The sequence below is a fragment of the Perca fluviatilis genome, chromosome 24 (assembly GCF_010015445.1).
Source record: "Perca fluviatilis chromosome 24, GENO_Pfluv_1.0, whole genome shotgun sequence".
NCBI classification, from domain to species: Eukaryota; Metazoa; Chordata; class Actinopteri; order Perciformes; family Percidae; genus Perca; species Perca fluviatilis.
In genome coordinates, this window is record NC_053135.1 from 4,995,185 (window position 1) to 5,269,897 (window position 274,713).

A 274,713-nucleotide genomic window follows, 5' to 3' on the forward strand; every position below is an offset into this window, starting at 1 on the left:
GCAAAGTGCCTTTATATAACCTTATTGTATTTAAATAATACATTCATGTCTTTATGTTATTGCTGTAACAAATCAGGTCAGTCATCTGCAACCATAATGTATGCAGGACACGATCCATTTCCATACAGGTAAAATAAATAATAAACCTCATTAGTCTCTGTTTGCAATAACTGGCACAAGGAAACAGAGATGGCACAATAGTGGTGGCATGGAGTTGCCTCCCTGATACTGTGTTAAAAGCCTAGTTATAGGCTACTTTAAATACTGTAGCAAACAGACCAACGTCATAGACAACTCATTCTAGTCTGATGGAAACAATCCAAGGTTTTCTAGAACCTCTTGCGTAAAAGGGGCATAGCACTGATGATTAACAGTGACTCGTTCTTTATACATTGATTCATTTGTGTATTTATTATTTATTTTCTGTGTAACTTAAAACTGCATCAGCAGCTATAACCTTTCTCGCCGATAGGTGGCGCGTGTTGCTTTACCCAGGCTCTTCAATTCAAGTGAGTCCGTCTGCGGATTGCAACGCTTCAAGTTAGGCCCCCTCCTTCAAGTTACGCCCCTCGCTTGCCGTCTGACCGACCATTCTTCTAATGGTGGAAAAGGTTGTTTCCTGAGGCTGTACTGAGCTGGTTCTTTGGCAAAGTTTTGTCTGAGACCGAGACGGACCGAGACGGACCAGGAAGACCTCTGCACAACAGGTATTTCATCCGATTATTCTATATAATGATACTTGCTATCATTATTTCCCGTCCTTTTTAACACGATTAGCGAGATAACTCCGAAGAGAAAACTAGTATTACTTTATTAACAAGCTTATTATAATAAGCTAAAGTTTGCGTTTACTTTGGTATCCTATAACGTCAGCATAGCTAGAAACGATATGTGCGACAGAACCTTAGGCTACATTGGTTTGGCGACATTTTTATTTAAGTTTCTATAAACTTTTAAATTTGTATGCACCACTTTATCAGAAGCCTACCGCTATCGGAATATGAAATAACATACAGATATATCTTATAATTATAACTTGAAATCGTTTTTATATCCATAAAACGGACACAGGTGACTTTTTATCTGCTGCCTTCTCTAGAGAGAAACCTTGGTTAACGGGTTATTGAACTTTGAAATTAGTTTCCATACCCTGTTATGTTCTCTGTTCTAACTGTGAAGTTGCGCAATTTAGTATCGCCTAAGTTTGTGAAGCCAGTGAATGACGTTAATTTATAGAATAATTTGTCATATTAACGTTCATCACAAATAGGAAGTCGTCAGACAAATTGCTTACTCCGCTATAGTTTTTCATATATGTACATTTATTCAAAAGTACCAGTGTGTAAAAAGAGTGGAGCTAATTTAAACCATTTTATATGATGTCGATTAGGTTAACATTGCATTTCATCCAAAAAAATCGATCATGTGTTTGTGAATGGAAAATATATCTGCAGAAAAAAAACTACAGTTAGTACGAGAAGGTACAGTATTTCCTCATAAATGTAGTGTCACCAAGTGCCTCAAAACTGAAGTGCAGTACTTGAAAATTGAATGGAATGTCTTCCCTCTTTGTTCTTACAGCCATGTACCTGTATCTGCTAGGGCTGGTGGTTATCTACTACCTGTACCGCTGGATTAGGGAGCTACCCAGGGTCCCTGACAAGGGCAACAAGTATGTGTACATCACAGGCTGCGACTCTGGTTTTGGCAACCTCCTGGCCCGCCATCTCGACAAGAAGGGCTTCAAAGTGATCGCCTCGTGTTTCAGCGAGCGGGGAGAAGAGGATCTGAAGAAGGCCTGCTCCAGCAACCTTATCACAACACACCTAGATGTTAGGTCCAAGGACAGCGTTGCCAAAGTTGCTGCAATGATCAAGGACAAAGTTGGCGAGCGTGGTGAGTGTGACTTTGGTGATCTTCTTGAGTTTCCATCAAATTTGTCCAACACTGAGCACAACCTCCCAAAGCTATACTGTTTCTCAGTGTTCTGCTTCTATAAAATGCTGCTGTTAGATATCCACAATCCCAAAAGCACACACTGTCACACATTTAACCAGCCTACACCGATGCCAGTCCAACATCCAACTCTTTCCTCTCATCCAAAAGGTATTCAGCCTGTATTAACATGCTTTGAATTCTTTCTGCTCTGTCTGGTGCAACTCTGCTAGTTGTGAAGAAACATGATAGGGAAAAACCTAGTTTAAACATGTTTAAAATGGTTTTATTGACTTGATGTCCTCTGTGTGATCCTTCTAGGCTTATGGGCTGTAGTGAACAATGCAGGAGTGTCTGTTCCCTCTGCCCCGTGTGATTGGCTGACCATCGATGACTACAAGTCCATGCTGGACGTCAACCTGAATGGAGTGATCGCAGTGACCCTGAGCGTCCTGCCTCTAATTAAGAAGGCCAGGGGAAGGGTGGTCAATGTAGCCAGTGTGTTTGGGAGGATCAGTATTACAGGAGGGCCGTACACTGTCTCTAAGTATGGTGTGGAGGCTTTCAATGACAGCCTCAGGTGAAACATTAACTCACACAATCAATCACTTGTCAGTATGTCAGAGCAAAGATTTTTCAGCCCTGATTAAATAAAATGTTTTGCCTAGGTTAAACATGGCGCCTTTCGGGGTCAAAGTCCTCTGCATTGAGCCAGGCTTCTTCAAAACAAACGTGACTGACACTACTATCATAACCAACAATGTGAATATGTTGTGGGAAAGACTGCCCCAGGAGACCCGGGATGACTATGGAACTGACTATCTAAAAAAGTGTAAGTTTGGATCAAATTTTTTTTTTTTCTTCATTAATGCATATTGTTTGTTATTCATCTATTTATTTATTCCACTCATTTTGCCTCCTAGCCTTAGCGGTAATATCAGACAAAGTTTCCAAGATGAGTGATGGAGATCTGATGAAGGTGGTCAGCTGTATGGAGCATGCTGTATCCGCTGTGCGGCCCCGCACTCGCTACTCCCCAGGCTGGGACGCCAAGCTTTTCTGGCTGCCGCTGTCGTACATGCCATCCTGTTTCACTGATTATCTCATAAACATAGAAGCCATTCCCATTGCCAAGCAGGTGCAATAAATTGTGCTGCTTTTTTTGTATCCAGGCATGCACATTTTATGCAATTCTTATAATACAGCTTTAACAGTGTATTACTGATACTGTCATGCATCTTTGTGTAACATTTGGCAGAAATGCTGGTACATAAAATAATAAAAAACAATATTAAAACATTACAGTGTGTCTCCTCTGAATATTTTCTAAAGACTTGCTTTTCTCACAAGCAGTTACATTGTGTACATATTCAGGGCCACCTTATCTACTGGCAGATAGGGGTTTGTTCATACGAATGCTGTTGGCCTTGATGATAGGCATGTGTGAAAGGTTAGGGAGGAACAATAAAAAAAGCAGCCAGATTCAGACTTGATTTCAAAGTACATATGGAGCAGGACTATGTTGGTTTCTGTTCTTTGTGGAAATCCACCTTGAAAGAGTTTAATATATATATTTTTTTTGCAAGAGCAGAAACAGGACTGATTTAGTTTCCACAGAATGGATTTAAAAGTATTTTTATTGACTAGTCTTATGTTCTCCTGCCTGCTGTGATTGTAGGTTGTCAGGAGACATGCACCTAAAAACTAAGTTGACTGGTTGTGACATTGTGCTGCAAGATGCTGATCAACCTTTTTTGTGGAGCATTAGTCAGCACTATCAGACCTGTAGAAAACACTCACTGCCTGCTACAGTACCTAGGAAGCTCATCTCACAATGTGCATGTGTTTCAAGATCAATGATCTTTAAGCACATATGAATGTAAGATGTTTATTGAGCCAGAGGGTGCAATGTTTTTTCCTTATTTGAAGTCTACTTCCAGTGATAATTACCTTACAACCGTTGGTGTGCCTTATTTTTTCAATATTTTACCGTTAAAGATGAAAACACTTATCAATCATATGTGCAGTTTAGGCATGGGCCGGTTTAAGACTGACCGTATGATAACCTTCAACAAAAATACCACGGTTTCATCTGGGTAAAAACCTTATTTTCCTCCATTGAACACTTATTTTAAACAGCATAGCCTATAGAATATTTAGCATACTTTTAAATGTGTACCATGTTAAGTTCAAATAATATTTTTCAATGTGGATCCCCCTAAAAAGAACTATAAAGACAGACATGTTAATTTAACCAGAATCTGTAATGACAATTAACTCTGGTCTAAAAATGTGTCCTTTTGGTAATATAGCACTGGATTTAACATTAATTTAAACTAATTACATTATCTAATTGTCTCTGTAAAAAGATAACGCTACAATTTAATTTCTCAATGTAAATTCACACATGTGGAAAATGTATTTACTTTGTGCACACAGATGCTATGTAGTCACAAAACCAGATGTACACAATGCTGATTTAGACAGGACACCAGCTCAATTTATTTTAACACTACAGTAAAAATACCATCTTTGCAGAAAACGTGTACTTGTTTGCTTAGTGAAGTTACATTAGGAAGGAAAATAGACATTAGCCATGTTATCTGCCTTGGTAGCAGCCTGAAGTAATTTTACTATGGTTACACATGCTACGTTAACTCATAGCTGATTACAAAGACAGTTACCTTGAATTTGTTGGCTGTGCTTTTCGGTACTGTGACTACTCAAACAGCAGGAACGATATAACTGAACATTTTAGTGGCTTTTTCATACAGTGGTATACCTTTAAACGCTTACCCACCCATGCCTAGTGCAGTTTTTCAGCTTCTCTAGAAGAATGAGTCTATAGAGCTGCCATTGGTCAGCTCTGAACAAATTTTGCTGTATTTTTTGGACAAGATAACCACAAGACACTGCCAAAAAAAACTCACCCCTGAACTCTGCTGCTGATTCAGCTAACTGTCCAAGAAACTCCGGTATCTCTTGGATACTGATGAATTTTTACTCCGAGTCATCAAGAGCGTCCTGATGTAAAACATCACTCCCTATACAGAAACAGGGCCGAATAAGACTACAATGCCCTGCAGCGTGATTTGACCGGCTGAGCATACAGTAGGCGGTGTTCTACCACGCCTATAGTATGGTGTATCATGTTAAAGGACCTGATGGGATAACACTGGAATTGCAACTCGTACTTTAGTGTGAAAAATACAAATTGAAGCTGCAACAAGGTTCAGAAAGTTTCAACAACTCAAGACTGCCATCCTGTGGTCAGAGTGGATAAGGACAGCCATTTCATGATAGTCACCATTGGGAATAGGATTCTTAACTATTTAAGCATATAAGAAACACAGTTGACATGTTTTGTGTAAAGACAGCATTTTATTCCATCTTTCATTGGAAACATTAAATAGAACTTTCTTTCAGGATGACTAGACAGGTACATTTGCATTTTGACATGTTTACAAACCAAGTGCTCCTAAACGCAGAACTGCTCTCCTTTTGTTTTTCTCTCCCCACAACAGTTAGAATGTTTAGATATTTATGAGTGCTCCTCAGCCAGCTTCTCGGCCTTCAGAACGACTTCCTCGATGGGACCGACCATGTAGAAGGCCTGCTCGGGCAGACTATCGTACTCACCTACGTGGGAACAGGTACCAAAGAGTATGAGGAGGGACACAATCTAGAAATGTGAATAAATAAGTACTTTAACAAGTCACATCAGTCACCTAACCCACTTACCGGCAAGGATAGCCTTGAAGCCCTTGATGGTTTCCTTGAGGGGTACCAGCTTTCCCATATGGCCAGTGAAGACCTCAGCCACCTGGAAGGGCTGGGACAGGAAACGCTGGATCTTGCGGGCGCGGGCCACAGTCAGTTTGTCCTCCTCAGACAACTCATCCATACCCAGAATGGCAATGATATCCTGCAGGGATTTGTAGTCCTACAGAAGGAAAGTAAACATGTAAGCCTGATAAAAGGTTTTGATAGTCCCACCAAAAAAAAAATAAATTAAAATTGAGTTTCAAAAGATTAAGTCGCAAACCTGAAGGATTTTCTGCACACCACGGGCAATTTCATAGTGCTCGGTGCCAACAATGTTGGGGTCCATGATACGGGAGGTTGAGTCCAGGGGGTCGACAGCGGGGTAGATACCCAGCTCAGCGATAGCACGGGACAGCACAGTGGTGGCATCCAAGTGAGCGAAGGTGGTGGCGGGGGCAGGGTCAGTCAAATCATCAGCGGGCACATAGATGGCCTGGTGGAGAGAATTGAGACTTTGTCAATCTTAATTGTGGCAAATTTCCCTTTGGGTCACCATGCATTAAGTAACGCAAAACTAAAATAATAATCCTCTACTAACAATGATCAATTCTACATTAGTTTATTCTTTCAATTCTCTTTAAAGTTGTTTTAGAAAGGACAATGATGGGTTAACATGCACAATGAGTCAGTTATCCTAATTTAAGTCATATTTACCTGCACAGATGTGATTGAACCCTTCTTGGTGGTTGTGATTCTCTCCTGCATGGTACCCATGTCAGTGGCCAGAGTGGGCTGGTAACCCACAGCAGAGGGAATACGACCCAGCAGGGCAGACACCTGAGAAGTAAGATGACTTTGGTCACCATCAAGCAAGTCATTCAACATTTATCTGAATTTAAAAAAAAACAAAAAACAACTAATAACTGCTGTTACAAATGCATCTTCAGGGAAACATTTCCTGCCCTTTTGCTACAGACAGACATGATGGAAGTTATCACAGACCTCAGAGCCAGCCTGTGTGAAACGGAAGATGTTGTCGATGAAGAGCAGCACATCCTGACCCTCCTGGTCACGGAAGTACTCTGCTACGGTCAGTCCAGTCAGAGCCACTCTGGCACGGGCACCGGGGGGCTCATTCATCTGTCCGTACACCAGGGCCACCTAGCAGGGACAACAGTTCAGGCAAGTGCTTGATGTTTGCTACTATGCAATGGTAGGTCTTTTTTTTTTCCCCCTCCTTCTCAATGTGCCACAATTTCAAGAAAATAAATAAATAATGCCGGCCAACCAAAATCCTCACCTTGGAGGTGGTGTCCTTCAGGTTGATGACACCGGACTCAATCATTTCATGGTACAAGTCGTTTCCCTCACGGGTACGCTCTCCCACACCGGCAAACACAGAGTAACCACCATGGGCCTTGGCCACGTTGTTGATCAGCTCCATGATCAATACAGTCTTGCCCACACCAGCACCACCGAACAGACCTGTGACCATGAGAAATGTAGGATTAGTTTTAATGATATTACCAAGTAGCTTCAAAGAATACAGTATACAATACTGCAAAACCACAATTGTGAGCAAACATTTACGTTTAAGCACATACCAATCTTTCCTCCCTTGGCATAGGGGGCCAACAGGTCCACCACCTTGATGCCAGTCACCAGAATCTCCTGCTCCACACTCATGTCAGTGAATTCAGGGGCCTCAGCATGGATAGGTGCAGTCCTGAGGGAGGGGAGGAGGATAACTTGCAGCTATTCAAAGAGCAAACTTGTTTTTGCCCGCCAACAGATTTTTAAAGCTCAACATTTTTAAGCATAGCAAGCTCTTTAACACCTGCTAATCATTGCCACTTTTAATATTGTCAATTACATAAGACATTGTCATTGCAATATTGTAATCCAATGTGTTATTTTCAAGCGCAAACTCACTGCTTTGTGGAGATGGGACCCCTTTCGTCGATGGGCTCACCGATGACATTCATAATCCTGCCCAGAGTCTCAGGACCCACTGGGATTCTGATGGGGGCACCAGTGTCCAGAACTCTCTGTCCACGGACCAGACCCTCAGTACCATCCATAGCAATGGTACGCACTGTGTTCTCCCCTAAACACAAACATTTGTTTAGTTTATTGTTCTGTCTGCTCATACGGGTGCAGGGCTTAATGTTGTAATGCAAATTGCTCACCAAGATGCTGTGCCACCTCCAGGACTAGCCTGGAATCACGGCCGGCGACCTCCAGGGCGTTGAGAATGGGAGGAAGGTCCTCATCGAACTGAACGTCGACAACGGCACCGATGACAGCCACAATGCGCCCGGAGGCGGCGGCTGCAGCGGCAGCAGGTGCGACATAGTCTCTGCCTGTAAAGTAATGCAGACGTAATGTGCAGTTAAGCTCAGTGTCATACATGTGTGCGACAGTCATGACCTTGTAATGCCAGTAGCATAAATGGTCTTTAACATAGCACCATGTCCGCTGAAAAAGCACCGGATAGAGCAGCCAGACAACTGCGTGTCTGGCCGTCTCAATGTCAAGTAATTGTTGGTGCTAGCTAAGACTATGAATCAGCTTTTACAAACAACTAAAATGATCGAGTAATGGTCTTTAGCACAACAAGCGTACTTGTGTGAAATGTACCATCATAAACACTACAAACTCAAACAAGCCACTTCCCCGCGGCCTAAATAACATTAACGTAGAAAGACTGACAGATGAATGAAGTGTACTTCGAGCTAACAATGCTAACGCGACTACTGCCAATGACAGACGCAGGACATTCAGTGGCAAGTAGGTTAATCATACGCGTTATGCTTTTTCTATATGTAACGTTAGATGAATCGAATGGTCTGTGGATAAATGTTGCAGAAGACTGTCCAGACCTTGCTAAAAAGCACTTGTAATGCTAACTTAGCAGGCTCTGCACGGTCTCACACCGCCTCATGTCATTACATAAAGGTCATTGCTGCTAGCACAAGAAAAACACAGCCCAAGTCATTTTCTGATGCATAACATATGTCAATAGGAGAATAGATGCACATGTTTACACATATAAACGTTAGAATTGCTCCAGCATTTATCAAGTTTGACATTTAAATGTTCAGGCCTGCTACGCCAGCGTGTTACTAGCAACAGCTAACATTAGCATTGCGCCTGCCCTTCTCAGACAGGCTCGTAAATGCGTAGTTTTTTTGTACGATTTCGCTCAAAAGCACCAAGCATGCAGGACTTACGTGAAAGGACGGCTGGGGATCCAACGAGAGCCTTAAGGGGCTGAACCCCAGGCTTAAGAGCCTGTAGTGCCCCGGTGCAGCAGCGTCCCACAGCTCCCAACATTGTCAAAATGGCTGAAGGTGGAAAGAGACAGAGGAACTTGTGGCTTTATAATGAATGGCCGCTGAGGCTAACTGCGCGTGCGCGCAACGTAAAAAGGCTGAGCATGCGTAGATGTTGAGCGTATCCAACTGCCCTCCAAAGCAAATGTGACTGCTGAATGACAGTCCAAACAAACGATTACAAATGAGTTAAAACATTAATATCAGTCGTTCACTTATTTCAGACCTACATGGGGACAAATGGTTTTGGCATTGTAGTGGTGCCACTGTCCTATTTGTACACACCCACTGTATGTGTCACACCTCAAGGAGAGTAAAGCTTCCCCCCTGACATTTATTGTTCATGTCTGGAGTCCCTGTTTTGCTTAGGTCATTAAAAGTGCTCTCATTTCCCAGGGAAATTGTAAAAATATCCACAGTTCCATGTTCTGATTGAAAACTAGACCACTGCCTGTCTTTACAGAACTTTAAACAATGCATTAAGACTTTAGTATTCTATTTTACTTAACATAAGGTGTCAGTTGACCTCATCATGTCAGTGGTATGTAGACTTAAAACACTGTGTCTGCACTGACTAAACTAAACAGCTAGGCTGGTGACAGTGGTGAGCATTGATTTAAGTACTGTACTACTTAAGTACAATTTCAAATTACTTCCCCAGAGGGTCTGAGGACACTCTCCACTAGGGGTATCGCTTTGTTCAGGGGTGTCTCTCAGTGAAGGACATCTGCCTGCCTGCCTTTTGGTCCTCTACCTCAACCTTTGTGCAGTCGTATCTCAGGGTCATGACTGTTGGCTCAGTGTTGAATGCAGTGCTTGGTGTACCATTTGGGGGGGACCTCATCTGGAGCAGACTGAGGTGTTTTTTGTGTGTGGGTTTGGGTTCAGGTTGCCAAGGCGGTGCCTCAGAGGGGAAAACCAATGGCAAAGCCCATTAGGCTCTGCACATTCTCTACACATACCAGGTAGCTACTATTTAAAAGTAAAAGTCCTGCCTTCAATTGTATTTGACCTAAGAAGTTCAGAAGTATTAGCAGCTAAATGTACCTAAAGTAAAGTGCAAGTATTTATTTTACAGAATGGCACCTTTCGGAGTATATTGGATTATTATTACTGGGGCTTTCAGTTCATAGCAATCATATTTTATGAATCATATTTTACATGCTAATTATGTTAAGATGATAAGATTTATATCTGCAAAGTAACTGTAGCTGTCACATTTATGTAGTGGAGTAAAAAGTACAATATGTCCTCCCAAAATGTAGAGGAGTAGAAGTATAAAGTAACAGAAAATGGAAATAGTTGAGAAAGTACAAGTTTCTCAAAATGATGAGAAAATGTACCGCCACTGCTTGCTTATTCTGGGTCACTAAAGGCTGCATGATTTCATGATTCAGCATGATTTGAGTGGAGGGCAGGGCAACATCACATTTTTAGGAAAATATTAGGCCTGAGTGTATATAAATTGATAAATTAATTGTTTTTTAACCTGAACCATACTACTGTACATATTAATTCTAAATCACTGATTTGTTTCAATATGCTGTTGAGTGCCCCACAATGAAATGCACAAAGAAAAGGCAGGAGCTGTTTATAAAAAAAAATAGTATTAAATATGGAATTTAGGATGCAGCAGGTGTCAATTGTAAGCCTTGAGAAGTGTGTCCACCATATTTACACTAGAGGGTGCTGCTGTATAGATGATGGTGTGTGTGTGTGTGTGTGTGTGTGTGTGTGTGTGTGTGTGTGTGTGTGTGTGTGTGTGTGTGTGTGTGTGTGTGTGTGTGTGTGTGTGTGTGTGTGTGTGTGTGTGTGTGTGTGCGTGCCTTAGTTTAAAGCATAAAAGCATAATGATTCTGTGACTTGTAAACAGATTCTAAACAAGCAATGTCCTCTGGCAGAATTATATGTAGAGCAGAATCACTATGTATTAACAAATGACAGTGGGTAATGAGTTAGTTTCTCTTTTGAATGTGTTTTTAAAACACATTACTGTAACTGATTGAATAAGGCTTGGCAACACTCCTACCCACATATCTGACTATCTGCAGCCATAAATGCATCTCTACTAGTCTGTATTTGTCTGTGAAAACACAGCACATATTCACATATTCACACCCCAAAGTAAAATGCATACACGGAATGTGTATGCATATGCAATACATGTTATAATGTACCTGTAATAATCCAACAAAACAGACAAAAAAGGGTTCTCAGTCATTACTCATCAGACACTTACTTGGCCATTAAAGCTGATTCTGAGATACATGCAGGGGAACCCTGAGAATGTCACTTAAAGTAAAAACAAATGTAACATTTTATGTGGAAAAAGTCGAGGGAGCAATGTTGTGATCCTTAAAACTCTTGGGATTGGGTTTGACAATCTGCAATGTTTCCCAAAATGTTTCCATATATTACTCCTTAGTGTTTGGAGGATTGTGATTGTGTTGCTGTTACTGTAGCCACAGTGATCAGGCTGAATGAGTTCACAACAGTGAGAGATGCAAGAATGGACATGTTCCTCAACATGATCCAGTGCAGCAGTAGAAAAGTCTGATGACCTACATTATGGAGTGATCTCTGGATCCGGCTCTGTATTTGAATCCACAACAATAAACTTTATTCAAATCCTTGCAAATGTTTCCCATCCCAAACAAATGTCGCACCTGTGTATTGTCTCTGTCAGGTTTTGCGAAGCACCCCTTCATCATACTTGGGACAGTTTGACAGCAGGCGGCCTTTGACCTTCCACAGACATGTTCCATGCAGCACTGGTGAGGAAACAATTTTTCTACTTTTAAAATGTTTTGATCAAAGAGCTTAAAGGTGACAAGAATACGCTCTCTAGGCCAGTGGTTCCTACAATGGAGTCTGGGGACCCCCAGGGGTCCCTGATGTCATTCCAGGGGGTCCCCTGGAGGAATCATTTAATTTCACTATAATTCCATCCTTAAGTAACACAACGACAGAATGTATGACTATTTTGGTCATGGGTTTCATACACTTTCTGTAATGAAACATCTAAAAGCAAAAATCCTATCAGATGGGAGACCCTGGGACAAATCTTATCAAATTGGGGTCCGTGGTCCAATTTGTGTCAGTTTTGGGGTCCTTGACGTGAAAAGGTTTGGGAACCACAGCTCTGGCAATGTAGCAATGTCGACCTGTCTGTCATTCCAGCACTTTAGTCCAGACTGTAATTTCTCAGCAATTATTGGGTATATTGTCATGACAATTTGTAAACACATTATTGGTCCCCACAGTATGAATCCTGACAACTTTGGCGATCCCCTGACTTTTCCAGTAGTCTCACCATAAATTTCACATTTGTGGTTTTGAGTGAAATATCTCAACAACTGTTGGATAGATTGACATGAAATCTGGTACACACATTCATGTTCCCCTTAGGATGAAATGTAATAACTTTGGTGGTCCCTCAACTTTTCATCTAGCACCACCATCAGGTCAACATTTACATTTGTCCAATAGTTTTGGTTTAACCTGCAAAACTAACATTTCCATCAGCCTCAGCTCTACTTTCTGTTTGATGCTAATTAGCAAAATGTTAGCATGCTTTAAACACTAAGACAGTGACTGTCAGGTACAAGACAGACAAAACATGTTTATGCATTATTAATGCATTTTATTTATAATTGACAACTTATAAAACTCTTTCTGAATGTTTGTAGTACAGCAACCAATAACGCATTCCTCTGGTACACCATGACAGTTACTCTCTTACAGGATTATGTTCAGTTTTACCTTGGTCTGTGGTGTAGCTGTTAGATCAGACTGGTATGAAAACCTGTTGGGACATACCTGTACATAGCGGTTTCGTTGCTCTGAGTACTCTTACTTGGTTTGCCATTCAGCCCATTAACAATAAACAGCCACTCATGTCAGTTGGTGCTGAAACTATATGTTGAAAGAACATGCATTATCTTGTAAAAACAGTGGTTAAATATCACAGGATAGATACCTGGAGGGGTAGGGGATATCAAAGAGCTAAGTGGTGGCTTTCGCAGTGTCATAAAAGAACTCTTGTTTTCCTCCTCTTTTTATACCACATACCTTTTCTCAGCAAACCATTTACTCTTTAAAAGTAAATTCAGTGGCATTGAATAAAAAATGCCATGTCCTGCTTTGCCCTTTTGTGGCTGTTTGCATGTGCTCATGTAAATAAGACCATATTATTCATGTATTCCCATATACTCATTGACTGAATGTCACCTCGTTGGTGGGTTTAGAGACACTGTGGGATCTGCTTTAAGAACGCACACTTTAAATGCTGCGTAGCGAACATGTAGGCTCATTATTTTAGAATCCCTGCTGTGAACAAAATCAAGAATGTAAGAACTTAACTTCCTTTTTTTATTGTCATAACAGGCATGTGGATTTGCAGATATCTCCTACTTTGGGCATATCTAGTTATATTCGTTTTTTAAGGGATATTTTTAAATTAAATTTTTTTTTTTTTTTTTTTTTTTAAATATTGTGTGTCAGGCAACTAAACAAGTGTCTGAGCTGTAAAAGTTTTATTCATTTATGGGAAGTAGCCAAAGCAGTGAGGCCAGACAGCAATGACAGCTTCTTTCTATTTCTTGCTGCAAACTAGTTCCAAACAGACACAATATTACAATGACAAAAATAATTGCCATAAACCCGTACTTTGCTTAATCAGCTCTCTACATGAAGTAAGGTCAGCTGAACCAGATTTGAGCAGGTCCATCTTTCAGGCAGAACATTCTTGAGTGACAGTTAACTTTTCTAATACAGTAGGCAATAAAAACATACGCCGTGTTGCAGAGTTATGTGATTCCAGCTCCAGCTTTTATGGCTGCAGACAGTCTCATGGGATATTAAGAGTCCTCTGATCCAGGACTACATGGGAATTATAATAAGATTAAGGCAATATGAGACTTTGGTGCTGAAAAGGATACGCAGCAGGTTTCAATAAAAACTGGACTGATTCTGAAGTTATAACCTTTCACGTCCGGCTTTGAAGAGATCTCTGCCAGAAAAGAGACTTCTTCTTCTGATTTTGAAAGTAGAGTTAAGGTGTGTATGATATATAAGAAAAGCTTATTGGGTAGATCTCACTCATTATGATGATATCTGAACAAAATGGATGAATAAACTAAACTGTGACTGTAGACCAAAAAAATATATAACACCTGTCCTGTCAGAAAAGAATAAAATATGCAGACTATTTAGCTGTAAATGCTACAGTGGCACTACCCTTCATACAAATTTACTTCTTCCAGGCTCTTGGAAATATATGTTTACATAAATCATGCCAAGAGAAAGACTAACAAATGACTACTCTAGGTGTTTTCACAGATGAATCATGGTACGCTGCTCTTGCAGGCTGAGTTGCCTTAAGGTATAAATCACCTATCCAAACTTTTCCAGCTCTCTGGATTATTCCGAGGGCGAGGCATCTGGAGGCACAATGAAAGAAAACGTGAATAATATATACTTTATTTAAAAATTCTATTTTCAAAACATCTGTCACGCAACGCTGCAGTCCCTCTCAGCTTGATGGAGCTTTAGCGTCTTTCAGCTCATTGTTTTGGTTTTATTGCCTACAACTTAACTGTTTTGGTTCACTCTCACAGCTCTCAGAGCACCACTTTCGGCTGCAGCAGGCAGGTGTTTTCAGCAAAAAAAGCTCTAACTGCACACTACCTGCCCAGCACCAAATGGCAGACAAACAAAGTTAGCAACTAGCTAGTGAACATATATGAGCATTTAGCAGCTGAAGAGCCAGATATTTGGTAGAGACCAAATCAATGCTAATGTTGCTATGTGCTGGATGTGTAAACAAGTTCACCATATCAACTTTGTGTTCACAGCTTGTTACTGTTGCTCCCAAGTGGCCAAAATATCAGTAATAGATATTACAGGTTTTATCATGATCCTGGGTTTAGTTTAGTTCAGATGTGTATAAAGTACTAGAGACCCATACTTGTGTATATACTAAGCGCTCTATCAAAAAAGTGACTTGAGTAGAAGTTGAAGTGCTCTTTAAGCACCACACTTAAGTAGAAGTACTAAAGTATTCAAATTTTTTTGTACTTAAGTATTGCAAGTAGTTTATTTTAAAATCTACTACTCAAGTACTGACAGTAAAAGTACAAGTATTGTGTTATTTAGTTATTAAAGAAAGCAGTCAAAAGTTTGAATATCATATTGTTTATATTATTTCAAATGTTTAGCCTAAGGCTGTAGCCAAAGTAATTAACAAATATTAAATATATTGTATTAAAAATAACAAATATTAACAAATACTGAAATAAAATGTACAATTATCACACTGTGGAAGTAAAATGAACATCCTCTCCAGCACAGTAACAACTAAAGCCCCAAAAAACGTATCACACACTAGCTAGTAACATGTGTGATGTAGTGGAAAGTTAGCAAGCTAGCAAAATACAGATAAACTAGCAGCTTCACATCACAGGGTAATTAGCGTACGTAACTAACGTAGCCGTAACTACACACACTGTAACCTACACAGTCTCCGTAGCGTGAGGAATTCACAACAGTAACGAGTAACGATGCAGCACATAAAAAATGTATCGGAGTAAAAGTATTTCATTCATTGAAAATATGTACTCAAGTAAAAGTGGAAGTAGGAGAAAAAAATAATACTCCAGTAGAGTACAGATACAGCCTTTTAGTACTTAAGTAGAGTAGTGAAGTAGTTCTACTTAGTTACTAGACGGCTCTGGTTTAGTTTCCTGTTTTATTTTGTAGGGTCATTTCCCATGTGTCATGTCTTGTTTGATTGCCTGCCTTGTGTGTTTTTTTTTTCCACCTTATGTGATTTTCTGCGCCGCCCTGATGTGTTTCACCTGTTCATCAGCCCTCATGTCACCAGTGTCTCATTATAACCACAATTGCCACAATTAACAATTACAGAATAATGGCAAATGCTAAAATACAGTGTAATAGTAGTCCAAGTATTCATCTATCTAAAGTTAACTAACGAACAATTACCCTTAGCCACCGTAAGCTGCAGGTCATACCAGAACAAATAAGGCTGTAGCAGCAACATTTCTGAGTGAGCAAAGGTGTGTTTTATTTCGTATCAATTCAATATTTGTAAGAGAAGGTTGTGTTGTTTCTTTTTTTCAAAAATAGCCTAATCCTGCTTTGTTATTCATTTTTTTGCCTATAAACAGGGATATTTTATTAGAAATGTTAGAATCAGCCTTTCCATGTGTAAAATGTCATTACAAACTCCCAAACTCTCCAGAAATAATATCAAGTATCTGATCATGGTGTCTTTAATGGTGGCTGCCATTTTGATTTTAAACCAGCTGTCCTGGACAAATTGATATTATTCCCAGGGGCTTTGCTCTCTATTCCTGTTTCAAATAGCTGAGGACTTACTAGAGCTAACAAAGTAAAAGTAACTCTAAAAAATAAAAGGGGGCAATAATTGCTCTGTCATGACAAGGAATTTCTGCAGTGTCTGTAGCTGCCTCCTCAGGCACCCCTCCCATACTCTCCCCTAAATGGGAGTGAGTGAGTTCAAAAAAGGGCTGGACTTCCCTTAATTTACTGCAAGCTTAGAATGGCTTGAATTTTGTCTCATGAGAGCCGGAATACAGTCTAACCTTTTCAGCAACGCGCTGCTGCTGCTGCTGCTGGTGGTGTCACCATAAGGTGCCTACTTGACCTACAGACTCAACAACAGTGGAAGAGGACACTCAGCTTGATGCTCAGAACATGGAACCAAACTAACTCTGATAGAACAATCTCTCCTTTTCCCTATTTGCTCTTTTCTGAATTTCCTCACTGCCAGGAGAGCTTTATAGAGCTGAACACATTGGAGACCTAAGTCAGCAACCTTGTGAGTTATGCATGCTTGATGTCTTAAACACGCATGCCTGTTAAAGCTTGTTCTCTGAGTGTGTGCAAGTTTTTTTTGGAAGGTATTAAAATGTAAGGACGTGTCTGACAGGTCTTTTTTATCATCTGTCTTCTCTTTATCTCTCAGAGAAGTCATGGTCCCCTCACTGCACTGGCTCCTGCTACTGTGGGGACTTCAGGGTCTTTGGGCACAGGACTATGAAGAAGACTATGAGGAAGAGGTGGTGACCACCAAGAAGAAGAGCAGACTAAATCCATCCAATTCCATACCGCAAAATGGCAAATGTAAGTCTAAAGTGTTTTTTTTTTATTCTGGGGGTTGTTTTATTGACTCTTTCCCACTGATGCTCTTTCTTAAAAAGAAAAGTGGTGTGGAATTTGTGCAGGCAGCACATCTTTCACTTTTTTCATAACTGGAAAAAAGCTGCTGCCACAGGTAAAAAAAATAGAACATGATACTCAACAAGGACATCGCTGGAGGATGCAATCCACTCGGATTGATCATATCTCTCAGGCTCCTCAGAGCCATCCATCTCCTGTGTGACCGTTCAGTGCTCTGTTACCCAAATGTTTTATTCGTTCAGAATCCTGTTTCCCCAGGCGCATTCTCTCTGTGACATATTTCCGTGAAGATTAATGTGATTTATCTTCAGCCTATATTAGATCTGTGACCTCCTTCCATTGCTGAAGGTTGGTGCAGCAAGTTGAGTTACCCTTATTTTCTCTTCAAAATTATATGTCACACTCATGAACTTACCACACTCGTACTGAAAAGGCATCAGCCTATAGAGAATAAACAGTCAATAAATCACCTTTACCCCTTCTGAAGGCTCCACAGATGAAGTTTTCTCCCTCACTCATAAAATCCATTTGGCTGTGATCAGTTTAATCTTTATGTTTGGCTGGATATGAAACTTTTGCTCAGTCGATATGAAAGTATAAATGACATATCTTGATCGAGAAGGTCTAGACAACCGACTTGTCAACTTGGTGGTTTGTTATGAAGTCAAAACGGCAATCATCTAATAATGAAATTCATTTTAGGACAGGCCCTCCTTTTAAAAAGCCTCTAGGCTAGCTGTTTCCCCTTTTCCAGTATTTATGCTAAGCTAACATATATTTAGCGTACAGACATGAGTGTGGTATAGATCTTCTCACCCAACTCCCAGCAAGAAAACAAATTGTATTTCCCAAAATGTCAAACTATTCCATTAATTCCTACTATCTCATTGTTAATAAATGCCCATCTCCTCTTCCTTGTCAGCACTAATTGATGAAGATTGCAGTTTGGAGTTAGCCTTCCTGATCGACAGCTCAGAGAGCGCCAAGGACAACCATGCCCAGGAGAAGCGCTTCGCCTCAGACGTGATGGACCGGCTGCAGAGCCTGCGGCTGCAGACCGGCCGGGGCCTCAGCTCCCGGGCCGCCCTCCTGCAGTACAGCAGCCATGTCATCATCGAGCAGACCTTCAAACAGTGGAGGGGCATCGCCGACTTCAAGGCCCGACTCGCTCCCATCACGTACATCGGTCACGGCACCTACACCACCTTCGCCATCACCAACCTCACCCGTATTTACCTGGAGGAGTCGGATCCCAGCAGCATCAAGGTGGCCGTTCTGCTCTTCGACGGCATCTCGCACCCCAGGAACCCAGACATCTTTTCAGCCGTGGCCGATGCCAAGAACCAGGGCATCCGCTTCTTCACCATAGGCATCACACCTGAAGCCAACGAGGCCGCCAATATAGCTCAGCTGCGGCTAATCGCTAGCTCCCCAGCCTCACGCTACCTTCACAACCTGCAGGACCGAGGCATTGTGGATACATTTATGAAGGAGATTGTGAGTAAAAAATAAACTTATTTTGCTTTGTCTCAGATTCGATGCAGGATTGTAGATGGTGAAATTGGTATGCATGATAAGGTGATTTTGAAGAATAGAAATAACATATGCTTAGCCTTACAAAACAAAGTTACAATTATAAGCAACGAAACTCAGATTTTACTTTAATGCCCATGATGTCTCTTTGTTTAACAAAAGTTACAAAGAGTCTCGCTGTAAGTGTGACTAGATTGACTCTTCCCTATTAATGGAAGTTTTATTAAATTGAGATTTCAACTTTTTTCACAAAAGGCATTGTAACTGAGATCTTTCTCGTTTACAAAAATCACTTGCAAGATTGTGCAAATTGCATGTACGTTTGATAATTGTTTATTCCCAGTAATGTATGCCAGGTAGAAGCTTCAAAACTCCATTATGCAGTGTGACTTTTCCAAATGTATCAAATGTTACTGTCTCTTACGTCTCCATGCACCCAATAATAACTTCCTTTGCACGTCTTTGACACCACCCACTGCTTGATTTCTTGTCTTATTGCATCCCTGATGTACACCTGCTACCTGCTGCCATAGTAAAAGGTCTGCTGTCATCACAAAAGTCATCACTGTAAAATGAAATTCACTCTGACATCCACTCAGTTGGCCAAAAAATGTGTATATGTATCTATCTATATAGATAGATAGATAGATAGATAGATAGATAGATAGATAGATAGATAGATATGATATATATATATATATATATATATATATATATATCCAATTGTTTATCTTACTTTCAAAAACCGACGGTTAATTTCCACTGCGATAATTAGAACATGTGCTGCACAGCAACATCCTGCAGACACAACCAGGCTGTTGGCTGTAACATATGCTCCGCATTAAACCTCTCTGCGGGAAAATCGGGTGCAGTAAGAGCAGGAACCCAGCAAGAACATGTATGCACGCTACATCATTCAAGCAGCTACTCAAACCCCACTTCAAACTCAGGCTTACTGTTGACACAGGTGGTAACCATCCAAATATGATAAGTAAAAAACTTGCAGTGAGGCTCCTACAGCATTGAACCTGACAGCCTGCAATTCTGCTTGCATGCAAGAGCCCAGCAGCAGCCAGTCCATAAACCAAACTTTCATCTCTTTGCTCTGCATATGCAGCATCTGTATGTCATAAGCATGTCTCTCTGCCTCAGCTGAGAAACTGTCTTTTATCTTCAGTCTCAGCATTCGACTGCATCGCTCCGTCCTCTAAGACTGTCTGTGTTGTCTTCAGACACCCCTGCTTACCACAGAAACATCCTCTGGATGCTTAGCGAGGCTATTACACTGATCAACGCATGTGGTTTGTGTTTAGTCTGGGTGTAATTTTGACCATTCCCCCTTGTGAAGAGAATGTGGTAAGCGTTGAAGAGAAAAGCAACCTGTAGGGTGAATATCGGGCTATTCCAAGAGGAAATGCAGGATGAGGGTCCTCTTGCAGAATCAGGTGGAGGAGGTTGAAGGCTGTTTGACAAACTGAGCCCAGGCCAGCTGTGAACCAGTTTAATTGGGTGTTTGAGTAGCAGGTGTGTTTGGCTCCAGTCTGGGGTGAGTGAATAAAAAAATTGAGGTCACTATTGATGGTAGCTTGGCTATTTAAAAATGGTGGATTTGTGCAGGATCTCCCCTGTCGCACTAGTAAAGATTCTCTCTGAACAATCAGTGGTCTGCAGCGTTTTTCACTTCCTAATGTTTTAGTATTTGCTCCGCTCTCTTGAAAGCTAGACTGAGGTGTTACCAAAAAAAGTACTATCCACAACTTTTGCTAATGGAAAACCAAAAAAGAGTTGTGAGCAGTGCCATACCATGCAGTGGAAATACGGCATTTGAGACCAGAATCAAAAGCTTACCTCAATTTTTAAATTAAGCTCATATCATTTTTCTGATTTTTCTGTGAATGTGTGCTGGTTGGGTATAAATAAACCAGATGGATTAAGTCTGAAATTCATCTTAATATTCTTGTGTTTCTTGCTCCACAGACGGCGCTAGCAGATGAAGGGGTAAGCCTCAGGACTGTGGTCTTTCTACACATTTCTTGATTTCGGTCCCCAAAAAGGCCTGTCTGACTCTTCTTTCCCTGTGTTTGAAGTGTCCTCTGGCCCAGAGCAAGTGTGCATGTGACAAGGGTGAGAGGGGAGCCAGCGGCCCTCCTGTAAGTATCCTTCTACGCAGCATTGGCCTTTAGAGCCCCAAAGGGTTACATTTATTTTACAAATTGTTGTTTCATTTATATATTTTCCACCATCCATCCATCTCCGTCCGCTTATCCGGGGTCGGGTCGTGGGGGCAGCAGCTCCAGCAGGGGGCCCCAAACTTCCCTTTCCTGAGCCACATTAACCAGCTCCGACTGGGGGATCCCGAGGCGTTCCCAGGCCAGGGTGGAGATATAATCCCTCCACCTAGTCCTGGGTCTTCCCCCGAGGCCTCCTCCCAGCTGGACGTGCCTGGAACACCTCCCTAGGGAGGTGCCCAGGAGGCATCCTTACCAGATGCCCAAACCGAATAGTTTACACAATTACACAAATTATTAATTATTTTATAATGTCTTTTTCGTTTATTTAATATTTAACTATTTGGGGTTCCATATTGGCCCTCCTCTGCCACATACAACATGATTAAAGTCTCTGTTTTTGAAAACCACACGTAGTCTTCTGCTGCCCCTAAAAGACAATTACTCCTAAACTGGCTCCTTTTTGAAGCACCATAGAGAACGACACAGCTGACAAAGGCACCCTTGATGCTAACAGGTTATATAATTGCAGGGTTTTTAGAGGGTTTAGTAAATCATGTGGTTTTGAGAAGCTCTGTTTCCCTGCAGCAGTGAGAGTAAAGCAAATACCTTGCATTCCTGTTACATTTTATTGGGAACAGGCCGAAACAGATATTTACATGGGAAGTCAGTTGGATCGTGTCTGTCGAATGAACCCAGCCACTTGGGATTGTCTGAGGACACATGCTCGGTGGAAAAGATGTTACATGCATGACTTTCTTCGCCTGCCAAAGCTGTGTCGTGATGTGAACGCATCTTTCATTACACAAAGGACAGCCACAATTAGACGTAGTGGTTTTGCTTTGGTGTTTTTTTCACAGGATGAGAACAGAGTCATTACCCCCTTGAACCTAATGCTCCGAACAAAAGCTGTTTCACATCACTGGCAGCAGGCGCACACTGACGGAAGCAGCGTGTGCAGACAGAGACATACAGACAGGGAGATACTTGAAAGATAAGAGCATGCACAGTCTGCAACCCACATACATGAAAACAGAGAGACAGAGAGTTCTGTTGAGTCCTCATGCAGACATCTTGAAGTTCCCTTTGACTAATCTCCCAGACTCAATGGCATTTATCCATGCTGCACTTCAAACACGTTGCTTCCATGAGGCCTAGGCAGAGATGTTCACAAGTCATTTTTTTGGAAGTCCAAGTCGAGTCTCAAGTCTTTGAGCTTGAGTCCAAGTCAAGTCTCAAGTCTTTGAGGGGCAAGTTCAAGTCAAGTCTCAAGTCTTTTGCCACGAGTCCAAGTTAGGGTGACCAGATGTCCCGGTTTGACCGGGACAGTCCCGATTTTAAGTTGCTTGTCCCGAGTCCCGACAAAAGCCTGTCGGGACGCTAAAATGTCCCGGTTTACACCAACCACTATGAAATTGTCCCGGTTAAACGGTTAAAATGCTGACAGCTAAACGGTGTAAAAGTGTGACTGTATTGTCGAGGATTCCAACAGCGGGACGTACAACAGTCTGCTGCAATAGCTATAAGCTAAAAGACACAAACTAGCTAGCACTTGGTCACTGCTGTTGTCGGAAAAACAACACAGACGTGAATAAATGTTGCGTTTACTTAAAACTGGTGCATTCATAGTTATTGTAAAATACCCTTTTCTCATCTGTTTTTGTCTTTTAACAGCAATTTACTGGTGAAAGAAGTTATTGTTAAAATGTATTGTTATTACATTTTTAATAAATCATTTAAATTCCCCCCCTTTTTTTTGTGCTGATCCGAAAATGGATCCGATTTGTGACTCATAACCGTGATCCGATCCGATCTAATGTCGAAGTGGAAATCAAGAGAATAGTGGCAGCGTTACACCAGAACACAGAACAACATGCATCTCAGTGTCCGTCCAAGTTAGTCCATAATAAGAAGTTTCAACTCACTGATGTAATGCCATTTATTTTCTAAGTGTTAGTAGGCTCAGCGTGAGGGAGATCCGACTCAGAGGAGGAGAGGTTAGTGAGGCCAGCGTCTCCACGGCACACATGGATGAAATAATGAAATAGTAAATAGGACTACAGTAACAGAAATATGTGCACAGTCAAGACGGCCCAGTGTTTGGTGGACCGGGTACACCTTATTCACTTAATAGACTTAATAGTATCTTCCCAGACACAGCGTTTGTTCCTGGGAAAATGGATCCGTCCCACCTCCTGTGTGCCATGGATGTCTGAGGCTCAGCAACTACTAACTATAAAGATACAATTTGCCTGTTCCCAGCATAAGCACAACACTTTGCGATAGTTAGTTTGTTACCTGTAACAATATATGCTAAATTAAACGTCGCCTTCACATTAGCCTGTGACTGACCTATCTGGGTGAGTTTTGAGATGCCTGATGAAGTTCGACGTTGTTGATCCGGCATCATTGGTGCCACACACCTTGCATGTAGCTGTTCACACCCTGCCACTGTTTACCAAGTTATTGAAAGCAAAACTAATGAAAAAAGGCACATCTCCGGGTGTCGCCATGCCTTATGTGTGAGTGTGCACACATAAGGCATAGCGCATGCGTTACGTTGCACATTATGCCAAAGGGCAGGGGACATGCAGCGAGAATAGAAATACATGAATACATTTAGATTTAAAAAGCAATAATTGCATGAAAACAGGTTGTTGACGAGTCTCAAAGCTCGAGTCCGAGTCAAGTCTGAGGTCTTTTGAATCGAGTCGCAAGTCAAGTCTGAAGTCTTTTGGGTCGAGTAGCAAGTCAAGTCTGAAGTCAGCTGTTGTGCGACTTAAGGAGCTGACACACTAACCCGATGATCGGCCGTTGGACAGTCTGGCAAGGTGTAGGTCTGTTCGGTGTATTCCGTGCCGTCGTCCGTCTGAGGGGCTTCATTTTGGCCGACCTGACATGTTCAGTCGGAGACAGGGCAGTCGGGACTCACCCGGAAATGACGAGCGGAATGAGCGTGACTAGAGTCTCTCAAAATCTGACGAAATCTTTTAAACTGACCTTTGTTGAGCTGAAATGAAGACAGATTCAGCAACTGCACGGCCTATTTCTCTCTTAAAATGTTCTCAGAAATGTGTTTCAGTGAACTATTTTAGTACAATATGAGATCGTATTCTGAACAAGCCGCCATTACAGTCTGTCTTTGTATTTCCAGAGAAAACAAACCCATGTGACGCATTCGTCCAATCAGCTGCCGGTTTTCATTTTTTGGGCAACAATACAGATTAGCGCCGCCTGCTGTTATGAAGACGTATTATGTCTCGTCTCTTCAGTGTGTTTCGAGTCACTTTTTGGTCCAACTCGGGGAGACTGATCAGTCCGACTGTCTTTTCTGCCGACAGTTGGCCGTCTGGTTGGTGTGTAACTGCTATTAAGGCGACTTGAGTCCGAGTCTCAGACTCGAGTCCCTATCTCTGGGCCTAGGTCACAGAAAAGTGAGCAGCTACACTACAATTTACAGCTATTGTTCTCCTGGAAGATGAAAACTGACCATGTCCTCATACCTAAACAACAGAATAGTGTGATTGCCAATAACTCCCAAAACGACATTCATCATATCTGTATGGTAAAATGAACCTCAAGCCACCAGCCAGTAAGCTTAGCTTAGTATACATTCTGGAAAAGGGGGATAACCACTAACCTGGCCTCGTCCAAAGGAGATATAATCGACCCACTAGAAACCACAAAGGCTAATTAACAAGTTAGTCTATCTGTTTTCCCCTGCTTTCAGTCTTTATGCTAATCTAGGCTATAACTAAGATCTTGTCATGCTTTTTCCTTTAAGATCTGAAGATGGCGCACAGTTTCTAAAACATCATTCTATGCCGCATACCCTTTATTCTGAAGTGCTCCACATTTACACATTACACTTGTTTTCTGCCTAATGGTGCTTCCATGACTTTCTCTTCAGGGAAAGAAGGGCCGTCCTGGAGAAGATGGAATCCCCGGCACAAAAGGACAGAAGGTGCTACCTCATTTAACCTACAAACCTTCTCCCAGTTCAAGATATTGCTGTTACATACCAGGAGGGTTGCCATTCCTTATAAAACTAAAATCCCTCTTTCCCTTTAGGGTGAGGGTGGGCTCAGTGGACTTCCGGGTCGGGAAGGATCAGAGGTGAGCTGAGGGTCTCAAAATAATTTGTTAAGATTTAAAAGTTTGGATAAAAACTTTTCAACTTTTCATTTCTTTCCACTTTCACATGAATCATTGCTCTACATTAAAAGAGACAAGTCTTGTTCTGTTGTCTGTGTGGCAGTGTTTTGGTTGTTGCCTGTCTCCTTCTGACTTACCAAAACTGTTTTGTACACACAGGGAAAACCTGGATACAAAGGAGAGAAGGTATTGTATAGATTATACTGTACAGTCTCTCTATATGCCAAAGTATCGGGTTCCAACGCTTCCAAATCTGCAACAGTGAGAGACACTGGAGAATTGTTTTTTCCAGACCTGATAAAGTGCCTTGATTCACAGAGAAGACTTTGGAAATTTGTTCTCCTTTTTTTCATCTGTGTTTAATGTCAAGCCTTTATGCAAGTATATATAGTTACTTTTCTTTTAAAGGAATTTAATTACGTCATTTCATTAGTTGTTCCACACCAGCTCCTGGCTGGGATATTTAAACCTATTATTCCAAGCTAATTGTTCCATGGAAAGGAATTCTGTTTCATAAATTTGAAATTATGCAAATGACGCTATGCTAAGGACTTCACTAAACTGCTTTTTCTTCTCTTACAGGGAGAGAGAGGGGAGTGTGGCACACCTGGAATTAAGGGCGACAGAGTATGTTGCTCTTTTACATGTAATGTTGTAAGAACTTGAAACCAAGTTCAAGAATACCTTTCTGTTGCCATTTTATTTTTTGTTTTAGTTATTGCTTCACTGATGCAGTCATTAAAATCTGCCAGAACTCACTTACCCATTTTTATCAGACGAAAATTTGATTCAAGATTTAATCACCAGTTGAAGTTAATTCTTCTTTTTAACCTATATATTTTTTTTATTTTCGACAATATCATTACATCTAACACAACTCCTTTAAGATGAACGTATCGTTTATGATCACCATGGATTATGAATTTTAAGCAATTCTTCTTTTCTAGGGTCCTGAAGGTACCATTGGCCCAAGAGGAAATCGTGGACTTCAGGTGAAATCTACCATTCTTTTTTTAATCATAGAATCCAATTGACCCTTTGCTGATCCCCATGACCCCTTGATTATTGCTGCTACATTTATCAAGCCATCCATTCTAGCATGGCAAATATGCATTTTACAATTCTCACTAGAAAATGTTAGCATCTGTAGCTAGCTAGCTAGTTGCACAGAATAACTCTGTACTGGTTGAAAACTTCAATCACTGATTGGGGGAGGGGTTTGCCCACATATACAATTGTGCCATTTTCATTTCAGCTATGTCATGTTCAGGGTCTGTCTGATTCTTATTTATCTACAATAACTGCTACATTGCAATGTCCATGTGTAACCCTCACACACTTATTCACAACTCAGGGTTCTCTTGGTCCACCTGGTGATGTCGGACCTGAGGGTGCAATGGGTAAAAAAGTAAGTATTCCTCAGTCATGCTTTTTAAATCATTTTTGGACATGCTTGAACCAAACCTCTGAAATCTGGGAAGTATACAAATGGAAACCAAGAAAGAAGAAAATCAAACATTCTCCACTCCAACTGGTTCCTTGCTTTACATTTTAGTAAAGTATAAAGTAAGAACACATTGGTGACATAATAAAGTGTTCTCTCTGTTCCTGAGAGTTTTTCTCAGAGTAACATTACACCCTTGAAGTTGACATTTAAAATGCGCTAAGATTAAATCAATTTAACATGGGTATAAATATCACAAATGTCAAGTAGCCCTACTAACTGATCGATGACCACACATTTGAACACTTATTTGTGAGTTATGATCCATCAGCAGTGGAACATTTGAAATCCTTCTGAAGTACAGAATCTCATCTGTTATTACCTTGTCAGCCTATTTGTCTGTTCCTACTTTTTTTTAAGCCCCCTCTCTCATGTTATAGCTGCCAATTCTGCCATGAGCCCACACTCCCCACCAAGTGCTCCCTCCTTAATTATTTTGGAAAAAATGTTCATGTTGATTGTCTGGCAGTCATTCTATATCACCTGAATGGCAGACAAATGTCTGCCTTTAAACATTGTCCCAACTTGTCTGAAAGGGCAAGGGAAACGAGGAAAAAAGTGCCGGTATGCGCCTGCTAACGTTTCCACACCCTCTTCACGCCTTTTAGGTGCCCTACTGCTGCACACCATGGCCCTGATTTACGGCCTCTGAGTGAATAATTGCATTCTTTGGAATACCAATAAAGTTTTGACCTAAGGAATGAAGGAACCCCATGTCTAAAACCCCACTTTAAAAATAGTTAAATATTAAAGGGTAGAAAAAGCAGTGTGTGTGTTAGTGTTGAGTGGCAGGAACTAGACTGGTTTGCTGGTTTTGGTCCTCTGCAAACCTGGACAGCTCTACTGGCGTCCAATCATGTCAAAGTGATGCCTTGGGCCCAGGAATCGGACTATCAAAACTGTGTGTTTGTGCCTATATTTGTGTTTTGGCACATGTCTGTCCCTGCCTGTCTTTTTATAGGGGGAAAGGGGACTTCCTGGGCCACCTGGAATCCAAGGAGAAACAGGGATTGGCCTTCCGGGACCCAAGGTAAAGTCTGACACCCTGTTGTTTAGGAAAATTAAGTCATGAGAACATAATAATCTACCTGTGTCTCACCCTGTACATGCACTCATCTCGCCCCCTTACAATACACAGGGGGATGTCGGTTACCAGGGGCAATCAGGGCCTCCTGGTCCTCCTGGACTTGGTGAGCCTGGACCATCGGTGAGTAAGACACACACATAGCTCATACCAAGGCCACAGGTGGTTCCAGTCTAATATTAATTGATCCTTCGCTAAGCCCCATCCCCCGGTTTCTGATGCCACTGTATACCTGTCAAGCTTTCCATTCTAGCATGGCACATATGCAGTTTAAAATAATAACATGGCGGCTCTACCATCAAAATTCATAGTGTCACTAGCGATTTTAAAGCCAGTCCTAAACTGACTTTTTTTATTTATTTATTTAATTTTTTTTAAGATTATTTTTTGGGCATTTTAGGCCTTTATTTGACAAGACAGCTTAAGATTGGAAATGGGAATGGGAGGGGGGGAATGACATGCAGCAAAGGGCCACAGGTTGGAATCGAACCTGTGACTGCTGTGGTAAGGACTGAGCCTTTGTACATGGGGTACACGCTCAACGTTGTGACTTTTCAATGTTTTCCGATAATTTTAAATGAGTACCCTGATTGATATTAAGATGCACATGATGGCTAGGTGCACGATATAGCTAGTGTGTAAAGACTGAGACTAAAGCTGAAGCTTGTGTCTCAGGCAAAAAACAGCATCTTCACCAGTTGATGATCCATATGGAGTACATACTGTAGGAGCAGCATTGTTGTTGTATTGCATGGAGAAGCTAGTTCGCCCTAGTATTAAGGTATATAAAAGTGTATTAAAGAGTTGTTTTTTTCTGATATATCCTTGGATGGATGCTAACTACAGAGAAGACGTAGGCCTAGCTGGACAAGAAACAAAGAGATTAGATTTTATTGTTAGTACGTTTCACTGGATGAGGACTGACAGAGCATTCATGTAGTTGCATTACACAACATACCCAATAATGGAGGAGACGCGCACAAAAGTTGTTTTTCTGCATGTGAGGAAAACGCCTTCACTGATGATTTTGGGAACCGTAACTTAGTTAACAAGTTTAGCTGGATCGGTAAATGTCCCCAAGTCATGGGAAGCTAACATAAGCCAAAACCTTAGTAGCATCTTGGCTCCCACCTAGTGGAGATGCCAGTCAATACAGTCAATTGTGCCATTTTCATTTCAACTATGTCATGTTCATGGTCTGTCTGATCCTTGATCATCTATATTACTGCTACTTTGTAACACCCATGTGTAACTAGGGCTGCTTGATTATGGAAAAAAATCATAATCACAATAATTTTTGTCAATATTGAAATCACGACTATTTAACATGATTCCTCTGTGAATTTTGGAAAGATGTTGCTATCATTGAACTTAAAAAACAGTGAAACAGTTAAACAAATCAACAGTGCAAAACCTTCAGCTGTGACATTTCCCTTCATACTTTTCATTCAGAACACAAGACAAAATAGGAGTTTACGGCAAAACGTAATGTGCAAAATAATAATTTTTTCTCGTTACTCTGATTTTGTGATCATTAGGAGACCAAATCGTGATTAAAATTTTGATTAATTGCGCAGCCCTATGTGTTACCCTCACACACTTATTCCCAATTCCGTGAACATTCAATTGTTAAAAAGGTATTTTTTTTTTTTTACTCAGGGGCCTCAAGGGCCACAGGGAGTCCAAGGAGAGAGAGGACCGATAGGAGAAGGTCTCCCTGGACCAAAGGTGAGTTAACAGTTTTTCCTGGGAGGCTCATACACTCCAACCAGTTAATAGCTTTGAACCCTTTAGACCCCATTTCATGCTTTCACCTTCAATTCACCCACCTACCCACTGACGTGCGCAAAGGCCCCGTCCGTCTGGCCTCCAGATTCCACGGTGTAGTGATAGGAAATTGACAACGTGTATGGTTACAAGAGATGATAACACAACACAGAAGTTCCATAAATTCCCATACAGCAGTGCAGTATGGCTCTCATTACCTCCCCGTATGTTCCGATCCATTGATCGTCCATCACTGAGAACATGCCGGCAGATGCAGTGATGATACCGGAAAATAGCCAGGATGCCCCGAGACGTGACAGAGTGAGTGACTCATTGAGAGAGGAAAGAATGAGTCTGTTCCTGTGTCTGTTTCCCCTCAGGATGTACAGATACACAAACACACACACAGGTGCACACATGCTCTTAATCCAAAGATTAGGCATGTTCATTGCCACAGTTTATTCCATTCTTTCTTCTTTTGTGTTTTTATATATATTTTAAAAAGAAGATGCTCATATCTTACCTGGGAATTTGGGTTCTCTTAGTAGCCTGAGGTGCAGTTTTCATTCTACAGTTCTTACATTAAACATGACAGATAACCTGCATACATGCAGACAGTTAAATTAAGTGTGATTAAGTTAATGGAATGTCTTGAGTTGATAAGAAATGTAATCACTTTTTGGGTATGTTACAACACTAACAGGGTAGGTGTACATCAGACGGCATAGAGGTGAAAGTCAGACTTTTTCCACTTCTCCATATCTGCATCTAATTTATCATTTGACAACTTTCCTCTGAGATGGTAGGAGCTATCCCCCCCCCCGTACAGGAGGCCGTGTATCTTGCACCCTCATATTCGCCTCGGGGGTGCCTTTTTCCTCAACAGCAGATTTGGCCGCAGACTCGCAGTTGGCGTTCCTGTTCTAAAGAAGCGTTCTTCACATAACGTGTCCCAACAAGCTCCATGGTCACAGGAGCTCCGCAGTAATTTTATTCTTTTTCCACATCATTATCACCTCGGCTTGTGTGCAAAACTGAGAGATCACATAGTTATGACATTACATCTATAATTTTTGAATCTGACAATGCAAATGCAGCATTACTATGCTGATCAATGCACTTTGGTGTTTGTCACTGTATTTATGTTGTCTTTGGAAGACAGGAACGTGTTCTCAAAGCACTCCTCTGCAGAGTCATATACAGCCAGACATTATGCTGCACTCTTTTCATTGTACTTACTGTCAACTCTGATTACTCGTCTAATCCCTCACTGTATGGCTGTTCCTGCTTTTTCTGGTATTTTAGACTTACAGGTATCCTCTCCAGACACATTTTATGAGATGTGAGCTACTCTTTTTCCTCATAAAATGGTCGGTAACCCTGACTACTGAGATGGGGTTAAAAGCAAGAATATGCAAATATGGAGATACCTCAGGTCTTGGGCCCAAACCTGCCACCACTTTTGGTGCAGTTGTACCCAATGAGCAGTTTACATAGTACAAACTACAGACTAAAAGTGAGACTATATGTAACTGTTGAAAGAAGAAATAACACATTCTTCCTCTTACAAATGAAAAGCTGAATTCATAAGAAAAAAAAATACACTGTTAGTACTTCAACACACTCTGCCACAACCTTATTTTGTGTGGTATAACCAGTAGCTTATGATAGCTAAAGTTTAATGTTGGCAAACTTTACATGGATACAGTATTGCTGTATAATAGAATTGCATGTGACAAGACATGTAATTCTATCATACAGTAATACAGTTGCATAGTCTCACTTTAAAGGAAGCACATCTGAGTCTGATTTTGGAAGCATCCCGTGACTGTCATATAAAGCTTTTATTGAACTGGCTGGAAAACACCTGAATAGGCATAAAACATCATGTTATCTGGAACAGTAAGCTGAGCTCATTCTAAAAGAGTAGTCATAGAAGCAGTCGTTGACAACCATGCAGTGGAAACACGGTATTAGTCTTGTTTCTGTTAAGTACACTGTAAGTCTAAAATGTCCACATTGCAGCTATGCCCTATGATGTCACAAATCACTCACATTAATTCATATTTCTGGGAGGCACACAGAAGCCTTCCCCCTTTAGGCGAGGAATGTTGAAACAGCCCTCTAATGACAAACTCTGGAGCTACTTTACATCAGTTTATATAGTAAATGTCAAACATCCAAAGGGACCAACAAGGGAAAAAAAACATTTTGGGTTAAGGGGTCTTTAAAGTCCGATGTAAGACTTGTAATAACTCACAGTGGGCAGAAGGGCATTGCGTTGGTTTCTGTGGTAACAGTCTGCAGTAAGAATTTACTCACGCTTGGTGCCAAAATTGTGTCTGTCTGGATACCGTCTCTGGAAACAGTCAATATAAACAGGAATTTAAAAAGTCATGTTTTTACCAAGACATCAATCAGAAAGCACATTTGGCTTCTATATAGTCTTGTATCTATTTGTACTGGGTGATTCATATGGATATTGGATTAAGTGATATTAGTGAAAGTAAGATATTCCATTTGTCTGATTTGTGACTGATCAAATATGGCATTTTCTAGCCTTCCCTTAATCCCACACATGCTTTTACATTGTCAGTATTTTCATGTATATTAACTGCTATTTCACGAGGCAAAATGCAATAACGTCTGTCCATCTTCACAGGGAGAGCGAGGCTTGGCGGGGCCACAGGGGCCCAGAGGACAGCCGGGCGCTGGAATCAGAGGAGACAAGGTAGGAAGAGTTCAGAGTGGCTGTAAATAAGACGCCTGGCTGAAATGCCTTCACACAGGCATGGAGATAAAGCCAGAGTCCTGCTGCGAAGAAGAAGGCTAAGAGTTGTCAGAGCCACCGGTGAATGCATTCAACACGGCGTTATATACGAGGTCACAGTCTACAGGTGATGAATCAAGGTTAAAGCTGGATAGTGTAGGAGGAACGCAGCTTCACAGTTTTGGGCTGTGGGAAAGCTAGCTCTGCACTAGCACGGTCATACAACCACAGAAAGGTATTCTCTCTACCTTTTCAGGATGTGTTTGCAGATCTTTACAGCCATCTGGCAATCTTTTAACTCACAGATGTTGGTGGGACATGACATGAATTGATTTGAAATGTGTGTTCAAGTTACATAATTCTTCTTATAACACTGGCGTTAACATTTAGGAATGAATGATGAAACCCCAGAAAAAACAGAGGTCTTTAATAACATAAAGGTTTTTACATTGAAGTTCCTGCCACAGATCGTGATGACAGTTTTACTGCAGCCTCGTGGTGAAGTTCATCACAGATAATTGCAATGTTTTTGCGTAGTAATGACAAACCAGTGCCTAAAGGGATTTTTCATGGTTTATTATGGTAATGTTGAATGTGACCGAATAAAAAAAAAAAACTCATCAAGTTATCTGTATGTAAAGATTTTACTGCATAATAGTCTTCATCCATTACTGAGCCAAAAGGAAATGCACAGAGAATCCTTTATAGTTGGGTGCTTTCCACATGAAATAAATCCTTTAATGTCCCAGTTGGCATGTGAGTGTGATGCTAAGTAAGTAAGTGTCATGCTATCAACACTTACATGCTGTTATCATCATTAACCTCCATTATTATCTGCACCTGTAGGGGGATATTGGCCCTCCAGGTTTTCCAGGGCCCCTCGGCCTCCCAGGAGCAGGCATACAGGGCGAGAAGGCAAGTACTTAAATGAAATGACTCCCACTTTGGCTTAAACTGCTATACAGTTACAATTTTGCATGTTATTACTTGGTCACATAAATGTACTGTACATATCAGTCTTATTTAGGTAGACTGTACAATAATTATTAGGGTGGGAAAAGGAGGCTTAACCTTATGTTTCACTTTTTTTTAAAAGCAAGACTCTTTCTAGCACTAATACTGTAATATTTTCCTTGGACCCTTCTTTATTTATTATTCCAAATAATAGAAATAAAGCTGTATTAGATAAGATGATGTGGCCTATGTATAAAGTCAGTCTAACTGATTTGACTATTTTGGAGTAGACAATGTCCTGCTGACAGCTGAGCCAAAGATCACTTCCCTGATATCAGAACAGAAGTTAATTACTGTCGGGCTGTAAATAAGCCATGGTTTCATTTTACGTCACTGATACTGTAAGCAAAACAAAATGGCAACGTCACAACTGATGCTGAACTTGAACTATATTGTAGGTTAAAGGGGAACTCCGCAGATTGAACACATAAAAGTATATGTCCAGGAGTACTACTGTATATGTGAAACCGTTGTATAAAGCCTTTTGTGTTTCCAGAGGGGGCTGTGTGAAATCTGATAAATGTCCTCAAGGGACTTGAGTCAACGTCAGCTGGGTCTGAAGACTACAAGTTAAAAAATGAAAGAAATCTGCAGGTGTAGCGTGAGAAAGAAGTGAGCTTACAGTGCCAGACCTCTGCAGCTCATTATGTCTACTTGACGCTAGCAGCTACATTAGCCACTACTAGCATAACACACCTCCGAACTGCCAGCAGCCAAGTTGCATTGTGGGCGCCAGATATTGAAAGTAAGAATGTGTGGGGGAAAAAGGATGATATCTCTGGGTCTTCTGCATCAAGGCCTTTTTTTGCCTTTTTTTAAACTGTCTATCATAAGACAATCCTTTTTTTACCTTAATGGCACGTTTAACTTCACTGTAGTGCTGGTTTCTTGTATGAAGCAGAATACATTCAATGACTAATAACTATAAAGAACCAAGGGTATTACGTGTTTTTCAAACTTGACCATCTCAATAACTCAATAATTTTCATACAGTCCCTTAGCCTTATCCAATTTTTGCCTAGTGTTGATTTTTAATAGATGTCATCTCTTTTTATTACTGCATCCATTTATCCTTGCAGGGCATGGAAGGACCAAGGGGGCCACCGGGTAGCAGAGGCCCACAAGGAGAGGGCTTGCCTGGAGCCAAGGTTTGTACATAGACTCACAATGCTTAAATCTGAAGATATGCCAGTGCCTAATCAACACCATCAATGCCCACAGTTTGCGCACAAAAAATAAGAGTAATATTCTTTCATGGTCTCGGATATCAAAGCTACACGCCTGTGCAAAATGTTAGCCACAGTGTATATTAATACCTGGGATAAGTAGATGTTGTCACGCTGTCTCGTCTCACACAGGGGGACCAAGGTTTGCCAGGCGAGGTAGGCGCCCCAGGAGAGAGAGGGGCGGGGGACCCTGGAGCAAAGGTTAGCAGCAGTAACCCTTTATATTTTTACAGTTCTTAAATTTACCAATCCATAAACTGACACAGATCCTTGAATCTGTCCTCAGGGTGAGCCAGGATCAACTGGAATGTCTGGTTTGCCAGGCCTGCCAGGGGAGGACGGAGCCCCTGGACAGAAGGTAGTTTAAATCCCCACTTATTGTATCTACATGTGTCTGTGTCCTCCAATGTCAAACCCCTGAAAGTAATGAAACGTGTATGATTGTGTCTTTAGGGGGAGCCAGGCCCTGTAGGTCTCAGGGGGTCCGAGGGGGCACCTGGAATTGGCACTCAGGGTGAAAAGGTAAAAAAGTGACATTGCCTGCTCACTTTTTTGCATGTCTTGCACTGGGACTTTGCTGACCTGTATATAATAAGTAAAGTCACAGCTGTCAGAGTAGTAACTGTATTCCCAATATGATCTTTAAGGGCGACCAAGGCCAAAGAGGAATAAGGGGCTTGACTGGTCCACCTGGAATTGCTGGACCCTCAGGACCAAAGGTGAGGTGCTATTGAATAATTGTTTAAATTAATTAATTAATTAAAAATCTTTTGCGTTTCGACCCTGTCCATTGGCCTGGAAGGGCATACATGGTTAGGCGTGATGAGGAAAGATAATTTATGAGTTAATTATTTTAACCACTTGTCTTGCATTATTTTCTTCAGGGAGAACCAGGTGCACAAGGCAGGGGGGGTTCCCCTGGTCCTCCGGGTCGTTTCGTCGCCGGGCCCAAGGTAACTACTGTCGGTGATCGCCGTATTCCTCATTTGAAGAGATAGACAATTGTTTCTTAAAACAGTTTGGAATCAAGTGGAAGACTATTTTCACTTGTGCCACAGTGTTGTAATGTCAGCAGTAGTGGAATAGTATTCAGATCCTTTACTTAAAGGTGCCTTGTGAAGTTTTCTAATAAACAAGCAGATTTCATTGTTTATCACCAAAATGCATGTGTATCTTTACAGCCTAGTTTGCATGCATTTCCTTCCTTTTTATTTTAATTTAGTTTGCTTGCTAGCAATCTTCTTCTTCACTATGTAAAATCTGGGTTGAGTGAATAAAAAAATTGCAGTGGCTACTGACAATTACTTGGCTATTTAAAACTTGCGGGTTTGTGCAGGATGTCCAGTGTCATGCTAGTGACCATTCTCTTTGACCAGTCAGTGGTACGCTGCACTTAAACTCCACCTTTTAGATTCGGTAAGCTCACTGGGAACCTAGATCAAGGTGGTCCAAAAAAAAACTATCCACAATTTTTGTCAATGGAAAACCAAAACAGAGCAAGCTGAGCCGTACCAGGCAGTGGAAAAAAGGCATAATGTGCACCACTAGAGCACAGTGTGAACTAAAACGATAAGGGACTTAAACGGTCCTATGTAACATGCTAAACAGCTGAGCAATGGTATGATTTATTACTTATGGATACTTGTGAAAATGTACTTTTATTAACTTTAAATTTCAGTTAATATTATGCTAACATGATGCATATTCTTAAATAAACCTTTCATTTAATTAAAGTATAACCAAACTATCCTAAGTGGGAAAGAGTTGGTCCAAGGGGCTTCTAGTTGGGTTAAATTGGCCCGACCTGTTGGGTGATTTGATGTATAGCAATGCATCAGATTTTATAAACTCATCACAGGTTTTGTGTAATTTGTACAACATTTGATTTAGCTAGAATACAGAGTTGATTAGTGCTAACTTGTATTCCAGGGTGATCTTGGCCCAAGTGGTCCTCCTGGTCCGATAGGGGAGACTGGCTACGGACTTCCTGGTCCAAAGGTAACACTCAGTATAAGTAAACCTCTATTCTAGAACAAAACAATGTTTGTCCTGGATGGCTGCCTGTCAACACACTTTAAGCATGTTGTCATAGCTGATATGTTTGGAAAGTCAGGCAGCACGTTTGCACTTTCATCATGAAGAACATTTCCCAGCATCCAGCAAAAATGAAAAAAATGGGATGCATACATCCTGTCGTGCTGTCCTTGTTCTATATTTCAGTTCATAAAATGCTTCAGCATGTTTCGTAGTTTTAACCTTCCCCTGTTTTGATGTATTTACAACACAGGAGCACGGAAAGGAGCAGACAGCACATGTGTCCATTTACATCCACATTCCACTTCAGTTTGCTTTGAACATATATCTGTAAATCACTTTGTATCCTTTGCATAAATGAATTATCGACCTATATGTCTGCTGTAGGGGAACCGTGGGGATCCAGGCCCTGCAGGTCCATTCGGTCCCAAAGGAGACGGCTATCCCGGTCCTGTGGTAAGGAACTAATTTAGAGACTGACATGCCCATTTGTCCACTCATAAATCTGTTAGTTCATACCATCCATCTAAACATTACATTAAGTCATCTATCCATCTGTCTTTTGCCTTCCTTTTTCTACCCATCAGTTCCAGCCATATATCTACATTTATTACCAAAAGTTACAGTACCTGGCCCTCATACACCTCTTTCTTAATTAAAAACATAACAGGGAGTGACAGTAGGGGAATCAGGGGCAAATACAGAGCAAATTAATTACATTTGGGCTAGCAGGGGTATATGTGGTCACTGAAGAAAAGATTTAAAGAAATAGTTCAACATTTTGGGAATCAGTTTATTTATATATGGCTTTTTGCGTTAGAGTTAGATGAGAAGATCAATATTGCTCTCGTGTCTGTTCTCTAAATATAAAGATCCAGCCTGCAGACGGTTAGCTTAGCATACATACTGGAAATGAGGAAACAGCTAGCCTGGCTCTGTCGAAATCTAACAAAATCCATGTACCAGCACCTCTACAGCTCCCCTCTATGCAAAATGTCAAATTCCTTTAATAATTTCAATATCTCTACGACTGTATTCTGCCTCCATGTCCTGTGTTGTTTAGGGCCCTCCTGGTCTACCTGGACTTCCAGGAGAACCTGGCCAGGAAGGAGTGGGCATCCCTGGACCAAAGGTGAGAACTTGGATCTGTCAGACCAAAATAATATTTGTCAAGTGCATGTTGGTGGCAAATGAGCAAGTGTTACAGCATATCTAATATGATACAGATGGTTTCTTTGTGAGGCCAAACATTAGGAGCGTAACATTTTGTGTTCGCGAAATGAACCACTGCTGTGAAAACTGAGCCAAAGCAATTGTCCAATACTGTAAGATCAATTTCAGAGTGTTTGAATCTGCACTGAAGATAAGTTAACGTAGGTCCCCAGTGAAAGATGTGGTCATTTGTTTGAGGAAACTAATTAAAGGAAACAAAATTTTACTCAGCACAGTTCATTTGTTTGATGGATTGTAAATTGCTGTGTTGTAAGTGTTCATATATCGTCGCTGTGTTTTCTCCTTTGCAGGGGGATGTTGGTTTCCGAGGGTTGCCTGGTTTACCAGGACCTCCGGGCGAAGGCCTCCAAGGACCTCTGGTACTTCATAACTTTCACTTTTTTTTCAGATTTGACATAACCTCTGGCTAAAATGACTTCCATGTTGACTTTTCATCTACCTTTTATAACTCATAAAAACTGTTTGTATTCTGTTTCTGCAAACACAATTCAAGGACAACAATACAATGTGTTTACGTATGCAGAAAGCCTGCTGTAATTCTATTTGACATACAACCAAATGGCGATTGAGTCATATCCTCCGAAGGATTATGTCTTTGCTGTAGTCTAAGAGTTCCAGATTGAAAAAAAGAGTGCTTTGTCTTGTGTGTGAACATGCCCACCACAGAGGCCTTATATTCTAAGGCTGCCAGTTCATTTTTCATGGTATTTAATCATGATTTCCCCGCAGCACTCTGACACATTGGTGCAGAGTGTGAATCTCCACAGACATATGTGTCTGATGAGAAGCAGGCCTAACCGAAGCAACACCCCAAAGACCCTGTCCAGAGTCCCTGCAGGCTTCAGACCAGTGTTTCTGCAGGTCCCAACGCTGTCACAGTCATGCAGCGGATTTAGTCACCTAAAGCAGTCATGTTGGCAGACTCCAGCCCTTATGCATATTGAGAATGGTGGTGTCAGAAATTCATGACTCAGTATTATAAGACAGGGATAATCCTCACCTTGAAAATGCTTTTTCCTAGAAATAAAACAGGCTGTTTCATATTCATTTTACATCTGTTCAAGAAAGAGGAATTATTGGTTACACATGTGTGATACATGGCTCAAAGCTAAAGCAGAACTAGGGTTACAAGATGCTTTCAGTCACAAAAACGGCAACAAAACACATTTGAAGAATAAACCTAAATGCTAAAGAACCTTTTTTAACTAAAATTTGACAAAAAGAAAATTTAAAATGAAGATGTTAGTGGACATGATTTTACCAAATGTTTTAGGGTACAGGTGTGGCTGTGTGTATAGCTCTGCCAAACAGAACACTTTTTCTAAGATTTTCTAAACAAAAGGCAACTATGAGATGGGTCTGTAGTTTCGTGGTTCAGTTTTTTTTTAGATGAGGTTGCAATGAAACAACCGTAAAGTGACTTGGGACACACCTAGAGAACAGGGAATTGTTTGCTATAGTGTGTAACCGAAGGCTAATGTTGCCTAATACTTCTTTGGGGAGTTTAGGTGGTACGATGTCAGAAGTTGTATAAAGTAAGTCCACTCCAATGTGATGCTCAGTGTATCCTCTGTACTGCAGGGTAACCCTGGGCGGCCAGGCCCACCGGGGCCAACAGGGCCACAAGGACAAGGAGTTCAAGGACCAAAGGTAGGCTATGATTTGTTGTCCTTCTTATAAAAAAAATCATGTATCTGTAAACTCTATCTGAGAGGTCTATAACCACCCTGCACATGCAAAGTAGTTAATTCCTGTGTTTGATTCTAGGGTGAACAGGGGGCCCAGGGAGTGACAGGGCCAAGGGGGGTACCTGGTGAAGGTTTACACGGAGCTAAAGTAAGTCCCCATATTGTCTGGGACTTTTGAATGTGGGTTTGTGTGTATGATTTATATTCTGATCGCTGATATTTTGCCATGTGATGTGTGACAGGGTGACCGTGGCTCGGCAGGGGAGAGGGGGCTGAAGGGAATCAAAGGAGATTTGGGAGATCCTGGAACCCCGGGGGAACCTGTGAGTAACACTTATGATGCTTTTATATGTCCATTTACTGTGTAATGCTTTGTGAGAATTATGCTCTAATCCTTGTTATTACTAATTTCAGCAAATATTTGTCTCTAATTAAAATTTTAAATGTGCAGAAACTACTTTTTGTGTTCTTATTTTAGGGCCGACCTGGTGTTAAAGGTGAAGCAGGCCTCACTGTAAGTCTTCATACTTTTTCATATACTTTTCCACTGGTGGAATGTAACTAAGTACATTTACTTAAATTCTGTACTTAAGTACAAATTAGATGTACTTGTACTCCACTTGAGTATTTCCATTTTATGCTACTTTCTCCACTACATCTCAGAGGAAAAAATATATATATATATTTATTTATTTATTTATTTATTTTAAACCCTAACACTACATTTGTCTGACAGATTTAGTTACTACTCAGATTACAATTTTCCAAACCCATCCTGTCCAGTTAAACCATGTATCTCCCAATTTGGGGATTTTTAATTTAACATTTTCTAATCAACTAATGGATTAAGTGTTCAAAAATAATGTTGCTATTTTTACACAAGTAAAGGATCTGAATACTTCCTCCACCACTGACTTTCAGTTACTACTGTTTTATTTATGCACTCTCACTGTGTTGGTGTATTAATTTCAGAGAGAGGACATCATTCGGATGATCAAAGAGATCTGTGGTAAAGTATCTTGTGATCTTTGCAATATTTATTTTACTTCTCAGTATCGACTTAACAGCACAGATGTTATAAGAGAAGATTTAGTTTCCGAATCTAAGCCACTGTCTCATCTTATCTGTAAATCATTAGATCAGATTCCACAGGGTCAACCTTGTCAGAGTGACAGTTCTGCCATGAGCTCATATGTTGATGTGATGTGATTCCAGGATGTGGGATCAAGTGTAAGGAGAGGCCCATGGAGCTGGTGTTTGTCATCGACAGCTCGGAGAGCGTGGGCCCAGAGAACTTCGAGATCATCAAGGACTTTGTTAACGCGCTGGTGGACCGAGTCACGGTGGGCCGCAACGCCACCAGGATCGGCCTGGTGCTGTACAGCTTGGAGGTGAAGCTGGTGTTCAACTTGGCCCGCTACGTCGCCAAACAGGACATCAAGCAGGCCATCAGGAACATCCCATACATGGGAGAGGGCACCTACACCGGCACCGCCATCCGTAAAGCCACCCAGGAGGCCTTCTTCAGTTCACGTCTGGGAGTCAGCAAAGTGGCCATCGTGATTACTGACGGGCAGACGGACAAGCGAGAGCCAGTGAAGCTGGATATTGCTGTACGAGAAGCACACGCTGCCAATATTGAGATGTTTGCTCTGGGGATTGTGAACACCACCGACCCAACGCAGGCTGAGTTCATGAGAGAGCTGAATCTAATCGCCTCTGACCCAGACAGCGAGCACATGTTCCTCATTGATGACTTCAACACCCTGCCAGGTTAGACAAACTTGTCTTTGGTAGTGCTTTGGTGAGATATTAGCTTATTGCTCTCATATCGGTATCTGTAATGCATATGTATGAGAAATGCCAGTACACAAATGCTTACGGTAGTTTTTAATCATTTGTGAGCCTCAGAGGTGCTGGTAGGTGGAGTTCTTTAAACTTTGGACAGAGCCAGGCTAGCTGTTTCCCTTGGCTTCCAATCTTTGTGATAAACTAAGATAATTAACAAATGGCTATGGCTTTATATCTAGCATACGGACATGAGAGTGGTATGGCTTTCTCATCAAACTCTCAGCAAGAAAGCAATTTTTCATTATTTCATTGTAATTCAGTTGTCAGTGGGGAATTTTTCAATGTATTCTGTGCTTAACTAGTTAGAAGTTACGTAAAGAGTATGATCATTAACTAAAAAAAAATGCAAAAAACAGCCATAGTCCTTTTAATATTACAAATCATCAATGTAATATATAACCCAGGCTTAAAATCAGTGTACTTTATCTTTACCTGAGTGTCCTCCACTAGCCAGAAACCTTTTTCCATGTCTAAGAGTCTACAGTCATGCTACTGCAGCAGCAGCTATGAGAGGATGTATTTGTACTAAATGTTAACATCAGCATGTTTACATGCTGACAGTGACAATGGTAACATGGTGATGTTTAGCAGGTATGATATTTACCATATTTGTTACTCGTATATTAGTCTATATCCACGACGTTACACTTCCGGGATTGCTCAGGTGCCACAGGAAATTCCGCCAGATGCATGTCTTTTCACCGATGTCTGTTTCCTTCCGCTTTCTTTGTGATGGAATTCTAAACTCCGGTGGATTTATGAGGATTATGGTTAACTCTCCTCAGATCTCTGCATGGTAAATTGAGACAGCTAGCTAGACTGTCTGTCCCATCTGAGTTTTCTCTTGCACGACTAAAACAACTTTTGAAGTACACCTTCCACCAAAACAAGTTCCTTCCCTAGGCTATTTTGCAGCAGCTCCATGACGATTGCGATTGGTTTAAATAAATGCCAATAAACTAGAGCATGTTTTTCTCCTATCCCGAAATGCTATGTGAACTAGCCAGACCCTCCTCCGCAGCGTGTGGAGGATGGTCTGGCAAAGCGAGACTAATGTATATTACAAGTAGTTCTCAACAAAAGAACTGGACGAGAACAATTTTTGACCAGATGATTGCACTCGATGAAAAGTTCATGAAGAATATTATGGCAATCTATCCAATAGTTTTCGAGACATTTCACTCAGAACCACAGACGTGAACCTCATGGTGGCAATAGAGGAAAAGTCCGGTTCAGTCAAATTGGTGGACAGACAAACATTGCCATCCCAAGAGCCATGCAGCTAGTCTGTCTAAAAAAATCTTTGTTTAATCTTTAGGGACAACCCATCCTGTAAACCTTGCTCTGACTTCTCCTCTCTGTGTCTTTCTGTCTCAGCGCTGGAATCCAAATTGGTCAGCCAGTTCTGTGAGGACGAGAATGGAGCATTGATATATAACAGAATAACTAACGGCTACAACGGCTATGGAAACAATGGCTACAATGGCTACAACAGCCACAATGGCAACAGGAATGGCAACAATGGGAACTATGCCATCGGCGGCTATGGATACAGGCCTGCGACTGAGCAGCAGGTACTGAATGGCCGTCAGACCGGCATCAACACTGGGGCCAGCACTCCGAGCCATGGAGGCCGGGTAGAGACCACCCAGCATGGCAGCAGAGGATCCAGCACAGGACATGTATGGAACATATGAGTGTATTTATGTTATAAAATTATCCTTATAAAAGTGTTTAACACTGTTTGCTGGTTTTGTCACCATCAGGGAGGAGGAGGGCAGCATGTGTTCACTGAGACACACTTGGGAACTGAACGTGGGGACACATTTAACCGCAACACATCAGACATCAGACCTCCTGCCAAAGAGGATTCCTCCAGTACCAGAGGCTCCTCATCTTCATCATCTTCTTCGTCGACAAGAATAACCACATCCTCCTCAGGTGTATCTGTACAGCTTGTCCCTGCACTAAGGCCAGCTCTTCCCAAAGGTACAGCTTGTCTATTATGCTCTCATACTTTTAGATAATTCTCTTTAATAGCCAGGGCATGCAGAGACATGGCACAGTGACATACCCATTCACAAAACAGAGTCTGTTTGATAGTAATTACAGAGAAACACTATCAACAAGTGAAGCGACTTCTTGTAAATGACTCCTCGGGCAACACAAAAATAAAATAAATCATACCTTCAGGTTCCACTAAAATCAAACGAGCAACAGTGTTTGCATTTTATTATAGCGTCCACATGAGTGTTTTTAAATGCATCATTCCTCTAGGTGTGGTCAAAATAGTAAAAGCGGTTGGTTTCCTGTCGAAATCACTTAAACGCCACTAGAGATCATCAGGTTTAACTTAAAGCCAGGGTTGGTAACTATTTCCAAGGTACACTTTTTTTATACATCGTTTGAAAGGGTCTTTACACCCCGGCAGCAATAAATAACTTATGGGCTGTGTAAAAGGAGCAAAAAAGATCTGTCACCTGTAGCTGCTGTAATCCTGTAAAAACGCCCACCTATCACTGGCTGGCGGTCCGCTTGAGAAGAACCAATGAAATGCCTCCTTGCCCCACTGCTTGCCCCACACTCCTGTGTACGAGCCTTAGCTCAATTTGCGTCATCGCCGCCGGAGTTACTGTCTGCTAGAGAATGGAGGAGAAAAGTCACCACTGCCACGGTTACTTGCAATAGATCAAGGATTTACCCTACATCTTCTATATTCTTCTTTCTTAAAAAAATGTCCTTTTTACTCAGTGATACTGTATTTTCTTCTGCAACAAACAGGTGATTTCCATTTTTTTTTAAATAATAATTTTACTTGTGTGAGATACTGAGATAATATATTTAGTGGCAATTATGTAGAATTGACAACAAACATTTCTAATAGATAGATAGAAAGATAGAAATATATATAGATAGAAAGATATATACTGTAGATAGATAGTTAGTGATACTGTAAGGTCATTCAACTGGAAAATAAGAGCTGGAACCAATTTCCGAGTAAAGAGAGCTGTTCTGTGGTGTTCCTCTAAATCATTTATGCAGATAACTTAATCATTTTGAGAAAATGTTTGCCTTCTGGAAAATGTCAACAGTGAGGTGGCAGGGCACAGTGCTTGTGCTAACTCGTCAATGTCATTACTGCTGTGTATTTCCAACAGGTTAGTCATTATTAGATCCACAACTTTGTTAATAAACCACCTTATTGTTATCTTGAAAACATCACCTATAGTTAAAGGTGCAGTAGGTAAGCCTTATAAAACTACCTTTCTGTTATATTTGCTGACACTGACCCTATGTTCCAGTACAACTACATGAAGCAGGTAATTTAAAAAAAAATCCAGCTCCTCTGGCACCACCAACAGCCTGTAGTGCGAGTTGCAAAAATCCACAACTCCCTGTTCAGATGCACCAATCAGGGCCAGGGGGGGTGTCTAACTGCATGTTAATCACTGCTCATGCACACTCAATCATTCTCCCTTGTGGGGGGAGGGGCTTAGGAGACCGTTTTGGGCTTTAGCAGAAAGGAGGAGGGACTGAGAAGTTGTCGAAGTTCAAATTTTTTGGCTAAGTCCTTGATCTTCGCAATCCTACCTACAGCACCTTTAACCTGGGGTTAGGTTAAAAGTTGGATTAGACTATAAGAGCTAAATTAAAACTAGCCAAACACTACAGACCAGTCCTAAACTATCCCTAAACTACAGTTAAGCTAGTCAGATGCTAAGTGATATAACACAATCCTAAATACAGTATGCATGATCAGATCAGCTGTGATGTCACTTGATAGATTATTTTCCAGTGAAGCTCCAGTCCAGTGTGTTAAAAGTACATGTGGTGGAGGGGACTCAGGGGTTATGATAAGTGCTTTGTGATTGACAGGCTCAATAATGAGGTCATGTAGGTGAGGAGCAGGGAGGCCAATTATTTTTGATGCAGTGTGGATGATTTAATAGAACCTGCTGCTTTTCTTGCAGAGACTGTACCCCTGGACCCTCGCTGTGGCCTGGTTCTGGACCAGGGCACGTGTCGGGACTATAACATCCGCTGGTACTATGACAAGCAGGCCAACGCCTGCGCGCAGTTCTGGTACGGAGGCTGTAATGGCAACAAGAACCGCTTTGACACAGAGGAGGAGTGCAAGAGGACGTGTGTGATCGCCAGATCCACCGGTACACTCTCATGATTCATCCCTGCCATATTAATACCATTTATGTCATTGACACTTAGAATGTCAGACAGAAAATCTGTCATTTGTCATCTTTTCTCTTTTTTGCAATTTCCTCAGCCGAAATGAGGCCATAACAATTTTATTGGTTCCAAATGTTTTACAGTATTGACTTTCTCATATGTTTTCTTTTTCCAGGAGGCTGAGTGAAGGCATCTGCTGTAGATACTTCAAGGAGGGGCAGCTAAAACCAGCCTTTTTTCACAGGGTTATGTAAAGTTTCTGCAAACACATGTACACTGATGTTCCATATCACTTTTACATTTCAGTTCCTGTCTTTGTGCCCCCTCCTGTACCACTTATTGTAATGATTCTCCTCTAATTACAGTGAAAGAGAGCCCAGCTTTGATAGCTACTTCCGTTGTTTTGTTTTTTATATCAGCATGGAGGATACTCCATCACTCCTACTCAGGAATAAAGATGAGCAAGTGTGTCCACTTTCCAGGGGATTCCCCCCACCGCTCGGACATGATTTTCATACAGTCTGTGAGTGCTGTAAAGATTGTGAAAAAATGGACTGGCCAGTAAATAACTGTGGTACCTTATCAATGTCATAATCATACATCGCATCAGTTATTCAATATGTCATAAGGACATAGTGTAGCTATTCATTTCTTTACTCAAACAGTCACTGTAGGGCATATTGGTGCATAATCACAAGAGCCAATAACGCAACACAAATGAAGCCTCTCATTGTTTATATCAATAAAATATAGTTAGGTCTTTTTTATATACACATAAAAATGACTGATGCTCTGTAACTTCATGAAATAATTCTGTGCATTTTAATGTTTTTTTTTCTGAATGAAAATGTGATGTTTTTTGTTTACGTGATTTCACTTCCTTCCTACCACTAACCTTTGTTAAAACTAAACTAATCAACAGACACACACACACACACACACACACACACACACATACACACACTGCCCTCTACTGGGTAACACATGCTGATGTCACTGAAGTCAGTACTACAGAACAAGATACTAGAATTGTACTTCCATTGTTGAGCTACTGGTTTGTCACTACAGTATATTACTCTCTGTCCTGACTCTATGAATACATATTGTACTGTTACATGGTTAACATTTGATTTCAAATTTTTTTTAATAAATCTGATCTAAACTAATACAATATGTGCAAATGCATCACCTTCATGGTAAGGGACTGTATACAAATTATATTAGCTTTTATTTTGCATGATAACAGAGGTATAATTAAAGTTAAAGTATAATAATAATATTATATAAATATATATACAAATAAAGACTATAATATGATGAAATTTCAGCATCACATATGCAAATATATATTATTCATGCATATCGTCCATGGGACGATTTGACAGTCAAGCTGTAACCAAAACATGTCATTTATAAAAAAATATATATATATATATATATATATATATATATATATATATATATATATATATATATATATAAATTTGCACTGAAATGGGAATTTGCCGTTAGCATAGCATTTAGTATATTTATTTATATTTAGCTAAACCACGAAGAATGGTTGGAATATTGGGTAAACACGAGGTATCATTTGTTTGCGATAAATTTGGCAACCGCTAGTTTCACTTCTGTTTATAATGCTAATCGCTTTTGGCATTTTGTTGACGCACATTGTGAAACAAAAATCCAATGAAGTTAAGAAATGTTTAAATCCAGGTACAGCACATCAAATTATTGATGTTTTGCCTCTTACAATATTAAAGGTTAAAGGAGTTGTGTTATTAGTATTTTAAGATATTTAGGGTGGGAGGGTGTTTCAGTTTTTTTGGAGTGTCCAAACAAAAATAAAGCTAGGGTCTTGCTTTTTTTTTAAAAGAGCCACACAGGGTTCAACCTCCCTCCCTACCCCAATCATTTACATACATTACCTAAATATTCTCCAAAAATAAATATTTGCAAGACATGTTTAAGAACTTTGCTTTATTAATCTACTGTGGCTTTAGTAAGTGTCGGAGCTTTCTTAAGCAGAATCTTCTCTCCCCTTCTGCTTAAATTACATGTTAGACACTCCTCGACAAGTGGCGTAGTCTGATCTATCTTTAGTGCTGCCCACGGGAGAAACGTTACCTAACCCTACACACTCCTCACACTTTGTCAGGCCACAGAAAGACTTAACAATATAAGATCTTATTGATCCAGACACATCAGTAATGGCCTTTTTAGCACTGACATTATCTCAGTAATTGAGGTAAGTTTTAAAAGCTTTAACTGCAAAGTAACACACACACACACACAGACAGACAGACAATAATACACCCCACAGGGAAAGGGAGAAGCTTGCTGATTGGTGGACAGAACAGCTTGTATGCGTGGCTCTCACCTGTTTCTGCACACAGCTGCCGCATCCAAACCTTTCTGCTCCATTTTTAGCACAATGATTTTGTGCTCTTCAAACTCACTTATATTAATAATGCCATGCTGTGAAAAGATAAAATAAGGTACATTTTTGAATTTACTTTGGTGGTTCCTTTGAGGAATTGCAGCAAAAGATCCAGCGGAGTTAACAGTGAAAACAGTGAAGTGCTAAAAGAAAGTATGTTGCTGCTGTGAAATTTGCTGGTTAAAATGTAGAATTTGCTACTTTTCTTTGTCATATATGATAGTAAAGGTAATAATTTGGGGGTTTGGATTGTTGGTTGAACAAAACAAGTAGTTTAAAGATGGCAGCTTGGACTCTGAGAAAATAATCAGTAAGCAACTTATGAGTAACTGATAATCAGAAGTAGGCTAAATGTAAGTTGCAGCCCTAGTAGTATATCTGTGGCGGTAAAAGTGACTAGTAATTGATAATTGTCTATAATAATTAATGATACTGTCTTGTCTGCTTGTATATGAATTACAAAGTATAAATAAATTGGTGTATATGTAAACATAAGCCTAAAACAGTACAGTTGATTTGGCTGACTGAATAAATAAATGAAAATCAGATATAAATGAAAGGAGAGCTATAAACACATATTTTTGAACATGACAGCGGCTGCTCTAAATATCCTCCCAGTCATACGTACAGCTTAAGGTGAGCTATTCAAGGGCTTTGGCAGCATTGTCTCCACTGTTAGTCAGCCACATGACACTTTGGGAGCTGAATCATGGTGGCACAGCCTGAGCAGCCAGTTGCTACTTTCAGTCTGTGACAGCAGCTGCTCCAAGCCCAGGCCTGTGCTGTGATTTGGCCCAGTCAGATTCCAGTGGAGCTAAAGCAGGCAGGGGCCAGAGGGAGCTATATTTAGAGTGGGACGGGTTAAATTGCAGGGTCTTCACTCTAGGAACCTTTTCTGTGCTCTGCCTTTCCCAGCCAGGACCGACTGCCAAAAGGACCTGTGGCCGCCGTCTCCTTCCTCTTTCCACAGACCCCCTTGTTCACCCGCTGTTTCCCCTCCTGACACGCCATGGACCCCAATGCCATCAAGGAGGAGCTGCGCCTGTTTCAGAGCACCCTGCTTCAGGACGGGCTGAAGGAACTGCTGAATGAGAACAAGTTTGTAGACTGCACCCTGAAGGTAGGCGACCGCAGCTTCCCCTGCCATCGGCTGATCATTGCCGCCTGCAGCCCTTACTTCAGGGAGATCTTCTTCACAGAAGATGGGAAGGAGGTGGAGAACACCAAGGAGGTGGTCCTGGAAGAAGTCAACCCTTCCATCCTAGAGATGATCATCCAGTACCTCTACTCGGCCGAGATTGACCTCAGCGACGACAATGTGCAGGATATAATTGCTGTGGCGAACAGATTCCAGATCCCTTCTGTCTTTACGGTCTGCGTCAACTACCTTCAGAAGAAGATCTCACTGGGCAACTGCATGGCTATATTCAGGATGGGCCTGGTGCTCAGCTGTCCCAGGCTTGCGGTGGCTGCACGCAACTACATCGCTGACCGCTTTGAGCTCCTCTACAAAGAAGAGGAATTCCTCAAGCTCGCAGCCCACGAGCTGTTTGCCGTCATCGGTGGAGACGCGCTGAACGTGGAGAAGGAAGAGCTGGTGTTCGAGGCGCTCATGGCCTGGGTCCGCTACGACAAGGAGCGCGTCAAGGTCCTGAAGGATGCTTTCAACTGCATCCGCTTCCGCCTGCTGCCAGAGAAGTACTTCAAAGACAAAGTAGAGACCGATGAAATCATCAAGGCCGACCCAGAGCTCCAGAAGACAATCCAGATCATCAGGGATGCCTTCAAGGGGAAACTTCCAGAGATACCCAAGAAGAAGGAGGGGGAGGAGGGAGCCGGCTTGGAAGGAGGTGAGGAGGAGGAGGACAGCCCATTCCCCGGCTTCCTGAATGACAGCCGCAGACACGGCATGTACGCACGGGAATTCATCGTCATGATCAATGATACGGCGGCGGTGGCGTATGACGTCAGCGAGAACGAGTGCTTCCTGGCGGCCATGTCGGAGCAGGTGCCACGTAACCACGTCAGCCTGGCGTCACAGAGGAACCAGCTCTACATCATTGGAGGACTGTTTGTGGATGAGGAAAACAAAGATGTACCCCTGCAATGTTACTTCTACTTGGTAACCAGGTTTTCCTTTCATTTGATACTCCTCTATTTTATCACTTCCTTCATTGCACTTAATGAATTATTTAAAGAAATCGTTTGACAATTTTGGGAAATATTCTTATTCACTTTCTTGCCGAGATTTAGATGTGTGTGTGTGTGTGTGTGTGGTGTGGACACCACTGGCATATCTTAATGTTAAATATGAAGCTAGAGCCAGGAGACTGCTAGCTCAGCTAACCACAGACTGGTAGCAAGGGGAAACACCCAACATGGCTGTGTCATTTTAACACTTTTGTATGGATTAAAAAAGATATATCACAAAATATAACAAGTGAATTCATGGGCTTAAGTTGTGCTGGTAGGCAGATTTTAGTTTACATTTCTTCAGAGTTATGCTTGCTGTTTCCTCCTGCCTCCAGTTTTTGTGCTAATTTAAACTAACCCCCTGCTGGCTATCTTTTATATTTATTGCACAAACATGAGAGTGGTGTCAATCTTCTCATCTAACTCTTGGCAAGCAATCAATTGAGTGTATTTCCCAGCATGTCCAACTACAGTGTTTGTAGTATCTTAGAAGTCTTTAAGTCATTCAAGTACTTTAGCTCATCTAAACCCTCTTTGCATTTCAATGTCTTAATGGAACTCAACTTACACATAAAGCAGAGAAAAATGCAACACAAATTCAAAGTAATCTGTGTGTAACCACAAGAATGACTGGGATGCTGTTTTCCCTAAATCCTTCTGCGATCAATCGAAGGATTATTTTTCCCATGTTGCCCATCAGGTCTAAAGTCTATACAGACACTCAAGCCTTAAATTCTACTATATTTTACAGCATAATCAATATGTGGATACCACAGTATGAACACACACAGCTAATGGGTGCCAAGTGGGTGTTTTAATGTACTTTTCTTCACAGTTGGATCCACTCACATCTGACTGGGTCGCCCTGCCGCCCATGCCTTCTCCAAGATGCCTCTTCAACATCGGAGAGAGCGAGAACCTGCTGTTCGCCGTGGCTGGAAAAGACCTCCAGACCAACGAGTCGCTGGACACTGTGATGTGCTACGATGTTGAGTTAGTAGCATTATTTGTTTCTTTTCCCTCACTCTTTTTTTTTTTTCTCAGCCTGCGTCTCACCTTTTATACACTTTTAAGGTGATAATTGACTTCAGTAAAAGAACAGCATTGCTTCCTTTACAACATAAAAAAAATATAAATATATTTGGTGTTCAAGTATAATTAATTGTGTTTTGATGTGATCTCACCCTCTTACGGTTCACTTCTGTCTATGGGACGTTTTAGCCGACTCTAAAATCCTTCCTCTGTCGTAAGGACTTGGAGACCGTTATTCACGCTCTTATTTCGTCTCGTATTGACTACTGCAATTCCATGTATTCTGGGATTTGCCAATCATCTTTATCACACCTGCAGCTTATCCAGAATGCGGCTACTAGATTGTTGACTGGTACCAGAAGGAGGGATCATATCTCCCCGATATTGGCTTCTTTTCACTGGTTACCGGTCAAATATAGAATCGATTTTAAGGTAATGCTACTTGTTTTTAAGGCATTACATGGATTGGCCCCTTTATATATTGTTGATCTCCTTACCCTACATCACTCCTCCAGGAACCTAAGATCGTCTAATCAGTTCCTTTTAGCTATTCCACAGTCTCGGATGAAAACAAAGGGTGATCATGCTTTCTCTGTTGTGGCCCCGAGACTCTGGAACAAACTTCCCATTCATATTAGCTCCTCCTCTACTGCCGAGATCTTTAATAAGTCTCATCTTAAAACACATTTTTATTCTTTGGCGTATGATTTAGTTTAAACTAATTTAGTTACTAAACATGTATAGAAGTGTGTATGGTGTTCATTGTGTCCATATTTTTATTGTCTTCCTTTGTTTTTATAACTTAATATAACTTAGTATAGCACTTTGTTCAGCCTAGGTTGCTTTTAAATGTGCTCTATAAATAAATTGACTTGACTTACTTGGTCTCTTCAATAGTTATGGAGCATTTTTTCTTGGTTTTCGAGTTAGGATATTCAACTGGTTACATGTTTATCACAAATCCCAATGGATTCGGCTCTACAAACACTACACAAAACAGAAGCAACATATTCAGGGGAACAAAATATCCTTGATGAACATAATTTAAAACTACTAATTAAATTTTAATTCTTCAGGAAGATGAAGTGGACTGAGACCAAAAAGCTTCCTCTGAAGATCCACGGCCATGCTGTCATCTCCCACAAAGGACTGGTCTACTGCATTGGAGGAAAGACAGATGACAAGTGAGTAAGTGTGTGTGTGTGTGTGTGTGTGTGTGTGTGTGTGTGTGTGTGTGTGTGTGTGTGTGTGTGTGTGTGTGTGTGTGTGTGTGTGTGTGTGTGTGTGTGTGTGTGTGTGTGTGTGTGTGTGTGTGTGTGTGTGTGAGACTGCAGCTGTTTGTGGTCTATCACACACTGCCAGAGTGCAAAGCTGCATGGTACTTCATAGAAAACACTGTTACAGGCCAGGACTGTTTAATATGTTGCCATAATACTGATCCTGTGCCTCTCTTGAATGATACAGTCATAGTAACGGGTCTGCAGAACGTATGTATGAACATGTGTTGCAGCACAAGCAGCAGTGATACATCATCAAAACAGCCAGTAGGTCCCTTAAACCTTAGGATTTAACACTATTTAATAATAAGCTGTGTATGTGTGAATGACTATTAAAGGACACACCATGCAATTAACAATCAGTGGGAAAACAATTAAACCTGTGTGGCAAAGAAAAGATCAACAAGGCCGAAAATCTTTATTCGAAAAACACAATATCATGATATCCATTTTCAACCAACTATAACCAGTATTGTTTCAGATGAGATAGTGTTGCTTTAATCCAATGCCATTATATATGTGTTATCAGATACTGAACAGAATACCAAACAGAAAAGTCTGTGAAGACTTCAGGTTGTTACGTTCAAACTGTTGATTAAAAGTCACCAGGCCCTTCTGTCCCCACACACTAAAACTAATCTAGGTAAAGAAAATTAAATGTGGTGGGTGGTGATGGCACAGTATCATGGCACAGTGGATATGACACATTCCTTTGGTGTGGGAGATCTGGGTTCAATTCCCATTGCGTCAACATCAACCAGTGTCCCTGAGCAAGACACTTAACCAATCGTTTTGTCGGCCTTTGACAAATATAGCAATTGTAAGTCGCTTTGGATAAAAGCGTCAGCTAAATGACATGTAATGTAAAATATCCTGATTTAATTATTGTATTTCATTCAGGTTGTTCTTCATTTTCATTTTCTTATTTATTCTATATTTTCTATGTTTTCTTTGATTCTATATTGAAGTAGCGAGTTCTGTTCACTTTTTTTCTGAGCAACTTATTCAGCTGTTTGGCCTTTATCTCAGGTGCGACTGTTTACCTGCTGATTTTTAATTTGACACGGTATCCTTTAAAAAGAGAGTGATGATCTGATGAAGGCTTCATGCTGAAACACATTGTCAGTCCATTAGTAACATAATTATTAATGATTAAGACACAAGGTGACATTTTTATCACTTTGGTCACTTTACGGGAATGTCACCTTATTGCGTAAATGGCTATACAAATCTTTTGGGGAAAACAAACACTTTGACATTTACAGAGCAGTTTATTCCAAATGATACTTATTTTCATTAATCCATTGTGGGATACGCTTTTGTCTATATCTGCTATTTGTTGTATTTTTGTTATTAAACTTTTGTGTTGTATTTGAATGTTTTGTGTAGAAGGAAGGTGCTTTTTGTAACAAAAGTCTGCCATCCATTCATTAGTGTAAGTACCATCTGGTTGTAACATCTTTTGACACTAAAATTCCCATGATCATATTTATTCCTTCATCTCCACAGCAAAGCCCTCAACAAGATGTTTTCATACAACCACAAGCAGTCCGAGTGGCGGGAGCTGGCGGCCATGAAGACGCCCAGAGCCATGTTTGGAGCCGTCGTCCACAACGGCAAGATCGTGGTGGCTGGTGGAGTCAACGAGGAAGGCCTCACAGCTACATGTGAAGCATATGACTTTGCAACAAACAAGTATGATTCTGTTTAACCTTTAAGTTGAGACATTAGGTTAAAAATCATTTACATTTTACAAAAACAACCACATTTAGACATCATTAATTAAGAAAAACCACAGTCTATGGAGTGTTCAATACTACATAAATAAATAACAAATTCTGAAATAAACATATGAATGTATCGCGTAAAAAAATAACAGACCAAAGTAAACAAATATATAGTGAAATTATTTCAGAAATAATTAAATGTCAACTCAATATGATGAATTGTTGTTTCATCATGTATATTTTTTTATTTATATAATTTGTTTTTCAAAAATGCCCTTTTTCAAAAGCCTCTTTTGATTTCCTCATGACATTGATACTTATTTCATGTCATATTTCACATTAGCACATAACCCCCAACCTCCCCTAACTGCCTGTTAGCTATCTAGTTTGTGTGTCTTATTTTAGAATCAAAAGGCTGCTGCTGTAACTGTGCCAAGCTACTTGTATTTGAATGAAATGGGACATTATGCAATGAAAAGTGACATGAAATAAAAGTGTCTTTGGGTAGAAAAACCTCTGAAAAGGGGCATTTTGAAACACAGACTTCAATAGTGGAAAAAAATGACCTGTAATAAAACTAATGATGTTTTCTTATTTCACAATGTATTGGCTAATTTACCTGTATACATGTTATGTTATTTATTTAAAATGTTTTAATTATATATTTAATATTGAACTCTATGGGCCTCCATACCACATCTCAGTTATCTCCAACAGACACTAAAAAAACTAAAATTGGACAAATTGACAAAGGTACAATTGGCATTTAGAATGAGAGCTCTATCTTACACTTGACCTTCTCCTGATGTGGTTTCTCCTCAGGTGGGAGCCCTTCACAGAGTTTCCCCAGGAGAGGAGCTCTGTCAACCTGCTGAGCAACGGCGGCTCCCTGTACGCTGTGGGTGGCTTCGCCATGGTTGAGACGGAGAGCAAAGAGGTGGCTCCCACAGAGGTCACTGACGTCTGGCAGTAAGTCCTCTCAAGTTATGCGACCAAGATTTACATGTTTTGGTTGGTTACCATTGTGTTTGTTCCCAGATCTGTTCCCAGACTCTGCTCTTGGTCTTGTTAGGTATGAGGATGATAAGAAGCAGTGGAGCGGGATGCTGAGGGAGATGCGTTACGCTGCCGGCTCCTCCTGTGTGTCCATGCGCCTCAACGCAGCCAGGATGCCCAAACTGTAGACAGAACCACTTTCTTTATTTTGTAGCCCCCCCAACAACACATCCTGACACCCCCCCCCCCCCAGTGAGCTGCCTCTGAGATTTCTGTGTGTCGAGATGATCTTTGACATTAATTTTTCTCTGAACTCAGATGATTTTCATCTGTACTATAAACACTCGGTTCTGCTGCCTCTTCAAAAACCGCACCATCCTGACAGTATAAAAAAAAAAGAAGCCACAATTTAGATTGATCTATAAAGCTCGGCTCTACACCATTTCTAGCATTTTTTTTGTAAAATAAACATTTGTAAACTTCTTCACTTCTTTTACTGTTTCTGATTTTGTGTGATCAACAGAAAAGTGACATTACAGAGACTGTATCAACGCGCCGAGGGCAGCCGGTGGAGAGAAGATGTATATTTGTAGCTGCTTTGTACTTTCATGGAAAACAAGGAGGTGGAACTGGGTTAATAGTAGGTGAAGTATTTACATTTAAACACAGCTTAATGATCCTCAAACATGTGTCACACCTTCTCGTGTGTGTCAACATGACCGTGGGTTACGACACTGCAAGTTCAAGAAATTGAAACAGAACAAAGCCTGGAAAAGTTAAGGTATGTCTATGCAGTTTGCCCTCACACAGAATCCCAACAGTTTTATTAACAGGATAATGACACAAAACCAATATTTTTTCAGAATGGTTTGCAACTGTGCACTGCAGCTGTAAAGTCAAGTAATGTAAGTAAGGACATTTTAATGTTGCCTTTATTTAACCAGGGGTAACGACTAATTGGTATTAAAACAATCTATTTTTCTAGAGTATCCTGGCCAAAATAAAACAAATTACAAAGTTATTAGATTACAAGAAAAATGTTTTTTAAATGCGTCCTGTGACACCAGCTCCCAAAGGTTCAGGTGATTTTTACCACAATCCGAGCCGAGTGAGCAGCATACTTAAAAGTGAGAAATTGAGTTTGAACCACAAGGTATGGTACTCTTTGAGTGAAAGTCCCGAGTTGGCGTTGTCGACGTTTGACCTGTAATACAATTTTGCCGAGGCCTCTTCTGGCCCAGTTGCAAGAGCTAAAAGAAAAAACTTTGATTCAGGAGGTAAACAGAAACAGGAGTCCAACTGCATGCTTTCATCTCACATTTGGACAAAAATACAATTGATTTCCAGCACTGAGAACTATTGTTAATGTGTTGCATGTTTTAATTAAAACATGTTGACACCTTTAAGATTTGCTCACAGTTTCAGTGTTAACATTTTTTCAATGTTTGGAATTGACGTATTGATTTAAAAGTTGCTCATGGAACTAAGAGAAATCTCTGGCCGCTGTTCAAACTAAAAATAAACAAAGTGAAAGTTTGGACTTTCACACAGACGATACTGTTATTTAAGCATTCCTTTCCCGCATTTTGCCCAACTTCCTCATTACTTCAATCAGAAACCAAGGTCTTTGTCTACTAGATTTAGCTCTTCAAGTCACCTAAGGTAATCGCGTGCCTGTTTAAAGAAATAACAAAGACATCTTTTCATTTTTATTTAACAAAAGGTGCACTGGAGAGTTTAAATGATCAAAACACAATGTGTTCCCAGACGTGCTAACCCTTTTTCATAGCAGAATCCCCTGAAACCCGATCTGTGTAAATAAAGTGACCCTTGAGCTTTATCAGCTCAAGCATGACACCAGGAAGTTAGTGCACATGGCTGAAGGTGAATCACACAACAATGGGCTTTAGAACTAAGCTATGCTGGAGTTTCCCCCTGGGTGTTGAAGGAGACAGGAGGGAGTAGGAGGAGTGACAGAGAGATGGATGTTAAAACAGAGATGAGACGCTGAAGGCTTGGAGTGAGCACTGATGAGGACACTGTAACTAAAAGTGAGTAGAAAAATCATTTTTTTAAACTATACTTTTTTGACTCGGCCTGTGTTTACGATTTCGACATTTCGCTGGATGAAATTAGCTTTCGGATAGAAATTGTACAAGTCCCTGCATTATGGAATCATGTGTGTCTACACGTGATGTGTGAATGACACTTTGTACATCTCCTCACATCTATAATGAGAGCAGATTGCACTGACAGCATTAACGGAAGCTGCCATCAAGCCAGGATGCCATAGGCGCTGTAATATCCTGAGAGACTCTCAGAAACCAGACGGTTTGACGAGGAAAGAAGGTTTTGTTTGTTTCTTCCCCACTGAGTTGCTTGATTGTTTCTTTCCAAGGATATCTGCCCATGCTCTCGCCTTCCTTCCTCAAACAGTAATTGCCTTTGACAAATATATGACAGCTGAGGGAAAAAGGATGGATGACTAGGTCGTAGCCTATTTTCTTTCTCACCCAAACACATATAATGTATAATGTATATACCTGAATTGGGAATCATCCAGCTCAAAAGTTCCATTACAAAAAGCCATACATTCAGCATTTGTTCAGCATATTTGAAAACATTAAAGCTGCACTAATCAATATTTTTTACATTAAAAATTAATCAAATGACTGCATGTTAAGTGGATGGTGTCACTTGTAGGGACTTACCCACAGAGAATTACCACCTGACTCTGGCATTCCCCTTCAGCATTTTTCAGCTCATTGTTTTGGTCTTAGTGTGTACAGCTAATGTTTTGGTATATTCTCACTGTTCTCATACATGTAGCAGTCGCAGCAGGCAGATACTGTAATCACAGTAAAAAAATTGCTCCAAAAAATCCACTGTCAAATTTCCCGACAAGCTGGTGAAAATAGTTGAGCATTTGAAGGTCCCAGATTTGTTCGTCATGTCGACTCCATATGGTGATGTTAGCATTGTGTCTACGCCCCCAAGTGGCCATAAAAAAAACATTTAATACAGGGTTTAAGTTTTCAAATAGCGCAGAAATAGTTTGACTGAAAAATCAACAATTTCTGTAATCAGTTAATTGTAGTCAATTATTAAGCAGCTTCTTGTACCTTAGTAAAGAGCACATGTAAAATACATCTTTCTAGTTGTCAACAAGCCCTACAGTATAGATCGGCCCCCCTGAAAAACTGTTGACTAGCCACACATTTTTGCACTTTTTAATTATAAATGAAAGTATTTGTTCAAGTGTTAGATATATATTTTCTGTGCTTTTCTATCTCCCCAAACGATGATTTAAATGATGTTTCAAACTGACGTAACACAGTCAAATTTCAATATCTTAAGTCCAGAAATAGTGTAATTTGTGGCATTTAACTTCTTGGATCATTAAAAATCCCAGGAAACAAGGACATGACCTCCTTGTCTGCAATTTTAACTACGACTTCTGGAAGATCCCTCTTCTCAGAGTTTTATTTTTTAAAAGTGGTTTGTAAAATTGCTTTTGACAGGACTCAGCCATGGAACATCCCAACTGCACCGACGTGGACCAACTGATAAAACGATATTACCTGCCTGTCTCCTACACCATCATCTTCATCGTGGGCCTGATGGGCAACATAACCTCCATTGGCATTTACGTGACAAAGCTGCGTCCCTGGAAGAGCAACAGCATCATCATGGTCAACCTGGCACTGACTGACCTCCTCTATGTTCTCAGCATGCCCTTCCTGGTCCACTACTACAGCAACGGGGAATCGTGGACCCTCGGCGACTTCATGTGCCGCTTTGTGCGCTTTGGCTTTCATTTTAACCTGTATGCAAGCATCCTCTTCCTGACGTGTCTCGCCGTTTTCCGCTATGTGGTGGTGAGCAAGCCTCTGAGGGCAGCGCAGGTGCAGCAAAAGTTTTGGGGTATAATTGCGTGTTCAGCCGTCTGGATCATCACCGCTGCCGAAATCACTCCTATGTTGACGATAATATCATTAGAGCAGCGCAACAACAAGACGTACTGCTTAGACTTTGCTAGCACCATAGACGTTAGTAACATGTTAAGTATGTGGTATGTCCGGCTGCTTACTGCCTTCGGATTTCTACTCCCTCTAGTGGTGGTATTCATGTGTTACATCGGTATAGTGAAACAGTTGGCCAAAGGGCCTTACACAACCAGCCCGTGTCGGATGCGAGCACGGCGCGTGACCGTGCTGATCCTGGTGGTGTTTGTGTTGTGTTTCCTGCCGTATCACATCTTGCGTGTGTTGCGGATAGAAACTCGAAGGATGCCGTGCATGGTGGAGCACATAGTGCATGCAGCGTATATTATCTCCAGGCCTCTGGCTGGATTCAACACCTTTTTCAACCTGGCTCTGTACACTCTTTCAGGTGATAGGTTCAGGATGGCCTTCATCAGCACTTTTCACTGGGAACACTGTCTGACCAAGTTCAGGTTGCTGCTCCAAGCCGTCTTTAGAAAGGAACGCTGTGACATGCCGGCCACATGACTGGCAACTGTCCAACGCCTGACTTTTCTTTCTTTCATCTGTATTGGACATAATATCGATACATTTTTTTAATTTTTTTTAAGTTTAAGTTTAAGTGCAAAAATATTCATTGGTGGTTCATGTTTATGTTGTGTTTAAGCCCCCTACCGCTAGATGGCTATGCTGAGACACACCACTAGTGTCCTTGCCTAACAGTACCTAGCAGTGCCTGACTTTTTGCTAGAAGCTAACAACGTAGCTATGGCTGAACTTTGGCCTACTTTAGCATATAAAAATGTGCTCACTAAGAACCTGTGAACCACAATCCCAAACTGGCAGTTTGATTTTCTGTGTACTGAATTGTTTACCTAAAGTAAACTTCTTTGACTTGTATGGACATCATGTATTTTTTTTAAATATTAGTTTTTTGAAAATTATACTTACTTACTTATACTTATACTAAAAAAATCCCAATATATTGCCTTACATACAGTATGGAAATATATTGCAATATATTGAATCGTGACCCCTGTGACCCAGATTCTTGCCAATACACAGCCCTAAATGATAGAAGGGTCGATTGCATTCGGACTGAAAACTGGCAAGCTGAGACCCCCCCCCCCTTTCTGCGATCTATGCCTGCTTGTTTTGCTCCACATCCGAGTGTGATCGCTGTGTTCATACATGCCCAAACAAACCGAATCTGGAGTTGTGACGCTCCAGGTTTCGAAACAACTGGCCCAAACAATCTAGTTGTGAATACACCCTTAGTTATACAGTAGAAAGGTTCAGTTTGTAGTCCTAAAACCAGGAAGTGAGTTTGTAGTCCTAAAACCAGGAAGTGAGTTTGCATTCCTGAGCTGTGGGTTCACTTGCCAGATTTCCAGTTAGTTTTTCCTCCGTATTTTATTTGATACAGAAAATAAGGTCTGTGCCTTTAATAAAAACCTACAGTTTTACAGAATGTTGTATATTACACCTGGGAGTATCTTAACCATTAACATACAACTTTTTTTGTGCTTTAAAAAGAATGAATCTACAATGGTTTTAGTTAGTCAACTACTCAACACTATTTTTAAATACATGATTGACAAGCTAAAATTGAGGGTTGGAGACTTGTAGAGATGTATAGCTACCTAGCTCATTTCATTTTATCGTTACCTTGACATTATTTTGTCTGGTTAAAAAAATCAAAAGGGGTGACATCTTGTTAGACAGCAAATTGTATTGTTACCTCTGTATTTGTTAGTTATATTTGTAATGCAATAAAAATTGTTTTTTTTATTAACACAAAAGACTTTGAGAGAGGTTAGTTTTTCTTTCTTTTCTTGTGTTTCCTTAGTCCCCCAATACTTAGGAAATGGATGGAAATTTTAAAATTGTAGCAAAAAAAAAAAGAACTATCAATCATCACGGTTTGCTGCGTTCGTCTCCCCAACAGTGTGATAAAATTATTTTACAGCCGACCTCCTGCAGCTGCTCATCTGTGAAAGACTCTGAGGTGGTGTCTAAACACTTAGCTGAGTTCTCTTTGCAGATGCATGCACCTTCCCCATGAACTAACAAGGCAGGCAGCACATCCCTCGTGTTGAAAGCATACTGTACACCGCTTTCTATTTTGCTGGACAGAGTCAGCTGACGACAGAAGAACCAACGGGTTGAAATGTTTTTACTACTAAGAGAAAAACTTTAAGAACAAAAACACATCCGTTTATCTTCATCAAACACAAACGTCCCGGAACAAATACTCCCTGTCAACAGAGAGACATCATCCATAGATAAAGGAAGCTGTTACACTATTTGTCTATCCTCGCTGCAAACGGATTCTTCCTGGATACCATATGTCACTCTGCTGCAGTACCCGGTTTTATGGTTCACTTCACAGTTCAAAACAGTTAGTAAGCTGTGTCAAATAACAAAGGGACTTATAATTTAAAATGGAATTAATGTAACGTTTGTAAGGTGTCTGTCACTTCTCTCTGTGCATGCGTACACAGAGAAGTAAAACCCAGCGTAATTATCAAAGGCTTACATAATTCTAATCTTTCTCTGTTACATGCTGTGCAAGTAGAATAGAGACTGCAGCTAGGGATGGAGAGGCTATTTTGGTCCGTGGATGTAGCCATTTCCTTTTCTGCCTCCTGACTGATCTCCTCCTCATCCTCATTTTCCTTCTCATGAACAAAACATCTGCGCCGAGTGGTCGGGAAGTGCTTATCACAGCCATGATTTTCCAGAAATGGGACCTTTGTATGATTTATTCCAGCACCTAATATCTCACAGGCCCGTCTGTAGGAATGTGTTGAAATATTGTTTTTCTAGCGGATTGCAAATGGAACAAGGTACTGTATGCTTGTCAGATTATGGAGGAAATAGCATTCAGCAAGCCAATTGGTTTCTTCTATTTTCTGCTGCGCCAGAGTCATGGTCAATTGAACTTTAAATGATCAATTTGGAAGCAAAGAGCCCGTGATCAATGCCCTAATGGAGGAAATACCAATGTTCTCTCTCTGTGATGTAGGAGCGCTGAAACTGGCTCTGACAGCCTGTCTTTCAGGCCCGCAGCTCTCCCCCTTGTGCGTCAGTGTGTCTGTGCGTGTGTGGATATGGAAGAAGTTGGCACACCTCATGAAGATTTCAGATTTTTATGGTGAGAACATGCTGTGAAAAAAGGAGCAAGGTAGAACACGTTCACGTACACATGCGTACCAGAGAGAGAGAGAGTCCATCAAGGACAAATTTACATGACTGGATGCTGCATATTTTTATTGGACACATTTCCTGCGAGAAATTGCCTTTCTGTAGATTGCAGCTCAATCAGTCAGGGCGGGAGAAAAAACACACTGCAGACTATTGCCAAGTTTGTGCTTTGATATTCTTATGAAGCCAAACACCACAGAGTAACTACAAGATTTCACTGAGCAACACGGCGCTAGATCACAAACATGACACAGAGGATCCTTCAGGTCCTCCTCCATTTTTTTTTTTTTTAATAGACTAAAATTGCCCTTCCTCACGAAGCACGTTGTTTTTCCCAGTTCTAATTATTAGCGAAATTGAGGAAACATTTTCTCCGCTTTGAGGACATTCAAAGCACTTGCTAATGAATAAATAAATACAAGTCACAACTGCAGTGCCAAAATAAGCCATTAGAAGAAGAATAAAAATACAAAATGTTTATGTTGCCATGACAAATACATCCATCATAAATATTAAGACACCATTCGGCAGTCCAACAAAGAGCTATGAGGCCATGACGGGGCAGGAGGATTTTGGCAGATTGACAGCGGAGGAGAGACCCGGAGGAGAGTAAAGCACAATGAATCAGTCAGTTCATTGGTGTTTTTCAGTCCCTGTGCTGTCCCCCACCCCTCACCACCTCACTACCTGGCTGCTGTAGTCCTCTGTAGTGGCTACCTCCTCTAGCCCCTTCACCTGCTCCTCTTCCCCCTCCCCCCCTCCCCCCCCCCTCCCAGTCGCCACAGCTCGGCCAGATAGGGCCTGTGCAGCCGCTGCCTCTGCTGCCTCTCCCGCCACCTCCGCAGACGCTCCTCCCGGTGCTGCCTCTGGCGGTTGTACTGGTAGCGCCGCAGGAACAGCTCCTTGGCGTACTCGTACAGCTCCACGTCGAGGGCGTTTAGCCCCTCGATGCGCCAGCGCACCTTCTCGCTGATGCCCACGCTGGCGGCACGCGTGCTGTTGATCTGCGTGAAGGCCCGGATGAAGCGCAGGCCAAACGTCCGCTCGAACAGATACTGCGTCTTGCGCTGGAACTCCGTCAGGCCATAGAAGGCCATGTTGCGCAGGTTGGCCTTGGCGCTGGCGAGCAGCACGCGGCCGCGCTCCAGCTCGCTCACCGTCGTCATGTTGTAGCAGCCCACCAGGCTGAGGTCGGCCAGCATGCGGACCTGCCTGTTGTTGGCGAGGTTGGAGGGGCAGCTCATGAAGTCCGCGAGGGGCACGCCGGTCCAGTCTTCGCCGCTGTAACAGGCGGGGAGCTCGTCCTGAGTGGGCGAGCGGCCGTCACACATGTGGAGGGCGGTTTTCCAAGTGGCCCCGCGCTGCACATGCTTCCACTCGCTGAGGTAGCGTGACACGGGGTCGCGTAGCATGGTGATGTAATAGAAGTTCCTGCAGAGACCGATAAAGAGATACATAAGATGAGGCGTCTAGCACGCGCATTTAGCTCAATGACATTGTGTTCAGATTGTCTTTCTGTGACTTCTGGAATTCTGGGATTGAGCTAGACGCTCCTCATTTGCATAAAGTTGCTTGGATTCAACTTTATGCAAATGAGGAGCGGGCGACTCTGCGTCCCGCTTCTCCAAAGTCCCTGCGTCGCTACCAGAATGCATTGCACGGCTACTCACATAGACAATGACCGTGAAGTGCGAAAATGACGCCCGAGTTATGAATAGATTGATACCCCTCTCATGTCTGTACGCTAAATATGAAGCTGGAACAAAGAGGCGGTAAGCTTAGTTTTTTCCTTTTGTATGGATAATATTCATTTAATTTCAGTCTTATCACCCCAGCATTCTTTTTTAAAACATCTTTAACTAAATAACAAGTATTACGTTTAGATGTGTGTGCAGTGAATGACACAAAGGTTGAAAAAAACTGTCTGGCAAAACACCACAAGCTACATTTTTAACACTGTGTAGAAGATGAAACTATACATCAAATTTATCATATCCTGCTGCAGTTAAAAAAGAAATATGAACAGGTAGAAACACCACAGAGCTGGAAGTATATAGAGTGCACCAATGTGATTAGGGTTTAAATGAAAAACATCGAGTGCGTCTGAGGATGTTAGAGAATGACATAGAAAGCAATGCAAACCTAGCAGGTACAGCATTTAATACCCTGCAGATGTGCAATTATTTTTGTTTTTGTCACATCAATTTGCTCCTGCCTACCTCTGGTAATGAGTTTTTTTCCGTCTCCAGAACCTTTCGTCTTTCTGGATGGCTCTGATCTGCCAAGAACGGCGCTTCAAAAATTGCTGTAACACAGCTGCCCGAAAAACCTTTCAACAAACTCAGCTTTCCTCTCTTATCTATTGAGTTCAGAGATGACCGGCATAACAGTGAGCTGAGGTGAGTGAAGGAGTCAGCGCCGGGAGAATTTGCAAAAGTTTTTTTCCAAAAGGAAAACAACATAGATAAAAGCGAAATGGAAAATGGTCATCTTGTGCGCAAAGATCACCGTGACCTCGTGATGTCAGAGACAGCAACCAAATATAAAAGCCAAATAAAAAGCTGAACATTTTATTTCTTTCATTCCTCAGGGCTGCAGTTTTTTTTCTGGGAGCTTTCATTCAACAGCTAAATAAAGAATTCAGATTCAAGGACAGTTTACAGCAATGCTGCTCAATTACAAGAGTGATCCTTTTCCCTTTTCCCCATATATAGCCTACAGTCGGATTGCTTATGTCCAAACTATAAACAACCACAGTCAACACTGATTAGTAGAACAGTCTGCAATATGTGATGCTGAACTTGCATCATATTATATAGTTCTATGACACATTAAGTGCAGTCCTGCTGGTCCTCTTTGTCAGAGTTAAATTCCAATCACATCTCTTCTGTTTCTCAAATTGGACACAATATTGGTCCTATTAGCTACTGAAAATGATTATGATAAGAAAATAAAGCCCTATGCAGACATCATTGTTGTCCTTTGCATATGGTAAAACACACCTTTATGAGCACACATGAAAGCCATATTTTTGTTGCACCTATTTTGATCTATTTTTTATAAAACAAATCTCACAAGGGAAGGCTGAATTACAATATGCATTTAGGAAAGAAAAGAAAAACACCCAGCAAAAAAAAATGAAGCAAAATAAAGAAAAATCCCCTCCCCTCTTTCTGACCCCTAATTATTTCCATACATTATGGAACATGTAATTCCTTCCCTGTCCAGCAGTTGTCCCCAGTGTGTTCCCACCTTTCAACATCACCTGACCGCCACACACACCTGCTCCACATGCCCTCATCAGCTCCTCTGCGTACCTGTCCGTCAGTTGTTTGCTGCAATCTTAGCTGTTCCTGCTACTTTTGATGACGACTCCTTACCTTTGCCACTTTGGACTGCCCGCCTGTTGTCAAAACTCTGTTTTCAGTAAGTTATGTTGTTTTTTACCTAACTTGTTTTGTCTACAAAATGTGCATGTGAGTCCTTTTTAACTATTTATAGTTCAAGAAAAAGCTTATCTTCCTGATTAAATTTTTTTTTATAAAGGATAGAGTAGAAGAGAAGTCTGTCATAAAAAGCTTCACTTGCATCAAAGCCTTGACTGCAGTCTTTTAAAGTGTAAAGATGCATTATTGTTATTTGAAAATAATGATAAAAAAACCACATTGAATAAACCAAGGTAGGCTGTTATTAACATCTTTTAAACAAAATCAGGTTTTCAATATCTTTCAGATGAAACTGTCTCATTTAAATTAAGCTTAATAAAATGTAATCACATTTGTAAATGAACAACTTATGGTATGGTAGTCTACTGGTAGGCCTATTTCTAATAGCAATTAGGAGATCCATCTCATATCGAAATTTCTGCCAGCCGTTACACAGCTTCAGCAGCTACAGCTTCAGCGTCCCCAGAGAGAGATATGAATATGGAAAACGCATCCCGAGACGCACTCTAGACAGCGTAACACAAACTCAGTGCTTGGGTTTACACAAACTGCGTTGGGCTCATGTCAGACAGAAAACAAAATGCCTCCCGCTTGGGTCGTTGAACGCCATTCTCACTGGCAGGTGGATCGCTATTTGGCAGCATCTGCTGTATTGAATTCATAATGACATTTAAAAGTCTAGAACTTGGAATACAAGATGAGCCCACTTTTATAAATTTATTTCCAAGTAGAAAAATATTGTCTTGTTTTTGAGCCCTTGGCTACTGTATATTTTATACTTTGTTGATATACAGTATATCCAACTATGCTTAAGGACGGTATAGTATGTGATTTTGTGACAGTTAAAATACATTGATTGCCATGAGTTAAGTCCTTTCGTTCTAAATCTGCTCTATATTAGATGTGAAAACTGGCCCTTTTACAATGGGAGCATCAGTACAGCTGTGATTGTTTCGAGTTCACAGCCAAACTGAGAAATTAGATTGACTGAGAGGGAAGTTGTATTACTGAGCAAAGAGTGCACAGCCAAACAGCCTTTAAAAGCTCCACAATTTAGCAATTATTGCCAGACAGCAGATATCAATCAGCTGTGAGATATGCTTAAGTGAGTGCCATGATGATATCACGGCAGAACACACCCGCAGACAAGGCCCACCACCCGGAGATAATGGCCTTCCACAGTGTAAGCTAAGTGAATTACCCTGCCATCCTCGCCGGGTTATACGGACAGCACTAGATGGATGGACACACACACACAAGTGCCTCACAAAGCGGCCTTTGTTGTACTTCCTGGAAAACAGCTCAGTCTTTTCCTCCTCCCTGTGCCTATCATCTATCTGTACAGCTAACCGCGAGACAGCCAGATCAATAAATGTCCATGCAACCCCCCCGCCTTTCTGCGTCTGTGCTTTCATCGTGACCTATTGACAAAGAGCAGCAAATGTCAAAGCTCTCCTCTTACTCGTGTCAGGGACCGAGGCAGGGTCAGATTAAGAAGGTCAAGAATAATTACTCGTTGGCGGAATGGCGGAGGATTTCTCATGCAGCATTTACTAAGGGACGAAAACACTCGTGGCATCACCAGTAGGAGGTGCTCTGCAGGTACATTCTGATCCAAACATGTCCAAAAGTGCTTTCAATAGAAACATTTCACTCAAAAATTGAATGTCTTCCTAAACCTGTATTTGCTTTTTTGTCCACTTGGGGGCAGAAAACAAGCTGGAAACACCACTGACATATTATCACTGATATGGCTAACATGTTTGCAAAAAGTAGCCTATGTTTACGAGTAGGCCTGTAACATTTCTTACATAATTGTCTTTTTTTTATTTTTATTTATTTTTTTTTTTTACATAATCACTGTTTCTTGGTTTAACCGCAATTGACTGCTAACATTAGTCTTAAGGTGTGGGACTGGTAATCGTTGATGTTGTTTAGATATGCCAAATTCTGATCATATTAGTGATTTTTGGTCAGACTATATATTTGTATTATTATTTATATTGTTGTTGGCACTTGATCCTATACACGTTCATAGCAACAAAAATTACGAGGGGGGGGGGTACAGTTAGAAAAAAATTTTATGATAATAAAGAGGCGTTGATTACTTCATAGGCTGTGTACTTGTATTGTTACATTATCTGGGTCACATAACAGTGATGTGATGTATCCTGGAATTCATTCAACTTTAATTTGTTTAAAAAGTAATAAATAAATACAGTACAGGCCAAAAGTTTGGACACACCTTCTCATTCAATGCGTTTCCTTTTTATTTTCATGACTATTTACATTGTAGATTTTCACTGAAGGCATCAAAACTATGAATGAACACATATGGAATTATGTACTTAACAAAAAAAGTGTGAAATAACTGAAAACATGTCTTATATTTTAGATTCTTCAAAGTAGCCACCCTTTGCTTTTTTTATTAATAAGGGAACAAAATTCACTAATGAACCCTGACAAAGCACACCTGTGAAGGTAAAACCATTTCAGGTGACTACCTCATGAAGCTCCAAGGCTTTGAGAGAACATAAAAGCAAGAAACCTTTGAAGATTAAAATATAAGACATGTTTTCAGTTATTTCACACTTTCTTTAAGTACATAATCTGTTTAATATATGTTCATTCGTTTAATCCTTAGTGAGAATCTATCAACATGTAAATAGTCATGGAAATAAAGAAACACATTGAATGAGAAGGTGTGTCCAAACGTTTGGCCTGTACTGTATGTTGGTTAGTTAGTTGCTAATTCTATCTGCTGTTTGATGCTTGGAAAGGTATTGTACAGTGGGTACTTGGAACAACGCTGATGAGAGTGGTGAGAATAAATAAAAAAACAATTGGCTTAAAGATGCTAAAACTCCTAGCTGAGGGGAACTGCAGTGTCGGGTGATAATTCTCTGTGGGTCCGTAACCAAAAGTGAGCCCCTTCATATCACAGGTAGTAATTTGATCTATTATTGATATACAAATTTTTGATCATAGCAGCTTTAAATGTCCTGGTGCTTCTAAACTCTCCAGTGTTCTTGTCAAATCCATGCATCTCCAAAGAAGAAATAGTGCTGAGACCATTTTGCCTACAACGGTTTGTTGGCTGAGGCTTTCCTGCGCTAAAACAACCCTTTTTTAACATCCATCTCTCTCAAACATCATCTGCCCTCCACCCCGGTTTATTCCATGCCAGTGCTTAAGCTCTTTGCTAATGCGCTAAATGGCTTTAAAGTCTTTCAGGCCTGAACAGGACAAAGTGGGAACAATTTCCGATGTTCTCGGATACCTGATTGATCGAGGCCAAAATCTAATGTCCTCAGAGAGATTTTGAGTGAATGTACAAGTCAGTGATTCTGTCACATAATAGCACGGCCATGTGTCATTGTGTGTAATCATGCATGGTTGTTCCAAATGCTAAAATGTTAAATCAGCTTGTCACATTTAGCTAGCGATCAATCCGATGCCTCGTTCATGCCCTTCTCACTGCCTGTCACCTTCCTCCATACAGCAAACCTGCAAACTATTGATCGCCCTCTCTCCGTCTCTCTCCCCAATTATCTCTCTTTCACTCTCTAAATCACCATCAAAAAAGCTACAGAGGAAACTGGCAGCAAAAGATCAATACTGGCCTTGTTAATTCACTCACTCCCATCCAGGACACAGTCAAGTCTTATGATTAGAGCCTTGATGGAGGCTATTTATGATGCTGAAGAAGCAGCCCATACAAAAAAAGGATCTGGATCGACAACAATCTTATTTATATCGCATTTTTAAAATTGAAAAAACATCATGTTGGCTTTTAGTTGAGGCGTTTCTGGAGAGTGGTTTCACTGCTCCTGCCCGCCCCCTCCCCGCTTCTCACTGTTCCAACGAGCGCCGTCAATGAAGTATCACTTTGGAAGCTGTTTCTATCAGCCAAGTTGGGAGAAGGAGCTAGTTTGAAAACAAGCACGGGACTGCACATCGATTTCACACTGAAGTCAGGGTGTTGATAACTCGCACAGTTGGAGCAGATCCATTTTAAAGGTGTTTCTGTGCCCACAAGGGACCCCTTAACCATTGCCTTCAAGAGGCAGTTATCTGAAGAACAGAAATTACTTTTAAAAAGATGGCTTCACACACATTTCTCACAACCCATCAGCAACTTAAAGCTGTAAAAACTATCTTGAATGTAGATGTATGTATTCAGGTCAATAAATATGTTTAACCCTTTGAACTCTGCAACAGAAACGGTCCTCCAGCGCCTATGTTTTAAATTTTTTTCATTTCTTGGAGTATCTTCAAATGCTTCATATCCCTAAAATCAGTAAAAGCTCGGCAAAAAGGTTGTAAGTCAATAAACCCTAATAATTAATAAAAGTAGTGAAATTGTGTCTTAAATAAAAAAAGAAATTAAGAAAAATTGGACATGTGGTTTCATCACATTTTCCTAAATAAACACAGAAAGCATATTGATCCAAAAGATTTCTAAATGTAGAAACATGAACAAAATATGTCTTAAAACTCCAGAAGTAACTTGAACTTCATTCAACATTTTTTGAGATATGCTCATTTTTATGAGCAGATTGTAAAGCCGTTTTCATAGTTTCATCTGCGATAGAACAGTCCACCTGTGGTTTTTACGTAACGTGATGACGTCATCACGAGCGTACAAAGACGTGAAAGACCGAAGCCTTGGCTTTTCTGCTGCAAAAAGAATGAATGTTCTAGCTGTTATGGTTTTTATTTTACATTGATTTAAACAGGATCATGGAAACGACGATCTCCCGCGGACCTCTAACTGCCCCCGGCGGGAGGTCCGTTCTCTAAGGGTTAAAGCTGCTCTGTACAATAATCTTAACAAAGGATCAAATGCATACGTGTAATGTGGAAGAGGGAGAATTATCACCTGAATCTGCAGTTCACCTCAACTCTACGGAGTGTTTCAGCGTCTTTCAGCAGATTGTTTTAGTTTTACGACCCGCAGCTTCAATGCTCTCGAAAGTCAAAGCACATCTACACAACTGTTATTATGATTTTTGCTTATATAGTAATAGATATTGAAGAAATGAAACCAAATATCTTCTTAAAATGGCCATGTTTGCAGTGTGTAATGTGTGTTGAATGAGCATCGAAACCGGCATTCAGCCCTTAGACCAGGAAGGCTTTTGTGGATAACAAGATAAAATATTGATCTGGTTTGATTTTCATCTTAGCCAACTTGACTGTGGGTGAATGGGTAACTACGTACAAATGGGAAAAGCTATAAAACACAGCAGAGGGGCTCAAATTCCAAAAAGGTAAAGGAGTCTGGCAATTAGTCTGCATGTTAAAAGGGATGTCATCAAGAATCCAGAACAAGAGGTCAAGCGGGATCCATTTTCACTCATCTGATTCTCTCTCCTGTAATAATTTAATCTTTGTGTGCCAATTACAGGCAAAATGAGCCCCCATCCCCATCTGCGCATAGCGGATCACTATCCAGCAAGCACACACACACAAACAAAAACTACAACATTTTAGCCCGTAATGATCAGTCAATAGCAAGGGCTGGGTATCGTTAAAAAATGTCAATACAGGAACTGATACTGTGAGTTTGGTAATGGTTCGTGAACAATACATTTTTTTCGATACCAATTTCTAGAAATTACAGCATTACACATTAGTACAAATCCTTTGTATTTTATTTTTTTGCACCTATGTGACGCAAACTGTAGTCTCTGTGCGTAACATAGCGTTTTTCCTGCATGCCTGCACCACCAGCATTATCCGATCTTTGTACAAGCATGCTGCATGCTTTTTGGCTCACTGACACTGATTAGATTTATTGAATGACGAGGCATTTTCAATACTAGGGAGGCAATTCGGTCGGGGGCCTTAAAATATCAAAGTTTGGTACCCAGCCCTATCAGTAGCGCACCTTTCCCTCCACAACATAGTCCAGTTCTAAGGCATATCGGCAGGTTACGTCACTCGATAAATTCCACAAAAGCACAGAGTGTGAGAAGAGAAATGATGAGCAAGGAGACTGGTGCTGCACTATGATCTTCATTGGTCGCAGATATGAGATGCTATTTTGGGCGATAAAGGCAAAGCCCCAGGGATGCTGATGTGGAGACGAGGGAGCCGAGAGCGCTTCCGGAAAGACGAGGTGTCCGGGCAAGCGAGGGTGTGAGATATGGTTTTGCTGTAAACTAGGTGATAGACTATGGGAGGAGCTGCAGCCAACATTCACTGGACCAAATTAAACTATGGAGTGTTCAAAACAAAATCATCTTTGCAATAGAAACTCTTCTTCCAAGGACAGAATCATCATCTGTATTTATTAAACTCTGGCTGCATTCCAGGTAGCTACATTTTACCAGAGTTCATTTTGTTTTTATCAACACCCACGACAAGCGTAGTGTACATCCACGCACGAAACAACCTGGCGTGTGCAGCTTTATCGTCTTAGCCTTAACCTTTCCTTGACATCTTAATCTTTGCAGCTTTGTGAGGTGTCAGCCAGTCTTCTAGGTCCATGTAGATATGGAAAGGATAAATGGGGGACTGTACTCTGCAAAGGTCACATCTACCCACACAAACTACTAAGGGATTTCTGAAAGGCAATCCACTTTTGAGCAATATGTGAAGGCTGCTTCCAACAGTGCTGCATATTTCTCTTGCAGCCTTGGACTCTTTGAAAGTTGTGAGTGATTTCCAGCTTGTATCCTTCTTCTTCTTCTTCTTATTATTATTATTACGATTATTACTCTGTATATTAAATGTAAGGTGCAGCATGCTAGATCCCACTTATGTAAGGTTCACCTAGAAGAGAGATGAAATATTTGATTGAATCTGGTGCGTTTCCCATGCAATTGAACAGTTTCATTCCATGATGACTTATCTGCCTTCCATTTTACAAAACGTCTGACGGCACAAAACAGAAACCAAGAGGCGGTTTGATGGATAACACATAATGATCTATCTAGCAGAGACTTCCTCCCTGTGATGGTTTCTCTCTTTTAACAAATGCACTCTTTCGTAAAAAAAAAACGACAGGTTTCTATATAAATCTGGACTTCTAGATTAATCCCCCCCCTCCCTTCCTCCTCCCCCGTATAATAAAACCTGTCTTCGACTGCCCCTAATCCCTCTAAGGAGTGTGGAGATTACCAAGATCCTCTGAATATCTCACATTTCTCACAAGAAAGCAACATGCTGCTCACTGTCATGAAGGGAGTGCTCTGAGGGGTTTGATTTAACAGAAACAACAGACTTTGTGTATGAGTAACTTGATCCTGTATTCCACTGTACAATCATTTTTTTTTTAAGAGAAATGTATCCTAATAAAGGAATTCAAAGTAGGACACCTTCAGCATTATTACCTAGTCCTGGTCGTTGCTTGTTTTTTTAAATATTGAGCTCTTTGCAGCTCCATTATGTCAGCAGCACATCTCTAACAGCTGATTAAAACGTGTTCTATCAACACACACAACAATGGAACCTGTCCATATCTGCCCCTGGAAAAACAAATCCACCACCTAACTTTTTTCACTATAAAATGCATTTTAGAGATATTCTTATCTCTCTCTTTCTTTCTCTTTCCCTCTCTCTCTTAACTCTTTCTCAAACGTTCACAAATTGAGAGAACATTTTGAGAAATGTAATAACTTGGAGATACTGAGTCATAATTACAAGACATTTTCTCATACGTATTTGATGCTAAGCCATTATGAGTGAAGTAAGCAAGGACATTTTGAAAGCAATCATCAAAAATGACAAAACTAGGAAAATAGGCCTGTGATGATGATAACCAGATTATGTTGGAATCCCATTTTGATTTTGTTTTGAAAAACAGTGGAATATAGGATCAAGGTAAAACAATATATACTGTATAACTATGAGAAAATATCATGACTAAGCCTAGTTGAAAAATAAAACGTGATATTTTTTTCATATGCCTTCACACAATATCTTATTAGCTGCTGGTTAAATATTGCACTAGTGTTACTTGGTATTTTAACTTGAATTAGTTAATTGGCAAGTAGGGCATTTAGCCTGTGATGCTGTTACTAAAAGACGTATATTTTTGACACAGCGTTGGTTGTATATGGTGCCAAATACAAAATGTTTTCATGTAGGAACCTGTGGTAATTACTAGCGGAATATTTGGGAATTTTCCCACAAGACCTCACCGCCTGTATAAGTGTGTCAACATGAGCTGTAAACAAAACATCAAAATCCACCACTGCTGGTTTGGAAATCATTATCAGTTCATTATCGAATTCACACTCATGCAATAGATTGCACAGACATGCATCTGCTGTAATTTAGACTGCACAGCCATGCATATGCTGTCATTTTCTTTTGCTTTAAGTTTAAATGCAGATTTTAAATATGGGTGGTTCAATGACTTATACACATCAGGGATCTGTCAAAGTGTGTCAAATGCTAAAAATGAACCATGTGCAGTGTGTGAATTATTGTGTTTAATTGCATGCTGGAGTAAGAAAGCTGTTCATAACCGTAGAAAGTCAAAGTATAGCGATGCAGGTGATGTCAGTTTGAAAGCAAAAACAAGTCATAATAGTAAACTATGATAGTAAGACTCCAAATGAGAAAATAGACTAAGGAACAGTTCACTTTCAGCAGACAATTAGCTTAGCTTAGCCTCCAGGAAGTCACTGTGCTCTGCCAGGAAAACGTTATTAACAAATTAACCTATTAACAAACTCTTACTGCTTTGGCTCGTAACACAGTGATAATGATAACGTTATAACGGTTTAGCTCACGATACATCCAAAGTAGGCTAAGTTACCGTATGTAACACTTGAAATGCAACGATGCATCTGTACCGTATTCTCTTATTGTAAATGAATGATTTTCTGTCTGAGCAAAACACTCATCGCAACTGTAAGACCTTCCCGTAATGCTAAGTCCTAGACCTTTACGACAGCAAGTGTGGTAAAAACACTACCGATTTTGTCCAAAGGGGCTGCTGAAATCAACACAAACTGAAAGTTACATATAGTCACTGTAATCGAACAACGTTGAGTAATTTTTCACCTTTGGATAGACCTAGGCTAGCCGTTTCCCTCTGCGTCTTTATTGGCTGCTGGCTCTAGCTTTATATTTAACAACTAATACTGTACGTCTAAAGATAAAGCTAATAAATCTATGGACAGAACACATTTTAAAGGGCTGATATAACACAGGTTAGAGCCACTTTGGTACCAATGTCAATATTAATCCCTCTACAGGGAGTTTGGCAGTCGTTCAGCTCTCTTTTGGGCCTAATTGCTAATATTATCACCATTCTGCTGTAAGACACCTGAAAAGGGTCACATTTCCCATGATAATGGCAGACTGTGGCATAAATTACAACATGCCAAGTCATGCAAAAGGTGATACACATTCAGCCAGACGTCATCGACAGGCTGGTGAGGATATGTTGTGTCATAAGTGTGAAGAGACATACTGTAACGCACACGAATGAGCACACTTAACGTCTATACGTACATCGTTGGCTAACATTTACGTCATTCCCTTGGCCTCCTCCATAGAGTGTTGTGTAAGGATAGGAAGTATTGACAGAACCTACAACTAAATGCCAGAGATGCTCTCAAGTCTCTGAGCTAGATTCCAAGTCAACTCTCAAGTCTCTGAGCTAGAGTCCAAGTCAACTCTCAAGTCTCTGAGCTAGAGTCCAAGTCAACTCTCAAGTGTCTGAGCTACATGATGAACGGCACAGCAGCTGCTGGTGCGGTCGACATGTTTGTTTTTGTCTCTCACGTGTGGCTGCACGCAGCAGATACGTTGTGTATTACGTATTACGTAGGTACAGTAGGTTGTAGGTCACACAGGGAGGGGAATAACATTTATCAGACATTTCCTTAAAATAACGATTGTTCACGAGTCCCGCATCTTGAGTCTGAGTCGAACCTGAAGCCACTGTGTGTGTGACTGAAAAGTGACTCGAGTCAGAGTCTCAAACTCGAGTCTCCATCCCTGCTAAATGCTACCTGAAGAGACTTGCGTGCTTTATCAGGCTACATCACAGCATCATGCTGCAGCATAGGATCTCCCAAAAGACCCGTACATTTACCCTTTGCCAAGAATAAAACTCTAGTGTCAGGTACTGTACATATACCTTTCCACCCACAAGAAGTGACGAATCAGAACTTGAGTGAAATGCAGACTGTCTCTTAAAATGTACAGAATCCAACTCAACTTCTGCCTCTTTTAGTTACCTTAAAGTGAGACTACTGTATTTAACTTTTTGGCTAGTGAAGGGATAATGTGTAGTGCTACTGTGTAGCATTTAGTTAACAGTACTGTAAAGCCTGAGTTACGCGTGGACAGTTGCATGGACAAGAGCTTAAGCGGAATAATGACGAGGAAATGTTTGGATCTTGTATACTCCGTATGGGGTTTCTCCTCATGGTGAACCAGCAGCTCCTCAAAGTTCTCCATTCCCATCCCCATTAGAAAATGACACAAGTGCAGGGACAGCCGAAATCCCGACACACGAGACCCCCACAAAGAGGTGTGTCTTATGATGTAAGTTCACTTTGGCCACGCGGACACTCGGAAGCGCAGAAATCGTGCATAACAGTAGCACCTGTGGAGCACAGTCATAAAGTTAGCCTGCTGACTCGGTAGTGTCTGTCATTCTGCCATATTTACCTACACTTTGCTAACATTAGCTGTTTAGTGTTTTGAATTGAGCAAGGGAACTTTTTACTGCTTATGAACTCAACTTTTCCTTAATAAGAAGAAATGTGTGAGCTATTTCTTTTCTCAAAAGTCCCATAGTCCTCCCTTTAAGGCATCACAGATCCACTGGGAGCAGTTTGTGTGACTTCTGGACTGAAGGTCCCATTTTTTTTTTTGTCAATCAGCGTTCTTGTCACATTGAGTTTATACAACAATGTGGGGCTGTCAGCAGTTTGAATTAACTTGATGCGTAAGCTTCGAGACTGACATTACAGTCAAAAGGAACGTTGACAGTGAAAGGGCAGTATTACGCCTAAGGCATTTAAGAACTACACTCCGCTTCAAACGGAACACATTTTCTCAATAATATACATCCCTCTCTGAAATGTCTGCATATGGCTCTCTTTAGCAGAGGAATTAAATTGACTCACTGTGACTGCAAGGGGAGATTAATGTCAAAACTTGCAACCAAATGTTTTTTGCCCTTATAGTCTATTAAGTATGTCAGTGAAACATGGTATAGCAATCGAATAAAAAAAAAACTCATATCTTGGAAACTGCATTTTGATAAAATCATCTTTTTCACCATCCCTGTGTGACTACTAAACCTTGTCAACTTCCTGCATATTTCTGCATATTTTTGCATATTTTAATGCCTTTAGTGTCATTGCCGTCACCAGCAATAGGGTGCCATTGCCAAATGAGTAGCTTAAACCACCTTAACTGTGTCTAGAATGAACTGGGCTAATTAGACTCAGGCTGATCTGTGTGTTGGCCAGCCTGCATTCTTTGCTCTAATCTGAAATAATGAGGTCAGTAATAAGGTTACACTCTCTGACTGCTCAGTGTGAGGTCGGCTGCCGAGGATGAACAGGGCAGCCCGGCAATTGAAAGAGGTTTTATGTCTGGCTTGTACAGCAATTTTGTAGCCCGCTGCGATGTGAATGCTGTGGCTTCATGCTGCGTGCAAAGCCCTGCAGGAGCCTCTGACCAACGTGTGCCCATCAAAAAGTACTTGTACCGGCCACGTCTTCCTCACTGAAGTTTGCGTATTAGGGGCGAAATTGCCAGGACAGGAAGTTGGATGGATAGATGGAGGTTAATGCAGTATGTGCTGCTTATGTTAAGTCAGAAGTGAATGGATAAAGGAAGAAAGAAAAAAGAGCAAACGAAGGAAAAGCCTACAGGAGGTGAATTACAAACCTCAATATGGTTATCCGTATATAAATGTGCTGCGTTGTGATCAAATTGCCCTCTAAACAAGAGCTAAATTCAACCATTTGCTCTGATTAGACAAAGGTTGTGCCTCTAATTTCCATAATGCATCACTAGCTAAAACTGGTCGCTATGCCAAATCGTCTAGTAACCAAGGAGCTAATTAGTGATAATTCTGTCATTTTCTTGGTATTTATTCTTATGCATGTATCTATAGTTATGCTATAGGCTGGGACGATATGCTTTTGTCCTGATTTGATTCTTTCAGGATACACGGGCGCTGATTCGATTTGTGGCAAATTTGAGATTTGCTCTGCAAGTCCGTCTGGCCAAGAGCCCATTCAAGCCCATTTCCAGTTTTTCCAAATCGAGGCACTGATGAGGCGGGCTTTACACAATGACGATAGCTTGACGGGCTCTGCAACGTGCTCGCTGGTTGAGATGTTTTTCCGTCACTCCGCATACGTCATCTCCTTTTATCGCTCTGAATGGTTTTAGGTCTATCAAATTGCGCCCAGAGGCATTTGAGCAGTGTCCGTTGGTGACGCTTAAACAACACCTAATATTCACATAACAGAAGTGGATGTAAACGTGCATTAATTTGCATTTAGTGTGTAGTGAAGTAGAAGTATGAAGTAGCAGAAAATGCAAGTTCAGTATTTGAGTAAATGTACTCTTTGGAAGGGATTTGTAGGAATGCCATATTTTATATATTGTGCTCAAGGGTCAAATAAACTAGTGTAGGTTCTGAGGGCTGAGATAAGACTCTCTGCAAACTACATCACACCCGGCAGGATGTAGCTTTAAGATAGATGTGGGCGTCATTCATTCCCATGACGTTTGATCCCTGACTGTCTGCATTCCCATTGCTGTATATGACTTGTATAAGACGAGAGTCATCCTTCAAAGCATGTTATTACTGAGTTGGATTGTGTTTGTGTTTTGCAATCAGATTAGGGAAAAAAAAAGATTTTGAGTGCTTCATAAAATACACAGAATTGGTTCAGCCTGAAATACTCTCAATGATTACGTCTGGACTTCAGGTACCAAGTACAAAAAGCAATGGGGATTATATTGGAAAAACAACGAAATCTCTCTCGCTAATGGGCCAAAACACACATATCTTACAGAATAGATCAGAGTAGAATTAATTATTCTATTAAACTGGGCAGTAACTTGTCTTAGCCCAAATCCAGACACACATACACATGCACAGTCATGTGTCATGACATGCGTCACAGTCCATCATGGAAGGTCTACATCGCCCGAAGTGACAGGACAAGGGCCTTTCAGGTCTGATAAAACTGCAACGTTAAAACCCGGTGGCAACACATCATCAAGTGCAGATTAAACTTTGGCTTGTCTTTATTCAGCAGTTTTAATCTAAAACGACAGGAGTGCTTCATTAAATTTGTCCGTCTATTTCCTAAACTTTTTATTTATATTTTGTATTTCCCTGTGTGGACAGATCATCAACCAGACATCATCCCCGGGTAATGACATCTTCATGTGACAGATGTGTGGCTGTTGAATGAGTTATGACTCATAACTTGTCCAACAAATTCAAGGGTATAGATTGAGTTATGAGTCATGGTGCTCACATTTTGATACCTTCTTCCAAATATATATGTATATTGCATCTGGTCAACTGTGCACACAAGACTTCACTGTAATACCTGAGGAATTAAAGAACTGATGGATCACGACAAACGTTTCATGTAAAAAATGTGCACGTTTCAACATCCTAATCAGTGCCATTAAACACAGCAGATACAAATGTGTCCTGAGCAAGACGCTGAAATCCCTAAAGCTGCTCAGTAGCTGTGATGACCTCTGACCTCCCAGAAAATAGGGTTTTGTTACAGGGATCAATAAAGTATCGCATAATCAGTAAGTACTCTTCAAGATCACTTGGTGCAGTATCATATTCTATCAGATTTTGTATGCTGCTGTGATAAACCACAGACAAATATGTAAGTTAACACCCACAAGAGTTCATTCACCGCTTATTAGCTCTGAGCGGAAACATGACCCTCTAATAAACACCTCCCTTAATCTAAAAATCGACACTTAATAGCGGGAAAATTGCTGCATAGCACAGATTTGGACCCATCTTTTTAAAATGAAGCCAACTCATGTCAGCCTTGCAATTAGCCTTGTACACAGCTAAGTGCCAATGTTAATGAATGCTGATTTATTTTCCCTGACTATTATATTGGGCTGACAAGTGTTGACTGGGGTGTTGTTGAGTCACTCATAGTGCTGATATGGCTCTGGGGCACCTCTTCAAAACTATTTAAAAGCGTTCACTTAAGTCTGATGACTGCCACAAAGGACAGTTAATGGATTGGACGGCTTCTTGAAGGCACTTCCCGTCCCCCTTTAACTGCTCTCTGTAACATATGGAGATTTGCTCTCTGGACCAACTGCAAGGCAAATTGGCTCAAAACACGCAGGCAGCACACCTCGGAGGACCCTGCCCTTCTTAAGTGATTTAATCCCTTAAGCTGAGCTGTATTGGTGCTGTAATTACAGGAAATTGAAACAGACCTTAAGAGGAGGTGGCGGCCTGTCTGCTGGCTGCTTCCGAATGTGTCCGGAGGGGCCGGCTGCTGGTGTGGACCTACTTTGTGGTGTGCATGTTAACACTACAAATTTAGCAGCTCTATACTCTGCATTACATTCCAACAAGAATATGTCTGGCATGAGTAGCCTTGGAGGAAACTGAAAGCTAGTGAGAAATTGGTGCCACAACTTACACAGTTAAAAAAAAATCCATTTACCTTTAACTTAGTTTTTCTAGGAAAGCAAAAGAAGCTTAACTTAACAGCTCACTTGTATCTACTGACGATAGTTCAATAAACTACTTACAATCCATTATGAAAACTGTCATTCCTTTTTGTCAATTGACTTATCAATTAATCGACTAATCATTTCAATTACACTCAGGATTCTGTGTTTAGTGCACTCTCATAACTTCTTTAACACTTGTAAGTATTTTGTGATTTATTACCGCTCAGTAGTTCTGTAATTTGCCTCGTTTTTAACTTGCTTGTTCAATGACCCACTGACTAAATGAATGAATATTACTTCATATTAAGAATAGAGTGAGTGAGTGGAAAGATGAGTCCATAGAGGATCCAGTAAATCAATTAATAAAAATATGAGTTTAGTTTATAAGTGATGAATGGGTGAATTGGTGACTTAATGAGTTCAGTAAATGAACAGACTTAAAACCTAGTAAATGAGAGTATGAGGAAGCAAATGAACACATGAATGAGTGAGTGAATGAGTTAGTAAATTGAATAAGTGATTTAATTATTTTTATTTAGGTTTTTTTTTAGATTATGAATGAGTAAGTGGCTGCCCACTTATTGACTACACCTGTCCTGCAGGTCACGTCACACCTCACCTTTTGTTCTTTTGGGCACTTTTCTTGTCCCTCTTGTTCATCACTACAGGCACACAGCTCGTGAGCTCGGTCCAGTCCGCATGCAACCCGCAACTCCAGCCTGTGGAGAACCGGGAGAAGAGCCACGACTCGGCTCTACCGGGCCGGTGGCAGGTGCATTTCCTTTGGCCGGGCATGCAGTCGCAGGGCTGCTCCAGCTGGATATTTTTGACCAGGTGCCGCCCAAACGTCGTCCCGCCGGTCTTCTGAATGTGGAGGAACACCATCACATCATCTCCTCGGATGTTGAAGTCGACGTGCCTGTCCAGGTCCCGCTCCGTGAAGTTAAATTTGGATGTGATTTTGGAGGGTAGGTCCTCGTCCGCCTCTGTGTAAACTAACTCAAACCCTGATGAGTAGCGCTGGAAAAGCCCCTTCTCGTCACTTCTAAAGTAGCAGGTGTTGCTGTCCGCCGGGCACACATACTGGTAGCCGATCATTAAGAAGAGCACGGCCGCAATGGGAATGAAGACGAGTCTATTGAACTTCTCTTCCATGGTGGAAAACTGTAAATCACGCCTCCGGCACAAACGGTAACGTGATGTCCGAGTCGTGTTCCTCTTCCCCTCGTCTCATCCTGCCGCTTCACTTAAAACTGTCTGTTAAAAATCTGGAGTTTCCCACTGGCAGGTGTCCTGCAGGGCTGCTTTGACTGGCCTCGTCCTGCACGAGAACAGGTCCACTTCTCAAACTTGAAGCTGTCACACTAAACATTCAGTAATTTCCTAAAACATTCGGACATCTTTTTTTCTTAAATATTTCAAACTGGTCGCATAACTTGCATGCAATGACACCTTACGAGACGTCTGTGCGGAACGGCACATCCCCGCGTGATGAGCGTTCGGGCTCGGCTGTACCAAAGCCAACTGCTGATCGGTATCTGAGCCAGGAGCACCAGCGACAGGCTAGACACAGTTCACACAATGACTTCCTGCCAAGGCTTTCAAAATAAAATCTGTACGAATATATTGCAACATTTAAGTCTTGAATAGGGTAAAGCGATTACAGAAATATCTAAATAGTCAAAAAAAATTCAATTGAATACATAACCACCACCAACACGTGTAATGTCAAAATTAACAAAAATATGTAAACATTTAAAAGTGTGGCTATATAAATCGAAAGATGAAAAAGCAGTAAATCTTAAATATTACTTTATTGTACCTGGTGAACGTAATTGTGTTGACATTCCAAATTACAGTTAATCAAATAGATTTATCTAAGTGCCTATGTGTGGCTATACTTTTGTCATAAAAAAAAAATCCCAACTTGGTTGAAATGCATGTTAACTTATATTGACAGCATTGTTCTAGTTTGGAGATTTGTCATTTGGACTGCCACCTCTCAGTCCTGCATGAAAAGAGGCCGAGCCAACAAAAAGTCTGAAAAGTAGGTTTGAAAAGTGGGGCCTACAGCTTCAGGCCCTGCTGTCAAGCCAAATTACCTTACTGTAAAGTTTTACTATTGTTAATAGTCCATCAGGCCAAGTACCACAGACAGGCTGTGAGAAAGATTGAATAATAAAACAAGGTAATGTATATGATACCAGTTGTTCTTAAATGTAACGGGTTTCCAGTTCCCAATCCTATGTGTCTAATCATCCAGAGTCATGGACCCCTAAATTATATTTGGTATAGGCATGTATGTCACCCCAAGGCCGTTCACCAGAGAGGAGAAACTAATGAGTAAAATCAGAAGTTCAAATAATTCTTTTAAGCTCAGGCTTGCTTTTATTTTGAAGACCAAACAATAAAGTTTCCGGTTCTGGTCTGGCTGGCTTGACTGTACATCTGCGCCTGTCATCTGTCCCGGCTGCCGAGCCGGTGACGCAACCGCATCTCTAATCACACACACACACACACACACACACACACACACACACACACACGCACACGCACGCACGCGCGCGCGCAATTTGAGTGGCCTAGAACAACTGCTGCCGGAAAATCACTAATTCCAATGCTATAGTCTTTAGGAAACATATTGGGACTTAAAGTGGGAATGATGTAAACAACAGTGATATTAATGGTATGTTTAACTTATTTGGTTGATATGTTTATTTCATATTGTATCAGTCATTTCAGCACCATGGACAGATTCCAACATGTCAAGTCAATAATTGTGTGTGTGTGTGTGTGTGTGTGTGTGTGTGTGTGTGTGTGTGTGTGTGTGTGTGTGTGTGTGTGTGTGTGTGTGTGGTACACTACAGGCTAGAACTAAAGACATTTTACAACAGGAAGGAGTTAAATCCTCAAGCGAGCTAGACGAGTCATTTCAGCACCATGGACAGATTCCAACATGTCAAGTTAATAATTGTGTGTGTGTGTGTGTGTGTGTGTGTGTGTGTGTGTGTGTGTGTGTGTGTGTGTGTGTGTGTGTGTGTGTGTGTGTGTGTGTGTGATTTCGTCATCATTCTACATAAGTTTTCCTATGACCGCCAATAGACTTGATGCAGTACAGTATATGGACACTACAGGCTAGAACTAAAGACATTTTAGCCCTTAGTAATGCATTTCTGTTAAGCCTATGTTGATCAAAAGCTTTTGTTATTTTGCAGTAAATGCCCTCCATCAAGGGATTTAAACAGAATGCACTTTGGTATGTATTCTATTCAATCCTCTTTCTGCACTTTGCCCTCTTGCTTATAGACATTGAATTAATCTGTATGGGAGTTTAGTCTGTGGCTCACTCCTCTTTGTGTCTAATAGGACTCACTTTCCCTCATCCTGAGGGAGGGTGGTTGTGGAGTGGGGGCATGTAAGGAATCTGTTATGGAAAGTGCCAGTACAAGAAATATCTTATTTTCTAAAGGTCATGCAGAAGTGAACTGCTGGACATGAGGTATTTTGCCTCAGTGATGATAACACCCTGTGTCAGTATGCTCTTTACCTGTAAGGCCTCCTCCAGATATGATATGATACAGTCCTCATTTTGCAAAAGAAACCTTTTCTACAAATGGCACGCTGATTAAAATCTGAGCAGAATCCCTGATGGGAAAGAATCTGCATTAATGTTTTGTGCAGTGAAGCGTGACTTGTGTTGTTCTGGCTGTGCAGCTGGGATATTTACGAGGTCCCTGACGCTCACTACACAAGTCTTATGAGAAATAACCCCGGGAAGTGCTGATTCAGCCGACTGCAGCAATGCACAAGGCTCCCAATAATGGAACTGAAGCTTGCTGGAAATTATGATTGGATTGGTTTGGGATTTCTGTTTATATGTTTTTGTCTTTTATGTATTTTGTATTTATTGGAATTATTGATTTTAAAATGTTGAAAGAGTTCATTTTTGGTCTCCTGCAGTGGGACCTCTGGTGAGTTGAGAGTTTCTGGGCACTTACAGCAAATGAGCAGCCTGAGACACTATTAAGGAAAGCAAATGGAATGTATAACTGCTGCACAAGAAGAATTGAAAACATTTTAAAGGAAAAAAACTCTTTTTTTCCTCCATAATAAAAGTTATGCAAAAATAGAGGCAAAGACACAAAATCTTCATCTCAGATTTTTTTTGTAGTATTACAAGGGGTGAAATGCCCCAAAAACAAAACCTGTAGCCTTATCTGCTCACATCATCATCACCACATCTACAGGTGGCAGCTGTGCACATGTGAAAACGAAGCCTCAAGCATGCAGATATGCTCTGTAAACTGTCATCTCGTGCAAATGGCCGTGCTGTCATGGCGACAGCTGCTCCTTCGTCCTCTCCGTGCCTCCTCTGCCTCTTGCTCCACCAGGTTTTTTCGTGTGCTAACCCTCTCCTGTGGTGTCAGACTCCTGTCATGCCTCACCTGCCCACTAGCTGCTGTCACTGATCACCTGATCGTCACCGGACCGCTTAGCTGCTGCTCATCCCCCCCGTTAGTCCCTGTGTATTTAATGGGCAGATTGCCTGCTGATGTTTGTCAGGAGTTGCTGCAGTTTGTTGTCTAATTTCCTGTATGTGTTCTAACTACCTTCTGTCTTGGATGGTTTGCTGCCTGCCTCCGGGTTTGTTTGCTTGTTGTGCTGATTGGCAACCTAATGCTGATTGTAAGCATGGAGTCTGCTTATTGGTCCCAGTTCTTGCATTATAAGTTACAGGCGCTGGAAATACTGGGGGACAAAGTCACAATGCCGTATAGTGGTGCTATGTCAGCATTAACAGACAGAAACTGCAAACTATCTGGGAATTGTATTTATTTATTTTTATTTATGTATAGTTTTATGGGCTGAGAGAGCCAGGGCACATACATGTAATTGCATTTTAATGTAAAACTATACTTTTATAATAAAACTTGAACTATTTCCAAATGGTTTGGATGGTTGACTTGGCCATATCTGAAGTTTAGTGACATATGTAGTAAAGAAAAGGCCATAAGAGTGTATAGTGGCAATGCTAACATGTTGATGTTTAGCTGGTATTTTAAACATGTTCACTACATCTTTGTTAAATTAGCTTATATTAGCTACTTTTGCTGCCTAACATATTTTGGAGACGTTTTACAATGAGTGAAACAGTGTACAGTGTAGCTCCTTTGGGCTGAAATAATTGTATTATTGTTCATATTGGATTTTATTTAGGCTAGATGTTACTGCCAATGATGGTGTCCTTGCAGCCATTTTGCCACAGGTTTGCTAAAACTTGGCTGGAGTTATGGTAGCTGTCAGAAAGTCACGATATCTCTGGAAGTATTGGACAAAAAAACAACTGACATTGACATCCTTAAACACATTTTGTTAATAGTCACTTTTAAATTCTCTCTGTTTAAAAAGTTTATCCAGATATTCTCTCAAATATTTCAGAAAAATCTTCATTAAGGAGCGGTGTACCCTTTTTGACCTTAATCTAATAATTGAGCACATGAGAACGTCACATCTTAGCAGTCAGTATTCATTTGCTTTGCAACAGAAGGTAGAAATGTATTTCCTAATTTGCTGGATTGAATGTTCAGATTGTAAAATCACATTATTGGATGCCATATTTGGTTTCAGTGAACTGACAACTCTGGCCGATTGCCTCGGCTGCATGTGGCGCGAGTGACTGAAGATGTTGGAACTCTCCACTACAGGGATCCACCAGCAGGCCCACAGACCTGCAGTGCAGCGACGGCACCACGCCAACCTGTGCCCGGCTCCCACCACAGCTCCATCCAAAACGTTTAATCAAAAGGGACATTCTCTCCACTTGGTCCCGCAAGGAAATAGAAGTTGTTGAGCTGTTGGCCCATGCTGTGCACCTTGGCAGCTCGACAAAGAATAACCCAGAATGGTCTACTCTCCGCTACAGCGCCAGGGCATTGGAGAGGAGGCCAGTGATACAATCTGAATTTTCCAACAGGCAATTGAAGCTTTGGGGACATGGTTGATGGTGATGTGTCCAACGGTGGCCTGATCAGCCTTTCTGTCTGTTTATCATCTCCTCGAAACAGGGCCTGCATGTCACTTCCAGCAGATGTTGATTCAAGTCCCTGAATGAATGTCAGGGGGGAAAATTATTGTAATTTCACTCGTCAAGCATGATTGTAGCATGTACCCCAATATTAAGGTCACCTTTTTCTGGCTGCACTGATTCATTTAGACACTGCTGTGCAATTTCACTGTCAAACACAGACCACATGTCTTACATGTATGTTTTTTTATTTTACTTTTGAGGTTGCGTCTTTCCTTGTGTCAAATTACAGAAAGCTATTTTACACCTTTGCTTCAAATTGTGATGCAATGATAGTAAAACCTCAGGTTGAGTGTTTGACTCCCATTGCACCAGTCTATACAACCTGCGCTGATAAGACTATTGTACATTTAGGTTCTTTAGATAAGAGTCCACCTGATAACTAATATTATTAGTAGTTGCAGTCAGGGGCGTGGTAGTGTTGAGAGGGAAAGTGGAACTTAGTACCCAGTGCCCCAACATAGGGAGCACCATCAAAAAAGCTGAACATTTTTAATATTCTGCTTCTATGTTGCAGCAGACTGGGCTAGCATCTGGTCCGATGTGGTTTGTCAAGTCTGACTATCATGGTTTTTTTATCTACATCATTGTTTGAATGCAGAAAATCACCTTTTTTTTAGAATAATAAATAGAATAAAGGTTTCACAGAGATAAGTCAAAATGTCATCTGGACAGTAAATAATGACTGGCACACGGAAAAGGAAGTCTTTGCCCTTATATTCGTTGTCTGTTGTCTAGCTGTCTACCTGGAACCCCCAAAATATTGGCGTTGCCCCCAGAGGCTAAATCGTCGTCAGAGACGTTGGGTTCCGAGATTGACTTTTCCTAACCTTTACCCATAACCTCCAAATCAGGGGGCCAACTTAAGCGTCCTAATGTTCTAATAATCCTTCAAACGCATCAAACACATAAACGGTACCTCTGAAACCCTTTATTTCCAATAGCTTGCCCTGCGCTACAACGGTTTTCCGCTGCGAGTGCAGCTCAAACCACATTGTCTTAAAGGCCCATACACCCTCACAGAGAAAAGAGGCATAAAATATGCTGAGATTTCAGATTGTTAAGACTTTCTTAAATGCAATATAAACACTTTATTTAATTTCTTAATAACTATAACAGATGCATGTGTTAACATACTGATTCAGTTATATTTAGAGGCGTAACAATGGCTGCATTAAAAGGGGAAGGGGGCCCACTGAGGCTTCTTATGCACAATACAGGGTCCTGAGTTCTGTGCTAGTGGTTTGTTAGGGGCCGGTGATGCCTAAAATGAAGTTTGTGGGTCCTTTTTGGCTTTTTTTTAAGACTTCTTCAAACTCAAAAAAGTGTCTTAACTGCTGGCCCTGACACAAAGTAAGATGCACAAAATAAAAAAATAAGAATGTTATGCTCTTTTCTTTTTAATGAAAGAGATTCACTGAAAAATAGTCATTACTCACATTCACCATTGAAATGTTACACGGCTGATTCAGGAGAAGGCCATAATGCTGAAAGTCCCAAGGACGAAATAAATGTACTGCATTAGATTTAATGTGGCGAATAATAAGGGAACAAATTCAGATTTATAAAGGAATAGCAAGTTGTTAGGGGCAAGAACCATCTAAAACTGCTGGTAAATATCTTTTAACATTCTTTCATTCTGAGAATTGGATTAAAATGTGATTAAAGGTGTATGGAAACTCGAGTTGTGATCAAGGCAAAGACAATTAAATAAATATATGGAATATTTGACAGTCAGCCAAGCTGTCTTGGTTTTTATCTTTCTAGATTTGTGAACATGTGCAGTACCTACACAACAACTCTTATATCTGCCAAAGCAGTCGTGTAATACTATCAAGAAGTTTAATTAGGTCAATGTGTTCTGAGGATGTCTGTAAATGCTGTTTTTCTCTTTGAACTTAATTGTGTGAAACACGTATCTTAAAAATCCAAATCTATGACTGCAGCACGATGCCTTCTGTTGGGAAAAAAGGTCCGGTTTGGTTACACAGTGACTTTTTAGAGCCACTGTTTCTTATTCTAAACTTCACCACCTGAATTTCATACAGTCACTGTGAGAAAAGCATGTATACACGTACATCTTTTTATGCTGTGAATCCTCAAAAGATGTAATTTCATTAGTGTGGAAGACTGTAATAGGATATATAGTTATTAATGTAATATTTACTGTGTATTCATTTCATGAAAAGCACCTGAAAATCAGTTGTAATGACAATTACAAAGAATAGATCATTTCATTTATTAGAATCCTCGTTTATCAAAACCTCCATACACACAGCACACAAAGATGAGAATCATACTCCAACTTGAAGCGGCACTCTGGTAAATTTAGTGTTGCACTTTTATTTAGTTTGAGGACTCACAAAAAAACCAAAACAAAAAAACGGTCAAAATCAAAGCAACAGATGCATAGATATCCTGACTGGTAGTCCCCAGTATTGGTCCAAAACCGTGGATCCTTATTTCCCATAATGCAACTCAATAGTGCAACAGTTTCTTAGACTTTGTTTCCCAGATGGAAAATCTAACATAGATATGTTTCTTCCGATACAAAATATCCATTACCTTTTAAATGTATTGTATTAACTTCTGCTGTGGCCTGCCCCCTGGATAAAAAAAAAACCTATTGACACAGTTTTCTTAAGTGTTAGCTGAATGTTGCTTTAGTGTGGTGGATTAAGCTGTTTCCCTTAACAGGTGAAACTGTTAATATGTTTGAACACTCATGTGTTACAACAAAACCTTAAAATACCAGTTTCTCTTAAGATTTGATCTCTCTACTTGAAAATGATGCAGTGCACACAGCCACGAGCGTGTCACGTCATTGTTGTGAGGTTCAGTCTGGTTATAGCAGCTAATGGTCCATCCAGCTGGTGAGCGTCTGTGCCAGGTTAACAATGCTATTGAGCTGAGTCAGGGGCTGTCTGGGCCACATGCCCAATAACTCTGGCAGTCAACAGTTCACTATTTTATTGCCAATTTACAGCAACATTGCTTAAGACTGCATGCCGCATGAATTCAGTCATCACACATTCCAGGCACACGTACATTGGAAACTGTCCCAGTCTTCAGCCTTGTTTATGCTTCCATTTTTCCAAATTGCCTCCATGCCAGCTACCTGGCATCTGGGCCTCTTTGTTGTATTAGCCATAGAGATGGAATAATTCATGTCTGGCCAAATCTGTTATGTGTATTCACGCCAAAGGGCCATGATTAAATTCATGTCACAACATTTGCAGGTACTCAAGCCTTAAGCAAGTAAGAATAAAAAAAAAAAAAATTGCAGCATTTTTGGGATAGGTGTAAATTGAAAGAAGTCATTATCTACAGAAAACACCTTCCCAAGTGGCAGCAAGGAGAGGCTTCAAAAGAATACTTATTTCCGCAATCCAGACACATTGCAGAAAATGGAGGAGAAGCGTGCAGGGAGAATCTCTGGGAGGCCGGTTATGGCAAGCTGCTTAGGTAACTGCATTAGACAACCACACATCAAAGCCTTAAATATTCAAGGGGCCCTCAGACGGTGAGAAACGTACAAATGGATTATTCCTTCTTGAGTAAATACAGATAGAATATAAGCATGTGGCAGAGTGAGAAAAAAGGGGCTGCAAGGGAGCATTTGGCAAATTGCAGCGGCACATGATGATGGAAAATGGTCAAATATAATAAGAGCAACAAAAGAACATTGTGGAGAAGTGGTGTTATCATAGATCAAACAGAATCAGACCTCTTTCTCGCCAGTTCTTACCTGTAAAACCAATTCAGCTACCCACATTACCCAGCCATCATCAGTGACAGTATTCATATTGTGATGATTCTGCTGTGCTCTCCTCCTACACTAGGCGCCACTTCCAAGAAAACTGTTCCAGCGAAGTGTCTTGGCAGTGATGAAGCATAAAAGAGCTGAGGCCTACAGGAACAACGAGTCCACATATCGTCGACAAATGGAAAAACGAGTCTCTGGGAAGTTCTCCGGATCTATTGCTAGGACGTCTTGTGATGAATAGCTAACCTTGTTTCCCAAAACTCTGCTCCCGTACAGCGGCTTCATCACTATGCAGCTCTATCTTCATACATCTAACTCCCTTCCTGATTTATTGGAGGCTATGGCAGAGTCACTAGACCTTGCATCAAACGCTATGGCATTTTGTGCACAAGTACAAATGCTTACATAGACTGTGTGAAGACAGATACATTTGTAAGATGGATGAATGGTGCACATTTGAATTGCAAAACATTCAGACACTCATTACATGGATTTGTTGGAAAATGCAATGTCTCTGTAAAGAAAAATCTCTGCATCCAGTGCCAACATACATAGAGGTTTTGCTTTAATTGAACACATTTCACACACAAATGATGATTGATTAGTTCAATCTCAGCATCTATACCAAAAGACTGACCTTTCTTTACCTGTTAAATATTCATGCTGCCTTGTTGTGGAGGTCCCTTCAGGATAAACCCACATCAATAAGAGATATTTACTCTGGAATTAATGGCAAAGGGATTTTGGACATTATTCAGGGGAGTGAGAGTATTAAAACATGGCTGTATTCCACAGTCAAGATGTGTATTACGACCATCTGGTTAAGATTCAGAATCCCAGAGAGCTTGTGTCGCCCACTCATAAAGCTGTGTGTCCTATCCTGTAGCCGACAATTTAAAATGCAACGTGCATGTGTGGATATCTTCTAAGGATAACAGCAGCCCTAATGTACAATCTAAGAAGATTGTTCTGTAAGCCTTAAAAGATTGTATCTGATAGATAGGAGATGAAATCATTTCAGACGAAGCTTAACGTGAGCCCCAGAACCGGTGCAAGAGGTTCAAGTCCAAAAGGCCGGGGTTATTCTCTCATCTTTGTGGCCAAAGCTCTCTGGCAAAGCACCCCTCCTGGCATTTAAAACACATGTCTGAGATAACATCATTGGTTCTTTTCTCCCTCCCTCTGGCCTCCAGAGAGAATCTCTGAGCATCTCTAAATGTCACGTTAAGTGCTTCTCTTGTCCCACGCTGACACAAAAACGAGGTGCTCTCTGAATACAAAGAAGGCCCGTACTGGATGGCTGCCATAGCTCAAAGAGAGCGACAGTTATCTTCTCTCCTCTTTCCTGCTCTCTTCCTCGTTTGTTCAAACTGTCAGAAGTAACATTAAGTATCTAATAGGGCTACCCAAAGGACTGCAAAGACTTGCACATGTGGTCCTAACTTAATTTGGGTGCTAGACTACATACATAAAGCACAAGTTGTGTCTGCTTGGAAGGTTGGTATTAACATCACAGTCGGTATGACCCATTAAAAACACTACTCCCTGTAGTGCAGGTATATCTAAAAGCAGCAGTGTGCTAATTGTCCTGTAACTAAATAGTTAGAGTAAAATATAATTAGATCCCTTACGTAAGAAATCAGGAGAGTAATGGTGTGGAAAGTATGCCTCTTTTAAATGCTAATCATAAAAAGGTGCTATTTAACTTCATGGAGCTGCGCCTGATTAGGTGTGAGACAGAAATTAGTTTCTTCTTTGTTGGTTTCCTGTTAATAACAGCTTTCAGCGTTGTTTTTTTATTATCATTTACATAAAGGCAAATTTGAACCCAAGGTGGGGAAGTGCACCTAGAATTCAGCAATTAAAACAATAGAAACAATAAAATAATCAAAACACTATATAGCAAGCAGACACGACTTGTGCTTATGTAGTCTAGCACCCAAATTAAGTTAGAACCACAAGTGGAAGTCTTTGCAGTCCTTTGGGTAGCCCTATTAGAGACTTAATGTTACTTTTGACAGTTTGAACAAACGAGGGAGAGAGCAGGAAAGAGGAGAGAAGATAACTGTCGCTCTCTTTGAGCTATGACAGCCATCCAGTACGGGCCTTCTTTGTATTCAGAAACAAAGCTTCTCATTTAGATTCTGTCACAAATGTAATGCAACTAAGTACTGTTATAGGAACAGTTTATCATTTGGGGCTTATTCTCTTTCTTGCAGAGAGTCAGTATAGACTCTCATGTCTGTCCGTTAAGTGCTGGGGGCCAGGAGATGATTAAGCCTAGTCCACACGTACAGTTAACTTATTTTTTTAAACCATAGCTTTTTCTATGTGCTTTGGCCTTACATACACACACAAACTGTGTTTTAGGTCACTGAAAACAGAGCTTTTGGAACACTCTGGCCAGGGTAAAGATTTTAAGAAACGCTATTTAAGTGTAGTCATGTAGATGTTGCACCCTTGAAAAGAACAACTCTGTCTTCTTTTTGGCAAATTTATACCAGTATAGTATATATATATATATAGTATAGTGTCAACGAAGCGTGGATGATTACATACTTTATTTTTATTTTATATATATATATATATATATATGTATATATATATATGTTCAATATATATATATATGTATGTGTGTATATGTGTGTATGTATGTGTGTGTATATATATATATGTATGTATGTATGTGTGTGTGTGTGTCGCAACATAGACGGGGAGAGTCTTTGTCTTCTGCTTCCAGTCTTTATGCGAAGTTAAGATAACCATCTCTTGTTCTGGCTTCATAATTCATAAGAATAATAATTTTTTTCTCATCTAACTACAGCAAGTGTAGTTCCCAAAATGTCAAGTTCCCTAAATATTATAAAGCCGTCATTGGCACAGAAATACTTCAGTAGTTCACCCAAATTACCAACAAGAAAACATATTTTCTCACTTAACCTGTAGTAGTATCTAGCTAGGAATAGGATTTTGTTTACACAGGTTTTGAGATATCTGTAGCTGAGGTTTCTGGCTCCACCCAAACACAATGTAGGTGAATGAAATGGAACAGTTTTCATGAGGACTATTTTATTTTTTCTGTAAGAAAACTAATCACAGGGCAGTAGTATATGGTAAGCTATAGTGATTTTGGAAATGGATGTTAATTAAGAATGTTTTGAATGATGCCTATCAGTACAGTTCCATATGCCTTCTTTGTATTGGAATTATGGCAGAACAAGCTCACAGATATCTTAAAACTTTGTCACAATCTGTCTTTTTTATTAATTTTATTCTCAAACAGGTGACATAAAAGATGAATTGCATCTATGCTTCTATATTAAAGATAGGAAACAGAGATTGTGAGGAGAATTGCTGTGTATGTACAGTATATTAATGGCAGGATAGTTGGCTCTCATTTTTCATTCTTCACAACTACTTCTATTACTTTTCATGGTTATAACTACCACCATAGGCGTAATTTACAGGGGGGGTTAGAACACCCCCCAATAATCAAAACTGACCACTGCAACCCAGCCCAGAAACCTGAACCTGCAGAAAAAGGCACAAATTGTTGCACAAAATTTCACCAAAATGCAGAAAATGAAGTGTTTGACGTTCAAAATTTCAATTTTGCTCAAAAGTGGAGATTTCAACCCCCCCAAATGTTAAACCCAAAGTTTTACCCTTGACTACAACACCTCCAATGCCTCGAGGAGAGACTGTCCGAAAGTGCGCATGTTCCTATAACATTTCAACGACTACCCCGTCTCGTCCTTTTCTATCGCGAGCTTTCACTCTGCCTTTATGTGTGTGACTGTTCTAAACAGCAAAAAGCTCTTTTTTCGTTTTGACGACACTTTGAAGGAACCAGTTAATTTCAAGCATACCCCAGCCTTATGTGTTCAAAATGGCTGCCACGTGAAGAAGTTTGACGCCTTAACCATAATCCATTGGATGCTCAGAGGAAATGTGCAGGGTTTGGTACTGTCTTACAATAAAGTCTGAGTTAAGTTTTATACCTGTGAGCGCATTCATCATCCATTACTCTCTCCACATATTCTATCTCCATTACCTGTGTTTCCGCGGCTGCTGCTGTGGCCGATTTACCCTATGGAGCCCAGACCTCGTAGCTCAGTGGGAGGACGAGAAGAAATCAGTGCAAACCTCATCATTTTCTGCTATATATATATACTTCTTATGAGCTGGTACCTCTCCTGACCTGAGCACCTTTCATAGGGGACAATGAAAGCAAACGGTGGGATGCTTCTCGCTTTCCCCCCTCCCCCACCGCAGCACTCTTTCATCTCTCCTTCCCACAAGGCTGATTCACCACTTGTGACCCCTGCGGCTGCCTCGTTGAAAATAGACAACAAAGTGTCTGAGATGAAAACCAGTGGGCAGTTGTAGGCTAGATTGCCGCTCGGCTTCAAGTTGGTCGGGCAGTGGCGAGCGCTCTCGCTGACACATCCATGTGTCTGGATTCTCGTCGTGTTAAAGGGAGCATGCTGGCACTGCCATGCACCCACATCTGCCAGCGTTAACAAACACAAGCCTGTCCGACTTTGACATCATGGAAGATTTTAAATAATAAAGTGAAATACAATACACATGTGTATTTCCTTTTTGTTATGCATTTATTTTTTTGTCCTACTGAAATTAAAGGGCAATTATATGCAAAACATAGCAAACTAATTTGGGTGGTCAAGGTGCAGATACACAAACATACACAAAACAGTCATAAAAACAGATACAAATATAGTTCTTTATATAAATATGCATAAATAAGTATTCCATTTGTCATCCCCCCCCCCCATTTTAAGAGTAGTGACGTTGTGTTCTGTGGAATTCATCCCTCTTATATTCAGCCCTTTGGGCAACTCTAGCTATCTACAAACGTACCTTGCGGACATCTATTAGCATTAGCTTATTCTCCTCTATGAAACCCATGGATGTAAGCTGGATACAGCACGGCCACGCTGCCTTGTTGCCAGTTTTTCTGTATGGATTATGGGCTTGGCAAGCAATTTTCACTCAAGTGAATGGGCGCCATCTTGGAGTCCAGTATCCAGTTCTTATAAAACATCCATGGGGATGTTAAGCTCTGCCCCAAGGCTGTGATTGGACAGTTGATTGTTTTTCATTTTGGCATTGACAATGCATTTTCATAAAAAAAAAGAAAAAAAAGAAAAGGCTCTCTTGCATCTTCGTTACGTGACAATGAGTGCCAATGCTTTGCATTTAGTATTGGCTGATCTATGCGACCAGAACACAATACAGCTCTTCACTTTGTTTTCTGTGATGTGATTTGATTTGAATGTGGCATGAAAAATGCATTTGCAATAATAAACAATTAATTTAGTTATTACAGGCTAAATAATTGTCCTTTTACCATGATTTTCATTTAGTTGGGACACAGTAAATGCATACTTAACATGGAAATAAGTGTTACAATGTGTATGTCGCTTCAACATTTTGTTTGATTTTTTTTAAGAATTTGGCCATTTGAAATCTTCCATAGCTTTTCTCCACACAGTACCATTTAAGCACCATCAAGAAAGTTGCTGTTGTTCCTGTGTCGCTGTGGCATTTCACTCTGCACCCTTCCTCACAAGCTGCATCTCCTTTAACTGTCTTGAAAGATAGTCACTATATTTGAATGCATCCCTCCCTGATTTATAAATTGCATGAGCACACATGCACACAGACAGAGAACAACAACTCTATCAAAGGTTTCTTTTCACCTTGTGATCATCAAAATATCTCCAGATGCTTATGTTGAGAGCAGAAATGCAGCAAGGATATCTGTACACAGCATTTCAGTATGCAGAGGGGTCTGAATCCATCTCGTCCACTGCAGGGGAAGATAAGAACGTCCTTCATGAATAAAGATGCTTCGGCATCCTCTCCTCTCTGTGTTCAATGTGTACTTCTTACTGTGGCCATTATTTATAGTCCCACTAAGACCCAGAGTGGTGAGAGTGGGTCTCATGGGGGATTGGGAAGTGGAGCTACTGCTACCTATAGTGGGAAAGATATACCACCTCACCCCCGCTGAGAACTTCGCACAGGAAATGAACTCATAAATCAAGCAGTAAATTGAGTGTAGGGCTGTGCTTACTCATCTCAAGAGGTCCGCTCCTCTTCCTCCACACACCCTGCTCCTTTTTTACTGCATGACTAATGCAACGCCGCAACTTCCCTGCCTGCGCGCGTGTCTCTCGCTCTGGTAAACTCTTATCAAAAAGTGTGGATTTTATTTTCAAGTAAACATCATAACTCTGGCCTTGAGGCTACAGTGAGTGTAGGAGCATCTAGGAAGGAGAACAAAAACTAGAGTCTAACTAGGATTTGGGTCCAGAAAGGAGAACATCAGCATCTTGTCCTAGAGCTGAACTTCACCGCCTCATTGTGATGCCACTGGTGAGAGCTGCCTGTCTTTACCCGGACACAGCCTCTCCTGCCCGCCCCAGGCTATCCTGACAGTCACAGGCCCTGTCCAGAGGAATTAAAATCTCTATTTATCAGGACTCGGCTGAAGCTGTCTGGGGACTGGCCGGGGAAATGGCACACATTCAACCTCTTCCAGTGGGACTCTGATGGAGAGTTCAACACGCTGGGACGTGCCAAAGCAGGTTATTTCTTGACAGCATGTGTGATTAAAAAAACAACGCTCTGTACCCAGCTTCACACTTTGTCTCGCTTTGTTTTAGTGCTGAGCCAGCGCCTGCATTGTCCTGAATGTGAATCATTCTTTAATGTTATGCTTAAAAAGAAACATCCAAAGAACAATTTAAGACTGATCTGTGAATACAGGCAGTGTACGTGCATGGACAAGTGTGTGTGTGGATCCACCCTGCTGAGCGTTGCTCCCTATTAAAGCCGGGACTGTGTCGCCTCCTGCAGCTGCTCTCCATCACAGCAGTAGGCAGCATTTCCTCTGAAACAGAGGGGAAGGCAGGAGGGAGGAATCGCCATCACTCCTTCACAATAAAGCCACAGCTGCTGAAGAGCTCTGATCAGATCTCTACTGACCTCCATTGGTGAAATAATGTACATGTTAGGGTGGCTGCCACAGTAATGGAAGGATGGAAATATTGTACTTTTTATAATAAAAACTTAAAAAGTACAATGCATTTTTTTCAAAGGTTGCCAACCTTCTTGGGCCCCTTACAAAAAAAGCAATGTCTTGTCGTGTTTAAGATATCTCTGAGTTGTTAGCAGTTCCACCAAAGAGACAATTCCCCTCTAAACTTCTCAAATGGTTGCATCACAATAATTGTTTGAGACCTAAGAGAGGTCAAAGTATCCAATATAAAAGTAAACATTAGGCTACATAAAAGTGTTTTTAATTAAATACATTTGTGAAACAGAACTTTCTATGTCATCATATTATGTCCCCACAGGGTTATCTTGTGACCCGTTGGAGGGGCCAGACCCTTAAGTTGGGAATCTTTATAATATTAAAATATTTGATAAAACCTCTGTATTTTTGCTTTTGCTTAAGAATGATTTTGAATTCAGGACTTGTACTTGTGATTTCGTACTTTTTCTTTCTTTTTTATAAGTAAAGGGCTGACCCTCTCACACCTCTGCCATTGTTAAAGCAGTGCTGTCACCACAGGGGTTGGTAGTATTGGGGCTTGTTAGCAAAATCAAACCAAACGATGTTATTATTATTAGATTATACAGGAGTGATAAAGGAAAAAGTAACCTCCATCAACCAATTTCCCAGCAGCAGGTTATTTCGACCAGAAGGGGGAGGCCTATACACAAGACCAGCGCACCTACTGTCGCAAAGTTTTCCAGAAATCGTCACTTAGGACATCACTGGGGCTGTATCGGTGGTTAAATCAGTATCTAAACATGTAAGGCTACTCTGCTTTCAACGTTTTAATCATGTTTTATCGGTTTCCGTCAAGTGAAGTGGGGGCCGTCTACAACCCCGACTCCCTCATCCCTGTTTGAATTCAGACTCCCCACTTCAAAGCCCAGCGTGTTTCTCCCTTCCCCCTCCTCACTGCGAGCTCCGTCAAGTCTCCACAATGCCACCGGAAATGAGGAGCATTTCCCTCAAAGTAATGGTTCGGCCCTGGTAAGGCTTCATGCATTACATTGAAATTGACTTTTCCTTTTCAGAATGGTAAATGTGCTTCAAATTTGGAAAATTTTCACAGCAAAAAAAAAAAAAAAAAAAGATCAAACTGTAGCCTACCCTGATGGAATTTTGTCATTTTAGCAGCAAACATGATTAAAAAACAGATTTTAAAAGGGAATATAAATAGATGTATCATATGGCATAGATGGCGTTATCATTATTTGAAAGAACCACATAAATATATCATTTATTGATACAAAACATATCATTTAGCCTATGCAAAATGTCAAATGACAGACTGATTTGAAAAAGGGTAAAGCAAAGCATTTAGTTGCCCAATAGAACATGTGTAAATGTCATAAAACATTTATTTTTGTCCTTTGGCTATGATCTAAGCTGTAAGAGGTATTTACAGATCTAAATTAAATTGTATTTTTTAGAAACATTGCATATCTGTATGTGCCAGATTCATTGACACATTTTCATCTGCAGTCATTTGCCAGGGAAATAACCCTACCCTAAGATGTCCCTTAAACGTAGTTTATTTAATTTTGTTTCAGTTATTCATCAACGTTTTAATTTAAAGGTAATTACCGGAAGTTCATTTCGTCATTGCAGTTAGCTTTATGGTGGTCTTTTTTGTAAGCAGGGATTTAGGAATGTGGAGACCAGCAGCTACGTCACCCTGAAATCGCCTGGGGTCCAGTTGCAAGAAAACTTGTCCAAAGGCTGTGAATTAGTAACACAAACCCTCCGGTAAGTTGTTTTAATTAAGTCCTGCAGTATTTTACAACATTTAAAATTCACAATTGTTGGTGATATATAATACTGTTGTAGTTACTTTAAAGTTTTGCCCAACACGTTGACTAAAAAAATGTCCGTTAGCTAGCCACGCAAGTAACGTTAACGTTTAGAGGTTTGAAAAAAAACGTTGCGCGAACTATCATTACTTGACTTACAGTTTGTGAAATGTTTAGTACCTAAAACGACATCTTAACCGTTGCTTAGACAAGTTCAAGCATGTGTGCCATTGTTTAGGTTTAGGTCAAGCAAGGGTACAAAAAGCCTGCCCCAACATGAAGTGATTGTTTCGGAAACGTGATTTGCTGTTAGCAAGGAAACCGTTTTCGCTAAACCTCCTCGTGCTCATTTGCAGGTAAATTAGGTTGCGTCTCATTGGTTTGCTTAGCTAAGGAGAGTGCTCGACTTTAACATGCATTGCTGTGTTTCCCACAGGACGTAGCTAGCTAGTCCATCTCCCACACATTGTAGGGAAACATTTGCTGATTGCATGCAGTGTTTTGATAACATTTCTCTCCCCGGGGACGTTAGTCTCTGTCTCCATGGTAACGTGGCGGACGCCCAGCCTCGGCGTTGTCGCGTTGAGCGTTGAGCTGACTGCAAGGGGGCGGAACCGGAGAGGAACAACCGGGAACAACGGGTCTTCGATTTCTTTCTCTCCGTAAAGGCGTAATCAGTCGAAGATGGTAAGGAGAGCGCAGCTGCATCAGGACAGCGACAGCATAATAAATAGGTAGATGGAGATTGCATTGACAGTGGTGGAATCTGTGCTCTGTTGTTTTACCTCAAAGCAGATGCTGCTGCTGGCTGTCTTTTTTCTCTCTCTCTCTCTCTCTTCCTGTGATTGTGTAACGTGTATAATTTATGCTAAATGTGTATTGTTGTAAATGCGGATTTAAGACATCTCTTTGGTCTTTGTTTCAGCCATTTCACAACGGAGCATACTACCCCTACACCAGTGACACCCAGGGGACCCACTCATCAGCAGGGGTCCCGTCCCTCCTGAATTCCCCACTCAGCCAGCACTCTGTACCTTCATCCAGCATGACTCCGTCCAGCGGAGCCCCCACCATCCTTCCTTTCAAGTTCCGCCCGCGCAGGGAGAGCGTGGACTGGCGGCGAATTAACGCCGTGGACATAGACCTGGTGGTGAGCCAGCTGGATGTGGACGCCCTGCAGGAGCACATCAGCAGTGTTACGTTCTGCAGCTTGGACGGGGAGCGATGTCAGCGGTGCCAGTGCCCTGTGGACCCAGCTCTGGTCAAGCTCTTGCAGCTGGCCCAGCTCACAGTGGAGTGGCTCCTCCACTGCCAGGAATTTCTCACCCTCAACCTGCGTGCAGTGGAGGAGCGGTTGGCGGCCGCTGACAGGGACCGCGAGCAGCTGCTGGCCCAGCAGAAGAAGCAGGATGAGAAGGTGAAGACGCTGACCGCCGAGCTCAAGCAGAGGAGGAGGGTTATCCGCACCCAGCAGTCCATGCTCACGCCACGAATCAGCAGCAGCCACAAGGTACCGCTGACACACTAAACACTCACACTCTGTGGGTATCTGTTACCATTTGCGTCTCACATATGTTTGGCAAGCCGACAGCTAGCTTCATCACCCCCCCTTCCCTCCTCCTCCTCCTTAGGGGCCCCAACACTGTCATTGTTCCAAAGATCTATTCACAGCTCCGGCATTGTGCATTTCACACCAGGGTTTGGAGGAAAAAAAGGAAATTGGTTGAAGGCTTGTATCAGAGCCTGGCAATATATTGGTCCTAAAATGGTTGTTATGCACTGTACAAAATGTGCTGTGGCAGCCTTGTTTTGGTATGGTTCTAATAAGCTCTGTTTTGAGACTGGAAGAATAGGATTTAGCTGCAGAACAGATGGTCTCATTGGCAGCAATACGTTTTTTCAATCCACTTACAAAAGGGTGACAACGGCAGTCATCAAGATGACCGGCTGACTCCCACTTCCCCCACCCTCATATGTCCTTGTAGAGCATTTTGTCCTCTTTAGTATTGCTGAAGACGTGCGTGTTTTACATACATATCTGTTGGATCCCTCTGCCTGTAAATATTGTCTCTGTTAGGTAGCTCGCTTACCTTTTAGGTTATTTATACCCCAAATCCAAAATCTGCCTCTGTTCTTCAAGTGTACACTATAGCTGCAGCTGACCTAACCAAGCGGTTGCCAAGGCAACAGTATATAGTGTGTCATGACAGCGCGTGGTTGCTAGGTGTGCGCCAGAAGCTCAGCTAACAGAGGTTGGCTCAATAATTGATAGAGAGGTTTGTGTCCTTTGAGGACCTTTTGGCATTTGTTGCTTGCCATGGCTCCACGTTTCTACCAAATACACACACACACACAAACACAAACACAAACACACACACACACACACACACACACACACACACACACACACACACACACACACACACACACAGGGCTCTCACTTGAAGACTAACTTAATTCCGCTCGCTATTTTCACAGTTATTCCAAACCCTTTAATTTAATTGCATCACTTACAGACGTATTCATTGTAGCGGCACACTGCTTCTCCGTGTCATGTGGCAGCCTTTGAATCTTGGCAGCCGTATGTTGTGACAAGATATCAGTTGCAGCAGGTTTAACATCGAATGAAGTCACAGGCACGATGAGCGGCAGAGTTAAATGTAGCGTGTGTGTGTGTGTGTGTGTGTGTGTGTGTGTGTGTGTGTGTGTGTGTGTGTGTGTGTGTGTGTGTGTGTGTGTGTGTGTGTGTGTGTGTGTGTGTGTGTGTGTGTGTGGCATAGACATCATCTAGTCTAGTTGTTAAGTGTTAGTGAGCTGAAATGTAGTGACGCCTGCTGCAGGGAGCAAATCAACATCACTCGCGCTATCTGTCTGTTTGAAAATGACATGCCTGAACTCAGCGGACGCTCCTGTTTGGAGCGTAATCTCAGCGTCAAACTGGGCTTTGTCTGAAACCTCATTTACTACTCCCTATATAATAGGCACCCAGTAGTTTACGAGATTTTGGACTATAAAATGTGACGCATTGCATTGTGGGATTGTTACTATAGACACTACTTTTTTGTTACATATATAGTGCATACGTTTCACACTGAAAATTCAGACACAAAAATAAAAAAGGCAGTGTGCTTCATAGTAGAGCCGAAACAATTAGTTGATTGTCAGACGAAAAAAACAGCAACTACTTTGAAGATAATTGATAAACCGTTCAATCTCCTCTAACGTGAAGATTTGCGGCCTTTCCTTGTCTGTCATTAAAGTGAAGTTTTGAAGTTTTCATTGGAACTATGATGGATGTTTGTGATGTTTTTAAAGACCATACGATCAATCGAATAATTAAGAAAATCTGCACATTAATAGATCATAGAAATAAGTGTTAATTGCAGCCTAACTCCGCTGACTCACTGTGACTTGAACAGTAGTATCCATTGAATAATACAGTTCTCATTTGCAGCATAACAAAATGCAACTATATAAAACACAACCAAATACAGAAACAATTAGCAAATAAACACAACATCATAATTTCTGTTCTTGTTTTCTTTTTCTATATTTGCAGCAAATATTGTTATGCTGCTTATGTGTTGTCAAACTGATCATTGTGTTTCTCAATGTGCCTGTGTTTTATTTCTCGGCAGTGTTTTTTTTTCTAAATGCTGTGCATGTGTTGTTGAGTTGGGGATGTTTTCTTCATCTGCTTGTGTTTTGTCTATTTGAATGTGTTTTCATTCAGTTGTTGAAGTCCGAAGAGCAATGTTAAACATGTTACTGAAAATGTCGTCTCACCATCAAATTCAGACCAACATCTCACTGATACTTCATCTAAACTGTCCTTTCAGTGTTAACCCAGTGTTTGTTGCTTGAGATTTACTCTCATTTTCAAAAAATGCACACGTCGATATAATAATGCCTGTATTGTGTTTGTTTCTTTTAGTGTCCACATTGTGATAAATCCTTCCTCAATTCCTCGTTTCTCCAGAATCACATGCAGCGCCGCCACCCTGACGAGTATGAGATTGGTAAGTCAGCCAGTCACGAAGGTTTGCTGAGCAGTTTAGAAGAAGGACAGGGAGAGAGTGAGTGATAATACTACACTAAAGGTAGGCGTAGGGCTGGGCAATATGGAGAAAATCAAATATCACAATATTTTTGACCAAATACCTCAATATCGATACCGCAACGATATTGTAGTGTTGACTATTGTTGCTTTCACAACATATTTACACAATGAGATTTTTGATAAATAATCATCAGTAATGTGGATATAATGATTAAGTGGGTAAAGGCAAATAATACAACAGTTACAACAATCGGGTAAGTTCAGAAAATGACATCACTTTACTGTAATGCAGCCTTTAAAACCAGGAAAAGACAACACTTATGCCATAATACAATATTACGATATCCAAAATCTAAGACGATATCTAGTATCCTATCACGATATCGATATAATATCGATATATTGCCCAGCTCTAGGTAGGAGTCAGATAAATCACTTACTCGGAAGACACATTACAGCATTTAAGGATGGAGTCTTGTAAGGCTGTACCCAGGGTCCAAAATAAGCACGCCTACCAGCCAAATGCTGGTAAAATGTGCAAGTGGCTGGTAGATTTTTATCACTCACCAGCCAAAAAACAATGGTAATCTATTGAGTGGCTGGTAAAATTTGAACAGTCACTTGCCATTTGGCTGGTAAATTAAAAAGTTAATTTTGAACAATGGCTGTACCTAACTCAGAATTTTGCCAGTCGAATTGGATTTGGCTGTTCAATATGAATATTCAACTATTCCTTCCTTTTTTTCAGCAACGCTTTATTGAACTGCCAGATTTTCCTGCCAGGGGTTCAACGTTATCCCTCCTAGCTAATGCGTCCCATATTTGACAACAAGAGTGCAAAGCTTCACTTCTTCTGTTTGTACCCTTCACAATAATAGCCCAGCTTAAATGAACTCTGAGCATTTCATTAAGAGGCAACTCAATAACCTAGACACTAGAAACAAAAATCTGAGACAATATCGTATGAAGTTGCTGTGAGCTGTAAATTCACAATTTTGTTTTCATTTAGGGAAATGGAGAGCATGCTCACTTTGCAGCTACATGTCGGCACAGAAATGCACAGAGGAGTACATTAGCTGCACTCTGACTGACAAAAAGACTGCTCAACTTGAAGAATCTCAGTCGACTGGACTGACGGGTCCTGACTAATGATTTGCGGGTTCCTGCGTATTTTTTTTTTCTTACATTATTCCAGAGATGCGGTCAGACAGTGAGAAGAAATCTCAGATTGAAAGCCTTAAATTGGAGATCAACGGTCTGAAGGAGCAGATTGTTCAGCAGCAACAGGACTTGCAAGCCAAAACAGCTCAGGTAGGAAAATCAGACCATTGTGACAGAGCTGAAACGAATGATAGTGAATTGATTAGTTGTTATATCTTTTGTCATATATGATGGTAAACTAAATATCTTTGGGCTGTTGGTTACACACCTGATTTTGAGTAACCCTAAAAATAAAAAATAATATTTAAGTTTCTACTTTTATACCAATCGTTTGTGGGTTTGTAAATAGAAAATCTTTTGTATTTTGTTGTGATTCCAGGAAAAAGAGCAGCAGTCCATGCACAGGGACCTGCTGAGAGAATTGGACCGTTTTAAGGCTGAGGAGATGGCACGCATGGACAGAAAGATAGAAGACAGCAGGGATGGCATGCGTAGGGAGATGGAGTTTCTTTACACCCGAAATGTTCAAGCTCTCAATGTATGCAAATGATACTTGGATAATCCCATTAGCAGCTTCTTTAATTATATTTCATATTCATTTGGTCTTTGGGATATCTTCTATCCATACCTCTTTTTTGAACTATTTCACATGTATTTTTATTTATAGGAAGCAAATCAGAATCAGACAGCCAGGCATGAAAAACCAGCCAGCCCTGTTCAGTCGCAGCCCGAGAGAGATCTGGACAACTACAAAGAAATGCAGATACAAGCCATGCAAAAGCTGGAACATCAAATGAAGAAACAGGTTAGTGTAGAGGGGAGATACTGTTTTCAAACCTAAAAGTGAATTAAGTTATTTTAAGTATTAAGTACAAAAAATGTTCTCTCCTAGGACAAAAAGTGGGGATCCAGGCTGCAGGAAATAAAGGCCCAACACGAGTCTGAAAAGAATCAGGTATGTTTTTAGAGATTGTTCTGATACAATTTTTTGCTTTCCGATACAAGTACTGACCCGATACCATGGTGTCATACAGTATATTGTATTATGTTTTAACAGCTGTATACTACTATCCCTGTATGGACGTGATATGATTTCTATCTTTGTTGTACGGCTTTGTTGTATAGAACTTTCTTTTATGATCCAGTTTGACAGTCAGTCATAACGTAAAAAGAACATAAACTACTTTTTAAAGTACTTTTTCTTCTAGGCTAAATTACGTACGATACCGATACCAGCATTTTAGGCAGTATCGGAGGCTTTTCCGATACTGGTATCAGTAACATTAAAACTAGTACTCTATAAGGGAAATATTTAACAAGGTTTAGTTAGAAATGTGTTGGAAGCTGGAAAATGCATCTTCTTCCTGTTATCTTCCAGTTGCTGAACGAGTTGAGCAGAATGCAGTTGTCTGTGTCGGAGCACCAGGAGAGCAGCCACAGGCTGCAGCAGGAGATGAGCAGGAGGCTGCAGGAGAAGGAGCAAACCATCCGGGCTCAGAGGGAGCAGGTTAGCACTGACTCCCACTCACACAGCCATCACCGCCCAGTGTGATTATGTCTGGAGAGGAAGTGAGGCGGAGGGTCAGCCCTTGTTGAGGATATCCTGTATTTGCTTCATGGGCTCAGATTGTGTTGTATTGAGACATGATGATACTGTACATTTGACAGGAACCATGGTGCACAGGAAGCTGATGCTTTTCCTGGAATAGTTCCATATTTCCCCATGGTTACTAGTGGTAACAACAAGTGTGGTTTAAAACTACAGGTTCCAGAATTCTGGGGGCAGCAGACACGCTTTGAAAAATACAGAAATACAACAAAACTTGCTTTGTTTTAATAAATAAGTCAGTCATGCCATGAACCGCAATCTGATTTCCTGGTGCAACACAGCAAGGGTAGTTTTCCACACGAATGCAGGGAATGGTGAAAGGAGTTTGTTAGAGGTTAAATGACCAGATATAACAAGTCCTCATTTTTCTTTCACCAGATAAGGAATATTTCCTTAAATCCACCCACCAAAATAGTGGAAGTACCAGGTATGGATTTTCCTTCTGTTATGTTTTCATCAACAACGTTTTTCACTGAAGGAAGCTGCGTGTATTAACACATTCATTGCATTCTCTGTTTTTCAGTCATTGCCAGTGCACCAGCTCCAGAGCCTAAACCAAAAAGAGTTGTACTTGGTAAGTTAGTAAAAGGCCAGCTGTCATAAGGAAATAAGAATATAAAAACATTGTCACCCCCACAGAGGCTGAGCATGTGCTTTCATGCATGAAGGATTTACATTTCAGATAGCAAACTGAATAAAGCAGTGCTGTTACCACATTAGTTCCCCTCCTCTCTTTTTAACACATATTTTCTCTGACTCCCTGACTTTCAATGACCATTGACCTCATGTGCTGTCCAATTAGAGGAGCCAGTCTCTGCTCCTAAGCTGGATCCTATACAGGAGCTGTCAGAGGAGGAGAAAGGTAAAACAGGAAATAAAACCAACGGAGCCGGTCGACTGCATGCTGTCTGCATGGATGCATCAGTCTGTGTCGGGACTGAGGTCATCTCTGTCCACACTATGGAAAGCAAGCTGATTGTTGACATTCGTTGACGCCTGCCATGTCAGCAATGCTGATCATTTCATCCATCCATCATCTTGTAGGCATTCTCCTCTTCTGCCTGCCCCACTGCAGTCACATCCATCCACCCAAACCCTTGGCATGGAGCTTGCTGTGAAAGTTGGCAAATGCATGCTCTTTTTTTTTTCTTCTTTATGCCTCTGCCGCCTGTAATTGGAGCCTAACTATCCACAAATGGCTGATTTACGTGAGATTTCTTTTACAGACTCAAGCAGCTTCTCTGAGAGGAGGCCAGTGGAGAAGAAGCCCGAGCCTGTACCAGAGAAGAAGCACAGGATGACCACCAGTGCTCTAAAAAGGAACCCCAACATCAAGAAAGAGATGCGGCCAGATCTTGAGCAGGCTGTTATTGAGAAGCTGGAGAACCTGGGAGTCAAGCCTGTAAGTTCACACTTTCAAGCTAGGTTCAGGAATCCTAACCCCAAAATTCCATCAGGCGCAGATGCGCCACATTCCAGTTTTGTTCCGTCAGCCGCCATGCGTCATACCACACCGGGAGCATCCGAGCGGAGCGTTTTGACCGCCCAACTCGAGTCCGAGCCCGAGCCCTTCCGCTCCCTTTTAACGCCCCACTACATGCATCAAAAATATACAGTGTTTACCACAGATTAGAAAGCAATTTGTGGTGGGCGGGCAGGTGGGGAATACTTATTTTCGTAACAATCAAGTATCAAAAACTGAGGAGGACACGCTGTTGGATGCTGTCCTCCTCTCCTGCTTTTTCTTTAATGCCTAACAAATCTATCTCTTTCTGCTTGAGCAGCACTGGTTGAAGCCTGAAAATATTGTAAACAAATTGATAACATAAGTGATTACACTGGTCGGACTGTTGAGCTCTGTTTCAGACTGATACCTCCGGTTCAGGCTGGTCCTCATCCTCAACACGTGCCTTTTTCAGTCGCGGAAAATACTTTTCAATACTCATCTGGATTGAAGCAGCAAACATTCAGTGTAAGAGTAAAAAAACGACATAACATTATTTATAATAACTTTATTTGATTCACAGCTGCTACATAATAGTGTTTTGACGTCACAACCCAACTGCATTTTACCGCAAACTTGCGACTAGTTAACTTTCTAAAGCAGGCACAATTGCTTGTTTGCTAAGAGTCGGGTCGGGACTCCAACATTAACACACTGACAACATTGTATTCAGAATATAAATTATGTTTATAGCACTTTTTAAGGTGTGATTGTGTAAAGGTGTTCATGATATGCCAACCTTTCGTGAATTTGTGAATTTTGCCAGCCGTCTCCTCCATAGACAGTGTTTTCATGGAGACAGACGCTGAGTGCACGGGGGGATGATCGTGTGTGTGTGTGTGTGTGTGTGTGTGTGTGTGTGTGTGTGTGTGTGTGTGTGTGTGTGTGTGTGTGTGTGTGTGTGTGTGTGTGTGTGTGTGTGTGTGTGTGTGTGTGTGTGTGTGTGTGTGTGTGTGTGTGTGTGTTTAAATGGCGTTAAAAAAACAAAAAACACTGATATACCTTGTGCATATTTGAACCATTGTACAACATACAGAAAGAAAATACTCTTAAATGTTCTTTTACTGAACCGGTTTTGTAACTTTTGCTCATAATGTCCTCTACCTCTCCTCAGGATCAGAGTGGTCTGAAGGACAAAGAGCTCGCCTCCATCCTGGCCAGGGTGCATTCGAAGCGGCAGAGCATTGCAAAGGGGATGCCTGAGTACTGGCGCCATCGGGAGGAGATAGCCAGCACTGTGGAGCAGAAGCTGGGTGGTCAGAGGAGAGGCAGCGACCCTGCTCCTGAGTCACAGGCCAGATCCAGACAATCGGTTCAAGGTGAGTCATCAAAAAGCCTCTTAGCACATGAGATCGTCTCGCTTAGTTCTTACTCTGCCCACAGGCCAATAATAACCACACTGTATGCACTACTTTGTGCTAGCTTGTTGTCATCCACTTTTGCATTAGCGGCTTGTAATTGGTTCTGACCGCATGTGCATCCAACACTATGCGTCTAATCTGGGAAAGCTTGTTAGCCGCCACATTAGCTGATTTAAGCTCTGACACAGTCAGTGACTGATCTGCTAATTGTGTTTATATTATCTGTTTTTTTCTGCGTGCAGTGTTGCAGATCCGCCCTCGATCCAGTAGCCTACCCTCCAGAGCGACCCAGGTGGTGTCTGGACCTGCAGTCAAACAGCCCAAGACCCCCCAGCCGGCACCAAGGATCAAGGACACCACCCAACCCAAGACATCTACACCCAAGGCTGCTCTGAGGACCTTCGCATCCAAGTAAAGAACAAACTTTGTATAAAATGAAGTGGTTTATTGTCGTTCTCTATAAATGTCTCATTGGTGTTAACATGTGTCCTGATAATCAAATTATAAGGATTGAATGAGAATACATTACATATACAAGGGGCTCTCAAACTTATTACTCAAAGGTCCACATCTGATTTTTATTCAAGGTCCGGAACAATTGGCAATTACAAAATAACATTTAATCAACTCACTTATAGCTTTTAAGCAACATGCATTCAAGTTGAGTACTCTGTTTTCCTGTTCAACTTTTGTACCGATACCAGTACCTAGAATTTGGTACTGCTACCCATTGGTACCTTTTTTAGGTAGCCTACTCATTCAGTTATAACAAAAAATGTATTTCAGTTGTAAAAACGTCCAAACCTATTATTCCTATTTACATTACAACATTTTACACACCACACAAAATAAATCCCCTCCTTATCTCCCATTCCCCTCCCAAACCCGTCCCTATAACCTCCAGCCTGTCAGTCTGTCACCAGGGCATAGAGAACGCTGTTGTGCGTGTCTTAGAGGAAGTGTTTCCACACTGCCACTGTTTTCGGCCCGCGATTTTATATTGCTGCGAACGTTTTTGAAAACTGTAACCACACTTGCCACTGCTTTATCGGCATTGTCCTGACTCACTGGGACTTGAACAAGCTGAAGAGGCAGCTCTGCTGCGCCCTGGTCACGTAGCAGCGGCAGTATATTTCAAATATTTCACGCTAATCATGAAGGTTAAACTTTGCAATTATCCCACTTCACATGCGTGCCAAACCCTGGAATCTGTGATCCGTACTACGTTCGGTTACACTACAACTGTATATTCAACGTCACTAACAACTTATTGATCAATAGAAAAATAATCTTAATATGGAAAATGTTACACCTCATATGGTATTGTCCTTTGCCTGGACTTTGAGAAGCCCTGACATATACTAAAGATATAAATGCAACCAAAATCTTAACACAATCACCCAAAACCATTTTTGTATTTGGCAGCGTTGCAACAAAGTGGATAAGAGAAGCAGCTGCATCTGAGGTTGCACCAAACAAGTTAGAAACAAGTTAAGATAGAGCTTTTTGATATTTACAGCAGGAGCACAGACTACATTCCTTTTTATTTAAAATGACGCTGACATGCACACTCAGTATTATGCTGTACAGTAACCGTTGGATTTGTTAAGGTGTTGACTTCAGCAAAATGCTTTTGCCAAGATGGAAATATTCCAGAGACTTATTATGCAACATATGAAGTGACTATATTCATATGTCATGCAGCTCTGCAACAATGTTTTGATTGAAGTCGACTTAGTATGAGCAACAATGTGGTGAGTTTAGTGTGAAACTAGCTAGTTATTGTTAACACTCAAACTTAGAATCAATCCTGTGTGATGCTGGTGCAACAGTTTGCTGGAGAGTAAAAAATAAGGCCTTTTTTGTAAATAAAATATATATATATATATATATATATATATATATATATATATATATATATATAATATAATATAATAAAAGTGTATAGATAACATTTGTTGTCGTGTGCTTGTTACAAATTAAATCTTAAATAGTTAATATTTTATATAGCTTTAAGAAAAATAAATATTGAGTAATTAGTAAAAAAGCTGTTTCTGTGATTCTTGAGGACCCCTCCTTTCAGTTCAGATGAAGAATCTGAAGAAGAGGACACAGACATGGAGCGCCAAAGACACCACAGGGGCAAATCACCACAGCCCAGACTAAACCAGGTCCAAATCAGAGCAAGCAAAGCCAGTCCGGTCCAGGCTAGGCCGGCTCCAGCCAGCCACTCGTTCTCCTCCAACCCCCAGCAGGCCAGGGGGCCAGTCGGCGGTGTGACCAGGACTACAGTCACAACGATGGAGAGTGATGACGAGGAGTGGTCCGAGGTCAGCGAGCTGCAGGAGATCGACCCAAAGCGTCTCCAGACTTACAAAGACCAGAACGGCAACGTGGATAAGAGAAACTTTGGCATAGGTAAGAGTTCAATTAATTCTCCTGTTTGATATTTGCCAGAATCTGGCCAGCAACATTCCTATAATCAATGTTTTTATTAATGAATGAAATGATAATGGAACAAAGTGAGACAATGTGAAAGGGGTTACTGCTGTTATCACCTGAATCTGCAGCTCCCCTCGGCTTTACGGAGCTTCATAGTGAGTTTCAGCTTCTTGTTTAGCTGTCCAGTCGACAACTTTACTGTTTTGGTTCTCGTAGCATAATGTCCAGCTGTTTTCAGTGAAAAGACTTTTAAAACATCAACAAACACAACCAACTTATTTCATTAAATTGAGTAACTAAGTATGCCCGAAATCGCAGGAGAGCAGGGCACTGTCTTATTTAAATTTGAATCAAACCGCAAACTTTGTCTATAATGGAAGTAAATGTAGTCTTTTTCAGTATTTTATCAAATCATAAATGTTGTCAGAGCAAAACGACTACCCTGCAATATTATTATGTTGTTTTAAGGCAATAGCGCCCACTCCTACCATGGGTCTTGCAGGTTAAGCAGATGTTATAGATGTCTGTGGTTTGTCTCATCACAGGCTCACGCAACAGTGTCATCTGCTGCAAACAGAGGTTAGAATCTAATTTCATAGAAAGGTGGCAAAACAAGGTTAAACGTATGTCAGCGTGTGATCTAAACTATGGTTTATATTGGAAAAAACACTAAATGACCTCGAGGTTAACAACACCAGAATCCACATCCAGGTCCCTGGAAGATATGAAGGCTTGGATATAAACCTAATTTATAATTTTTTTATTCTGATAGTCAGATATGTAAATGTAAAATAGGTGTCTTCTGAAGAATGCTGGTAATTTATGTTGCACTTCATTCCTTCCAGGCACCGTTTATTATTTAATGAATTGTCTGTTTCTCCTAGAGAACAAAATCAGTGACATGGCCAGAAAAATGGAGAAGCAGTTTGCAGAGAGAGCGATAAAGAAACCAGCAGGGGGCGTCAGCATCTTACCAGAGAGGATGGACGAGGTTCAGGAACTCACGGTGAGATTCACTCTATGATGGAACCTCAGTGCATAACTTCAGTGTACAAAGCTGCTAGCTCATTTGATATCATTATGTAGTGGAAAGCAGCGTCGGCCTCGTGCAGGTCGTACTGCATGGTTAAATGTTTGAGTAATGTTTCTGTATGTGGTGACAGTACACAGATCTAGAGGAGAGCAGTGAGTGGGTGGTCTCCTCCTTAGAGGACAAACCGGAGACGTCGAAACCAGCTCAGGGCTCTGGACCAATGAGGAAGAGCCTGGACTCACCCAGCACCAGTGTCTGGGGAACCTCCACAGGAAGGGGTCCCAAATCAGGTCAGTTCCAGAAATATCAGTGCAATACTCTCCCGACACACCTTTATTACATGTACAAATCCTCAAACCTTTAGGATTTTGATGGCATAACCTTGTTGGGAAGGGGTGGGGATAGACTGGTTTTAGGAATGTGTTTGTAAAATTGTATGTTCAGATGTTTTGTACTCCACTTGCATTGAATATTTATTGATTTCCCTACCTGCCCAGGGACTACGGGTGGAAAATAACAATTGTGCCACAACCTGGTACAATGCGTCTCTCCTTGTTCTTATACAAGGTTATTGTTTAACTGTGCATTGTCCCTGTTTAAATAAAATTACATTACATATAGATGTGGTTTTATAATAAGTTGCAGTGATTATTTTAGACTTGTCCTGTCTGTAAAGCAGTAGAGTAAACACGGCTGTCTGTGTTGTGCCGGCAGGTCTGACTGAAGCAGGAACAGGAAGCACCCTAAAGAGCAGCCTGTGCTCCCTCAGTGACATCAGCGACTCCGAGGACATTAGCAATAAATAACAATAAACACTACAGTTGATCAGGTGATGTAGCTCTACGCAAAGCACAGACACAAAAGACCTCAGTCAACTCTTCTGACACCTACAGTCCATGCCAAATAGCCATATTTCATACTGTTATTATAGGGAAGCTATGATCGAGAGAGCAATACTTAACAAAGCGACTTTGGATTCAGACATTTGTATAGAAAAGAAGACCATCTAATAAATGTGTTAAAGATAAATTAGATTACAGCTTCGGTCGATCCGTCTCACCTAATGCCTTGTGCCAATTCTTTGCTTGCCTTAGATTATACTATTTTCAGTGTTTAACTCTAAATATTCTTTTTTTCATTTGGTATATTCACTGAATTATAACCCACACTCCAAATGAGATGGTGTATGTGGTTTGTGTAAAATTTTGTACATCAAATTTTATAATGCCTTCATGTGTTAAATGAAGCAATGAGATGGGATTTTGTATAGCAACTATTTATACAAGCAATAAAAGATTTCTTTGTGGAATACATACTTGAACTAAATTTTTACATGAAACAATCTGGGCACATGTCATTTTTCTTTCTCCAACAAGCAGAATAACCAAAACTGATTTATTACGAATTTGTCACATTATCATTGTCTTCACACTTTGGTTTATTATGATAATTCACATTTCCAGTCATGCAAGACTTCTTATCACATCATTTTTAACATTAGGTCCGTGTTAGCTAATGCTCTGCAGACCTCATGTCAAAAATGATATTTGATGTTAAAAGAAAAAAAATAATTAAGAAATGCACCTGTTTTGTTTTTCAGAAGAATAATAATATCTTTGAAAGGCCATTCAATATATGAAATGCTATATGAAACAAATAGATAGCCATATGTAAGCATTTGAAGTTAAATCGCTATACAGAATTTTAGCCAGAAAACAATTCCTTAACAAACAGGGTGCAGAGTTTATAACAATGACATAGAATCATTCATGTTTTGGTCCTTCCCTCCAGTGTCATTGTTTCGGGATCATGGCTAAAGGATTGTAATGTAAAGGCGGTGACTAGTTACTTTTCTGATTTTAATAATAATGATAAATAAGACTTATATATGTCTATGGAGATTAATTTATGCATCCAGGTAATTGTAGTTTCAAGAAAGCTTTAGTTTTAAAAACACTGGATTAAAAAATATAAAATCCGACGTTTCACTGTTCATCCAAACACCTTCATCAGTTGTTTAGTGTGCACAAGAAGTAACTCTGGCCTTAGTACACAAGGCAGTCACATTATCTCATGGCATGAAGTCACATGACTGCTAAGATGTAGTCCATTTGTGTTGCCAGAGAAGATGGTGTCCCAGCAGCTTCAGATGATGCCCCTCCCCCTCCTTAAGAGGTGACTTCTATAGCACTATTCAAAGTCCTCAAATATGCTTTACATACAAATAAAAACAAAACAAGCAGTTATTGTTTAAAGCAAGGTTAGAGTAAAAAAACAGTAACAGTACATGAAGTAGTTAAAATTAGCTTCACCTCGACCAAATACAACATTAAAGTACAAAAATGTTACAATAAAATGCTGACGGGCATTCTTTTTTATAGTGTGGTTTGTGGTTTTACGTCAGTAAATCATTTGAATACTTTCTCCACCACTGCCAACCAACCTACACGTGTGACACAGTCAATTAAAAGTAACTGTCTCGTTGTGGAACAGCAGACAAAAAATTCCTCAATGTCAGTGCTTCATTCTGGCTGCCTGACTCTGCCACAAAGCTCATTTGTAAAACTGTTTTTGAATGAGAAGTGACAGCTGTGTCAGCGTCCTGCAGCGTTGGCTTCCTTAAATATCATTGATCACCCATCATTCCATGCTCTGTTTCCCAAACATTTTCAGCTGTCTAACCTTTATCAGGATTAAATCTGAGGTTGACCAGTGATCACTAATGTGACTAATAGATCACCATAGATATTAAGTATACAAAGCATCATTGTCATTTGTTGGATTGTCTGATTTTGAGTGCCATCTTCTGGCGACTCAGAAGAAGTTCAGGTGCAGAACAACTCTATGTGAAAATTGACAGAAAACAAAGGAAAGGAAACATAGGGACGCTGAATTAATATTAAAAGTTTTAACAAAAAAAAAAAAGATGGTAATATTGTTTTGTATTCATAGTATCTCTGGTGATCTCGAAGTCACGAGAATGATCAATAATGGCTACAAGGAAACAACCTAAGACACAACCATGGAGAACTTTTCATTTTGAACAGATTTGTAAACCAATACTAATTCATATTACATGCAGTGTTGCCACCTAGCTGGAAGAGAGTGCATTAGGAGCAATGATTCTGCTTTGTATTGAACCTTTCAGTCTGTTTCAAAAGAACAAAGCCGACAGATAGATAAGAAAGAATCAAAAGTGCTGCCTGATGAAGGACGAAAACAGCCATAAATACAAAGTTTTTAAAAACAATACAGCCTTATTGCAGGATCTGGATTACTTAGCTTTGCTTTAGTAACAGAATTTATATTTCCAGTCGTGCATAACTTATGTGCTTTCTTGCCATGAGTTTGATTAGAAGATTGATACCAGTCGTAGAGTAGATTTTTTTTAAATCTTTAAAGTAACTTTACTAGCTCAGAAGTCCCCTTTGGTTCAGACGAAGCTGTCCCTGTTGAAGGTGACGCTGGCTTTCCTTGTTGCACTGGGTGCTATGCTTGCTTGGCTCTTCCTGCCTTCATTAAATATCGGAGGCACCAGGGTCACTCTGGACGCCGAGGCCGGCAGCATGTAGGTCCGTCTGGTCCGGGCAGAGGCATAAGTGGCTGCTCTACGTGAGCTTTCTGCAGAACTGTTGACATTACTGAAACAGGAAATACATGGTGAAGTTATTCATCTCAATGTTTCTACTCATTTAAAAACAAAATAATTTTGTTTGGCTTTGATATGGTAAACAACACAGCTAGTCATGGTCATAAATAAAGATTACAGAGACAATACAACAATTTAAGTGAAATATAGAGGTCTTGTATTTACCTTGATTTTAGATCTTTTCCAGAGAGGTAAGACAGCGCTGTCCCTCCAGAGAGGAGAAGCATGGAGCCACCCAAGCCAACGAAAATTGCAGCTCCAAGTTCAAATCTGAACAGCAAGTATTGAGGTATTTCGAAGAGTTATGGTTAGTATTTCTGCACCCTTTTTTTTAATCCCTATTTTTAAATATCACTTCCAGGGAACTTGTAATAATAAACATACTCCTTCATAGTACTCACTTCTGTGGTAGGAAATTTGTATCCAAGAATTCTGTTATGACTTTGTTGGCCCACCATGAGTAGGTGATCATACCACAGAATCCTATCACAAAATATATAACTTTAAACATCCTGAGTGCATAATTTTCAAGTTTAATTTAACTCAAAAACAACAGAAATATTTTTTTACCTGAAACCAGGTAGGTTATACTGCCTGCAAAGGTCACCCTCGCATTGGCAATCTCTGATCCGCCTATTTTAGTGCATTTCATCCCTATGAGTGTGAGGACGCCTCCGAAGAAACCAGTGATAACGGCGCAGACAGCGAGCGCTCTGGTGGCGTGTAGGAACGCTGAAAGAAAACCGGTGAAACAGAAATGTTGCTTAAAAGTTTTTCAAATAAATGAACCATATGAGTAATAAATGTACCATTAGTGCATTTAAAGCACCTTACCTAAAGAAATATCTATTTATTACTGCAGTGTGAGCTAAACAGAAAATGGTTGTCACTGCAAAACCTTTCAATGGAGCAAAATCCATTAAGGGACTGTATGCAAATTGTTAATATACATTAATTTGAAATAATAGAATGGAGGAAATTTTTTTTTCCTAAGTCAAGGGAAGGGTCCAAAGGAAAAAATATACTGTGTGTATATATATATATATATATATATATATATATATATATATATATATATATAAATATTCAGCCCCTCTCCCACCCCAGTAATACTTTTACAGTCCCTAAATCTTTTCAAGCTTTTTTTAAGCTTGATAAAAAATGAAAGTAAGGTTGTGATATTTTGAAGTTTTCGGAGTATCCTACCAGGAAGGGCAATCATGGAAGGGTACTCCTTGCAGTCGGACACCCCCGTGGTGTCTGAGACGCAGTCCTTCCACAGGTTGGAGTAGAAGTTGATGGTCGTCAGCACGACATCGCTCACCTCAGAGAAAGTCCAGTACTCTGTGGGAAGGGTGGAACACACCAGGATCCAGCCAAACAGGCAGGACACGAAGCAGCCGATCTCCATGTACATCACCACCATCCTGTGCTTCATGGTGAGTGCTGGTCCTCAAGTAGTAGAGATTAAAAACTCTCAAGATGTGTTAAATATAGAGAGTACTGTCCAAGTTTGAACAACTTCCCACAGTGGAAAACTGGACTGAGCTCTCCCACTATGTCATTGCTGATATGTCAGACCAGCAGTGTTGTTTTCTCTCACCTTATCTTTTAGACGGTTTTGCCTTGTAAGCATCCTTTACTCACTCAGGGGAAGGATTGGGTGAAGGATTACGTCTTGCTGGATCATACTAACATTGCAGTTAACTCTTCTCTTTTTGGCTTCGTCATTATTGCGAAATCAACAGTTTGATTTTTTTCTTCAAATACCTTTTTCTTCTTTTCTATCTCTATCGATCAAAAAAAATCTTTTATATGTTGTATGGGATTTGCATAAAAAAATATGTGCTTTTGTTTGCCAAAAAAGTAATGTACATACAAAAGAAATGTCTCCAGTCAGAACATTAGGGTTGAACTCCCAAAGAAATAAGCATATAATGTCTACATGCATGTCAGAGCTCCTTTTTGGGTAAAGGTAGAAAATATAGTCAGAGGATGGAAACCATTCCTTTTTCATTCTTTATTTTCCTAAATACATAGCTCATTTGGTAGGCTATTATTTTTGCACAAGACTTATAATACTGTACATTTGAAAAACAATAGTTACACACTTTACATTATCTGCTGGGCCGGAGGATACTGAGGTTCTCAGTATTGTTGGTAATTTGGAAATTTTAAGGGGAGGTAGAAAGGTTGCGTTCTACAATTATGGACGTATTAGACGTAGTTTTTTAAGCATATTATAATATAATTTACAGTCAATATTATATTTAATGTGACAGTTCATTTTAGACAGAACAAGTTATTAGATAATGATACATGTGTGTATATATTCTTTATTGATTCATTGCTGGGTGAACTGGACAATTGTAATTCATCTATAGCGTTACATAACCACATCTAAAGCCATCTTGTAGGGAGAAGCGTTTTTGAGGTCATTTGACATTTTTGATAGTCCACAGATGTGTTCTTTTTCTTCTACTTTTCCCTGGAAAGGGGAACCATGGGATATCTGCTGCAAAGAGTGAGAGTATTGTATCCAGTCAGAAACAACAGTAAAAGTATACATCAGTGAGTATTTGGTAAATTTACTCTACTTCAGATTTCTGGAAAATTTGTAAATAGCTCTTTTGTAGGAAGGAGATTTTTTTTTTTTTGAATGGTAAGTTAACAAACCTTGGGTGGTTAACTCTGCATACAGTTGCACAGTAAACTGTACAGCCAAGTAGAATGAGGAAACTCCCTACCAGGCCAAGGTATAGGGGGAGTCCAATTTCATAGCTGAGGAGAGAACAGTTAAAATTGGCTAATATCTTGTGTTTACTCACATTTACATGTTAATGAGGGCGATTCAAAGGTCACGTGTTACCTCATTTTCGATGGATCTGCTTTGCTGTGTAAAAAAGCTTCAACTACTCTGTTTATGTATAAACAGTAACCAGCCATCTCTGATACGCCTGCATGACGGAACGCCGATGGCACATGGGGGGGAAAAAACGAGAAGAACCAGTGATGTTCCGAGAAGCTGCTTTCACAACAGCTGAGGCTTTGGGAATGCAAACAAATCATAACTCACAGCCGACCAGGTGGAAAGCAGACGCTGTTATTAACATCCTGTCGTAACTGCTCTGGTCTCCACCGGTGTGTGTGCACTCAATCCCATAACATGTGAGCACTGTGCCAATGAAGCCGAGGCAAAGGCCAATCATCAGGAGCCCCCGGACTGCCTGAATGTATGCTGATAACAGACAAACACACATCTGGGTCATGCATTCACTTGTTCATTTATGTATTTTACATTCTGTGAGCACTGTGTAAAAAGACTCAAATGAGCTTTGTGAATGTACCTAGAGCTGTAACAATTCCATATTTTGCTGTCCAATTAATTGTCTCAGAAATAATTGCGATAACAATATAATCGTCTCTTCTGTCAAATTGAAAAATATTTATTTACTTTTTTTAAACAAAAATGTATCATCATAAAATGTTTTTCTAACTGTATCCCCCCTCGTCATTTGTGTTGCTATGAACTTGTATGGGGTCAAGTTGCCAACAACTTACATTGACATAATAAAAATATATAGTCCGACCAATAATCACTTAATTACAATTTGGCATAAACAAAATCAACAATTACCAGTCATAGGCCTTAAGATCTTAGCTAAGAAATGGCGATTATGTAAAAAATAAATTGACAATTATGTAATAATTGTTACCGGCCTAAATGTACCCACTTTTAACCGTCCACAGCACTCGGAAGTCTACACAGTTCACCAGAGCCGTGGAGTCTTCGTAGCAGTCCCTCCACAGGTCAGACCAGTACCAAGCTGTCACCACTCCAGAGGAGCCCCCTCGACCCCCCAGCTGGGCCACCCTCCAGTGAGAAAAAGTATAAAATAAATAAACCGTTTTGGCACTCATTTACATATTTAGTCCACAGTCTTGTTTGCACTGCATTCCCTAATCACAGCCCTTGTCTCATTTTGCCCTCCTGCACCTTTTTGCCTGCCACCAGGCAAATGAGCAGGGCATCATCAACATATAAAGAGTAGGATTGTCACAACGACAAGGATACATTGTATGTCAAACAGAAATTCAGCATGTTAAATGGGCAGTCCAGTGATTTTATATTGCACTCCTGCAAAAGTTGGGGACTCGCAATAGACAGATTAAAAAAAGAATGGTCAAAATTAAAGCAGCCCATGCTGAGATATTCTGACTGAAACACTGGATCCTACATTTCCCATAATGCCCCTAAATAGCTTATTTGATTAGAAACTCTATGCCTTCTAAATGGCCTCGTCTTTTAAACTCCACACCTCCACTTAGTAATACAGGTATTCTGTAAAACAAATGTAAGTATCAAGCCCAATCCTAGTTAACCCTGATGACATCATCATGACGGCCTGTGTAATGATGAGTAAACGTCATGATGTTTAAATTCTTTGCAGTGTCACTAGTATTGCACATTAAAATGTGTTATTATACAGCAGTGCAATAGACTGACATTTTGTCTTATATATATATATATATATATATATATATATATAATGCTGGAAACAATGTACAAATTATGTCAAAAGACATATTATAATGCTGGAAACAATCCTAAAATAACCATCCCAAAAATTGGATTTTAGACACTTTAAATTTCAACATCATTTATCGAGTTTGCTTTGTACATTTATTAAAGGTCCCATGGCATGAAAATTTCACTTTGAGGTTTTTTAACATTAATATGCTTTCCCGCAGTCTGCCTATGGTCCCCAAATGGCTTGAAATGGTGATAGGTGTAAACCGAGCCCTGGGTATCCTGCTCTGCCTTTTGAGAAAATGAAAGCTCAGATGGGCCGATCTGGAATCTTGCTTGTTATGAGGTTGTAAGGAGCAAGGTTACCTCCCCTTTCTCTGCTTTGCCCGCCCAGAGAATTTGGCCCACCCATGAGAGAGAGAGAGACATCATGGCTTTCAAATGAGCAAAGTGGCAGTTGGTCAAGGCCACACCCCCACCCTCCACCTTGCCCCTCCCTCTCTCCTCAAGAGCTACAGACACAGAAATGGCACATCCTAAGGAAAGCTCATTGTGGGACTGGCTCTAGTGGCTGTAATTCTGCACCAAGGCTGAATTTCGGGAAAGAGACTTAAGATACAGTATTAGGGGACTACTAAGGTCTATATAAAAGCGTCCAAAGAGCACCATGTCATGGGACCTTTAAACCAAGGGCTGGGCGATATGGCCAAAATCTATTATACCGATACACTGTAGGTCATTTTATGTCTTGTTAATGATATGTATCACGATATAGCATTTTTTTCTGGTAATTCTATTTTTGTATGCTCCTGTATGAATTAAATCATTTTATTTTATATTATTGTAAACTGAACATAAAGTGCTAGGATAAGAACGTGAACTGTCGCCCAAATGATATATTAAATATTGCTGTAATGCAGCATGGCAGCTTGTTTTTAGACCTAATAGAATCGATATCGAAAAAATGTATGCGATTTTATATCGCTTTGATGATTATATATATATATATATATATATATATCGTCATATTGCCCAGTCCTAATCATTGCCAAAGATGATGAAATTTCGCCATATCCAAAAGTAGTTTCAAATTGACACCAGAACAAAACAAAATTGTATGCTATGCAAATTAATTAACATTTATTGCATGAATAGGAAATCTCATATTCAGGAAACAAAAAATAAAAGAAAAACATTGGCACTCTGATCATGCACATTTACACAAACAGGTTGACAATTCAACAAAATTCACTTTGGATGACACATTTTTCATGTTAGCAATCAGTTTTTTTTTGACATTTCTAGGGTTCTTAGATTTTTTTTTATTCAAGCTGTTATCTTAAGTCAAGACAGTAGTCCCTGCAATCTCTAGGGCTAAAGTGCATCAGATGTATTCTATTTGTTTCTTCTAACTCTTATTTGCCTACCTCCAGTGGTCCATAGCAAGGGTGCAGCCCACAAAACCCCAGCCCACTATGCAGAGCAGCAGGCCCAGGATCTGAGCCAGTGTCCTACACATCTCTTCGGTCTGGTAAATAGAGAGCCTTGATGTATTAAGTACAAACAGTAACTAAGATGACATTGTAGATGATGAAAAGTAGAGCCAATAGTGCCAAATGTGAAGGTGTTTAATGCCTACCTATCTTAGGAATAAGTCCACCAATAATTCAAGAAAAGAAAAGCCACAAGGGCTTTGTTTCAGATGTAAAACTGTAGATCCAGACTTCTTACAACTGCCGCTTGTGTATTTGTGTGAAGGTTTAAAAACCAGCAAAGCAGACACTGTTTACTGTCAACCAGACCTAATAAGCCTGGTGGAGTTGCTCTTTGTTGTTTAAATGTCTACATAAAGGCTGCCAATTCGATTAGACATGGATGTGTGCCTTAGTTATAATGAATATATATGGTTCCTAGTTAAAACATTATACATGATAAACATGAACAGGCAGCAAACTGTCTACTAATCAGTTCAGCGAAAAAAGATTTGTATCACTATTTTTAAAACAAAACACATCGCTGAATTTGCTTTTACTACCTTATACATTGAATAGAAAAGCATCAGATCATGAGTCCGTCACATGTATTCATATTTGTTAGTCACATTATGACTCACATTTATTCAAATATAAGACTTTTTAAAGAACTGTTTAGTCTTAATCCTCGAGCTGCCTGACAAAGTTGGCGCCGTCGGTGACTCCGATCCCGCCTGTGAGCCTGACCTCCCCATTGCAGAACCAGTGGTTTGCCCAGTCTGGGATGACTGCCCTGACTTGGATGTGCGTTCTAAACTTGAGGAAATGCTGGACAGGTCGGAGTGCTTAGACTTAGGCAGAAACTCGGACTCTGAGGCCACTTTGGTCTTGAATGTGATCTTGGACCCTGTGGACAGAGCTGTGGTGGACTTGTTTTGCTCGGGGTCTGGTAGTGGCTGGACCTTTATTTCCCTGGAGAGAGAAACACATTATCACCAAACGTTACAGGGCTGCTGGACCCCTCTTACTTACATTCTTACTACACTCTATGTATGCAGAGCTGTAACTGAGATTTTTCATGAGTGTAAGTTCTCCTAATTCACCAAAAATGTTTTCTAATTAAATTTTTTTTATTTGTTCAGTCAACTATTCAAGTATGGTGTTTTTCCTAACATGAAGAAATGCTGTTTATTGCCCCCTCCACACAGCATTCAGTTCAAAACACTGAATGACCTGTGTCCATTATGGTAGCTATGGCTTTGCTTGCATGTGAAACCTACATTACAGCTATTGCATTTTCCAGAACCAAGCAAATGTATCAGCTGAGAAGTATTTGCCTTCACTAGGATATCATCTAGCTGAGGAAGAGTAGCAGAGTAGCTAACTCACTATAAGCAGTTTAAATGACTAGATATTTTAGGACAAAATGCTTATTTGCTTTTTTCCGTCAGATGAAAAGATCAACAACACTCTCATACCTAAAAAAAACAAACCATATGAAGCTACAGCAAGTAGCCGGTTAACCTAGCTTAGCATGAAGGCTAAAAGGTTTGCAATCTTTATGCTAAGGTATGAAGCTGATGGCTCTAGGCTCTTCATATTTAGAGTACAAACACGAGAGTAGTGGTATCAATGTTTTCATCTAACTTTCGACAAGAAAGCGAATAATTTGAATATAAATATAGAGTTGACTGGCCAGGTTATGTTTGTGCATTTTTTATTTTATTTTTTTCGCTCTATCAGCAGTAGGTGTTACATGTGAAAATACATGGAATCTTGAGTGGGCTGCAGCATTGGTGTAGATTTTTGCTCTCTGAGCTCCTTCTAGTGTTGAAAATGATCCAGAGCATGCAGTTATTTTCTTTACTCATTCAACCAGGGAAGCTGTTAAACATCTCTGTTTGTTTACACCAATGGCTTTAGGGTTATACTGCAAGGTAAGAGGGATCGTACCCACAGTGTTTATCTGCACACCCCCACCTTTCACCTGCTCTGTACAGCCTCATGCATTTTGGATAATGAGTCATTTTGCTTAAGCACACAGGTTTTTATTAAGGAGGTGAGGTTATTTATTCACTTCCCCTGACATGTTACAACAACAACATGTACAAGTACGTGTCTGTACTCACGTTGCCTCTTCTCCGAAGAGCAGCATACACACTGACCACACATAGAAGAAACCACCAGTCATGTGAATGGCCGAGCCGACCCAGCCGAGGAACAACGGGGTGCCGATGTCATATCTGTCAGTGTTAAAACAGATATTCTGTAGGATTTATGTTTTGATCTGATTGATTATAATGATTAATGTTTTGTTTTTCTTGCTGAAAGAGAACATATAGTTACATTTGAGGCTGTTAACTTACTTTAGTCCATCAATGTTGAAGTATTCTAATGAAACAAAATGTGCATAAACAGCATACCCACATGTGGACAGCAAACCTGAAGAGAAATCAAGTTGAGTCTTAAGAGTTCAGAAAATACTATTAGTTTACTATGCAATGTTGCCTTTAATAAGAGAAAAAGACATCAGTGTTTCCCAACATGGGGGTGGGACCCCCCAAACAGTTCACGAGATAAATATGAGGGGGGTCACAAAATGATGAGCAAGATTTTTTTTAATAAGTAAAAACAATAATTAATTAATTCAATTAATTTATCTTTTTTTTATTGCTGGATAAATTTAACTCTCCATGTCTCTAAAAAATATTCAAGTAAAACAAGGGGGGGGGAAATAGTCTTTGGTTTAGCTGGTAACGTGGACGTATAGGCAACCTGTTACAAAAGGGTCACGTGGGACATGTCTTTGTTTTTAGGGCTCACAAACCAAAATATGGGAAAACACTGATCTATCTTATGATATTACAATTACCAAATTTCAGCCATTACCCAGTCTCATATTACAGGATAATGTTGGGAAAGAAGGGGGGAGGACGCCCTCTTAAAAACGTTGTCTATTTATTGGAAAACACTAGGTTTGAATGGGATGTCAGTATGTACAGTAGGATTATGCATAAATGGGGTGATGTGTTGGAAGAACAAATCCCCAAAAAATCCAAATCCAAAAACGCTTAAGAGAAATCTTGCACTATTTGCGTATTAGTTGATTTCCTGTCCTTTAATTTGGCATTTGTGTATTTGAATCATTAAGCCAAATGCTACTGTAAAAAATCGCAACATTATCACAAAGAGAATGCTGACATGCTAATATTTAGCAAACATAATATTTACCATGTTTACCACATTATTTTGGTGCAGACGTTAACTTTTGCTAATAAGCTCCAAACACAATGATGAGGGTAATGTCATTCATTTTGCAGGTCATAAACCAAAATATTGGACAGCTTGATTCGATCCGATAATGACGCTATAAGTTAAGTTCAATTACATTTTGCTATAGGCAACACATTGACACATACATAACTCTTTACATGCACTGCTTGTACATACATCTGCTGACTGTCCTCTCAATAAATCTAGAAATTACCACTGATTATGTGGCACCAGCCGCTGGCGTAGATCTTCTTGTACTTTGACCGGTCTTTTCCCCCAATGAAGGTGCACTCCATACCCATCAGACCAAGCACAAACCCCAGCATGCCGAGGGAAAGGGCTGTCATCAGCAGGCCTCGTACTATCTGGATGTAACCTGGAGTCACACAGTAAGACAAAAATAGACATTAATGACTAATTAATGAATGTCTAGATGTGAGTGGAGACACTAAGTTTGTTAGATAGGGTGGAAAATGTATTACCTACCCTCCACAGACCAGAGCACAGGGTAGTCGTAACAGTTACTGATATTACTTGAGTCTGTAACACAGGATTTCCACAGGTTGGACCAGTACCAGGCCACCTTGATCACTGAGGAGCCCCCCATGCCCCCTGTGGCGCAGATCTTCCAGCCCTCCATGGCCATTGTGCAGGCAACAAAGATCCAGCCCAAAGCGGTGATCAGGAAACCCCAGATCTGGACCACACGAATCTGCATATCCGGGCTTCTTGTGAGTTGATCTCCAATCTAAATTTAAGATCCAAGGAAGCTCTTGCAATATGTTATTTCCCCAAGCTTCTATTTCTGATCATCGATTACTCGTCCACAATCCAAATTGATATGCTCTTTTTTTTGTTTTGTCTTCAAATGGCAGCCCGTTACTCCTGAGCTGTAGATCCTGAGCTGAACGCCTTCTTAATTCAAATTCAAACAGATACGCATCAGGGGTGTGCTGCTGTTTTCCAGGTAGTAATTTACATTTGGGTGAGAGACAACAGTTGCTCAGGTTCCCATGGGCCACAGTTGAGAGTTGTTAAATCTGGACAGAGAGTGCTCACCCAAGCATTTATCCCAAAGCAGCTTCATGCCCCCATCGGAATTAAGTTCCCTCATTTGCAGACACAGTTTAAAAGGAGGAAGAAACGTTTACAGCATCAGTCCATATATCATAATGTTTTCTTAAATCATTTTCTGTTAAAACATTTTTAAATAATCCTGCAATTACTGACACTGTAAGTTCAGTTAATACCCCATAATATAGCCAAATTGATATATCCCGAAAATTAAAAACTTTTTGAAACAAAGGCAAATGACGGGGTTTTTCCAGCAATTTTGTATTGGGACTCAACAGACAGCTTGTCAAAATGAATTGCAGAGGCCGAGATATCCTGACTTTTAGTCCCTAGTTTTTCGGTACAGCTCCAAAAACACCGGATCCTACATTTCTCACAATGCCATTCAATAGCAGGCTTTCTGTTAAAAAAATTAAGTCCCAATCCCAAACCGAGACCATGATGACACATCAGATTTATTTTTCTCAGACTTTAAAGTCCCAGTAAAAGGAAAGTTAGCGTGTCTTTAGCTTCAAAAAATTTGAGTGGATCACTGAAAAGTGGCTGTGGCTTTACAGAGCAATGCAGAGCTGTAATGAGTTAGGGAGAGATGGAAATAAACAAAGTTTTGACTTCCAAACACACATTACCTGTATTTCTGTTAGCTGCTACAACCTACGAGCTAACGGTCAGGTGTGGTTTTATATGATGGCCGTTGCCCCAAATCACATTTGATTTGATATATTTATGTACATGCCTTCAAGTTCAAGATGAGTCTACAGGAAGAGACAAGAGGATATAAAGATATATTTGATATAAAAGAATTGTTGGCATATAACAAGAGATAACTGAACAATTAATGGGAGACAGAATTACAACTTGGATTTCACTGTCTCTTTAAAAAGCTTCCTTCAGAGCCACACAAAACATTATATAACTGTTTTCAAAGGGTGAATAGAGTTAAAGTGTACATATTACATCCTCTTTTTCTCTCATTTTAGCACATATACAATAGATGTACAATTATATCACATTGCTTGAGATTTGACCAAAAACAAAGTACATTTCTGCACTAGTGACCTTTACATGTTCCATGAAATATGTAACAACACTATGACCTAAGCTGCTTAAAGCATCATTCTCCACTTTGCCTCAGGCTGTAAGCTGCTAGTTATTAGTCATTTTACCAAGACCTCACTGTGCTGTGGGTCTCATAATTACAGCATACTGTCTTTGTGCTGTTGTAATTATTAATATAATGAGTTAAATCTGAGGTAATGAGAGTTAGAGGGAGTGATGATTGTTCGGCGGGGATGAAAGAGCTCCTCTTTGTTTCAGAGTCCTTTCGGCTTATGACAAAGTTATTGGTTGTGGTAGGGAGATATTGGAAACGGTGGTCCCGCAGGGTAGCCTTAATGTGTTTGGTGCGGGTGGCTTTATTAGCTTTAATTAGCATGACACTGAAAGAAAAAAGAACATAAATGAACAAAGGCATGCTTATGTGACCTGAGCTGAAGCTGCAGCAAATAACAAATTGTGTCAAAGTTATTATTATGTCCTCTCACAGTAAAGCTCAAATTACACAATTTTAACTATTACATATTGAGTGTGTGTATATGTGTGTGTGTATATATATATTTCTTCAGACCTGTTAATGTGCATTAATACTGCTCTCTGGTGGTGTGATTGCAGTAATGGCTGGAGGGACATGGCTCTGTGCCTTCAGACTTCCTCGTTTTGCTGCTGCGATGACCACTTTCCCATCGGAGATCAATGAATTGGTCAGTGGCTTCTAACGTTTTTTTACTACCCCTTAATACAAAGCAGTATCTTCTTTTGCAATGCCTCATGTTTTATTTGAATACTATTTGGATGTAAAACTATACAATCCACATATTAGGCAAGCACTTGTGAAGAAACCACATTTTCTTCTTTTTTTCTTTCACATAAATTATTGTCAACAGTTCACTACACACTTGGATGTTACAGGCATATGTTTGTACAAGTAGTGTCTTTCCTTTCTTTGTTTTGTAAAACTATACACTTATTTCACAGGGGAAAAAAGGTGTAACAGATTACAGGCTAATCTGTGTAGCAGAATTTAGAATCTTTAAACATTCATGTCTCCCTCAAGATTAATTGTAATAACTTTGGTGATCTTTACTATTTTTTTATTTTTTTTATCTCCATTTCAATTTGTTCAATCATTTGGTTTGTGACCAATCACCTGCAAAACCAATGACATTTCCATCAGCATTGGCTGTCCTTTGTGTTACGTGCTACTTGTCTTAAGTTACCATGCTTACCAAGAGACTGAACTGAGATGATGGACATATTATTCATTACACCTGCTAAACATTGGCATGTGCCTAAGTATAGCCTCACAGAGCTGCTAGAATGGCTGTAAAAAAGCAAAGATTAGATAATAATCTGAAATACAAACATAAATTGGTGTAACAAAATGCATACTTTTCTTTTTTACTACCTGGTTAATTATCTCACGACTCTTCGGATTCATCTTATAACCCCCCGTGGGGGTCCAGACCCTGAGGTTGGGAACCACTTGTCTAGGTTAGCTGCTCTTTAGGAGGAACACACAGTGAAGTTGAAGGATACTGCACACTTTTTATCGTTTTATTTTTGTTTAAGAACCTCAGAATACACTAAAGACATACCAGAGACAATTTAAACATTATTAGATGGATATATAAGCACTTGGAAGAAAGTATTTTTCAAATGATGCTTTAAGGATTTCTGATTATTCTCAGTATTTGCCATGATATATTAACTTTAAATTCTTTTTAATATATAACTATTGTGAGCAGTTACTGTAGCTATTCTGAAATGTTCTGTCAAGAGACAATCATTTAGAAAGTATTAGCTAGAAGGAGTTTGATGCGTAACCTTTTTTAACATCCCTATATGTAATGCAGACAGACAATACAATACCACCATTATATCAGAGAGCATTCTGCAGAGCCCAGGACACCTGACACTTGTTTACGGACGTAAAGCGCCAGAAAGCACAGGGCAACTGCTCTCTGCCAGCTGGGCCACAAGGTTTTGCGTAACATAGCCTGGGGTTCCTATTGATAATAATTCTTAGGTGGAGATGGATGGCTGATATGAGGGGATACCTCCGGTCGGGCCTCCTGCTCTGCATAGCCCTCTCTGGGGTCAGATGTGACCTAGTGACCTTTGGAAGTCAGATCAGTCTAGGCCAAGAAAATAAAACAAGAAAGGTCTTCATGTGATCCATCTTTCAGCTTGAGAAATCCTAAAAACTTTCAACTAAAGGTGTGCTCTATTTCCTTAAAGCAACAGGAGAAGATTAACTGGAATTACATCATAGCTATCCAAGTTTTAATAAGTAATCTATTTGTTTATTTTTTTAGATAACCATTAAAAATTATATTTTGTTGCTTCTAAAACGGCATGCTTTGAAAAGAGAATTGCTTTAAATGACTTTAACTTTTGTGTAAAAGAAGAAATCATGTTATTTCTTATTCATATATCATAAGTTTGAGCAGTAAGCTAACAAAAAGTGTACTGGCTATCTTCTGGTTTTAATGAAAAAAAAATATGCTCGATAATATTGATGTCCAATTAGCCTTTGACTCAAGAATTATAAAATAGAGATTTAATATCTCTCCAGTCTATGTGAGACAGGCAGGAAAGGCCAGCTTATTGAAGGTGACCGGAGAGTTTGAACGCCGTTTTGTGCCAAATCAAATTTCCTGCCCTAAAAGAAAAGCAAGATTATCTTTTACATAGGGTCATTGACAGAAATGTCCCAGAAAGGACCCGAATTTAAAGATGACTCTGGCCACAAATCAAGAGAATATGTAAACTGACACACAGTTTACACTTTCCAACCATTATTTCCATGGAGATGAGGCACAGAAGTTTGTGAATGGAGTCATTTGCTTTTACTGGTGAAATAGTTTCTAGTGACCCCAAATTATTATAAGAAATGTAACAACAAGATAGAGTCCAATGTCACACATAGGCATTTCTTCCAAACTGCCTCGATGGCTCCCCTGGTCCGTTGTGAAGGTTGTTGCTTGTCTTTCTGTGCTTGTTGCGTGCTGTCTCAAATGATGCAGCTCCAGTGTAGGAGTATTCAGCTCTGCAAATAGAAAAAAAGAAAGAAATGCAGCTCAAATACAACTTAAAATACTGTAGGGAAGCACCCTTTGGCATATGACGTACTGTAAATAGAATAAAGAATTGAGGAGACGAACAATTTTTAAGTAGGGCTGCCATGCTTAAATCTCTGTAGATAATAAAACCTGCTAAACAGTAAAAAAAGCACAAAATCGTGCTTTTTCTTTTTAATTCTATCTTCCCTCATTTCTATTCATTTTAGCTTTCTTGTTATAGCCTATCCACAATATAACAAGAATAAAAGTCTACAGCCATGCTAGCAACTTTTAAAGCTGTACTTAGGCACAGCTAAGTCTGCATTCACACAGCCTGCGTCTGCCGTCAGACGCTGCGGCAAAAACGCAGGTCTTTCCATTCATTTTGTATGGGGGTAGTGCGGGGCTGCAGCGGGGTTTGCCGCAGGGGGACACGCAACACAACGCAGCGTCTACTTGTGCGACATTGGGGGGTTAAAGAACACAACAGGATGTCACACAAATGGGCCGTTTGAGTGACACTCCCACACCGCTGCACAACCCTGTGGAAAATCGCCGGATTACTTTTTTGGTCTGACTGGGCCTTAAATGACAGCCCCAGCATGCTAACATGCTCACAATGACAATGCTAACATGCTGATGTTTACCAGGTATAATGTTTATCATGTTGTTTACTATCTTAGTTTAGTGGGTTAGCATGCTAACATTTGCTAATTAGCACCAAACAATGTACAGCTGAGGCTAAATGTCTAAGTGTTGCAGGTATTTGGACATATTGGACAAATTAAAACATTTACCACGCTGGCGTGGCTAAAAACAGATGTGTAGATGCCGATTTCAAAAGACTTCAGTAAAGCAAAGAATGGATGGGACGTGATTTAAAGTATGGCTGCCACAACAAAGTGATCAGCCACCATATCCTGCTTAATATTTCGTCATACCTTCCCTCCTTTCTATCCTTTTTTGCTTTCTGTTCATCCACTATATAAGGATATGCTAAGCAGGACTGACTGCTAACACAAAGATGACCAAGGAATTCAACAAAAGAGAAAGTTATCCTTCTTTGCCTGATTCAACATTTCCCTATAGGTGCCCTTAGTCAAGGTGACTCTCACTTGGAAAAGGTAATTACTGGACTCTAACAAAGGAAACATTCAGCCGTCAACGGCCGCATTACTAATCAAAATGACAATCATACAATCTGCCCTGTAGGTTCAGCAATTATGAGACAAGATGTTGAGAGAGATTACTGGATATGTTTTACTGTAAACATCTCACCATTGCAGTTAAAGTAATTTTTTTAATTGCCTGATTGAGTTTGAAACTCAGCGCAGTTTAGAGTGCGTCCAAATCAGATTTCCTCTAAGCCCTTGTTGCTGATGACAGATGTAGGATCACATTGTCAACATCCAGCATGTTGGAAACATCAAGCAACTTGCCTGATACTGAAGCCTGTGGACAGTGAGAAGCAGAAGATAAGTCCGCCTAGGATACACAGTACAGATCCAGCCCAGCCGATGAAGAGAGCTGCTCCCAGCTCAAACCTGAAGGGTTGAAGTGGGGGGGAAGAGAATGCATTTGTGACTGGACTTCCTTTCATCTGGATGTGGTTTTGATCTGCTGTCAAACAAATATTTACTTTAATCCTGAATACTTACTTCTGGGCATAAAAGAGGGGGTCAAAGAAGTCAGTCGTGATCCTGTGAGCATATATGGAGCATGCAGTCATGCAGCAGAGGCCTGCGGAGAGAATTAAGAGGATTTCTACTTCAAATTCTGACTGAAATCAAAGCAGAAAGAGCAGATAATGTAATTCAGTTGAACACTAATTTAGTCCAAAGTTGAGCAGCTTCAAGCTTCAAGCTCAAATACTACATTCCCCATAAATGCAGACTCAGAGAAAGGTAAGCGGTATGGGTTGTACCGTTGAGAATGAAGTGGAAGCCCGAGAGGACAGTCAGACGAGCCTTGGTGTTTTCCGAGCCTCCTATTTTTGTGCACTTCATTCCTACCAAGGCAAAGATGGCACCAAAGAAACCCAGACATACAGCGGCGATCATCAAACCCCGACACACCTGGATATAGCCTTTATGAGAGAGACAGAGAAGGGGTGCTTTACACTACCAGAGTAGTTTGGCATTTGACACACCTATTCACTTTGTTGCAGAGAGTAAGATGAGTAGATTTATTACACTCTCATGTCTGCAAGCTACTTGTGAAGCTACAGCCGGCGGCTGGTTATCTTAAAGATATAAAGACTGAAAACTGGAAACAGCTAGCCTGACTCTGTCCAAAGGTTACAAAGCTCTATAGGTAAATAAGTAACACATTCTCTTGTTTTGTTTAATCCGTACCCAAACCAAAGTTTAAAAAACACAAGCTAAGCTAACAACTCTTAGCTGTAGCTTCATATTTAGCATACAGACACGAGAGTGTTATCGATTCTCATCTAACTCACGTATTTTCCAAATTGTCAAACAATTCTTATAAAAGCCTTAAGAGGTGAAATAATCCAGTATTCCACTTACTTTAGCCATGGTTAGAGACTAGCAAAGGTTACAGTGGCTATATACAATATATTTATATAAACAGTGGATCACATGACTATTTGTATGGGAAAGTTGTCAAACCCACAGATAATTGAAAATTAAAAGATTTTTATGAAACTTGGTGAAAGGATGTAGCATGGGCCAAGGAAGCACCCATTCAATTTTGGAGCATATCCGAATCACGGGGCGGATATGCAAATAATTTTTCACTTTCGTTAATATTGCGAGATAGGGCATGGCCGAGGTCTGCGCTTGCCAACTGCCCTTCAAGTTTCACTTGTTTTAGGCCAGCAGAGGTAAAAAATAAAATGGCATTTAAAAAAATAAATAAAAAAAAGCTTTGAAATTACCAAAAACTGTAACATATTTTTTAGAATCTGGTGACCCCTCAGATTTATCTTTAGACCTTTTGGGTACTAATACTTAAAACCAAAGGCTTGTAAGAAAAGGACTGGAGTTTACATTTGTGCTGTAGAGCGTAGCACCTATATGAAATATGAAATTTTCTTTTCTCCACAGTGACAACAAATAAGAACTGGTATCTTCTTTTAAATTGCCTCAATACATTTGAATAAGAGCATATACCAGCAATCTCTTTCCTTTTAGTTACTGGCAAGTAATGGGAAGTGACAAGTGACCTTTGTATGACTGTATGATTTTCTCAGATTGCTTTATTCGGACACATTAGGAGGCTGTATCAGTCCAGCTCAGCTTATTCACTTAAATTTGCCTCTAGTTGCCTTTACATTTAAATGTTTGTGGCCTGAAGGCAGATTCAGAAAAGGAAAAAACCAAGTTCAAAATGCATTTGTTCACAATAGCGGTCATTCATCCAAAAACAACAGGTGTTTTGGCCATCACAGCTTCGGTCAGATAGATAGTTGCAGATGCACAGTTCCTCAGAAACGCACACAAAGATACATATATCTCTGCTGTCTGATGTCAGAAAGACAACATCATACACTGCTACAGCAACAACAACCCCAGTCACCTCGTAACTCACCATCCAGAGCCAGCATTGAAGGAAAGTCCTTGCAGTTGGACACACCAGTGGAATCAGTCACACATGTTTTCCATAGGTTAGACCAGAAGGTAGCGGTGGTGATGACCGTCCCATCCACAGAGGACACCTTCCAGTAGTCTAGCCTCAGGGTGGACGACACCAGGATCCACCCCGAGATGGTCAGGACAAAGGCAACGATCTCGGTTGCCATGTTGCCCATTTTTCCTGTGGCTTGGAGGTCCTGACTGGGACAGGACAGAGATCTTTCCTTCAGAAGTTTCCCAGAGAGGAGGTGGGAGGGTCGGCCCAGGACAGGTGCGTCAGCATTGGCTGTTCTGCAGAATTTTGCTACTCCTCCACCTGCCAAGCATCTACCAATACTTTCAAGTGCATATCATTCACTGACACACAATCACTTGCTGTATATTGTGTTTGTGTGTGGTGGTGGGAGGGTTCGGGGGTGCACACGGCAGTCATCACTCCACACAGTGTGCATAGGGACTGCAAGGGGATCTGCAGGAGGAGGAAGTCTTTAATTGAAAGGATCTGAAAAGGAACACAAGATGAGGAACAGAGATATGATACGTGTATGGTGATTTGACTGAATGAATGAATTATGTTTTAAATTTTATGTTTTTTTTTTATCATAATGCTGCACCAGAATTTTTAACTTTAAATCCTCATTATAGCAGCAGCATTAAATAAAGCCACTAGCAGGGCAACTATAATTATAATATAATTCCATATTGGTTTTACAGCATTATGGCACCATCAAGTGGCAGAAAGGAGAGGATGCTTCAAGCTATCTGGAAGGGCATTTCCTTATTTCCCTGCTTCTAGTTAACTCTTGTGTTGTCTTCCCGTCGACCTGACAACTTTTTGTTTTTCTGAGTCAACATTTTAAATGAAAAACCTTTTTGGTCGTCTTTTTTGACACTTTTGTGGCTTTCCCCCGATGTTTTTGTCACTTTTTTCAACAGTTGTCAACTTTTTCTGAGCCTTTTGAAGTTTTTGTGGGTTTCTTCCCAAATTCTTAAAGCATTTTTTTTTTATTTATTTTTTACATTTGTCACTTTTTTTGACGTTTGTCACTTTTTCAAAGTTCTTTTATCAATTGTTTTTTCTTCAAATGCTATAAAATTGACTAAAACATCCAAATACAATGAACTGATTATTTATTTAACTTGTTAGGAGCATTGTAGTGAACCATCCACGTTATTGTTTTGGATAATTTGTTTGAAAGAAAACCCAAATTTCTGATATAGAACTTTTTGAAATTGGGTAAATATTGACCCGAGGACAACAGGAGGTTTAAGCAAATTGAATATTGTATCAGTGCCTGTAATTATAAACTATCTAGTACAGGACAGCTTAGCATTAGTGTGTTAGCATTGTGCCCTACAGTCTCACAGAGCTGCTAGCATGGCGGTAGAAGCGGATTGTTTTTTTTTTCTCAGTAGCTTTTGGTCAAGTTATTCGTGCGCTAGGCTACCAATTGGAGTAAAGAAGTGGACTTTTAAACAATTTATCCATTACGTTTAGCTATCTATTTCATCTTGTCTGCTTGTGTGCTAATTTGTTGTGATGCATTCTCAATTGCATTGTGTAATGTTTAAACTATGGAAGTTTGAAAGAACGAGTAACACATTTTTTTTTATCTTATAAGTAAATGTTTAATAAAAGTAAAACACACCCTGGCATTATTTAAAACCATCCGGGGTTTTGCTGCTACAGCCTTACTGGATCTGGTAGGACCTGTAGCTGATAGCGGCTAATGTTAGCAAACCGTAGATAGATATTGCTGTTTAACAGACGTTTTGCAGACTTTATGACTCTTCTCTTCTTGTGCTATGTTTTACCGTTTAATATTGTCCTGCATTGTCACTTTTGACCACAAAGAAATAAAACATTTTCTGATATTTAATGGTGGTTACGTTCTAAAGAAGAAATAAACAGACTTAGCGAGGTGCCTCATTGCCAGTTTTTGTGTGAATGTCGCAAAAGCGCGGAAAGAGACAGAAACAGCGATGTAACCTGGTTGTTTTAACGTTTTTATAGTGTGGCCCTCACACCTGCAAGATGTTAGCAGGGGGTTCCACACCCACGAAAGGCTGACGCCCAGAAACATCAATATTTCGCTCTGAAATGTAGTGAGGTAGAAGTATACAATACTGTAGCATAAAATGGAAACATTTAAGTAAAGTAGCTCAGAAGGGTATACTTTAAGTCCAGTACTTGACTAAATGTGTTTAGTTAGATTTCACTTCTGCCTTTTAAACGAGTTGAGCTGCTCTATTTTCCACATACCACATTAGTAATATATGGTCTTACGTTTTCATATCTGTTTATAAAAATCTTCACCCCCCCTCTCATACACACCTTTTTTTACAGTTACAGTTTTATGTTTGTGTTCTCTGTGAATTTAATCTATTCTATCCATCTATCCATGTTGTTTTTATATTCTGTTCTGTGTCTTAAGAGCACATTGTGTGACTCAGTTGAAATGTTACTGTAGTAGGATGACATGATTCGATTTAATACTTTAACTGTCATTAACAGTAAGATGAGCAGAAACAAATCAGAGAAGCCAAAGTTAAAAAGAAAATACCCCCGTGGGCTTAATTACTGTACTGTGTAGAATGACAACATTTAGTGGCTTCCCGTCTGTCCTGTGTCAGCTCCCTAAGGGCTGCTAAGCAAGCAGCAACCTTTAAATGGGGATGCAAAGAGTGACAGGAATGTGGGTCAGAGGAAAATCATACTGGAGTAGGTAAATCAAAAAGTAATTGAAAGGCAGTCATAAACTTACAAGTTAAAATATAACATGTTGAGAAATGTGAAAGCAATCCAGGTACTAATTCAGTAAATGTCTAATCTTGTAGGCCTAACAAACTGTTTTCAGTGTTGTGGGTCACCCTCTTTTATTACAGAGGTTTTTCAAACAATGATTAGATGTTAATCTCTGTTATAAAAAAAAGGATTGGGTTGTTTCCGGGGCAGATCATTACCCCAAACTTTTCCACAGTGGCTGCCCCCATTGATCCTGATCCTACAGTAGTTTCTGGGGTCATAAAACGGACAGTTACAGTGTTCTCGTCCGCATTCCATGAAAAACAAACCCAGGTGTTCTGTTGTCGGTAAATGACAGTGAGAAGGTGATGAGAACATTGTTACGTAACTCTCTAGATATTTGAAGCGGTGATGGGTTTCCATGTTCTCTGTTGCTAAGCAGTCTCAGAGGGGACTCTTATCCTGTAAATCTGCTAATGCAAGGGGAGCCGCTTGAACATGTTGTTTGTTATCTGTGTTAACCTGTTGATAACATCCCAATGAGACCACAAATATGATAAGATGATGATCTACCTTTCCAGTGGCTGGGAAATCACTAATTGTTAATGCAAGACATCAGCAGATATCCTTCTTGATAACAAACTTGAAATGTGATTATAAAATCATGAATGAAGTTTCAAGTGCAATCATACATATCCACAGAATGAATGAATGATAATAACTTGGTAACGTTTAATCTAGCACCATTATCAGGTCAAAATTTGTATTTCTCTAATTATTTGGTTTATGTTAACATGCATGCAGTAACATGCTAAAACTAAGATGTTGAAAATAGTAAATATTATGCCTGCTAAATATCAGTATTTTAGCATTGTCATTGTGACCATGATAGTTTGCTGATGTTAACATTTAGCTTGAGAGCCCCTGTGCCAAATTACAGCTTTAGAGAGTTGCATGGCTTTAGCTTTGGTCAAGTTTAATGGAGTGGAAGAAAGGTGGACATTTCAACAATTTATCTATTACATTTCATTAAGCACATTGTCTTTTCTCACTTTCTTCGCTTCTTGGCCTCATTTCACCTCTGTTGTATGTCTTTGTTGTAGGCCTACCTTTGTTGTATATGCTGTTTGTAAAAGTAGAATTGGCCCTTTCATGTTGGACCCGTTGATATTTTACATACTGTTTTGCATATACGTTTCCTGATGAAGACAGTTGAATTGGATTACTGTTTTTACACAGTAATTATGACTGAATCAAAACAATAAGACATTAAAATGAAACAAAGTGAGCACTTCTTCCTTAGTGCTCATTGAAGGGAGAAAAGAACCTGGGAATATGTGAGGAAGAAAATAGGCCTATCACAACACTGGGAAAGAGTGTTGATTCCCTGCAGATGAATGTTATTGGACTGAGTTCAGCTGCTTGTAATAATCTCCTGCTGGCTTTTCTCTTTCAGCCCTTACCCCAGTCTGTGCTTGCTAAACATCAATAGGAGGATAACGTGCGCGGTGTGAGGGCCAGGGACACACCAGTCTGTTATCATTAGATTGTCGGTGTCAGGATAATAGTTTACCTTGTAAATGGATTTCCTTGTGACTGAAATTGTCCTTGAACATTGTAATATGAAAAGGAGGGTAAAGGGAGTTTAGTACCGAGAGAAGAGGAGGGAGGGGTTCTCTACTCTCTCCCAGCCAGGTCTTTTATTTCAGTGCAGGAAACACCTGCAGTGTCTCAAAGGGCATCTGTCATCCAAAGCCGGTTCTTTATTTATAGGATATCCTCCATGTGTGTACATAACGTATCTCTGTATGTTTGTTTAAGGGAATAGAAAAACAGTGAGAGACAGAGAGCAATCAAACAAAAATCTTAAAAGGGGAAATGGTATACAATTATTACCGCATGACCAGAGATTTTGCCGAGTCACTTCTGATAAGATTGCCACAGGCCACACCCCCAACTCGAAGTTTACTGACACCCTTAAACTGTTTAGTAGTCTGAACCTAATATAGCAAGTGAAATGTAATTATTATAAGAGCCATGTGATCCCATTAAATAGTGAGAACACTTATAAGAATGTATAGACAAAATATAGAAACAAATATCGTAAAAATATCATAGAGAAATACGTGTAAACAATGTAATGAAGACACAGTATATAAATGGAAAACAAGAAAAAAACAATGAAGACTATATGGCAATGTCAACTGGCTTGTATCATTCAAGGAAGCCTAGTAAAGTATTAGTAGACAAAATTTCAAACCTAAATTACAAGAATAACCAAATCTATGCTATACATATAGACAATAGGAATAGATGCGATATGCCTCCCTCTGTAATAGAGCTCTGTCCATATCACCCCTTTTTTAAGGGCATATTTACACCCTCACATTTAAGGAAAGAGACCTCATGGCCTATAACTGATAAGTCTACCAATAAGTCCTAGGAATGTGGACTTATTATGTAGTGGCCCTATGTTCATTTTTAAACAACTATAAAAACACATGTTCTTACTTGCGGAACATTCCTTTCATGTTTTGTTCCATATGAAGGACTTTTAGAAATAGTTTACATCTATATCTTCACAAGGCTTCCCCATATCGACAGCAAATCCAGCTGTCTTAATTTTTCCCCAAACTTTTTAGTTTATGTTGAATACACAGCCAACTGTATGCGCTGTCAATATTTTTAAGCCAATCGTGTGAACGCAGAGCAAGAAACAGAGCCAATTGCGTGGGACGGTAATTGTTTTCAGCCAATCAAAAGTCTCCGGGACGGAGCCATTTACAGTGCCTTTTTAATGTCTTTCTTTTAGTGCTACTAGGCTAGCACCTAACACACGTTGTGGCTGCCGACAGCTACAGTATGTGATTCGAGTGTAAGCCGAAGCTACGCAAATAGCCTGGAGCAGCTTTTTCAAAGTGGAGAAAGTTGAAAGGAAACTACCGCGGGAGTGTGGGTTATCATGGAGAAAGTGAACAGAGATAAGACTAACCCGGCAGCGACGGCGAGCATTTTGTCCAAGATATTTTTCTGGTAAGTCGACTAAACGCCTCGGATGTTAACCGCCGTTAGCTACCCTTAGCGGGGCATTTAAAAATGTTTTCAACGCACCGCGTGACAATATTCATATCTGACGTGTTTCTTGTCATAAACGTATAACTAGGTCACTTTTCACTGAAAGCCAACCGAAACGAGAAGTGTTGCTCTTGATCGTTAAAGTAAAATGTGACTTCGTTTACCATGCTTTTACGTTTGATGGAAAGAAAGTTGTTTCACAATATTTGATAGTTGGTCAGAAACACCCCCTGATGTACTTCCTTGCTTGTTTATGCAATGATGGTTTCCTGTTAATCATCTGCTTTTCTCAACGTTAGGCTCCTCAAGTAGCTAAGTCTAATGGGAAAGTTGCTCATGTGTCACTTCCAACTGTCTATCAAAGACCCCGAAAACAGTGGTTGCTTTTGGCACCCTGTAACCGTGATTATTTAACCATTTTATTTTTGACCTCCACATCAGATCATGGAGTATCGGTTCACCACACTTTAAGAGCTTAAAGTGACACCATTTGCTCACATTAATGCATCTGACAAGTGCATTTTATGGCTATTTATGCTCTAACACTACCATGTAGAATGGATCATCTGAATACAGTCGTGAATGATCTCTGTCAAACTCCATATTCTCCTCCTGACTCCTCTGATTATTTCTGTCAGGTGGCTCAATCCTTTGTTTCGCATTGGACGCAAACGCAAGCTGGACGAAGATGACATGTACGAAGTGCTCACAGAGGACAGGTCGGACAAACTGGGACAAGATCTGCAGAGGTATATAGCGAGACCTTCAAAATCATCTCCCAGCATGTGAATAACTACCACAATACGCTATCGCAAGTAGTGTTTACAATTTAATAGCTGCACAAGATTCACATCACAGATATCTAACAAAACAAAATTACATTTTCAATTGCCGTTTAGTTGCCCCAATTCATGGTATCAACAATATAAAAAGTCCGAAACAACTTTAATTCCAGATATCTTAGATTTAAGGTACTGCCACTTTAGGTTTGACTGCTCAGTCGAAAGAAAGCATCATTCATTGAGACGTAACATATCTAAATGAGCGTTTCTGATATCTACAAGTATGATGTTATAAGTCAAAATGCAGTTGTAGATCTCGAAATGCAGCTATGACGACTCAAATTCAAATTAGAGAAAACTCAAGTTCATGTTCAAATGTATTGCCATGTGTAATAAAAGTACAATAAAATGCTTTTGCTCAGTAGGACTCTGTGAGAACTACTTAGTCAGTAGTAGTAGGTAGTTCAGTCAAGTCAACAACAGGTCAAAAGACTTTTAAATCACATGGGAGAGATGTGCGTATAATTGAAAGTAGTTTTGACCCAACAGATCCTTCTGACACACAAGCATGTATTTTTAAAAATCTTGAATTATGAGTCTGACAAAACAAGCTGTTGCTGTAGATCTTAAAGCCAACGTCGGAGGAGAGCAGTGCTCTAAGATTAAACAGACTGCCGTCTTGTATGTATCAGGAAACAAAAGATGTATTATTATCAGTGGATATCTTGGAATAGCTGTCGAGAGCACGAGGTGCACCTTCACCGCAATTTCCTTGATGATGAGCTCTTTTCAATTCACAGCACATCCTTGCTGTTGTTGGCAGAACAGCCACTTTCATCACTTAAAACCAAATTGACCAACACATTTCTAAAGCAAGGGATCACCTCAAATATATTTGATATTATATAGCTGAAGATATCATAAATCAAAACAGAATTGCAGATATCTGTAACCATAATTTGGTATATGTGCGGTGACGGACTGGGATCAAAAAACGCCCCTGGCATTTGCAACACAACGGTCCTATTTTTGTCAATAACCTAGCTTGGAGGTTATTGACAACCTCACCTTCCGAGTGAATCTTTCCACGCACCTCGCCACAGTAAAATCTTGAATATCTGTCTATAACCAAAGACAAATAATCAGTAGTGGCCCATAGGGGTGCGGCCCTTCTGGCGTTTGCCCAAATTCCAGATGGCCAGTCCGTCACTGTATATGTGACAAGCTGCATTATAGAAAATTGGAATGGAAAAATAGATACAAGGCACTTTCAGACTAGTCCTAGTAAGAAGTTTCCCCAAAAAACGTACTTTAAGCTGATAAATGTGAAACATAAAATACTGCAGCAGAGTAAAAACATCATATTTATGGGGCCGGGGGGGGGAGGCGCATTCTTAGACAGTGTCTTCATTTAAGATCCTAGTGGCCTGAGGGTAGAAGCTCATCCTGAGCCTCTCAGTGCTGGCCGGGTGTCTCCATGTTCCCCTTCAGGACAAGCATTGATGCAGGAGTAGAAATTGCTCAGTATTTGAAAGGGATATGTGGAATTTCCTAAGGCGTCTGAGGTGAAACAGTCTCTGCCTTCACTTTCTCACCACTGAGTCAGTATGCAGCGGCCCAGGTCAGACCCTCTGTGATGCACTCACCAAGGTACTTGAAGCTGTCCACCCTCTCCACCGAGGCCCCGTTCATATTGAGGAGGGCCTGGTTCCTTCCTTGCTTTTTCCCCAAAGTCTGCTATTATCTCTTTAGTCTTGCTGACATGCATGAGTAGGTTGTTGTCCTCACACCAGCTGTTCAGGTCCTCTACTTCTTTCACGTAGATCTTTTCATGAAAGAGAACTAGAATCGTGTGAAACCGTTTACATGGATGTTTTATTTGCCTTTCATCATAGAGCAGCTGGAGAGTTGGGGGAGAGATAGGGGATGATGCGCAGTAAAGGGCCGCAGGTCAGATTTGAACCCGGGCCGCTGCCTAGAACCTGGTGAGCTAGAGGTCTCCCCAGTAAACCCTTTTACACGATAAACGGACATTTAAAAGAAATGTGTAAGCCTAGAGGCTGTGTTCATGCTACTTGTGCCCTAGTCGTCGGTTTTGGTCAAGCACGGTCCTTTTGGCAAAATATTTTAAATCAGTTTTTCTGAGTGTTACTTAACACATAATAACTGTAGATGTCTAAAATATAATGGGCGGTGTAGACCAATGTTCCCCAAATCTTTTTGGCTAGCGGCCTCTTATAACGAAGCTTTGCTACTTGCACACTCTCGTTTGTGGTTGCATATGTCAATTAGTTGTGACAAAATGAAAATAAATTATTTTTGAATCGCTTTTGTGATTTGAAAATTGTGTTCTATTATGTTGGGGTCAGATTTAATTTGATCTAGCCCTAGCAGGTGGTTGCAATAATGACCCTAGTCGACTGTCAAGTCAAACCTTTCAAACATTATCAAGAGGCTGCAGAACACAGTTTCAGGTTGTAATGTTTAACTAAATGATGGACAGCTGGAAGACACCAGGTTAATAATTAAATGTATACATGTAACTGTTTTGTAAAGCCTACAACATGTGCAGTAGGGCTGCAACTAATGATTATTTTCTTGATTAATTGATTAGTGGTTTGGTCTATAAAATGTCAGAAAATGCAACAACAACAGAAAAGTCGATCAGTGTTTTCCAAAGCCCAAGATGACGTCGTCGTCCTCAAATGTCTTGTTTTGTCCATAGATAAAAAAAAAATTCAGTTTACTGTCACAGAGGAGTGAAGAAACTCGAAAATATTCACATTTAAGAAGCTGGAATCAGAGAATTTTTACTTTTAAAAACCAATCAATCAATTATCAAAATAGCTGTTGTTTGAGGTAATAGTTAACTTATAGATTGATCTTTGCAACTCTAATGTGCAGGCTGCTTACAGTAACAAACGGTGGAGTTTAGGTCTAGCTTCCAAACACAAACTTCCACACCAGACACACTCCACTCCTCTTCCAGACATAAACCAAAGTAAACTCCAAGGCTGCCAAAGACGCACTGGTTGTGCTGCTTGTTGGTCTCTTTTATTTTTATTTTTATTTTTTATTTAGTCTAGAAATGTGGACTAAACTTTTTACAAGCAACACATTTTAGAAAAAAGTCTTTATTGCCTGTAATAATGAAGTTATGTCTGCACTGTTGTACCTGTCCTTATGATTCTCCTCCTCGTGACTCGCCTTGTAAAGTAATCGCGGATTTTACGAGCCATATCTGCAAAGCTTAAAACATTACACTGATGTGGTGTAACGTTAATTTGGGAAACTGGATTTGCTTGGACGCAAAAGAAACAATATTCACCTGTTTGAAGAGCCATGGAATATCAGGACACAATCCTGCTGTAGGGAAACTAGACTGGGTTAAAACCTGTATGTGGCTGGACTGTGGATGGTCTATGTGCTAAATTGTGGCCAGATTGTTACAGGAATAGAGATATAGTGGTAGTGTCTAGCATTTGAATCCCTGGATACTAAATGTTCACCTGCAATGTTCTGTAGTTGTCCCAGTCATTTTTGTTCCTAAGGTTATGAAGTAGCATATCACATGACATGGTTAAGCTATGTTTGAGACAAATACTGATACAATAATTATCCTGTAAACAATTTGAATCTGGTGGCAAAATATCACTTACACAAAGGTAGATCTGTTTTTGAAGCATTTTAAAATAAATTTACAAAATAATTGTAGTTTAAGTTATCCCCTCTCCCACACTTTCAGAAGACACTTATATAAGGCAGTTATCCATTATTTAAATAACTTATTTTTATTATTTTTACTTCACCACTGCGACCAGCAGCCCTTCTCCCGTCATGTTGCTTTTTCATGTCAGTGGACTAATTGGCCTAATCTTCACGGGCCTTAAGTCTGTGGTGAAAACGCAGTTAAGTCGTTCCAAGAAGTAAAAAGTCCCTGGAACTTTGGCTCACCTCTTTTTGATTATGCAAAAATGATTCCTGCCTCCCATACGAGTCCTGACTCATCTCGATGCAAGGCTCGTCTTCTTATTACACAATGAAAAAAAACATCAAATAACAACATGGCATCTTCATATGGCAGATGCTGGGATCATCAGCTTCAGATGGCTACCAAAGAGCTGCGGACACCTAGCCTTGCCAACGGCATCATTAAGTGCTACTGGAAACCATATGGACTTCTGGGACTCTTTACCCTCATTGAAGTAAGTGTTTTAAGCTTTGGAAATTAGGTGAGAAGGGTGTATAATCTTTGGCTCTCAAGTGGATTTAGATGGGATCTTTTTGTTAAAGCAATCTAAATCAAATTGTACAGGCTTTAACCCTTGTGTTGACTTCGGGTCACATTGACCCGTTTTTCAATTTTAGTTTTATATCATAAAATATGCGACGTAGAAATAAGCGCTGAAAATGTATAGAAGAAAATTTTTACAATTTAAAACGTTGGAGAATGCAAAAAGAAACTGTAAAAAAAAGGCGTCAAAAAACGTTTTCAAGGTTGACGGGAAGACAACACAAGGGTTAAAAAACAGAACAGATATAAAACTACATGTTCGTATGTTCAGCAGTAATTATATTGGTTTGTCAGCTGCAAGTGTAACCCAAAACAAATGTAACAAATATTGAAATGTGTTGATTAAAAACAGGAGATCTGTTCTCGGCTTAACAGCCAAAGCACTGCACCGTTCACCAGATTTTGATCAGAACATGCTGTGGTTTAATTGTTAATTTCAGACCCTTGTAAATCAGTCTGTCGGGGTGCTCACCCTTCTTCATCTCCTTCCCTGCATATCAGGAGGTCATCAAAGTGATCCAGCCGGTCATTTTGGGGAAGATGATTCAATACTTTGAGAATTATGACCCAGATAACATGACCGCTCTGTACGAGACTCTGGGCTATGCAGCTGGCTTGTCTATGTGCACCATCTGCCTGGCCTTGACCCATCACCTCTACTTCTTCCACGTCCAGAGGACGGGCATGAAGATCAGAGTGGCCATGTGTCACATGATCTACAAAAAGGTCAGTAGGAGGACTTGCTTGTTCTTCTTTCTTTTTCTTTTTAAGATAATTTTTTAGGCCTTTTTATTTGAGAGGACAGCTTAGACATGAAAGGGGAGAGAGAGGGGGAATGACATGCAGCAAAGGGCCACAAGTCAGAATTGAAGCCACGGCTGCTGCAGCGAGGGCTGAGCCTTTGAACATGGGGCGCACGCTCTACCAGGTGAGCTACCCAGGTGCCCCTGCTTGTTCTTCTTAAAGGAGAAAATAAAGTTCTGAATATTTATTATTAATTATTGATCGCTGCTCAACTTAGTCGTTGATGATAACCTTTGAATGAGTTTGTTGAACAGAAAAAGCTCTGAAACAAAATTTTATACCTCTACCCCTTGTCCACATCATGTACAAGACTACTTGACTTACTTAATATGGTCATTGAAAAAAATTAAATGTGATCATTTGTAGATCTGTGTAGCATTTAGCACCGGTGGAATTGACAGTGTTTGTAATATTTTGAAATGTAAGTGTTTGCAATTGATGCCCCCTCACTGATGACGATTCCTGTCTTTTTCTAGGCTCTGCGTCTCAGCAGTTCAGCCATGGGAAAAACAACCACAGGCCAGATTGTCAACCTCCTATCCAATGATGTCAACAAGTTTGATGATGTACGTGACATTTAAGGCTTTTAGAGAGGAAAAAGCAGAAGGGCTGCTATTTTTGCTGCAAGGTCAACGCTGGCTAACAATTTTAGATACGATCTCGGCCCTCCGTGTAACCTGTTCTCCAGCATCTACTGTGTAACAGCTCCTCACCTCCACTGCTACCTTTCTAGCACTGTAGACGAGAGGCACAGGAGACGGTTTCTTTGTCGTTTGTGTGAGGGTTTGCAAGATGCGTCTCTCTTCTTAACGAGTCCGATACTTACATTTACTTAAGGGGAGACTTTGCAGATTTTCAACCAGCAGCAAAACTACACATGATGATGCGAAGTGACGTGTTTTTTTGCATTCAACTAAATAACCTGACATCGCCTGATCAAATCCCAAATGCGAAATTAGTTGTCACTTGAAGCACCTTATTTCTCACAAATATCCACATAGTCAGGAGCGTAGCACAAAATTCTGGGCCCTGTAGAAAGGCATTTTCTATGGGCCCCTCCCCGCATCCACAGCTATTCATTCTAGCATCTTTTTTGGGCCCTCCTCACATGAGGGCCCTGGGTACTCAGTCCCCCTTTTCCCCCCAGCCCGAGTTTCTGTCGCCCCCATGAGAAATTCGAAGTAATGACAACACTTTCGGTGCGTGATACACGATTGATATAGCCTTCTGTGATTGCGCGCACTCCACACAGTTGCTAGTAGCCAAGGAGGACACGGAGGATTAAAAAAACATGATTGACTCTTCAGAAGAGGTAATTATCTTCACTCAAGTCACCGGATGCCACAATCTTCTGAACATAGCCATACTGAGACCTACAGAGAGAGTTGTGTGGAGCTGATAGTCTTAATTAGCTTTGTAGCAACTCATTTGGCAATGGCTTGAATGTAACGGACATTCGTTAATATCAAAAAGTTACGCACTAAAGCTTTAAGTAATAACACCCGCATTTTGTAATAATCTACTGCTGGACTAAACACAGAATGGATCAGACTTGTTTCATTTCAGCTGATACCGAAGCATTAAAATATGTTCGACACGGCCTTAATGCTGACCTCCAAAACACTAAGAGGCTGCAACTTCAGCTTTCTTTTGATAATGCACTCCTAGTGAGTGTTTGACTGCATTTACCTCAGCATTCTAGTGAGACATCAGCTGTATTAACAGTATCTTCACCTCCACCTGCTGCTGCATCCTAAACTGGATCAACAAAAGGGAGTGTAGTCTGATGAGGAATGTATGTTCAACCTAATTTTGCAAGTCACCACAGGAAGCATGTGAGTTCTGGCATGATTATAGCTGCAGGGTAAATTGGTTTAATGGGTTTAACATATTTTCATATGTGTGTGGAACACCGTGTCTCACGACAGCACGTTCTTGACTGTATTCACCCAGAGAAACACAAATATCTCCTAGCATGAGGCTCGGCCTTGATTATGCTCTGAGGCTTTTGGCACCAAACCCACTTTGTCTCACTAGAGTGTCGAGTTTCGTTTTAATCAGTCGGTCAGAGCCTGCTGTGAAAATTCCAGTTTCTCTGGGGCATTTAGTTTCATTCCTTGGTCTTAATTACACCATGTCATGCTCTCATGCTGGTTTGAATTAAAGTGTTTTAAAAGTAACTGTTGAGTGACTCTACCCCACCTGTACAAACTGCCCAGTACTGAATTTACTGCGTTTTAGAAGTATTTATTTATTTATTTTTTCTCTTTTTTTACTTGCTGTTCTGATGGTGTTGCAGCTCATTTATACTAAGTTCTTTTGCACAGGTGACTATCTTCCTGCACTTTCTGTGGGTCGGGCCCCTCCAGGCTGCGGTGGTGGTGGGACTGCTGTGGGCAGAGATCGGCCCATCATGCTTGGCAGGGATGGTGATTCTCATGTTCCTGATGCCCACCCAAACCATGTTTGGAAGGCTCTTTTCTAAGTTCAGGTAAAACACACGCACTCACGAAATTCTGATATTCCAGTCATGCTGAACCCAATCAAACGTTGTAACCATAATGATTGATGATGATCATTATTTGGTGATTTGGCTCCAGTCTTGTTCTGCAATTAAAGACGATGAAGCTTTAGCAGGTTTTTTCACTGTGAACAGAGGTCTCTACTAAAACCACCTGGAAACTCCCAGGAAAACAGTGTTTTGAGATATCATCTTTGCTGCATGTCCTCTCCTCTCTCCCGCCCCTCATTTCCTGTCTTTCTCCAGCTGCTTTATCAAACAATAAAAGCCACAAGAAATTATCTTTAAAAAAAAATAAATAAAATGAACTTAGTGTAGATGTAGTCTCAGACTTTTTATTGTTTCCAGTTTGTAAATATGATTGCTACATGAATGATATCAAGACTGAGGCTGAGGTGCGTGGCCTTTGGCAGAGAGATGATTAGCAACTCAACCGACTAAAACAAACCATCAAACACATTTGTGTATTGTGGAAAGTTAAGGGATGCTAATTTAGATTTTCTTTTCTGACCGATAGCTGACCCTCATTAACCGTTATGACAAGCAGGCAATGAGTCCTAGTTGACCCGTCAGGGAGGCTCAGACATCCGTTTGTAAAATAGCTCTAAGTGGAAGTAGCTGTTTGTTGGTATTGTAACATAGAAAAATATGTTCCTAATTGTGTAGGAATCAGTACACATTTGCAATAGCATACAAACTCATTTTGAAAGTTGTCAACATTGTTTCTTTTTGTTAAACGATATTTTTGCAGTATTTAATCATATTTACATTTTTGACTTTTCTTTACAGGAGTAAGACCGCTGTCCTCACAGACGAAAGAATCCGCACAATGAATGAGGTGGTGTCTGGAATGAGGATCATTAAGATGTACGCCTGGGAAAAACCCTTCGCTGCTCTGGTCACGGAGGTCAGAAGGTAAAAACCTTAAAGGATTTTTTCTTCAAGTTAAGGATATTTTTGGATCAAACTTTAGGGAGGCACCGCCTCATAAATGAAATACTGTATGTCCACTTTATAAAGTAGTCTTCTGTTAGTTTAGTGTTCATAGAATATGTCATAGTTACTTTCATAACTAACTAACCGCATACCGAATATTTACATTAAAATTTCACATTTCTTGTTTATATTATGTTATAGTGGACAACCACCAGTGATAGAAGTCAAGTCACAAATTCACAACATCAACTGCATAAAGTTTTATAAATAAAATAAAGCACACTGTTTTACTTGTGATTCCTAAATCAAAAGTACGGAAAACTCAAAATCAAATCAAAAAGATGTGTTGCTAAATACTAGTATAGGTAATTATTATGTTTGTGCTCTTGCCTCTCACACTGTACGCACAACAACGCCCCCACTTGCTCGCAGGCTCTCCTGCATCATGGAGGGAGACCCAGATACCGGTCCACACTGCTGACATTTGCCTAGTTTTTTTATTGTTAATCGCACAGCTGTATATTTTGTTAAGGAGGAGAGGAAAACCTGTAATTGTTCAAGTGTGGACCTGGTAGAAAGATGTGACCCATGACCTATTTTTAGTTTATAGAAATGCAGCGCAGTGACGACACAGATTTCATACACAAGACTTATGTATATACATCGGCGTTAAGTGTACCTGTACCGTAACAATTGGCTTCATGATCAAAGGAAGTTTTCGTATCGTACACTCCAGTCCAACGCACGTAATAGTCGGCTCAAAACCATGGCAAAAAAACGGCAGACAAGTGGCTGCAGCAAACTTACCATTAATTTATTTACGACGTAAAAAAAACAACTACTTGCCTAAATAATGCTGTTATAGTGTGGCAGTCAGTAGTGTCATCCCTGATTGATGTAATCTGGATCAAAAGTTTCATTCAAAGATTAAAGTGAATTCTGAGTAGAAGCATGTGCTTCTGATAGATTCTACCATTCGCCTCTTCATTATTATGAGGACATTTCAAGGGTACCATCCATTCATAATGCTCGGTAAAAGTGAAGCTTTATGCCAGTCCGTGTGATAGTTGGAACTCTCTGTGTCCTCTTAGGAAGGAGATCTCCAAGATCATGAAGAGCTCCTACCTACGAGGCCTTAACATGGCCTCCTTCTACTGCGCCAGCAAGATCATCCTCTTCGTCACTTTCACCCTCTATGTCCTCCTGGGAAATACCATCACGGCCAGCCGTGTGTTTGTGACGGTCTCGCTGTACACTTCTGTGCGACTCACCGTCACGCTCTTCTTCCCGAGTGCCATCGAGAAGCTGTTTGAGAGCCGTGTCAGCGTCCGCAGGATCCAGGTACGCTGCTTTAATAAAATAAAATGCCCACCACCCAAAATGCACATTATGTTAAAAATGTGATATGCATTTTTCATTGGAGGGTGAAAAATACAAGTCAACAGACATGGCTCTTGCTTGGACTTCAGATAGGCCTGGCACACACGTCAGTTAATGTTTAAGTTTAGGGCTGCTAGATACGAGGAAAATATGCAATAAGCAATACCGTTGTTGAATATCACGATAACGATATTACTTATGATAAATAAACCTATATTAAAGTGTACTCAGTTCTGCCTTTTTTTGCTGCTTTCAGTATTCTGCTAAAATACAACAAATTGCTTGTTGAATTTAAAACGAATGAAAGGAAATACTGAACAAATTGAACATTGAATATAAAAGGCACCACTAAAAAAGAATGGCATTTACATTATAAAGTGCAGTTTTCTACTGATATTTTCTTTCAACTAATACAAAGTCTTTGAGTGTCTTTCGTGATATGTCGCATCCTTTCACGATGTGTATATTGCACCAGTTGATATTGCAAAAATAAAAATCAATACATTGTGCAGCCCTATTTAAGGTCATTGTCTCCTATTTTAAATTAAAAATATAATAACACTTACTATTTGTCTTAGACGACTTTAACTTGATAAACTTGTCTCAGTTAGCATAGTCTTTAAGGCAGCCATCGTCAACTGGCGGCCCGCGGGCCAGATCGGGCAGAATAATCACGAATTCAGAAAATGTAAAGAGGAAAATATGTGTTCTGTTATTTAGCATTTCAAGCATTTACAGCAGGTAACATTACACAGGTAGAGCACAAACCCAGCCCCATGTATTGCATCTCTATTCACATGCCGGGATTCTGTACAGCGACGCCTGCGCTCCACACACACAGCTGAGACGAGATGTGTGTGCGTTAAAACGCGCAGTATCTGACTGGGAACGATACAAAGAAGATAACCAATGGCCGCTGGGGCAGATGAACTCAAGCTAGTCTCGTTACTGTAAGTAGGCTACATTAAAACCTTTGTGAGTAAAAAGTCAATACTTATCAATGCACTCACCTGTGTAGACTGGCATAAACATGTAGAAAGCGATATTTCAATCTGCTCAGTCCACTCTTGTCCACCGCGCTCTTTTACGCCAACACAGCTCACTCTGCAAATAGAGAATTTTTACAAACGAGCTAAAAGCAAAGCTGTCGGTTTGTAGTCTAATGTTTCTTAGTTTGCCGGGAATCTTTTTTGACAAATTCTTATGAACTTAACTAGCCTGGGTAAACCCTGACCAACTTCCGGCAAATTTGACATTTGCTTTGCAAGTCAGTCTGGCGAAGAGCCCATTCAAACCCATTTCCAATGTCTCCAAAATCCAGGCACCAATCACAACCGTTGAGGCGGGCTTTACACCAATCACAACCGTTGAGGCGGGCTTTACATCAATCACAACCGTTGAGGTGGGCTTTACACCAATCACAACCGTTGAGGCGGGCTTTACACCAATCACAACCGTTGAGGCGGGCTTTACATCAATCACAACCGTTGAGGCGGGCTTTACACCAATCACAACCGTTGAGGCGGGCTTTACGCGACGATGGTGATTATGCTGGTTGTTTTGCAACAACATTGTTTTATTGCAAATGAGGCATACATGACGAGTGCATAGCCTGCTTATCTGTCCATTCATCATTAAAGCTGGGCTTTTGGCTTTTCCACGTCAACTTTTCGCTTCAGCCTCTTTGACAGTGACATTCTTACCTGACAACAGCCGTTTCTTTCTGCAAGCATTTTCCACCAATCAGGATGCTGCATACTACAATAATTTTTTCATAATCACAGACTTTAACCATCACTCCTCAGTGAACTGCCTCCTAGTCTGAGATCATTTTCTAATTAAAGAGCCAGTTATCATTATGGAGTTTCCATTTTTTTTAGGAGTTTGCTCACACTAATACATGTAAAAAAATTATATATAGCATTAATTCAGCAAGAAAGTGAACATTTCGAACAAGAATAGGCGTATTAGGTATAAATTCATTTTATTTTCTTTATTTGAAAGTCAGGGCGCCAGAGTGTCTGCTTGGAAAAATTCTGGCTCTTGGAAAAATGTAGTTGATGACCCCTGCCTTAAGGTCTTGTCTGGTCTTGCTTTCAAAAAAGAAGTCCGATAATAGCAGATAAACAACTACGCTGTTCTGGCTGCATCTTGTTCTTTTGCTGATATCACAGTTCAGGCTGCTTATCTCTTATCATTGCCACTCTCACATACATCATTTTGAAGGTCCAGCTCTGTAAAGCCACTATCTTGCTCCTTTTGTATTTTGCTCATAAAGATATGGTTAGCTTGAAATGTAATTTTGAACCTGCTAAACCAGCAGTTATGAAACTCTACCCAATGACTTACCCGACCACTGTAACAAAAGACTCATCTTAAAACATACCTTGATCCCTTACTACTAGTGAGGACTATTGTAGAAAAGGCCCCAAAGTTACAAGTTAGTGTTGGAAGACTGTGGAAGATTTGGCCTCAAGTGGGGTTCTGGCTTATGGCTCAATGGTAGCCTAACGCAGTATGAATATGTTTGAGAATCCAATATAATGAGCGTTTGAACTCTGTGAATGTGTTATGTAAAGCACTTTGAATTGCCTTGTTGCTAAAATGTGCTATACAAATAAAGCTGCCTTGTCTTGCCTTCCCAATTATTTTAAGTACTCATGTCGGTACTCTGTATCGGCAAGTACCCAAATGAAAAGTCATCGTTGCAGCCGTAATAGAAACCACACACACAACCGGGCATAAACCGACTGGAACATTTGTATATATGTTACTGAAAAGACAAGAATTAAACTGCATATAAACCATCTCTCTTTATTCCAAGCTCTGTAAGATTTGGCCTTAGGTGGCGTTCTGGCTGAAACACCGGTGAACCTAGTGACAAACACGGTACTAGTGCCTATACTGGCCATATATCAATTAGCTCCACTAAAGCAATAGTGGAAGGGATTTTACTGATATACATTATGACAATGGGTTTTTGTATAACCTCTTAGAACTGGGCTCAGACTCTATTTTTTTATTTATTTATTTATTTATTTATGGTGAAGGAGTTCTTAATGCTGGATGAGATCACAAAAGGCCCAGCTGCACTGCCAGAGGATGAGAAGAAAGACGCCTTCGTGGAGATCCAGGATCTAGTCTGCTACTGGGACAAGGTCAGATACCTTGTGCTCACTGGTATACACACTAGGAATACCCTGAGCCAATACACTAGATTAAGCAAATCCAAGAATTTTCTTTAACATTTTATCACCCACTGTTTTGCGCCTAGAACATTAGCAGTCTGTAGAACCTCCACAGGCTGCTAATATGATGACAAAATTACAAACGTATTAGTCTTGCATTGCCAGACCTAACGTTATCTCTACACCTGCTGCGGAGGGTCTGGCTAGTCCGATCCATGGTCTATTGGCATTTCTTTAAACCAATCAAAATTGTCTTGGGCAGAGCAACGGTGCCTTTGCAAAAATAGCCTCGGGGAGGAAAAACAAAACTGATTCATGTTGTAATGTTTAAATATATTTTGTACCCCTGCAGAGTCTGGATGCTCCATCTCTGCAGAACCTCTCCTTCACTCTGAACTCAAGTCAGCTGTTGGCTGTAATTGGACCAGTGGGAGCTGGAAAGGTCAGATATCTCACATCATCATTTTAGTGCCAGGAGGCAGCTAGAATTGTGACTTGTAGTAGACAGTCACTGCTTAGGTGGAATAGTTCAGGTAGTTTGTGTACATTTTTTCTCACCTCATCAGCAGCTTATGTCTTACCTGTCTTTGTGCCTGTATGTCCATCCAGTCATCCCTGTTGAGCACCATCCTGCGAGAGCTGCCTCATGAAAAGGGGGTGCTGACGGTCAAAGGTCAGCTGACCTATGCTGCCCAGCAGCCCTGGGTGTTCCCCGGAACCATTCGCAGTAACATCCTGTTTGGGAAAGAGCTCGACGCCCAGAAGTATGAGAGAGTCATTCGAGCCTGTGCTCTAAAGAGGGTGAGAGGTATTTGAATTATTACTTTAGATTACATGGAAAAGTCAAGGCAAGAGGGAAACAGAAATAACAATCCATTTTGTAATCACAACAAATTGAACACGAGGAAGGATTACGGCAAGTAAAATCTGTTTCAGTGTCCATATGGGTTTAAGACCGGTTCACATTTTTCAAGTCAACCTTTTAATAAATAACATCTAAATATAGTTTTATTTTTTTTAACTTTGATCTTTGCTTATATATCCATGAATGCTTATGCTACTAATTTGTTAAGCCATGAACATCAGTTTGAACTCAGTCAAAGTGTTAGGCAGTGTCCTCATTTAGGATCCTAGTGGCGTGAGCTAGAAGCTCCTCCTGAGCCTCTCGGTGCTTCTACCCAACCTCAACAGAGAGAAAAGGCTGTTACCCGGGTGGTTTGAAATATTAATTATCTCCTAGCCTTTTTCTTGCTGCGCCTGATGTTGATGCCTTTTTAAGAAGAGTAGGGCACTGCCTATTGTATGTTCTGCCAAACAAACCACTCTTTGACCTGGCAGTAGGAGGTTAGCTGTGTTTGGGAGTGGCATAAGTATCTACAGAGGTAGAATTATTCTCCACTCCCTCTTCTATTTTCTAGGTTGCTGCGAGGTTGTATAACACAGCTGTGTCTGTTCCTGAGTCAAGTGGTACTTTCTCTGGTATTCGTGTAAAGATCTTCAATGTCTTGTTTCTCTTAGTATTGCAACATTTGTTTCATTTGTTTATTGAAAAATATGTGTGCAGTGAGTACAGTAGGCAGGCTGGAGAGCAGGAAGAGTCTTGTTGTCCATGCTACCTCAGAGATCACTGTATAGGGGCGCCCTGCTGGCCTAGAGCTTTAGGGTGCTGACCATGTGGTTTAGGCGTCTTTGTTTAATGCCCTCTTTCTGACTCCCTTCATTTTCTGTCACTTCACTATTGTCTACTGTCAAAATGTTTGTAAAAATCGACATCACTGTGTCATTGATCCTGTCCCTGTGGGAAGTGAACGCATCACATTTTGCACACCTTTTTTGAATATAGAATACACAGACATGAAAATCACTCACCTTTCGGCGAAATTCGCCGTTTTGAAACCAAAATAGGTGACCTACGTGAATCGTGTAGATTTGATGAGAAAATGTTTAAGGGGGGGGGGGGGTGTAAGTACTCGGGCCTGGTGCCGTATGACTATTTCAGAAAAATAAATAAATTAAAAAGTCCACATGCGATTTGTTTTAATGCGCTGGATTTAACCATACTGTCTATGGATTTGACCAATCATCGAACTTCCACCAACCAATGAAACGAGTTCCACCAACCAATGAAACGAATTCTAGCCAATCAGATGCAAAGTAGGGCGGGTCTTTGCCGAAATGTCAGTGCGGTGCCGGTGTTATGTGCCTTCTGGTTTTTCCACCTACTGGTTTCCGAGCCTGTCCAGATGCCGTGTAAACCTATCAACCTACCCACGTCAACAGATTCGCTACATATTCATAAACATTTTACTGGCCTTTGCATGTCGCAACTCAAATCAAAACTATACTGAACTGAACTGAAAATCTGAGCCCTACATTACTATAACATTGTACAGCGGGAAAAATGTGTTTTAAAAGTAATTAGGATGATCCATGTCGCGCTGGATTCGAACCTCCCTTAGCAAAAATAAAAACTTAAAAGTCCACTTCACCGTCCACTACGCTATCACATTTATCACACCAGCTACCTGGACATGACTTTGTTTTTTCTTTTCCGTCAGTAGGCCATGAATCACTGTTTATCGGAGTACTCCGAAACAACAGGTTACCTTGATTTAGGCTTAAAAACATAACTATATCATGCACTCCAACCTTCTGCTACACCTCTGCGCTGCCCATGTGCAAGGATTCATCATAAATTATACCAGGCAGCACACGGATTCTGAAACAAAGGGTCTAAAACAACTGATTACCCTGGGCTGGAAACGTTATCTCGAAGCTCTCAAACAGCTACAATAACAAGTTCCTTGGATTTATGATATGAAAAGAAGCGATATTTCTAATCCTTATCACCTAATAATAATATAATATCCTTATCACCTTTTTCACCCCTGACCCGTTTTCATGCCTGAATACAAGTTCAGTGTGTTTGGGTGTTTTGTGAGTTCCACATTATTTACCGTCTATTGTTCTGTCTGTCTGTGCAGGACATGGAGCTGCTCCCAGATGGAGACCTGACAATAATCGGGGACAGGGGAGCCACACTCAGCGGGGGACAGAAAGCTCGTGTCAACCTGGCCAGGTCAGAGGACATCCAAATTATTATAACAAAGAAACCAGATGGGTTTTACTGTATATGATTAGACAAATTGTCACTCCTAGAAAAAGTGTGTGATTAAAAAAAGAATTGATATAGTAAACGCATATCTTTTTAAAGGATTTATTTAATTTAAGAATATACTACTAAAGAATGTGTGACATACTGTAAACCAAGGTTAAAGTTGAGATCAAAAGTTTAGATAGACTTTTATTCAACATCAAATGGGGTCTTGTTGTCATTCAGTAAGTTATGTTTAGACCAGCTTACCTGCTGTATGAAAAGGTAAGCTTTGCATTTACTGGCTAAAACTGCAGCTGTTTCCCTGTCCCTGTATGGGTGGAGAGAGCTTGTGGGTTAGAGGACCAGCCTCCTGGTTTGGGTGGCTCAAAATCACCATAAATCCCCACAGTCCCATGTCTGTTAGGCTGGCTAATGAGAGCACATTTTAACAAAGTGACCAAAATATTTTTCAAATGAAAATGAGCATAGATATGTAAAAATACAAAAGGCTCCTGCACAGAAACACAGTAATTAATATAGACAGAATATAAGCAAATCATCTTTAATGGTGAACTCCACCGATTTTACACACAAAGGTGTGTTTCTAAAGGAGGTAAAGGGCAAAAGTATGTCCTATCGAAACTAATACTTCAATAGGCAAACCATTGCAAGGCATGACACTGAATGACAACATATAGAATATAAACATATAAAATAGAAAGTTTGATCTTGTCCTTAAAAGGCAACGAGCAGAAAACCAAGTAACATGGAAACCAGTGACTGAAACTTTCCACATGACGTAGAAGCTGCATGCTGTCTGACAGTACGTGCTGTCAAAATGTGTTTTCAGGGCTGTGTATCAGGATGCAGACATCTACCTGCTGGATGACCCTTTGAGTGCTGTGGATGCTGAGGTCGGAAGACACCTGTTTGAACAGTGAGTGATCTAAGAGTTAGGTGAAGTGTTTCAGGCACAAATTCTCCCTCTCACCGTACATGACCCATCCAGTTTGTCAAATCTGTGCGATTGTATCCCCGCCATACATCGACATGCTCTCATATGCACATATTAGAACAGCAGGTTAAGGTCTCACAGCTCAGAGTGGGTTTTTACTCGTAGACAAACTGTTCTTCTGCTCAGTGGTTGAAAGGCTGGAGACAGGTCTGTTAAGGTCTCATACGCTGTTACACCACAGCACGGAGGATTTATTTGATATACCAAACAGGAAGGTACTGGAGTGTTCCTGGACAGTGTGCTTCAAAGCTGAAGCGGAAAGCCTTCAGCATTAAATCTTAGCAGCTGAAAGTTCCTGTAAAAGGAGGGCTGGGAATGTATCTGCATTGTTAAATAATGTAGCTTTTTCCCTTAGTTTTCTCCCCTATATAGTTTATACTCAATTAGTTGATGGTGGGGTTATAGGTTGTTATTTCTGCTTTGCCAGAAAATGCATCTTAAGTGAGAACCAAGACAAATAACAAGAAAGGTGTTTCAGTGTTTGAAAGACCAGAACTAAGGCTGAGGCAGGAAGAGGTGCGGTGCTGCTAGTGTCAGGCAGACAATTGAAGTTGGCCCCACTCTTCCTGTTACACTTTTCCGCTTGGATAATACAATTCCACTTACAGTTACCTAACAAAAAAACAAACACACACACACACAGTAAATCTAGTTCAATTCTAACAGACTGCTGCTGCAATTCACATACAGTAGGATGCGTTCATACTAAAACCTGACACAATCTTCACTGTATGTCCATGTATCAGGTGCATCTGTGGCCTGCTGAAGAACAAGCCTCGTATCCTGGTCACTCACCAGCTGCAGTACCTGCAAGTAGCCGACCAGATTGTTGTCCTCAAGGAGGTTGGTACCTGTACAGAGGGAATGTACCCAAACTTTACTAGATGTACAGTATTTACATTTTCAGTCTAAACGGTACACACTTTTCTCACTCTTCAACACTGGGCCTCATGAAAAACTTGTGTTCAAGAGGAATGATTGCATTCATCCATTGTTAATTACCTCTATGGTACAAATGAAGTCTGAGTGATCCATCGTATGAGTCAAACAGATAGTTTGACTTTATCTAAAGGATTATAAAATGCTAATCTGAATGAATTTGGAGATTAAATATTCTCTTCAGTGTATGAGTGTGATGTGCATCATGGCTGCCAATTTACTGTATTGACAATTTATACAGTTTCATTTAATTAAGAATTATAACCACACTACTGGTCATGTTTGTAGAAGAGCAGAATCAGACAAAATGTTGTTGCAACATCATTAACATTACAGCCTACTGAGGTCACTAGCAGCTTTGAGATTGTTAGTGTATTAAGAGCTCAGCACCAGCATCTTTGTATAATGGAATGTATTAACCATAACCTTGTTAAAAGTGTGTTTATACATGATGAGATAGTGTTTATCCGTTGGCAGTGGTAATTTAAACGCAGTCACAGAGTATCCTAACTGTGTGTGCACATGTCAGGGTCACATGGTGGCAAAGGGGACGTATACAGAGCTGCAGCGGTCTGGAGTGGACTTCACTTCCCTGCTGAAGGAGGAGGAGGAGGAGAAACAGCCCCCTCCAGACATCGTCGCCAGGAGCAGAACTCTGTCCCAGAACTCACAGACCTCATCTGTGCACTCGATCAAAGATGGAGACCAGCTACCGGTTTGTATACAATTTCCCTCTCTAGGTTTGTTTAACACACAAACTGCAAGTGTCAAAAGATTGAACTTAATTTCTCCAGAGGAGGGGAGTGCTGATCAATTTGTAATGGCTTGTAGTGGTTTTAGAACATTTAGAATTTCAATTTGCTCTTGAAAGTGTATACAAGGCTCTAGACTAACTATGTCTAACTACTGCAGCTACTATGGCAAACTCCCAATCTAGATTCTAGAATCGATTGCTTTTCTTTGGGTTTCTGGATGTTAACACTGAATTTTAAACATTACATTTTGCAGCTGAATTTGGCATGTTGATTTTGAGCAAGTTCAGATAGTCAAAACATAGAGGGAGACAACACCATGTTAAATGTTTAGCAATACATTATTAAATCAAATTGAATCAAATTAACTAATATGGAATGGGATGTAGAAATCAGTGGAGTCTGTGGCAAAGGGTGTGTATTTTTCTTGACCAAAAATGAGTCAATCAATAGTTCTCTCTCTTACCGGTATGTTTAACATACATGCCATGCTACGCACACACACACGCAGACAGACCTGCTAAATTACAGCCACACCCATGCTATAAATGAAAATCTTTCCTTAGACATGACATATTTTCTTTTTTGCATTTTATGTTTTGCTCTCCACCCAGCTGTATCATGTCTGTTACAGTTTTACATACGTTGTTGTTAAATAGTCATTCCTAGTAGTGTCAGTTGGTCCTGCTTAAAACGTTGTTCTCTGTGTGGTTTATAATCTATTAAACTGTGCACTGTGCTCATGATGTTTGTCCATACAGGTAGAGCATGTGCAGACCGTAGCAGAGGAGAGTCGTGCTGAGGGAACCATTGGAGTGAGTCTGTATGTCAAATACCTGAGAGCTGGAGCCAGCATCGTTGTTCTGCTGGTTGGCATAGTGGTCAGCATTCTGGCTCAGGTACGCAGCTCGCAGAGCTATTTTTATTTTGGTTATCCAATCTGTCAGTTGATACCAGCTGCGATCAGGAGCGGCCACGCACACAGTACTCTACAAAATAAAATGATTCAAAATAAAACAGCCAGGTTTTGGCTGTCTTGACTTCTCAGCTGTGTCTAGAGCGAGACTGGCATGCAGAAAGAGACTTACCTTCCGTAAGTCTCTTTCTGCATGCCTGTCTGAAACAGACGAGAGTAGATACACACACACTCCTCAGAGAAAAAAAAAAAAAAAAAAAAAAAAAAAAAAAAGAGAGAAAAAAAAAAAAAAAAAAAAAAAAAAAAAAAAAAAAAAAAAAAAAGAAAAAAAAAAAAAGAAAAAAAAAAAAAAAAAAAGAAAAAAAAAAAAAAAAAGAGAAAGAGAGAGAGAGAGAGAAAGAAAAAAAGAGAAAAAGAGAGAGAGAGAGAGAGACGCTCTGTAGAGTGTAGAGGAGCAGGATTGCTTTGTGGCGTAGAGAAAAGTGTGTCTGGTATGCACAGACAGGCGCCCTATCGGACACGAATCTATACTTCTCAGCGCATTGCCTTTGTGTTCCTGGCAATAATGCCTTGACAAAATGTAAATTTCACTGTTCTTTCACTTTCCACGTTAGCTCAGTGAGAAATGTGATTATTGAGAAAGTTTTAGTGTCCTCTTCACATGGAGTGTCATCGAATGTACATACAGAATTGGCTATCTCCTCTTGAGATTTAGAGAAACACGCTAACCTATTGCCCATTCTTTTTAATCGTCTAGGTAGCATACATCATGCAGGACTGGTGGCTGGCTCACTGGTAAGAATGAAAATCACTGAAAAGAACAAAAATACACTAATCCCTAATATTGGTATATTCCTCAGAGGTCTCTGCTTTTGTATGACTTTATTTATTTTTGTAACGTTTTGATTGATCAGGGCTGACGAGCAAGATAAGCTGACTGCCAACAGCACCGTCATCCAAAACGGGCTAAACATCACTGCAGAGCTGAATACAGATTTCTACCTGGGTGTTTTTGGAGGTAATCTGACAACACATGTTGTCATATAAACCTGCACTGTATGTATTGTATTTCAGTAGTTTAGAGGAAAACATTCTGCTGCTTGTTTTTACAGGTTTGACTGCAGCCGTCATCTTTTTTGGCTTCATCAGGAATATTGTCCTGTTCAACATGTTAGTGAGGTCTGCACAGTCTCTGCACAACCGCATGTTCAACTCCATACTCAAATCACCTGTGCACTTCTTTGACGTCAACCCTATTGGTAAGCAAAATTTAAAACATTACCTCTCAAATACTAAGCATACAGTAGATCGATAGTATTTTGGGCATTAGTTGAATTATTGCATATTGACTTCAAGGTACGATATGTAATATTTCTGTATCTAAAAACAACTATACCTATGTTATATATTTTGTTGAGTTGAGTACATACACTATCCCAAATGTTTCCAACAATGTTCAATCTCTAATTTATATTTCATTGACACGGACGTTTCGTTTGGTCGCCTGTCAGTGGAGTCATACAACCTTTGACCCCTCTAGTTACTCTAACTACCGTCAAAACATGGGAACCCGGATGATACGTTTGAGAGTAATTATAAATCCTACAATGTCAGAGGAGAATTATACTCAGTAACCGTAATACAGCTTCATCAAAGACATATTGGAGCATTACCAAATTATGTGAGGGGAAAATCTCATTACTAAAAGAAAAGCTGTGATGGCACTTAAACCTACACTAAACCGCAAATGATTCTCCACATAAATATAAACTGGAAAACAAAATGTTATGATGTCTCTTATTAATATTTCCATAGTAAGGTTTTCTCCATATTCTCTCCTGTCTTACCTCAGGAAGAGTCTTAAACAGGTTTTCGAAGGATATTGGCCAGCTGGATTCTATGTTGCCGTGGACTTTTGCTGACTTCATTCAGGTATGGAGAGATCTCCCAGCAATGACAAAGCTCATAAGAACCTGTACACTAAAGCTACAGAGTTGGAGACTGGAGAGCCTCTTGGTCATTTAGTATATCAGCATAAATTGAATGGGACTGTATGGTCAAGTTCAATAATATTGCATGAACATTAAAATAAGATGACTGCTGCCCCCAGAAATATATAAATACTCTGTCATTTGCTTACCAGTCTCCTCTCCTGTGTTTGCCTGATTAAAATCAACCCTTAAATGTACAACTTAAATCGCCTTTATGCAAAGAAAATCATGAAATTTGATTCATTAACCATTTATATTTTCTTACGCAACTCAGACTGCCTCAGAAATAAGTGGAAAAAGGTTAATGTAAAAGAGCGGTGAGTGTCATCAGAAACAATCTAGTAACAGTAAAAAATAACAGAAACATACAGCAGATCAAGATGCATTGACCATCATCCTACAATAAAGGCAGGAATCTTTGTTAGTGAGGGAGTCTGTCCAGCTGTCCCTCTGTCTGTTCCATGTATAAAAGGAAGCAATCTAATAAAGTAAACAAGCAAATGTGTGCAAACTACTGTAGCCAAGGCTAATAAAACAAAAACACGGAGGCTCCCTAATCTGAACCAGCGTGAACAGCCGATGCACTTTTATTAACCCTTAATGGTAAAGTCTGCTCTTGACGTTTTTTCCCCGTGAACCAGTGTGTTTCCGTAATCCGTAAACAAGCCGACTTCAGAATTTAAGTAGGTTTTGTGTTTTTTCTCTGAGCAGGTGTTCCTGCAGATTGTTGGGACGATTGCTGTGTCGGTGTCAGTGATCCCCTGGATCCTCATCCCTGTTGTCCCCCTCCTCCTCGTCTTCCTCTTCCTACGTCGCTACTTCCTGCAGACCTCCAGAAACATCAAACGCCTCGAGGCCACAAGTGAGTGTCCCAGAATGCTATCTATATCACGTACAGTATGAAGGCTGGACACGTTTGTGTGAAATGTATTGAATCAAGTGGCAACAAGCGTGATTACAATTTTTCATCTTTCCCTCAGCTCGGAGTCCGGTATTCTCCCACCTCTCGTCATCTCTGCAGGGCCTGTGGACCATCCGAGCCTTTGGAGCCGAGGAGAGGTTCCAGCAAGCCTTTGATGCCCATCAGGACCTGCACTCAGGTTCTCCTCAGCACTATTATATTTACATCCCATCAATATGAAGCATTTGGGAGCTCTGTTAGTCCTGGGTCAAAAACGTATATCTTTTTTTCCTGAACAGCGGCCTGGTTCCTGTTCCTGACCACCTCCCGCTGGTTCGCTGTTCGTCTTGACGGCCTCTGCGCCATCTTTGTTACTGTCGCCACCTTTGGCTGCCTGCTCCTAAGAGACCGTAAGGAAGGTTCTCAATCTTTGAACACTGACTTAGTACTGCTGTACCATGCATCGGGCGCCTGGGTAGCTCGCCTGGTAGAGCGTGCGCCCATATATAGAGGTTTTTCCTGCGGCCCTTTGCTGAATGTCATTCCCCCTCCCTCTCCTCTCATGTCTTAAGCTGTCCTATATTAATAAAGGCCTAAAATTCCCAAAAGATAATCTTAAAAAATAAAATAAAATACCATGCATCTTCTATTTCAATAAAATATGAAATGTCTTTTTCCTGGTTCCATTAGAGCTGGACGCTGGCTCCGTTGGTCTGTCTCTGACTTACTCTGTTACACTGATGGGCATGTTCCAGTGGGGTGTCAGGCAGAGTACAGAGCTGGAGAACATGGTAAGATATTCCTTCTTTTTTTATTTTTATTTTTTTACAACTTGTATTCAAAGCTAATGTATAGGATTTATTTGATTTATTTAGTTCACTTTGCTATCCAGATGTCATTGCAACTTGTAACTTCAAGCCTTATCTCCAGTTAGTAACATTGACAGTAACAATAAAAACCAGAGGTGCAATTATTTATTATAGACAATTTATTGAACATGTTAAAAAATAAAAATACAAAATAGAACCTATAAGAAATAAACAGAAAAGAAAAACAAACGAGATCATCAGCAACATACAGTATAAGCAACTCAGAAGTAAAGAACGTTTCTAGTCCTACCCCCTCTTCATTGTTCATAATATAAATTCAAATAGCATCCATAAGATGGCTTGCACAGATCAGCTGTTATAGTCAAAACACAGCTGTAAACAGTATCCTGTTGTTTCAATGTATTATAGACGTTTTCAGAGACTTAAGAGCCGCTGGCCGGGTCACTGGCCACGAACATTTTGAGCCAGGGTAAAAGCTTTTATTATGTTGCTTTATAAAGTTTTTCATATATTTTCAGGTGAGAAAGCAACAGTTTTAATTCCAAATATGAAATTTGCTTCAACGTTTTCAGAGATGAGCGCCACCTCAGGCCAGCCGGCGGCCATCTCTGGTGATCCTGCTGCCCAGATTCCGGCAATAGACTTGTTGCGTCGGTTTCCGTAATCGCCATCAACGACTACTAATGACGTATCGGTGTCTTGAAGGGTTGTCCAATTACATAGGGGAAGATTTCAACCACTACCCCTTATAACACTGTTCCAAGGGGGAAGTCGAAAAGCGAGGGGAACTCGAAATCAAGGGGTAGGGTTAAAAAGAAGAAACTATTTAAATAACTCTAATCCCCGGTGAAAACTGTTCTATTCCTGCTTCAGCTTCCAAACCGTGGCCAGGAAGCACAGGGGAGCCTTCAGTTTGCCACGTTGAGGGCTAACTTCACTCTACCCAGCAGTTGGGAAGCAAGACGATGGAATTTTACTTGGGTCTAGATGAGCTGCATTTATTCATGGTCAAACTAAAACCTGTGCTGTTCATTTACTGCCACTTCCTCTCTGCTGCGATCAGCCAACAGCTGTCTGCGCTAGGGCTGCACAATATATCGTTTTGTTATGGTCATCGCGAGACCAACTGGCGCAATAAACTCATTGCGAAAGGCTGCGACATATCTCGAAAGACGCTCAGAGATTTCTTTGTGTTTGCTGAGAGTACCAGTAGAAAACTACACTTTAAAATGTAACTCATTCTTTTTCAATGTTGCTTTTATATTTAATTTGTTCAATAAAATAATATTGGAAATGGGGGTTTTATGTTATTTTAAAATTCATCAAGCAACTTGTTGTATTTATAGCAGAATACAGAAAGCAGCAGAACTGATTATATTACATTGCAATGTCGGTATAAATTTGATTTATCGCTCGGTCAGCCCTAATCTCGACTGTCCTCAGATGACCTCGGTCGAGAGAGTGGTGGAGTACACTGAACTGGAGAGTGAGGCACCCTGGGAAACCCAGAAGCGTCCTCCTCCTGATTGGCCCAGCAAAGGCCTGGTGACCTTTGACCAGGTCAGCTTCTCCTACAGCACCGAAGGACCGCTAGTGCTCCAGAGCCTGAAAGCAATGTTCCGACCCAAAGAGAAGGTCAGACATCTTTCTCTTCAGAGGACACAATACTGGTCATTTATCATTAAACCTAAACGGATATTATTAAACCCAGATTCTGCTTTTCTCTGTGTCAGGTTGGTATTGTGGGTAGAACAGGTGCTGGGAAAAGCTCTCTGGTCTCGGCTCTCTTCCGCCTGGCCGAGCCTCAGGGGAAGATCTACATCGATGGTGTTCTGACCTCTGAGATCGGCCTCCACGACCTGCGCCAGAAGATGTCCATCATTCCTCAGGTAAACATCAGCTGACCTTCTATTGTGGGTTAAAACTGACACATGCAGAGAGCACTTTAACCAGGCATCAGGCTAACACAAGGCCAGTGATTAGCTCGTTGTATGAAACTGAAAAAAGGTGTGTATGACTAACAAGTGCCTGGAAGTTACTGGGAGTTTGAATATGTGGACTCAAAATGGAAAAACAAAAAGTCGCCTGTGTGGAAAGGATCAAAATGCCAGTTTCGTTCAGTAGCAGAAAATCACCCAGCCAAGCAGAAAGTCTTGTTAAATATTGTAGGATGCTTGGTCATGTCAGGATAGAAAGACCTACAAAGACTCCCATGGAGCTTTTTAGCATCTTTTACAGAGACTCATAATACCTATGTTTTTGGCTGCAGAAAGCACTCAATTCACAATTACATTTAAATAATATAATACAATTCAAAACAAAGCTATATCTGTAGGGATCAAGTGGTTTTGGCCCTAATCCGAGTCCTAATGTACCGGGTACCATCGATACCAAGTCCGATACTTATATTTACCTGTGTTAAATAAAAATGTGTTGACACATTGAAATAACAGCTGCTATTTAATCTGACATCTTAATCTTGTGAGATACTTGATCCAATATGAAAGGTCCTGAGATACTGTCTTGAGTTTAGTGAATCTGTGTATTTTGCTAACCCTGGTGTCAGAACAGAGTGGTGTAGAGCCCGGCTGTCATTAAGGAGAGCATTGCTGCTATGCTAGCAGGCTGAGGTAAACACCTGTGCTTGTCCTACTATGACAAGTCAAAATGTCTGCTGGGAAAAAGGCCTATTGTGGCAAAGCCGCCATGACTTTGATGAGGGAGTAGCAAGCCGATGGGCAGTAGCACAGCGTAGTGGACGTTTTGATTCATAGGGGGTCCTGAATGTAAGATGGGTCTGAGCCATTCACAGCACTGTAGGCAAGTGCCAGTGTCTTGAATGGGACAGGAAGGTACATCACATAAGGAGAAGCAGGTAAAAGATATCAATACTCATTTCTTTGTCTGCTGAAGCTGCCACTTCAAATAACAAGTGACTTCTTCTTCTTCACCACTAGTGCTCTAGTGCTACTGACCCTGATGGTGTCATGGCTGCTTAACTGTTTTAAAAAAATGTCTCTTAACTACCCTGGAAATCCAGAGTTCTCGCGAGAGCACAATTTGAATTTGCTCAGCGAGTCCCTCGGGCATTGAGTAATGATGCTCATTAACTATGCCCTTGTAGCCGAGCTGCACCAATCACATTGGTGTATCTGATACAGGCGGGCCAGAGGCGAGCTAAACAGATGACGACCGTTTAATCTACAAGATAGCTCCACTGGTAGCTAAGCGTATGGGGCTCTGGATACGTCACCCCGTGTATTGTTGTGATTGGTCGTAGTGTTATCCAATTGCGTGCAGTGAGATTTTCAAATGCACGCTTGGTTTTGCCCCTCGAGATGGGCCACTTTCATTACTCCATGCCAGACCTTTAATCCTTTCGGATTTGGGTCTGGATTTCCAGGCTATCTCTTAACCCTAGTTCGCAAAAAACGTAGCCCAATCGGTTTACTAACACCATAGGTTAAAATAGTTGGAGACTCAACTAGATTAAAGTCAACTGATTCAATGACTAACCCCCCCTCTTGTTTTTCAGGACCCAGTGCTTTTTACAGGCTCCATGAGGAAGAACTTGGACCCTTTCAACCATCACACTGATGAAGACCTGTGGAAGGCTCTGGAGGAGGCTAGTATCCAATCAGCACACTCCAAAAGTTGAGTTTCTAGCTCATGTTGTTGCGTGTGTCAGGCAAAAACTCATTCCGTGTTCCCTGCAGGTGCAGCTCAAGTCTGTGGTGGAGGAGCTGCCGGGGAAGTTGGAGACGGTTCTGGCCGAGTCGGGCTCCAACTTCAGCGTTGGCCAGAGGCAGCTGGTGTGTCTGGCCAGAGCCATCCTCAGGAAGAACCGCATCCTCGTCATCGACGAGGCCACAGCCAACGTGGACCCCAGGTACTGCGGACACAACTCACCTAATTGGCAGTATTTGCAGAGAGCACCCCATCACCCCTGGCCGTACCCCAGCAGAAGCCGTTGCTTCACTGCTGTTGGCCCTGGGGACAACCATGAACTTAAGCTGATTTAATGAGAACACGCTGACGGTCAATATCTGGGTTTAAAGGAGGGAGAATACATGATTGTTTCGGGATGTGACAAGACCTGATACTACTTTTGTCTAGACTGCGAAAAATAAGTTACAGTACACAATCTGTGATCTTATTGTTGTAATATTTAAAAGCTGACCAACACAGTGACACTGGGCTGAGCTACTTAGACAAGTAAATAACTGACGCCAGATCCTCTCTCTCTCTCAAACCCTCCATCTGCTATAGTATATCGATAAAAGTCATACTATAGTATGTTGAAAAAAAGTCATAGTATGTCGAAAAAATAATACAAATGTCATATTAAAGTATGTCAAACAGTCATGAAAAGTCATAGTATAGTATGTCAAAAAAGTGAGTTAAAAAAAGGCATAGTATGTTGAAAAGAAATGATACAAAAATCATAGTATAGTTTGTTGAAATATTGTTTTTAAAGTCATACTATAGCATAGTCAAAAACTGCATCCCTATATTTAATGTATGTTCCGTGTCTCTGCAGGACAGATGAACTGATCCAGAAAACCATACGGGACAAGTTCAGAGAATGCACCGTCCTCACCATCGCTCATCGTCTCAACACCATCATAGACAGCGACAGAATACTGGTGAGTTGTCTTACTCATAATGGAAATAAGTCTTTGGGCTTTATTGTGTCATCCCTGACTATTTATGTATTTTAATGTATGACACGGGGTACTGTTTCATATTTTATATTTAAGTGGTCAAATAAAATCAGTCAAACAGTCAACAGATTCTAGTAGAGAGTACTTTACTTTTAAAAATTTTTAAAAAAGATGTTTGCAGCTGTTGGTCCTGACGCGGTCCAGTTGGTCAGTTGGGACAGAAGACAAACATTTCTCTCATTTAAGGTGGTTTATTATAGCTGGAATAATAATAGAACTTGTATACAAGGAATAAAGCCAAAGGATTACATGACGCACATCGATGTGGGCCATCCTACTTCACCCTGGAGCTCCGTAGAATGGCCCCTTTCTTTGGTTTAACAGACAGTTCTTATCCCCCACAGGGGTGTTGTCTCTTCCTATTGGTTGGTTGGGGCCAGGATCCTTTGGCCCTTTGCTTCAGAGCAATCCTGGTCCAGTGACTTCTTCAGCTGCCCTCTGAAGGAGGAGTGGGCCTATAAACATATAGTTCCTCTGTGACCCCACACCTAGTTAAGATATGTCTAACCTACAGAATGTGGCAACCCCCTCATTTTATGGCCACATTCCTTTCTACTCTGAGAGTGACTGTTTGACTTACTTGACTTCTCTCACTCTCATCCTACACAAACAGATTTCAGAAGACATTATAAATGATTGTCTTTTAATCAGGGCCTTGGTGTATCCTTAGCATGTTAACTTTTTTTATTTCTTCACACTCCCTAGTGGAGAAATTCCATTGTTGCAGCAGTACAACAGAAATAAATACAGGCAGATAAGCAACAGCTGCTTCCAGATTGATACCTCTCATAGATAGAGCCACGAGTCACTTAGTTTAGCATTAAGACTGGAAGCAGGGGGGGAAATTCTCACAAAAAACGATTTTATTTTTTTATAGTTGCTGAAAGGTTTTGTGTCTCTAGGTTCTAGATGCAGGGAAAATTCATGCCTATGATGAGCCTTATACCCTGCTTCAAGATCCAGATGGCATCTTTTATAAAATGGTTCAGCAGACCGGCAAGCAGGAGGCAGCAGCTCTACTAGAGGCAGCTAAACAGGCGAGTTTTACCCTCTTACTTTCTTTAGACACATTTTAAAATGTGAACAAGTTTTATCGTAAGTGAATCTAACTTTGCAAAACATGTTTCTTCAGGTTTACAACAGCAGAAGCCATCCTAGCATAGCAAACGGAGATGCAGTAACAGCAGACGGTAACTTGGTTATCTTTGAGACAGCTCTGTGAGCTCCAGGAGGCTCTGACTCTCTAAACTTGAGAAAGTGCCTGGGCTCGTACTGCACCCCTCCAGCCTCTGGTGACAGCACCCAGGGGCTGATGGAAGGACCCCATCCACTGAGATAGGATCTGAAGAGGCTCAGGTGGGCTCAGTAGGGTCGTGAATGGCTGAGCCAAATATACGCACATTATGCTGCTGTTTTCTTCAAGCCGAGAGAGCTTTGAGATCACTGCTGTAAAACTGTTGAAATAAATCACTATTTATTTTCAATGCTTCATATTTATCCTATGTTATTTGCTGCTCGGTATACTGATTCCTTGGAGAAATTGCTTTTAAATGGCTGAATAATCCTTACAAAATTGTTTGTACCTTTATTTTATGTTCATACACACTAATTTAACCAATGACATTATCTAGATTTATCCAAAGTTGCCTTTATTTTTTTAATATAGTAAATTATTGCACTTGATTTCGTACCAGATTTAAGGAATTACACAGCAGCATTCATTTCTGTAATCTCTACGAAATTTGTTTCAGCCTTTAGATTCTTAAATGTTCTTTTTTTACCGTTCCTACTCAGTTTACAGGGAGGAAGCTCAGGTGGCAATCTGAATGCCTCTCCTACAATTGGTGAATTAATTTGTTAAAATTATTTGACACTTTGTTTTGTTGGTTCTTACCATTTAAAATGAGTCATGACTATCTGACATGTTAATACTTTGTTGTTTCAACTGCCAATTTGTACATTTGTCAACTGCTGCATAAACACCTACAAATTTTACTTTGGTGATTTCTTTGGGGTCAAAATATACACTTTAACCACTGCTATATTTACACAGAAGGGGGGGGGGGACAGAAGTGTTTTGTCATTTCATATAGCATTTGTTTTATTTACCAGTACATTAGAAGCACCTTAGTTGTTTCACCAATTTATTGAAAATAAACGTTTGTTCTGCAGAGCTTAAATAAGAAAGTCACACCAGTTGAATTCTGAAAGAATCCTCAGACAGTCAAATTGTATCCTGAAAAGTTTCTTCATCAGTTCCTGTAATCCTTTCAGTAGATTTATCAGTGACAGTTCCATGTTTGTTAGCTCCCATCGAAGTGCAGGACGGACAGCCTCTCATTTCCAGCTCTGGTCGACAAGAATGATGGATAATCTCCTCTGGTGAGAAAAGGAAAACATACTATACTTGTTATCCAGAATATTTCCTGCACTGAAAATCATTTCTGAGGCATCAGTGAACTCACCTGGATCATTATCTGCTAGAGTAACGAGGTAGAATAACCCTTTGCTGGAGAGCAACTGTGCTACCAGACAGAAACCTGTCGGTCACCTCTCGCCCTCAGCCCAGGCAGCCTCTACACCCGTGCTGCCCACCTGGAAGAAAAGCACCCATTGATCACATGCTCCTCATCTCTGAACTGAAGATGGTGCTGTACAAAGCCTCACCACCTCTTCTGAAGGTTGAAGAGAAGGACATCCACTTGCGGGACAGGAGACACTCTGTCTAAAGAATAAAAAAGGAAAGGAAAACAACCCATGTAATTCAGAAACTTTCACTCAAAGCATGTGAATACCTGACGTGAATGTAAAAGTCTCACCAGTGATGTGTTGATAGGCTGTAGATAGATAAACCGGCTCATGGCCTGTGGCAAAGAAATGAGGGGACACCAACAACAAGCATAGGCCAATCAAAAGGGTATTTTATTATAAATCAAAACTAGTAACTTTAAACAAAGAAAAAGGAATGAGGTGTGAGAATGTCATAATGTAAGGTGTATGCAAAGTGCATGGATGAATGAATCTGTATAGGTGTAAATGACTGAATGAAAACTAAGAACTATAAAGGAACAAACCAAACCAAGTCATACCTGGAGGAGCAGAGAGAGAGAACAAAGTGATTCGAGGCAACTTAAATACCTGAGCCCAGGTGGCTCCAATCCAACGACCCTCCTCTGCCTGCAGGAGGAACCTCCCCTGCACAGCAGAGGCGGGGTCGTAACATCCCCCCGCTTAAAATGAGGGTCCCACCCTCAGCCCAAAATTTGGCCCAACTTATTCAAAAAGTTCCCCAAAAAAAAAATGGGAGGAAAACAAAACTCAATCCCGGTTCTTAGCAGTCGCCCTGTGTCCCGTGGCTGACTGTCCGTAGCCATAGTTCTGGTTGTATCCAGATTGATTCCAGTTCTGACCCTGGCCTCCACGGCACCTGCCGCATCCTCCGTATCCACGGCCGCCATACTGCTGCTGCCGGTAGACTTCTGTGGGCTGGGCTATTTTAATCTCACACTTCCGTCCACCGACATTGTGGTATTTCGTCTCCATAACCTTCTTGACAGAAGTCTTTTTATATGTGATGAACACGAATCCCCTCCTCTTTTCGGTCCTTGGATCTTGTGGAAGCTCAATGGTCCCAACATCTCCAAAGGATCCAAAGTACTCCTGAATGACTTCCTTTGAGGTGTCCGGGTCAATGCCTCCCACAAAGATTTTCTTGACTGGATCCTTCTTCATGGCCATGGCTTTCTTTGGGTCAATCCCTCTGCCATCTAGCCTGTGCTCCTTCTGTTCCAGAACCTTTTCCACACTGGCTGAGTCTTTAAAGAAAATTAAGCCAAAGCCTCTTGACCGGCCTGTCTGCTGGTCCATTTTTATGGTACAATCTGTCACCTCACCAAATTTGGTGAAGTAATCTTTAAGATCCTTCTTGCTCGTTTCCCAGCTGAGACCACCAAACATTTTCCCCACATTCTCCTTGCGTGAGGCAGAGCAGGTAACAGCACAACCTGGAAATACCTCTGGAGACGCACAGTTGCAATCTGGAGATACCTTTACAGGGAGTACTGAAACTTTCTTCTCAAAGATGTTTATTTTGCCATCTGCCCACACCTTACTACCTGCCAAGTCATTCCCCAAAATCATGTGGACTCAAGCTACTGGCAACTGGGGTCTAACCCCAACAGCTACATTGCCCTCTACCAGACCACATTTAAGGGTAATGTCATGTAAAGGAGAAAAGAATGGAACTAATCCCATGCCACGTGTCAATACACAACTGCCAGTATCAGACTCCTTGGAGAACAGCAAAACAGATTCCAAAACAAAAAGAATCTAAAGCTCCAGTGTCTCTTAAAATCCTAATTGGAACATTGTGGCTGCCATCTACCAAAGACACTACACCATCTGAAATAAAGGCTGAAAAATCACCTTTGAAAGACTCAGAACCAAACTCAACTATTGGCTGAGAAAACTCACCCTGGTGGTCAGAGGCTGCAACAGGAACTGCCATCACAGCAGGTTTAGCTTGACCTAACTTTCTTGATTGAAAGAGAGGACAATCTTCCTTCCAATGTCCTTCAACTAAACAGTAGCGACAGCTAACCAGTGCTGTAGGTCCCCCAGAACCTAACTTCTGCTGAGGCCTTTGAAACAAAGCTCCAGAAAAAGATGACCTACTAGTCCCAGGAGTAAAGTTATCTTTATAGTACATGTCACTGTTTGACTCAAAATGGCTTTTATGAGTTAACCTGTACTCATCTGCAAGAACTGCTGCATCACTTGGAGACTTAACGTTACGTTCATTAATGTATGTAGCAACCTGGTCAGACACAGAATCTTTGAACTGTTCCAACACAATCAAGTTGGACAGACCCTCAAAAGTACTAACTTCAGAAGCAGTGCACCAACGATTAAATGCAGAAGTCAAATCTCGAACAAACTCAGAATAGGTTTGTGAATCTTGCTTTTCCCTATAACGAAAGCGTTGACGATATGCCTCCGGCACAAGCTCGTAGACCTTCAGAACTGCTGACTTAACTTTAGCAAAAACTTTACTATCAGCTACACTCAGTGCTGAAAACGCCTCAAGTGTTTTCCCGGCGCGGCACATTGCAACAACATAGTCATATCCAAATCTGACCAAGCCTTAGCTCCCGCAATACGCTCAAATAGAATAAAGTACGTATCCGGATCTGACTCATCAAATTTAGGCAACAAACAAAGATTCCGTGACACATCAAACTGTGGTACTCCTTCTGGCCTATTAACATTTTGTAATCGCGCTATTTCCAACTGCAACAACTCCCTCTGCTGCTCAAAAGTCAATGAAGGGCTAGACTGAAAACTAGCCCCCTCACCACTAGCAGACTGTCCCCAAAGAACACCTTCCTCTCTAAGACCCTGCTGTAATCTAGCCTTAATGGTCTCTTTAAGTTTTTTATCAGCAATCTCAATCTGATAATGGTCAGCAATTTCAATTAACTGCTCCTTAGTACACAACTCTAACGCTAACTCTGAAGGAGCCTGAACAAAACTACTCAAAATGGAAGACATTTTCCTCAACCAATATAACTATTACAAATGCTGAGAAAAAAAAAAAATACACAACTCACCCGCTGCCAGTCTGGGTTTAAGGACAGGAACCACACTCCACTATCCTCCAAAACAACTAACTAGCCCCTGGTCTTCGTGCAGTCACATGTGGTGGGATTTTATGCACACAAAACCAGCGGAGTGGAAAAGACAACCAGAACCTGGTGGCCCGTCCCACATCCCTGGAGGTGCTCCCGAGCCGATGTAGGGAAAAGGAAAAGGGAAGCTCTACCCACGTTCACTGCCACCTAAAACAAAAACACCACGAGCCTCCTATGGACACTCGCTGATAAGCCTAAACAGGAGAGGACTCCCACCTAAACAAAAACCCAGAACAGGCCCAAAGTGAATTGCTAACCAATTTAGCTATAAAGCTAACTGAATAAGAGGAACACATGGCTCTCAATGCTCTCTCCAATAATATTGGCCATACCAAAGCATCCCCTCAAACAAAAGTTTGGCAATCTAAGCAAAACTAACAAAACTACTAACCCAAATAAACTACAAAACAAATAAGCCAAACTACAAGTAAACAAAACAAATCAATAAGGCAAAACGCCAAAACCAAAACAAAACTTTAATCAACTATTGAAAATTGTCAAAGTAAACTCAAACACTAAAGCAAGACTAAAGTATAATTAAATTTAGCTTAAAGACGAGCCCCCACTTGTCACAAACCGGCTCATGGTCTGTGGCAAAGAAATGAGGGGACACCAACAACAAGCATAGGCCAATCAAAAAGGTATTTTATTATAAATCAAAACTAGTAACTTTAAACAAAGAGAAAGGAATGAGGTGTGAGAATGTCATAATGTAAGGTGTATGCAAAGTGCATGGATGAATGAATCTGTATAGGTGTAAATGACTGAATGAAAACTAAGAACTATAAAGGAACAAACCAAACCAAGTCATACCTGGAGGAGCAGAGAGAGAGAACAAAGTGATTAGAGGCAACTTAAATACCTGAGCCCAGGTGGCTCCAATCTACTAACGACCCTCCTCTGCCTGCAGGAGGAACCTCCCCTGCACAGCAGAGGCGGGGTCGTAACAGTGTGTATATATATGTGTGTTGATTACACATCAGTCTCCTCAAACAAAACAGATTAAAAGTTTGAATATACTAACTTTTAATTGAAGACCATTTAGATTAATGGTATGTTCAATCAGGAAAAGGTATTTGACGTATTCAAAGTACTAAGTAAGTACATAGTATACATAGTATAGTATGTCGAAAAAAGTGATTAAAAGCCATAGTACTGTATGTCGAAAAAAGGGATAGTATAGTATGTTGAAAAAAGTGATAAAAAATCATGGTATTGTATGTTGAAAAAAGTGATAAAAAAGGGATAGTATAGTATGTTGAAAAAAGTGATAAAAAAGTCATAGTATGTCGAAAAAAGTGATAAAAAGCCATAGTATAGTATGTCGAAATTAGTTTTTTTAAAGTCATAGTATTGTATGTTGAAAAAAGGGATAAAAAGCGATGGTATAGTATGTTAAAAAAAGTTATGAAAAGTCATAGTATAGTATGTCGAAAAAAGTGATGAAAAGTCATAGTATAGTATGTCGAAAAAAGTGATAAAAAAGTCATAGTATAGTATGTTGAAAAAAGTGATAAAAAAGCCATAGTATAGTATGTCGAAAAAAGGATAGTATAGTATGTTGAAAAAAGTGATAAAAAAGCCATAGTATAGTATGTCGAAAAAAGGATAGTATAGTATGTCGAAAAAAGTGATTAAAAAAGTCATAGTATAGTACGTTGATAAAAGTGATAAAAAAGCCATAGTATAGTATGTCGAAAAGTGTGGGTAGAGAGCAATAGACCTAGCAAGCTGTGATTGCATCAGACTCCAGCTCAGCTTTGACAAGCCTTACATTTCTTCACTCTGAGTCTAGACAGGACATAGTGTATGACATACTGCAACTAGCTATCAATCTGATAAAGTCAGGTATTAGAACTACATGTATATGGGTACCAGCTCATATAGGTGTAGGACGGAATGAATTGGCAGGTAAATGTGCGAAGAACGCAGCAGAGCTGCCTGATATAGAGGTGGATATTAAATAAAGTAAAACTGAAGCCAAAAGTATAATTAAAGCTAAAACAAATGCAAAATGGCAGTTTTTGTGGGATAATGAACAGTCTGGGAGACACCTGTGTAGAATTCAAGGAACAGTGGGGAAAAACAGGAATACATACAGATGTAAGCAAGAAGAAGATATGGGGTCCAGAATGAGGCTAGGACATACAGGATTAAATGGAACATTATTTATAATGAAAAGCATGTTGATGGAATGTGTGAATATTGCAATAGTCAAGAGACCATAGAGCATGTAATCGTATTGTCCTAAATACCGTCAAGCCAGACAAAGATTGATTTCACAACTTGGTGAAAACCAGATGACATTAAATACATGATATACTGCAAAAAGGATCTGGTGAAATTTGTTTTAATTTTTGGTTTTCTTTTTTGAAGATAACTGGGTTATTTATAAGGATTTAAGAAAGTGTAGGTTGACCTCCTGATCCACACTCCAGTCCAGATGGTGGCGGTAATGCTCCAAAAAGCTGGTTGCCAACCGCCATTCAAAACCACAAGAAGAAGAAGAAGAAGAAGAAGAAGAAGAAGAAGAAGAAAAAGAGCTCTTCTTGGAGAGAGGAGCTGCGATTTCTCCATAGACAGTAGGGTTTCTCCTCTTGCAAGAGTCGAAGGTTAGCAGAACGTATCATCTCGTAAGTGACTTGTTGTTGTTGTTGTTGTTGCTCATAACTGTGTTCCTTTTGTTCCTCACACTGATAATGAAGTCAAGTTTGGAAATGTCTGGTCTCGATGGCTTTAGAAACGTCATCATATCTAAGCTAACTCATCGAAGCAGAAGAAGCGAATATCCAAAATGTCAGTCTCCTTGCTAGGTCTACACAATGCTGTGATGTTAACCACGGAACTTCATCCGTCTCGGCTGTTGCATTGCGATAACAAATCCATTTGAGTCACGTAATCAACAGGCTATCTGCCCGTGTTAAGTAGGGAGGGATGGTTAGGCAACCAAATGTAATGCACGCCCCTACGTTTTTTCTTCTTCTAACAGTTAGCATGAAACGAGGAAGGGACACAGCGTCCTTTTTTTGGCCCCAGGAAACAAAAAAGTGAGAGAACAGCAGTGAGAGAAACAAATGAAGGTGTTGAGAGAGTTGAGGAGCAGGAAGAGGGAGAGCTGGAGGAGTCTGGGGAGGTTGGAGAGAGAGCATGTGATGAAAGTGGGGGCTCTGACACAGAGAGGGAAATTCCAGAGGGTGAGGAGGAGGAAGAAGAAGAAGAGGGTGAGGACCGGAGGAAGAAAACCTACAGGGACAGAGAGAGGGGACAGCAAGTGGATCCATGTGGATCAAGTACTGCCCCATCAGGTTTGGGATGAAGAAGGTTCTTACTATTTTCAAAGCAGTGCAATTACAATGTAATGGTAGGCCTACTGTGTGTCCTTAAAATGGGGCCTTCTGCTGTAACTTCTTCTTTGTATCAATATGGCTTTGTTTCTTTTTTTAAAGTAAATGCTTGCCCTACATTTTGAAATGCATGCAGATATACAGTACATGCATAAGTAAATACATGTTGTAGTTGTGCCCTATGTTTACTGTATATCTTTCTACAGATATCAGCAAGTCCAAGAATGATGTACCAGTACAGCCCAACTTGAATATATTCCCAACACTTTTGATGGGGGGCAGAAGACGGAGCTTCAGGCCAAACTGGTAATATCTTCATCCATGGCTTGAGTATTCTGTCATGATGGACTCTACATATTGCTGTGCATGTAGACATTTTAGCACACCAAATGCCCCAGACACTGTTTTTGTTTCAACACCTGGTTTTAGGGCGATGCGGGCTTTCAACGTACACGGAAAGTTTGAACCCATAGTGGTGCAATGATAGCATGGAGGGATGATCAAAGAGCTGTTAGAACTGAGCTAACACTAGCACATCTCCTTGACAAAGAACACACGGAACAAGTACAAGAAAATCGGGCATACATTAAAACCGTTGGGGAAGTGCTGTTACTTACAGCTACACAAAACCTAGCACAAAGAGGACGTGATGAATCTGAAGAGTCCACTAACAAAGGAAACTTTAGGGATATTCTTAACCCAGTTGCTAACCACGAGCCACTTGTTAAGAGAAGATTAACTTCCATTCACAATGCAAAGTACACAAGCAAGATCATCCAGAATGAGGTTTTGGGTTGCCTGCCACTTTTTATATAAATAAAGAGCCTCACAATACTGTATGTATTTATATATTAATTTTAAATTACATTTTTTTAACTAATCAGGTGTTTTCCCTCTGGCAACAAGCGCCAAAGATGCTGCTAAAATGAATCCGTCCCTGTTGGTTTGGACACATTTGGTGTCATTTTTACAAGGTCGACTGTATGTATCTGTGTACAAAGCTTACTATTAAATGGCTATTTATATAAATATATATATTGATGCAATATTATTGAATTTGAAATGTGAGCAAAAGGAAAAAGTGTGAATGTGTTTACAAACTAGTCTCACCATGGTGTCACTAAACTGTGCATATTAACTCTCTGAAATAGTTTAAGGCCCTGTATGCACTTTGTATAAATCTCTGAACTTACTGATGTTCTCATCTTCTGTTTACTAATGTTTGCACTTCCTTTTATTTGTGGGGAAGATTTCAGTTCTACACGGCATAATGTAGCACTGTTTCTCTGTAATATTTGGCTTGTGTTTTTAAATGGCCGTCACTATGGCACATTTCACTAAATCCTGAGCCTTTTGTTCCTGTGATGAGCTGAATGAGTGAAACATTTTAATAAAACCCACTGAATCAAATATGACTTTTTTTTCCTCCGTACTTTATGTTGAATTTAAACCTGCAACTTTGAACTAAATAGTAAACCAGTTTAAATATGCACTGCCTTTGCTTTAAAAAGCAATATAACCCTTTTCTTTGAATACAACCACACACTGGAGTTGGCATGCTCCAATCAGTATGCAACGAGCTATGATAATATTAATTATTATGAATTATTAACCGTCTATGGTGGTAATAGTAGCACAGACATGTTGCCGCCTAGTGGTAGAATTAGGGAAATCTAGACTCCTAGCCCCAAAAGGTACAAGTTCACTTTGAACCCTATGATTTGTAATGAAAAATCTCAGCAGCTTGAACCTGAAATAAAATGTATACTAAGAACTTACATATTAAATATTTATTTGAAAAAAACTTGTACAACAGCAGGTGCATGTAACTCTTTGAGACCCAGCTCTCACACTTGTAAGTAATTAGCATAAATAAGAATTCCTGTATGGAGGACCAAATTACGTTATAATCACTAAATACACTTTTAAATACATGCTGGAAGATGACCAAATAAATAAAAGCAAACCTTAATTGAAAAAACACATGAATTGAATTCATACAGAAAATGCATTTATTAATTGATAAATAAAATAATACACCAAGAAAAAGGCTTGAATAAATACTGAAATATTCAAATGCATACAGTACAGGCCAAAAGTTTGGACACACCTTCTCATTCAATGTGTTTCTTTATTTTCATGACTATTTACATTGTAGATTCTCACTGAAGGCATCAAAACTATGAATGAACACATATGGAATTATGTACTTAACAAAAAAGTGTGAAATAACTGAAAACATGTTTTATATTTTAGATTCTTCAAAGTAGCCACCCTTTGCTTTTTTTGATAGCGCTGCAAACCCTTGGTGTTCTCTCAATGAGCTTCATGAGGTAGTCACCTGAAATGGTTTTACCTTCACAGGTGTGCTTTGTCAGGGTTAATTAGTGGAATTTTTCCCCTTATTAATAAAAAAGCAAAGGGTGGCTACTTTGAAGAATCTAAAATATAAAACATGTTTTCAGTTATTTCACACTTTTTTGTTAAGTACATAATTCCATATGTGTTCATTCATAGTTTTGATGCCTTCAGTGAGATACTACAATGTAAATAGTCATGGAAATGAAAAGGAAACGCATTGAATGAGAAGGTGTGTCCAAACTTTTGGCCTGTACAGTATATAAATGAAAACCTACAAAAAAATACACAACTTCTGGTAATTATTCGGGACATACATGTCTTGCATTTATACACATGCAAATAAAGAATAAAATACATGTTATATAGACATAAGTGTATGTGCTGATGCAAATGCTGATTTTTAGAGTTTCAGATTTTATTTTTTAAAGCATTCATACATTCATCTTCCAATGAATAACTAACACTTTTATGCATTTATTCATTTTCAAATCCATGTGTTACTCATGAGTTTTCAGCATTCATTTCAGTATTGATGAAGTCACTTTTTGTCTTCCATATTTAAGAACTGTTTAACTTCTTTTATACACATCCAGCAAGTTGTAGCCACTACCAGGATTGTAGCGGGTGACCACCAGCAGAATCTAATGTAATAATGACAGACAAGAAAGAAATAAGTCTGCAAATAATCACTCACAACTGCAGCTGCATAAATAGAGTAATAGAGTAGTGGGTCAAGCCTGAAAAGTATTTGTGCTCCTAACTTCTACAGGTTGAGAGGACAACTAGAAGCATCCTGTGTTTTGCTCAGTGAAATGAACAGATGCTTGGGATGGGACCTGGAGTGTGTCCGTAAATGTTGAGGTCAGTCAGAGGCTGGACGGTAAGTCCCTTCTTATATACTGTCTATGGGAAGTCCCACACAGCAGTCTCCTTCCTTCGGGTTAGGCAATAATCATCCGGGGAACTGTCCACTCGCCGTAGCCGAATACACAAACACACACACGGTTCCTGTGTCCCGTTGCTAACTTACAGCTAGCTTATGCTAACGTCTGTACACTTGCTACTTTGGCTGTTTGGGGGCGAACAAACAAACGACCCCCCGCGGTCACATTCACCGGAATGATGCTAGGAGAAAAGTAGGCATCGCTGTGAGAAGGAATATGGCGTTTGATATCGGTTTTGTTTGTGTTTCTGCAAATAGACGGTTGCAGGTGGACTGGTGTTTACATGGTCCGGGGGAGCTGGAAGTCCGCAGGTTGGTCTTTGCCATTGTATTCATGAACATTTCCACATTCCAGTGCTAATGCAAACTATACATATAACTATACATTACATAACCGTTGATTATTGTTGTGTGATTTTACTTTGACTGTCAGCTGTGTGGCGGCTGCAGTGCTTTTATGTGTCTCCTAGCCGCAGATCTGCAGCCTCAATGGATGTCATCTGGGAAGAAGAAGAGGAGCCTTGTAGAGACCAGCTGAAGGGACGTCTTCTCTGAGCTGAAGCTCTGAGGTAGGACATGCTTTCTCTCCGGATTAACAGCTGCTGGCTGTAATGTTGACGGATTGAGTTGATTTGAAAGGGTCAGGTCACACAGAGTCCAGAATCTCAACAACATTGTCCACAGTAAGGATTCTAATATATATATCTGGAGCAACTGAGACACTGTTGAGAAACCGAGAAAAGACTTGATGGCTCACATGCTTGTGTTGTTAGGTCAGTGGTTAACCAGGCTGTGTTGTGTTGTTTCTGCTGAAGAAGTCTAATCAGTCTATGTAGTGATGGAGCAGAGTGTAAACTGCTGTCCTCCCTGTGTTCCATCTTCTAAAACCCGCTGGTCGGGTGGCTGCCTCGGTGTTGAGAAGGTTGGAGTTTGAAGCCCTCGGCAGGTCTGCTGGCTTTGGAAGGAGTAAACACACAAAGCAGTGTGTGAAATGTTTGAGAGAACGTGTGCTGAAGCTGAATGTTGTGTCAGCTCATGACACCGACGGCAGCGTTAGTTTGAGAGTTGTCGGTAAGCTGTCAGAGAGGCCGTGTGAGTGTGCTAGGCTTGGTGGTGTAGTGCTGTTGTTGGTTCTCATCGATCTCTGACAACGTTTAGCCGGCTCCATCTTCTCCACTCAGATGGGTTTAGAGTTTGACGTTTTGTAGACAAAACACTGAAAATAATGCAGCCGAGTGTGAAGGTAGATTGAAGTTCTTTCTGGTACTTGTAACCCCAACCTTCATCGCTTAACCCTTGTGTTGTCCTTCGGGTCCCAGTGACCCGAAGGACAACACAAGGATTATGTACTTCCGTTTACTTTGTTGAGAATTGCTCTCTAAACAAGGGTTAATACAGCACCTTAGTTCTTGTTTGTACAGCATTTTGGTCAGCTTAAACTGTGTTTAAATGTGTTCTAGAAATAAACTTTACTTACTTACTTTACAAGAAACAGGGTTTAGAGAGCAATTCTCAACAAAGTAAACGGAAGTACATAATCCTTGTGTTGTCCTTCGGGTCACTGGGACATATTGTTCTCCTCCCGCCCTCAGCTTCACGCATCCCTGAACACACACGTTGCATTTTTTTACGCCTGTATGGCATAGAAATAAATTAAAAATACTTGGCATCATGTATATAAAATCGTTTATTTAAATTGTGAAAGTTCCACAGAATGGTTAGTGAAGGTTGACAGATCTTTTAAACCCACACCACTTTGCTGGTTATTTGTCAGCCAACCACAAAACAGTTTGGAATTGACCGGTGCAGATGACATCATTTGTGTGGTTTGGTCATCAAAACATTAAATACTGGATCATTAAATCAAACGCACCCTTCCAAGCGCTGGTGTGTTTGTGTGTGTTCAGTAAGTAAAGAGCGGTCGCCCACCATTATTACGCCAGAGTTCCAGAAGTAACGCGTATTGTTGGACCTGCCGTCCGTGGTGTAGGAATAAACCGAAGATCAGGAAACATCACAACTTATTTAGTCTGTCATTTTATTTGGGAGATTTTTGGCATAAACGACCCACCGCACGCCACGGAATATCAGGCAGTCAGCTGTAGGAGAAGTAGACGTTAACCAGCAGCAACTAAACAGCTTTGGACAGGCGGTTCCTCCAGCATGGATTAAAACCCACAGGTCAACCACTGACCCTGGAACGATTTAGAAGCAGTTGATAAGAAGAAAATTACCTGTTGTTTATGTCAGCAGATGTTCTTTCTTGTTGGAAATGTGACGGTGACGGGTTGTTGTGGGTGTGGTTGGCGGGCGGCTGCTGTTCCCAACTCCCTGTGCGACGGGACTGAATCGTTTAGCGCACGGGGTATCGGGCCCTTTCCCCGGTTTGCAGCCCTAATATTAATATGTATCACAGCTTTCGTTTGTTCCGGTCTTTGTGTCAGCTGGATTGACCTTAGGGCGCGCTCGGACACTAAATGATGTTAACAAGACAGGGCCCGGCCCCTTCTGCTTGGGGCGCTACAGTTCTCAGCACTAGTAGCTCTACCTTGTGTCTCGGTGTCTTTTATTCCTCCTTAAGGAAAAGAAATGGACCCAGATGTATTGAAGCAGAACAATCCAATAAACTCTTCTTTCTCTTGTTTTCTCCCCAGATGAGTGCAGAGTTTCCGGACCACAACGGAGAAGTTCCTTCACTCCATTCATGCCGCCTTCTCTCCGTACTCACTGTATACTCATAGTATTGTATGTCATGAAATAATTTAAAGTAAAGTAAAGTAAGTAATAGTACGTATAATGTCAAAAAAAGCTCAGAAAAGTCATACATAATGTCAAAAAGTGTTATTACATAGTTATTACATTGTTATAACATGTATTAGGACAAAAATCTATCAAAAAGTCACAGAAAGTGTTATTACATAGTTATTACATTGTTATAACATGTATTATGAAAAAATCTATCAAAAGTCACAGAAAGTGTTATTACATAGTTATTACATTGTTATAACATGTATTATGACAAAAATCTATCAAAAAGTCACAGAAAGTGTTATTACATAGTTATAACAATGTAATAACATGTATTAATGACAAAAAATCTATAAAAAAAGTGTTATTACACAGTTGTACACAGTACATGCCATAAAAGTGGGCGTAAATAATTTTTTCGTCCATGAAAAAAAAAAAAAATCATCAAATTTTTTTTTTTTCTTAAATTAGGATGTTCTCTTCCTTTGTCCTACTCTGGTCTCTTCCTTTCTCTGAGGTGTCCTACTCTGGTCTCTTCCTTTCTCTGAGGTGTCCTACTCTGGTCTCCCTGTCTCTGAGGTGTCCTACTCTGGACTCTCCCTTTCTCTGAGGTGTCCTACTCTAGTCTCCCTGTCTCTCGGAGGTGTCCTACTCGATCTCTCCTCTCTGAGGTGTCCTACTCTGGTCTCTCCCTTTTTTCTGAGGTGTCCTACTCTGGTCTCCCTGTTGTCCTACTCTGGTCTCCCTTTCTCTGAGGTGTCCTACTCTGGTCTCTCCCTTTCTCTGAGGTGTCCTACTCTGGTCTCCCCTTTCTCTGAGGTGTCCTACTCTGGTCTCTCCCTTTCTCTGAGGTGTCCTACTCTTCTCTGAGTTGTCCTACTCTGGTCTCTCCCTTTCTCTGAGTTGTCCTACTCTGGTTTCTGCCTGTCCTTGTCTTAATACTCTCCTACTCTCTTCTTGCCTGCACTTCCTTTCCTAGCCTCGCTTCCTATCTGGGGGGCCTATCTGGCGCAAGTGCACAACGCTTCGATACCGAAGCTGGTCTTGAACCCGCGTCACGGGCCTTTAGTGGCGAGGACAAACCAAACCGCCCCCCAACGCAACGCACGCGCATGCAACTGTTCTCCGGGGGTATTTGTCTTTGTCATGCTTGTTAGTAACTTGAACACATACGTTCTGCGTTCCATCACACTGAGCTATCACATCTGATCACCAAGCTCATGGTTAGTTGTGTATTTGTCTTTGTCATTCTGGGTGTAAAACTCAAAATAAATTGTCAAATCCTGTATTGGAACCCATAACCTTTGTGTCTACCAACCAGCGTCTCATCACACCAAGCTATCTAAACTGTCAACAATTGGCATGTGTTTAGTTGTGTATTTTCATTTTGGGTGTTGGACCTTAAAATATAGTTTGCCATAAAGGAGTTGAACCCTCAACCTTCCAAACATATCACATGGGTAATATCATGCTGAGCTATCTATGATACTGGGATCTTTTGGGTTGGAGGTCGATTTAATGCGTTCACATCACTGAGGTGAGAAATGAAAAAATCTTCTGACTGAACCGGGATTCGAACCCTCAACCTCACATTGTCACGTCACCGTCTTATCCTGGTGAGCTATTCCTCAGGTTGGAATTTTTTTTCCGTTCTGTTATTTCTTCTTCACACTGCCGGGGACAATCCTTGGACATCTTTAAACAGACAGGGCAGCCTGATCTGATGCTAGATCAGATCCACTAGACGTGTCCATGTCAAAGGACGTGCCTGGTGGCCTGCCCTATATTGCCTCTGATTACCTTGTCACGCAGTGGTTGTGAGGTCCTTTCTTACCAGCCAAACAAGGCCTTTTCACTGGTAAAAAAACTTTGCCTCCACAGGATGGTTTCTTCAATACTTTATTTCAAATCCCACTGGTCCCTTCTGCACAGCAATACAAAAAAACATGACTAAAAAAGACTACAAAACACAACTCTCTTGCAACAGGTCACAGCCCCGACTTGTCTTTCTTTGTCCTCCTGTTTGTCTACCCACACACCTGTTTCCCGTCCACCTTTAACAACCACATCGTTAGATCCTGTGGCCAATCATGAGCTGTGGGGGGTCCAGGCAATCACAGCTGCTTCTCATAATCCCAGTCTAGGGGTAGATGCTAGATCAGATCCACTAGACGTGTCCATGTCAAAGGACGTGCCTGGTGGCCTGTCTTATATATTGCCTCTGATTGGCTTGCCCTGTTATCCTTACCCTAAACCTCAGCACGTCAACACGTCTAGTGGATGTGATCTAGCATTTACCGGGAGGCATCAGCCTGTCTTGCTGTGCCACTTCTCTCTCTATAATGAACATTAAAAGCACCATGTAAGTGCCAATTCTGACCATGTGGTCAGAGCTTGTTAATAAGCAGCTGAATGCTGTGTGGGACAAAAGGATGTGTAGCCTCTTTTAGTCCCCCGGGGGCAATAAAGGTTTCATTCACTCATTAAGTCATTCATGTGCCCTCCCACTCCTGAAAGTTTTCATTATGAGAGACGTGCCTCTGATTTGGCACGAACCTAACGACGGCAACACGTCTAGTGGATGTGATCTAGCATTTACAGATGTGTTGACGTCGTTAGGTTCGGGCATTGGGGGGGGGGTTAGATGCTAGATCAGATCCACTAGATGTGTCCATGTCAAAGATGTGCCTGGTGGCCTGCCTTATATTGCCTCTGATTTGGCACGAACTTAACGACGGCAACACTTCTAGTGGATGTGATCTAGCATTTACCGGGAGGCATCAGATCACATCCACTAGAAGTGTTGACATCGTTAGGTTCGTGCCAAATCAGAGGCACGTCTCTCATAATGAAAACTTTCAGGAGTGGGAGGGCACATGAATGACTTAATGAGTGAATGATACCTTTATTGCCCCCGGGGGACTAAAAGAGGCTACACATCCTTTTGTCCCACACAGCATTCAGCTGCTTATTAACAAGCTCTGACCACATGGTCAGAATTGGCACTTACATGGTCCTTTTAATGTTCATTATAGAGAGAGAAGTGGCACAGCAAGACAGGCTGATGCCTCCCGGTAAATGCTAGATCACATCCACTAGACGTGTTGACGTGCTGAGGTTTAGGGTAAGGATAACAGGGCCAGCCAATCAGAGGCAATATAAGACAGGCCACCAGGCACGTCCTTTGACATGGACACGTCTAGTGCATCTGATCTAGCATCTACCCCTAGACTGGGATTATGAGAAGCAGCTGTGATTGCCTGGACCCCCCACAGCTCATGATTGGCCACAGGATCTAACGATGTGGTTGTTAAAGGTGGACGGGAAACAGGTGTGTGGGTAGACAAACAGGAGGACAAAGAAAGACAAGTCGGGGCTGTGACCTGTTGCAAGAGAGTTGTGTTTTGTAGTCTTTTTTAGTCATGTTTTTTTGTATTGCTGTGCAGAAGGGACCAGTGGGATTTGAAATAAAGTATTGAAGAAACCATCCTGTGGAGGCAAAGTTTTTTTACCAGTGAAAAGGCCTTGTTTGGCTGGTAAGAAAGGACCTCACAACCACTGCGTGACAAGGTAATCAGAGGCAATATAAGGCAGGCCACCAGGCACGTCCTTTGACATGGACACGTCTAGTGGATCTGATCTAGCATCAGATCAGGCTGCCCTGTCTGTTTAAAGATGTCCAAGGATTGTCCCCGGCAGTGTGAAGAAGAAATAACAGAACGGAAAAAAAATTCCAACCTGAGGAATAGCTCACCAGGATAAGACGGTGACGTGACAATGTGAGGTTGAGGGTTCGAATCCCGGTTCAGTCAGAAGATTTTTTTCATTTCTCACCTCAGTGATGTGAACGTTAAATACGACCTCCAACCCAAAAGATCCCAGTATCATAGATAGCTCAGCATGATAATACCCATGTGATATGTTTGGAAGGTTGAGGGTTCAACTCCTTTATGGCAAACTATATTTTAAGGTCCAACACCCAAAATGAAAATACACAACTAAACACATGCCAATTGTTGACAGTTTAGATAGCTTGGTGTGATGAGACGCTGGTTGGTAGACACAAAGGTTATGGGTTCCAATACAGGAATTGACAATTTATTTTGAGTTGTACACCCAGAATGACAAAGACAAATACACAACTAACCACAAGCTTGGTGATCAGATGTGATAGCTCAGTGTGATGGAACGCTGGTTAAGAAACACAAAGGTTATGGGTTCCAACACAAGAACAGTCAATTTATTTTGAGCTTTACACCCAGCATGACAAAGACAAATACACCCGGAGAACAGTTGCATGCGTACGTGCGTTGGTGGCGGTGATTTGGTTTGTCCCCCGCCACTAAAGGCGCCAGTGACGGGTTCAAGACCAGCTCGGTATCAGCGTATGTGCACTTAGATAGGCCCCCCAGATAGGAAAGCGAGGCTAGGAAAGGAAGTGCAGGCAAGAAGAGAGTAGGAGAGTATTAAGACAAGGACAGGCAGAAACCAGAGTAGGACAACTCAGAGAAGAGTAGGACACCTCAGAGAAAGGGAGAGACCAGAGTAGGACACCTCAGAGACAGGGAGACTAGAGTAGGACACCTCAGAGAAAGGGGAGACACCCAGTAGGCCGACCAGGAGGTCAGAGGAGGACAGGCGGCAAAGGAGCAGAGTAGGACACCTCAGAGAAAGGGAGAGACCAGGAGTAGGATGAGAACAGAAAGAGACAGGGACCCACCCGAAAGGGAGAGACCAGAGTAGGACACCCAGACACAGGGAGACCAGAGTAGTAGGACACCTCCGAAGAAGGGGAGAGACCAGAGTAGGACACCCCAGGACAGGGAGAACACGTAACCTCAGAGAAAGGGAGAGACCAAGAGTAGGACACCCTCGGAAGAGACAGGGAGAGACAGGTGGGAGAAAGGAGACCTCGAAAGAGCAGGAGAACAAGGACACCTCAGAGAAAGGGAGAGACCAGAGTAGGACACCTCAGAGAAAGGGAGAAACAAGAGTAGGACACCTCAGAGAAAGGAAGAGACCAGAGTAGGACAAAGGAAGAGAACATCCTAATTTAAGAAAAAAAAAATTTGATTTTTTTTTTGAATTTTTTTTTCATGGACGAAAAAATTATTTACACCCACTTTTATGGCATGTACTGTGTACAACTGTGTAATAACACTTTTTTTTTATAGATTTGTCATTAATACATGTTATTACATTGTTATAACTATGTAATAACACTTTCTGTGACTTTTGATAGATTTTTGTCATAATACATGTTATAACAATGTAATAACTATGTAATAACATCTTTTGACATTATGTATGACTTTTCTGAGCTTTTTTACATTATAATGCACTATTACTTACTTTACTTTTTAAATTATTTCATGACATACAATACTATGAGTATACAGTGAGTACGGATAGAAGGCGGCATGAATGGAGTGAAGGAACTTCTCCGTTGTGGTCCGGAAACTCTGCACTCATCTGGGGAGAAAACAAGAGAAAGAAGAGTTTATTGGATTGTTCTGCTTCAATACATCTGGGTCCATTTCTTTTCCCTTAAGGAGGAATAAAAGACACCGAGACACAAGGGAGAGCTACTAGTGCTGAGAACTGTAGCTCCCAAGCAGAGGACGGGCCCTGTCTTGTTAACATCATTTAGTGTCTGAGCTGCACCCTAAGGTCAATCCAGCTGACACAAAGACCGGAACAAACGAAAGCTGTGATACATATTAATATTAGGGCTGCAAACCGGGGAAAGGGCCCGATACCTGCGCACCGCTAAACGATTCAGTCCCGGCACGGAAGTGGGAACAGCGCCGCGCGCCAAAACCCACATACAACAACCCGCACCGTCACATTTCCAACAAAAGAAAAGACATCTGCTGACATAAACAACAGGTAGTTTTCTTATCAACTGCTTCTAAATCGTTCCAGGGTCAGTGGTTGACCTGTGGGTTTTAATCCATGCTGGAGGAACCGCTTGTCCAAAGCTGTTTAGTTGCTGCTGGTTAACGTCTACTCTCCTACAGCTGACTGCCTGATATTCAGTGCTGTGGGTCGTTTATGGCAAAAATCTCCCAAATAAAATGACAGACTAAATAAGTTGTGATGTTTCCTGATCTTCGGTTTATTCCTACACCACGGACGGCAGGTCCAACAAGCTACGCTTACTGGAACTCTGGCGTAATAATGGTGGGCGAACCGCCTTCTTTACTTACTGAACACACACAGCACTTGGAAGGGGCGCGTTTGATTTAATGATCCAGTATTTAATGTTTTGATGACCAAACCACACAAATGATGTCATCTGCACCGGTCAATTCCAAAACTGTTTTGTGGTTGGCTGACAAATAACCAGCAAAGTGGTGTGGGTTTAAAAGATCTGTCAACCTTCACAAACCATTCCGCAATTTAAATAAAGGATTTTATATACATGATGCCAAGTATTTTTAATTTATTTCTATGCCATACAGACGTAAAAAATGCAACGTTGTGTTCAGGGATGCGTGAAGCTGAGGGCGGGAGGAGAACAAACATATGTCCCAGTGACCAAGGCGACCACAAGGATTATGTACTTCCGTTTACTTTGTTGAGAATTGCTCTCTAAACCCTGTTTCTTGTAAAGTAAGTAAGTAAAGTTTATTTCTAGAACACATTTAAACACAGTTTAAGCTGACCAAAATGCTGTACAAACAAGAACTAAGGTGCTGTATTAACCCTTGTTTAGAGAGCAATTCTCAACAAAGTAAACGGAGAAGATATTCTGGTGTTGTCCTTCGGGTCACTGGGACCGGGCGACAACACAAGGGTTAGCCGATGAAGGTTGGGGTTACAAGACCAGAAAGAACTTCAATCTACCTTCACACTCGGCTGCATTATTTTCAGTGTTTTGTCTACAAAACGTCAAACTCTAAACCCATCTGAGTGGAGAAGATGGAGCCGGCTAAACGTTGTCAGAGATCGATGAGAACCAACAACAGCACTACACCACCAAGCCTAGCACACTCACACGGCCTCTCTGACAGCTTACCGACAACTCTCAAACTAACGCTGCCGTCGGTGTCATGAGCTGACACAACATTCAGCTTCAGCACAGTTCTCTCAAACATTTCACACACTGCTTTGTGTGTTTACTCCTTCCAAAGCCAGCAGACCTGCCGAGGGCTTCAAACTCCAACCTTCTCAACACCGAGGCAGCCACCCGACCAGCGGGTTTTAGAAGATGGAACACAGGGAGGACAGCAGTTTACACTCTGCTCCATCACTACATAGACTGATTAGACTTCTTCAGCAGAAACAACACAACACAGCCTGGTTAACCACTGACCTAACAACACAAACAATACTTGAGCCATCAAGTCTTTTCTGTTACTGTTTAGCTCCACAAACAGTGTCTCAGTTGCTCCAGATATATATATTAGAATCCTTACTGTGGGCAATGTTGTTGAGATTCTGGACTCTGTGGGACCTGACCCTTCAAATCACCTCAATCCGTCAACATTACAGCCAGCAGCTGTTAATCCGGAGAGAAAGCATGTCCTACCCCGAGATTTTCAGCTCAGAGAAGACGTCCCTTCAGCTGGTCTCTACAAGGCTCCTCTTCTTCTTCCCAGATGACATCCATTGAGGCTGCAGATCTGCGGCTAGGAGACACATAAAAGCACTGCAGCCGCCACACAGCTGACAGTCAAAGTCAAAAGCATACAACAATAATCAACGGTTATGTAATGTATAGTTATAGTTCGCATTAGCACTGGAATGTGGAAATGTTCATGAATACAATGGCAAAGACCAACCTGTGGAATTCCAGCTCCCCCGGACCATGTAAACACCAGTCCACCTGCAACCGTCTATTTGCAGAAACACAAACAAAACCGATATCAAACGCCATATTCCTTCTCACAGCGATGCCTACTTTTCTCCTAGCATCATTCCGGTGAATGTGACCGCGGGGGGTCGTTTGTTTGTTCGCCCCCAAACAGCCAAAGTAGCAAGTGTACAGACGTTAGCATAAGCTAGCTGTAAGTTAGCAACGGGACACAGGAACCGTGTGTGTGTTTGTGTATTCGGCTACGGCGAGTGGACAGTTCCCCGGATGATTATTGCCTAACCCGAAGGAAGGAGACTGCTGTGTGGGACTTCCCATAGACAGTATATAAGAAGGGACTTACCGTCCAGCCTCTGACTGACCTCAACATTTACGGACACACTCCAGGTCCCATCCCAAGCATCTGTTAATCTCACTGAGCAAAACACAGGATGCTTCTAGTTGTCCTCTCAACCTGTAGAAGTTAGGAGCACAAATACTTTTCAGGCTTGACCCTCTACTCTATTACTCTATTTATGCAGCTGCAGTTGTGAGTGATTATTTGCAGACTTATTTCTTTCTTGTCTGTCATTATTACATTAGATTCTGCTGGTGGTCACCCGCTACAATCCTGGTACGTGGCTACAACTTGCTGGATGTGTATAAAAGAAGTTAAACAGTTCTTAAATATGGAAGACAAAAAGTGACTTCATCAATACTGAAATGAATGCTGAAAACTCATGAGTAACACATGGATTTGAAAATGAAACAGCATACATGTTAGCATAATAGTGTTGTTATTCTTGATGAATGGTGTATGAACGCTTTAAAAAAATAAAATCTGAAACTCTAAAAATCAGCATTTGCATCAGCACATACACTTATGTCTATATAACATTTATTTTATTCTTTATTTGCATTCGTATAAATGCAAGACATGTATGTCCGAATAATTACCAGAAGTTGTTTTCATTTATAAAATTGATTTCAAAATACTTTTGCTGGTTTATAAATCACTAAACGGTTTAGGGCCAAAATACATTTCTGATCTGCTACTACACTATGAGCCACCCAGACCTCTCAGGTCGTCTGGGACAGGTCTACTTGTTGTCCCCAGAGTCAGAACTAAACAGGGGAGCAGCGGCTCAGTTTTATGCTCCACATATCTGGAACAAACTCTCAGAAAACTGCAGGTCCGGCTTCAACTCTCAGTTCGTTTAAATCAAGGCTGAAGACCTATCTTTTGATCTTGCCTTTCTTTAAATAACCTATTTTATCTGCTTTTAAAAGTTTAACTGTTTTAATGTTTTACCTAATATTGCCTAACAGGGCATAGCAGTGCCTATACCTAACAGTGCTTAAACAGCTCTGTAAATTTTATTCTTGTCTTTTATGTTTCTCTGTTTGTTTTTTATTTTTTTATTTTTATACTGCACTGTAAATTTTATTCTTGACTTTGAATGTTTTTAAATAGTTTTTAATTGTTTTCTGAATGCTCTTTCATGTTTTATGTAAAGCACTTTGAATTGCCCTGTTGCTGAAATGTGCTATATAAATAAAGCTGCCTTGCCTTGCCAATATATGCATTTGAATATTTCAGTATTTATTCAAGCCTTTGTCTTGGTGTATTATTTTATTTATCAATTAATAAATGCATTTTCTGTATGAATTCAATTCATGTGTTTTTTCAATTAAGGTTTGCTTTTATTTATTTTTCAATTAAGGTTTGCTTTTATTTATTTGGTCATCTTCCAGCATGTATTTAAAAGTGTATTTAGTGATTATAACGTAATTTGGTCCTCCATACAGGAATTCTTATTTATGCTAATTACATACAGGTGTGAGAGCTGGGTCTCAAAGAGTTACATGCACCTGCTTTTGTACAAGTTTTTTTCAAATAAATATTTAATATGTAAGTTCTTAGTATACATTTTATTTCAGGTTCAAACTGCTGAGATTTTTCATTACAAATCATAGGGTTCAAAGTGAACTTGTACCTTTTGGGGCTAGGAGTCTAGATTTCCCTAATTCTAACCCTAGGCGGCAACATGTCTGTGCTACTATTACCACCATAGACTGTTAATATTAATTATTATCACAGCTCGTTGCTTACTGATTGGAGCATGCTAACTCCAGTGTGTGGTTGTATTCAAAGAAAAGGGTTATATTGCTTTTAAAGGGTTATATTGCTTTTTAAAGCAAAGGCAGTGCATATTTAAACTGGTTTACTATTTAGTTCAAAGTTGCAGGTTTAAATTCAACATAAAGTACAGAGGGAAAAAAGTCATATTTGATTCAGTGGGTTTTATTAAAATGTTTCACTCATTCAGCTCATCACAGGAACAAAAGGCTCAGGATTTAGCGAAATGTGCCACAGTGACGGCCATTTAAAAACACAAGCCAAATATTACAGAGAAACAGTGCTACATTATGCCGTAAGAAACTGAAATCTTCAATAATATTGCATCAATATATATTTATATAAATAGCCATTTAATAGTAAAAATGACACCAAATGGGCCCAAACCAACAGGGACGGATTCATTTTAGGAGCATCTTTGGCGCTTGTTGCCAGAGGGAAAACACCTGATTAGTTTAAAAAAAAGGTATTTAAAATAAATATATAAATACATACAGTATTGTGAGGCTCTTTATTTATATAAAAAGTGGCAGGCCTCTTTAGCAGGTCAGTACTACTGGTACCCTACAGCCAGTGGTTTATTGCACAAGAGCAACAGGGAACAACTCCCCCCCCCCCCCGGCAGGGACCAAACTCAGGAGCGTCAAGCTGTCGGTAAAATTAGACCTGATCTGCATCCACTCAAATCCAAAAAAAAAAAAAAAGAGAAAAAAAAGACATCCCGCCTTCCCGAAGAAATTCTGCATAGAATTCAATGGATGACATGAGAGGTCAGTTCACTTGTGGCCCTTTGGGAGAACTCTTGTATGCGGGAGACTTAAGCAGATTTAAGGTTACAGTTATTTTTTGGTCAAAACCATTCAAAACGTCCCCAAGGAAAAGCTTTATGTTGAGGTGTGGTGAGTTACCCGAGCCGGGGGGTTTCCACCAGTCCATCCATCCATCAGTAGCAGCCGGCCCCTCCAGCTGCTGTCCCAAGCGAATCTGAGGGTGGACAGGCTCTTTGGAAACTGCAGAAAATAATAAAGGAATGGTCAATTAGGCATATCTGACAACCTTTATAAGAGAGCACAAACATTTTCTACTACTGCACAGTACTTCACATGGTTTCATTTATTTATGACATTAGGCCTTTTAGGGAAGTGCAACATACTCCTTTTTTACTGTCTTCTATTATTGATGTGTGTAGGTTATGTATTAGATAAACAGTGCTGGAGATGTCTGGTTCAATGTTTGTGTTGTGGATTATGTGTCATATATGCCTGTACTGGACAACAAGTGGCCTCCCGGGGGGACATTCAAGTTTTCCAAGTCTTTTCTAATCTAGCAATTAGGGCTGAAACTAATGATTATTATTTTACATTAATCTGTCGATTATTTTCATTAGTTGTTTGGTCTATAAAATGTCAGAAAATAGTGAAAAATGACGTCCTCAAATGTCTTGTCATATCTTGGGTCCTCCACTTTTGAGCCTAATTGAAATTTTTGAAATATCAAAAACTTCATACCCTGGATTGTGGTGAAAATGTGTGCCTTTTCTGCCTCAATTTATGGTGCAAATGTCTTTAATTATGTAAAGGAAAAAAAATATATATATTATTATTAGATATTTTGGGGGGGTGTAAGCCCCCTGTAAATTATGCCTATGCTTAAACCGATTAATCAATAATCAAAATAGTTGGCGATTAATTTGATAGTTGACAACTAATCGATTGATCACTGCAGCTCTACTAGTAATAAAATAAAGGCTTTACCTCTGCGCTGGTTGGCCCTTGCTGGGGGGGGAGGGGGGGGTGGAGCTTGGGGTGCCAACAAAGGAGGCGGGGCAGGGCAGGCCGCTGCGTGGCGTGTTTGGGGTGGAAGTCGGCGCCCCTGCTCCACACAGCATAGGGATGCCAGTGATGACCCCGCTGCCCCCCCCCCAGCCGCTGATGTTCAGACACTGGAGGCTGGTGGAGGCCGGCGTGGGGGCCGAGCCCTTGATGGTGGGGCTGACGTAGGCAACGTGACAACGTGGAGAAGTTCCCGACGCTCTGGACCCTGTTCTGCAGCTGGCCTGGGGAGGGGACTGGAGGTGGGTGGAGATAACAGATACGAGATTAAATTACATCCTTCTGTATGTGGGTTTCATAATAATAAACGTTTCTGAAGAAAGGAGTGCTGAGATCATCTCAGCTGCAGTAGTCGTTTAAGGGCAGGTAGAGTGTCCGTAATATTATGTAGGGCTAGAAATCAACATGGCCAACACGTGTCGCTTAAACGTTGCGGCTCTCTTGTTCCGCCATACGTTTCTCTTTGGAGAGAGAGCCATTTTGGGTGAGGCAGAGGTAAAAATATAAAGACTCTGTAACAAAGAAAAAAACTCCTGTTTCAGGGACACTTTTGACTACATCAGCTAACACTAAATTGAGACAATGTGTACTACAATGGATGCAGAAGGAAAATTTAGCCTGTTCTTTGATCCTTGCCTGAACCCCTGAATGCTTACCGCTCATAACGGCAGCGCCATCGTACGCTTGGCCTACGAGGTTATTTTGTAGTTCAGGCCACAACGTTCCAGTAAAATCACTATTTTTCCAGTAAGCCCTGCTGCATCTAACCTAAACTCTCCTTAATGGGCCCACTGTAACAGTTCCTGAGTGTGAAAGAAATCTGTTCCCTTTTTGAAATAACCTTTGTTTCATCTGCCATGATGCTAAAATCCTCACGGTTCTTCACTTCTTCTAGGATTTCAGACTGAACCATTTCTGCCAAACAACCCAAAACCTCATTCTGGATGATCTTGCTTGCGTACTTTGCATTGTGAATGGAAGTTAATCTTCTCTTAACAAGTGGGTCGTGGTTAGCAACTGTGTTAAGAATATCCCTAAAGTTTCCTTTGTTAGTGGCCTCTTCAGATTCATCACGTCCTCTTTGTGCTAGGTTTTGTGTAGCTGTAAGTAACAGCAATTCCCCAACGGTTTTAATGTACTTGTTCCGTGTGCTCTTTGTCAAGGAGATGTGCTAGTGTTGCGTCAGTTCTAACAGCTCTTTGATCATCCCTCCATGCTATCATTGCACACTTGTGTCGTTCAGACTTTGCGTGTACTGAAAGCCCCGCATCTCTCATAGTTGCCTTTTTTCAGTTTCTAAAACCAGGTGTTCAAACAAAAACAGTGTCTGGGGCATTTGGTGTGCTAAAATGTCTACATGCACAGCAATATGTAGAGTCCATCATGACAGAATACTCAAGCCATGGATGAAGATATTACCAGTTTGGCCTGAAGCTCCGTCTTCTGCCCCCCATCAAAAGTGTTGGGAATAAATTCAAGTTGGGCTGTACTGGTACATCATTCTTGGACTTGCTGATATCTGTAGAAAGATATACAGTAAACATAGGGCACAACTACAACATGTATTTACTTATGCATGTACTGTATATCTGCATGCATTTCAAAATGTAGGGCAAGCATTTACTTAAAAAAAAGAAACAAAGCTATATTGATACAAAGAAGAAGTTACAGCAGAAGGCCCCATTTTAAGGACACACAGTAGGCCTACCATTACATTGTAATTGCACTGCTTTGCAAATAGTAAGAACCTTCTTCATCCCAAACCTGATGGGGCAGTACTTGATCCACATGGATCCACTTGCTGTCCCCTCTCTCTGTCCCTGTAGGTTTTCTTCCTCCGGTCCTCACCCTCTTCTTCTTCTTCTTCCTCACCCTCTGGAATTTCCCTCTCTGTGTCAGAGCCCCCACTTTCATCACATGCTCTCTCTCCAACCTCCCCAGACTCCTCCAGCTCTCCCTCTTCCTGCTCCTCAACTCTCTCAACACCTTCATTTGTTTCTCTCACTGCTGTTCTCTCACTTTTTTGTTTCCTGGGGCCAAAAAAAGGACGCTGTGTCCCTTCCTCGTTTCATGCTAACTGTTAGAAGAAGAAAAAACGTAGGGGCGTGCATTACATTTGGTTGCCTAACCATCCCTCCCTACTTAACACGGGCAGATAGCCTGTTGATTACGTGACTCAAATGGATTTGTTATCGCAATGCAACAGCCGAGACGGATGAAGTTCCGTGGTTAACATCACAGCAAGTTCACAGTTATGAGCAACAACAACAAGTCACTTACGAGATGATACGTTCTGCTAACCTTCGACTCTTGCAAGAGGAGAAATCCTACTGTCTATGGAGACATCGCAGCTCCTCTCTCCAAGAAGAGCTCTTCTTCTTCTTCTTCTTCTTCTTCTTCTTGTGGTTTTGAATGGCGGTTGGCAACCAGCTTTTTGGAGCATTACCGCCACCATCTGGAATGGAGTGTGGATCAAGAAGTCAACCTACACTTTCTTAAATCCTTATAAATAACCCAGTTTTATCTACAAAGAAAACCAAAAATTAAAACAAATTTCACCAGATCCTTTTTGCAGTATATCATGTATTTAATGTCATCTGGTTTTCACCAAGTTGTGAAATCAATCTTTGTCTGGCTTGACGGTATTTAGGACAATACGATTACATGCTCTATGGTCTCTTGACTATTGCAATATCCACACGTTCCATCAACATGCTTTTCATTATAAATAATGTTCCATTTAATCCTGTATGTCCTAGCCTCATTCTGGACCCCATATCTTCTTCTTTCTTACATCTGTATGTATTCCTGTTTTTCCCCACTGTTCCTTTTTTTTTTTTACAAAAGAAATTTCGATATACTATACTATGGCTTTTTATCACTTTTTTCGACATACTATACTATGACTTTTTTCTGGATTACAAGTATAGTATGTTTTCCTTTTCTCACCAGAGGAGATTATCCGTCATGCTTGTCGACCAGAGCTGGAAACGAGAGGCTGTCCGTCCTGCACTTCGATGGGAGCTAACAAACATGGAACTGTCACTTATAAATCTACTGAAAGGATTACAGGAACTGATGAGAAGAAATGTTTTCATAAAATCATTTTTGACTGTCTGAGGATTCTTTCAGAATTCAACTGGTGTGACTAACTTTCTTATTTAAGCTCTGCAGAACAAAGAAAATGTTCTTTTCAATACATTGGTGAAAGGACTAAGGTGCTTCTAATGTACTGGTAAAATTGTAAGTAGCCTAAATAAAACAAATGCTATATGAAATGACAAAACACTTCCACCCCCCCTCCCCTTCTGTGTAAATATAGCAGTGGTTAAAGTGTATATTTTGACCCCAAAGAAATCACCAAAGTAAGATTTGTAGGTGTTTATGCAGCAGTTGACATAAGAAACGTACAAATTGGCAGTTAAAACAACAAAGTATTAACATGTCAGATAGTCATGACGCATTTTAAATGGTAAGAACCAACAAAACAAAGTGTCAAATAATTTTAACCAAAATGAATTCACCAATTTTAGGAGAGGCGTTCAGATTGCCACCTGAGCTTCCTCCCTGTAAACGGAGTAGGAACGGTAAAAAAAGAACATTTAAGAATCTAAAGGCTGAAACAAAACATTTGTATAGATTACAGAAATGAATGCTGCTGTGTAATTCCTTAAATCTGGTACGAAATCAAGTGCAATAATTGTTTCCTATATTAAAAAAAAGGCAACTTTGGATAAATCTAGATAATATCATTGGTTAAATTATATGAACATAAAATAAGGCACAAACAATTTTGTAAGGATTATGCAGCCATTTAAAAGCAATTTCTCCAAGGAATCAGTATACTGAGCAGCAAATAACATAGGATAAATATGAAGCATTGAAAATAAATAGTGATTTATTTCAACAGTTTTACAGCAGTGAACTCCAAGCTCTCTCGGCTTGAAGAAAACAGCAGCATAATGTGCGTATATTTGGCTCAGCCATTCACGACCCTACTGAGCCCACCTGAGCTTCTTTAGATCCTGTCTCAGTGGATGGGGTCCTTCCATCAGCCCCTGGGTGCTGTCACCAGAGGCTGGAGGGGTGCAGTATGAGCCCAGGCACTTTCTCGAGTCTTGTTGCAAAGTAGAGAGTCAGAGCCTCCCGGAGCTCACAGAGCTGTCTCAAAGATAACCAAGTTACCGTCTGCTGTTACTGCATCTCCGTTTGCTATGCTAGGATGGCTTCTGCTGTTGTAAACCTGAAGAAACATGTTTTGCAAAGTTAGATTCACTTACGATACAACTTTTTCACATTTTAAAATGTGTCTAAAGAAAGTAAGAGGGTAAAACTCGCCTGTTTAGCTGCCTCTAGTAGAGCTGCTGCCTCCTGCTTGCCGGTCTGCTGAACCATTTTATAAAAGATGTCATCTGGATCTTGAAGCAGGGTATAAGGCTCATCATAGGCATGAATTTTCCCTGCATCTAGAACCTAGAGACACAAAACCTTTCAGCAACTATAAAAAAATCGGTTTGTGTGCTTCCAGTCTTTATGCTAAACTAAGTGACTCGTGGCTCTAGCTCCATATTTAATGTAGGGTCATGAGAGGTATCAATCTGGAGAAGCTATTGCTTTTCTGCCTGTATTCATTTCTGTTGTACTGCTGCAACAATGGAATTTCTCCACTAGGGATAAACTAAGGTCTATCCTAATCGTAATACTTATGTTTTCTGCACATGCTTCCCAAAACGGTGTCTATAGGAAAGTAACGTTATGCAGCAGTTGCAAACATCTTGAGTGTAAACCCCATGCTTTAAAAAAAGTAAAAAGTATTCTGTCGCTGTCTATGATGGTGTTGAGACGATGAGTGATGGTGAGGACGGTGCATTCTCTGAACTTGTCCCGTATGGTTTTCTGGATCAGTTCATCTGTCCTGCAGAGACACGGAACATACATTAAATATAGGGATGCAGTTTTTGACTATGCTATAGTATGACTTTAAAAAAATTTTTTTGACATACTATTCTATCACTTTTTTTCCCAACATGCTTTTTTTCAACATACTATATATACTATGACTTTTTATCACTTTTTCAACATACTATGCTATGACATTTTGTAGCAGTAACTATGGTATACTGCGGAAACACCAGACATGAAACCAAGAGCTTTTTTTCTGATCTGAACAAGTCACACAGCTATTGTTTTGTTCTACTGTATTCAGGCAGAGGTAGATGCAGGAGCCATCCTCGTGCAGGAGGCAGTGCCGTGCTGGGCAGCGACACAGAGGAGAGTCTGTGGGACTGAATCAGAGAGGCAGAGCACCGAGCCTTCCCCGCTGCTCTAGAGCTGGTGGCCAGCGGCGCAGTCAGGCTCGGAGAGGACAGACACATCATGTGGAAGTCCAATTCCCAGAGATAGAGAACACACATCCAGCTCGGCTCAACTGCTAGCCATTAACAACGGCTTACTTCTATTACTTAAAACTGGTTTTATAATACAAAAGAGACACAAACAAGGCAAATACTAAGGTCAATATGTTCAAATCTTTTCAGACTGTCATGTCAGTTGAGTTGAGTTTTTTAAATGGACTGTAAATTAACCTCTAAAACGCTCTGGTGGTCCTATTTGTTATTCAGTCTAGATGGAGTGTGTTAGTATAATGAATTTTTGAATGCCTGCGTAGCTGAATCTGTTATTTCAATATTAAACCAGCCTGGATGAATGCAAGGACTCAATGTGTGGCATCTGTTTTATTTACTTTACTTTTACCAGTACATCAGAAGCACCTTAGTCCTTTCAACCAATTTCTTGCAAAGAAAAGTGTCTTTCTTCTGGAGAGCTTAAATAAGAAAGTTCTTCACAACAGATGTCTGAGGATTCTGCAGTAAACATTTGTCCTTGCAGACAATATTGTCCAGTTAGTAAAAAAGATTATATCCTGAAAACATTTCTTCTCATCAGTTCCTATAATCCTTTCATCAGATTTATCAGTGACAGTTCCATGTTTGTTAGCTCCCATCAAAGTGCAGGACGGACAGCCTCTCATTTCCAGCTGTGGTCGACAAGCATGATGGATAATCTCTACTTGTAATCCAGAATGTTTCCTGCACTGAAAATCATTTCCGAGGGATCAGTGAACTCACCTGGATCATTATCTGCTATAGTAACGAGGTAGAATAACCCTTTGCTGGAGAGCAACTGTGCTACCACAGACAGAAACCTGTCGGTCACCTCTCGCCCTCAGCCCAGGCAGCCTCTACACCCATGCTGCCCACCGGGAAGAAAAATATGGGTCATAACTGGATTCAAACCAGAGAACCTTTGGAACCATGTACCATTGACTCCGCCACTACACCACAGTAGAGAGCCCCATAGCGCTTTAGGTTGTTGTTATGAATGCAGCAGTAGGTTTTCAAGAGGACAAACTGAAAAAATAGTCCACAGCCAGATTCAGACCTACAACCTTTGAAACCATGTACCATTGATTCTGCCACTAGACTATGTTCTTTTGCAGCACTTTGCATCCTGAGCATACTACTGATTATCAGTTCTAAATATGCAACCTCATTCCTTAGTATAGTCTGACTAGAATTAACCAGAAAAGAGACATACTTAATTCAGACAATTAAACAAAAAATTACTGACAATTAATACAGGAACCAATGACATCACGGTGCAACAAGCAATATTCAACTAATGAATTACACTAAGAGAGCGTTCACACTGGTACAATCCTGGCACATTTCAAAGTGGGATTAAAATTATTTAACAAGTATTTAGATAATCATCTTCACACGTTTTCATCATACAAGCATGGCAAAAATATTGACAGAAACCTTATATTTTACGCTGTCCAGTGTGTCCACTGCCAAATAGTATGTGATTTTTAGATAAAACTTTCACATTACTCAAAGCAGGTAACATTCCACAGGGAGAGCGAAGAGACACACACACACACACACACACACACACACACACACACACACACACACACACACACACAGTTGTTGTACTCACGTGTCTGATTGTCATGCTGTGAGTCTAGTGCCCCGCGAAGTCCTCCACAATCTGCTGTGTCAATCAAACGTCTCTTCTCGTTCATTCTCAATCCATAGTATAACCAGTCTACTCAGCCTCGCTGTCCCACTGTGTTCCTCAAAGTCCATCACTTTGAGCTGATAGAGGCTCTGAAGTCTCAAACAGCAGAAAGTCCTCCCACTCCTCACTGAAGGTAAAAGTTCCTCAGACCTGTCGTTAGTCCAAGCAAATAAATCCCATAGGGGTAATTCAGAAACCGGTTTGGCAAACCCTGGGTTCCAACGTGAATTCTGTTTTGACTAACTCTGAACTGTCAAACTTGCGGTGATAAGAATTAGGTCAATCAACTCTGAGTAAAGGGTTGTGCACGGGTGTATCAAAAGCCCTCATCAATGGCATACAGATACCGTGATGGCAACAGGACACAAAAAAAGCTCAAAACTCCTACTTCTCCCCAGTGAAGTTAGAAATATTAATGAATACTTATGTGGAATATTAACATATATTTAAGAAAAAGAGCAATAAAGCTGGCATGGCATGGCAAAATTACTGACTGAGTGAATGTGTGAGTATTAATTTAAAAAATAAATTAACTTCTATCTAGAGTATTCAACATTTGTGTGTATGTGTGTGTCTTTATATTTATTCAGGTAAAACCCAATAGGCACAAAACGCACTTGGCAGCAAGTGAAGATAAAATTTTTAAATATACATCACACAGAGGGTATACTTTTATTTCAAGCCATTGTGATGTTGTTTAGCTTACCCTACAGCAGTGGAATTTTTTTCAAGCAAACAGAGTCACTTTTTCAGCCATCCCAAAACTGCCTGTATTTAATATGGTCTTTGAAATTAACATTTATGCAAGTCTCCAAATTTGTGCCATATGGACAAATTCAACCTCCATTATAGCCAATAGGAAAAAAAAGGCTGAAGCCCAAAAAACAGCAGGAACCACCACCGCTAACAGAGGCTGGAGAGATGGTCCTCAGTCAAAACTACTGCTGAAGGCATCCCTGGAGGAAGCTCACCTTCTGACACAACCACCCCCCTCCACAGATTTTTTTTATGGGCTGATTGTGCTGTCTGATTGTTTGTTTTATTATAATTTTTAACTTATAAGTATTTATTCATCTTTTTATTATTTGCACTGTGACTGATAAACAACTTTGCTTCTTCTGTGAATGCAAGTACTCAGTGAAATGACAAATACATTGATCCTTGAGATGGTTAGAGTAGAACACAAAAAGGAGGATGATGAAGACACATTCATTCACATATTGTCAGCTACCACAAGGGGAAGAGAGGCGGAGGTTTACACCTTACATTTAACGTCTCACGAATGGCGTACCATGAAAAAACGTGCACCTTATTTCTTTAACAGAGCAATGCTGGGTGGGGATTACAAGGAAGAGGGGCCATCCACTTCCACAGCCCAACTTGGCTCTGTGTGACTCTTACAATGAAATGAATAAAGGCCTGGCATTGTGAAATTCTATGTAATTTTGTGCTTCTATAGCTCCCTATAAAACAGCTGTTCAAGGTAGATTTTAAAAAGCTGACGTTGAAATGGACCACATATGATTGAAGGTAAAAAAAAGAAGACAGAATTTGAAATACAACTGCTAGAACATCAGTTAAGGGGTTGTTTTTTACACATTGGGAGGAAGCTAAAGAATTAGAACACATTGGGTTATAAAGGTGAAGAAACTCAGGTTTAGTTGAAGAAAACCTCCAAGGAGCAGGAGTATGTTGCCATAGTAAATGACTCAGAAACTGTCAACTCTGAGTCAACTAGTTAGCTAGCTAACTGAGATTTCACTAAACCTGCTTTCTGAAACGGACCCCTGCCTGGTCTTATTTTTCGCAAATGTTGTTCTTTATCCAAAGTATATTCTGTATTTCAACTTATTTATCCATTATTTTCAGAGTAAAGGTAATATAACGTTCGGGTGGTTATGTTGAAAACCACGGTTGAAAAGTTAGCAAGATGTGAATGTTAGCATCTCCACGGGGCGCGCGCACACGCACACACACACACACACACACACACACACACACACACACACACACACACACACACACACACACACACACACACACACACACACACACACACACACACACACACAGAATCCCCCTCCCAAAAAAATAAAATAAAAAAAACGTACCTGTCCTGCAGAAAGACGGCTTCACTTATGTATGCCTTTTAACACCCAGCTGTCTCCATCGCTGAAACGCTACCAATGTTTAGCTACTCTAGTTTGTCCTCTATCTGCAGCCTTTTAGTCACCGTTTTTTTCATCTTTTCTTTGCCTTTTTAGACGAGCGGGAGGTGGAAAGTAACCGCGGCAGTGGCAACATTTGCTGAGTTTTCTCCTCCATTCTCCAACTTGCAGTAACTCCCGGTATGGCAAGTGAGCTCAGGCTGTACACGGCGTGGGAAGAAAACACGCAGCAGGACAAGGAGGAATGTCGTTGGTTCTTTCCAAGCGGGTGTCAGTACCCGATCCGTTCCACCTGCACAATCCGTTCTGCGCATGTGCAAGATGACACGTATGCCATGACGTAGGCGCAGATGATAATGCTGCGTTCATTTCACCACCACCTTGGAATAACGGCACCGCTTCCACCTGCACGATCCGTTCTGCGCATGCGCAAGATGTTCACACGCTAGCCTCCAGCTAACGTTAGTTAGCTAATAGCTAATTCGGCGGACCGCTAGGTGATTATAGCGGTCTGCCGTTAGCCTCCCCCGGGAAGCTAACGTTAGTTTAGCTAACGGTTAATTCGGCGGACCGCTAGGTGATTATAGCGGTCTGCCGTTAGCCTCCACCGGGAAGCTAACGTTAGTTTAGCTAACGGTTAATTTGGCTAACCGCTAGCTGATTGCAGCGGTCTGCCGTTAGCCTCCACAGTTAAGCTAACGTTAGTTTAGCTAACAGCTAATTCGGCTAACCGCTAGCAGAGACAGCATGTAAACTTTAAAAGACCCTCAAAATAAAACTTGAAAATAAACGTTAACATATATAACAGCTGTTACGTCAGTTCTACTTTACTTGTGCTCATTTAAAATACAATCACTCAATACTTGTCTTTATTGTTATTACTGTAATGTCTTAATTTAGCTGTAGCCTGCTTTTCCCATTAAGTTTGACTTAACGTTATTTTAGACTGCTGCAGAAACAACGTAACCAGTGGGGCGGTGCCTGTTACTTCGAGGTGGCATGAACGCAGCATTATCATCTGCGCCTACGTCATGGCATACGTGTCATCTTGCACATGCGCAGAACGGATTGTGCAGGTGGAACGGATCGGGTACTGACAGCGGGATTACAGCAGCTACAGATGACGGACTTGTTTTGCTTCTTTTTCAGCGCCGATTAGTTCTGTGTGCCGATGTGCTGCAGCAATCGGCCAGTGTTATTCGGATGTGCACCAAGTAGTAGGCCGCACACTGTCAAAATGTCTTCGGAATTTTCTAGTTATTTATTGGTGTCAGGGTGTAAATACTATTTACAAGTCAAACAATATATAAATAATTGCATAGGCCTATTTGAAATGTCTATAACGTTAGATAGCCTAGGCCTATATCTATGGTTTTAATAGAGACAGAGATTAGATCCGCAACTGGAGCTAAAACTCTTGTGTGGACAGAGATTGTTTTTGTTGTAAAATGCAGCTTAAAAATGAAAACTATATTTTCCCAAAAACTACTACCACCCCTGCATTTTGAGAGAGTTGGGCAGAAGATCAAATTTAATATTTACTCACAAGCCACATCTAAACCTGACAGATTATTAATTTTTTGTGTTTTAATTGAACATACATTTGGAGAATCATTATTACTTCATCAGATTGAAGATGCTTACAAGTGAGAAATCCTACTCTATAAGACTAAATTATGTTTTAAACGTGATGTAACAAGGATGAGTAAAATCTCCTGTGTGGAGGAAATAAAATCACCTGACTGATGTTGATGTTGAGGGGTGACAGCAGGGCATGCAGCAACTTCCTAAAATCTGCTCCATGAAGACATGAATTGTGTTCTGAACTCTGGGACACGATCCCATACTACCCTCTGCTGGTGAACATGAGGAATTGGTGTATGCCTGCAGATGCTTTATTATCTGTAGAGCCTCAAAGTGTTCAATAATAAGTAAATACATACTTTATTATAGAATAAATAATCACAATTAAAATATGTTAATGACACAATAATTAGTGAAATAAATTAAGAAGTTTTCTAAACTTAACTCATGACGATGAAATGTGTGTAATTTCATCATTCCTATTTCCATTCTAGAGGTTTCTTAGATTTCAAAATGCCCTTTTTAAAAAGTCTGTTTGCATTTCATAATAACAATTTCCCAGTAACACTTTTATTTCATGCCATGGCCCATTTTTATTTCATAAGGTCACTTTGACAGTAGTGTTGTCCTTTCAGCCAGTCATATGTCCCCTGCCTCTGTGTTTATGACTGCAGCAGTAAGTTGGTTGAATCAGAATTACTTTGATTGTTGATGCTCTAGCTAACTGGCTAATTTTGGTAGCAGATGTTGAGCTTGCTAGCTTATGAGAGGCAGGGAGCATGTGATTGGCTAAAAGGTGAGAGGGCGGTGACAACACCACTTTCATGAAATGTGGCATTATGAAATAAAATTATGTAAGGTGACATTATGAGATAAGTCTCATTGGGACAAATGCCATAATAAATAAAAGCAGACTTTTGAACAGTATCATTTTGAATAACATTTATTTAATATAATTAAATAAAAATCATATCCAACAAAAATATAAAAATGAATGATGAAATAATAAGTTGAGTTTTAAAAACCTCTTCAAATATTTGTATAAGTTGTTAGATCATTAATATATTTGTATATCAATTTATTATTTATTTCATAATGTCTTTTCTATTTATTTAATATTGAACACTTTGGGGTTCCGTTACTATCGACGTCAAAGACACTCATTGTCAAAAAAGCACAAACACCAGTAATGTTTAACATAATTTATATTTATTTTCTTTTGAACAAAATGTTAATAAATGTATTTGTTTTACGTCCAAAAAAGATCATGACTCGTGGGACGCATTTTATAAATAATTTCATCCAAGTCTTTTGTAGAAAAAAAAGAAAGTAAATTAGCAAACTAAAGCATCTCTAGTATGACAATATGACAACTTTATCATAATTTTTTCTCTATATTTGAACCCTTTTTCTCATTTCAAGCTTCATTTTTTTTGTATATTTTTCTCAAGACCTCTTCATCTCATCTTTTTAACATCCAACTTATTCCTACTCATCAACTCACACCACTGCTTTAGACAACAGAAAAATGCGGCAAAAATCTCAAAAAACATACAAAAACCAAGGAGGCGAACAGAAAACACAGTGAGATTCCAACAGTCGGGGTTGGCAGGGGAGGTCTGGGAGGGGGTGGGGAGGGGGCTGGGGTTGGCCATTTTGGGATCCCACATCCTCAGGACATATTTACAACACAAAGGGCAAGGGGGAAGGGAGGGTAGGTGGATGTTAGTTTGGCGTGGGGTTCATCTGCATAGATCCACAGGACTCAGATCGTGAACAGCTAGAGATCGAAGGGACGAAGCACAAAGTGTGGGCCTGTTACATCCGCTGCTGTCTTCAAGGGAATGTAGTTCTCGTCATCACAGCTTGTCAAGTAAAACAAACCAACGAAACAACACGTCACAGGAGAATATCAAGCAACAGGGGATCAGAGAGTAAACTGGGGGATGAGGGGGCTAAAGTCTATAAAAATCCAGGGGCAAGTGTAGACTTGACTTCCACAGGACATCCCACTCTGGTGTGTGTGTGTGTGTGTGTGTGTGTGTGTGTGTGTGTGTGTGTGTGTGTGTGTGTGTGTGTGTGTGTGTGTGTGTGTGTGTGTGTGTGTGTGTGTGTGTGTGTGTGTGTGAAGAGCAAACCGATGGTTGTTGAGTGTTGTGAGGCGAGGTAAGGTCAAGCTGTTAATGGGGATCATTTGAGGCTACCAGGATGGAGGACAAAAAAAACTGCTTCATTAAAGAGATTTAGCGTCCTTAGCGTTCATTTTTGGTGTATCACTAGTTGCTCGCGGTATCAGATTTTAATATTGGATAAATCTCTTCTTTTTTTTGTCCAATCTCTCAGTGCATTCCTAGCTAAAAATGAGGAGTTTAAAGTACTCTTAATCCCTGCGTGACCTGTCCTTATGTCAATGTGCACTTTACCGGCAGCAGCTATGCAAAAATAAATAAATAAATCGGATGGATCAGCCCTTGAATACTCCTCACACTCCTCGCACGCTGACACTGACACAGCCCTTTGCTAGTCTGTGAGAGATAGCGGTTGATCAGCTCGTCTAAGGGTATTTAAGAGTCGACGGACTGACTGATTGATTGATTGGCTGGCTGGTCAACTTGCACCTACTCTACGATACAGAAAAGCTGAGGCGACAGTAGTGAAGATGCCACAAAGTAGGACACTAACAGCCACTGTTTTTTTATTTTCTATATTGCTCCATTGCCAGTTTCTGCCTCACTGGGCGTACGCAGCAGAGAGGCACTCAAAGATCTGGGGCCTCATTTATCAAACCGAGTGTAGAACAAGTTCGAAACGTGTGCGTAGGAACTGTTTAAAAAAAGAAAAAGAAAGAAATCAGCGGGCAACAGATTTGTGTACATAAGTCTGTGTTCCTGCATTGTTGCTGGTCTTATTTCACCTTACATTATGTCATCCTACATCCACTGTTTTCTCAATTCATTTGTTGTCTTGGAACTCGTCATTACAAGCGAATGCATGACTGCAAGTATTGTGGTTTGCACAATTCATCAACATCTTCTTACCATTCAAACGTAATGTGTTGACAGAATATTGTGCCTAAGCTTGTGACGACTGACTATCGACAACTGAAGATTGCCAAATGTTTTTCCCTGCCGATATTACGGAACGACATTATATATATATATAGAAAATAAACTCTAAAATCTGCTCCCTACTGTGCATTCATAGGAGATGTTTCTAGTGGAGTGAGCCACGCGTGAGCCTGGCTCTTTTACCCGCGCCGCCATCTTTGTGTGCCGGGTATATTTAATTTGTTACTGACTTTGTCTCAACAAAGTTGGTGAAGGAGGTGGTGATGGAGGCCGACGGTCCTGTAGCTCCAACGCTCTGCATTGCGCCATATTCTAAGCTACGTCAACTTTTGAGTGATCCAATCACATCTGTAGGATTTGATTTACACCCCTCTCTGTGTGCAACCCCTCATAACTAATCCAAACCTGAAACCAAAGACGCTCTAACTTCCGTTTTACTGTGACTTTAATCTAATTCCACTCCAAAGGTTTGGTGTTTCCAAATAAAAACAGAAAAGCAAAAGAATGAGTTGGACTCTGTGTGTAGAAACGAGCGTACATGCGGTTGATAAATGAGGCCTCTGGTGTTTTGGCATCATGCAACTGTTCTCTAGTGTCCCTGGGTTGTCCCTGCAGTCTCGTGTACGACTACTCTAAATACTCTCTGCGGCGTTGAGACAAGTCACTGGGCCGCCTGTCTGCAACACAGACACTACCGTATGAGGTAAACCGAACACTTTAGAAACCAGAGAACACCACTTCCTGTCCAGGAGCACTGCATGGTGGAGACTAAGCTCAGCATGAACTCGTCAGCTGAACCGTCACCACCTTTGCCACTTTATCACTCCTAACTTGCTCAATGGCCCAACAAGTTAGAAGAGAAAGCGAGCCAGCCTTAGAGCACTTAAGGTCCTAAAACGTGTACCGTCGTAAGGGGTTAAGAAAAGGTCTGGTGGGACAAAATACAAGCTGAACAGTAGAATATAGAAGAATCACATACATTTTGTTTTCAGGGAAACAAGACCCACATGAATGATGGATGAGCTGGTCCTGACAGACCCTCGAGCAACATCACATACAAGGTAGTAAGAAGATGCCTCTAAGGTGATGGAGAGTAGGAAGTGGAACACAGTTGATATGTCAAAACATTCTGGCACCTGAAAGAAATGCAGCAAAAATCTAAAGGTAATGATGAGGGAGAGCGCACACTTCATCAATGTCCGTTTTTCCTCTGACGTGCCATCCATACACGCCGAAAACGCCAGGGAGGGAGGGAGGGAGGGACAGAGGGAGGGAGGGAGGGAGTGAGGGAGAGGAGGGACAATATGCTAGAAAACATTTGGATGGATTAGAAACAATGAGCAGGTTTCAAGTGGCAAGAGGTCAGTTCTTTACGGGGTCGGTTCTCAAACATCTCCGTTCGGCCGATGTCCAATCCCAGCACCCTCAGCTCCAGTTAAAACCCTCCCACTTCCTGTGGTTGATGGTTCATCAGCGGGCAGATTGTAGAGGCATCTCCAGCATGTCTCGCCAGATGTGTCCCTGGCAGCCATGACATTGTAAAAGCCATAATCCTCTCGAGCGACATCACACTTTTCAAGCACCAAATTCAACCCCAAAGTTCACTCCTCATTAGAAGCACTCTCCTCTGGCGAGAAAATGGCAGCCACGCCCACCAACGTAGAATTATGGGAGGCTGAAATGATGATGACAGTGTGTAGGAGGACGAGGGCCAGCAGGCAGATCTTCAGTCGCCCGCTGCACAGTCTCGGGGTGGCAGCGGAGGTGACCGAGGCCCCCTCGGGCTGGCAGGAAGAAGCAGTCCTTTTTAGTGTCCCGCCTGAAGGGTTGTCCATTTTGGAGTCCCATCGGACGTCGCAGCACTCCGCCTCACTGTCTGATAGATGATCTGCCAAGATCCCTGAGAAAGAAATGACACAGGAGAAAAATGCTGACTTTTAAATAACCAGAGTGATTTGGTTCGCTGACAGCTGACACTAGGAAAAAAAGAATTTCTGAGTGAAGTTGACAAATTTATATCGTCTCATGATATGTATATAACATATAGGACTTATTAATTTAGGTCCAGTAAAAGGCCATTCTCAGCATGGTAAATAACCAAGCTGATCCAGTACAGGTATAATCTCATACAGCCCGTCTTCAGGAGAAATAGAAGGATTGAATAGAAGTAGGGCATCTGATGGAGCCTGAAAAACTGCTCCAGTTCAGTTAAAAACAGCATCTGTTAAGCCAACAATCTAATTTGCATTGAATCGTTTTATTGCAGCGCAGCGATGGTTTTATCATCAACTTCCTTCTGGACATCTTCCAGGACACGGCACCACAGGGCTGTGTCCTCAGCCCCCTCCTGTGTTCCCTCTACATCTCCGACTGCACGCCGACGCAGCCTTCAAAACACCAGCATGAAGTTTGCGCGCTGACACAGCAGCAGTGGGGCCGATCTCCCGCGGCGACTAGACTGCCTATAGGGAGGAGGTGAACGCCGTGGAACAGTGGTGCCAGGAAAGGGCACAGCGGTGGAAATAGCAGACACATTCAAATACCTGGGGGTAAATATCTACAAGGACCTGACATGGGCCAACCATACTGCAACTGTCACTGCTGTCAAAAAAAGGCCCAACAGCATCTGTCCTGTGCCATAGTCATTCTGTTTGCAATAGTCACTGTTTTGTAAATAGGCCTTGAATGTATATATTTTTATTTATTGTTATATTTTGTTATTATATTCTATTTTATCCTGTTTTATGTACTTTTTTATGTACTGTTTTTCCTTCATTGCCTCTTAGATTTGTCATTTACTTATATTATATTTTAATATGTACCTTACATTTTCTTTAATGGAGCCTCCAAGCATAAGCTTTTCACACATAACCGGTGTGACAATTAACATCTTGAATCTGAAATCAAGAGGGCAAACTTCGCTTAGTTCTCACCCAACTAAAGCACAGGGAGTGGAAGGATGATGAGAGCAGATTTAGGACTGGCTGACCTGATATGAAAAAAACCTTATTTCCAGACTAAAAAAAAACCCATCAGGGATTTAGAAAAAAAGACCCAAACTCTTGAACAAAGTACATTAAAGGTTGCCAAAATGGCTATGACTAAATAGGTCTTTGGCTAAACATCTCCCTGCCTCCCCTGTTGGTTTTCTTGCACCTGTGAGGGAGAAACGTACATTTGTATCATTCTTATTATGAGGTGGAATTTTAAATTTTAAAACAACTCTGCCCGATATTTCCTGTGTGCCCCTCCCTTGCCTTCGAAAGAAAACCTGCAACCCTCTTATCTCAAAATATAGAATTGAGTTGGTACAACTCGTTTCGCCATTACTAACTAAAGTTGAGATCGTGTAATCTAACATAAACCTTAATCTATTAGTGGAATAATAATTTTCACCATCGCCGCCCAATACGCACATTACAAGTGGAATTAGAAATTTCCAATTCATGGCAAACATAAAATAATGAATATTCCAGCTATACTATTTTATAATTAAGAAATAAATAAAAGATAAAGAAAAGGCTTGCAGATAAATAAAAGGATAAACTGGAATTACAATATAGGCCAACTTTATATGATGTACTTCAGGGTTTTTAAACTTTTTGCTAAAGTGAAGGAGGAAACGACATTAACATTTAATCTGTAATAGCTGTAACTCATTATCATTCATATTCTGTGTTTCTCATAGCTGACATATTGGTCATATCAGTAGGGGTGGGGAAAAACCGATACAGCATAGTATCGAGATATTTTCATGGATGCCAAGTATCAATATTTTATTATATATGTGTTGGTCAGTTGACAATCCCATTTTGCAAAAAATAAAATGAAAGTGAGATGAAGAAAAAGAGATGACAAAGTTTTCCTTTGGGGATATAATTTGAAGTTGGAAAAAAAGGTAATAAATTGCAATATATTGCTATTTGATAAATGCAGAATATTGCAATATGTTAAAAACTGCAATAATATTGTACGGTGACATAAGTATCATAATAATATATTGCCGTGGGGCCTCTGGTGATTCCCACCCCTACCTATCAGCTAGTTGACTGGGAAAAAGACTCTGCGTATGATAAAATGACCCACTGTGCATTATATTTGATCCATTTTTTATTATTATTAATCTTGCGAGGGTGAGTAAAAATAAAAAGACACTCTCCTGGAGAGGGTCTTTCTTGTTAGAACACCCTCCATTCCAAAAACATCCCCCTCCCCCTTTTATAACTACCCTTCCCCCACTAATCATTGGTCTACAGTCCCTTAGTTTCATAAAATGTTGTTGAGCCAACATCATTTCCAGCTCAGGTCCAGCCAGTATCAGCCTGGGCAGAGGTCTGATCACCAGTGTGGCTGTGTTGATGCTGCTGTTATGGTGATTAGAATCCAGATAACTAAGTTTTCTTGGCACGCAGACAGCGTCTGGTCCTCTGAGGCAGAGTCCTTGGTGATTACTACTGTTAAAACTGCAGTAAATATTGAGAGACGGGCCAAATTCAATTCATCAACGCGTTGTTAAAATGTCCTTGTCTGAGCTGGGCTGTGCTCAAACACACCACTAGATGTCATCAGAAAGCCTTTAGAAACCCCTTCCACCTGTTTTCCTGGAGGAATACCATCCACTAAATATGGAGACACACAGTGTGCATGAATTACTACTGTGCATGCTTTTATAAAACGCTATTCACTGACATAAATTACATGAGGATTAGGTTTTCTCCGAGGCAGTAGAGAACGCAAGGCCACGCTAACACCCACATGTGCAAACATATAGGCACTTATCTGCTGCTGCTGTAAACAGGAAGTAACACTGGACAGTGAGTCTGTATTAACCTGTGCAGATGAAGCTGGGGCTGCCGCCGTGGATCAGGTCGTCGTTATCGGGCAGGATGAACGGACAGCTCTGCTGGACTTCCAGGCAGTACTGGTGGCACGGTACCTTCCTCTGACAGGACAGCTGGGTGGTGGGGAAATACTGAGCGCACAGCCAGGGCTTATATGCCGTCTGAGGAGGAAGAAGAAGAGGAGAGGACATTAATAGATGCTGGTTCATGATCCACTTGAGGACTGGTGAACGTTGTTTGGCTCTGCTGGGTCTTACGCTTTGTTGAGTTTAAAATTATAAAACAATGTGATCTATGATATCAATGCATTTTTAAGCCTTAATCTATTCACGATATACGCTGCAGCTGGGTTTTAGGTATGACAGTAGAAATTCAGCTTCCTGAGTTAATGAAATCATGTCTGTATTCTCTTTGAAAGTTATAAGGGGTGACACTTCTTTTGTTTGAGTGGCAGGGAGAGGCTTTTTTTGGAGCCATCCCCCGTTGTGATGCCGACTTGATTAGACCGGAGATATTTGTTTCTGTAAGCTTCAAAGGAATGGACATCCATACGTTAGAACCTTTCATCTATGTCCGAGAGTAACATCAAACATGCATTATGTTAGAGGTATGCCTTCCTTATTTGGGCAACGAAGAAAACCAATGAAAACATGCCACCATGCCATCGAAGGACCAATGGGAATGGTTTTAATCCAGGTGGGGAAAGGGGACAGCCCACGTCTCCAGGAAAATATAGTGGACGGGGTAGAGAGGACGTGGGGTTGACGTGTGGATCCAAGAGGGAGAAACATCGATTCAGCCCGCTGCAGCATCAAATCTTGTCCTGTCATGTCATTTTCTTATTAAATATTTTTGTTAATCTTCATTGGACCAAGCCTCTCTTTTCTCAAAACTCAAGAAAATGCAACAGCTTCCCTTTGTTTACAGTAGATGTGTACATCCCAACACATTGAGCTGTAAAGTTGTAAAGCTGTAAAAACCACTGAGCATCACAAACACTTTTCCAAAATGGATACCAAGGCACTTCATGCATTAATGAAAGCTCAGGAGATATTAGCCAAGGCAAGTCTGTTAGCAGAGCCTCTGGAATATTGAATCAATCTTACTGCAGAGCAGTAGCTAACAGAAAGTAAACCATGCCAAATACAGTGTATTGATTTGCTCATTTATGGGCTATGGATTATGAGAGGCTGCTGCAGCAGGTAGTAAATGTAGAACGTTTTACAATAACTTTTACAATTATAAAGGCAAAAGGCACTTTAACATCAGACTTGGGCTGCAACTAACTAACAATTAATGTGCTGGCTATTTTCTCAATTCACAAATTAATATTTGGTATACAAAATGGCAGAAGACAGTGAAAAATGCAATTCAAATTCAAGTGGTCGGGGTTTCGGGTTGGCCTGTGACGGTTTTCCTGCATGTCTTCCTCCCTCTCTCTCCCCTTTCATATCTCAGCTTTCCCATCTAATAAAGGCAGAAATGCCCAAAAATTTAAATAAATAAAAAATTACATTTGCTTTAGTTCACTGGGAGGCAGAATGTAATACAAAATGCACAGACGTATGTGCATAAGGAGACAGATGGTGACATGTAATAGGCAAAGCCCCAGGCTTGGAAAGCTTAGCAAAACAAAATAAACCAAGGGCAAATCACAGTCTGGATTCATTCTCATTTTTAGCTATTTCGTCGTGTGCTTTTGGGATTGACTGGGATGACGAAGTTACAGCAAAAAGCACAGACAATCCATGCTACAAAGACTGTAATCAAATTTGTTATGAACCCCCCCTCCTTCAAAAAACGGTTTGGTTATAAATGGGCAATGTGAATCTAAATACATTTTATAAAAAGGGCTACAAGCAAAAAAAGCAACAACCTTGGAACTTTGGATCAGATAAAAACACTTTATTTTTTACTATGTTCCAGTAGAATACAGCGGAACACATGAGCCCTTTTAGTTTACTGGGTGCCTAGACTATTATTTTTAATCATATACAGTACACATGACATATGATAAGGTTCCCCTCCATTGCTTATGATAATTAAAACAAAAAAAACAGCCTGGCCCCTTGTTAACTTCCTGTCAGTTGATGTAATTTACATACACTGCAACAGGAAATTAACTTGGGGCCAATTAGAATGTTTATGTTTATGTTTATGCTGTGAAAAGGACAGCGTCTGGAACACTGGGCCATTTTCAGTTGAAAAATTGTCAAAAACAGTTACATCAAGGGTTAGGGTTAGGCTTTTAAGCAATAAACTTAACTGGACCTTAAATTAACATATAAAATAGCAATAAACACAAATACAACAATAATATACTTCAATGTATGAAAAATGAGACCAAACCGTTAAAAAACACAGCTGTTAGAGCATGGAAAAGTCTGAACTACTGAACTGTAAAAACATTAAATGAAGTAGTGTGTGAAGCAGGCTAGCCTGTGTTATGAATATTAGACCTACATGTATAATATGTTAGTCTACAGCCATGCTAGAAGCTCTGTGAGGCTGTACTTTGGCCCATTGGTGATAACATGCTCATAACAACAAAGCTATCCTGCTGTTGTTTAGCAGGTTTGATGTTTAACATGTTCACCATCTTGGTATAGCATGTTAGCATGCTAACATTGGCTGATTAGCAACAGCATTGCACAGATGAGGCTGCTAATAAAAAACTTTAGCAAATTAGTACTGTGTTACAGTTAGTAAGTGTTACAGTATTAATGTATCCTTCATTAACCACTATTACGGTTTCTATTGCAGTGCAAGCTACAGAAAAACACACCTTTGCATTTTTGTACTGAAGTTTGTGGCTACCTATTGGTCGACATACAGGCGGATATATGTGTAATGGCTAATGGGCTGTCTGTTAGATGGCACATACTCTGTGTTGGCAAGTTAAAGTGAGACGATTTCATGTTTTCACCCACATGAAGGAGTGAACATGTCATTCTGTGTAATCAACCAGTGGATAGTCATGTGCACAGCAAAGCAGTGCCGCAGCATGTGCAACCCACACAAGGTTACTGAATTGTCAACATCAGCAACTTGGACTGCTTACGTCATCCTGTCATTAGACTGTTTCTCCTGTAACTGGATACCAACGCAGTATGTCACCTATTGTCTTGCAGAAAATTAGTAAGAGGGGCGAGGGAAAGGTCTGTCCATTAAATAATAGAGGAAATGTGCCGCTATTAAGTGATGAAGGATGTTAAGAGAGTAATTTGCCTACCTGACACATAGGGGTCCAACAGCCATTTCCAAGTCATGAATCACAGACAAAACAAGCCATTAGTGGCATTCAGGTAATTATCAAGAGGGAGAATATTAAAAGGTTCAGCATTGACAGAGTTTTACTCATACAAAAGACATATTCTGCAAGAAACATATGTTGTTTAAAAGCATTTGAAATCTTGGGTTCATATCCTAAGTGCCTATTTCTTTACAAATTAAATATTCTCAACTAAATATGCAACAATCAAAGTAAAGTTTCATCACGAGTTTAACACATAAACTCGGCAAACCTGCTTCATCCGGTTGGATCGGATTTGATCGGAAGTAATCAAACAAATCAATCAAATCCATCAATTGTCATCAGATCTGATCTCAAATGCCAACGTCTGTATGACTGGTGCACTGTAATACCTGTGTTTTGTCGCGGTCGAGCCCTGCCCACTTCAAATCAGCATTAAAGAAAAGACAAAAACACAAATACAGAAATCTGTCATGTAAAATAACTGCTCAAACTTTGTCAACAAATGTCTGACCTCATCGTTCGTAGTTTGACAATAATTGAGAAAATAGGTGTTTAAGGCCTTTAAAGTAATAGTATGACAACTTATGGAAATACACATTTTGTCTTGCAGTTAAAAACCTTTTTTGTCACAGAATCAAGCCAACTGTTCCTGTTTGTTGCTAACATTTAGCTTGTGCATTGATAGCCACCTACAGAAACATCACAAACCCAAAACCAAATAAGAGAGATGTCACAGTAGAGATATACACTGCACACAGTTAATTATCCCCTGTGTTATTTAACCACAGAGGAACATCTATAGCTGGAGGTGGGGTAGTTAACTGTTATTGTGGTTTCACAGTGCCATGGATGTTTGGTTAAATTCCATCCAGGACCTCCACAAGACTTCAACGGTAAATGTGCCCTTCCTCCAACCTCCACTGCATTTTCAAATGCTGAGAAATCACATGGGGGTCTGATTTGTGTCCTGTTTAGACCGACATACAAAGATAACAAACACTGCACAGGCAATTATAATAATTATAATAATCTGATTATGGTGATGGTGATGAGAATGATAATGATGAGAACAGTGTGGACCCGAATGCTTTGCAAAATCAAATATATTCCAGACACGTCACGTATGACTTCCTGTTCATACAGTATGAGTGTGGAATAAACTGTACTGTAGTGGTTAAATCCTCTAAACTGTTTTCCAGGAAATATGGGCACATACTCTGTGTTGGCAAGCTAAGGTGAGACAATTTCATGTTTTCACCCACATGAAGGAGTTAACATGCCATTCTGTGTAATCAACCAGTGGATAGTCATGTGCACAGCAAAGCAGTGCCGCAGCATGTGCAACCCACACAAGGTTACTGTATTTCAGGAAATACACTCATCCTTCAACAACAAAAAAGGTCAACGTGGTTTTAGTGCCTTGGTCGGAGATCTGTCTCCATTTGAACCCAGGTTATGCTCGTGATGCAGGGTAAACAATGTTTCTCTGTGGATAGTCTGTCTTAAGAAACATGTTCATTCAAACGGTAGCGACTACACTTGTATGTTAGAGGGTAATTTGGATAAATCACACCGACAGTTTAATTCCCATGGTCTTCTGCTTTTGGCAGCAGTGATCTCGCAGTAGTGGGGCTCTACAGCTGAATGATTAGAGGAGAAACTGGCTCAAGGCCAAGATAAAATCACCCAGATCATCGATTACATTTGTGTTTTAAGAGTTTGGGGTATTCTGTGGTGGTCAGAGGTGTTAAATCCATGACTGGGGATTTTCAGTGTGGCGACTTCCTGTCTGCATAAACGAGTGCTGTTAAATCCGCGATGATTTAGCATAGATTCTTGCCAGCCGTGAGATAATCTGTCTAGGGATGCTGCGGCTATCAAAAGAGAACCAAAACAATACGATACCCAGTCAGACAGGAAATCTGGGTCCTCCTGAAGATGTATGCTGGCAGTTGCCAAGGTAACGGCTTTTTCTGCTATTCATTAGAGCTCAATGGGTACTGCCCCACTCTCTGTTGGTTTTCTTGTTTGTGTGCACATGTTTAAGCGTGCAACCAGGTCTGTGTGTGTGTGCGTAAATGTGTGCGTGCGTGTGCTCAGCGTGAAAAGGGAAGCGTATGAGAGCAAATTGAGTTAGTCAGGAAGCAGGCCTGGAGTCTGATTTGATCAGCCTAATGTGTGATCAGTGTGAATGGGAACCTGGCACTCAAAAAGCCTCTGTCGCCATGCAGCTTAGTCTGCTTCAAACAATGTACTGAAGCCCAGAGACACAGACAGGAAAGACACCAAGCTGGCGACCATTTCCACCGGGGCTTTATGCCTGCAGCTGGTTTCAGCCCCAGTCTGGCCCTTTGTACACCCCCCCCTCACCCTCTAGGTGTTACATTGGCCAACATTTCAAATCTTAGATTCCAAAGATGAAATCAAGGTGATCCTGATGTTTTGGATATTTACATTAACGCAAAGATTTAAAAAAAACACCAATAAGACATTTTCTGCTAGTGCTTACATGCAAATCTTTTGAAGCCTAAAAATATCAATCGAAAAATTAACATTCAAACACTGACGCTTTGGCAGATAAGTGTCAGTGGCGCTGGCATCTGAATTTCACCACGGTGATTATTACTATTATATAAGAGGCAGACTGTAGAACAAGTCATGGACTGCTTCAGATTTTCCGTATGCATGCAGTCGTCCTCTTCCCAGCAAGGACATACCATTCAGAACTTCAGATAAATAACTCTTGGTTTGCAGTATAAATTACTTTTTCTTTTCTATTTTGTTAATTAACTTCAACCCTTTAACATCAACCCTTGATATCGTTTTGCCAAAAACAAATCAAGAAACCTCAGGCTGTCCTCCAACCTAAACTAGAGCAGATGCATCAGGTGGTCTTACAATTAAGGTTGAACTGAAATTTTAATTCCCCTCACTTTGTGCAATGAAATATAAACTACAGTGATATTGCAGCTGTTGGGGAAAAAAAAGGATAAAAACATTTTGGGACATATTTGGGGAAACAGCGTCTAAGTTTCAAGCAGTAAAGGGAAGCTAGTTGACCTAGCTAGAGTGGAAGCTGCTTACTACAACTTGAAAGTGAAAGCTAGTTAGCCTAGCTCGGTAACGTTAGGTCTGATTGCCACTTGACAGTACTTTTTATTCATGTTATCGAAACACCTACTAAGTCATCGACAGCTCCCACACACTCTATAACGTTAGAGCCAGTGTTAGCTGTCTCTCTTTCATGGTTTCAACTGAAGTGATGACAAATGACCAGATTGTCAAAACTCACAGCAATGAGTAAGAAGACCTGTAGCCTATTGTACAGAGTCACCGGGTAACGCAAGGTGTGTTTGGATCACAGATTCAGGGACCAAGCAACCAGCAACAACATAATGTATCATCAGTCACAACCAAAAATGTATCCCCCCCTCCCCCCCCACAGAGAACACTAATATGGCTGCACTATCCCCGCAAAAATAAGTACAATTTCAATTTATTTTTCCTCTTTTTTTGGTAAATACAAATTTAACCAAAAAAACAAGTCAAAACAAACACCAGGGATATAGATGCTGTTTTATCAAACATGCAATGGCGGATCTAAGGGCTTATTATTAGGGGGGCTAGTGCCCCCCTGAATTGTGGCTAATATTACAGTTTTCACCCCACATTTAAATTGAAATTATTCATGGGCAGTGATAAATGAAATATACGTTAACACTGAACAAGTATTCTTGTGTTATATGTGGCTATGGGGGTAGTGGTGGTATGTCTAAAATCCCATGTTGCCCCAGCCTGGCCGCGCAATTTGAAACGGTTTAGAACCGTGCTGCAAAGATAAACTTTAATTTGAGTTTAATTTAAATGCTTCTAGTTTGTGCTGCTGCCTGGCACACAAGGTAATTGTGTGTGTGTGTGTGGGAGGGGTCAGCCTGTGCGCTGTTATGTAGCATCAATCAGTCTGAGAGCGAAAACCATTCTCGAATCAAATGGTGGAGCAACCAGCAACCATGTCTCAACGGGGAGTGTGTATACTGATGTTGCAACCAGCAGGTAGCGAGCTGTACTACATGTAAAAGGATGAGGAGAATTACTGGGCTATTTTGGTGTATACTGCAATATAAATTAGCATCCGCGGAGAGAGAAATGTCACGTTAATGATGTAATGCGATGACCCTTGTTTAATACTACAGGGAACTTCTCTATGCGTGGCTTCAGAGGGATCCACAGCTCAGCTTAGATGGATACCATTGGTTATTGGTCGTTCCACCAGCATCCAGCAGTTCACAGCAGCGGCCGTCTCAGGCTGACAGCTCCTGTAAATCTGACATGCAAAGCAGCTCTTCCTACATTCTCTGCTTCGTCGTTGGCGCAGGGCTTCCCCTCACCGTTCCTATTCACATGCCTGTCATGTGACACAGAGAGGACCGGGGGAGAGCTTGTCTGCGGACAAGAGGAGCCACTGAGCAGCAGAGAAATGTAAGTGCTTTGCTCAATATTCATTCAGTAGAGAAATTACCAACACCGTGATGAAAATGTCAAACTGAAATTACAGCAAGAAGAAAGAAACAGTGACTGACAACCAGACCTTTGTGTATCCACTTTTAAACGTTTTCATCTGTTACAAAATAACTTCAATCTGCTGTCATTACAATTTATAGCAAAGCAAAAATGGGATGAATGATTTGAAATTGTCCTTCCATCGATGCTGATTATTGGGACAAATTAAATAACTGGCCAACACTTGTCCAGAGTATACACCTCTATACAGGCACGGCATCTTCCGACCACCCAGCCAGACCAGCTGGACCAAGCGCCAGGAGGGCGAGGAGAGGGAGGAGAGCCGGGGTAAAAGCTAGGCTGGCCCAGCTGTTTATGTTTTGTTTTTCTTGTGTAGCATTATGGTACAACTAAGGACGAAGGACATGAGGTGATATATATTACACATAAACGTATGTATGGATTTGTATGTTCATATAGGTTTGTATGCATGCATAATCATGCATGCCTTTCACTTTGTTTAATTAAAATGTTTTTTTTTCTATCAAACATTAGTTACTAAAAGTATGAAATTATGTTATTGCTGTGAGTGTACAGTTTATACCCACACCTGTACAAATATTATTTAAGGTTATAAACCTAGTACTGATATGGTTAGTGTCTTGTCAAACTGATGACAGTAAAACAAGAATGATGTAGTTTATTTGCAATTTTTACCCATTTGTTTCATTGCTCATAAGTGCAGACCAAGGCTAGCTGTTTCCCCCTGTTCCCAGTCTTTATGCTAAACTAAGCTAACCTCCACTAGCTTTAAGTCAGTCAAGTCAATTGTATTTATATAGCCATGGGTATGGAATAAACAACATAATCAAATTACAGGATGGACAATTGGGATGACAAAGTTATACATAGAATGTAAACATATATTCAGAATATTCATATTTAGTGCATATACAAGATAGTGGTATCAATCATCTCATCTAATTCTTGTCAACCAAGTGAAAGTTGATTTCCCAAAATGTCCTACTCCCAATCTCTTTTTGGGCGTGCAACTCTTCAAATTTATAGCATTATATGTCTGAGTTGGTGCTCCTCTGGTTTTTAAATGTCTGTGTAAGAAGTCCCAAATGCTTTTAAGTAAATTGTGTGTGTTAATTATGATACATAATGATGTCTAAGGTATAGGTACAGTGGTGTAACACCAAAACAAAAAGTCATACCGTAAAACCACAAATTCAGCCAGTGTCAGTCTATCCCTGAACTGTACTTCCCAAATCCGTCAGTAAGTTAACTGTACTCATGTTTGTTTAAGCTCCCAGGTATGTGAAAACTTCATCTCCACACGCCTTTAAGTGTCAACTTCCTAAGCAGGACGCCGTCACACATACACACCAGCTATAAAGTGGAATGACAGAGACGGCTATAAAAAGCACATGAGTCAGCTGCAGAGTGAGATCCCAGCTAGAAGCTGAATGACACCGATTATTGCTACTCACACAAATCACAGCTGCGGGAGGACAAGAAGCAGCTCTTACACTACCTGGGCTATTTTCTTTGTTTGACGAGAGTTATTTCTAATGTCCTGGTTGCGCAAATTTTTTAATTCCTGATACTGAAGACCCTCAAATTAGGACACTGAACAAGGAAATCAAGATGGGGTAGCTTGGTCTATTTCAAGATAAGGAGCACTTTCATGTATTACACACACACACACACACACACACACACACACACACAACATTAAAAGAAACACTGACAAAATGTTGTTGACAGGATTTGGATGCACTCACAACTCAAATCTCAATGGCCGCCTCGGGTCACTGATGCAACCCTCGGATAATCCAGCAGGACAGGGATCCCTGTCATCCTGCATTGATGTCCACACTTATTACATCCCATTCCCCGGTGTTGTAACGTACAGTATCCAGGCGCCGTATGTGTGCTTCTGGAAAATGATACTCCGAGGCAGAGCGTTTTCATCAAATGATTTGGTTTGCAATCTCAGTGCAACCCTTGTTTGTACGTTCACCGTGTCATCTGCTACCAATGAGTGCTCTCTCCTTTCTGAATAACATTCTGGCAAGCGATGGCCTAAGTGTTTGAAACTGGAAGGGGGACTCAGTCGGAGTTAGAGTTATAGTTGTTGCTAATAACACGCAATAACTTATTAAAAAAATGTAATTATAATGGCTTTATGTACCACACCACACAGAGAGACACAAAGTACGCTTCTTGCTTTTGGAAACATTGAAACACATGTCTTTATGTGTTTTAATCCCTTTGATCTTATGAACTTATTTTTATTTTTATATTTATATAACTTGTTTGTCTTGTCTGTGTTGTTGTGTTTTACATATTTGTGTGTCTGTGTGTCTGAAATAGAGCTGAATTGAATATAATGAAGGACACCTCTTGACACAGGCAGGCTGACTGACTCTCCACACAGTGAAAAAGCATCCCAAAACAGCCCTATAGATCTGGTGGCATTTGAGGATTTCTTAGCGAGATGCAGGCCCGATAACAGTCTGGAAATCATCAACTTCAATACGTGGCAATTCACATAATCTATTTTAGGAATCCGCCACTTACGTATGTGGCTTCATACACACGAGGGATTCACAGGAAATTATGTTAACATGTAATCCTGCACAATTCCCTGATATAAAGTCCTTTGGGACGACCTTGTGAGTTTAGGCAACAAAAATAAACTTGACTTTTCATCAAATTGAACAGTATCTGTGGTAACTAACCGGAAAATACCCAAATTGCCCAAATAATTGATCTTTTAAAAGGCATGCTCCCCTGGGTCCAGAATACTTAAGCCCAGTGTGCAACCTAACATGTTTTTCTTTCAAATCTCAGGTATCTCAACTCCTTAATTTTTTTTTTTTTATGGCTATGAATAAACGTTCCAAATGCAAACACAAATAAAAAAAATAAAAAATCAAAATGAGAGCCGTGTCAATTTCTTAGAAGCAAACACATCTGAAAGAACAATGTTTTAAAGGTGAAAACGGTAAACAAAAGGCTTGATTAGTGATCCATTAATCGTATTGACAGGCCTCCAGAGCTTGTGCTGCTGTCACACTGTTTTGGCTTCTTTAATTGCTGCTCGTGGCTATAGTGGCTGCTCTTCAGCAAAACCATGGCAGGGATATCCCCATACAATATGAGTGTTGAAGATTCAATGTGTACTGCAATTCTTAAGTGCTTTAATACTGTACTATGAATACGATTATTTTTATGATTTATTTTAGTACAGTTAAAACAGATTTCAGATACTTTAAAAATACGCTATGTCCTCTTGATTTTTGTTATAGAGCGTTAGTGATAAAGCTGTTGTTTGCCCTTAAAATCTTAAAAAACCAAGACAGCCCCAGATCAACACACCTTGTGACGTTTGGTTAGTGCCCCATCAATCATATTGACAGACCTGCAGAAGATTCCAGAAACCCTGAACCCTTTCACTGGAATTGCCCTTTAAAGCACACGGCATTATGGGACGTCAGAGCATGGATCCACCCATCAGGACATGAAGACAAAGATGGAACTCATTTCCTGGAACCACGTTTTGTAGATAAGTTCTGGGAAAAGATGAATGAATGTTGTGTCATGAATGTGTATGGCAGGATTCGTTTTCAGCCTGGTTTAGCATGCAGGCGCAGCAATGAATTGGTTAGATTACAAAACAGGTAGATCTAAGAATTGGCTTTCCAATGATGTAAAAATCCTATCTGCTGTGGGGAAACAATTAGATACGAGTTTGTTTCCCAGGTTTGGTTTCATGTTGAGTAGATTAAGCGGTGCTCTGGCCGCAGGATCCCTGTTGGCACAGTTCCAGCTCTGCAGATCTCTGTCACAAAGGTTGGAAGACTTCATTTTCAGCTGGATCAGAGCTCTGGGAGGCTGCTGAATAGGTCAGGGTGGCTCTGCTTTCTCTATTGATGCAGAGCCTGTTGACTGCAGGAGGCTCGACCTACAAGCCCAGGACATATTGACTTACCCCTCCTCCTCTCCCCAAGATGTCGCTCCACGATGAACACAGCCAGATAAATGCTGAGTAGGGGCTTTGAAACACAATAACCAAAACAAACTGGACTGAGCTCAGCTGTACTGAGAAATACTATCATCAGCAGCACCCATTCATCCTTAGTCTGGATCAACGGACGTACATTTCCAGGATAAAGCCTGACGTCTGGCGCGTGGCTCACAATTGCTATGGACTAATTGTACACACAGCAATACACTGGTAAGCACGTGTAACCATGTATCAGCTATTTTAACCCTCTGAGGCCAAAAGACACACCGGCGAGTCCAAACAATGTTTGACACAACTCCTACTCAAAAAGCGATATTACCAAAATTTCATTTCAGACATTTATTTACAATTTGAATCATATATAACCTAAGACTTTGGTAAACTAATTTCAAGCACCGAAACAATTCGTACAACACGTCATAAATTAAAGGTGCTCTAAGCGATGTCACGCGTTTTTATATATATCTTATACATCCCTTAGTACATTCATGTGGATTTTTTATTTAGTTTATTTAGTGTCTTTTATTGTCCATATTATTCATGTGGATTTGTTTGTTATTTGTTATTTTAACATCCTGTTATGATGTATGTGTATGTTGTGTGTGATGTCTGTAAGCTACTGGGACCTTGAATTTCCCCTTGGGGATCAATAAAGTATCTATCTATCTATCTATCTATCTATCTATCTATCTATCTATCTATCTATCTATCTATCATGTGATTGCAGTAGACATACAATTCGATTAATTTTTTAAAATATGAATTGAATTTTGGAATTCTATGAATCCATTTTGAATCGGTAGTGCTTGAATCGCGATTCAAATACGAATCGATCTTTTTGCACACCCCTAGCAAATACCCTAAAAAGGTAAATATGAGAAGATATGTGAAAATGCCCTTAGACCTAAGAGGGTTAAATAGCTCACGTTACTGTATTGTGTAAACAGTTAACTTCATTTAATATTGTGTGTGGAGTTTTATTTTGCGTGGTGCAAATGTTCCACAAAAACAAGTTCCTTCTCCAGACTATTTCGCAAAGCCGCTGTCTCTCTCACGATCGTGATTGGATTAAAGAAATGCAAACAACACAGAGCGTTATTTCCTCCTATCCCAGAATGTATCTGTGGTGTAGCCGGACCTTACTCCGCAGCGCTGTGGAGAACTGGCAATGCAAGACAAATTCATCCTCAACTCAACACTAGTTGTGCGTAAGCTGACTTGCACTGACATAAACCAGAATTCAAAGTAGTCCACACGTCATGATATAGATAACAATATTAACAAAAAAGAATCATTCGTGAGCACCTTCTGCAACAAGATAGAAAATAACATTTTTTTCATCAAATGTCCTGTTAGTACATATGTAGCTTTACACAGCTCCAACCTGAGCAGGTCTAATCAGCCACATAACTCAAAACACCTGCGTGGGTATGCAGGGCCTTCAATCTATAATAATGCATCATAACAAAGTAACAAAAGTAGAAGTATGAAGAAGCAAAACATCAAAATGCAACACAGAGATGCACAATTTTTATCTCGAGACATGGGCATACATTTGGGAACATGTTAATATTAAGTCAATATAATCTTTATAAATGTTTAATAACTCTTGTGATTCCCAAATATATAATTACTGTTGTTGGCATCAATAGAATGAATTTAATCATTATCATTCATTGTACGATTTGGTGTCGTCACGACACCAAATCGACACTGTCGTGAGAAAAAAACATATGAGGGGAATGACGTCACGACGGTAAGTACTGTACTGTAAATGACGATCATTATCAGACAGTGAGGGAATGAGGAGGAATGGTCGACCTTTCGAGGGGGGAGAGAAATCAGCAGAAAGATGTATTGGCCTGGAAGGGAGTGAAAATGTTAAAGATCACTGTCAGAGTAATGGAGGGCAGATAACTGGGGACAAGACCGCGATCCTTATGTAACACTGTCAGTGGGAACATTTATCTGCCACTGCCTAAGAAAGAGCGAGGGTGTCATCATCATTAATTCAGAAAAACAGGAAAGAGAATACAGCTCACTCTCTCAAACACCAGTTTAGTGAAAGGAATAAGTGGTAAGCATGCCTGCAATTCATGCATGGGGCTAGGAATAAGGTGGATTGGACAAATTAAAACTGGTGGTGGTGGAACAGGAGAAGTCTAAACGCCAAAGAGCTTTAAGTAAGTTTAGAAAAAAAAATGCATGCTATGTCGAGCTCTGGCATATTATACTCAGAGATGTTAATAAAGGCTATCCAGGAACATTAATATAATATAATAAACATTAATATACAAGGACAAAGGGAAAGCCAAACAGCCAAGAGGCTTCTACTGTATTTCCGCCCACAAGCTCCTGAGATGATACAGGCCCTCCTCCTGTCATCTCTGCAGTCAACAACACGGCCTTGTGACTGCAAAAGAACTTTTCTGATATCTCTGGGACATACTAGGGCTGTTTCTGAGCGTTCAAAACATCTATTAGAACTGAGAAGGGAGCGTCCCCATTTAACATCTTCTGTTATAAGAGAGCTGAACGCTGGGTGAAGAGAGGGGGTGTCAAAGCGCTGCAGAGCGGCTCTCAACTCAGGTGGCCACTTGGCAGATCAGATGTGCGGATTTGGAGGAGAGGTCACGCAGGAGCAACATCAGGACTGTGGATGTACCAGGTGGCTCCGATAATAGTTTGACATCCTCTGTCTCCGCTCTATTCACACTAAATGGAGCAGCTCTCTCAGACAGACCACTGCACACCATAGAACCCTCTCGCCAGGCGAGAACATTGATATTGGACCATTCTGCAAAATCCTGGAACACATTCAATGACAGCTGTTTTTGTTTTTTTTATCTCCTTTGCCAACCTTTAAAAAAAAATTTTTCCCTTTCTATAACATCTGTGCATGGCAACTATGATATGGTTACATACGATATGTAACAGCTTGCGTAAAAAATTATCTATAAATTTAACAAGCTTGCTGTATTTTAAATTGTGTCACTATGGCACTCGTACTAATGATTCCTTGGTCCTAATATTGTTATTGTTAGGACAAAATTAGGCAACATTGCATTTGAGGAGTATGCTCGATCTGCAGCTTCTGCTGAAATTGAACAGCCTGATTCCATTTAAATCACTTTAAATGCCTTCTTCATTAGTCTGTATTCTGAATTTACATTTGCACTTTGAGTTGTTCATCATTCTGTATTTGTTTTTATGTATGTATTGTATATTGCAACTGTATATTATGTTTTTATTTACCTTGTACAGTCATTTTATATGTATTGTAATCAGGGCGTCATTGGAAAAGAGACCTTGCTCTCAACTGGCCCTCCCTGAATAAATAAAGGTGATATATGCTATGACTTATATGCAATGAGCAGTATTTAATACTGGGTATCATCACTCACTTCCTAAAATAAAAGCAAAACAAATTAATGTTTGAATGCTTACAGTTTCCTCTTTTGCAAGTAGACTTGTATCTGTGGGCAAATACCACAAGTAGAGAGGAATTATCTGTTAACTACCAGGAGCAACACTACTAGAAGGACAGGATATCACAGTTACATCTTATCTTAACTAGAATATGGTTATCTTCTCTTCAAACCACTGCTGTTAGTTATTGAAGACAACATAAAGATTCACAGTAAAGTGAAATAATCCATGGTTAATTGTTCTCTCTGTAAGAAGAATTTCTTACAGAGAGAACAATTAACCATGGATTATTTTGCAAACAATGAAGTTATACAATGTGATATGGAACAATATTACAAGCACATGCAAGGTTTTGGTTTGGTCTCACATGAAGGATGCAACAAAGCCTTTGTTTACTCCCACAGGAAACAGTATGTTCCCTGTATGTGTTATTTTATAACATCACTGTCTAACTCAAATTCTTTGAATCTGAAAAAATGTTTTTGTTTGTAATGTACTTTCTCTGCAGACTTGCCTTCTGCTCTACACAGCCTTAAGTTAAAAACTATACTGTCAAAAGGAATGCATCAACATAAAAGAAGTCTGAATAAATCCATCTTTGCAAAACACCTATCACTGAAATAGGTCCAACATGTTTTTTTTTTTTTTGCTGATGATATCCTATATTTTAAAAGGCTCAAACTAACAATTATGTATCTACTAACAAGCATTGTGTCCAAAGGCTGATATATATTGTTCCTTATGCCATAGTGCTCCATTGTTGTCCAGAAACGATTAAAAACACACTCTCATTGAGCCACACTGTTGCACTGGGTACCATGAACACACACACACACACACACACACACACACACACACACACACACACACACACATGTAGTTTATTTTGACTCAATCTCACACACACCGTCCTGCTGCCCCAAATACTCACTAGAGCACCAAATGTGGATTAATCCGCCGCTGAAAATAGTCCCTCAACAAATGCACTACTTACTCCTTTTTGAGTAACGTTTGCTAAAAAACTACAGCGGTCAGCTGTTCCATGGCAATGACTGAGATTGATGGATTCAGTAGGAACCAGTGGGCCTGGGGCTGAGTGCAACAGAGTAAGAAAGTTTTCAGAGACAGACTAATACATGAGATGTGTTGACAATATGGCTCTGCTTGGACTGAAATACATTGCTCAAGAAGAAATAATAAAAGTGAACTTACACTAGTATTTTACAAGACAACCACTTTTTAAGCACTACTCTGCTATGTACAGAACACTTAATTATTTGGGCACCAGAAAAAACCTGTTACAGACTGAAGCATCCATTACAGAGGGGCAATTTGCATCACAAATCTTCAAAACTACACATCCTAAAAATATCAAAATATCATTATTAGGTCCAATATTTTTTAAATAGCCAGAGCCAGGGAAGGACAGTAATGTTCATGTCTAATGGCCATGGAAATGGGAGGCAAGGAGCAGGTTAATTACAACTAATGGGCAGCCATGTTTAGAAAGGCCTACCTGTTTGTTCAGGTAAATAAAGTCTACCACCAAAAACACCTTCCAAACCCATTCAAAGTCTCTGCCAAGGCGATGAATAGAAACAAAGGGGGCAGGACAACTAGCTGGTGACAATGGCCAAAATATTGGCTAAAGGCCCCGTCAAAGTTGCATTCCTTACGTCACAAGCCTCGAGCACTGTCTATTTGCAGAAGACACTTGGAATTATAGAGTGTGGTCTAGACCTACTCTATCTGTAAAGTGTCTCGAGATAACTTATGTTATGATTTGATACTATAAATAAAATTGAATTGAATTGAATTGAATTGATTAATTTAGCCACATTCTGATGTAAGTAGAAGTTAATTCTGAGACTATATTTTGTTGACTTTTCTCTCCTATTTCCAATAATATTTCAATATACTGAAATCTTACGTTAGCAATTAGACTGCACGGCCAACAATACATTGAATTACTGCGTAAGACAGAAGTGGACATCACACATTGAGCAACGGATGGAAAGAACAGTACAATAGTGCTCTCTCATAAATAAATGTCCAGTGACTGACAATTCATTTAGCAGGATAAACACCGTCCTCAATCATCCTAATGGGGCACACGGAGCTTAACAAGAGATTCAAACGTAACCTTTTACCTAGTCCACTGTATACATGCAGACCTGGCCTGAGAAAAGCTTTTAAAAAGAGCACATGAAGAAAGAGGTAGCTTACTGGGGAATAAGGACAAGTCAGATAATCCCATTAGTGCCAAGCGGTGGGAATTCAAACGTGATCATCTGAAAGCAGCCCACAGGATGTCTGAGTTACTTAGTCATCAGTTTTCCTATCTGAAACCACCAGCTATGGACAATGCTGCCCCCTGAATAAGGACACAAAACCCTGCTCCTGCATTTTCTACTCTAGTTAAATGCTCAACTTGTGTCTGGGATATGCATTCAGGCTTATACTGTATCTGTCCCTGTAAATATAATCCATTCCTCCTCAATACCTATGCAGACAATAGGACTGTTAGACTAATTCATGCCATGCCCACAAATGAATGAAGGTATTAGTCTGACCCTTAGGTGTTTCACACACAGGAAAAAACAACATCCTGCTTACAACATCTTCATTTTCTCACAATTATGAAGCCAAACTAATGAATGTTTTTTTACTATAATTACATTTTGGTTGTTCCAGGAGAATAGCTTCGCAACTAATTGCAATTCATCTCCAGGGAGGATATATATATTTTAAAAAAAAAATCCTTTTAACACATTTGCGTGTGTGTGTGTATGTGTGTTTGTTTGTTGTCTTTGGGGCAAGATGTCAAACAATAAATGCAAAAAGGAGGAAAAGGGATACTCACACACACAATATTTAACATGTAACCGTTGTACAATGTCCTTTGTGGCTTTGAAGGGCGCTTTTAGAGTCTGTGAAAAACATGAAGTCTCAAACTCAATTCGCGATAACCCTGATAACGTCATCAAGTCAAAGTCGACATAACCCTGATGATGTCATTGGGGTTATGTCGAATTGGGCTTGAGACTTCAAATCTGCAACAGAAAGACTGCGTTACGGAGTTGAGACTGGAGTTTTTAAGACATGTCCGTTTCCCAGGCAGGGCGGTCTAACAAAAGAGACCACTGAGTTCCATTTTGGGAAATGTAAGTTCAGCCTCTGCTGCTTCAATTTTGGCTAATTTTATGGAAGTGCAATACGAAATCTCTGGAGTGTCCCTTTTGAATGTACTGTCATTTATATATTTATATATATTTATATATATATATATATATACAGTACAGGCCAAAAGTTTGGACACACCTTCTCATTCAATGCGTTTCCTTTTCATTTCCATGACTATTTACATTGTAGATTCTCACTGAAGGCATCAAAACTATGAATGAACACATATGGAATTATGTACTTAACAAAAAAGTGTGAAATAACTGAAAACATGTCTTATATTTTAGATTCTTCAAAGTAGCCACCCTTTGCTTTTTTATTAATAAGGGAAAAAATTCCACTAATTAACCCTGACAAAGCACACCTGTGAAGTGAAAATCATTTCAGGTGACTACCTCATGAAGCAACACCAAGGGTTTGCAGCGCTATCAAAAAAAGCAAAGGTTGGCTACTTTGAGGAATCTAAAATAATATAAATATAAGACATGTTTTCAGTTATTTCACACTTTTTTCTTAAGTACATAATTCCATATGTGTTCATTCATAGTTTTGATGCCTTCAGTGAGAATCTACAATGTAAATAGTCATGAAAATAACGGAAACGCATTGAATGAGAAGGTGTGTCCAAACTTTTGGCCTGTACTGTATATTTATAAATAACTTTAAATGATATATAAATTGTGACTGGTAAGCTTTTCTCTTTTGTTATAGCAAGAGTCTACAGCGATGCTAGCAGCTCTGTGAGGCTGTACTGAGGCACATCAGCATGCTAACATGCTCACAATGACAATGCTAACTTGAAGATGTTTAGCAGGTATTACGTTACCATGCATGCTAACATTTGCTAATTAGCAGTAAACACAAAGTACAGCTGAGGCTGAATGTCATTAGTTTAATAAATGGAATCATTGCTATACACAGAGACAATCTAGCTATAATTACAGCCGTCAGCTTTGATCGACACCATTACTGTATGCCATAGAAATTACTTCACATGTCACCTATAATGGAAATGGCACAGAGGTTAAATGAGGCCTATTAATCGGGTAACCCACTTCAACCCCCCTTCCCCTGGTGCGGTTTCCCTCCCTCCTCCAGCCCTGCTGTTATCTCATGTGATCCGATCTGCTCTCTGTACAGTGGTTCACAGTTAAAACAATATGGAAGCCCTGCCGTGCAATGCAGCAGCTAGCCTCCCCTCTCTGCTCCCTACCTCATTAGCATGCCGCTCAGGGATCTGCCCATTCATAAAAGGGCTGTCGTGGAGTGAGCCAGGTATCCTGAAGGGACAAAACCCTCTCCAAGGTCAGCATTCACAACCGCCGCAGGAAGACACAATGGCGGAAATCACATGTGTGAGCGCTTCCGTTCGCAACCAGGACGGGTTAACAATGCAATGCAACAATCTGTCGTTCATTAATGCACACGAGGCTCTGTGAGACTGGAGCAGACACACACACACACACACACACACACACACACACACAGTGTCGGCTAATATGAATAATGAATAAAAGGCTAACAAAGGCAGCAATTCTTTTTAAAACACGAGTGATCACAGGATATTCATGCAGATGAGATAAACCACATTAATACTGTCAGATAACTGATATATTTGGGGATGAGAGTCTGTGTATCTATGTCTTGTTGTCAAGTAGGATGTACTGTGGGATAAGCGAGGGAGCAAATCAAAGCTACAGTGGCACCCGTATGTGAGCCACTTCCACCCTGAGAACCATCATAACCACCGCTGGTTTGTTTACACACAAAACACTGGAGTACAAAGAATACAACTGCACCGAAACATGAGTGATGGATCTGCACGGAAACATTGGCCCTTCACATGAAAGGAAGGCTAGATACAGTATATTACTGTTTGATTGATTACATATTTAATTTAGAGCTGGTCAATGACATATGAGCTGTCTCAGAAAACTTAATATTCATTTTAGTACAACATTTTTGACGAGTTTTTCCACCAGTATCAATGGATTTATGATTTTCAATCTGTGATGGACTTTTTTTTTTCAGAAAACAATTAACAATTAAATTGTAACAAGACTGAGAGTCTACAGCCTTGCTAGCATCTCTGTGAGGCTGTATTGAGGTACAAAGGTGCTTTGAGCTAAATGCTAACGTCAGCATGCTAACATGCTCGCAGTGACAATGCCAACACAAGCATCTGATGCTTAGCAGATATGTTTACGATGTTAATCATCCTAGTTTAGCATCTTAACATGCTACCATTTGCTAATTAGCACTAAACACAAAGTACAGTACAGCTGAGGCTGATGGGAATGTCATTAGTTTTACAGGTATCTTTAAGATTTTGACCAGATGACACTAGCCAGAGGCCACTAGAGGAAAGGTCAGGGGATCACCAACGTTCTTACAATTAATCCTGCGGGGGACATGCAGGTCTATACCAAATTTCATAGCAATTCATTTAATGGCTGTTGAGATATTTCAGACTATACCATGCTGCATGCTAAAAATGACAGATTAATCGATGCCGTTGCAGCCCACACTTTTCAGTGTCATTTCGGTGGGATTCAGTTGAAAGGACACATTTGTTCATCTAAATATGGATCAAAAGCCATTTCCAAACCCTGAGACTGAGAGGAAAATGCATTACTTCACAAGGCTCCATCTGTGTTTAGATTTAGCTTCAGGTCCCCCCCATCTGAGAACTGATATCGTTGTTGCTACACATCATTTACCGCTGAATTGCATAACTGTCCATATTGTAGATAACAGATGAAGAGGGTGCAACTTGAAAACTGGTCTACCTAAAATGTACATCTAAAACACACACGTACACACGCACACAAACACACAAACACACACACACACACACACAGGTCTTTGACACAATGAAACAGGTTCAGATAGTAACATGATGTCTTCACTGCCCTATTTTGGTCGGAGGAGCTGCCCACTATCAAATGAAGGACAAGTGAGCGTGGAGGGCTTGGTGCAAATCAATAGGGATCAACCTCTTGGTATTGCTGCCACCCGTCCCTCCGGCTCCAAAAGAGCTCAGATCAATGCAGATGTGTGCGGTTGACAAGGATCTAAAGAGGGAGGACGCTGTCCTCCTTTCCACTTGCACACAACACCGGCTAAGATTAGACATTCAATTGGACCTGGAGGGTGGGGAAGGAGACAGATTTGTGCACAGACTCATCTGTGATTGTGTTTTGGAATCATTTTACACCACAGCAGTGGCAGTAACTGCAGAAAAAAAAGAAGAAGCAGGGTTGGTAGTAGCACTAGGAGCCTCAAATAGGGAGAAGTAATAATATAAGTATTAGTCAGAGCAGATAGAGTTGTTCAGTTCCAGAGACTCCATGATTACTTGGCCAGTTGCTGAGAGTTCTGTCTTTCAAGTTCACAAATGAGTGAAATTACCAGGGAGGAACACAGGTGCACTCCATTCATTACTCTGTCAAATGATTGTCAGTGTGGTTTTGTGAAAAAAAGACACAAACTCATCTTTTCCAATGGGAACTTGAGACAATCTACATGTTCTGTGTTACATCCCCACCAGGGCCAGATTAACCCTCTAATGGGACCCTGGGGGGGGACAAACAATAACACCTAAAATCAATCCACTGGTTCCACCTTCTTAAAAGCCCTGGAAAATGTGGCTACAATACCTAAATTGTTCTTTATAATATTAAATATTCATGACTAAAGGCAACAAACAGGGTTAATGTTGTTCAATCTTGATTGATGCATGACGTATGTGACATCACCTTTCCAATTTAGCCCTGCTCACTACAAACCAGTCAGAAGAACACAGCAATATTTTCTGGTTTTCTTCATATTTTATAAAAAGAACTATTATTACTATGACTATTATAACTACTATTTCCTGCAGGCTTAATTAAAGTGCCCATATTATGAAAAAAACACTTTTTCTGGTATTTGGGGTGTTCTTTTGTGTCTCTGGTGCTTCCACACACATACAAACTTTGAAAAAAATCCATCCATGCTGTTTTGAGTGAGATACGGTTTCTGAATGTGTCCTGCCTTCAGTCTCCTAGTGAGCTGTTCAAAATCGGCTCGGACTGTGACGTCACAATCCGAAAAGAGGTGGCTAACCGCAACCGTTAGCTCGTAGCGTTAGCGTTAGCATGCTAACGCTAATGCTAACACTAGCATGGTACCTCGTTCTCAATGGCAAAGCACTGCTACAACACACACAAGTTCACCATAATCTACAAAAGAACTACTTACATGTGCTCCCTCATTTAGAAGTCTCCCAGCTAATCCTGCCTTGTAACTGACCAAAGTTGGAGAAACAGCCTTTCTTTTACTTCTATGGAGCTAGCTAGCTGACATGATCTACATCTGAGCTACTGAGCATGTGCGAGTGCAATCAAAGATAGTACAGAAGAAGAAGATGAAAAGAGGTCTCACTCTGTAGCTAAAACAGAAACCAGGTGAAAAGAGGATCTACAGCAGTGAGAGAGAGCTGTGCAGTACAACTAAAATATGGTGTTTTTTGAAAATTAAACCATGTAAACCTATTCTGGTACAACCTTAAAATACAATTATGAACCTGAAAATGAGCATAATATGGGCGCTTTAATATAATTGCTCTAGCTTTGTTTTCAATTGTGCATTTCAGTGTCCTATGATGGTCAAACTGTGAATATTTGCTGGTTTTCTTCATCTTTTATGATAGTACATTGAATATTTTTGCATTTTGGACTGTTGGTCAGACAAAACGAGACATTTGAACATGTCACACTGGGCTCTGGGAAATTGTGGTGGTATCTTTCAATTATTTCCTGACAATTTTGACCAAACGATAGATAATAATAACAGATTATAGATTAAATAATCTGCAGATTTATCGATAATGAAAATAAGCCCTAATACAAACAAAACACCATGCTTTTAGGCTTTAATGCAGACTTTCAGGGTTTCTTGGTTGTCCCTGATCAGCAACTTGAGCACTCTGAAGTGAGAAGAAGACAACTGTGCTCAAATATGCTTAATGTTAATAATAACAGTTATGCTACATTACTGCAGATTTTTGGCAAAACAGGAAGGCACCCCTTCATCAAATAATTTGATTGCAGTGTGGGGACCTTAGGCCTTAGGACCCCTGTTGGCTAACAGTTGTTGAACTGCCAACATGCTTTTTGAGATGCCAGGTTTGTTATTGTCTCATTGTTTCCTGTGAAACAAGCAGGTCTGACGTTTTGGTTCACAGAAAAATGCTGCTTACAAGTCAGCATTAGTGCATCAGCCCAGGTTTAAATGTTTTGAGCACAGCCCCGCTGTCAAGATGAATGGTGGGTTTTCACAGAGTCAGATGATGGAGAATACCATTGTGAGGAACAGCACACCGGCCGTGTCCACTGTGTGATGTTTCACCCCAGGCTAGAGAAATCAAAGCACCACCTGCGGACCAAAGGACTCACTCTGGCACAACAAACGCTACTCTCCATGTCAAATATCTTCACTTGAAACATAAATATATAACCCAACACTGGCTCTATCTGCCTCCACTGTTCCCATGAATGTTTAAATGAGACAGTGAGGCAGGCAGGGATGTATTTGGTTAATGTTTAAACACTTGCCAGTATACGCTATAATCTTGCTGTATTTACACAGATTACATATACATCTGTCTGAGCCGGTACACAGCATGCACTGCTAGGCTTCTCCGAGGCAGGAGGCCATTAACTCAACAAGAGCTCGACATTACCGCTTGAGTCATGCCACTCTTTCCATAACGCTGCCGACCACATATACAGGACTTGAACAAACCTATAATCAAGGAGGTGATATAGAAGGGTCATTGTTAAAGAAATTAGCAGCTTGGCTAAATGATGAATGTTTTCTCTCCAAGTGCCAAGAGGTGAGCTCAGACAGCGTGAAACGACGACTTAAGATTGGCAGAGGAAGCTCAGCAGAGGAAAAGAAAGACTGTCCCACATGGAGGCCTCAGTGGGAGCATTCCTCAATGGCTGATACTTGCTGGAAAGGCTGGCATGGCTTGGTTATTTCTTTTCCTGTGTAGAATGATTGCATATTCTAAAGCTGGCAATTGACTAACCTTGAAGCAAAGCAATGAAGTAGCTTAGGTCAGGCTTTACCAACTCAACATTAGTAAAGGCCTTGGCTTGCAGAGAGTATTTTAGGCCATTGGAGATGGGACATAAAGCTTCCAGCAATTATGATTCATGAGAAATATCATAACGACGGCTGCAAATAAAGATTATTTTCATTATCTATTATCGATAAATCTGACTACTATTTTCTCCATTAATTGTTTGGTCTATGAAATGTCAAAAAAGTTCCCAGAGCCCAAGGTAATGCCTTCTAATGTCTTGTTTTGATATTCAGTTTACAATGATATATGACAGAGAAAAGCAGAGAAGAAAATGATAACCAATCATCAAAATAGTTGACAATAATTTTGCTGTCGATCGACTAACCGATTAAATCAACTCACTGTTTCAGCACTATCCAGAACAGAATGATTTTAAACATATAGATAGCATGGCTTTAAACTGTGATATCAAAATAATCCATAGACAACTCATTTCATGTTTAAGCACAAGATAAATCCAGCAGCCTCCAGCTCCTTTGTGTACACAAAGAGTGTGAGTTTGTTTAAATGAGTAAGAATGTGAGGTCTGAAACCATATGAAAGCTGGAATTATTTTGCCTAAAAGGACTGTGCAGTCTTTGCCAGGATTAAGACATCCAACAGTGAAGAGAATATAAAAGAAAGTTAATCATTGTTTGATGAATACAACAGACATAAAAGGGATTCAGTTAGTCTTTTCGTTTTCTTCCTCCTCTAAATTTAAGCGAGCATTGCCAACTAGGCCCAGCTCACATGCATGTGGCTCTATCTGCATGCATTGGGTTTGTATAAGCAGGCAGATGGCCTTATTAGATTCGCGTCTCGACGCCTATGCGTGTGTATGTGCCACTGGTTGGGTGAATGGAGGCCATCTGGGATTGGCCGGGGCTTCTGTGAATGGAACCGGTAAGCGCCATTCAGCACCACGGACAGCTCTGCGCTGCTGTGGAGCTCTCCGCGGTGCTGACTGCAGCGTTTATGGCCCAGCGCGGCCACAGCGGCTGCACGCAGCAGCGGCCCTGGCCGCCGGTCCCTCCGCGTTTCCCGGACACCCATTACAACTACTCTGTCCCACCGTCGTCTGTAATGAGCTGGTAAACAGTACATGGCAATCAAACAGCGAGCACGGGCCTAGCCGACACGAGGCCTACGTGTGGGCCTGGTAATGAGCGAAGAAAGCCTTCCGCCACATTAGGCAGGGAAACCACCTCTTGACTTTAATAAAACGCTCTCGATATGGAGTGGGCGGTCATGATGAACACCTGGCGGACTGCGACAACACACATAGGGCACACAGGCTCCCAGAGTTGTTTGCATAATGCCAACAACCTCCTTCCTGCTCATTAAATTGATATAAACGCTAGGCTATAAAAGCTCGAGCAACAGTGCAGTTCAAACAAGCCTATCTATGTTATCGATGGCTGATCAGGAGGCTTATGAGCTAAAGGAGCGCCAGGCGGTCTTCAATGTCAAAGAACAGAGCTTGGACTAAAAGGTGTGTGTGTGTGTGTGGGGGGGGGGGGGGGGACTCTGGATGCTGAAGGAACAACACTAGCAGGGCCTCCATCTGCACATTAGCATGGGGCCTAAACACAATGAGGAGATGAATGAACATGAGGCCCGGAGCCGGGAGTCTCCTTGAATCTGTCACCCGTATCCATGGCGACCGGAGGAAGAGGACCAAAACTGGCATCTATCCGGGCCCAAATCAACAGATGGCCACCACATCAACACCCCCACACACACACACACACACACACACACACACACACTCCAAACACCCCCCACCCGCCCCCTTCCCGTTTGCAGCCTACCTTGCACTGCTCCATGCACGTCCTCACTGAATATGCCCCCGGCTCATATTTCTGAGTCAGGAGCTCAAAGTCCTCGTACTTCTCCTGGGCGTGCTGGTCGTAGCGCTGGTACGCCTGGACGCACAGGCTGCATCTGGTTGTGTCGCCATCGCCGAGCACGTCGAGGCTGCAGTTTAAATTGTCCGGACTTGTCGACCCGTAAAACAAATCCAGCAGAGAGTAGGAGTTACAAAAGGAAAGGTACAAATCGCTCATATTTACAGCCCGCGTCCCCTCTTTGTCGGAAAGGCCCCCGCACAAATTGTCGGCATCTGCGAAAGTAAAGCAGTTTTTAGATAAACTATCCTGGTGGCAAGTTTCAAGCCGCCACAAATGTTTGGTAGAGTTTCCTATAAAAATAGCATCTGGGTTTCCTCTGAGGCTGCTGTGTGCTGAGTGGGTCTGGGGTGAGAGAAGGTGGGAGGATGCGAACTTGACCCGGGTCCGGGCCAGTTTGGCCTCGGCGCAGAACCACAGGTGATCAGAGAGGAGGATGGTTAAGAACAAGAGGGATGCCAAGGACAGTCGCCATCTCTGCGCCCTCTCGGAGTCGGTGAATGGCTTTTGGTTGTCGCGGGGGGGCTCTAGCCAGATTTGGAAGCCGTCGTCATCTTCTTGCTGCCAACACGTCCCAGCACCCCTGGTCATATTTTGGGAACCGGCCGACTCCACCGTGGGGGCTCCTCTGCCGCAACAGTCATTGACGTGGGGGTCCGCTTCGCGTTTTCTTCCCCTCAGATGTCAGGTGGTGGCTTGTCCCGGCTTTGCCTTTGCGATCAGCGGTAATTCCCATTAAAATGAGCGTGGGCCGGATGGGAAATCAGACGCTGGCGACCACGGGCCGCATCCTCCATGGCTGACCGGTGAAGCCGCTGTCCTCCCGCCCGCCCTGAGCTCCGCGCCGCGCCGCTCCGCTCCTCTCTGCGTAGCCTCGACTCCGTTTTTAGAAACCCTCACCGACGCGTTTACGTTTTCCCTGGCCTCGGTCTTGCAGGGACAAGGGCGCTATCCTCTTCCAACATGGCGAAGCCGTCTGCCTTTGTTTCGGCGGATGGGCCCTACAGCCTGTAAGCTGACAGACCTCTTTTCTTTTTCAAGCCCTCACCGTCTTCTTCTCGCTGCCGTTGTCAAGTTGCCGCCATGTTCGCCAAGAGACGGTGTGTGTTTGCAGGAAGCTGCGTTAAGTCAGCAGCAATACCCAGCCGTACTTCCGGTTGTAATATTCAAAATAAAGGTCACACGCTGACGTGGTTTTTGTGCTACATTTACCTCTGTGTGATCTGAAAATTGTTGTTTCCTTTTCCTGTTATCTAGACCAATGGCTCCAAATCTTCAAATCTTGTAAAGCCTACGGTGACCCCTCATAACAGTTTATGAGCAGTTCAACCAAAGATTTATAGGGTGCTACTGGGATTATTTTTAGTTGAAGGCTAGAGGAGGTGACACTATACAGTATTTCACTCCTTTCTTATCCCTTTAACCCTCTTAAGACCCCTCCAAACTTGAGACCCCTTGGGGGTCCTGGCCCCCAGTTTAGGAATCAGTGATCTTGGCCAGGGGTCTTTAAAGGACCCCTTAACTGAAAGAGAGATGGAGAAGGGACCCCCTACTACATCGCAAAAATTGTATACAAATGTGTAAAATGTGCGTATTAAACTGGGCCTACAATAACATGTAGGGCGACCTAAAGCCTTTATACATACCTTTTTTTTTGGGATAGAATACTACGCTATTAAAATAATAACTGCTGGCATGATTTTATAAATCACGTTTTAATGTTAAACATACATGTGGCACAGTGAACCCTTAGGATGAACTGTATCTGTGGACAGCCTTAGAGACTACCTTACCCATTAGGCCAGCACGCTTATCATCAATGTTTTTTTTTCTTCACAAATAGGCTGATTTATATTTGCTACTAATATGTTGGATTCATTTTAACACATTTGAATTTTCTTGGAAACTTTAAAAAAACTAACAATAATTTGGTGGCCTTCCCTGTTGAAGGATCTTTGATCTAGGCTATACCAGGGTCCAGCTTCCTCATCAAGGGCATTTTAGTTGTTTTATTTTCATTTTAAAGATTTTTTAGACAAAATAGGCTGGCCAATAGTGATAATGTTTTCTGCGTTTTGAACCGCAACAAAATCACATTTCACATAGCGTACAATTTGTACAAATAACTGCTTGCGGTTTTAGATACGTTGTATTTTATTTTGAAGGTCAATTCGCCCAACATCCGGTACTGTGCTATCTAATCTTGCTTCCTTGACAGGCTTCTCAATCTCTGACGTTATGCGCGCGCATCGCAGTCACCGCATCCCTCGGTACTAGGGTGCGTCAAGTCAGAAAGAGCCCGCTAAAATGTCAACAGAAATGTTTTTTTATACTTCAAAATGAAAGCTTATGATGCCAGTCTCCATAATAAATATGATCTCAACTATTTAGGTCGATAGTACAAAAATAAAGACAACACAACGACTAAAAGTAAAAGCATGCAGCTGTACAGAAGACATGGAACATCAGGGCTAACTGGATAAGGAGAGTTTTAGAAATGTTTCATTTTGAAAATGTCCACTAACAGCCTTATGTTAGCCACCATTAGAGTTGTCTTGACACTGTACCAGTCAGGTTGGTACTCACCTGGTTTCAGCCCAGCCAAGATGCTCCCATCAAAAGAAAGGAGCCCGTTTCCTTTTTAAAGGACAATACCGATGCTTCTGCATGTTTTATCCCATTTCAAATCCAGTGTACTTTATAATACAGCCATCACATTTCAAAAGCACAGGCTGCTGTTATCTTTTAGGTAAAGGTATCAGGTTTTTCCTGATGACAACTCGCTCTCATATATTATTGGAAACATTATAAAAATCCAAGTCTTACATGTAGCTACGTGAGATAGGTAATCCACCACAGTGAACAGTTTACCTGCTCTTATTTTTCCTAAAGTTATCTTGGTTCCCAACCTGGGGGTCAGGACCCCCACAAGGGGCCACAAGATGAATGTGAAAGGTCATGACAGGATAGGAACCAACTGTTTTGTGTGTGCAAATCTTAGTGACTTACCAGATGATTTGACCTCTTCAGGCCTGGAAATTTACTTTTTTTTGTTTTCCTGCCCAGAGTTAGATGAGAAGATTGATGCCACTGTCATGTCTGTATAGAGTAGAGCCAGGAGACGGTTAGCTTAGCTTATCATAAGGACAGACTGGAAGCAGGGGGAAACAGTTAGCTCTGTCTGAAAGTAACAAAACCCACCTATGAGCACCTCTAAATCTCACCAATCAACACGTTACATCTAATTTGTTTAATCTGTTTGTCCAGTCAGTTATCCTCCACGATGAAAACGGGTTTTGGGAAGGGCAATCTCTCTGACTCCTAAAAGTGGTTTGCCTTGAAGCAAATGGGAGCTTTTTGAAAATGTACTAGACATCACTGATCAGAGTGGTTTGAACATCTAAAAGACATTTCAACAATGACTAGTTTACCAGAGCTTAATATTGGTCAAATACATATACATATTTATGACCTTTATGACCATTTATTCATGAGGCACAAGACGGAGCCTGATTCTCTGTCGTTTTGATTGAATTTCTTCATTAAGGGTGGGCTGTGCTAATTGCTGCAGATAAACCTCCCCTGCAGCCATGAGCCTCTGTTTGGCCTCTGCAGGGGCTCGTTTATTTCAGCTGAGTGCACGCAGCCGCTGGTTGTCTCGGGCCGCTTCCAAACCATTTGTTTCTGCTTGTGTCCAGCGTGCTCGCTGGTACCATCGCTCCGATAGCTAAAGCCAGCCTAATTAGGGCATTTATCCCATTAGGGCATGGTATTTCTGCAATTCTAGCTTTCAGCGGCTGTTTGCTATTTTCATCTCCAGATCCTGACGGACCAGCAGATAAGAGTTTTCAAGACCAACAGTTGTGCTGCAGCGACACAACGCATCATACAATCAAAGCCGCACGGGAATAAGCACTAGTTGAGTACCTCTAATTAAGGCCTGTCAGTCAAACACTCACTCAACATCACCTGGAAATAGTCCAGAGTGGGCGATGGGTTACAGAGTGCTTACTGAGGCACAATATCTTCTTTTCTTTTTTAACCAGTAATGAAGATCATTTTGCTCTCAACTATTTTATGCTTTGTTTTCTCAAAGGTGGACTTTTAATTAATCTGTTTAACAAAGTAACAAACCCTACGGGGAACACTACATGCCAATGAGAGCTATTATTCACAGTATATGATTGAGAACAGGTACCTCATCGCTTTTACTTTGAAAATGTATTCATGCGGCATTTACCCACAACAATGCCCAGGACACCACAGGCAGCTACCTGCACCCTAGAGGCGATGGTTATGAAGGTTATAACATATGAATGAGTCCCAAGGGACATTGGTGACATTTTTGAAGACAGGAAAACATGGCCCCATCTTTGTTGCAGGGCCTTGAGCTGAACCAGTTTTAACGTACCCGTGTGGTGTCCCTCGGTGTCTCTCTGCAGGCTCAGTGCGTGCTGAAGGGCTGAGGCAAAGGCCATCGCTTCACACAGACGCTCCTTTGAATTAACTACCAATTTTTTTTAAACAAAACTCCAGTCACAACAGTACATTATTTTAAACCAGTTCAAGATATATTTATTAGAGTTGTGGTTAACATGTTTATTAAACAGACATAAAAAGCATTAAGGCACTAGGGCTGGGTATCGTTCTAAAATGTTCGATAACGGCACTGATACCAATACTGGGACTTTGATACCGGTTCCTAAACGATACTTTTTTTTCCGATACCAATTTTATAAAACAAACAGAAATTACAACATTACGGCACAAATCTTTATGTATTTTTCAGCTCCTGAAAGCGTAACGTAGAGTTTTTCCTCCGCGTCTCTACGACGTGTTAACGTTAAGACAGCCAATCACAAACATTATTAGGTCTTGGTAGAAACATGCTGCGTGCTTATTGGCTCACTGACGCTGATGAGATTTACTCCTTAGGTACTGAAAGACGAGGCAGTTTTCAATACTCAGTACTTTAGAGGCAATTGGGTCGGTGCCTAAAAAGTATTGAATTCGGTACCCAGCCCTATAAGGCACAGATCATAAAAAGAGGAATAGCAAAGTGGAGGTGTGGGGTCTGAAAGTAGGCATTTAGGAGGCAAGGGAGCTCTGATGAAAGACACTATCCAGTTACATTATGGAAAACGTGGGATTCAAAGATTTTGGTGCTTGACTTATAATGGGGATATCCTGGCCTCCGCTGCTTTGATTTTCACCATTCAAGTCCCCCCCATGTTATGTAAGTGCAATCCTAAGTTAAAAAATAAGAAGAGGCCTACTTTAGACTATTATGGTGGAAGATTCCCTACTCAGCTTCTGTATTTAAAAAAAACAACATATATAGTACAACTCTAAATTCTCTTTTCAAAATCAAATAATTTAGAAACCAACCAGTGCCTTCTGGACTTTAACATAGGCCCATTCATTTAAAACTAATAACGAGCCGCCTTAATCACTCATTAAAACCCCCAAAAATAAAACGTCAAGTTTGCATGAAACCCCTGAGAAGACTCACATCCCTGTTTAGCACAGTATAGTTTTAATGATATTGCTTATCTCGCCCAGTGATTTGGACTGTTGGGATTTTGTATTTATTGACTTTTACTCAATAGTTTATTGCTAATCATATTGGAATTTAATTAAAATGCTATTTGGGCTTCACAATAAATCTTTTTTTTTTATGGTTATTGTAATATAAACTGTGACACATTGTGAAAGACATTCAGGGATTTTTTTTGTAAGTTCAACGAGAGTATTAGTAGCAAACTGCACTTTAAAATGTAACTATCATTCTTTTTTTAATGGTGCCTTTTGTGTTCAGTTTGTTTAATTTGTTCAATTAAAAGAATGTGTTTGCACTTTTTTTTTTAAATCAACATGCAAGTTTGTTGTATTTTAGCAGTATACTAAAAGCAGCAGAAAGGCAGAACTGAGTACCTTTTAATATCTGTTATTAATCGCAAGTAATATGGTTATCGCCTATTTTCCTCATATCGTGCCGCCCTTCAACTACACAAGGATTTCTCTCCAGTACCAACTTAAATCCTGTGTATGTCACCAGAAGAGTCTTTAAACTAAGTAGTCAGTGTCGTTCATCAGATGCCCTGCTGTGATTGAATCAGTCACCCATGATTCTCTTACAATCTTAAACTTCCTCCTAAAGCAGCGCCTCAGAGCCCTTAAATCCACAAGTCTTGTTTCCTCTGTGATAATGACATGAGTGACTCCTTCCTCTAACTTCCGCACCACACTCCCTCCATGGTAGCGAAACTCCAGCGCCCTGATGTCCAAGCAGGTGGCAGGTATGGCGGTTTTAGGGTCTCCTATGTCGGCGCAGCTGTCCATGTAAACCTCGAAGGGTCTGAACATGCTGGTGGGAAGATCCTCCCAGCCACAACGCCGCTCCACCTGGCTGACGTTCGCCGCCACGGACGCCTGTGCGTCGCTGATCCGGCCAAACACCTCCCGCAGCTGCTGCTCGTCCGTGTCCACAAAGTAGCTGTCCCCGTAGCTGTCGTACTCCTTGGCAAAGTGCTCCCTGGTCGAGGGCGACATGTGGATCATGTGGCGCGGTTGCCACGGGACCACTTCCTTCTGGCCGAGGCACTCGAGCAGCCAGGTGGCCCACACCACGTCATGCTGGTCGGACAAAACCAGGTTCTTCACGCGCATGTTCTCCACGCCGGCAATCACGCAGTAGGTGTCCCGCCCTGCGTTTTGAACCACGACACCTCCACAACTAATGGGGAGACGACACCAGTAATCAGTTATCGGTTTATTAAGGATACTTTAATGTCCGACTATGGGACTTTTGAAAGAAGAAATCACACAATCGTCCTCTTATAAGTAAAAAGTTTAAGTCAGGAGAAATTAAATGCACCACTGTTTAATTCAATACACTCAGGCAGGGTTATTCCTGGCTCAGAATTAGGGGTGTAAGAAAAAAAATTGATACACTTGAGTATTGCGATATTTTATTTTGCAATACTGTATCGATTTTCAAAAAGGCAATATTGATGATTTTTTTTTAAATAAAAAAAACTTGTGTGCTTGCCTAACAGTGCCTAGCAGTGCCTGACTTTTTGCTAGAAGCTAACAATGTAGCTATGGCTGAACTTTGGCCTACTTTAGCATATCAACATTAGCTCACTAAGTACCTGTGAACCATAATCCCAAACTGGCAGTTTGATTTTCTGAATTGTTTACCTAAAGTAAACTTATTTGACTTTTAAGAACATCATGTCTTTTCTTAAATATTAGTTTTTCTAAAATTATACTTAAAAAAAAAATCCCAATATATCGCCTTACGCACAGTATCGAAATATATTGAATATAATATATTGAATCATGACTGTCTGACAGTCTGTGTTACCTTATTTGACAGGAATCTATGCATTTTGCCGTTATTTCTTAGTCTGGCTATCACCACACCAAGCTCTATCTTTTAAGACTGATCATTAGTCTGGGGAGTCTGCTCTGTATTTTCTACTGCACGAGAGGCGTGACCAACGGGCATAGTTCAAATGACTCTGTACGCAATTGGATAGTCCTTCAACCAATCAGACCAACGATCCGGGTGACGTAGCACCGACAGCGGAATCAACGCGTTGCTGCCATGGAGTGCTGCGCTTCGGTGGCCGGCTTGTTGAATGTAAACAAAAAGCTGCTTACCCCGCCAATAGCGCGCCGGGTAGAATAAGCCAGTTTGTGATTGGTCCCCCCAGATTTGTACAGGTTTCCCGCCTGAGCTGCAGGGGGAAATCAAATCGCCGGCAGATCGGGCTGGGTTTACCCAATCTAGTTATTTCTGACAAATTGATAAACAAAATGCATATTATGCTTGAGTAAATAAACCCCAATTAACAAAACTGGTTAAAAAAATTATAGTATTTAAATCAATCACTGGGAGAGTCTGGTACAGGCCGGCTCTGGAGATAAAACAGAGATTAGCGCTCATATTCAAGTTTACGTTCTGCTTGTTTAATGTCTGTTTACTAAATTGCTCTTAAACACTCAGAGAGGCTCTGAATTGCTATTTTTTTTCTCAATTATTTTCATTTTGGTGCTGGTGATTTTGCTTTGGGGCTGGCTAAAACCTCTTTGGGGAGCGCCAAAAATTCCTGACCAGTAGCGTATGGTGGCTAATGTTAGCTAACTTTAGACAGATATATCGATGTAACATTACTGAGCCAAATTACATTGACTTTAACTAACACTTTTTTCATGTTACCTGGCCACGCCCTTTTCCAGCTCAGCCTTGGGGTGATCCTCTGTGCCGTTCAGGATACAAAACTCCACATCCTCAAACATATCCGTCTCCTTGGTAACCCCGGTTAGGTCCTGGGGCTTAAAGTGGTCGATGATCCCGATCACCTTCTTGGGTTTGGCTGGCTGAGTGCGCTTCTTCTTTCTTTCCGGCTCGTCACCATCGATGCGAAGGTGCCGCGAGGCCAGTTTCCCGGACGCCTTGCCGCGGAACTGATCCAGCTCTGCCAGGGTCATGCATTGGTGCCAGTCCTTGTCCTCGCGGATCTTCTCGATCCTGGGGAAGCGCAGGGTGCAGTTGGTTTTATACATGTCGCTTCCCACTATTTCAGCCGCCCTGACCTGGAGGATGACCGAGTTGCAGGGTTCGATGTAAACTTCGGGTTTCTCTGTTCCACACAAGATGGATGCTGGTGGGTCATTTTTCCGATAGACTTTCCAGTGCTTGGCAAGCTTTAAACCGAGGTCATACAACTCCTTCATGGTGTAGCCAGAGCCGATGCGGCAGAGCGTGTGGAAAACCGAGGGTTTCTCGCCAGGCTTTGGAGCTTCGGCAACGGCGCATAAGAAGTGGGACATCATACCACCCCGTCTCCCTTTACCCCAGTAGCCACCGACAATCAGCAGGTCGAGCTCATCCATCAATCCGTCCACATATTCGGGCTTTATTTTCAGCCATCCCTCCCCCCGCTTGTCGGGCTTGTAGATGGACAGAGGATCCTTCACCATGATTCCCTCTTCTCTGCTGTCGATGGCGTCATTCAGCGCATTCACCACCTCCTGCATGGTTCTGGCATCCGTCTTTGGCACCAGGTGTATCCTTCCCTTGACTGGACTGAAAACTGTCTGAAGGGTCTCGTAGCGCTTCTTTAGCGTTTCCTTGCCAAGCTTCTGGTTGTTGACTAACAACACGTCAAACACGCAGAAGCACGTCTGTAACTCAGAGTCGTCCATGAGTCTCTTGATGTCGAATTTGCTCCCTTTCTGCATGAAGGTGTCTGTGGTCGGGCTGTACGCCATCATCTCACCATCGAGGATGCAGTTCACAATGTGGCTTTTAAAATTGTTGTGGATGTAAGGTGTCAGTGAGCCCTCCAGTGGGGATCCTCCAAACTGCTGGGTGTATTCAAAAGCATTTCGGGTGAAGTACTTGTACACATCCCCGTCTTTGTGCAGTTGTATACGCTCTCCATCCAGCTTGGTCTGAATGTAAAAAGGGCTGCCTCCCATCTGTTTCTCAACACTGCGGATGTTCGCCATAGCCGCCAACATAGGCTTAAAGGCAGAGAAGAGTCCGATTGAAACTTCGCTTAAAGACACGGAGGGGTTGTGGAGCTGCTGGCAGACCTTGTTTAAGTCTGTGTTGACATTATAGAGCTCAGGAGCGTCTGGGTGGAAGACTTGGAGAACAGTTTCTTTGCTGATCCCGAGCTTCATGTCCTTCAGAATCATTCTGATGAGCCACTTTTGCTCGAGAGCCGAGCTCTGGGTGATGAGGTGCAGCAGACTCTTTTTCACAAGATCCTTCTGCTTGCCAGCGTTGTTGATAGCCACCAAGTCCAGAAAGTCATTGACTTCTTTGATGCTGAGGTTTCCTTCGCTGGTGCACCGTTTCTTCAGCACAAAGTACGCCATGCCGGCAAAGTCTCCAGCTTCTCCCTGGGATGTAGTGGGAGCACGGTAGTTCAACAGTTTATTGGCCTCAGGGCCATTCTTTGGGAGGCCTAATACGTCAATATAGAGTTTAGCTAACATGCTTTCTTTGATGCCATACGCCATACGCTCTCGTTCGAAGGAGGGGACTAGGAGGCGCATAGCTGGGTAGAAAGAGTCTGTTGTTTTAGGGTTGTCTTTGTGGAGGGCAGAATGGAACTTCCTCCACGACTCAATGAAATCCTTGAGGATCTTGGATTTATCCGGACGGAGTTTAGACTTCTGGATTTTCTCTAACGTGGTACAGAGATGAAGGAAAGGAACCCGAGCAGCAACCGAGGGCTGACCTGCAGCATCGCTTTTGGAAGTTCCCTCCATGGTGGAATCTGAAATACATACATGTCAAAAACAGAAAAAAAGATAGATAATTATTTCCAATAACTGAATGAATTATTCGATCGACTGAAAAACAAACAGCAACAACTTTGACAAGAGATTAATCTTTGATGGGCATTTTTCACTATGTTCTGACATTATAGAGAGCAAATGATTAATCTCCTAATCAAGAAAATAATCAGCATCTTAACTGATAATGAAAATAATGGTTAGTTGCATCTTTAAATTATATTGACTCTTATTATTATTATTATTATTATTATTATTAGTAGTAGTAGTAGTAGTAGTAGTAGTAGTAGTAGTAGTAGTAGTAGTAGTAGTAGTATTGGTTGTGTTTTCAAATTACATTTTAGTGTCCTATCATGGTCTAAATGTGAAGGATAAAAAGTATTTATGGGAAACACTGAAATATGTAAGAAAACCACAGTTCTGTTTTTGTCAAACAAGTGGCCCATCCTAAATCAGTTTGGTGCATTATAATACTTTACATAAAATTGAGAATCAGGTAGGGTAAATGAGTATAGAGAGCCTGAATGTGCATTATATATGACATATGATCTCAATAGTTAGCCTACTTAGCCCTTAGCTGCATCCTGAACAAGAATGTACAATACAAAACTGAAATCAATGATTTAGAGGCAAATCTACCAACCATGGTAAATTATAAGTGTTTTAAAGTGCACATTAACCAATTCAATTAAAATGTTTTAATCATTTTTACTATTTCACTTACTACTTTTTTTCTAATTATTGGGCCACAGAGTTCAAACTTGAACATGTTCTGACATGTTTCGAACCAACCGGAGCTCTTTTATTTTGACAAGCAGCAGACAGACTTAAACAAGAATAGGAACTAAACTAAAGCCCAACGTTTAACTAAACATGGTGGAAAGTATTACATTCAATACTACGTTAACATGTATATAAGTAAAGCATCTCGTACTGGGTATTTACATGACCATTCGCTGCTGTTAAACTGAAAACTACTGCCAACTCCGGTCAGTTCATTTACAAAATAAAAGTCTCTGTTGTCATATGACGTCTGTGTTGTAGGCTACAGGCGTGTCTGTCCAGATCGTAGACTGTCTAAATACGTTACGTGCATTGGCCGGCAGATAAAGACATTTTTGAAGAGTAATTTTGTGTTTTTAATGGCAGCTTAATACCCCCCCCAAAATTGAATGAATTAAGCGTATAATGTTCCTCGCGCTTTCATTTAAAAAAACAGTCCGCCTAAATAGCGAGTGTTCTCCAGCTTAATTTGATGAACAGTAACGATACATATTAGGAAAATAACTAAATATAGCCGATTTGAATGTTACCTGCTCCTGTGACTCACCAAAGAAGAGGTAGTGAATGTCGGACTCAGGTCGGACTGCTCTGAGCTACATGTTGAACACTTCCTCGTAGGGACCTGTAGGGAAAACGTTCCCCTAGAAACAAGAGCGGAACTATTGTTGCCATACAGTGTTGATTTGTGTTTTGAAATTTAAATTCATCAACTAAAATGTAGTCTCGTGCTCACATTTCACACTTTAATGGCATCACTTTTTGTATATTTAATCTGAATTGTCTCATTATTTATCGTATTATTATTATTTAGTTGAACTTTTGTTGAACCCATTGTGCTGTATTTGTAATGTTTTGTTTATGCTATATCAATGTAGCAATGAGTGAACTTTTTGTGATCTACTGTCAGATTAAAACACAGTCTTGAAAGAATTTGTACATTCCCTCTTCTAGACATACTATTGTTGCTCTTGCATTCACCAGCAGAGGGCACAGTGAGACGCTGCAGTGTTGAGGAGGTGCAGCCACTGAGGTTGTTTACCATCATGGGTCTGGAGCCAGTGAGCCAGTAGTAAGCTGGTAGTAAAAAAATAAGGAATGCGTATTTGTTGAACCCCAGAATTATTTATATTAGAATAATTATTTCGGTCATATTTGAATCATAGTCCTCTGGCAGCAGTAGAAATAAAATCATTAATGCAGTAACATTGCCCTGACAATAATCAGCGAAGGTGATTATGATGTTGAGCCAGATGCGCCTGGGATCATCTTATTGTAACAGACAAAAAATAAAAAATATTATCTCTGCTTAGGGAGTTAAAAGCATGAATGTATAATACAGGTAAATAGTCCTGGTTTTTGGTCCCTGTCCAACAAAACCTCTGCTGGGCACTAACCAGCCGTTTAGTGTGGACAAAACAAGCTTGTTACTGTATATTATGACTTAGTATGATCTACATATTTGGTGTGAACACAATAGTTGTTCCCTGTGCTGACATGTCATTGACTATTTCATGTATGGCTACCCAAACATATTTGCACAACAGCAGCACAACTTTTAAACTCAAGCTTTGTTTCCATTATAAACTTGTTTTGACAGTTAGGCCATTAGGTGGCAGCTTGTGTAATGCCAGGTACACGTTGCCACTTGTAAAGTAATGCAAAATCATGCCAGTAATGTCATGTTCCCAATCGAAAGTACAAACGTTGATTCCACAAATACTGATACTTATTTTTTTAAAGGGAGGAACATTTATATGACTAGTGTGTGTGTGTGTGTGGGAGGGGGGAGATTTCCCTACAGGGATCGATAAAGAGTGTCACTGGTAATTTATTTGAATGCTAAAATAGATACATACAACACACTAAAGATAGGAAATGAACAGCTTGTACATTGTTTTTTTTTTTAAACAAAAGGACTTAAGAAACACACACACACAAACACACACAAACGCACACACAGACATCACTATTACTAGCAAGGAGAGGTTTCTCAATCTTATTTATACTAGCTTATAGGAAAGTAGGGGGAGGACCTACATGAGGTTTACATATAAATTAATAAATAAGTAATAGAATGATAGTCATCATGATGACTTCATCACAGGTAGTATTCAGTATGTAGTTTACACTATGGATTTTAATGTATTGTAGTTTATATATATGGAAAACAAATGAGAAGGTAACACTTTACTTTTGAAAAATAAAATAGACCCTGGGTCCTCACTTATGTAATCAGCAACACAAATTTGGTGTTGTTCATTGTTTCCTGCTGCCAACAGGGGGCAAGCTGCGTCTGTTCAGGAGGAGCTGCATGGCTCTGAGCCCTGAGTCACAGGCCAGTCTGGGTTGTTCACCTGTCTGCTGCTGCTGCTGTTGCTGTTGCTGCAGTGGAGGATCCTGGGATATGTGTAGTGAGGGAGGAGCACCAGCAGTGAACACGCTGTGTTTTCACGTCACACAAAATGCAGTGCAGTGGAGAGGAAAGCTAGCTGACCGGCTGCTTATACTGTATGTCTATGTACAGGAGTTACATACACACACACACACACACACACACACACACATTCTGCTGTTACAGCCTGTCATGCAGCAGGCCGTGGAGTTACATAAGCCCTGCTGGATGTGCTGCTGCACTGCAACTAGCAGCGAATTACAAGACAGTAAACAACTGATGTCACTGCTTCCGTGGCATACATCAGCTGGCACTGGGACTGAGAGGGAGAGGGAGGAGGAGGAGGAGGAAGTTGTTAGTGTGCTGGTGTAGGACTGAGTGAGATTTTGGCATGGAGGCACAAAAGGAAAGAGAGAATTAGGCAGAGTAATAAAACTAAAATCCCTTCTCGACATGGCTGATGACTAAGAGGTGCGTCAGCCTCCTCATTCAGAGTGACTTGTTGGTGATGTGTGGCTGCAGACACAGTCGTAAACACTTCCTGTCCCCTGTTGGTTGCTGACACATTGTAAGAATATATTTGCCAAAAGGCTTCCCATTGATAATTTACAATGGTTGTATAACCTTTCATAAAGGATGTGCAATAATTACCATGGATAGAGAACATCTATGTGTTGCGGTGCAGTTTGTCATGATGATTATTAATTATTACTTGTAAATTTGTATGTGAAATAATTGTATGTTGTTATGTCTATTATGTGTGGACGACCAAATTCTTTTTACTGCATAATGAATTTACCTACGGGTATGAAATAAAACGACCTTGACCTTGCAGATAGAAGCCATTCGACTTTTCTTGTTAGACAACACATAAAGAGGTATAAATATGTAAGTAAAAATAGTCAAGAAGGGCTTTCAAAGGGGCGCTCCGCTAATTGTACAATGAAGATCAATTTACTAGTCATGAGATGATGTCATAGTGATGATGATTGGTTTCAGAAAGTTCAACTGAAACACTGTTACAAAATTGGAACTTGAAGTTTAAAATATGCTGAATCTGGATCTTGTAACGAAGAGATATGTGATCCTCCATTATACTAAACTACATATGGTGCCTAGTATACGATACTTTTCAAACTCGCTGCTACTTATCACTGCGCTATTAGTATAAGGTGCAACACTGGTCAGTATTCTAAAAGTAGAATATTGTAAAATGAAGAATGGCAGTATAGCACACCAGCTGCAGATGGTGGCCCGAAGGCTAAAGCTGACATAGATTACCCACAAACAAAAATACAGTGTGCGTATGAAATTGTGTTTCAATTTTAGTACAGTATGTACCCATTTGTACAGTTTCTAATGTGTGTTCCCAGCAGTTGTTTCATAAACAGAGTGAAAAAAACAACCTCTGCGCCCTCGCCAAAGCCGCTTTTGATGTAGCGTCACCTCAAGGCACGATTGAACTCCTCACCACACAATCTTACACAAATGTCAGAAGAGATAAGGACATGAGATTCTGTTCACCTAAATTGCAGAGCACAAAATGTTGTGCTGGGCTTTTTTTTGTTTTTCAGCTGGCAGGGCGACGAGCCAGACAGTACCCAGTGACCTTCGACTAAAATTAGATCAGCTTCACACATCACTGCCATTCCACACTGTGATCTGCTCTCTTTTTTTTACCTGTTTAATAGCTATCTGTCTGTCTGTTTGTCTCCCCCCCACTCCCTGTCATGACACGCTGTGTCATAACAGCGCTCCCTCTCTGTTATGAAATTGAATTTCGGATAAAATCCCTGACCGTTCATGACATAGCAGCCTTTCAGCGACCTCGGCATTGGTTTGGGATAAAGCATGAGAGAACAGTTCTTGCAGCAGTAAAGTGAAGCAGATGGACTCCTAAAGAAGGGCAGGGTTACATTATGAGTATCTAAGGAAAAAAAGCAAAAGTTCACTGTAGGTACAGTATAGGTTGATGTTTATGTTGTTCTTTGCTGACCAGATGGAAGTTTTCCAACCAATGCTACATAAAAATAGTGAGTCTATTAAATTGGAATGCGCTTTTTTTCTTCCTCTTCTCCTTGTGTTAGTTATTATGTCCATTCAAAGAGAAGTACTTCACATGTTCACACATCACTACACCTAGTTAAATGAGTTCCCATCTGCAAAGGCCCAGATGTCATTGGGGCTAATTAAACCATGGAAAACCATGACCACTGTTGTTGGGTCCATTAGCAGCATAGTGGATTCGCACGTTGGCTTAATGACATACACTCTCACCCACACTTCTATCCTCTGACACCCAAGCCTTTCTAGATTGCAAGTTGCCCATTTTGCTGGTGTTAAATTTAGGTGCTGCTTTTGACACTACTGATCACGGCATTATGATTTATTCCTTTAAACCCTGGGCTGACACATCAGGATCTGCATTTAGTTGGTTCGCCGCTTGCTGTATAAGTAAAAAAAGGACATTTGTAGTCCCCATTGGGAACTGTATTTCTTCTTGTGCTCTTGGATGTGGTGTGCCTCAGTGCTCTGTTCTTAGAGCTCTTATATTTTCCTTATATATGCTTCTCTCGGGCCTCATTATTCACAGCCTTGGCTTTATTTGTTATTATTTGTATGTGGATGATACACAACGTTATATTTCAGTAAAGCCTCATAGTTCGTATTAACTTGACAACCTTGATTATCTTTTGTGTTAGATGTGGTAATTGTATTTGACAAAATGCCGTAGTCCTGGCACTTCTGAATTGTGGAAGATTGCTAAAAATTCGCAAGTCAAGTAAAACTCAAAATGATGACTTGATTAATTGATTAGTTGATCTACAGAAAATAAATAGCCAATTTTGATAATGAATTAATCGTTTGTATTTCTCATAGCAAAAATTCACTGGTTCCAGGTTTGTTTGTTTTTTACGTGAATATTTTGTTTATTTTAGTCATCTATGATGGTAAAAGGAATATCTTTGGGTTTTCGACCATTGGTTGGACAAAAATGAGATGTCCGTCACCTTGGGCTGTAGGAAACATGTGATGGGCATTTTTTTTAAACTATTCTATGACATTTTATAGACCAAATGATTACTCAATTAATCAAAAAAGTAATTGTTTGGCTAATTGTTAATGAATTTCATTGAATCAACGCATCAGCAGCAAAAGCCTTTCCATCTAAACAGGTAATGTAACTGAAACACATTACACTTTGTATTATAGTCATATCATTAAACCTAATTATACATGTTCACAACTTTGTTTAAAGTTACCACTCAACACCTGTAGCTATTTGACAGCTGATATACGAATGAGTCAATACTAGGTCAGTCGAACCAGACTTTACCTGTCTCCTAAAAAAAACATGGAGTGCTACCATATATACTGTATAGATATGCAAATGGATTTTCATCACATTTTGTGACTGGTTAAAGCAGGAAGGATGTTGTGGATGATAAATGCACTTCATCCCGCTTCTTCTTTGCTTAATAGAAGATTTGATAAATATGAATACATTGAAATCGCATTCAGTTATTTAAGGTATATCTCCCTACATTCTTACCTTTTAAAGACAACCACAATTTTTGACCATAAGGATTACAGGGTTATTTACATAATCTGGGTTGACCTATTACTGTAGACAAAAACCAAGCACTTTGGTGGTTGAAAATATCAGTAAAATCATAGAAAATATAATACATGCATCCACATTATTTACAGCAACTCAAATTCACATTTGTACCATGGTTGCATTTCTTTAGAATAGGTCACACAGACTTTGAGTGCATTTTAAATGCAATTACAATGCCTCACAGTAGTTCAGGTAAAGTGTCCCCTGTGTTCTCATAAAAAGGCTCTCTGAATAATACACTGTTGGCATTTATATTGCCATGCCTCTTCTGCCAGTTAAGTCATAGTAATTGATCTTTTGAACTTTGTAACTGTAACTGTAATTGTTATCCGGTATAGTCTCATTATCCACGTGTTTTCATTGAGCTGGATGACTGATAGAGCCTTCTGAGCAATAACTTCAGTTAACGTGACGAGTCACCTTCTCTTCCTGTTGTCACATCACATCCAACGATAACCACACACAGTACGAGCAGCAACCAAAAGAGAACACAACATACCTGCCAACTCGTTTATCCTGATAAATCTATTTATTGCCTTTACTCTTTCAGAGTGCAATCTTACTGCTATTTTACCACTATTTATTGTTTGTTTGATTGTCTGTTGTACTCTTTTACTGTTTTTTGTCTTATTGATTTATTGTGTCGGAACTTATTTTAACATCAACCTGCCAAAGGGACTAACGATGTAAATTAGCCACCGACTATAATCTTGTGGATTAACATAAATATTCATTAATATGCACGCTCCCTATTTTAAATAAATCAATCTCAAATCTCAGGCATCAATTCAGCTCATTTATGCTCCTTTGAAATGTTAACGACAGGGCAGGATTGATTTCTTTAACAAAGCATTTAATAAGCCGTCAGGTGCCATTAATAAATCATGGACCCTTTTATGTTGTTTGTGTCTGGAATGTTTTTCTTTTCCTCAGGCTGGGACTTTGGCCCTCAGTGCGTGGTGCCAGTCTAAGACACTTGGCACTCGCTCCATAATCTAAAGAGTGACTGGAGCAACTACAATCTGCTCATTTGTAAACAAACAGTTACTCACAGACAGCACTGTCTGCATGGCTGTTGTTTTTTTTGGAAGTGCAGGACTGTGCACGCCCAGGTCTGTGATTCTGTGTGTAAAGTTACAAATGATTAAAAAAACTTTTATATCAGCATTGAAGTGATATTGAAATAACAGTACTACTTTCTAATGTGTCACTTTTTTATCAAAGGCTGGTTAATACATTGTTTACTAATGCTGTATCAGTGGTGCTCATAAGTTTGTGAACTCATGCTAAAGTTGACTAAAAAGAGGAATAAAAAAAATCATCTTTTGGAAATTTAAAATAAAGGAAAAATCCAACCTTTAAAGACACCAATTTTCTTTGTGAATGAATTAAGTATCATAAATAAATAAATGTTCTTCCATAAAATCAAGGGGGCATAAGTATACACACCACTATGTTAAATTCCAATAGAGGCAGGCAGATGTTTAATTTTAAAGGCCAGTTATTTCATGGATCCAGGATACTATACATCCTGATAAAGTTCCCTTGGCCTTTGGAATTATCTCAATTATGATATTACATCATCACATAGCCTTCACCATACCTAGAGATTGGCATGGGGTACTTTCCATAAAATCATCTCTCAATGCAAATCAAACCAGCTATTAGGCTAACTGAAATAAAACCATGCCAATCTCTAGGTATGGTGAAGGGTATATTATGATGTGGGGCTATTTTAATTAAATTTAATTCCAAAGGCCAAGGGAACTTTATCAGGATGCATAGTATACTGGATCCATGAAATAACTGGCCTTTAAAAATAAAAATCTGCCTGCCTCTATGGGAATTTAACATAGGGGTGTGTATATTTATGCCCCCTGTATTTTAAGGAAGAACATTTATTTATTTACGATACATTATTTATTCACAAAGAAAATTGGAGTCCTTAAAGGTTTGATTTTTCCTAGTTTTTTTAATTACAGGTATTAAGACCAATTTCCAAAAGATGATTTTTTATTCATATTTTTAGTCAGCTTTAGCATGGGTTCATAAACTTATGAGCACCACTGTAGATCTCTTAGAAGCCATTAATTAACAACGTGTGGGTTGCCAGGTTTGTTGTTTCTCCTCCTCATTTATGAATTTAATAACTCATCAAATGATCGTTTGCTGAGCCCCTCCCCTGAGCAGCATGCCTTAGCAACCGTAACTAGGCACAGCAGGTCTGTTGAGGTTTTGAAGTGTAAGAGTTGGATTGAACAGTGTGTTTACAGTATTTGCTCTAATGTAAGCTACTTGTAAGTAAGCGTGTTCGGCTAGTAACCGAACATTGAGAATATTAAAGCTACATTGTGTAAGAATTTCTCCCATTTAGCGGTGAAATTGTATATGACAACCAACTGAATATTACTTTCTAGCCCTTCCTCCTATGGTGGCCGAACCCAAAATTATCTCTCTCCGTCGTTTACACGCAGCTGTTCTAGCCACTCCAATTTTAACTTTGGTCTCGTTGCTTTGCCTGTCGCGTTGTCGTTTTAATTCTCTTTTTTGCTTCCCTGGCAAGTAATCTCCCCCTTGCATTTGTCACGGTGCCAATAGGTGTAAGAGGGCAAAATGCGGAGGTATGTCCCTCTTTGGCTAATGTATTTCAAAGATGGAGGCGCTACATGGCTGCCGTCATTCGAGCGAGTCGCTCATATGTATTCTGAATGATTCTGAATGTTATATTCCATGCTTACGAGAATACTTTGATTAGTTGGTGGAAGTAATTACACATGAATGAGCACATATTTGTGAAAGAACAAAGGGTTTTTTGCTAAGAATCAACTCAAAAAACGACACAATGTAGGTTTAAATAAGTTATTTAAATGAGTTATGTTAAAAATGCCCCATGCATATGTTAAAAAGGTTGATGAAAAAAAAGGTTGAATGACGTATCAACAGTAACTAAGGCAGGCGGGGCTTAGCAAATGGTCACTTCTGCAGTTACAAATGTGAATAAAGTTCTTAATAAAGGGTCATGTGTTTCATCAGGCAAAGTTTACAAAAGCCATTGGAAACAACATAATACATAACATAATACAAACATAAAAATGGTTGACTTTAATGTGTATCAGAAAGTAGGTTGCTCATTGGACCAGGCTCCAGTTAGCTGGTTCCATAACAATAAGTCATTTGAAACCCTGTCCACCTCCCAGCTCTGCTTTCTCCTCAGTAGGACAAAAACAAGGATCAAGTCTATGTTTTTTGTTGGAAGTTGACTGCAAAACAGCCATCTTACCGCTCCACTCACCCAACACATGCAGGCGTGTCTTATTTAGTTGTGTAAGCATGAGGCAGGGGATGAAAGGTCACACTTTGTTTACAGCACACTTGCTATTTATACGAAGATACTCTCATGTCATTTAGTTTTTTGGTTGGACACCTCGGCGCAGCCTATCACAGCTCCCCAAAGGAAGTGTCCCCTGGTTTCACAGCTGGTCATCTAGCTATTAAGTGTTCTGCACCTGGTGTTGACTTCAGCGCTATTCGAATCTTTGTTCTTCGCTTTGCATGTTTGCAGACAGCGCAGAGTATATGTGAGTCTCTTGCACAGGGCTGGATTTGGGGGAAAGATTTTAGGTACAGCATCTTTGCATGCCACCGCTCTCCATTAAGCCCCTCTGAATGCGTGTCTCCAACTCTGTCCTGTTCTGTAAGCTTTAGCCTTGTGGCTGGCATGTTTGACGGATGATTTACTTAGCTGCTGAGCACGCAAACCCCTTACCCCCTGTGTGACCTCGGTTTGGAGGGTGATGTTGTGCTCCTGTTCCCACTAATATGATTGGGCCTCCATTCAAACACCTGCAGACAGCTGCCGGTGAAAAGTTCATATGGGGCATCTGGGAAGCAGTTGCACCGTGGAATAATACTACTGTGTGTACACATGGTGAAAAAAATCAAACATACCTACTGACAGGTAGAAGGTGACTCAAGTCCTTGCTTGAGTAAATTAACAGAACTTCTATAGTGTTGCTGTCACATAACAAAACCTCGAATTTGCGTCTTTCCAATAAGAATAGCTTTTGTCTCATATAAGATGAGACACTCTCTCTCTGTCTTTGAGTGTAGCGCCATGTGACACTTACACAAGAATGAATTTCAGGTAATTATCTTACTCAAATGTAAGGTTATGAAATGTACTGTACAGTATGTTCAACTGGAATGCTGAGCAAACTTGTTACAACACTACTACGTCTTTTATTGTGTTTAACAGAGGTTATATACATATCTGTCACACGTGTGCTTTCTGTGTGCACACGTCTATTTTTGCTTTCAGTACACTGATATGGTTATGTGGAAACCTTACAAGCCACAGCCCATTGATACCAGATGATGTTAAAAACAGACTTTCTGAGGGTGTTTATGACCAGTATGACCCACACCAGAATGATATGGCAGAGGAGATGCATGGGGGCAGCACATCATTCAAACAGGATGGGTTCCATGAATAGAAAGCTTCGGAAAGAAATATTGACCTGATCTACACGTCAATAACACACAAACGTGCAACGGAAACGCGTCAGCAGTGCTTTTTCAGCAAACATGAGGGGAGATTGCTGTAGATGAATTTGATTCTATAATGGTAACAAACTCGCACTGGTTAACAACGACTGAGGTGTGTGCGTTCCATTGGTGTGTGTGTGTGTGTGTGTGTGTGTGTTCAGCATGCATAAGCTGAGTGAGCCTTTATTTCTGTTATGTGACCGTAAAAGCCCAGTTATTGGTCACGCATCAGGACCCAGTGAGCACAGACGGATGTAGGACCCTAACACTTGTGTGTGCAGTGTGTGTGTATGTGTGCTGTAGCGTGTGTGTGTGTGTGTGTGTGTGTGTGTGTGTGTGTACATAGGGTTGTTTTTTTGCTTGAACACAGTTTGGATGTACCAGGAAGGCCATATCATTAAGCTGTTTGTCTGTGTATGAGTCAGTGTGGACATCCGTGTGTGTGTGTGTGTGTGTGTGTGTGTGTGTGTGTGTGTGTGTGTGTGTGTGTGTGTGCGTGCGTGCGTGCGTGCATGTATGTGTTGCCCTGTGACCAGGTAACAGAGGGACATGTACTTTCTGATAGATTAAGCCTTACATAACTCCACATTCCACTCAGCAGGTAAACAAGCACCGGGACTAAGGTCAAAAACAGCGTGGCACCGGCTTGACTACGGAGCCAGACGCTGGAGTAGATCTGAGCCACAGTGACCCACGTGCATACAAAACTCAAGCTCAACTGTATGGCTTAGAAAGCTCGGTAATCAAAAAGAAATGCAAGCATCCATTTGCGCAGTCAGTTACTTGCCAATGTAGTACAGTGACGAAGAATGCTGGAAGAATGTTTTGAGTTTGGAGCTGAAGACTGAAATAGGCTGCTAACCAAAAATCCCTATAAGGTTTTATTGTAGTTGAAATATCTTCGGTTCTATATATACATACTGTATATCTGATCACGTGTTGTGCAGAATCTGTGACTTGCAAATTAAGTTGCTTTCTTTGTATTCAAAATCAGCAAATCTTTAGCTGTTTATGTAAAGTAATAATCTCAAAGATTGTCATTTATTTAAATGTCTGTTAAATCACTATTGCTGAATGAAGTAACACAATGGTGTTTGAGCCTGTGGCCCACTGATGAAAGCTCTTGTATTTTCAGTATTATGAACAGGGTGTCTGAGGCGACGTTCCTGGGAAAAATCCCAAGCAGCGCAAAGTTAGTGACCATTTTCTATCACCCAGCAGTGGTTGGTCAGCCAGCGAGGGCAGGGGTGGTCTCTGATAGTGTTGCTAGTTAATGGTGACTATAGCCAAATAAACAAAGAAAAGAGTGATGATTTCAGACGACGAAACTTTAAAGGTCCCATGGTATGAAAATTTCACTTTATGAGTTTTTTTTTAACATTAATATGAGTTCCCCCAGCCTGCCTATGGTTCCCCAGTGGCTAGAAATGGTGATAGGTGTAAACCGAGCCCTGGGTATCCTGCTCTGGCTTTGAGAAAATGAAAGCTCAGATGGGCTCAGATCTGGAATCTTCTCCTTATGAGATCATAAGGAGCAAGGTTACCTCCCCTTTCTCTGCTTTGCCCGCCCAGAGAATTTGGCCCACCCATGAGAGAGAGAGAGAGACATCATGGCTTTCAAACGAGCAAAGTGTCAGTTGGTCAAGGCCACACCCCCACCCTCCACCTTGCCCCCCCCTCTCTCCTCCTCAATAGCTACAGACACAGAAATGGCACATCCTAAGGAAAGCTCATTGTGGGACTGGCTCTAGTGGCTGTAATTCTGCACCAAGGCTGAATTTCGGGAAAGAGACTTCAGATACAGTATTAGGGGACCACTAAGGTCTATATAAAAGAGACTTCAGATACAGTATAGGGGACCACTAAGGTCTATATAAAAGAGACTTCAGATACAGTATTAGGGGACCACTAAGGTCTATATAAAAGAGACTTCAGATACAGTATTAGGGGACCACTAAGGTCTATATAAAAGAGACTTCAGATACAGTATTAGGGGACCACTAGAAAAGCATCAAAAGAGCACCATGTCATGGGACCTTTAAAAACAAATGAAAGTGAGATCCAAAAACACACCTGCAATAGGAAAATTAGGAAAAGTCTTAAATACTTCTCCATATGCTTATTCCATCACTGGTCAGACTGCCTTTTAAATAACCAGTTTAAACATTATGGGAAACACACTTCTTTGCTTTCTTGCAGAGCTTGATAAGAAGATCAACACCACTCTCATGTCTTTGCATTAAATGTGAAGCTAATCCAGGAGACAGTTAGCTTAGCTTTGCATAAAGACTGGCAGCAGAGGAAACAGCTAGCCTTGCTGTGTCCAAATGTAAAACATTGTGTATCTGTGTATGTTTTCATAGTACTAGGAGTCCGCAAAGGTTCTACTAGAGCCATGCGGCAGAACATGTGGCTAGTAAAAGGTTACATGCTAAAAGTAAATGGATTTAGATAGTTTTCCTCATTTGGCAATGCATTTCAACTTTAGAGAAAAGTTCATAAAAGTCTGGGTTTAAAAAGGAATTTGAAAGATCCCCATAAAGCCCACAGTCTAACAGGAGTGAGCAAGAAATCCTTTTTCTCTTCATGCATTCATAGGAAACACATTTACGCTAATGTAAAGATAAGATCAGATCAACTTTACTGTACCCTGAGGGTAGAGGCTTTAACAGACGCAGACAGACACGTTACATTACAAAACAACAAGCTGATTACATTCATGTTAAATACACCGATGGTCCTAATGCAGACATCCACATAATAAGCATTACTCAAGAGTGTTAAGGCTAATATGCGTACTGACGCAAACCTAAAGGCTGGAATATGCTCAGAGGGAGCCATGGTGCTGGACAGAAGACACTGTATATGCTGTATAGCATGTTCTAAGTCTCTCAGGCAAAGGCAATTCCCATTGAAATAAAGATTTTAAAGGAATAAATTGTTCCTAAATTTGATGGAAAAGACTGATTGACATACACAGACACATACACAGGTGTTTCAAGATAAAGTCAGTGTGTTTATCAGTTTGTGTGCCTCCATGTCAGTTTTTAAATTCAAAATTAAATTCAAATAAATTTTGGCAAGAAATAAATATGGACTTCAATGGTGTTTGTTTTGACATATTTTGTTAAAAGAAATTAAAAATCTATAAGCGGCGCCACCCTATATTGGTGTTTTCCAGTGGCCGTTCATTTTTAGTTATGTATATTGAGCCCTGTCTCCCAAAAATGACCTTCCCAGTCAATGAAAATGAATTATTAATTACATTTCGAAGGAAGCGTATTTTGTCTTGGATTATGGTTTGTTTGTGATGTATCATAAATACTTTTCTGATCAAAGTCCACGTTCAAAGTCTGTGTACCGAGGAGGTTGGGGTGGATGGTTGGGTCAAACAGACACGGCACTTTAACCAAGGAGACCGCTGTTTGTGTCCCGTGTGAAACCAAAATTATAACATTGACTTATTGTAACTTATGTATGTATCGGAAGTTACGTAACAAACATACTTATTTTAACCCATGACCTTTTCTTAAACCTAACCAACACAGTTTGTTTCCTAACATTCAAGGTAGACACATAAAGGCTACTGTCTCATAATTTTCATTTTGGGTATTTTATTATCGATTGATTGTTGACATTGTAAAATATTTGGATTGAAGCTGCAGGCTGCAAAAAATCCAGAGTAAAAGTAGTGCTAGGGATACTACTACAGCTTAACAATAAAACATAATGCAGAAGGAATTAAATATATGCATGATTCTGTAAAAACCCATGTGTGCGTCTGTGTGTTTTGTAGTTTTTAGGTCACCAGCAGTATTATTCATCCCACATCCAGTGAGTCAGATTGGTTGTGTGCTGTGGGCCGCCCTCAATGTTAAACTGCCATGCTCCGCATTATAGGCTTAAGCTAATGCCTCATTAGAATCAGTGTCTCACTGACTCCGTTCTGAAACATAACCTCCTCCACCACAGAAGACCTAACAACCCCACAGAGCCGGAGAAAACTGGAGCATGTGACACGCAAGAAAAAGGCATGTCACGTCACCCACTGTTCAGAAATACTGGGTGTGTATAGCATGTACACAGTGGAAAACACAACTGTATAAAAAATGTACACGGCAGTAAAGTAAAGAAATGTTGTACTGCATATGACAGTTATTTGTTCCAGATATATGTCAAGCATATTCTAGATTACTAGAGCATATTAAGGGTGTGTTCACAATGACATGCATGTTTGATGGGGATTGTTCACATTCCTAAGTGATTCCTGAGAACAGTGCCTGAAAACAGGTGGCACGAATTACCTCGCTGTTGTAGGTTAGGAGTGAGAACATATACACACCCACACCCAAAATGACCCAAAGTACAGAGAACAAACTGTGATCACACATAGTAGTGTGTCTTTAGTAATTACCTGAGAAAAAGCTCTTTTTAAGGATTTCTTTACAGCTCTGTGTCTTGAATGTTGTTTTTCTCAGGCAGTAAAAGGTCAGACACACACAGATGGAAACATGGATAAGCTGACAGGCTTTATGTGCATCAAAGTCACCATCACTACTAATCTCGCCTTGCGTGTTTTGGTTTTTGATTGTGACAGAAAATGCCGTGAGAAAATGCCATGAGAAAAACTCAGATGTCAAGTAGAGGCGGTATTTCCTGACACGTGGATAAGAGGACGCACGGCGTGATGGATTTATTTTATTTTTTTCCGCATTTTTATGCCGCTTTTCCATGAATTTAAAGAGATTTGTATAATTACAGGAAAAAAGCAAGAAGTCTTTTCATGATAATAAATGGATTAAATGACGTAAAATCGGGTGTTGGTCTTCGAGCCTTTTAGCCATGCCAGCGATATGACTCTAGTGATGGCAAAGTCACTTGGTCTAATGGTCTAGACCAGGGGTCTTCAACAGTTTGTAAGCCAAGGACCCCTTAACTGAAAGAGAGACGGAGCAGGGACCCCCTACTGCATATATTGTATAAAATGAAGTTGCATATTAAACTGGGCCTACAATAAAATGTAGGGCAGCCTAAAAGCCTTTATACATACCTTTTTTTGCATAGAATCCTAAGCTATAAAAAAAAAACTAATAATTGTTGGCATGAATTTGTAAATCATGTTTGAATGTTAAACATACATGTAGCACAGTGAATCCTCAGGATTAACTGTATCTGTGGATGTCCTTAGAGAATACCTTACCCATAGGCCAGTAAGCCTATCATTAGTGGGGAGTTATATTTGCTAATAATGTGTTGGACTCATGTCAAGACTTTTTAATTTTTGAAAAAACTTTCATTAAAAACTTTCTGAAATATCTCAACAACTGTTCCATGGATTTTTAGGACATTTTGTAATAGACCTTTTTCACGGCAGACATGTTGACATGTCATAGTAGGAAAAGCACAGGTATATTCAAACCCATTAATGATGGCTGCATTCCACTAAGGAGAGGCCCTGGTATTGTTGCATGCTGACTCATGCTGAAAATAGCTTACTGGGACACTTGATGGAATTGAGCCATCGTTAAGGTTATCCATTTCAGCTGTGCTTCTCCTACTATGACAATTCAAAATGTCTGCTGTGAAAAAGGTCCATATATTAACAATTAACAAGACATTTAACAAGACATTTAACATTAACAAGACATTTTTTGTTATTCATGGAGGATGAATCCTTCTGATTTTGGTGAGCCCCTTACTTTTTCCACGCCAACAGCAGGTTGTCTTTTATGTCACGACAACTGTTGGATGGATTGCTCATTCACACACAGTCCTGGTCCCCAGAGGATGAATTATAATAACGTTGAATTAGTGCCATGATCAGGTAAAAATGTAATTCTGTTCTGTAGGCCTACTTTGGTTTATGGCTAAATATGTGTGTGAACTAATGACATGTCCATGAGCCTTAGTTGTACTTTGTGTTTAGTGCCAATGTTAGCATGCTAACACACTAAAATAATGGTGGTGAACATGGTAAACATTACATTCTAGCATTATCATCGAGGACATAGTTAGCATGCCAATGTGAGCATTTAGCTCAAGAACAGCCTCACAGAACAACTAACATGGCTGTAGACAAAAAGAAATAGAAATAGCAAAAAATATATATAATCTATGGCAGCTAGAGCTAATTACTGTTAATTTACACTTCGAACCTACAAATGAGCAGAAAAACAAGATATAAGTCCAGCAGTGTTTAATTTAGCAACATACTGCACTACTAACCGTGTTCTGGATTAATCTAAGACTGATACGAAATGCTGAAAAACATCCTCAGAAGAAATATATGTCTGTTTAAAGACATCAATTGAGAAATGTAGATGATTCTCAGTATCGTAACATATAATATTATAATGATTTTTCAGAAGAATGTAGCTGCAAGCCAAAAGGATTCCTGAAAGTGTAAAGTAAATAGTTTGAAACATCTCATCCTCTCAACATTTAAAGGTCATACAAACTCTGAACATGCAAATTACGGGCGTATCAAGCTTTCCATTGGTCTACGAGCCCAATGTGTGTTCACATGTTCAGCCTGAGGTCTGCAGTGACTCATGTAGCGAATCAATGCCGCTTGTGGCCTTTTTTTCTTCATCTAAAGTTCTTACACACACAAACATAAAATATGATGACTAGACTATGATGACATTTCAAATGAGTTGATACTTCTGGTTGACGCACACTTTAAACCTGAATAAGTGTAAAATATACGAATAAGGGCATGTAGGTACGTTATGCAGACAAAAACAAGGAGAGCATACTGACACAGATATTTATACAGTATTTGGGGTGTGTCTTACCAGTCTATTATCAGGAGTTTTTCCCAAAATGTCCAATGCTTTCTATTAGGCTACATAGCCTACAGATCCATGAATTGTATTTGCCATTAAGAAATACAAATCTGAATCTGATCTCTGGATCAATACATTACAAGTTAGCATGTCAGCCTAGCTGGTAAGGCTACATCAGTGTACCCATGCTAGCTTTTAGCTTCCTGGACCTATTTTATCAATCCCTTTGTTGGTGTAGTCTAGGCAAAGAGCGCTGCTCAATAGTGCAGAGGACCAGTTTAGGTCAAGGACAGAATTTTCCCATAAATGATTATGTTACATGCAAACACAAATATGTGCATATACTGGCTCATGTACAGTGAAAAAAGGGACAATGTTATGTGCTTTTGTTGCCGCCTGTTTGAAAACCAAGAAAAGAGCAAGTGGGGATGGGTTCAATAAGTGAAAAAATCGTTCAGCCCACTTGAGACAGCAGAAGAAGTCTGATAACGACATCACAAACAACCTGGCGCAATCTAGCAAGACTTTACAGATGCAAAGATGTGTGCTGTGTGAAGACTGGTGAAGACCAGAAGTTACACGTAGGTCTTTTTTTAGATAAATAAGGATTGAAACAGGGGGAAAAGAAGGAATGTGGAAGGCCACATTTCTGTGTTTGCCTTAAGCAACGTCCCTGCCTGAGTTTTAACACAACGAATGAGATGAGAAACTAAAATTAAAGCCTGAAATTATTTTCCAGTGTGACAAAATCGTGTACAGGCTATGTATTGCTATAAACAGAAGCAGGGAAGCATGGGAGAAAAAAATTCTGCAGACACTGATCTGTTATAGCTGACTCCAAAACATTAAACTGAGATATAATGCTGCCTGCTTACAGCCCACTTGATACCATACCAGCTCATCTGAGAAACAAACATGAGTCGACTTAGGTTTGGCTCTTTTATAACAGTGTTTTCCCAGAGAATGTCTTTTGCAAAACATGTTTACGGGCTGCGAGAGAGTATCGGCTGATAAGATGGCATGTGGACCGGCAGGCTGGAGTCTATTCCACTCCACTGCCAGCGTGGTAAACAGCAGCAGGAGTGTTTGTGAGCAGTGGGCGGGACCTGGGCTCCACATGCTGTCCAAACACGTGGAGTCTGAATGCCATGGACCGAGCTGCAGGGACTTTCCATTGACACAGTCATGCAAACTCACATGCATGTACTTTATTCTCCTAACCAATTCATTGAAATCTTTTCTTGCACAATACTAAAAGTAAGTAAGAGTTAGTAAGAATCCTGAAAAATGAGTACCAAATAATGCTAATAAAGCATCAGTGATCATTAAATGCACTCTGTACCATCTTAAACCACCTTGGCTTGAGTCAAACTGAGCAGACACAAGCCAAAGACAATACCAGTGTTCCCACACATGGTCCGTAAGGCTCTAAAGCAGACAACTCAACCCAGAAATCTTCACTGGCATTGCAGCAAGAATTCAAAAATGACAGGTCATAATGAAATATGCCCAGTCTTCAGATACTAAGCCAAGCATCCAGATTTTTGCCTCGGGGCAGCTTTCTGTCTGGGCAAGCATGTAGAAGTGATGGCTGATAAAAGCCAAAAAGGTTCAGAGAGAATGCATCAAGGCTGATTGACCTGATGGCCTTCATGTAACTTAGAGTGCTGCTGTCGCTCCAGGAGCAAGAGGTAAAGAGAGTGCAGCCTGTTAACTGATCAAGATAGCCGCTGACCGCAGGACCTCTCACTTCCTACAGTTCTCTTCCTGCTTTTTGACAAGTTAGAAACAAACCAGAAAAGCAGACCTGAATGATGCAAAGTCATCAATAACCCTAAGAACCCTTTAAGGCTCAGTACAAGGTTCTTATTTATGTTTTTACTGTATTTTTCAAACTGGGACCTTTCTAATACATGTCATTGAAAAGGCTGCAGCGGGACCAACTCATTTTAGCCATGCTAGCAGCATTGCTCTAGAGATGGCAATGTCGGTCAAAAAGATTTGCATCGGCAATAAAGACTACACCTCCTATGATCACACGCTACTTCACTACGTCATCGAGAGACCCCTAGCAGGGATTTTCCATTATGGGTCTTAGCGTTGGAGATGAGTCACAGCACTGGAGGGGGCCCAAGGCTGGAGCTCTGTAGCGGGATGCTTTTGTGAAATTTGGTACTTAAATTCATGCTTTGTTTTATGAATAAATACTTGCAAAACTAATGACATTCCCACCAGCTTCAGCTGTACTTTGTGTTTGGTGCTAATTAGCAAATTGGGAGAATGATAACACACCAATCTCGGACCCCATCGGCTATCGGTCTGACGACGAGGGGGACAAAAGCCAATATTTCGGCGGTTCCTTGGGAAGTTCATAATATGGTTGGCATTCAAGTGGTTAATTTGTAGGAACACCGCCACTAGGCAACACACTGCTCACATTTATTGTATCTTTACGACATTCCAAGGTCTCACATGCTCACGCATACATAATATAGCATCCACTGTTTCTATTGGATGAACACATCTTTTTTGTACAGTCAGCAGTGATGACATATAGACTGTGTAATTGAATGTGCACTTAGCTCATTGGCTCCCAAGTTGATGAGCTAACTTCATCATCTACAGGCACAATACAATAACATTTGCAAACCTACAGTTTAAAAAAACCAAACATGGCAGCACTTTCTCAACCAATGAAGTCATCCCTTGATGTAGGTTAAAACTTCTTTGTTTGCATGAGAAAAGCAATGTATTGTCATTAGGATTTGATTTAGTATGGTATTTCTAAAATATATGTCAGTATGTTATGTTTTCATGTGGGATCACCAGTGCTGTGTGCCTCTGTCTCTCTTCTGTGGAGATCTAGAGTTGGCTACTGTAAGTGGGTCACAGCTCCGCCCTGCTGCTGTGCGGCGAAGTTCAATGAGGCTGGCTGAAACCCTCCTTAGGCTGATAGAGGGAGAAATAATGGGGCCAGCGACTCTCAATCCCCTCAAGAGCCGCAGCACAGCACGGCAGCAAGCTGGCAGGGAGGCCCAGTGGAGCACATGGTGGACGAGGTTGCCAAAGGAGCAGCTATTCCCTCTTTAAGACCCTAATCTACAATGCATACCACACACACACTGTTCTAACCTACTGAACAGTGGGTGCATCAAGTCCGTGATTGTTACTCACATGACTCAGGGAATAACATTTTCTAGAAAAAATAAATAATTAAAATGGCTTATCAAATAAAATAGGTATAAAAAATGATGGATGTCAAGTGCTTGCAGTATAATTAAACGTTCCTGTGTGTAAACAAATGAACAAATCCACTTTCTGCTGCTAATTTAGTTGACATGTTTGTAACTCTTTGTATTTTCCCTTTTGAAAAGGAATGCATGCCACTTAATTTCACAGGAAATTGGAAATGTTGTGATCTTCAAAGACTTCTGGGCACAAAAAAGGTCAAGAGCTCGAGTCAATCAAGCCTCCAAATCACATGATGATGATGCAGATTGCATGGCACAAGTATCGCAGCCATGATGAATTCTTTCTTGCTTCTCTGCATGAGTGTACAAGCATGTGGTTGTGAATGTGATTCTAAATTTGGGAATAATTGAGTGTATCCAGGAATAGATCAGATAGACACACACACACACACACACACACACACACTTCAAATGAGCATCCTGTAAACTGTATTTTAGGAATCTTTAACCCTGACACATTTTATTTAGCAAGCTGTCCTTTATGTTGAGGAAGACAACCAGCAAAAACAAAAGCAACATGCAACAAAGACTTCTGGTTTCGTGTCCTCCGCCTGTGGTTTGCCTTCGGAGCAGAAATGTGCCCATACAGATTTTGTTAAAGAAAAACGGAAGAAAAAAAAACGTTTTTAAAGACAGACAATCAGCGCAGAGAGGGGTGAGGAACACTGTGTCCCTCCTGGTGGCTTGGTGGTGGGTTCTTATGTAAGGCTGGTTTCTGTCTGGCAGCAGAGCAAAGCCCCACTGACAGTGTCATACTGCTAATTAATACACACCAGCTCGAAGTGTGCCCTCAGTGGCTGCTTGTGTGTGTGTGTGTGTGTGTGTACGTGCGAGCGCGTGTGTGTTTGTTCATTTTGTGTCTGTATTGGAGTGTTGGGAACCTCATGCCCATAAAGAATACTAAAGCAACTGCTGGGATATTTTTCATTATCAGAGGGTTTCTGTGTTTCAAGGGGACACACTGGGTGAGACTCAGGGTGACAAATTAAATTGATATATGTAGAATGACAGTAGTAGCCTGAATGGTGTTGTCAGACAATTCTTTCTTCCCCTGCCATGTATTAACTCCTCTGCCAGATCTTCTATCGTGCTTCAGGCTTAGTGTTTCAGCCATTTTTTTCTGCCTGCCTCAGCTTTGCCTGTTATGACCCCCTGCCTGCCTTTTGGACTCCTGCCCTCAATCGATCCCCTATCCTATAAGTTTGTCTCATCTCTCCTGCCCGTCTGGTTTCTGACTTTTGCCTGTTTTCGACATTGAGTAAACTTGAACTTTTTATTTCACCGGCCTACTCTCAGAGTCATGCTTTTTATCATACAGAGTCAAACCTGTTTTAAAGGGTCAGTTCACCTGAAACATATAAAACGATCACTACCGCGCAGACTCTGGCTCCAAAATTACAAGTTGGCAGCGGATTCACTTTTGTACAATGAGAGGAAGTAGCAATGTGTCGTCCATCTTTATATACAGTCTATGGTCACTATGGTCACAACTCCGGAACCTGTGTGTGTGGGACAGACACAGATGCAGCAGACATAGATTTCCTCATGTGCTCTGTATTTTTGTTTTACACAACATGCAAATTAACTGTAACTTCCCTGAAATATTAATAATCAGTTTTTTAGTTTAGTTTAGTTTTAGTCCTTGTATGTTAAATATGTTGGTAGGATGAGGGTTACATACTACAAACACAATTCCATTCACCACTGACAGCGAATGTATCAAAACCTTGGAAAATAAAACCCAAATTGTTTGCATGACTAGATACCAAATGGAAAAAAAGGTTGTTTTTTTTTCCTTCTGTTAAGCCTCAATGTCTCGTTTTAACCATAAATAAGTAACCAAAGATAAGAAATATAACCTTGTCAATGGAAAATGTTCCTATATCTTACAATGAACATGTGTAATAAGATAACTGCATGGTAAAAAAAAAAGAAACACAAGGTTCCTGTTTGACAGCTGCATGAGAG

At 40.7% G+C, this 274,713-nt stretch overlaps 15 protein-coding genes and 4 long non-coding RNA genes across 40 annotated transcripts; 8 read left to right on the forward strand and 11 right to left on the reverse strand.

Moving 5' to 3' along the window:
* Positions 1 to 558: 558 nt before the first annotated feature.
* LOC120554483 (retinol dehydrogenase 16-like) lies at positions 559 to 3,237 on the forward strand. Of its 2 annotated transcripts, XM_039793403.1 has the most exons (5): positions 559 to 707; positions 1,582 to 1,896; positions 2,257 to 2,515; positions 2,604 to 2,767; positions 2,859 to 3,237. In XM_039793403.1, the coding sequence occupies exons 2-5, from the start codon at positions 1,584 to 1,586 to the stop codon at positions 3,080 to 3,082; spliced, it is 960 nt and encodes a 319-aa protein (XP_039649337.1). In that variant the 5' UTR covers positions 559 to 707; positions 1,582 to 1,583; the 3' UTR covers positions 3,083 to 3,237. The 2 variants fall into 2 exon arrangements, with proteins under 2 accessions (XP_039649337.1, XP_039649336.1); XM_039793402.1 differs by lacking the exon at positions 559 to 707 and having other exon boundaries at positions 1,542 to 1,896.
* Positions 3,238 to 5,296: 2,059 nt separating this feature from the next.
* atp5f1b (ATP synthase F1 subunit beta) lies at positions 5,297 to 9,088 on the reverse strand. Its single transcript, XM_039793399.1, has 10 exons — positions 8,934 to 9,088; positions 7,890 to 8,063; positions 7,633 to 7,807; positions 7,305 to 7,426; positions 7,001 to 7,185; positions 6,703 to 6,861; positions 6,415 to 6,537; positions 5,981 to 6,193; positions 5,677 to 5,878; positions 5,297 to 5,574 (listed from the first exon to the last, which is right to left on the reverse strand). Exons 1-10 carry the CDS (start codon positions 9,034 to 9,036, stop codon positions 5,477 to 5,479), a joined length of 1,554 nt encoding a protein of 517 aa, XP_039649333.1. The 5' UTR covers positions 9,037 to 9,088; the 3' UTR covers positions 5,297 to 5,476.
* Positions 8,137 to 46,698, forward strand: LOC120554464 (collagen alpha-1(XXVIII) chain-like). 3 transcript variants are annotated; one of them, XM_039793367.1, is made up of 37 exons: positions 11,759 to 11,809; positions 16,849 to 16,896; positions 17,044 to 17,201; positions 18,181 to 18,755; positions 20,769 to 20,789; positions 20,879 to 20,941; positions 24,930 to 24,983; positions 25,091 to 25,135; positions 25,334 to 25,360; positions 25,757 to 25,801; positions 26,122 to 26,166; positions 26,529 to 26,582; positions 27,640 to 27,708; positions 27,817 to 27,885; positions 29,422 to 29,490; positions 32,192 to 32,260; positions 33,146 to 33,214; positions 34,393 to 34,461; positions 34,672 to 34,740; positions 34,826 to 34,897; positions 34,993 to 35,061; positions 35,187 to 35,258; positions 35,424 to 35,492; positions 36,469 to 36,537; positions 36,961 to 37,029; positions 37,637 to 37,705; positions 38,097 to 38,165; positions 39,388 to 39,456; positions 39,574 to 39,642; positions 39,737 to 39,817; positions 39,973 to 40,008; positions 40,467 to 40,503; positions 40,710 to 41,267; positions 42,723 to 43,027; positions 43,112 to 43,334; positions 45,317 to 45,511; positions 45,706 to 46,698. In XM_039793367.1, exons 3-37 carry the CDS (start codon positions 17,051 to 17,053, stop codon positions 45,711 to 45,713), a joined length of 3,702 nt encoding a protein of 1,233 aa, XP_039649301.1. In that variant the 5' UTR covers positions 11,759 to 11,809; positions 16,849 to 16,896; positions 17,044 to 17,050; the 3' UTR covers positions 45,714 to 46,698. The 3 variants fall into 3 exon arrangements, with proteins under 3 accessions (XP_039649303.1, XP_039649302.1, XP_039649301.1); XM_039793369.1 differs by lacking the exons at positions 11,759 to 11,809; positions 16,849 to 16,896 and adding an exon at positions 8,137 to 8,237; XM_039793368.1 differs by lacking the exon at positions 16,849 to 16,896 and having other exon boundaries at positions 11,723 to 11,809.
* Positions 46,699 to 48,836: 2,138 nt separating this feature from the next.
* Positions 48,837 to 55,678, forward strand: LOC120554477 (kelch-like protein 41b). Its single transcript, XM_039793390.1, has 6 exons — positions 48,837 to 50,092; positions 50,999 to 51,156; positions 52,272 to 52,379; positions 53,982 to 54,167; positions 55,022 to 55,168; positions 55,272 to 55,678. Exons 1-6 carry the CDS (start codon positions 48,980 to 48,982, stop codon positions 55,381 to 55,383), a joined length of 1,824 nt encoding a protein of 607 aa, XP_039649324.1. The 5' UTR covers positions 48,837 to 48,979; the 3' UTR covers positions 55,384 to 55,678.
* Positions 55,679 to 55,822: 144 nt separating this feature from the next.
* On the forward strand, positions 55,823 to 59,798 carry LOC120554486 (2-oxoglutarate receptor 1-like). Its single transcript, XM_039793405.1, has 2 exons — positions 55,823 to 57,246; positions 58,717 to 59,798. Exon 2 carries the CDS (start codon positions 58,726 to 58,728, stop codon positions 59,704 to 59,706), a length of 981 nt encoding a protein of 326 aa, XP_039649339.1. The 5' UTR covers positions 55,823 to 57,246; positions 58,717 to 58,725; the 3' UTR covers positions 59,707 to 59,798.
* Positions 59,799 to 62,314: 2,516 nt separating this feature from the next.
* Positions 62,315 to 82,043, reverse strand: LOC120554482 (heparan-sulfate 6-O-sulfotransferase 3-B-like). Its single transcript, XM_039793401.1, has 2 exons — positions 81,130 to 82,043; positions 62,315 to 63,816 (listed from the first exon to the last, which is right to left on the reverse strand). The coding sequence occupies exons 1-2, from the start codon at positions 81,663 to 81,665 to the stop codon at positions 63,117 to 63,119; spliced, it is 1,236 nt and encodes a 411-aa protein (XP_039649335.1). The 5' UTR covers positions 81,666 to 82,043; the 3' UTR covers positions 62,315 to 63,116.
* LOC120554502 lies at positions 65,703 to 87,305 on the forward strand. Its single transcript, XR_005638483.1, has 2 exons — positions 65,703 to 65,811; positions 86,139 to 87,305. It is a non-coding gene; the product is annotated as an uncharacterized LOC120554502 (long non-coding RNA).
* Positions 87,306 to 99,066: 11,761 nt separating this feature from the next.
* Positions 99,067 to 113,721, forward strand: dzip1 (DAZ interacting zinc finger protein 1). 3 transcript variants are annotated; one of them, XM_039793385.1, is made up of 18 exons: positions 99,067 to 99,194; positions 99,771 to 99,972; positions 100,164 to 100,748; positions 103,173 to 103,257; positions 104,494 to 104,609; positions 104,839 to 104,997; positions 105,127 to 105,264; positions 105,352 to 105,414; positions 105,838 to 105,966; positions 106,447 to 106,495; positions 106,592 to 106,642; positions 107,295 to 107,470; positions 108,687 to 108,891; positions 109,176 to 109,344; positions 111,002 to 111,351; positions 112,260 to 112,381; positions 112,539 to 112,698; positions 113,123 to 113,721. In XM_039793385.1, exons 3-18 carry the CDS (start codon positions 100,284 to 100,286, stop codon positions 113,212 to 113,214), a joined length of 2,529 nt encoding a protein of 842 aa, XP_039649319.1. In that variant the 5' UTR covers positions 99,067 to 99,194; positions 99,771 to 99,972; positions 100,164 to 100,283; the 3' UTR covers positions 113,215 to 113,721. The 3 variants fall into 3 exon arrangements, with proteins under 3 accessions (XP_039649319.1, XP_039649317.1, XP_039649318.1); XM_039793383.1 differs by having other exon boundaries at positions 99,771 to 99,925; XM_039793384.1 differs by having other exon boundaries at positions 99,771 to 99,925; positions 103,218 to 103,257.
* Positions 113,722 to 115,604: 1,883 nt separating this feature from the next.
* cldn10d (claudin 10d) lies at positions 115,605 to 117,495 on the reverse strand. Its single transcript, XM_039793412.1, has 5 exons — positions 117,264 to 117,495; positions 116,628 to 116,789; positions 116,459 to 116,540; positions 116,223 to 116,327; positions 115,605 to 116,049 (listed from the first exon to the last, which is right to left on the reverse strand). The coding sequence occupies exons 1-5, from the start codon at positions 117,493 to 117,495 to the stop codon at positions 115,842 to 115,844; spliced, it is 789 nt and encodes a 262-aa protein (XP_039649346.1). The 3' UTR covers positions 115,605 to 115,841.
* A 991-nt stretch (positions 117,496 to 118,486) lies between these two features.
* Positions 118,487 to 122,108, reverse strand: LOC120554493 (claudin-10-like). Of its 2 annotated transcripts, none has more exons than XM_039793416.1 (6): positions 122,016 to 122,108; positions 119,792 to 119,931; positions 119,134 to 119,295; positions 118,927 to 119,014; positions 118,734 to 118,838; positions 118,487 to 118,569 (listed from the first exon to the last, which is right to left on the reverse strand). In XM_039793416.1, exons 1-6 carry the CDS (start codon positions 122,105 to 122,107, stop codon positions 118,536 to 118,538), a joined length of 621 nt encoding a protein of 206 aa, XP_039649350.1. In that variant the 5' UTR covers position 122,108; the 3' UTR covers positions 118,487 to 118,535. The 2 variants fall into 2 exon arrangements, with proteins under 2 accessions (XP_039649350.1, XP_039649349.1); XM_039793415.1 differs by having other exon boundaries at positions 118,524 to 118,572.
* A 599-nt stretch (positions 122,109 to 122,707) lies between these two features.
* Positions 122,708 to 126,197, reverse strand: cldn10e (claudin 10e). Its single transcript, XM_039793811.1, has 5 exons — positions 125,820 to 126,197; positions 125,548 to 125,709; positions 124,427 to 124,502; positions 124,190 to 124,303; positions 122,708 to 123,032 (listed from the first exon to the last, which is right to left on the reverse strand). Exons 1-5 carry the CDS (start codon positions 126,049 to 126,051, stop codon positions 122,708 to 122,710), a joined length of 909 nt encoding a protein of 302 aa, XP_039649745.1. The 5' UTR covers positions 126,052 to 126,197.
* Positions 126,198 to 129,006: 2,809 nt separating this feature from the next.
* Positions 129,007 to 134,985, reverse strand: cldn10a (claudin 10a). Its single transcript, XM_039793414.1, has 5 exons — positions 134,081 to 134,985; positions 132,453 to 132,614; positions 132,187 to 132,268; positions 131,968 to 132,072; positions 129,007 to 130,515 (listed from the first exon to the last, which is right to left on the reverse strand). The coding sequence occupies exons 1-5, from the start codon at positions 134,298 to 134,300 to the stop codon at positions 130,386 to 130,388; spliced, it is 699 nt and encodes a 232-aa protein (XP_039649348.1). The 5' UTR covers positions 134,301 to 134,985; the 3' UTR covers positions 129,007 to 130,385.
* Positions 134,986 to 139,671: 4,686 nt separating this feature from the next.
* On the forward strand, positions 139,672 to 171,010 carry LOC120554463 (multidrug resistance-associated protein 4-like). 2 transcript variants are annotated; one of them, XM_039793365.1, is made up of 31 exons: positions 139,672 to 139,903; positions 140,584 to 140,694; positions 144,812 to 144,932; positions 145,523 to 145,747; positions 146,302 to 146,391; positions 148,153 to 148,316; positions 149,136 to 149,261; positions 150,374 to 150,623; positions 153,713 to 153,820; positions 154,203 to 154,292; positions 154,460 to 154,651; positions 156,835 to 156,929; positions 157,798 to 157,884; positions 158,709 to 158,805; positions 159,431 to 159,616; positions 160,415 to 160,552; positions 161,327 to 161,364; positions 161,484 to 161,587; positions 161,682 to 161,828; positions 162,422 to 162,501; positions 163,272 to 163,422; positions 163,541 to 163,660; positions 163,761 to 163,871; positions 164,152 to 164,252; positions 165,735 to 165,926; positions 166,025 to 166,180; positions 167,827 to 167,916; positions 168,008 to 168,180; positions 168,832 to 168,937; positions 169,918 to 170,052; positions 170,148 to 171,010. In XM_039793365.1, the coding sequence occupies exons 1-31, from the start codon at positions 139,833 to 139,835 to the stop codon at positions 170,235 to 170,237; spliced, it is 3,945 nt and encodes a 1,314-aa protein (XP_039649299.1). In that variant the 5' UTR covers positions 139,672 to 139,832; the 3' UTR covers positions 170,238 to 171,010. The 2 variants fall into 2 exon arrangements, with proteins under 2 accessions (XP_039649299.1, XP_039649300.1); XM_039793366.1 differs by lacking the exon at positions 153,713 to 153,820.
* Positions 171,011 to 171,142: 132 nt separating this feature from the next.
* Positions 171,143 to 175,648, reverse strand: LOC120554488 (heterogeneous nuclear ribonucleoprotein A/B-like). 6 transcript variants are annotated; one of them, XR_005638467.1, is made up of 5 exons: positions 175,519 to 175,648; positions 171,835 to 171,879; positions 171,686 to 171,740; positions 171,481 to 171,610; positions 171,143 to 171,394 (listed from the first exon to the last, which is right to left on the reverse strand). XR_005638467.1 is itself a non-coding variant. In XM_039793409.1 (5 exons), exon 1 carries the CDS (start codon positions 173,153 to 173,155, stop codon positions 172,334 to 172,336), a length of 822 nt encoding a protein of 273 aa, XP_039649343.1. In that variant the 5' UTR covers positions 173,156 to 174,105; the 3' UTR covers positions 171,143 to 171,394; positions 171,481 to 171,610; positions 171,686 to 171,740; positions 171,835 to 171,879; positions 172,105 to 172,333. The 6 variants fall into 6 exon arrangements, 4 of the variants coding, with proteins under 4 accessions (XP_039649343.1, XP_039649345.1, XP_039649342.1 ...); XR_005638466.1 differs by lacking the exon at positions 175,519 to 175,648 and adding an exon at positions 174,625 to 175,137; XM_039793409.1 differs by lacking the exon at positions 175,519 to 175,648 and adding an exon at positions 172,105 to 174,105.
* A 1,556-nt stretch (positions 175,649 to 177,204) lies between these two features.
* LOC120554496 lies at positions 177,205 to 185,082 on the forward strand. Of its 9 annotated transcripts, none has more exons than XR_005638470.1 (7): positions 177,205 to 177,338; positions 178,256 to 178,355; positions 181,180 to 181,290; positions 181,612 to 181,665; positions 181,787 to 181,922; positions 184,008 to 184,650; positions 184,806 to 185,082. It is a non-coding gene; the product is annotated as an uncharacterized LOC120554496 (long non-coding RNA). The 9 variants fall into 9 exon arrangements; XR_005638477.1 differs by having other exon boundaries at positions 181,824 to 181,922; XR_005638473.1 differs by having other exon boundaries at positions 181,180 to 181,271; positions 184,008 to 184,712; positions 184,858 to 185,082.
* Positions 185,083 to 195,001: 9,919 nt separating this feature from the next.
* On the reverse strand, positions 195,002 to 198,300 carry LOC120554507. The gene is made up of 4 exons (XR_005638487.1): positions 198,152 to 198,300; positions 197,291 to 197,390; positions 195,794 to 196,107; positions 195,002 to 195,049 (listed from the first exon to the last, which is right to left on the reverse strand). It is a non-coding gene; the product is annotated as an uncharacterized LOC120554507 (long non-coding RNA).
* Positions 198,301 to 200,210: 1,910 nt separating this feature from the next.
* Positions 200,211 to 205,453, reverse strand: LOC120554508. The gene is made up of 3 exons (XR_005638488.1): positions 205,066 to 205,453; positions 202,874 to 203,104; positions 200,211 to 200,786 (listed from the first exon to the last, which is right to left on the reverse strand). It is a non-coding gene; the product is annotated as an uncharacterized LOC120554508 (long non-coding RNA).
* Positions 205,454 to 208,355: 2,902 nt separating this feature from the next.
* On the reverse strand, positions 208,356 to 242,159 carry LOC120554509 (transmembrane protein FAM155A-like). Its single transcript, XM_039793418.1, has 3 exons — positions 240,949 to 242,159; positions 214,605 to 214,776; positions 208,356 to 211,674 (listed from the first exon to the last, which is right to left on the reverse strand). The coding sequence occupies exons 1-3, from the start codon at positions 241,633 to 241,635 to the stop codon at positions 211,376 to 211,378; spliced, it is 1,158 nt and encodes a 385-aa protein (XP_039649352.1). The 5' UTR covers positions 241,636 to 242,159; the 3' UTR covers positions 208,356 to 211,375.
* Positions 242,160 to 245,593: 3,434 nt separating this feature from the next.
* lig4 (ligase IV, DNA, ATP-dependent) lies at positions 245,594 to 252,783 on the reverse strand. Of its 2 annotated transcripts, none has more exons than XM_039793419.1 (3): positions 252,695 to 252,783; positions 249,272 to 251,345; positions 245,594 to 247,780 (listed from the first exon to the last, which is right to left on the reverse strand). In XM_039793419.1, exons 2-3 carry the CDS (start codon positions 251,335 to 251,337, stop codon positions 247,111 to 247,113), a joined length of 2,736 nt encoding a protein of 911 aa, XP_039649353.1. In that variant the 5' UTR covers positions 251,338 to 251,345; positions 252,695 to 252,783; the 3' UTR covers positions 245,594 to 247,110. The 2 variants fall into 2 exon arrangements, with proteins under 2 accessions (XP_039649353.1, XP_039649354.1); XM_039793420.1 differs by having other exon boundaries at positions 252,678 to 252,759.
* Between the last annotated feature and the right edge of the window lie 21,930 nt (positions 252,784 to 274,713).

Excerpts from the sequence above, each read along its gene's own strand:
- LOC120554483 (XM_039793402.1), top strand. The coding sequence starts at position 1,557 with ATGTCTTCCCTCTTTGTTCTTACAGCCATGTACCTGTATCTGCTAGGG. Across the intron at positions 1,897-2,256 it reads GGACAAAGTTGGCGAGCGTG|GCTTATGGGCTGTAGTGAAC; the intron begins GTGAGTGTGACT and ends TGATCCTTCTAG. Across the intron at positions 2,516-2,603 it reads GCTTTCAATGACAGCCTCAG|GTTAAACATGGCGCCTTTCG; the intron begins GTGAAACATTAA and ends TGTTTTGCCTAG.
- LOC120554493 (XM_039793415.1), bottom strand. The coding sequence starts at position 122,107 with ATGTGTAGGACACTGGCTCAGATCCTGGGCCTGCTGCTCTGCATAGTG. Across the intron at positions 119,932-122,015 it reads CTTGCTATGGACCACTGGAG|GGTGGCCCAGCTGGGGGGTC; the intron begins GTAGGCAAATAA and ends TTCTCACTGGAG. Across the intron at positions 118,573-118,733 it reads TGCAGAGTTAACCACCCAAG|CAGATATCCCATGGTTCCCC; the intron begins GTTTGTTAACTT and ends CACTCTTTGCAG.
- LOC120554509 (XM_039793418.1), bottom strand. The coding sequence starts at position 241,635 with ATGACCAGGGGTGCTGGGACGTGTTGGCAGCAAGAAGATGACGACGGC. Across the intron at positions 214,777-240,948 it reads CGTGCATGGAGCAGTGCAAG|ACGGCATATAAGCCCTGGCT; the intron begins GTAGGCTGCAAA and ends CTTCCTCCTCAG. Across the intron at positions 211,675-214,604 it reads CCCCAGCTTCATCTGCACAG|GGATCTTGGCAGATCATCTA; the intron begins GTTAATACAGAC and ends TTTCTTTCTCAG.
- atp5f1b (XM_039793399.1), bottom strand. The coding sequence starts at position 9,036 with ATGTTGGGAGCTGTGGGACGCTGCTGCACCGGGGCACTACAGGCTCTT. Across the intron at positions 7,186-7,304 it reads TGCCAAGGGAGGAAAGATTG|GTCTGTTCGGTGGTGCTGGT; the intron begins GTATGTGCTTAA and ends TCATGGTCACAG. Across the intron at positions 6,194-6,414 it reads GTTCAATCACATCTGTGCAG|GCCATCTATGTGCCCGCTGA; the intron begins GTAAATATGACT and ends TCTCTCCACCAG.
- LOC120554464 (XM_039793369.1), top strand. The coding sequence starts at position 8,152 with ATGGTCTTTAACATAGCACCATGTCCGCTGAAAAAGCACCGGATAGAG. Across the intron at positions 18,756-20,768 it reads ATACATTTATGAAGGAGATT|ACGGCGCTAGCAGATGAAGG; the intron begins GTGAGTAAAAAA and ends CTTGCTCCACAG. Across the intron at positions 41,268-42,722 it reads TGACTTCAACACCCTGCCAG|CGCTGGAATCCAAATTGGTC; the intron begins GTTAGACAAACT and ends TTTCTGTCTCAG.
- LOC120554463 (XM_039793365.1), top strand. The coding sequence starts at position 139,833 with ATGGAGAAAGTGAACAGAGATAAGACTAACCCGGCAGCGACGGCGAGC. Across the intron at positions 156,930-157,797 it reads GCTCGTGTCAACCTGGCCAG|GGCTGTGTATCAGGATGCAG; the intron begins GTCAGAGGACAT and ends ATGTGTTTTCAG. Across the intron at positions 161,365-161,483 it reads GACTGGTGGCTGGCTCACTG|GGCTGACGAGCAAGATAAGC; the intron begins GTAAGAATGAAA and ends TTGATTGATCAG.
- LOC120554477 (XM_039793390.1), top strand. The coding sequence starts at position 48,980 with ATGGACCCCAATGCCATCAAGGAGGAGCTGCGCCTGTTTCAGAGCACC. Across the intron at positions 51,157-52,271 it reads GTGATGTGCTACGATGTTGA|GAAGATGAAGTGGACTGAGA; the intron begins GTTAGTAGCATT and ends TTAATTCTTCAG. Across the intron at positions 54,168-55,021 it reads TATGACTTTGCAACAAACAA|GTGGGAGCCCTTCACAGAGT; the intron begins GTATGATTCTGT and ends GTTTCTCCTCAG.
- LOC120554482 (XM_039793401.1), bottom strand. The coding sequence starts at position 81,665 with ATGGAAGAGAAGTTCAATAGACTCGTCTTCATTCCCATTGCGGCCGTG. Across the intron at positions 63,817-81,129 it reads AGTGCCCAAAAGAACAAAAG|GAACTTCTATTACATCACCA; the intron begins GTGAGGTGTGAC and ends CGGTCTCTGCAG.
- cldn10a (XM_039793414.1), bottom strand. The coding sequence starts at position 134,300 with ATGGGCAACATGGCAACCGAGATCGTTGCCTTTGTCCTGACCATCTCG. Across the intron at positions 132,615-134,080 it reads TTCAATGCTGGCTCTGGATG|GCTATATCCAGGTGTGTCGG; the intron begins GTGAGTTACGAG and ends TCTCTCATAAAG. Across the intron at positions 132,269-132,452 it reads CTTCCACTTCATTCTCAACG|GCCTCTGCTGCATGACTGCA; the intron begins GTACAACCCATA and ends TTCTCTCCGCAG.
- LOC120554486 (XM_039793405.1), top strand. The coding sequence starts at position 58,726 with ATGGAACATCCCAACTGCACCGACGTGGACCAACTGATAAAACGATAT.
- LOC120554488 (XM_039793409.1), bottom strand. The coding sequence starts at position 173,155 with ATGATTTTGGGGAATGACTTGGCAGGTAGTAAGGTGTGGGCAGATGGC.
- lig4 (XM_039793419.1), bottom strand. The coding sequence starts at position 251,337 with ATGGAGGGAACTTCCAAAAGCGATGCTGCAGGTCAGCCCTCGGTTGCT. Across the intron at positions 247,781-249,271 it reads CTGGAAAAGGGCGTGGCCAG|TTGTGGAGGTGTCGTGGTTC; the intron begins GTAACATGAAAA and ends TCTCCCCATTAG.
- dzip1 (XM_039793383.1), top strand. Across the intron at positions 104,998-105,126 it reads GAAATGTTCAAGCTCTCAAT|GAAGCAAATCAGAATCAGAC; the intron begins GTATGCAAATGA and ends TTTTATTTATAG. Across the intron at positions 111,352-112,259 it reads TAAGAGAAACTTTGGCATAG|AGAACAAAATCAGTGACATG; the intron begins GTAAGAGTTCAA and ends TGTTTCTCCTAG.
- cldn10d (XM_039793412.1), bottom strand. The coding sequence starts at position 117,495 with ATGAAGCACAGGATGGTGGTGATGTACATGGAGATCGGCTGCTTCGTG. Across the intron at positions 116,790-117,263 it reads TTCCATGATTGCCCTTCCTG|CGTTCCTACACGCCACCAGA; the intron begins GTAGGATACTCC and ends GTTTTCTTTCAG. Across the intron at positions 116,541-116,627 it reads TATAACCTACCTGGTTTCAG|GATTCTGTGGTATGATCACC; the intron begins GTAAAAAAATAT and ends ATTTTGTGATAG.
- cldn10e (XM_039793811.1), bottom strand. The coding sequence starts at position 126,051 with ATGCAGATTCGTGTGGTCCAGATCTGGGGTTTCCTGATCACCGCTTTG. Across the intron at positions 125,710-125,819 it reads TGTGCTCTGGTCTGTGGAGG|GTTACATCCAGATAGTACGA; the intron begins GTAGGTAATACA and ends GTGTGACTCCAG. Across the intron at positions 123,033-124,189 it reads CTCTTCGGAGAAGAGGCAAC|GGAAATAAAGGTCCAGCCAC; the intron begins GTGAGTACAGAC and ends TTCTCTCTCCAG.